Genomic DNA, 234,608 nt, shown 5'->3' with positions numbered 1-234,608 from the left:
TCTCTTAAGAAGATATACCAGAAGTCCATAAGCACATGAAAAGATGCTTAACCTCACTAGCATCAAGAGAAAATATTGATTAATTTAGTTATATAAAAGGTTTTGAATAATCTGCATTGCAAAAACCACCATTACAAATTTAAATAGCAAACAATATTCTGGAGAAAAGAGATGGATGACTCATATCCCAGAACAAGGGCTAATCTCCTTAACATATTAGGAGGTTTTACAAATAAATAATAAATTTTTAAAAACGCACTCTAAAGGGGAAAATAGGCAAAGGATATGAATAAAGATTTTTTTATAAAAAGAAATTTAAAAACAACATATAAAAAGATGTTCATTTTCAATAATAACTAATATAAGCATTATAACTTCATTGAGAAACCAATTTCACCCATGATATTGGCAAAGAGCAACAATTTTGATAACACTGTTAGTGAGAATTCAAGAATAACTTTTATGCATTGCTTGTAGAAATGTGTGAAGGGCAATTTGGCCATATATATGAAGATTACAAGTGTGACACACCCTTTGAACCAGCAATTCCACTACTGGGAATGTGTTCAGTGGAAGCTATACATACTAACAACCAGCTCTCCCAAAAAATTAGGGGAATGGGGGCCTTTTATTTGTAGACTTTGCCAATTTTAATGGTGTAAATACTTCCACCATGGTTAATTTCAAGCTATTCTTCTAAAATCAATCAGCTTTCAAAGTTCCCGAAATTTTAACAAATGGCTCTTGAAAGCCCATATGAGCCTGCCTCCGCACACCACTAAACGTTCATCAGAATATACAAAGGATATGTGTGCCAAATTGCACCATTATGTATCATAACAAAGATTTGAAGCAATCTAAATGGCCATCAATAGAGAACTGTTTAAATTAATGATTAAATCATAAAGTTATAAAAAAGGTTGAGAAAGCTCCTCTTTTTTTTTAGTAGATATGGAACAATCTCTAAGCTACATTTTTAATTTAAACGAACTAAGGTGCAGAGCAGTGTGTATCATCTAACGTTTGAGGGAAATATATATTCAGAGAATGTCTCTGGAAGGATATTTAAGAAACCAGAATCATTGATTTCCTCAGGGGAGGGGAAATGGGTGACTCACACATACACTGATCAGCACTCTGCTGAACACTCTAGATGTCTCTCTGCAGATCCCTGGAGTTCTTTCTCTATGTAGCTCTCTCCTGAGTCCTCTGTTCTGCAAACTGTAGCTGCCATGGGCTCCCCCAAATCTTGGCTCCGTCTCCTCAGATCAGGGAGTCTGCTGGTCACCTAGTTTCCTCGTTTGAGGCAATTGTAGAGCTCATCTCATTCACTTTCCATCTCTCAGGGGTCACTATCTTTCATTGCCTGATGGTCAATGTCTTGACGACTATTGTTTTATATATTTTGTTTGGTTTCTTAGTTGTTTTAGTTAGGAGGGTAAATCTAGTCCCTGTTATTCCATCGTGGCTGGAAATGAAAGTCCAATAAAGTTTTTAGAAAGGAATACATAGAATAATATATTCATGACTTTAGGATAGGGAAAGATTTCTTAATGAAGTATTAAGCATAGATCATACAAAAATGATTAAAATTTTGTATTAAAATAAGACCCCATAAGGAGCTAGCCCGGTGGCCCAGCAGGTTCTGCTTTGGTGGCCTGGGGTTCGCCGGTTCAGATCCTGCGTGAGGACATGGCACTGCTTATCAAGTCATGCTGTGGCAGGCGTTCCACATATAAAATGCAGGAAGATGGGCACAGATGTTAGCTCAGGGCCAATCTTCCTCAAAAAAAAAAAAAAAGAAAAGACCCCCAAAAGACAGTGAAAATATAAGTCACAGAAGGGGAGAAGATATTTCCAATATGTATAATTACAGACTGGTAAATAGACTATGTGAGAAGAAAAAAAAGCCCTGCAAGTCAAGATCTAAAAAACAGATAACCCAAAATAAAATCATGCAAAAGTCACTAATAGGCATCACACAAAAGAGAAAATCTATTTTTTTTTTAACGGTTGGCGCCTGTGCTAACAACTGTTGCCAATTTTTTTTTTCTGCTTTATCTCCCCAAATCCCCCCCAGTACATAGTTGTATATCTTAGTTGCAGGTCATTCTAGTTGTGGCATGTGGGACACCGCCTCAACGTGGCCTGAGGAGCGGTGCCATGTCTGCGCCCAGGACCTGAAGCGGTGAAACCCTGGGCCACCGCAGCGGAGCACACGAACTTAACCACTCGGCCACAGGCCGGCACCCAAGAAAATCTAAATAGCCAACCAGCATATGAAGTGGTGCTCAACTCATTAGTAATCAGGGAAATTCAAATTAACATCAAAATATCAAAATTTGCCACCAGATAGGCAAAAATTTTAAAAACTAACAATTCCATGTGTTAACAAAGTATGGTATAGCAAGAACTCTTTCCACTGCTTGTGGGAGTACAAATTAATGCAACTATTTTGGAAACAGTTTGACACCTTCTAGGAAAGTTTAAGATATACAAACTTGTTATCCAGCAAGTCCATTCATAAGTTTATACCATACAGAACCTCATGCATACATGTAACAGGATACAGATTCAGGAATGTTCATAGCAGCATTTTTCATTATAACCAAATAATGAAAACAATTCAAATGTCCTTCAGCAGTGAAACGGATACATTATGATATATTCTTACAATCCATAACATTAAAAATGATGAGCTGAGTCAATACAATATGGATAAACCTTACAAATACAATTTTGAGCAAAAGAAGCAAGATTCTAAAGAAAGCATTCAGTATGATTATATTCATAAAATTCAAAAACAGGTGAAATTTTATATTATTTAGAGATGCTCTCTTTAGCTGTAAAGGAAAACACTTAAATGTTTCCCTTCAAAGATAACTCATATCAAAGTGAATATTACATGAAATAATATATAAAAAGCACTTAATCCATGACTTGGCACCCAGGCTATGCTCAATAAATTTTAGCTGAAAGTATTTATCTTTATCCTGAAACCCAGTCCTTTTCCTGGCAAACAGCATGTGCTTGCGTTGGGGGTGAGTGTGTGTTTAGTTAACCAATTAACTCCAAGATAAGTTTCCTAATGATCAAGACAGTGACCTGCTACTTAGCCTACTTCTTATGGACTCTAAATGGCATATATTTCTCCTGAGGCATTTCTTTTTGTGTGAAATATATGTGTTCTTAATCATAATTATTGATTTCATATCCAGCTTTTTCTTACAGTCAAAGAGAAAATATATTTAGCCAAAGCAAGTAAATGTGCATTTAAGAGATCAGCCCAGACATATCTTGAAAGTGACTGGAATCAAGTTGCAAGAGAAACGGTGAGGTTTATGGTCAAGGGGAACATGAAGATTGCACAATGACTTTCCTGACGACACAGTCTATATATGGATAGGATTGTGATTCATAAGCATTTAAAGAGAAAAATATAATCAACATTGGTTTTTCAGCCAGAATTGAATAAGGAAACTGGTGGTGGTATAATTTTGGAAGTGGGAGGGGACAATAAGAAGAAAAGGGACTGGAACAATTAACCATCTGGGTCTACATGCCGTGTGTTCATTGCTGAGTCATATGTGTTAACTGGAGTTACCTCTAGGATATCAAACAGTAAGAGACATAAAATCTTAAATAACTTTTTTAAAAAATTAACTTTTTTAAAAGGCAATGTACGTAATGAGATGTAACATATTTAGAAGGCTTTCTATGTTCTAAATATTTTTCCAAGACTAACACATTGAATACTCATAACACTAGGGATTTATAGATGACGTCCTTGGGTCCTTCTGTATTAACATACAGAAATGTTAAGCAACGTATCAAAAGTCACATAATTACTAATTTAAGTGTTGGAGCTAGGTTTAAACCCAAATGCTCTGACTTAAGAGTTATAGCTACTAACTATACTGTCTGTCTAACTGTACTGCCTATTTTGACAGTGTATGTCTCCCTAAAGAATAAAAACCATGAGATTAGCACCTAGTTAGAAAGAATAATTAATAAAAATAGAGAGGTGGTGTGTCTAATTAATAAAACCCTTCTGTAAACCACATCATGAATACATAGATCATTTGGAGGTTTGTGTATTAGTTAAGATTGCACAGCTGTGAGCAAAGAGTGTATTTGTCTTGCTTAACAAGAAATTTGGGGATAGAGAATCCAAGGCTAGGATTGCAGCTCAGTGATTCCCAGGGACCTGGGCTCCTTCTACATTCTGGCTCTTCCCTCTTCAGCCTGTAGCTTCCTTCCTCAGCATTGCGAGATGACTTCCCTACTCATGGTGTTTGTGCTCAGTATGGAAGAAATGGGAAAGGGCAAAGGATAAAACTCAAAAGTCGAAAGGGCATGGCAGCTGAAGCCCTCTCTTCTTAAAATTTTTCACCCAAGGACTTCTGCTTATATTTCATTGGCTGCTTCTAAATCAACCCTAGAAAGTGAGTAGGGAAAAGAGGGATGCAAATGAGAGCTGGGCCAGCTAACTATTGGTGTGTGCCACAGGACAACTTTCTCTAGAAGCCAAAATTGTTAGTTAAGGCTCTGCTCCTAGGAGACACTGATGGTGGTTTCAGGAGGGAAGGCCAAGTACTGCTGCCCATTATCCAAGACATGAATAAACATTTGCTATAACCAGCCTGGGCTTGTCAATGGCAATGTTCCCTATAAAAAGGGACCCATAGGCAAAAGCTTCGTAGGGAGGGGATGTCTGCCTTTACTTGTTCAGCATTCATTCTCACTCTTCTGGTAAAGGCACCCTGGTTTTCCTTTGGAAAACTGTGCCTGTCCCAAGCTCAGTCTCTGGTTTGGTTAGGGCTCAGGGCTGGGCCTGGCCAGTCAACATACTCCCTTTCCTTGGTTGCAACTATTAGTTCAGGGATAGCTGGGTAACTCAAATTAGCATACTGAGACTCAACTCCAGAACTTTTGCTGGAACAATTGGGAAACATGTGATCATTTCCCCTGAGATTTTTATCTAAAAGAATAAGGTATGCTTGGAGCTGCTGGGGGCAACCACACTGCATATTTTGCTTGAGATTAAAGTCAGAACAGAGAAAGGCAGAAAGTAGAGATGAAGAGAAAGACAGACTTCATGATGTTGTTTGAACCCCTGAATCCGTCTATACCGGAAACTTCATAACCTGGTTTTTCATATGGATATTATCGAAGCCTTTACAAAAAAAAAAAAAAAGCTGTTACCTGTTTAATTTCTGCCACCTGCAGTTGAAAGAGACCTCAGTAATAAAGCCAGACTACATCATCCCTGATTCTTCTTAACACCCTTCTCAGACTTTGGGGACAAATCACAGTTGTCCTCTATCTTCACATACACATACAGTCACTCAAATACTCACATCAACTTGATCCTCTCTCCTTTTTGTCAGGGAGAAGGGAGCTGAGAACCCCAAAGCACCCACCTTCACAACTCTGTATCTGGAAACGAGAAGACAAATAGTGCCCATAATCATATCACAAGTAAAATGGCATCTACACAAATGAAAGGAAACAGTGCTAAACATGTGTGTACTTCCAATCCACTTTTTGCCAAGAAAATATCATTTTGAAATGCTTGTACTCATCTTGAAAAGCACTTTTGGTGCTAGCCTTGTAAAGCAGCACAAGAAAATCTGTAAGAGATTGTGACTAACGGAAAGTCCTAAAGGTTTCAGAATAGTAGTGATGGATTTATTGAAGAAGTTTACTACAATGGTTGGCCTTCTCTGCTGGCTCCAAGACAAACATTTGTTTTGAGGAAATAATTGTGAGAAATGCTTCTGTTTGACAACATTTGCTTATGGAGCAAACATTTGATTTTGAAATCTATACTTAAACTATGAGGTGGCTGCCAAATAAAATACTTGTCTACCCAAACATATGTTTCGATTGAAAATGCTTGCCAACGTAGACAGACAAAAAGGAAATGCCCAAAACATGGTCAAACTTAATAATTCTAAAAGTCAAATTTTTACTTACTGAATTTTAAAAATGTTAATTTTCCAATCAATGTTCCAGTGTCACTTGTCAATTACTGTATTGTAAAAGTGGAGTAAGAGTGTATTATTGTATGATCATGCATAGTCTTTTTTTAGTTCTGTATAAGAATCTTACAGTCTTGTCAATGAAAAAATGATTTTTTTCCTTGAGTCTCAAGAGTCTTGTCATTTTTCTGTAGTTTCATTTTTTTTCTTTTGAAGGGGGATTAACCGTGATTAGTCTGTAAGAATCCTTGGGAAGTGTATCTGCCTATTCTAAAACATTTTCCTACATGGTTTTTACTTCAGAAGGATCTGAATTACTAGTCTTTTAAACTCCTCTCAGGCTTATTTCATATATATATATATATTTTTAATATATTTTATAGATATATATTTTTTCTTTTTACATAGTTCTTTACAGTTTAAAAAGAGTAGGTCAGAGAATCATAGCTTGTACCATCCAAAGGTAGGAAATGGCATTACCCAATCTAGGGTAAGCTTGGCTTGGGTAAGCCAGGAGAGTGTATGATGAAGGGGCGGACAGGCTTCCTAGGGTTCCCACAGTGTGTTTAAGAGCCCCTGTGAGACCGGGGGTCCTGTTTCCTCAGGATGCCCTGGAAGGAAGGCCTCAGGGGCCCGTCATTTATGGAGTTAACTGGAAGCCTTCCTGACTCTAGAGACTGTTGCCGGGCACTTGGGGGAACCCACCATGAACTAGGAACCACCAACCCTCAGAAAGTGAATCAACCATAGCATATGTTCCCAGCTTCAAACACAGGCACCGCAATATGCTTGCCTCATCCCGACTATAACTCGAGGCCTACAGGCTTCAACTAATTTGGGCCACAATCTGGTGACCAAGTGCAGACTGTGTTAGAACCAGGTAGCATTTGCTAGAAGAACTTCAAAGGAGACTGTCCCAAAGCTCCTTATGGTCTCTTGCACATGGTAGGTGCTCATTAGATGTTATGTATAGCTGTTAATTTGTAGGTAACATCGACTGGGCTTGTGTATTCTTACAGACTCCTGGAAAAATGGAAGAGTACATTTCTGGGGAAGGGGTGAATAGGAAGGAGATAGTGAAAGGAATACCTGAGTTTTTGAAGGGAAAGTTCTCCTTGTCTAATTATTTTTTCTCCTTACTTGTCAAGACTTAAAAAAAAAAAAAGAGCAGCTGTTTTTTACTCAATGGCTATTCATTTAATCTTTATGTGACTGAACTTCCCTGATATGTTTTAAACTCATGAGGCCTTTGAAATACTAATAGCTGATTTCCCTGCAAATGGAAAGGATATATTTAGAGGCTTTTCTGGGAGAATGAACTGGCCCCAGGGATTGGTAATGGACTGTAGAGCCTTTCACCTCGAGGTCAGTAGGTCAAATCCAAATCAGGCCTGGGGTGGCTGAGAGGCATTGTTTGAGTGACAGCTGTTGGGTGACCAGGCTGAAAGGAGCTGGAGGGTTCGGCTGCATTTCAAGTGTAGTGAACAGGTGCTGTCTGCGGTGATCCTGGCAGAGGATGAAAGAGAGTGGTCAGAAATAGGCTGAGCATGGTCTCTCGGCCCCAGAGGCCGTCTTTGACCTGGCGTAGTGAGGAGCTTCCCTTCTCAGTACTGCTGTGACAGGAGGAAAGCCGAGGAGACGACAAGTATAAACTGCCATGGCCTCAGAAGAAAGGGGAGACTCAGGCTGCATCATCTGAGGAAAGAGCTGACTTCTGCGCCCTAAGCTTTTCAGGGCCTCCCACTTCGTGTGTCTTTCTCCTCACACCCTTCCTTTCCGATGGGAGCTGGCACTGTTTTCTATCACTGAGTAAGGACAAAGAGTGAAGATGCAAAGGGATCAATGGGAAGATGGCAGTGATTAAAACAAATGGTGCAGGTTTTCTTGTTTTGGTTTCTCAATACATGTTACGCACCGCATACCTCAGACTCAAGGCATCCAAGAGGTGGGACATAAAATGGGTGGTAGAAAGGGAGGTCAGAATTTGGTAGCTGCTTCATAAAAAGCTTAGGATAGAAAGCCACATTAGTCTCATCTTTTCATTTGACCATTGAAGAAACTGAGGCCCAGAGAGTTTGGGGTAGGTCACTGTGTAAGGCTCTAAGTTGCCAGCAAGAGAGGTGAGTTCAGCTGATGTAAACAGGGAACAGAGGGATTTGAGAGGACATCCAGAAGCTCACAACACCTCGTGGGAACCAGGTGGGCACAGGTAGGAGCAAAGCAGAATCTCTCCCTGGGCCTTGGGGGCTCTTCAGGGGAGGCCCCTGGGCTATAGGTTAGAGCAGAGAATGCCCCACTCTAGGCATGAAACCAGCATCCTCTTGCTTTAAGAGTCTTCAAATTCCACCTGATAGGAGCAGCCTTCCCTGACCACTGCATAGCACCCTCCACCTGCTGTACCCTTTCCCTTTTATCTGTTCTTTCTTGCTCTCCAGAGTACTTACTACCATCTGACAGGGACTTGTTTGTTGTTTACTTTTTGTCTCCACCCCCTACAACTTGGATTTCATGAGGATCCGGACTTCGGGGTTTTGTTTGTTTAATGCCCCCGTGGGCCCTTTCAGAGCCAGTAGAGTGTCCACCAGAAGCTGCCGATACCCTTGGGAGTGGAGCTTCTTTTAGATTCCAGGTCTGGCAAGTTGCAAAGCTCCTCCTTTGGGAACTTCTCGGCTATGGGGTAGTCTCTTTCCAGAGATTTGCCCTTTTTGCCTGCATTCCAAGGTCCTCAGTTAGCTGGCTCTTTCCCGATCCTAAAGCACAGAGAAATGGAGCTTAAAAGTGAATGAACCGATGTAGAAGGAGGAGAAAGAACTACCGGAGGCCAGTGTCCCTGTGCTGTCTGGATGCCAGATTTTCAATCAAGTTTTTGACAGCAGGCTAGAGTGACCTGTCCACTAACCTGGCTAAACAAAGATTCCTCCTAGCTGTGTCCAGCCTCTCTCTTCATTTTCCTTTTTCTCCTTCTCTCCTCCTTTCACCTGCAGCCCGACACTCCCCCAACCCCCATCCATTTTCCAGGAAAATAAATCTCTGGGAGGAGGCCTGGAGAGTGGATCTCGGAGAACCCTTCTGAATAAATGTCTATATTAATGAATTATTAACTCAGCCACCCATGACCTTAAACCTAGAAGCAGGAGTGCCGAGGGCAGAGAGGAGAGCTGCTGAATCCTTTATTGGAGTCCTGTCAAAGGCAACCGACCATTTGTTCCCTTCCTGCATCAGGAAAAAAATAATTAATACGAAAGGCAAACTTTAAGATTGTATGTCAAACGAAATCAGATAGAAGGTCTCCAGGACACAGTCCTCTTCTTCCTTTCCTGCCCCTTCCTGCCACCCCCTCCCTGCTCTGTCCTCCCACTGCCTTCCTTCCTCCCAGCTAAGGGTACAATGGGCTTCCTAAGGATAATTTTCGGGGGGGAAAAATTGCTCGAGAAAATGATGAATTTGGGTAGTTAATTTATCGATCCCGGCTCCTCTTCCCACTTGTTTTATTTTAGAGGTCATTAATCAATGAAGAAAAACACCACCGTGTCCCCCCGTTTGCATTTAATACACTCACGCTCCTTATTTATTCCTCTGGAACAAATTCCCAGCAAATATTCACCCATCGATTTGGGAGCGATGGATTCTTATAAAGGTTTCCTCGCTTCTTTAAGTGGTAGAAGTGATTTGTTTCCGCGGTCTTCCTCTAAATAATGAAGAGGAAGGGAGCGGATTTCGGGGGTTCATGTCTTATGGTCAATAAGCTCGCCTTCTAACCCCCCCCCCCCCCCCGAGACTTGCCAGGGTGGCCCTGGCCCAGCGGGCCCAGGAACAGCTCGGGGAGCGGGCAGCAGCCTCCGCAACGAAGGCAGCGCCTGGGGCAGCCGGCCGTCTGGCCTGGGCAGCTCGGGGTGGTGCGCCCCTGGCGGGGGGCGAGGGGCGATGGAGGGGGCGGGGGAGGGGATGCGCTGACCTCTGGCCCAGCCAATTCCCTCCTGGAGGTCAAGGTCGGAGCAGGGGCCCTGCCCGGCATGGTGGGCCTGCTGGGGATGCTCGGACTCCTGCTACACTCCCCTTGAGACCTTTCCTGAGCTCCTGGACTCCCCTGCCCCCTGAGCGCCCCCTCTAACTTTCGCCCACCTCCTTCACGGGAGTTCCCTAAGGCCTCTGGGCTCTGGAGTCCCATCGCTTCTCCACCCGCGCAGGCCCTAGGCCTCTGGGGAGGGGGCCCCTCGAATCTGGCAGGTCCGAGACACCACACAGTCACAGTGAGAGAGAGAGGCTCTCTACAGTCTCTGCTTCTCCCCTGGGTCCCAGAAGCACGAGGAGGAAGCCAGGTCTCCCCCAAGGTGCCCCCACACCCCCCTGCTGTCAGTCCGGAAAGAAAGGGTGGGGGATTGACCAAGGTGGGCAGGAAAATGCACTTGGTGCCTCGCTGACCCCAGGTTGAATCTGTCTCCATCACTCATTAACGGCGTGACCTTAGGCAACCTACCTAACCTTTCTGAGCCTCAGTGCCCCCATCTGTAATATGGGGGTTAAGGACAATGCTTTCTCCTAGTGGTTGCTGGGCGGACTAAATGTAATTGAAGCGCCTACCCGTGCCTGGCCTGTCGAAAGCTCTCACTAACCGGTCAGCTAATCTTATTACAAAGGGAACCCCCTGGCTTCCCCGAGTGTGGGAGGCATGAGGCCGCCGCAGCGGTTGCTGCAACTAGTGTCTCAAAATCCCGAGGCTTTCAAGTGTGTTTGGGGGCGGTGAGGGGAGGAGTTCTTTGGGACAGCCAGTCCCACAGCGCTTGTAAGTGGCCGGCGCCGGGCCGCTGCTGCTGCGTCGGGGCTTCCATTCTCGGTGCTCCCTGTCTCTCGCAAAGAACAGAGCAGACTCCTCGATTCTCAGCAATGAACCAGGAGAGTGTGAGAAAGAGAGTTTGCCCCTTCTCCCGTAGCCCGACGGGCACTCTTTGGCAGTTCTGCGAGCAGATTAACTGAAACGGGCCTGGAACTTCATCCTCCCCTCCGGATGGAGTTGTTCAAAGCCTACGGAGGCTGCCTGGTTAGCCTCGGGGTCCTCAGCACCGTGGGTTTTCCCTCGTGGTGTTTGCCTTCAACTTGGGTACTATCAATCTATCCAGGGATGACTGATGACCTTGTCACAACGACGCCAGTCAAAACATTTTCGGTCCAACTCTGTGGCTCCAACCAGCATCCAGGCATCCTGCGTGAGACCCGGAGAGTCTAAACAGCGCGTTTCCCAGACTCAGACGAAATTAGTGGTGGGAAGACAAAAAGAAACAAGCAGAAATCAGGAACGAATGGCTATTAATTGTTCAGGGTAGCGGGTGTTACATAAGTTGGTTTGTTTGGAGAAAGACAAGTGTCATTTCTTCTTTTTGAGGTGTGGACAAAGCTCCGGCGATAGGAAAGCGCCTGAACCCATCAATTTCACCCACCCTGTCCGTGCCCTCCCCACAGCACTGTGAATGCTTGGAAGAGCTGGGCGCGGGCGCCTAATTCCGGGATGTGAGATCGCGCCTGGAAGGGTGGTGGAGGCCCAAGGCGCCCGGAATAGGCAAGGTGAGGGTGAGACTGCGCTTCCACCCTGCACCTCGGACGCCAGGTTTTAGGGTGTGACTCCTCCCAGAACAGCCCCAGGTAGCCAAAGGCAAACAAGCCTCACTTGTTTCCGGGGGCGGTTGTACCACGAGACGTGGCTCTCGATACTTGCCTCCCATGCCAACAAGGAGAAGGAGGGAGCCCCCCAGGAAGACAACTTGAGAGTGGGTGGGCTGCACGCTGGGCGGTGTGAGACTTCATTGCAGCCGCCTCCCAGCCCCACCGCCAGTCTTGAGTCCCGCCAGGACCAGCCGCCCTTTAGAGACCCTCGGTCTCACCTCCCAGCTCGGCAGAGCCTGCCTCCTCCGCTGCGGAGTGAGGATTACATTCCCGAGCGCAACCCGCCTCGCCCCTGACTCTCCCCCTCCCCGCCAGACTCCCTCACCCTCCGCCCCCCAAATTTATGTTAGAGGTTGCGTGGCGGGCTAGTCTAATCTAGCACCCAGCAGTACTCCTGGGAAAACTGAGCCGGGCAAAAGCGCAAACCCGCCCCAGGAACTGGTCCACTCGCCGGGCTGAGCGCGCCTGCCCCGATGCGGACACAGGAGTGCGTGCGGAGATGCATTCCGGTTTCCGCGTTTCCACTGCTTTCAGGATCAGGGCAGCGAACCGGCACCTAGAAAAGATATATCATGGTCAGAAAGAGACAACAGGCGAGCGAGAGACGTCACGCCAAAAAAAAGTGGGGGGTGGGAGGGCGGAGGAGGCATTTGTGCAGGAGAGGCGCACAGGCAGTATGTGGATATAGCCGAGTTAGAACTTCCTTCTTCCCTCTCCCCTCCTCTTAGTTCTTCTGGCCTGCCTCCCGCCTCCCCCCAACCCCCCATCTCTCTCTCTCTCTCTCTCTCTCTCTGTCTCTCTCTCTCTCTCTCTACACACACACACACACACACACACTTGTATTTTGTGCTGTCGTAAAACCCACGTGTCCAGCCGGGAGGCTGCCAGAGCTTGGAGCCGAGGAGCCGGGACGCGGCGGCGGCCGAGCGCAGCAGCCCACGGCGGCTCCGTCCGGCGCCCGGGTCAGCCCGCGCTCCCGCGCTCTCGGCCCGACTGCTTTTGCGCCCTCCGCAGGCCTCCACATCCCTCGTTCGCGGCCGGGGAGGGCTCCGGGGGGCCGATCTCTAGGGCTCTCCTAAGCTGCCCAGGGGCATGTAGAGCACCCGGGACGCACACTCTCCCGCACGCTCATCGAGATACACGCACGCTCCCGCCGGAGACTCAGAGTTTTCAGGTAAGGCGAGCATCATATAGAACTGAGGGTCCTGAGCCCCGGGGATAGGAGGCTGGAGGTCCCGGGCTGGGGGCGGGGGGCGAGACTGTCCCGCCTCCTGGCGCCGGAGGCCAACGCGGCTCGGGCGCTGCGCCACTCCGGCTCGGGTCGGCTCTGGGCGCCGGCCGAGGGCGGGAGTGGCGTCCTGCAGCTGAGTTGTGCGAGAAGCACCCTCTCGCCGGGCTTCACCAGTGCAGGGTGGAAGCTGGGCTCCCCGGCTGGAAGGCAAGGCAGCGCGCACACAGCTCCCTCCGCGCGGCGCCGCGGCTTCGGAGTAAACTTTGCGCCACAGCGGAGTTTGGAAGAGGGAGCTGCCAAACCCGGCGGTCGCCGGCGGAGCCAAGGGCTCGGGCTCTCGCTCCGGGGTCTCGGCGGCCGTCCTCCCCGCCCCTCTCGCACTAGGCCTTTGGCCCGGCTCACGCGCACCCTCCTCTCTGCCCTCTGCCATCAGCTTGAGGCGTCGGACATGCTGAAGCCCGGAGACCCCGGCGGCTCGGCCTTCCTCAAAGTGGACCCAGCCTATCTGCAGCACTGGCAGCAACTTTTCCCGCACGGCGGAGGCGGCGGCCCGCTCAAGGGCGGCGGCGCCGCGGGTACCCTGGGCGCGCCGCAGCCTCTCCAGCCGCCGCCGCCGCCGCCGCCTCCCGAGCGCGCGGAGCCTCCTCCCGACAGCCTGCGCCCGCGGCCCGCCTCGCTCTCCTCCGCCTCCTCCACTCCGGCTTCCTCCTCCACCTCGGCCTCCTCTGCCTCCTCCTGCGCCGCCGCCGCCGCCGCCGCCGCCGCTGCCGCGCTCGCGGGGCTCTCGGCCCTGCCCGTCGCGCAGCTGCCGGTGTTTGCGCCCCTGGCCGCCGCCGCCGTCGCCGCGGAGCCGCTGCCCCCCAAGGACCTGTGCCTCAGCGTCGCTTCAGGCCCGGGGCCCTCCAAGTGCGGCAGCGGCGGCGGAGATGGCCGGGGCGCCCCGCGCTTCCGCTGCAGCGCCGAGGAGCTGGACTATTACCTGTACGGGCAGCAGCGCATGGAGATCATCCCGCTCAACCAGCACACCAGCGACCCCAACAACCGTACGTAGCCGCAGCCCGCGCGTTCTCTCCCGGGCGCTGGTGCCGTGGAGCGCGGGCGCCCGTCGGGGAGGCGGGTCTGATGAGGGGGACACCGGGTGGTGGGCTGGTCCAGGCCGCGGACCCGCACCTCCCAGACCACTGTCGGAAAAGTTTTCCGGCGTTAGAGAAGGAAGGAAAAGGGATGGGATGACCGGGTGGCACCTCAGGGTTACCTCTTCGCTCTCCCCTCATCCTCTGCTTCGCAGCCCCAAGTCTTTAGGACTCGAGTTGTTCGAGGACCGGGATATACAGATCTCGGTCCTCCCGCAGGATAGCCCCGCGCCGGTCGTGTACTGGCCGCGCGCGATGGGGGGTGCCGGGGACAGGCGGGCCTTAGCGGGACAATTGAGGGTCTCAGCCTTTCTAGGGAGAGTGGATCCCAGGGCTTGTGTCTCCTTCTCTCTACCTTCTCTCTGGGTGAACTGCGTCAGCTCATTTTCGGGCCTCGGGGTTGTCGGGGGTACCGGCAGGGAGCTGCTGGCTGGCCGAGCTTCTCTGGGGTCGGAGTTTTGGATGACAACTGGGTCAGTTTTTCCCTGTGGGCAGGCATTATTCTTAGGTCTGTTATTTATTTAGAAAAGCAAGAAAAGAAAAGAAAAGTTTAGTGAGAAAAATATCGCGTCTTCAGGGCAGGGTCGTTCCCTGCGGATCCCGCGTTCTCCGTGCACCCTTGACCCTGCAATCGTTCGCAGTCGGTAGCCACCCGTGTTGGCGTACTTACTTATTTTTTAAAAACTAGGGTAACGGTAATTTAGTATAAGAAGCTTACTCTCCTTGTCCCCAAGTAAACAGCAAACACCTAATTAAACATCAGGTCTCTTCTAGCTTCAGTTCCTAAATTCATATTTTCAAACGCTTATCACAAGCACAGTTCCATTTTGAGGTTTGAAGCAAAACTTTAAATGAAGACCAAGAATGTGTATTACTTTATATCCACTTCTTTTTGGTAATTTCAAAAGTTGCAATATGTTTACACCTAACGTGTTGGGGTAAATACTTCCAGAGACCTCTGGAGAGACCGTTAAAGCAGGATAAGAGAGTCAGCTTGAAAGCAATACAGGATTTGAAAGATCAATACTCACTCAGCTATTTTCTTCATCTCATTCCTTCCTCTAGCTTCTGTATGAGGAAAGATGATCATAAACATGTGTTGTTATTTCTATCTTGAATAACTCCCTTCTTGCAAAATGTCTACCACTCTGTGAACTTCTCAATTCGTTGCAAAAGCAAAATAACTTCAGATTCTAGTTATTTTAAGGACTCTCAAAGTCATTACTTTGATGAAAAACACTGGGCATGAGCATAGTGATTGAGGTGTATTAATCTTCTCTTAATGGCTGGAAATAATTGTTCTGATGGAGATGATTATTACTAACAATAAGGGCAGTTCTCTACTTTTTTCCTTTCTGAAGTCTGAGTGTAAAATACGTGTTTAAAATGAGGGTTTCAACTTGAATTTGCTCTGCAGTTAAAAAGACTCTTGTATCTCAGAGTTTCAGAAAATTTTATAAAATTATATTGTCAGTGGATTTCAAAAAGTACTTATCTCCTACTGAATTTCTTGAATGTGTTTTCAAAGCAGTCCTTTAAACACGTGAAATAAATAAGAAATGAAAAGACTTTTTTTACCACAAAGTGGAATATGGTCATTTTGGGCTGAGAGTGCTTCACTGAGCTTGCACTTTCTCCTTTGAATGGAATCAGTGCTGGAAAAGACACCAGCAGCGCGCCCCAAAGTCCTGGCTGTGTGCTGAGCTCCCTGTACCGTTTACAGCGCAATCTTGAGGTTCAATACATTTTCACCAGAGAAAAAGCTAGACTAATCAGAGAAAAAATTGAGACAGATTCCTAATTAATATATAGCTATTGAACCAGTTTATTGCCTAGGTAAATTTTTTCCTCTGGCTGGAAGAAATGAATTATGATTTATTTAAATTATTCCTATTGTGTTAATCTTCTGGCATCTCCTTTTGAGTCCATTGGACTGCTTCAGTGTGCAAAGTGCAGGGGAAAAGACCGAAGGGAAAGGAAGTCAGATTGTTCTCTTAGAGTTACACTTCACGTTGCTCCCTAATTAATGGGCAATTGAGAAAGAAAATAGAAAGCTGAGAGAGCTCTGTGTAGTGCTGGGAGATGAGGTCTCCCATTCTTTCAGGAACTTCTCTGGGCAAGCTAGGCACTTATTTTAAGCCTTGGGATGTGTTTTTACAAAGATGAAGTGAGAAGTGATTGAGTTTAATCTAGCTAGGAGCTCAAAACAAATCAGAAATGCGAAGGGTGGGAAACTTTTTTCCCTTGGCAGGAGAAGTTGGTATGTTTGTTACTAGAAAGGGGGTGAAAACCACAGCTTCTCCCCACCGGCAGGTAGTACGCGGGTGGCGGGTGGGGTGAGAGGTAGGAAGGGGAGCATCTATTAAGTTCTCATGTGTAGATTTCCCTCGGGTTCCTTTCAGTCTTGCCATCTTCCCCTAAAAGAATTTTGTGAAGCCACCACTCAGCCTTGCTTCATTCTGTTACTTTGTCTTGAGTCAAAACTCTCTTTTTCTTACAAGGCAAAGAAAGGGGCCTTCTTACTTCCCTGTTTCCTTTAGAAGAGTAACTTTTTTTGCCTGGGATCAGCAACCCAGTAACACTTGTGAATCAGTAACAGTAGTTTCACCTTGAAACTTTACTGGCATCTCTGGCAAATGCCATAGTGAAGGCATAGTGGAGGTCTTGTAGCTCTCTTTCACACAAGATTTAAAAACAGCAGAAACTATACAAGCTAGCCCCGGTGAGTTCTTCCAATATATTCCTGTTATCTGACTCCAGGTATCAATTTATTCTATGACTGAAGAACACTTTCCACTGAAGCTCTGAACGCTTAGCTGCCTCTTCTTTCATCTCTTCAGAGTCCGGTGGTCGTTGTGTAATGTAAATGGGGGATGGGGCCCTTTCTTCCCCCTCTTATATTACTGCCCTGGTTTGCTGTTCGGTTGCCTGAAGCCATTGATTCCATCAGACGCCGTCTCAGTGGCCTCTTCTCGGGCTCTAGGAGGTGGTGCGTTGCTCTGAGACCCTGTCACCACTCTTGGAAGGTAGCGAGAGACCGCCACGGGGCGCACGTGGCATCTGTGTTTGTAAGGAGACAGCCAAACCAATTATTTTTTCATACCTTTTTGTGAAAATGTTTCTCCCTCATACTGGGTAGGAAGGCGGGAGCTAAGGCCTCCGAGAGTCTCTCTGCCGATAGTCCGGCCGCTCTGCAACCTCCCCAGCTGGAGGTCTCTGTCGCCTCCTGGTTTAGGGGAGCCTTGCTGCGCAGGGCTCAGCGCCGGGAACAGCGCTTGCATGTTCACAGGTGTAAGAGTAGGGTCTGAGGCTCTCCAGTTGGTAGCGCCACCCTGTCCAAGGGTTTGGGGAGAGGGACTGGGGGAGAGAAGGACATCTGGGCCCACCACTGATTTGTCCGGTCGAGGGCGCAGGGAAAGAGTTAAAGGAGAGCGGGTATTTTCTGACTTTCCCTAATCTCTTCCCACTCGGTTGAAAAACCCAGGTCCTGTTTGGGAAGCTCCCAAACCCAGTGACCCACCAGCAGGCTTTCCTGCCACCGAGGCACACTCGCGGCGCTCCTCCTACGCAATGTCCCCGCTGTCAGTGGCCAGCAAGCGACTTAGATTTCAGACCTGGTCCCTGGTGGGAGGGAGGCTCCGGCGTCAATGTGGGCTATTGTATTGTTCTATTTTTCTTTTTCTCTTTTCTCTCTTTTTGTGTGCAGGCCCAGCCCCATCCCATAACACACATGATTTAGTTATTTTACATCATTCGTTATCTAGCGCCCTGAAACTGAACATAGAGCCATATATTAGATTGAGGTTAGAAGAGGTGGCGACTGTTTATTTAAGGTGATAAAACGGTCCATCAGCAGTAATCTCCATCGATATGTGCCACCAGGAGATGAAGGATGAGGGGACAAGCCACAATTAATTGCCCTATAGTTTTGTAGGAGAGAGTGGAGCCAGCCCAAGCCCGCTTCGATCTCCTCTCGCGCCTCCTATTCATCATCTCCGCCTTGTATATGGCGGCCTCGCAGGGGCAGGGCCGGCCGGGTGGATCTCCGCGCAATATCCTCTCGCCCTCGCACACTGGTGCTCCCATTTAATTTATTAATACAGTCGTCGGGAGACAAATAAAATCCACATTTCCTCCCTCTCCCTCTTTCCCTCCCCCTTTTGTCTCTTCCTCTTGGACCCAGGGCCAAGCCGAGCAGGGAAAGCCCAGCGCGTCTGCGATTCGTAAGGAGCCTTAAACTCGCCTACGGAGAGAATCCTCGAGAAGGTTCCGCGGGAGGCGGGGGCGCGACCACAATCGGCTCCCCTTCCCGATGGCGGGGCTAACCCCTTCGGGGAGCCTGGAAGACTCCGGCCAAGTGGAAGGAGAGGGCTGGGTGGGTGGCGGGGCTCCGGGGAAAGGGCGCCGGCGGCCACGTCTGCTCTCGTAAGAAAGCCCTTCGCGGGCAGGAAGGGGGCGAGGCCTTCGAAACGCAGCCTACGCGCCGAGGCCTCCAGCCGGGGCCCTGAGCGCCCGCCCGCGCATCGCCCACCGCCAGCCGTCTGGCCCGTGGCGCGGGGAGGGCCGGGCCGTGAACTCTGCGGCCGCAAGGTCCCGCCGCGCGCCCTGCCTGCCCTCTGCCCCGTGGGCCAGCCCCAGCCACCCCGCGACCCCTGTCGCCGGTGCCCGCGCGCACAGCGCACGCGGCGCTGCCAGCAGACGGCCGTCCCCGGGCCGCGTCCCCGGGAGGGGATCGATGGGCGCCGGCCCGCCGGGCTCGGCCTGCGGGGCTGAGGGCCGCGACCTCGGCGGCGGCCGCCGCGGAGGATTTATAGCCCGGCGGTTCCTGCTGCCCAGGAGGGGAGGCAGGCTCTTCGCGGCTCCTTGTTCCCTGTGCAGAGGCCGGGTGAGGGCGGGGCAGGGCAGGCCAGGGCGGCGGCGAGGCGGTGGGCAGCGGAGGGTGCTGCCTGCGGGCCCAGGCTCTGCCGGCGCCCACACCGCCCGTCGGCCTCGCCAGACACCAAACCAGCCCTGAAACATTTTGTATTTCACCTTTCCTAGAACGAGAAATAAAATACCAGAAAAGAGAACCATAGCCTGCTTCGCCTCTTTTACCTTAAAAATAGATCCATTTTCAATTACAGAAGTAGTACATGCACTTGTAAAAACATTCAAACAATACAGAAAGATGTGGAACGAAGAGTGAAAGTGTGCTCTGCGCACCACTGGGCCTGGCCTTCTCAAGTCAGTGGGTGAGCAAGGCTGTAACTTAACGATACCGCCTTCCCTTGTTAGGGACCCGTAAACGAGAGCATTAACAGATCTAGTAAAGATAGAAAAGAGACCATGATCTCTTATATTCCTTGAGGCTAAATTGGCATTTCAAAGTGTCCTGCTTGGAGAACATAATATTTCTCACAGATACAGAAAAGCCCTTATGAATAATAATTATAATTATAATAATAATAAGTACAAAATAATTTGTAGAAAAACTTACCCTGACTTTAAGAGAAGGTAGGAACAGTATTTGACTCCTCTTTATGAATACAAATAGACTCGTATTACATATTGCTTGGCATGGAATGCTGTGTGTAATGTATGTATTATATATATAATATGTACATATATGTATATTTATGTGTAGTTTGGGCATCTAGCCTACTTCTCCCTCAAACTTTTTCATGTAGGTGTTTATGGCTCGCTGTCTAGAAAATACTCTGCTAGAATGTTCATCTACTTGCGCCACACTTGTCAACCCCAAGTAATCAGTTACTTGTTTTAAACATCCTCAAGCTCCTTTGGGACTCCAAGACATAAGTCAGAAGCCAAATGTTTTCAGCAGAGGAGGTTTTGGGTATTAAAAAACAATAACGTTAGGATAAAGGATATACTTTGATGTGACTGGGCAACTTTTCTGGCAGAATATTTTGATACAGCATGAAGTGGTTTATAAATTAAGACTCTTGTTGCGTAGACTAATGAAAGTGACCTGGCCTTGCCTGCTCTGCTGTGGACCTAACATTAGGTGATCTTCTAAATATTGGGAGAGCCTCAGCTTTTCACTCTGCAAAATGCTACTATTAACTTTTTTCAATACCTCATGGAGACAAATGAAATTTAGGAAGTTGAAGAGAGCTTCGGAGGACTCCATAAAGAAAGGACTAGCCATAGTTTTTTCATGCATAGCAAATATTGGGAGCGTGCTTGCTGTCAGGGGTGGTGGGTGAAGTCGCTACTTTTGCTCCCTATTTTATTACTGATGTAGTTGGTGTGATATTCTGTGTGGTGGAGCTGTTGGAAGTTGAGAGAATCTCTGGTCTGGACTGTGAGGGGAGTGAATACCAAACACTCTTGCTTCTCACCCTTTGTTTCATTAAGCCAACCAGAAAAGGAAACTTAAGCAACTCCCTGGGGTAATTTATTTTTATTTTTATGGGCATTTGCCTTTGCTTATTGTCATTTGTTTTAAGCTATTTTTGCTAAGGTGCTGAAAGGCCATCTCTGAAGTTAGGCACTAAAATTCAAAATTATGGACATTATCTATTTGCTTTCCAATTCATTCTCTTATTTCAACCCCAAACCCAAGAGTGTGGGAAAGAGAAATCTCTGTAATTCGATCATGATACCGTAATTTTTGTGGCCCCAAGATAGTGACTTTAGTGAAATATTTCAACTCTATCGATTAAATTATGAGTTTGGATATAAAATTCCCCCGGCTTCATTAGTCTTCCCGGATCTCCAGGTTTAGAGGCTTTGGGGTCAGGCAGACGTGACTGTGAATCTTTCTCGCCACTTTCTAGTTTCTGGTGCTTGGTCAAGTTACATTGCTCTCGAAGCCTCGGTTGCCTCATCTGCAAAATGGGATTCATGATATTCAGATGATGTGGTATTTGGTTCAAGATAGGTCCTGGCATGTAGTTGGTGCTTGGTAATGATGAGTTTTTATTGTCTTTCTTTTCATTCCTGCTTTGTCTTGAAGCTATTTTCACAATCAGAAGCTTGAGAGGGTTTGTGAAGTGTGTGTGTTCTGGAGGGGTTGACGTATGGATACGGGTGGGAATACCTTGCAAATAGGCCATAGGGTCCAAAACAGAGCCTGACTCAGTTTTCACATTAGTTTGTGTTGCTGGAAGAGGAGGCCTTTGGGTAATGGAGGTCCTGAGGCAGGAATACTTTACTACCTGCAGAAACAGGTTGTTGCTTTTCACTTGAGAGGCCTGGGGACACCTCCAAAAAGCTGGGGTCAAAAGGTCCCCTCATTCCCTGGGCTCTCTTGGGCCGAGTAGCTGACTGAGGGGAAGGCACAGCTGGCTGGAGCCCTTCTGCACTGAGATAGGATACTCACATAGGCAACCTTCAGCTGCCTGTGAAGCAAGTGGCCATATGAGGTTTCACTCATCATGTTAGGTTGCGATTAGGTGTTCCTTCGCCGAAGGGTCCTCAATGACTCACTTTGTCACAAGTTCTTTGGGCCTTTTAGCTGTTTCAGCACGGATAGGGTACCCCTGGGTGATCCACCAGGACTGGCTGGGACCAAGCCCTGGCCCAGGTGCCCCGAGGCAACGAGGCCACCCTTGCCCAGCGCTGGCGCATCCGCTGGTGCCCAGCGCTCGCCGCCTCCACCTGCTGGGGCTCGTCCGAGATCATACCCAGTGCCACAGGGCTCTGTGGCCCGGGGGCACCGCGGATCCCCAGGGAGGCTGGACCTGGGAGGCCGGGTTGCGTATCGGGCGCCGAGGCCGCCTCCTTGAGGCAGGTCCGGCAGGCTGGGGCGCAGACACGGCGGCTCCGCCAGGCCCATTAATAACCCCGAGGGCGCAGCGATCCGACAGCGCGGTCGCCGCAGGCCCTGCTTCCCGGGGCCGCCTGGCCTCTTCCCGCCAAGTGTGAGTCGAGGGACAGTGGGCGTCCACGGCTGCCTGGCCCGGAGGGTGGGGGTCCCCTTGAGGGCTGGCTGTTCCGGGGAACGTCAGAGAGAGACGGCTTCACAGCAGCTCTCTGTTTATAACGCAGGATAATCGCAGTTAGCCTGGGGATCAACCGTTAGGGCAGGAGTTGGGGTCCTCTCCATTGAACCATTATCCTGATCATTAAAGACCCATGACCCTCATCGTTAAATTTGCTATTCCTTTCTTTTTGGCTTCCGGGAAGAGCTTCCACGCAAGTACAGTCACCCCTAAACCCACCAGAAGAGCCCCTGTTCCTCCACCCGTCCCCACCTGGCTGGAGTGCCCAGAGCGAGCGCTGCCCCGTGCTCGAAGGACGTCAGCGCCAGTGCGCCCTCGGAGGCTGGCTTCTGGGACTTGGGCTCCGGGGCCCAAGGCCCGCTCCGCCCTCGCGCGAGGCCGCAGGGGGAGGGGGTCCAGAGGAGTGGGAGTGGCGACCGAGCCAGACTGGTTGCCCACCTGCCCTGGTAGTTTTCAGTCTCTTCTGTAATTGTAAAAAGAGGAAAACCAAATACACCCAGGCGACCAATGTAGAATCTCTCCGAGGTACCAGATTGGGCAAGAGATGGGCTTTTCATGGGACAATGATAGACCCACTGCGAAACACCAGAAAGAGAGAGAACCCGAGGGAACAGCGGAGAGGGTCAGAGGGAACTAGGAGGGACAGAAGGGAAGGGAAGGGGGTGGTGGGGACAGAGAGAGAGAGAGAGACCCTGAGCAGAAGCCGAGAGCCGTCTGTTCCGCGGAGACAACGACGCCATCCGCGCCCAGCTCGGAAGCTTTTTGGGGCGCCCTGAGTCTCGACCCGGTACCAGGAGGATTCCTAGGGAGCGGCTCGTGTTCACCTCTCCCCTACTCCCCGTGGCCCCTGCGCTCTCACGGTGTCGTGTCCCTCGCAGGTAGCTTACCCAGGCAGGGATGCTGTTGCCTCGGGGATTTACCCGAGGATGGGCCGCCAAGCGGCCAGGTTAACCCTCTCCCTTCCCTCCCTCCCGCGTGTCTCCGGCAGGTTGCGACATGTGCGCGGACAACCGCAACGGTGAGTGCCCCATGCATGGGCCGCTGCACTCGCTGCGCCGGCTCGTGGGCACCAGCAGCGCCGCGGCGGCCGCGCCCCCGCCGGAGCTGCCCGAGTGGCTGCGGGACCTGCCGCGGGAGGTGTGCCTGTGCACCAGCACCGTGCCCGGCCTAGCCTACGGCATTTGCGCGGCGCAGAGGATCCAGCAGGGCACCTGGATTGGGCCCTTCCAGGGCGTCCTCCTGCCCCCGGAGAAGGTGCAGGCCGGCGCCGTGAGGAACACGCAGCATCTCTGGGAGGTAAGTCGCCCGCCGCCTAGCACATTGCCATCCAGCTGGAGCTTTGGCCAGCAAAGAGCCTGGACCTTGGAGGGTGACAACTTCGAGGAGAGCCTCCTTTGTTCCCCAGAGAGTAGTGGATAGACTTCTCCGGTGATACAAATGCCTGGTGTCTGCAGCGCTTACCTTACGGAGGTGCAGAGCTGGGCGTGGCACAACAGCAACTCAGCCAGAAAGACAGGGCTTATAGGTTTCTGAGATGGACTTACCTTAACAAGCCTCTATTCCAGCCGGGATGGGTTTGACCATTGGTCTCCCTGGATCTTGGGAAAAAGAGAAACCAGTTGAGGAGATGAAACAGAGAAGATTGGGCACTGGGGAGTAAGCTGGGTGAACTTTGTGCCCCATTCTAAGCTCTTCCAAGATGTCTTTGTGGGTGGGTGAGAAGGAACATAAGTATAGACAGCACGAAGGAGAGTCAGGCTCATTTTCTCTGATAAAAACAATTTTGTAAACACCGAGTATGAGACTGCAACATGTTTCGTAACTTTCAAAGTGCCTGAAGTAAGCAAATTATATTGTGAATCAGAAATCACAAATTCTGATTCTACTCTGACAAAGTACAATTATGCAACCTTCAACAAAAAAAAAAAATCAAAACATAGGAAAGCTGAACACTTTGGTATAACCCAATTGATGATAATACCTCAATGGCCCAATCTTACCTGATGCTGTTATTTAAAAATAAACAACCTATTTGAAAAACGTTAACCTGAGCTTTCTCCTAAAGCTTTATGATTAATTATTGAGGTCCATTCCTCAAGAGACAGACCCTTAGCCTAGGTAATCCCCCTACCAATTTTAGCCACTTCCCACCCATAGAAAGTTATTTATGAAATACAAGATGCTAGACGTCTTGCTTTTAAGGGCAATATGTAAATCTGACTAACTGAGGCCAAGGAATATAATGGAGTGGGAATAGCCAGAAAAGAAAGTTTCTTAAATTCCAGGGGCCAAGTTGTCATGGCCCTTATGGCTCCATTAATGGGTCATTTCTGCAGCAGCTTGCCCCACACACTTGGCTCAGCAGCCTGTCAAGATGATCATTTTCACTGTGAGCAGCCTTGTAGTCATTAAAACTTGTAGGACTCAATAATCCACTCAAATTTTTGCTAAGCACCCTGACCAGCACGGTTAGGCCCTGGAGATACAGTGTTGTGAAAAATAGACCCTGTTTCCAGAACCCTTATGTGACTGTTGGCTATGGGGTGCTGAGGCCTGTGCCTGCAAAGCCTCCTTTGATAGGGGAGGAGCTAAGAGTATGAGCTCACAGCCCAGCAGCCCAAGACGACCACATGATGTCCATTGGCTGCACCATGCCCTTGTTATCCTCTGGTGCCCTGTGCCCAGGCCCGCAGGTTCCATTTCTCTCAACTATTGTTGGAAAACAGTTATACATTTTTAGTCTTTTGGGATGGGATTCTTAAGTGAGGCAAAAAAAGTTGAGCATATTTATGTTCCCAAATAGAGCTTTTTCTTTTTGTTTTTTTTTTTTTAAACAGAAACTTTTATAGGAAAACAGGGGAGGAGAGCATGACTTGGTCCATTCAGGCAGGTTAAAAGTTAGAACTTTGGGGTAGGAAAAACTGACAAGTGGGAAATAATCGAAGCATCTGGTTTTGAAATATTTCCTAGTTGGTTTTGTTTCTGACTAATTAGTTGTAACCTCCAATGTGGTTTAAAGTTTGTAAAACACTTCCAGGCACTTTTCATGTTTCACTGGTGTTATTAGGAGCTGTAATACCGTACGGTTAAAGGTCTGCCAGTACTTTTCTAAGGAAATCATAAAGCAAACATTCAGTGGTGCTGATTTGCTCTATCTGAAAATGTTAAAACTGAACACTATTATATTGCCCTCTGATGCTCCAGGTTTAGTGCCCATCTATTTTTAGAGTGCCAGAGGACAAAGCCATAAACATGAAAAAAATCCAATAGTTCTGTATTTGTTTGTTTTTTTTTTCCTCAATGCTTTGGATGATGGGGATGTTGGCAGGAGACCACTACACATATGGAATATAATGATATACGTGAATACTGAAAACTATGGAGCCTTTCTTTTGTACCTTTACTTTTACTTGATGAAGTTAAAATTCTGTTGTCATAAGGAGACCAGGGAATTTAATTGGCTTTTTGTTTCTGTTGTTGTTGATACTTCAGTAGTTATGAAGTGAGTTTTACCTGTTATTTGGGTGAGTTGAGTGTGTTGGGTGTGTGCATAGAGTTTGTTCTATGTTATAGAAAAGGCTTGCTGGGCGTTTGCTTGAATGGTCTACAGGTCCCTACTCCTGATTCAGGACGTAATCTATTTTCATCATCTGTAAGAACAGTTAGAAGAACATACATTTAGGGGACTGAAGGGATATTAAAATGCAGCCATGCAAAATCTATCAGTCTCCTAGGAGATCATGTAAAATGTGACTGACTGGGGCCAGGTAACTTAGTGCCAATGTCCATTTGTAAGATAAAACACTTGCTTTAATAGGGCTCAGATTTTTATTAGTGTAATTATTTTTAAGATAGGAAATACGAGTTTATTTTTAATTTTTAAACCTTATGATTTATTATTTTTATGAAATGTGACTATTTGAATTAAGTTACATTTATAACAGAAGCCTCTTAACGTTGGATTGTTCCTTAAATTTTAGTCTTTCCTTTCAAACAAACCTAAATTCTATTGTGAAAATTTTTAATTATTGTATTTTCTGTATTAAAAGGAATCAGTAATTGGAATACACTGTTAGGTCTATATGAAACTTTTGGCAATAATTGTTTAATGACTCATGTAATAATTATCCATTTTAAAAACATATTCTTTTAGATATCTTCCAGAATATCAGGCCGACATAAAACAGATCTTTAAAAAATTAAAAGCACTTGAATCATGACTCTTTCGTTTTAAAAGTCAACTGGAATCGTTTCTCTTCCTCGCATTTTTTCAAGTCACTTGCTGATGAAGAAATGTCTTTATATTTAGAGTTCAATACTCAGGTCCTGATGGATCTTACCAGAGTTACTTATCTTTATTTCAGTACAATAAATGGATTGCTAATCTTTTCCCGTCACTGTTTCCAAGTAGATGATGGATTTTTGTTTCAGTTTACAGTTCATTGTTTTTAGTATGGTTGTACTTTATTATACACATGAAGGCTTATTACAGAAACAATCAGATTCACCTTAGTTACTCCTTTTGTTTAATCATTAAAAGCTCTATTTTCTTTGTTGAAAAATGACTTTTTAATATTTAACATACATCAGCCATGGAGAGCTTGTTTGATTGGTTTGTAAGTGTGCTATCATTTTTTAGTTAATGTTATCTTTGTATATAATCCTCGTTCTTAAAAATATAGCAATTGAAAGAAAGTTAATTATCATTCCATTATCTTCAGTATGTTTTGACTTTTTTGGGTGTTTATGGGAAGTTGAAAGAGTTTTTCTTTTTTCTTTTAACAATAAACCAAGGTAATTCTTTTTGTAGTTTGAGGAGATTAACAAGTTAAAAGCCAAATTATTAGTCATTTTTGGGGCCAATTTCCTTTAGAATCAGAATTTTAATATGGTTTATAAAAAATAATAAATTCAGATAGTTTAAAACACAAACATTACAGAGTGGGTGAAACGATCATTTGCCTTGCTTACATACATTTATTCCAACAAGACTTGAATGCATGATATATTTCTAGCTATTTGGACATAATGGGAAAAATCTTTCTGAATGTTTTGCAAAGAAAACATAGTCTTTCTCAGCAATTAGGTCTTATTGATGAGAATGAGATAATTTTATCCTAATGTGTTTTATAATAAAGAAGTGAAAAGGCACATTTGATTCCAACATTTATGAAAACATTATCTCAATTATTAATGTGCCCTTTTTCCCTTGAGATAAATTAATCTAGTTGCACATGGTTTTGCCTTTCTGCTTAACATCAGAATTTAATATGACTGGACCTGAGGAATGTACACAGTGTATACTTAAAATTCTACTGGAACAAAATACGGAAGTTTAAAGTAAAGTTACAGTTTAAGATAGGCTAGAATTACTTAGGCCTTTCAACTCAAAGTCTGATTTGACAAGAAATTTTAGCAACAATGACAAGATAAATTGCACTTATTTTCACCCTAGGAAAATGATTCTGCTAATTGAAATAATGTAGTGACTTGTTAGGATTACAGTCAAAGTGCAAGAAAGTGATTTAATTTTACAGAACCTGTCTTCTCTTTGCCCGAGTAAATTTGAGTGTCTCATTTTCATTTGCACTATGTGGAAACCTTCATGATCTTTCTTCAGAAAAATCAAGGGGGATAACATAATGTGGTCCTTTTTGTGGTTTGATTTTGTGCCATAGTAGTTTAGATTTAATAAGAGTTTTGCTTTTAAGCAAATGTATTTTTCATCATTACCGTTTAGCTTAGGTCAAAAGGCATTAATGAAAACCAATATTAAAAATATATTACACATTGCAAAATGTTTATATTTCAAAACCATCACAGGTAATTGGTATTAAAAGGAAATGAATTGATTTCATATTTTAAATGTATTATATATGTTTCTAAAATGACTCAATTCTATACATAGTACTGTACCCATTTGTATATATTTAGATGTTGAAAAAATCATTTAAAATTAATCACTTTAAATTAAAATAATTTTTAAATTAAATTAACGTCATTTAAAAATTGTTCCAGGGGCTGGCCCTGTTGCGTAGTGGTTAAGTTTGCGTGCTCCGCTTCGGCGGCCCAGGGTTTCACAGGTTTGGATCCTGGCCGTGGACGTGGCACCGCTCATCAGGCCACACTGAGGTGGCGTCCGTCCCACATGCCACAACTAGAAGGACCTGCAACTAAAAATATACAACTATATACTGGGGGGCTTTGGGGAGAAAAGGGAAAAATAAAATCTTAAAAAAAAAATTGTTCTAGTTAGTACTGTAAGTATATACTCCGTGTTTTGCCTTATAGACTTTGGCTCATTTTGGCCTGATTCACCAAAACACCAGGGGATAGAATTATGTGGCTGTCACAGCTATACTGAAGTAAAAATTGTGTTTCTTAGCAATTTATCATTTAAAGTACTATACTGCTTGTCAACTTGGTTTTGAATATGTCAATTTCATGAAATCCAAGTAATTTCCCCTTAAAAATAAACCATAGTAATGTTACTGTTATGTTTTAAATTATGCAGAGTAACAGCTGGTGTATCTCTTTGACTTTGCCTCATTTGATTTGAAGGTGTCTTTTATAGTGGTGCCCATTTGATAGAGTGTGAGCATTTTGTAGTTTTACATAAACTGTAAAACCATCTGCCACCTCTTGGAATCGTTTCCAGCATTGTGTTAAAAATCAAAACTTAAGTACTTAAAGTTGGCTTTGAAAAGGCCCATTTAAAGTCCTGTTCCTTTTGGTTTATGTATCACCTTGCACAGTACCACTCTTGGTTTTCTAAATCCAAAAGTGACTCTGCTTTAAAAAAAATTATAACAGCCATTTGGAAATTCTCCTGTTAGTAAGATTTAATCTAAATATGCATGTGACAGTACAGTGCTTTAGTAGCAAATTGTTTACCAAGAGTGATGTGTTCTGTATCTCCAGGACTATTTTCTCATTAGGCAGTTCAGTTTATCTATTGTTTACAGATTACTTCTTTTATTGATATCATTTTGTCCATGTGAAGAAAATAATTCACAAGTATTTCTTGGTCCATAACTGCACATTTTCTTACATCATGTAATTTTTTTCTTTTTCCACACTGACTTAAAAGTAGGATATAGAAATTAAAATCCAAATCTCAGAGGGTCCTGAACAGATGAAGTCTGCCCTCCCCAGTCACTGTATGGCAGCAAGTGATCTGATGAAAATCTGGTTATGGTAACACTGGGCCTGAGAAACCTGCGGGGGAGCCTTTTTATTTCACTGTGTCAATTAAGGCAGTTTTAATTATTTGAGTAAGTCTCTTGTGTTACCTGGAAATTGCTTATAGTTTTAGTATAATATTATGGGTTTTAAAATCTTTTAATTGAAAACTATTCTGCCTATTACTGCCAAAAACTGCCTATTACTAAGCTGAGGAATCGTGCCCACAATATTGAAATCCTCTCTTCTCAGAGGATGGAGGTGATACGTTTGTAGTGTGGGAAAAATATTTTGCTGTTCTAAAGAATGCCGTGCACAGAACCACTATGAAACTACCTCGCTCTCTCTTTTTCTTTCTTTCTTTTTTAGAATCGTACACTCCAGGATTTCATGAGTTCAGACATTCCTTGTGTATTTACACAAGAAATACAGACTCCGGTATAACTACTTAGCATAAAAGCCAGAGAAGCCAGAACAGAATATACTTCTCCTTGTAAGCATTTGCCACCTCGCTCAGATAAGTTACAGAATTCCATTATCCAAATTGTTACACATGTGTGACAGAGGTTGACCTTTCGTCATGTCAATCCTTTTTGTGTAGGCCCCAGGCTCCAGCCTAATGGCTCAAACCCTGATTTACTCACTGTAATAAGGGCAGGAGGTCGAGCGATTGTCAGGCTGCCTGTTCGTACTCTTCTTGGAGCCTGGTTGAAGGCTGTTAACACAAAGCTTTTCAAAGTGAATTTACAACCGGCACCACTGACAGAGGCCAATCAGTGCACCATAAATGTCAGGTTAGTGAGATTGAGCAGTAAGTAAAGTACTGACAGCACACTATTGGCTGGAATCAATTGGCCAGGGTTTAACTGAGAAGAGCAATCTATGTGTGGCGAGCTTATGGAGAGTTAAGTGTGCAGACTGGGTTTCCAGGTGGAGTCCGTAGATTTACCTGTTAGCAGGAGCTGAAAGGTTGGGACGTCACCCATTTGCTTCAGTGCATCCAGCCAGCATCATCTGTGGTGATGTCCTTCACAATCTAGGAGTTCAGAGTGGTGGAGCCTGCTGACTCTGAGGGTTGGTGGTAAAAAATGGCATTAGACAGAAAAGAAAGAGAGAAAAGCTATTACAATATGGGGCTGTTAGAACTGAAGGATGCATCCATGCATTGCAGTTCAGCAAAAGATAATTTGTTCAAATTCCAAAACTGTAATAGGGAGTTCCACAAAGGCCCAGACACATATAAAGCCTCTCTTTTGCTCTTCCTGAGGCTCAGCAGTGCAAAACTTTCATGGAAGTCACTAATGAGTGATTATAGTTTGAGGGTCTGAATATCCATGAGATGTGGTTTCCCACCAGACGGAATGTTTTTATCATTTTGTGTAATGACAGCCTGGACAACAATTCATTTAGCTCTGAAGGCATCAGCATTAAAATGGAGGAATCCATTAAAATGCTGTATGCAAGGATTTATAAATTAGGCAATTTCCTTGATTATTGCAATCATTTACAAAATTGATTGTTCCAGTGTGGTATAGACAGATTTCAGCAACGGTCATTGACAACAAGCACATTCTCTGATATCTATAGTTACTGGTCACTAAACCAGGTCACTATTCCTCACCCACCCCCTGCTGTTCTTGGTTTCAAGGTCAGGCAGACTTTCAAAGAAGCTTTATTTATGAAGTTTCATTTGTCTTCAGAGGGGGCCCACCTAGGCTGTAAGGGTAGCTGCAGGCTGCTCTAAAATTTGCAGCATTGTTTTTATATTTTAATCTTAATTTTGGAGGAGAGTGTTGATGATCCTGATATACTTGAGATCAGTAGCACAGATTTTGAGATGATGCCAACTTAAAAGGAAATAATTTTTGCAAATTGCAGCTGTAAATATTTATTTGATTGAAGATCTAAAAGTCAATAATGTGTTTTATTTGTTGGTCCTTAAAGTTCTAATTATCCAATAGATATATCATAGAGTCACTGGATTTTAGGTCAATTAATTCTGGAAGGCATAATGAAGACATTGTTACAAGTGTGAAATGCTGAAAACGCTGCTGGTTTTCCTATACAAGAACACACACAACAAGTTTGCTTGGTGCTTAATCACTAACCACAAACCACAAAGTTGCCTTTCTTTCTGAAATATCAGACATGGGCATGCCAAACGTGTCTGCAGAGCTCTAGCCAATGAAAGCTAGCCATGTGGTTTATGCTTAGTACAAAATAACTGCCTTTAGACATTTGTTTTTAATCATAATTTTGTTTTAATCATAATTTTACTGTTCAGAAACTCTATCACAAACTGGGCCTTGTAAAATAATAACACTTTAGAAAATTGTCTAACACTATTGGGGAGACAAACAGCTTTTAGTTTGTCCTGATTTGAATACATTATAATTTGATTTCAAGGTAGTTCGTTGTTTAAAAGGGGAGATGTTATGTTTCAGGAAGTCCTATGGCTTGGTGGCACCTTGTGTTTATTTGGCTATTCGTGCTTAATAAGGCAGAAGTTCATTTTCAGTTTTAATTAGTTGTAAAATTCAACTGCTTAAAAATTAAGGAAAAGGCAATATTTTCACTTCGGTGTCTTGATATTATCTCCTCATTTTTATTTAAAATTTTTTTTCACGATATTTCTGGTTTCTGTTAAGACTTAAAAGCCGTGTGACTAGCTCTGTCTTGGGTGAACTGTGAATGAGGCACTCAGTATTAGAGATGTTTTTGCCAGTGCCCTTGTACATTTATTTAATAAACCAAAATTTACAGTGTGCAGTTGTGAAATAATGATATGAGATTAAGCCCATTTTATTAAAATGAACAGTGTTTTTCACTGTCTGTGACCATTTTAAATTAAAGATGCCTCAGATAATGACGTGTCTTCTTTAGAAACATTCAGTGTAATCTAATTCAGTAGAAGCTTCTTAAGTGATTTTTAATTGGAATCAAATTAAATGTAATCAAGTCATGTTTTCTGTGCCTTGTAAAGCACCAAACCTAAGTGTTGTTAGCATGCGTGGGAATATTAATGTTTATCACAAAAGTAACAGCATTTCAGATATCCATGCTACCTCCAAAATGGTAGATAACCCATATGTAAATCCTAGGTTAGAATACAGTGCTTTTGGAACCTGTTGTATTTGTCCCAAACTAATATTAAAATTCATTTGTGATATAAAAAATGCACAAATAGTTCCTGGGGGACTGAAAAATATTGGGCTACTGAGGAAAGTACTTAACTTCAATTTATTGCAATTAATTGCAGTTTAAAACTTGACCTGGATAATCCACAAAGTGGAGAATCCCATTACTAGGCTTTCAAATTGTGGAAATGAACTTTTCTGTTAAAAATGATTAATGATGATCATAAGAAATTTAAACTATATAAAAGTATAAACAGTGATAACCATTGTTGATTTTTATGATGGTCTTTTCAGAGATGATTATGTAATACCATACACATTTATTTCATTAAATCACAGTTTTGGTAAAAGATATTTGCACTATATCCTTGATAGTGCAAAACACATTTTTAAAGCAGCAACCAATGGCACTGTTTTCATAGGATCTGCTGCAAATGTTTCAATTTAGCTCACCCAGGAATAGATTTTGATTTTGTGTCTAGTCCCATCCTCTCCTCTCTGCATCTTTCTTGGTGGGAAATTTTATTAACAGTCTGCAGACCCTACTGATATTATAGGAACATTTCTACCGGTATTTTCATATATTTTATAGCATGTGTCTTTAAGAAGACCGGAGCCTTTCTGGGGTTTATAGGGAAATTTTAATGGTCCTCAGAGAGGAAGGAAACAATTTCTGTTTTCCTTTCTATACATGAAAGTGTTAACAAAAAAGGAGCAGATCTCTATGAAATGCTTTTCTAAGTAGGAAGACTCATAATTTATCCAGCTGTGAGATTTTACTTAATTTACTTAATTTGTTTGTACCTCTATTTCTCCATGTGTAAAAGAGAGTCATATTGGAGTATTACACAAATTAGAGAGACAATATTTATGACTTTTGAGTAACAAAAGTGATTTTCCCTTTTCCAGTTGGGATTTTAATAGTAATTTTTAAGTCTCTAGTGTACTCTGCTCGTAGTTATAAAGAATCTCATCATTAGACTATTAAAACAAGAGATTGTAGGCCATAGACCATGATAAAGAGTTTGGATTTAATTACTTACTACAAAATCAGGCTTAAATAATATTTAAATGCAAACTCATTTAGCACTACTTACAAGTAAGAAAAGATTAGGAATTAAAGGGATACCATGCAACATGGATGTAGACAAAAGTCATTGGATGGCTTTAATTTTTAAAACTGCATTTCTAGTGGAGGGCAACAAGAATAACTTACAAATATTTGGCACATAAAGAACATTTCCTAGATGTACATGATTTTGGCAAGCGAAATGATCACTCTTACTCCTCACAACAGAGAGCTGATTTGCAATATGAAAATGTAGGGGGAATGACTTAGTAACATCTAGAAAAATCACAAGGAAGCCGTAAACCTGAAAGTCTTTTACCATGGACCTCAAGTCAGGAGCAATTCTTTAGGTAGGTCTGACACTGGATATTGAATTATGAATAGAAAAATATCCCCATGCCTAGCATACTGTGGCTTGTCAATAAACATTAAATGGCAACAAGTCAATATAGTAGCACATTTGCCACTGTCCATAAAAATGTGTGTGCAGCTGTGTGTGTACCAGTGAATACCGAGGTAACAGTACACTATACTGAATGTGTCCATGTTGATCCTTTGAAAAGCAAGATTTCCAAAGGATAGTCTATAGTTAGAAAATTTTAGATGAAAAAGTAAACATAAATACCAAAACATGTCATAAGGAACAAAAAATTTAGACTAAAATTAATATTTTTTTCTAATATATATTTCATATTAATCATTTCCATTATGATATGTGGAGTTTTCACTTGGTAGTTTAAGTAGAAGTGATATTCAAAATATGAGACAAACAATTCAGCTTAGACTGTACTTCTAAATGTGGACTCCTGCAGTGGTATCTATGCTGTACCAGCTACATATCAACTCCAAATCCAGGATAGCTAGCTGTGTTTTAGCAAAGCTATTAAACAATTAAACAATAAGAATAATAATCTATAATGAGTATAGACATTCAATTTTGCAAGGCAAAAAATCCTGGAGATTGGTTGCACAACAATATGAATATTCTTGATGCTACTAAGCTGTACACTTAAAAATGGTTAAAATGGTAACTTTTATGTTATGTGTATTTTACCACAATTGAAAAAATAATCTAGACTTTAAGTGATTTTTTTTCCCCCTCTAGCTCAATAATTCTTAAACTGTAGCATACATAAGAATCTTGAGGCACAGGGAGCCAAGTAAAATGCAATCTGGGGACCTGCCCCTAAAAGATTCTGATTCAGTAGTTCCGCACTGGGGCCCAGGAATCTATTTTCTTAACAAACGTCCCATGTGGTCCTGGAACTGCACTTTAGGAAACAAAATGCCAGGCTCCACCTTTCTCTGCCTTACTCCTGTGGTTGCTGGCTCGCCTTCCGGCCCGTCCCTTGTCTTGGCTACTCTTGAATAAGACTGGCATCTTTTCTGCTTCAGTTTCATACCTGGTCTTGTCTATTTCTGAGTTAATTCTAGTCTCAACCTTGCTTTCATTCTGCTACACTGTGGCTAATCTCTGGACGTTTCCAATCTCCTCCCTTAACCATGCACCGTGTCCCCCCGCCCCCAGCCTCCGCCGCCTTAGATAGATAGATTAGATAGATTGATTGGTTGATAATAGGTAGATAGGTAGGTAGGTAGTAAAGACAGATATAAATATTAAAGAACTACTAACAGGCAGCAAAATGGACTCCCATGACTTTTGTCTGTTTTGTGTTTTGGGAGACCACCTGGCTGGGTGTAAGGAAGCAGCCAAAAAGGCAGAAAGTTTCACACTGTGTATAAATTGCAGTGTATAATTAGTCCCTGAGACATCGAGGTGTGCTTCAGAGGAGGTGGCCTATTGGAAGGCTTTTGGTGGTGTTCACAAGCCTTGAGTTCCAGCTCTCACTGGGTCTGAGCTATGTGACCTGGAGCAGACACCTTGTCTCCCTCAGCTCTTACCAGCACTACATCCGGTTGCAGTGTCCTCTCCATTTCTCCTGTGAGTCTCTTCTGTGCAGTCCTATATCATATAGAGAGGCCATATGCTCCTTGCATGACGTTTGTGATTTGCAGTCTGTAAATTTTCCATATGCCAACCTTATCTGCAAATTTGCTGATCATCTGTTTTCCTCCTTGACTCCCCATTTCTGCCTGTTGATGGAAGTAGTCTGTGAGCATGCACCCTGTTTTCTGATCTCACCTTCTCACTCAGAGATCTCACCTTCTCACTCAGAGATCTCACCTGTTCTTATTGTTTCAATTGCTCCCTGTGAGGAATGGCCCTCAGACTTCATTTCCTGCACTGATCTCTCTTAAATTCTATATCCTCAGTTGTCTGTGGGACATCTCCTTTTGGGTATCCTGATATTATTTCAAATTGAGTTCACTAACTGTCCCCACCCTACATGTCCTCAAATAGGTGTCTATTTATCCTTAACTTACGGTGCTCTCATAGTCCTTTTTGGCCTATGAGCCCAACATTTTGGAGTTACTGTAAAGGCTTTTTAAAATATTTGTATTCATGGCGACTAACAGAGTGTCTAGCATACAAAAGGCACTTAAACACTGTTGATCTGATAGCGTTATTAAGAGCTAACACAATTAAGCTGAGGCTATGTGCCAGGCACTCTGCTTAGAGCTATATAGGGATTATCTTAATTCATCCTCAGAATAACCCAATGAGGTAAAGACTACTATAGTCATTTTTCAGATGAAGAAACTTTTAGATGAAGGCACAGAGAAGTTAAGTAACTTGCCCAAGGCTGTATGTAGTAAGTGTAGGATTTCCACAGAGGTGTTGTGGGGTGCAGAGTCCTTGCTCTTAACCAGCCTGTAGCTGTGCTGCCTGGCCCCTCCCACTATCACACCTGGACTCTCATTATATTACAGGGCCGCAGTCTCTGCCACAGACTTCTGCATGCAGCTGACCCTGGCCCTTGGATCTGGCTGTGAGCTCTCCCTCCTTGGTGGCCACTGCTTTGGTTTCTCAGACACAGCCCAAGCACAGCTTCACAGAGACCCATAGCTCAGCCCTTGACATGATTAGTTCCACCCTGTGTTCCAGGACCATGGGCTTCATATTTATTATCCCATAAAATTTAAACTCCCTGGCATTCAGAGAAACACATTTATTGAGAAACTACCGTGCATGAGATGTTATGCAGGCCACAGAGATGGACAAGACCAACTCTGCTCTCAAGAACCGTAGAGCAGTAGGACCGTTGAGTAATTCCAGTTGGAAACAGTGTGCAAAAAGTGCTTTTTGTGGTGCCGAGAGGAAGGAGAGGTAACTTCCTTCTGGGAAGATCAGGTGTGGAGGAGGAATTTGACCTGGGGACACAGAGGGTTAATACTTAGAGAGTCAGGGATTGTGAGGAAAGATGCTCCTGGGAGAAGATCAGCCTCTCATCAATGGAGCTCCATAGTCCTTCCAAGCACAGCTTTACTGCTTCTGTCTGCTCCTTCACTCTAATTAAGCGAACAGCTTCCTGTTCTTTACCAGTGTTTTGCTAATTTCCACTGCTGAGATTTTGCCTAAACTGTTTGAAGAAACACCTAGAGGGCTTTCCCTTATTATTCTGGTAAATCTGTATCTTTTACTTTTTTAGAGTCCCATCTCCCAAGAAGTCGCTTTGGGTGAATCCCAGGTCTCCACCACCCTGTCCACATTTTCTTTCCTTCAACCATCCCCTAACAGCTGTTGAAGTTTTGCTTTATCACCTGATACAGCTTGCAGCCCTAGTTAGTTTGGTATGCATATATTTGGGACATACTTATACTAAAACATTATTCGTTATTAATTAACTTTGGGTGTTCTGTATTTTTATTTGCTAAACTTGGCAATTCTTTTAAGGTGACAATTGGAAAGAGACCTGATGGAAAAGGAATGAACCTTGTAACTGTGAGGGAGGCCAGTATACTGGAAGCCCAGTGAGTGCAGAAGAGTGTGGTGGGAGAGGGGGTCAGAGGTAGCTGCAGCCAGATAAATTAGACTATGGGAAGGACTGCCTTCTATTATGAGTGACGTAGATCTTGAGTGAGGAGTAGCGCGAGCCAACTTATGTTTTAAAAGGAGCACTCTGGGTGATGAGTCGGTGCAGGGGCAAGGGTGGATGCTGTTAGGAGGAACTCAGAGGACAGGATGTAGCTGGAGAAATAAATTAGGAGTCGTGAGTGTATAGCTGTTATTTAAATCCGTAGTATGCTTGAGCTCAGCTGGGGAATGTGGGTAGGCAGAGCTTTGACTAGAGGATGGCGAAGATGTCTCCAGTTCTATAAACCTCTGTGAACTGTATCTGTCAGTCAAATGTGGATTAAGGACCACGTAGTTAAGAATAGTTGTGTGGGGCCGGCCCCATGGCTGAGTGGTTAAGTTCACGAGCTCTGCTTCGGGGACCTAGGGTTTCACCAGTTTGGATCCTGGGCACGGACCTAACACCGCTCATCAAGCCATGCTGAGGTGGCGTCCCACATAGCACAACCAGAAGGATCTACAACTAGAATATACAACTATGTACTGGGGGGCTTTGGGGAGAAGAAGGAAAAAAAGAAGATTGGCAATAGATGTTAGCTCAAGTGCCAATCTTTAAAAAAAATGAATAGTTGTGAATGCCTCATCTCGTTTCCCTCCTCTGCCAGCAGTGGGAAACAGTGCTTACTTTTGCCTCTATGGTTGACATGGCAGTGAGATAGTAGTATAATGACTTCAGAATGATGCTACCACTCCTAAATGTGTAGGAATCTGTGAACCGTGAGGCCATTGTATGTTCCTATTGAGGTCGACAACAGGATCTTTCCTCAGAGAGAGGGATGCGTAATCTCACTAACCTAAATGTTCTACTGAAAATCTCATTTATCTCCTCTACTCGTAGTGAGGCATCTGCCCACGTGTACAGATTGCATGAACATGCACATGTGCACACACACTGTTCTCTTGCGTTTTTCACAGTGCTTCTTGTGAAGTCTTTATTTTTTTACGATTACAAAGGCTAAACATATTTACAAAAGGGAATTTGGAAAATGCAGAAAAACATTTTAAAAAGAAAAGAAAAATGAGCTATAATTAATTCGGTGTGAATCCTTCTTATTGCAGTTAGTATTTTCTTTTAACATATAGATGAAAACATGCCATTTGCTTCGTATCATAAAATCATAAGCGTTTTGCCTATATTGAAAATTCTTTGAGTCTATAGCCAATGATTTTTATTGGCTATATAATCTTAATGTGGTTGAATCTAATTGTTGAGCATTTCTGTTGGTTCTTCCTTCCTCCCTGCCTCCCTCCATTCTTCCCTCCTTATTTTGAAAATATTACTGATCATTTGATGAGTGTGTTGGATCATGCTTGTCAAAATACTTTCAGGAAAAAACACACGGAGAAGCTCCCTCTATATTAACAACAGTAATACTGAGAACAACAGCAAACATTTGTCCATTACTTTCTAATTCATAAGAGATTTCACAACCGGCTTACTGACTTTGTTGCTGCGCCCTCTCCCATGCAGGGAGAGCGCTCCGTCCTGCCTGGTGCGAGTGAGATGGGGAAGCTGGATCCGGAGGCTGCCTCCTCGCTCCTCAGAAGGCCGGGCCGAGCTGGCTCTTTTGACCCGTATGCTCCAGGGGAGCTTTCCATCTGTCCAAATCTTAGCCTGGAACTAAACGCCTCCACACAGTGATGAAATCCCTAACAAATGTAGTGACAACACCGAACATAAGGCCTTAATTTTTTTCAAATTGCTTGCATTTACAGTTAATTCAATTTGAATTGTAAGTCACCTCCATGTGAATGACTCATGCACTCCTTATTGTGAGCTTTGTTTTCTAAAATGTACAAAACAGAGAGAAGTTAGTTTGCAAACTGCGCATAGCCAAGGTAGTGTTGAGCTGACTTCCAGCCGAGAAAGTTGTTTCATATCTTTGCACAGGTATTTGCATTCTAGGTCTGCAGTTATACAAGAAAACGGAAATAATACCTTTTAAAAGCACATTTGGACCACTGTCCACAGTGGCCATTGCAGGGGAAAATATGCAAATCAAACTTAATTATGTAGAAAAGTGAAAACAGTTTTTTCTGTTACAGGACATTTTGCTTCAGGCCAGCTGAAACCCTTCTCCAAGTCCAGACCTTTTGGGATCTCGAGGGGCAGATAGATTAGGCCTTGCAGGTTGTGATGAAAACAAGGAAATAGTTTCAAAGCAAATCACTTTCACACTGTCTGAAAGACTGGAGAGACACAGTAAGGAGATGTCCAGAAAACAACCATATAAATAGATAATTGCTGAAATACTTGGATAATTTTGAGAATAAGTGCAGCCTAACATTTTTGGACAGTGAAATCAGCTTTTCATAATAACTCTGTCTCCCAGCCAGTAATTTCCTTGTTCTCCCTAATTTACTTCACTTCTCTGTAGCTGGCAAATCCCTGTGTTCCGTCCCTCAAGTAAACTGGCTTTCCAGCTACCAAGTTCTGTTGTGAGATTCTTGTCTTGCCTCCTGCTTTTATGCACAAACTGGTTCTCGCCACCCAGCCAAGGAGCTCTGGAGCCCAGAAAGGGCTGTGGACTTTCCCCACGGGGCCCCAAAGGATGCCTAACATTTCATTTAATTTGGGACCCACGTCCAGAGTAACTCTAGAGTTATGCAACTTTTAACAATCTTAGGTCTCTTAGTAAAGAGGGGGTGGGGACTAAAAGAGGGCAAGAAGCATACCCAGGCGATCTCTGCTCGTGGGCTTATGGCTAAAGTGGTCACAGCCAAGGTTGGACTGCCCTAGAAGGCAGTGGGTCATTTGAGGTACCTTTGGTTTTTGGCATTCTTTTCTTGGCCAAGGGAGAGGAGTGGCAGTGACTTCTACTTCTGAAAACTCTGTTCAGTGACCTGGTATGATGGAAATTTTCATGCTCTCAACTTTGCATCGCAGCAAGTTTGTGTCTGGACATTTTAAAATCGGTGTTTTAGGAACACATTAGAAAGGACCAGATCACCAGTAGAAATAAGGTGAGTTTCATTTTGATGACCCATCACCGTTCCTGTTTGGCTAGAGTCACTGATGGGTTTTTCTTAGATTCATCTTGATGACGTAAGATCTTTAATGATGGACGTTCTATTTAAATCTTGCGAAAGTTGCCAGAGCAAGGAGTTTCATTCAAAGCAACTGTGGAGAGTATCACATAGGGATGAAGGTGAAGTCCAAGCAGCATTTGCTTTGCGTGCATGGTGACTATCATACTGAGAACTGGACCAGAAATTGTGGAGATGTGTAAAGTGTTAACAGAGGTAGTCCTGATTCTGGAGGAGTTTTCAGTGCGACTGAGGAGAGCCATCATTCAGTCATTCAATATATATCTGATAAGCTTCTGCTATGTGCCAGGCACTATACAGGGTCATTGGAGGATAGCGTTGTGTTAGAAAGACATGGTCTGCCCCTGGGAGGAACTTACAATCTATGAGGAAGACATCAAATATCCAAGAAAGATGTTTAAGTGAAATAAACAAGCCAAAGTGAGTATAACAGAGCACCTGATTGTGAAAATCCAGAGGGATAACTGAAGAAGCGAATGCAGGACCAGATGGGAAGGACAGTCATTTAGAGCCTCTGGAGGTGGTTTTGCATCTCCTTTTCTGGGATGAGTGTACATGGAAGAGTAACAAGAGGAGAGACGGAATTTAAGATGGAAGAATAGCCAGTGCAAAAGCCCAGAGGAGGAGAAAGCAAGTTGTTTTTGTATGAAAGGTTGGCTTGGTCCGTGGGTCTCTCTCAGTGAGGTGATAGTAAGAAATGAAACCGAAGAACCGGGAAGGCACATCTCTGAACTTCTTGAAAACTGGTTAGAGTTGAGCTGTGACGTGTGAATAGGAAACTGCAGCATAATCTTAGGAGGGTGAGTTGAGGAGGGCCAGTTGCTGATGAAGAGGATGTGGGTTTGACTCAACAGATAATATTTCAACTAGTAGAACTGTATGTGATGGAAGTCTCACCGACATCTGGGTTCTCCCCTCATTCAGACGGGTAGAGATTATGATAAAGCTAGGGACATCCCTGAACCCCAGAGAATTTCAGTGACAAAAGCACAGTTTCTGTCACACATGGACTGTCAGTCAGGCTGCACAGCACTTTTAGGGCACTTGAGTGTTGTGATGTCTTAGATTTGGTCTGTAACTCCAAGTGACGTCTAATTAGATGGACAAAGGAGTAGAGGGGGAACAAGTGTGAGTAGAATGGTGCTTGAAAGGCCAGTAGGAGCCTCTCTAAGGTAGATAGCAATTCTCCATGTTAGAGGTTTTTTTTTTTCTTTTCTGATGGTGATTGTGATAGGGTCACCCACAGGTGTATGATCTGCTTTTACAAAGAGGATAGCATATGCTTTGTGACAAATGAATGTATCTCATTAGATTCAGGATCTAATTGTCTCTGCCCTGTGTAGTCCTTCAACAAACAGCACTTAGCTGTGCAAATATAGAGGAAAAAAACAAAGAAAAAACTAGGAAACCCAATTGTCTAGGAGCACAGAGTTGAAAGATGGGGGTGGGTATTCATTTGACATTTCCAGAAAGATTTGGATAATATACCCAGTGTAGCTGGTAGCATTAACTGTTATTATTTCCTACACACCAAGAAACAAAAAAGAGAGAGAAACTAACAAGAACACTAAGGAATACAAAGTTTAAGTGAATTGAGGTTAGGGTAGGGAAAAACAAGATGAGAGATTTTAAAAAAATGAAGGAATGAGAATAAAATGGGTGATAAAGGCTGGGAGTTGAGAAGAGGAAGAACTGGCAAAAGGACGGTAGTCTATGAGAAGATGAAGCAAGAACTGCGGGGGCAGGGAGGCACTGAGGGCAGCTGGGGCTCAGGTGCGTGGTACAGGCGGGGGTTACAGTCCTACCATCTTCAGGGCCGCCATGCTTCTTCCTCAGCTGCATCTCCACTCCTCCTACAGTGACCAGAAGCTTCTGCCGGTGATGCCTGGCCCTGCCCCCTCTTGGAATTAGAAGAATGCATCTGTTTGTGGGCTGGAGATTAGAGTTTCAGGCTGGGGGACTACAAGGAAAGCTGTCTTTTTGGGTGGCCTCACAAGACATGCTTCAGACCTTAAGCTGATACTTCTAAACTTCCTTCTCTGATAATCTATAATTTTCTGTTTTTAGAACTACATTGTCAGCGGTGTCAGAGAGACCCTTCTCAGATGATTCATCCATTTAAGACTAGCAGTAATATCTCTTGTTTGGAAATTAAGCAACAGAAAGGAATTCAAAGGGGCAATCTAAGTAAAGACACTTTAAATTAAAATATATCTATAGTTATATCCCAAGTTCAGTCAGGTCAGTTTTATTCCAGCGCTTTAAACAAGGTTAAAAAATTATATTTTAATTTATATTTCAACATGTTTTTTAATTTAAAAATTTTAAGTTGAGTTAAAAATTATTTTTAAAGATTTTTTTCCCTCACCATGTCTTCTGCAATGCGTGATACACATTTGATGTCTTGTAAAGAGTTATTGGTTAGTTTTTAATATCTTTCATTTTATTAAACCTGTTTATTTATTCTCAATTTACCTTGTTCCAAAAAAGATTTAAAGTGCCTCTTAGAAAATCTAAGTTTAGAGATGGGTAAATATTTTAAGAAAATAAAAATGGAAAATTCTAAATGAAACAAATGTGTATAATTTAAAAATCTTCTGGATACTGTTTTGATGCTGGAATGTGTTCTATCGAAATAGCGTTGTCTAGACATGGTTACCTGACTGTACTCCTCCTCCAGGTGTCCTGTTGTTTGTTTGTAGAATGGACGTGATATTACCACGATGGGATGTTTTGCTCCATCATCTGGAGGCAGTGACATACAGTGGACAGAGCAAGATGTGCAGAGTCAGACATGTCGAAGTCTCGGTCTGTGGGGTATGGCTGACTGTAGCTGTGCAATGCTGGGTTTCTTTATTAAATTGTGTTTCTTCCTATGAAGCAGGTAATTGGTGTTTATTACCAAAAAGTCAGAAAATATAGAAAAAGATTTTAAATTCTCAAAGCCCACCACCTGGAGACAAACCCTAAATTTTAAATGTATTTTTTTCTAGAAAATTATGTAGGTATATATGTGTGTGTATTATGCTGAAAAAAATTTTTTGCTTAAAATTATTACCTAAACGTATCCTAGTGTAATTATTATTCTTTGTAATCATTGTATTTAATATATTACCCCACACATGAGTGAGTCAGAATTTGCTTAACTGTTTCCTTATTGTTAGACATTTAGTATCTATGTTATTTGCAGTTTTTCATTATTTTCATGAGTTTATTTAGACGTGCTACTTAATCTTTTGGAGCTGTAGTTTTGACTCGTGTCTAACTGGGTATTATTTCTCTCTTATAGGGTTATTGGTAATAATGAATAAGGTAATACATGATAAATAGTAGCTGCTTATTAAATATGGGCACCTTTTTTTCTTTACCTTTGGGCTGAATGTGGCTGTCTTAAGATCTGTGAGTTGATGTTTATAAATGTTAACTCACTGATGTTTTGAAAATGTTTATTACAAAAATGTATAATTCCTTATTTTATACAAGAGGGAGGGTTTTAAAAAGTTGCTTTAGCTTCAGTTTTGCAAACTGAATATTTTTAACCCACCAGAGTAGTGGTTCCCAAACCACTGGAGTGCTTTTTTCTTCCTAACTTTATAGAAATTTAAAATGTACTCAAAAGAAGAGAGAAATAATATAATAAATCCTCTTGTGCCCAGAATCCATTTTGAATAATTTTTCTTTTCTTTTTTGTTTCCTCCATTCTATCCTACTTTTTTTTGCTTTGTTTTAACTTTATTTTGTATTTTTTTGTTGGAATATTTTAAAGTAAATCCCAGACACCATAGCATGTTACCTACAAGTACTTTAGTATCTATCTCTAAAAGATAACAGATTTAAAAACCCACATACCCATAATACTGTCATCACATCCAGCAATATTAACAATAATTTCTTAGTATTATCTAATTTCCATATTCCCTCATTTCCCTGCAAATATCTTTTTTACAGTTGTTTTGTTTGAACAACAAAACAAGATCTTCACATTACATTTTGTTGAAATGTCTCCTTGGTCTCTTTTAATCTGTAACTGTTCAATAGTTGTGGAGCCTTTTTTATACAGGAGAATTCTTGAGTCTCCCCTCTAACCTACTGAACGAGAATCGTCAGGGATGTAGTCTGCTGGTCTGCATTTTATAAAAGCTCTAGCGGTGATTTGACGGACAAACAGCTGTGAGAACGCCTATACAAAGAAGCATACTTAAGACACCTTTGGAATGAATTTTTAGTAGAAGAGTAAACTTTTTAAAATATAAATAATCACCCCCTAGTTCCCTAGTTAGTTTATTTTATAAGTATGAATGCTTTATTTATTGGATTTTCCCAAAATGGGACTCGTTTCTTATATGGATGATGATTGAGATCATTTATGGCTTATTTCTACAAACACTTTTTTTTCTCCTGGTGATTATTTCTTGTTATGGGTGTTTTTACTGCTTTCTGTTAAGAACTCTATACCAAAATTTCTCAGTCTGTTTGCATCATATCTGTACTTATCTATCTCTTCTTTGCAAAAACTTTGAAAGTGAGAGTATATAGGGAAGTAAGAAGAAAATAAAAATTACCTATAATCTCTCTGTTTAGAGGTAATCACTTAGTATTTTCACTGTATTTCATTCTAGTCTTTTCCTATAGCAGTAAACTTTTTAAAAAAAAGTTTAAAATCCTACCATGAACATTTTGTTAACTTTTAACATAATATGTTGTAAATATTTTTTCAATGACTGAACATTCTTTACTCTAAGTTTAATGGCTGCCTAGTAGTCTAGCATATGGGTAGAGTCTAATATTGGATATTTGTCTTGTTAATTTTTTTTCCTGGTGTGGATAATACTCTATTAGAGTTGTTACAGATTTTTTTTTGCATATATGTGACTGTTTTCCTGGTTTAAATTTTTCTATTTCTGAGCTAAAATGTTTATACATTTTAAAGGTTTTCATTTTGTCTAATTTGCTTTCAGAAGCGTTGTGTCTGTTTACAGCCCTCAGAGTGGATGACAGTATTTGTTTCCCTGATCCTTTGCCTACACTGTGCTCTTTTTCTATTACAAAACCATTTTTGTGTCCTTTCCTCTTTCGTATTAGTGGTTTTTAATATAGGTCCTCAGGTATGCTCAGCTATACTTTCTGAAGGACATCGTACCTGATGATTCAGTATTTGGCCCTTTTGACTCTTTGAGTGTTAGGAAAACATGCTTAGAAGGTCTGGGAAGCCACTTGTGGTCAGTTCAAAGCTCTTCGCTCTCTTTACAGGAATAAAGGATGATCAGAACCGTGTAGCTGGCTATTGAATTTTTTCATCTGGTTTGATCATTTTAGATATTGCATTGTGGCAGAGATAATGAAATGACCTAGTTCTAGAGGTGGCTGCATTTCATCGGTAAGCAAAATGAATCCAAAATAAATAAACTTTGTCAATTATCTTTAGGATGCTTGAGGTCCAAGTTTGCAGAAAAAATATTTCACAATGCTTGTATTATTTTCATTTTTATTGCCCTTTGTTCTCTTTCCACATTTATACTGATGCTGTAAATAGGCGTATGATCTCTCTTCCCATACAAACTCTGATAAAGTTTGAAACTTTACCCCCGTTTGATACAGACCCTTAGATGTGTCCCCTGATTTCTTATCTAGCTTTTCTGGCTTCCTTCAGTCCAGTCTCTTGTCTCAGATGGGAGCACTATGGGCTCTCATTACAGGATGACAGAAAGAAGAATAACATGAAGAAGAAAGGGAGAGGCAGCTGAGGTTTGGGTGGGATAAGGGAGAGCTAAAATATTTGAATATTTTGAAAACCTGGAGAAATGCATGGTTTGGAGTAGAATACAGCCTTTAAACAAAGCTCACCAGAGTGGAATGAGCAAGGTCAGGGAAGACAGGATCCCTGGCAAATTTCGACCTGGTCCAGGGCGGGCCAACCTTGGAGACTGACCTGCCAGGCTGAGCGGCTGCTCCTTCTGTGTTGAAGGCAAGTCACGTTGTGCATCTCAGTTTTGTGCTGTAATTGTCCTGAGCAACCACACCAAAATTCTTTTTGTTTGTGACCGTTGATGCAGCACGACAGGGAGAGCCAATCTGGTGGTTTTCTAAATAATTATTTCCGTGTAGATGGCCAGCAGGATAATTCAGACTCCAATGGAAATGGAAATGATTTTATCTTAAATTGTCCACTTTAGCCACTCACATTGGTAGAAAGAATGTTGCCAAATTTCAGTTTACTTTTGTGCTGTTTAGACACACTTCATATGGTGCTTTATTTTAAAAGACCTCAAAGTATTTTTATGGAAGTGTTTACAGGAAGTTTGCTTCTCAAGGGCTAAGGCAGAAATATTATTACTCCATTGGTAAATGTACTTATCCAAATCTGCTTTTTAAGACAATAGCCCGACTTAGAGCTGGTATTAAATGGAATGATTCTGGTCTTTCACAGATACAGTGTCTAATTCAGAACCCTTGCTGTTTTTGGCAATCCCACTGCCTTGATTTAAGTGGGACAGGGATCAGGGATTAAAACGACTCGACCCAGGGGGAAAGTAGACAAGTTTGACAGCAGTGAAAACCAAGACATTGCTGCATCCGGAAAATTTATGGTTAAGACCAGGGAAGTCTGCAAAGTTAGACAACTCTGTCATTTATTAATTTATCGGCCTACGCAACATGTTTTACTTTAGAAGACTGATCTATGACCTCTGAAAAGATATGTCTTCAAGCTCTGTGTTTTTTTCTTCATACTAAATAAAGATATTCTGCTTATGGTTTTATAAAAAAGGAAAGTAAAATAAAAGGCAAAAAAGATCCATGCTTTTGCATCTAGACCTGTGAAACAATTTTCCTTTTTCTCTATTTGCATTCTGTGTACCTCAAAGGTTTGATGCCAGAATCTCATCACTACAAATATTTCCCTTGAAACTGAGTGCGGGCAACTTATAAAGCATTTTTTTTTAAACCTTGTGTCGCATTTTCCTGAAAACTCTCCCAGTCCCCTGCTCAATCCATATGACGACACACACACACTCAGGGACACTCCAGCTGTGGGTGCCTTTTGCACTGCTAGCCCGGCTGGACTTGTGCTTTTTAAGTCTTGGTGACTTAGAGTCTGTTTGTTTTGTTGCCTCGTTTAAATTGTGGTATCATAAATCACTCCATTTTTTAATCATTTGAGTAGCAAACACCCCAAAGCATTAAAGTTAAACAATGTTAATGGGGATTTACTTTGGATGCCATTGTTTTAATATGACAAATGGCCATGCATCAAGCTGCGTAGCACAGTTTATTTATGCAGACATAATTAAGCCTTTGAAATGAAATATACGGTGAGGCATTTGCCAGAAATTCAAGGCCTACTTGACATGGTCCCTCCTCCAATCTTATTTCTCCTATGTTCTTGATAGATTTAAAGCAAAGTGTAAGCTAGATGAATGCTCTTTGTCGCGGAAAATTGTAATTCGACTTAGGAAAGAAGTTACCTGATATTCAGAGTAGAACACTTCCTCCTCCATTTTCTTTGGCCTTTTTTTTTGTGACTTCCAGTAGGAGAGACTTGAAAGTTAGAAAAAAAAAATATTTTTGGTTTCAGACATCTGATAAAGAAGCATTTTCCCAAAGTGGTCTCATTGAAGAGAGGGAGGATTTCATGCTCTGAAGGACATTGAGCCCCACCGTGCAGGTTCTGGAGAAAAACTGTGAATGTCCTTTCTCAGAGATCTTGGAGAACAGCATACATGTGCTTGGAGTCAGAACCTTGTCAGGACTCTAGATAGTCCTTGTGTCCGTCCCTTATGTTTATTCTGCTGTGCTTATATGTGTGTGTGTGGGGGGGACAGGAGATGTAGTAGTTCATTTACAGCTGGACGGATGTTACTTTCAGATCTTAACTATGTATATTTTAGTAGTTAGGAAGTAGGGACTAAATTGGCACAGCAGACAAATTTTGGGAATGAGGAACCAACCTACAAGGAATTCTCACAACTTCTTTTCAGCTTCTCACTCTTGTTCTTGCATAACTAGGCTCAATATTCCTCATTAATCTGAGAGGGTATAGGGTAGTATCAATAAAGGCAGAAAGAGGGACCAGGATGCCATGAGTTATGTCACATTTGTGGCAATCACTCTATCTCCTGCTTGATGTGAAATGTCAAAGGAGGTGTGACTGCCTAAAAGTCTGAAAGCAGGGAGTTGTTGGCCCTAAGTGATCATGACTTTTCTGGTAAAAGTTTCGAGTGTAGCATTTCTGTAGTAACAGAGGACTGAGACCCCTGGCAGTGAGCAGTGGACCAGTACTATCTGGGATGAGTATTTTCTCTGGGCTCAGCTAATTAGTTATGGAAATGATCTCATGCCAGCCACCATTATACTTGGGTTCTGACACATTCTCAGAACCAGCCCAGTTCTTTTTAAGACATTACCAGTTTCTTGGATTTCATTTTAACCAAGTTTTGTCTGTTTAAGCAAGAATATCCCCTGGACAACGGATGATACATATTCCTGCATTTTCTTAGCATGTAGGAAATAAGATTAATTTTAAGGAGAATATTCCTAGCCAATAACAAGAATTTCCAAAGGTTTTACACCTGTCCCTATGTTTGTTTCCAGACAGAAATCTTCTGGCTACTCACCTGATTGTAGCCTCTCAAGAGCGACTATCATAGTCATAGTCATTAATAAGCTTCTTGTGTTTTATATTGTGACACCAAGTGGTTTCCTCTGTTGGCGTAAGGAAAGTTGATAAATGTTTATTGTTTTTGTTGTTTTGGTACAAACGACTTACCAGTAAATTTAACTGAAAACTCAGACTCTCAAAATTTAGACAAAGATCCACCCTACTCCCAACACTTACTTTCTTTTACTCCTATTCATGGGAAGCACTGGGAAAATCTGACAGTCAAAGTGGAAGGAACTAAAAATCAAGAAGTTGGGAAAAAGTTCTCGTTTCTGCTTCTTGGAACTGTCAATTTGAGGGTAAAAGATCTGATGTCTGTATGTAGCATCACTGAGAAAAGTAAATGAAGAAGTGACTACTTATTTGGGGTTTAAAAAATGAAAACATTGTTAGTTAAGAGATTTAACTCCTTTCACGGTTAAGTCTTTTAAATCTAAGATTAACCTTTAAATCTATGTCTGGGAAGATCTAGGGCTGAAAATAAAGCAAAGGATTTTGATCCTAAAACAGAACTTTCAGAGAAATCATAGTATAAGAGATTTCTCAGACAATATGTTACTATGAAGCCGTTTAGTATCATACTGAATTCAGGACTTGGTATGTAGGTTATCATTAACAAACAACATCTTCAAATTCTAAGTGCAGTACGAATCTCCTGGGGGTATTCATTAAAGCTGCAGATCTACCCTAAACCCGCTGAATCAAGGTGTCGGGAAAACACTTTGTGTTGTAAACAAGCACAGCAATGTTTCAGGACATTAAATAAAGTTTATTGTGTGACCCTATCAAGGTTCTTTTTCCCTTCCAATGCTACACAAAGAGTGAGCCTTTATGTGATAGGAGCTGTGTGGGATAAGGTAATGACTAAGGCCTTAGCAATCGTGCAGATTGGTTCAAATCCTGACTCCACTTTGTTTGACTTTGGGCAAGTCACTTTTCACTTAGCTTTAATTTCCTCGTTTATAAAATGAGGAATACCAATCTTACCTAACTTTGATAAGAATTAAATAAAACTAAGTTACATAAATTTCATAGCATGTTGCTTGTCACATAGTAGGTTCTCTGTAAATGTTTCCTTCCCTTTCTTGTATTAAAAAAAATCCACAGTATGGGGGGCTGGCCCCGTGGCCGAGTGGTTAAGTTCGCGCGCTCTGCTGCAGGCGGCCCAGTGTTTCGTTGGTTCGAATCCTGGGCGCGGACATGGCACTGCTCATCAGACCACGCTGAGGCAGCATCCCACATGCCACAACTGGAAGAACCCACAACGAAGAATACACAACTATGTACCAGGGGGCTTTGGGGAGAAAAAGGAAAAAATAAAATCTTTAAAAAAAAAAAAAAAATCCACATTGTGAAATTCTGCTCCACCTAGAATCTAAGCCAGAGAGAATAGGAAAATCCAGTGTCTCAAACCTAAGCGATTCCTGTTTATGAAAATAGCACCTGAACTGGCTGGCAGCCTGCCTGCCTGCCTTCCTTCCTTCTTCCCTTCCTCCCTCCTTCCCTCCATCTCTGTCTCCCTCCTTCATTCCCTTCTTTCTCTTCTCCTTTCTGCTCTATCTCTAACAGCAGTCAGTCCTGAAACACATCTTGAAGAATCAGAAAATCCTCAAACGTGGGAAATAACTAATTTCTTAATAGATGCAGCAGTGCATGTATGTTTTTGAATTAGAATTAGACACAGAGAATCTCTTTTTGTAATGGCTTTATTTAAATTCCCTCATCTATTTAGGGATACTTTTTAAACAATAAAATCCATGTGTTCCATTAGAGTGTTTATAGTATTAAGAGATTAAAAAGTGCATTTGAGCCAAATGATAGTCAATGAGCAGTTACTAATTGTCTAAGAGATCATCCAAGAAGTTGATACAACTGCAATTCCACTTGTATTTTTTTTTTCTTTTTAAGATTGGCACCTGGGCTAACAACTGATGCCAACCTTTTTTTTTTCCCCCTGCTTTATCTCCCCAACCGCCGCCCCACCCCCCCCACAGTTGTATATCTTAGTTGCACGTCATTCTAGTTGTGGGATGTGGGACGCAGCCTCAATGTGGCCTGACGAGTGGTGCCATGTCCGCGCCCAGGATCCGAACCCTGGGCCGCCGCAGCGGAGCGTGCGAACTTAACCACTTGGCCATGGAGCCAGCCCCTATTTCTTTATTTTTAATAGTACACAGTATTCTCTGTTACCATACCCTGTTCATTACTTTAAAAAATTATCATTATTAATATTAACAGCATTTTCTGTGTGCCAGGCATTGTTCTGTGTACTTTGCATACATTATCCATCTTAATCCTTGAATCATCCCTTTGACGGTGTTAATTCTTCCCATTTTATACATCAAAAAATGAGGCCTTGAGAGGCTATATCTATCATAACACTATGATGCATTGTAGTCATGAATTTTAATATCTGTCTTTCTCAGTAGGCTGAATAAAAGCAACTTGAGGTCAAAGGTCATGTCTGACTGAAATGTTTATCCTCAAGTTTTGGTAAATATTTGCTGAATGAACAATGACGACAAGAGTGCTTGGTACATTGTCAGATGTTTTGCATCTAGAATGACCTGGGTTTGCATCTCAGCTTTGTCCCCTAATAGAAGTGTGTCCTTGGGTTGGTTGCTTAGCCTTTCTGTACCTCAGGTGCCTCAAGGCAAAATGGGCATAATAATAGCATCTTTTCCATAAGAAGAGGATTAAATGAGTTAACACATATAAAGCACTTAGGATGGCGCTGGCACAGAGCAAACAGCCTATAAATATTAACTTTATTATTTCCAACCTGGGCATGTCTCATTGCAAAGTGTGTGCTCTTTTCATAATGCCTGTCTTTTTTAAAAAAAATTTATTTACATATTTTTAGATAAAAATTGTATATATTTAAGGTGTACCACCTGATGATTTGTTATACACAAAGTGTATACACGCAGTGAAATAATTACTGTAGTCAAGCTAATTAGCATATCATCTCACATCGTTATCATTTTTGTGTGTGTGATGAGTCTACCTGAAATCTACTCTCTTAGCACGTTTCCAGTGTTCAGTACAGGGTTAAGTATAGTCATCATGCCTGTACATTAGCTTTCTTGATGTCATACTTAAAAATATTCATGGAGAGAGATCCAGACTTCCTTTGTCTATTACTTGAGCTCAATTCCTACATTGTGGTCTTTTCAGTGTTAAGAATATCATCCATTAACACACAGCGTGGATAAATGTGGAGAAACACCTCAGGCCTTGCAAAATTAGAATGATTGCTTGCTCAGTCTTCACATAACCAGGATAAATAAATTCCTCTGTCCAAGTAACAACGAGTTATGTGAGTTTTTTTGTTTGTTTCTCTTCCTAACTTATCAAAGAGAAGTTTCCAAATTCTGGATGTTCTGTAAGTACCTTCTAATGGGTTTCCTTGTTTAGTTTTTCACAAGAGCAGGTATATCATCCCCATATCTCTGGTGGAGCACTCTCAAAGTGTGTTGACATTTCAGGAAGCGTTGAATGTTTCTAAATGCATCAGTATTTGGGGCTGAGTTGTCATCCCAGACTCAGAGAAATGTGCCAACACGAGATGGTTTCCCAGTATAATCTCTAACATGGTGGAATTGTGGTTGTACACATATATGTGGATATGCAAGTTGATATCTCTTACAGACTCCTGCCTTTTTCTTAACATCCTTATTTTAGAGGTTTTAATTATTTATTAAAATTTTTCTCTCCCAGATATATTAGCTTTTTGTTAACTTTTTCTATTTTGCCAGTATATAGATATTATATCTTTACAATTGATGAAGTTTGATAAACTCTTACGCGTTATCTTTAACAGATATTGTCTAGAAACCTGTTTTCTCACGAACAGGACATTTTGTCCATCCTGTTCTCCCAGCCCACGAAGTGTACAATATTCATATAATTATCTCCCTAGTCAAGGGCTTTGCAAGGAGAGAGGACAAGTTAATATTGATAACACATTTTATGTTTTGGAAAGAAGATATAAAGTCAGTGACACCTAGCATGAAAAGGCTATGAATAGGAAATAAAAAGAAACTCATGACTTGATTGCAGAAATAGCGTTAATCACCTTTGTCATAATGTCCCTTTCTATTGAAGACAAAGTATTCTTATTATCATAGGTTATGCATTTTGCCAAACTAATGAGAGAGTAGCAGGAATCTCATAAATTCTTCCTGTACAAACATGTGTGTTTTTCCTAGAACTGAGAGAAATAACCACCTTTGATAGTCCTAGCAGTCTCCTCCTTTTAAAATGGAATAAGAATCAAAACTTCCGTCATAGAAAAGGGCAAAAAAAAATATTTCTGGTAGCTTATTACATTTTCTTGGGGCTGGGTGGGGGTGGGGGGGGGCAAAAGAACAAAACACAACCAAAATATCCTTTTTCATTAAAAGTCAGAATTAGCATTGCAAATACAATCCAGAACTTCCAAGCTGTCACTTAGGGTGAACCTTTTGATAAATTGGATCTTGATATTTACAAAATCTATTAAAATACAACCAATAGTGTGTTTGTTTATATGTTGACAAGATGATATACACCCTGAAGGTCAAAGGTGATGTGAACTGTTATGGTGTTCTTGTCAAAGTAGCTAAAAAAGGAGGGGCTATTTAAAGAGTTTTGATGGAATAATGGCTTCACCGCAAGTGTAACGGCAAATGCAAAGATCACCTTGAAAAAATTCAATTTTCTGTGATGTTTATCAATCAAAAAAAAAGAGAAAGTTTCTCTTCCTTCTGTAGCATGTTAAAAAATTGGCAGCTCAAATGGAAAAACAAATAGTGAAATTAAACAGAAAAGCATTGATTTAACTTCTTGGGTGGTTTATCAAATGGCACAACAAACTTTTCATTCTGTCTTGTCGTTTATTAATTACCCTTTTTTAATCAAACCAGTTAAGGATCACTTTACAAACTTTTGGGTTACTTCTGTATAAATAGTTAGAATAACTCAAAGTCATTTTGTCCTTTTACCAAATATGTTTCTCTAATTGTTAGCCAAATTGTAGTTCTTTCCCTCTTGTAAAAACTCAAAAGTGTATCTGAAAATTAAATGTGAGGTTTACATAATATTTTTCCTAGCATGATTTTACCACTGCCTTTGGGTTCCTTGTTCTCTTTTTCTTAACAATTGTAATAGCCTTGATTATTGGAGACTTTAGCTCTAAAATGTAACACCAAAAAGAATGTGGATGCATTCAAAGTCAGTGAAGTTTTTCAGTAGAGACATTTATTTTAGTACTTCAAATTAGCATCTAGAAGAAATGGAGTAAAAATCATATGTTTTAATTTCAAGGTAAGAGATTAAGCTTACTTTAATGAAGAGTGTTGGTACAGTCTGTTAACAAAATATGAATTGGTATAAGTAGATAGACTTAGATGTCGTATCCCCTCAGCTGTTTAGAAAGCATTTTAATTTTTATGTTTTTTTAAAATTATAGTAACACACACAGAAAGCTAACTTAGGCATGTTTGAATTTATTTTTGAAAGGATCTGAACTTTTTCATGTGTTTGTCCCATAATGGATTAATTAAATGAAAGTAAGCCAGAACACCTGTAAACAGACGTAAAAATTATTAACCTCATATCTCCACCAATCATTTTCAGTATAAGATTTCTGATAAACAGTATGTGGTTTCGCTCCCAGGAATCAATTCTTTGAGTACATTTCAATAAATTGGTTCATCTCCAGTTACTGCTCAGCACGCAGAAATGTGTGATAGAACATTATGTAAGACATCAGAGTTTGAAGAAGCTAATCACATTGCAAAGCAGGGACGTTTAACCTGCAGTGATGACACATTCAGCCTCCACAGGTAATAAGGATAACCAGATCTTATCAAAATAAATGTGTAAATGCAAAAATATTTTTAAGGAAAAACTCATTGATCCCTGTTCTCCTTAAGTAATTAAAAACTTTTGCTGAAAACAAATCTCTGTAGTTGTCTTGATTCAAAAGATCATGGCCATCTCAGAATTGGTAATTATCAGATGGTTTACACAGGCTGGAAACCATAGTGAGGTAAAGTATATGAAAGTATTATGAAAACAATAAAGTTCTACACAAGTGCAAAATGTCGTATGAATAATAACGAAGCTACCTTTGCCTATGTATGTTTAAAACCTTTTACTCATCCTGTCAGATGAAGGTTTAAAAATCAGCAACTCAGATGAAAGTGTTAATGGAAAAGCTTTAAGGCAATACAGGACTGTGAAACTCACCCTGCAGAAAAACCTAAGGCTGTTCCCACAACCAGAAATGAAACAAAACAGAAAGGCATCACCACTGGCTGCAGGCGTGAATGCAGGAGTTTCTCCCCCAAGGTGGCTCCGTTCTGCACATATGTCCCAGGGCTGCAGTTCAGCTTCGTGCTAAAGACCTGTGGATTTAATAAAACTTTAGGGTGTGTCCATTAATGGTTGCTATTGATGGGATTTGCCTTAACCCAAACCAACCTCAACTCCCTAGCCCGGAGCCTCAGGAACTGTATCTAAGCCACTAAACTATTACTAAAGCTGATTAATCACCTCTGACTGCTTTGAAATAAAACAAATGATTTAAGAATTAAAGTTTCTGTATCCCATTATCAAACTTATTAAGTCATCTCAAACTGCTGAATTTTGGATGAATTTCTAAATTCCTAAGAATCTATTCATGCATGTTCACAGCACATTCACACACTCCCTCCAACACACGCACGTATTTATCCATGTTACACAAATACTAAAATAACCAGACCAATCCATTTGGACAGCAGAGTTCAACATAATTATTTTAGAGTTTCCTTAGTTTGTTTTGTTAACTGTCACCCTGCCTTGGGATATTTAAATTTTATTTTTTTATTTTTCACTCTCACTAAGTAAAGGAAATTAAAGTATTAAAATTATATTTGCAGATGTCTAAGCTGTTACAATAAAAATGAAATTTTCTTGGTAAGCCAAGTCTCACTGTTCTGCTGGATGTGCACAGGTGTTGCAGAGGTCTCTGTGAAGTGAGAGTAACTAGGTTTCTTGTGAAAGTTTCAGGGTATATTTCAATTATAAGGTCATATTTTCGGCTCCATCTCACTCTGAAGTCAGACCTTTATCTCTTTTTGGAAATTGTTCCACTTATGAATTTTAAGACTGTGATCATATGACTACAACTTCGAATGTATTCCTTGACATGTTGCATGATGTAACGTGAACTACGTAGGCCTGAAGTGAACCACAGCACTTCTATTTTATTTCCACCCTAATCGTTTTAATGCGTTTATAGAGTTCACATTGGCTGAGAATGGCAGTGAGACGTATGACAGTATTCCCCCAATACGGTAGACTATTTTACAACGTAGATACTCAAGATGCCAAAGTGTTTCTAATTGTTATGTTCTTTTGTAGGAAGAATGAACATGTACAAAGAAACAAATAGCTAAATTAGAAAGAATTTCAGTAGCCAGTAAATCTAAGAGGTTACAAATGTATTTTGGTACATTTGACTCCATTCTGGAACGTTTTGGCTACAATTTTTCTTTTCAGTTTTAATCCTCTTTTTTTAGAGGAAGAAGCTGGGGATTTATTGTTATTGGGGTTCTTTTTCTTTCTTCCTTTTTTCCAGTTGCTTGTAGTACTGTTAAAAGCTTTAATGTTTCTGACACTGTTTACACTAAATTTATGCAAAAGAATACATGTTGCACCGTATTTCTTTGCAGTTTCCTTATCATTTTCCAGCTGTCATTCACTTTTCATAGTACTTTTTGGTGTTCTCTCTCTGTCTCTGCTACTGCTGTCCTCACATCCTCAGAGTTTTGCCAACAAAGTGTGCATGGGAACCTCAGCGGCTGAGGAGTGCTCCAAATTTGTAGTGTGCTGTGGTGGCCAAAGCCCACACTCTGCAGCAAGGCTCCTGGGCCTCCAATCCCCAGCTACATCGCCTCCTAACTAACCCTGTAATCTTGTGCAGGTTACTTCTCTTTATGGCTCAATTTCCCATCTGTGGAAATAGGTTAATGGATGATGGTGAGGATAAGTGAGCTAATGCATCCTTGGAACCATCCCTGGCACAAAGTATGTGCTAGATATGTGTTTGCTGCCATTTCCCAATATGCTCATTTCCCCAATCACTTGCACATTTGTGTGCGTGGTAGGATGAGGATGAAGGAGCATTAAATTGGGAATTGAGAACCTCAAGGCCTGGATCTGGTTCTACTCTGATTTACTGTGCAAGGTGACTGTACAAATCACTCTAAGAGTTCTGGGATCATCAAATTTTAGAATTTGGAGACTTTTGAGGTTATCCTGACATTTTTGTGTGTGTGTGAAGAAGCTTGGCCTTAAGCTAACATCTGTTGCCAATTTTCCTCTTTTTGCTTGAGGAAAATTGTCGCTGAGCTGCCAACTGTGGGAATCTTCCTCTATTTTATGTGGGATGCCACCACAGTGTGGCTTGAGGAGTGGTGCTAGGTCTGCACCTGGGATCCAAACCTGTGAACCCTGGGCCTCTGAAGTGGACCAGGCGAACTTAACCACTACACCACTGGGCTGGCCCCTCTGACATTTTACTTATGGATGAGCAAACCAGAGATCCACAGAACTTGACGTTTCTCATCTCCTGTCACACAGGGCTAGGGCAGAGCAGTCCTTGGAAGCCAATACAGCATTCTTATCTCAAGTGTGGCATGTTGTTGTATTCAAAATAATTTTAGATGGTATACATATATATAGAAAAATGTTTTTAATATATCTAGGACATCAAACCCACAAGTTGATAAATATTGCTTATGCTGAGGCTAAATAACATGAATAAATTGATTTAAAGTCATTTTAAGAAGAATATTAAGTATGTAATGGTACAAGTAGTGTAAAGATAAAGCAAAAGTCATTAATGTCGATGCTGAGGTATGGGACATCTCACCCATTCCAGGTTCACTCCTGTGCTTTCAGATACTGACAGAGGCCAGAACAATTTGCCAGCCCACATGGTTTCCTATGATTTAAGATTTTTTTTCATTCATGATGTGCCCAGAGATAAGAAACTTCTTAGGCCTGAGGAATTTTTCTTATTATAATAACTATTTTTTTAAAAATAAGAGCATGAATGAATATTGGTTAACCATATGACATATGTTCTGGAATCCTAATGGCAAAGGGAAGGAGCAGTTGTTGGGGCAGTTGTACCAAGCTGAGGGAAGTGTGAGATGCACTTTAGAAAGAAAAGGCAGATATGAAAACGAAATGTCAGGCCTGGTTCTGATAGCGAGTTATCTTATCACGAGCATAGGAACATTTACCCCATTCACTTTCAGCAATGATTGCCAAGCGCCTGTATCATCTCTTCTCTTTATCTGTGTGTACACACAGGTAAACCCGATTTCACACAGTAGCTATATTTTTGAAATGTTATAAATACTTTGTTTTATTTGAGTCATACTGTAGGGCTCTGGGAAAGTTGGATGTTTTGAAGAAAACTAGTAAAGCTTTTGTCAAGCAAAATCATCTCTTTGTCTCTTGTAAATGTGGAGATTTATGAATCACATTTTCTTAGAGCAAGACAGACATAATCAGAATGTTCAAGATTGGGCATATTAGATAACACGTATTTGGTTTTGTTTCAGTTGTTTGGTTTTGAAGGCATGGAGGGAAACCACTGGGAATGTCAGCTGGTCTCGAGGAGAGGAGTGACATGGCTCTTTCTGACCCTTGTTAAGCACCATGCTCCCTCCCACCCCCCACTTTTAAACTGCACTAGGTAATTTTTTAAATGAATGAATATTCTGATATTAAACTTGCAGTTCTTTGACAAATAAGAAGGGGGAGAAGAAGTTTATTACCCCTCAAACTAGAGATCTACCCTGGCTGAAATGAACTTTAAAGTATAATGTGGAATGTCTCAGTGGATTCTGAAAGCCATTCCTTTTTCAGGTGGTCTGTGAACTGATCTCCTCATGCAGACAATTTAGAAGGAGCACAGCTAATAGTTTACAGATAATACTTAGTGAAAGTTAGGTCTTGCCATTGTGTTATTAAATTAGCATCCATCTTTTGGGTAATTTGTGTGTATGTGTAGTTTGGCATGGTGAGCTTGAGAGAAAGGAGGAGGTGGACAGTGTGGGCCATAGAGTCTTTACTATTCTTGAAAGGGTTTTTGGAGAATCATTTCCTTATTGGCATATGCTGAATCCACCCCTGGGGACACGGGCGTCCCTCAGTGTGTGCAGGCTGTGCTGGATCCTGGCGACTTATTTCTATAAAGTCACTGTGCCTACTATTTTGATTCCATTGACTGATCCAACTGATGCTTAAAATGAGGGGATTTGGGGACTTTGGGTTTATTATAGGAGCAGAGTTGAAATGAAAGAAGGCAGAGATTCTGGAACCATCATAAGTTGAACTAAATAGGAGAGAATAGCAGGAGAGTTAGGCTGGGTGAGGTGGGATGGCGGAGGATGACCTGGAAGGGGGAAGGGTGGCTGACAAAAAGGATGCTGCAGGAATGGCCTCTATTTGATATAAATGTTTTTATAATTTATTTGTGAAAAAAATGCTGACATAATTATAGCCCTTATTTCAAACCATAGTAAGCCCTGCATTTAATTTTTTTTAAGAAAAGAACTGTGTAATTGGTAGTCATAGTTTATATCAAACCATTCAAAAAATATTCTAAGCACTATTGCAAGCTCATAGACTCCCTAAGTGACATAATAATTTCAGATTATAGTTATATCATAATTACTGTGGCTTATGAAAAAAAAGGTTTAAGTTCTAAGATATAATAACATCTTTAATCTGAAATTATCTGATTTTTGGCTTGGCCAAATTGGTTTGCTTGTATTTTCTTTCACAAAACATTTGGTCTCAATTGTAGTTTTCTTTCTTTAAAAAAAAAAAAGGTCGGAAAAAGTTCAAAATGACATGATGGAATATATATTTGTTTGGGAAAATGATCTGGTTCTTGCCATGGCAGCTATATTAAATTTTTAGGGTTATGTGATACAGTTTTTAGATTAATACCATCTTTGAAATTTACTTACATGATGTAACAGCTCTGATGTTACATTATATCCTTGAAAGCAAAAACGTATAAACTAGCCAAGATTTATGCAGCTTCTTAGCAGGACAAAATTATTGAATTTAGGGGCCAGCCCCATGGCCTAGTGGTTAAGTTCAGCCTGCTCCACTTGGGGGGCCTGGGTTTGGTTCCCAGGTATGGACCTACACCAGTTGTCGGCAGCCATGCTGTGGCAGCAACCCACATATGAAATGGAGGAAGATTGGCACAGATGTTAGCTCAGCACGAATCTTCTTCAAGCAGAAAGAAAGGAAAAAGAGATATTTGTTGGGTTTTAATTATGCCATTTAGAATTTGACGTGTATTTAATTTATTGCAAAAGAAATGCAAAGATGGTTTATAGAAAAAATACTCTTGCCTAATAAAAATGGCACATATCTTGGTCAGGCTATATAGTTTTCCCTTGTAATGAAAGCGGAGGTCTGAGAAATGGGTGTCATAAATGATACAAAATCTTTGTATTCAGTCTTCCCTCTGGTACATGGAATTGTTATATGTATTTATTCTTGCTAGGACTTTGGTTTGTAAATGGTTTACTGATCAAGAGAAGGCAAGTTGTTAATTCTTAAACAAGTTATAATTATTGGTACTCTTGTCTCTAAAGTTATTTATGGGCCTATTCTTTCATCAGAGATGTACCACTTTTAAATTGAACCTCAGATTCCAAGTTTAAAAAATTTTTTTTAAAATAAAGTTAATACTTTTTTAGAGTTAGTTCTGGTAGTTGTCACCAGGGTGATTATGGAAACTAAATATTTCTATTGAGATAGAGAAAAGTAGAAATCATGTGAAGCTTCTCATCATTATACTTCCTTGATTTTATAAACTTAGTTTTGAGTAATTATATCCCAAGCTCAGAATTGTTCAGTAAAACAAATATTTCAAATTCTGATTGTTTTGAGGGTAGGAGTAGTATTATTTTCCCCTTTCAAACTATTATTTTAACTTAGAGTATGATTCAGTGAGATACAATTGAGATGATTTGGATATTTATTTTCAAGTTTGAATGTACTTCAATGAATATTTTAAACGTTATTGAATACCTTGGCATTTATATTTTTAATTTAAAACAGTTGTGTATAGGTTTTTCAGAATATTATGGCTTGACACTTTTAAGATCATGGGGTCACTGAACTACAGAAAAATTTTAATTTTTTTAGGAATTCTCTTTTGTAGTTGCATGTCAGGCACTATTTTCAGCCCTTTATATGCCTTGTTTCCCTTAATCCTTACACACCCTATGGGGGTTATTATTCTCTTTTTACACATGAGAAAATGAACTTAGAGAAATTAAGTAATTTTCCTGAAGTCACACAACTGAGATTTGATTCCTACTCTGGCCAATTCCACTTAACACACAACACCCAAGGGTCAAAAATGTTCTGTCATTTTCTTCTGTACTTAGTTCTTCAGAAATATTGAAGTAGAAGGAAATTCGTTTTGGAAAGGAAAACACAAACCAACCAGTAAAAAGCAATGATAACAGTGCTATTTATTGAGCACTTACTGTGTGTCAGGCACTTATGTGGATGATCTCATTCCGTCCTTACAGAAACCCTGGTAAGTTGCATCAACATCTTCCTCATCTTACAAATGAGATAAGTGTTTTGTGCAGGAGGACACAGCTCATAATCTCTGAATCCAAGATTCAGGCCCAGGCTGTCGGATTCCTCTCCATCACCATGTCTCCTCTTCACTGAAATCTAAGTGTATCTGTCACACATTTGTATGATTGAATTCACTCTCAATTACATGGGATTTTAAAAGATGAGACTGTTTAATAGTTTACTCATGACTTAGTTATACTCTACAGCTTAGAAGGTATAAATTATAATTAAATTTGCAGGGGTCTAATAAAAAGGTATGTGACTTATGGTTATGTTATTCTACCCCCCTTATTAGGCATTGAAATATTTTTATATCTATTCAAAATGGTTGTGTTATGGCTTTTATCCTTCTGGGTTCCAGCAACCAAGTTCTTATGTTTAAGACACATTTACATAGTCATAAATTTATGGAGTCATAGAAGTTGGGCTGGAGGATCCCAAAGATCATCTAGATTAACATCAACTGATAGAGAGAGTCAGGTTAAGTGACTTACCTCAGTCACAAAGTTAGTACTGCTGAAGTCAGAATTAGAACCCAGGATTTCTAATTTGTAGCTCGTCTACCAATGAATTAAGTAGGAAATACAAAGACAAAAGCCAGAGGCAGATAACTTATAAATTATTCCTTAATTTATAAAAACTTTACAGCTTACAAAGCAAGTGATTCTATTGGTGGGCTGATTTAATGTGATTGTATACTTTCTTTTTAGTAGGAAAAAATGGTGGGATCAAAGGGTTTGATGAAAGCCGAAGGGGGATGCTTTGGAGTATTAATAACCATTGACTCACTAAATCCAGCAATAGGCAGTGCTTACTGTTCCCAAAGCTGAAAGACTGAGCTGCCCACTCACATGATCTCCAACCTAAAAATATCTGTTTTATGAAACAAACCAACCAAAAGACTCTATTCCAGTTTACTGTTCTAGTGGTCCTGAAAGTGTGGTCAGAGATTTAGGAAAAACCAATACATCAAAATGCAATTGCAATCAAATACAAAATGAAATTACAGTAGAAGGGACATAGGAAGCCCAGGGTCTCTGGCTGTGTAGAAGAGGGAATGAGAATGAGATCCAGTGCTTCAGAGACCAGAGAAACCTATCCAACTCTGAAGAGGGCCTCCTTAAAAGTATACAGAGCACCCCAAGAATTCTAGCTCATCCAGATGTTATCTCCATTTCTCCATGCAATACTCTTCTTCTATCTGAATGTGTGGAATTTGGCAGTAGTTTTGTGTGTGTGTGTGTGTGTGTGTGTGTGTGTGTGTGTCTGTCCATCTGCTAGAAGCGATGAGCTTTCTTCCCAGAAGATTACTTATATTCACATACACCATTTTCTTGAGATTTCAAGGTGTTTGTAGCCTAGCCTGAAATCCCTCAATGGACCCCAGTAAAAGAGATTTCTTTCTATTCATTCCTTTCAGCCCACAGATACTTCCTGTAGAAAGAAGGGAATTCTAAGTCTTCTAAAAATTAGGAAGCATACAGGTTATAACAATGTGGAAATGAGGTGGTTGCTTTTCTTTGGGTGTTGACATTAGTTATACCTCTGCTAAACAGAGGATTTGCAAACCTCAGGCCCCAGATGTTCAGGTTTACTGGATCTCTGGGTTGGATTTCCGGGGAATCGTGCCTTGTGGACTTGACTGCCTATCCAGGAACACAGGGCTGTCTCTCTGTGGGAAGGCGCCGTGTCCCCTCACCGGCTGCACACTTGCCAGCCCTCTGGCCCAACTGTGTGAAAAGAGTTTTATTAACAGTCCCAAACCAGGGCTGTTTAGAGGCCTGGGACACTTCCATTTTTTGAGGCCCTTGATATATCGAAAAATGAAAAGATGCCAAAACAGGGTTACAAAAACAGTGGTATACTTTAAATGTTTACCTTTAACAACTTGATGCTTTTAATACCAGAAACATATAATTGTGCTATTCATAAGTTAATTACAGGATTTATAAAAATGTTAATTTATGGCTCACTACAGGCAGTGTGGTCCGATCAAAGGACCGAAGTTTAGCGTGCAAAGAAGGCCTTCTTCTTTTAGCCCTGTCAGTCTATCTCTGTGATTGTATGTATAACCTCATTGGGAAATGACTTCAAAGGTCTAAATTTGAGGCTCTTTATGAAAGTGAGGCCTAATGGCTCTGCTGGGACCCCCTGGAAAGGATCTGCAGAAAATTCTTCTGCAGGAGGAGCTGGGGTTGCCCCTGTCACCAGAATCCCTTACCTTCTCCTCTGAGCTTCTTCTCTGCTCTTGTCCTGCAACTGCAGCTGCACGGTCAGTGGCCTCACCCTGGATCTCTGTGAGGACCAAACGAACCATCTATGCAATCGGAGGGTCCAGGAGTGGTCCTTTATCCTCTTCAGAATAACTTCAGCCCTTACTATGGCACTTCACGTTCCTTTAAAAGAGTATACCCCTTTTCAAGCCTCACTTGAAGATAAAGCTCAAAATGCGAATATTCTTTCAGGAGTAGCACCTTACCCAGATTTGCAAGTAGGTATAAGTTGCAGCTACTGGGATCCTGATGAGAGTGCGCCCTGGGCCGAAAGAGAGGGATTGAAGCACGATGGAGGGTGGAAAAAGAGTCACCTAAAGGGAAGACCAGGGATAGTAACAGTAACCCTCAGCAGGGGACAGTTTAGGGGTGGGAATGGAAGGAGGGACCAATATTTGCAGAGAGCCAGGTATGTGCCAGGCTCTGGGTAGCCTCTGGCCTCGCCGTTGGCTGAAGTCTCCATCCAGCTGCTCTTCGGTGGCCTCAACTCTGCAGAGTTCCATTTTTAAAGGAAGTTAAATGTTTTCACCCAAAATAAATAAGTAAAGTGATGGAAGCGTTAATTAACTAGATTGGGAGAGAGTGGGAATTCTTTCACAATGTATAAATATAGCACATCACCACAAAGTACGCTTTAAATATCTTACAATTTTATTTGTCAATTATACCTCAGTAAGTTGAAATAAAAGAAACAGAGAATTAAGGGGAAAAATAGTAAAGGAAGTGTTAATTTCAGCCAGTGAAGCAAAGCACAGTTTTTCGGGGAATGTTACATCTTTTAAAATTCTCCCGGTTGGATGTTCAACTCTGTCTTAGCTGGGTTGATCTGCCCAGAGAACACTAATGGCCAGCCCTTAGTTCTTGGGTACCTAGAAGGTATCCTATCCTTTCTTCTCTATCCTTCTGACTGTCCATCCATTCATCTACCTACCCATCCACACTTGCATCCATCTATCCATTCATCCAACTAACCAACAAGCATTTGTTGAACACCAGGCACTACAGTGTGCTAAGCTCTGTGTTAATCACTAGGGATGCGATGGCAAACAAGACAGATTTTATCTTTGCCCTCACTGAGGTTATTATCTGGAGGATTTTAATCAAACATTTGTGTAATGCTGCCTTCACCATCCAGAATATGTTTAAATACTCAGCTTTAACTCTCCCTTTAAGTTCTGATGTCCTTCTTGTAAAATTGTGATGGATTACCCTTCCTACACTTAGGAACCCCATTGTAGACATCAAATGACCAAAGACTGATGGGAAAATCTACAGATTGTGGTGCCAGAATAAATGTCTTCTGATTTGTTTATGTGTGTCTTTCTCCTGTTGAATTGTCAGTTACTTGAGGGCGAGGACTGGGTGTCAAGTTTTTAAAGCTCTGTGCTGAGCACAGTGACTAGCACATAGTAGCTGCTTATTGAATGTTTGTTGAAAGAATGTTGTCTGAGAGGTCAGAGGTCTACATTCGAGGCTTATCATTATTGCCATTACCTTCTACCCTTGGTACCTCATCTCCTGGATCTTGATGAGGAAGAGACCTGTGGCAAACAAATATGTTTCTTCAGTCCTCTGGACAACTGTGCAACCATTCCTTCAAGAAAAATGGTTCTGAAAAGCCAAAATCCATCCCTCTGCCATGTTTCTTGCTCCAGGACAAACTTGGAATTTCATTAAGTTTTTCCTATAAGAAGTTATCTTGGGAGCACAGCAACCTCAGGGGGCTCTCTCTTGGAACCATGGCTAGCCTAGGCCACTGGTGACCCTCATGCTCTTACTTTCTCTAGCACCCTGAAGTTGAGGGTTGACTTCATTTCTGCCATTGTCCTGTGATCCAGGGCAGGATGGCGTAAATTGGGAATTGAGTGCATGCTCACACTGTCCAGACTTGACGTAAGGAATGTCTCCTAAATTATTTAAGATCTGAAAATATGTTTTCTACCCTCGACAGATGGCTGCTTTCCCCTTAATAAAGTGTGTCTGACAATCACACTTTATTGGTGTGGTTAGGAAAAGAATGTCGTAGACTTAGGAAAACATAATAATTTACAGAGTGACACATTTCAGCGAAGAAATAAAGCTGTAGACTGCTCTGAAAAGAAGTAAAACCATAGGAAACCATTACTTCATTGGGACAAACATTCTGTGTCTTTAGAAAGTTCTTGCTAAAAAAAGTGGGTGAGCTCTAGGGCACATTGTGTATGTGTCCACACATCCATGGAAGTAGCCTCTCTCTGATTTTTTAGGGACATTCCCTTTGCAAACATCCCCTACTTAGTACCTTCTAAGTGTTTAATATGATTACTGTCTAACATAGCAGCTCACACCTAGGCTTTGGTCCAAGCTGCTTCTTGGAAGTCATATTCTTCAGTAGCTGCTGTGCTGAGGTGTAAAATCAGTAATAGTTTTCACCAAGGTCTGTATAGTATCATACCCACTAGAATTTGCAAACCACAAATTTCCACTACAGTAAGGGTTAAATAGTACTCCATAAGATGTAGTGCATGCCCCATATGGAGAATCCACGTATGTGCCATGGTGTGTGCAATAACTTCAATGTGTTATTTCCTAGTTCTCAAGTGTAGAACTATTTAGTATACTGTCGTAGATAATGTGCAAATCCCATCAGTTCACACTGGTATTATTTCTAGGATTATTTTAACAGCATAATTGTTCCCTTTCCTGTTTGGTGGAAAACTAAGGCTTTGTTTTTCCAAGTGGAGGAGCATGTTAATTCAAATTTCTCTCTGGTTTATTTTCCAAAATTGATACTTTCTCACATATACCATAGTATTGTTGTTTATTTTTTTTTCAAAATCCACCTTTCAGGTATGTGAGAGAGGATGATGAGTAGCTGTGTATGTTTGCGAGTCAGAGACCAGGATCAGTTGCAAGGCAGGATTCTCTGATGCTAAGTGCTGAGATCCCGTTCCACTGATTCGTTTCCACACCAGCAAAAGCGAAAGGCCAGAGAAGAGCGAGAAAGGCCAGGATGGGAGGGAAGCTGGAAACTCTGGTGTTTTACTCATTCATCTCAGCGTATGGAGAAAAACGTGGTAATAATGTGAGCTGCCCTTTGTTTATAAGACACACAATTCATGGCAGCGATTTTTATAAGCCTCAAAATGGCACTTAATAAATATGAGAAGATACAGGCTTTCTTGATTACTTAGATCTAAATGTTTATTCAAGCTTTCATGAGAGTTTTTCTTCATTTATACACAGTTCTCTTCACTGAAAAATTGTCCATTTTTAAACGTGGACTCAGTACATGTGAAACCAGTTTCCACAGGATCCAAATCCATTTCATTTGTGAATATATTTAGTAGAGGTCAGGACTTCTTGTTGATTGCTTTAATTAAAACTGGAGTTTTGAAAAACTGAATTGAAGCAATTTTTAAATGGGTGGCTTGTGTCAAAGAATTTTACAGTTTGTGAAAGACATTCGTGTTGATACTTGAAAAAAAAGGAAGAAAAGAAATGAAAAAGAAATTGCTGCGTGAAAATATTTCCAAGGCTGTTCTGAGCAATGTAGGAATTAGCGGTATTTTCCTCCTTGGTGTTGATGTTGCACGGACACTGGAGACAGTTGTGCACTGTGGATATTATTGTGGTGACAGAGGAGAGTGAAAAGGATAGGGTTGCAGCAGAGCAGTCGATGGCACCAAGCCAGTGCCCTGAAAAATGGCAAACATGTCACAGCTAACAGCTGGATGCAGAAATATTTCTCTTTAATTTGGACGGATAAAATTTTTTTCACAGCAGGGCACTCTCAAAAGAGTACAACATCAAAGAGGGCGGGTCTCACCAGTCAGACATCAGCTGGCTCCAGGATGGAGCAAAATGAATGAACTGTCAGGACTTTTCCAGCATATATGCTTCTGCCAAGTGAAAAGTTAAAGGTTCAGTGGCTTGTTCAGATCACAGACAAAATCCTGATAATGAAAGGCTGATTCCCCAAAGTCTTCCTCTGATCAACAGACAGAGGATGTCTGAGGAAGACTCCAGATTGATGGATGGCAGGCTTCCTATCGACGGCTGCCTCCGTCCTGGGAGATAAGTGGGATTCACCAAATGCTCTCTAGCTCTCGGGAGCTCCCGGGCCTCTGGAATCCTCAGAGTCACCCGCTCTCCTCTGTTAGCCTGACACTTAGCAGCAGCTGACCCACAGTGTGACCAAAATACCCATCTCCATTTCTTCACATGGCCGGCTCTCTGATGCAGGCTTCACAAACACCACCACGGGTGTTTTACAGTTTATTGACACTTTTCAACTGTTTTTCTGATTACCATATTTCAGTCTTGACTTATATGTTAGTATTATCTGCAAACTCAACATAAACCTCTAATGATTTTCTAATATTTCTGGAACTTGATGAATGTGAATTGACAGAGTACAGTATATAGCTTTATATCAGCATTACTGAAAATACAGCAACGGTGTATATAACCATTACTCATTTATTTTATGGGGCATTTATTACTTGACCTTTGAAGCTTCATCTTAGAATCTTGGCATTCCAAACATTCCGAATATTCCAAACCCAACTGAGAGGATAGAGTTTTCTTATTAGACATAACAACAAAATAAGTTAATTCTAATGGAGGGAGGAGGGAGAAATTATTGAAATAAGCTTATAGTATTATATATTTGAGAAAAGTTGAAAAGCTGAACACAAATAAATATGGGCACTATATTGATTTATATATTTATATGTATAAATATTTATTTATATATTATTATGGGCACTAGCTGGCATTTGCTTTAATGAAGAAGCTTTTGTTGTAAAATATGCATCTTCATCCACAGGCTTATGCCTTGCCCGTTTTTTGCTGTTGCTGGTCTCTATGGTACGTTGCCATGGCAGGAAAGTGGTTTTACATAGAGGTGGGGAGTTGTGTCTTTATCCATTGCATGGTTGCTTTGTGTAAATTTTACTAACAGATTAAGTAATTCTCGCTAAATTGACATTGCTCTGAAAATAGGTCTATGTTTGATAAATGACATTATTAATCATTACGAACATTTTTATAGCCTTCATTTGGAGAATTTCGATGCTTTTAAAGAAAAAGCTCTACTATTTCTCCCTGAGAGGGCAAATGGATGTGATGAGAAAAGCAATAACATGGTGGCCTAAGATTCAGGAGGATTTCATCCTTGTCACACTCACTTACCAAATGCACATCATTTAACCTTCCTCAGCCCAAGGTTTCTTGTCTGGAAAACAGAATAATGTTCCAGCCTACCTTCTGGGTCAGTTATAAAGATCACATAAGCTTTTGAAAGTATTTTATAAACTAAAGCCCCACACAAATGTGTAGCTGTTGCTCTTTTTGTTAAGGTAGAGGCAGAGGCTTTCATTCATTTTTAAAGTATGGATTTGTGGTCTCTCTTCTCAAGCTTTGATTTAGCTTGATTTGAAAGTTCAAAAGTAAAGAGGTTAGGAGACCACAGTGCTGTGGTTCTTGCTGTCTTCCCCTCTAGATTGGGAAGCAGTACCCGGAGGCCCTGGATGACAGTGCTCCCTGTTGATCTGATGTTCCAGGCTGCCATCCACAAATGTCCCCTGCTCCTCATCCAGGTACATTTGATTGCACAGACAGTTCACCTACCTTGAACGTGTTCAACGTTTGTGTAGAAGTGAGGCACTGTGAGGTGAGGCCTCCCTGGGCCAGAAGTGTCAGTGACTTCAGAGGTCAAGCAATCCTACGTGGTGGGTGATTTCAGTGAGAAGGCTGTTGGGGTCCTGAAGCCACAATTAATTAAAACACCTGGTAGTTGTAATAACTACCTGTTATTTATAGATATGCTCCAGGAATACTTCGTGTGGTGGGTGCCTGTGTCTTTTGGATGACATTTTTATAACACTGCATTAAACTGAAGACATTAAATTTAGGAAATGGAAAATGTAGGACTGAAGAAATGCTTCCTTATTGTTTTCTAGATAGTATTTACATTCATTCAGCATTTTTACTATTTTGTTTTATTTTTTGATAGACTCATCTGGGAGATAAAAACATAAAGTAGAATGACTGATTTATTCCTTATACCTTCCTTATGTTCTCCCCAGTTTTTTCTTCTTTCTCTTTCTCTCCCTCTCTTTCTTTTTCAACGAGAGCTGACTTCCTGGTATGTACAAAGCCTTGTGTAAGGTACCTATGGGGAAATTTTTTAAATATTTAAAATACATTCCTGCCCTCAATGAGCTTACAGTCTGGTAACCTTAGCAATAATGAGTTTGTGTATGCTGCACATATTATCTGTGCTGTCCATGAGCAGCTTAGCAAATTATGCCTGAGCTGACAATTCCCATCTAAACACAGTGATGGCCTAAGGGTAGCTAATGCTCTTTGGGCTCTTACTGTGTGCCCTGCACTCATTTAAGTCCTTTCTATATACTAGCTCTTTTGATTTTCATGCCAGCCCTTTGACATAGGGACTATCATTAGCACCAGTTTTTCAAAGAAGTTCTCAGCTTTCGCAAGAGGTTAAGTAACTGCCCAAAGTCACATGGCTATCCAAGGTGGAGCCATGATTGTAACTCACACGCAATGGAGCAGACACCCACATGCATGCTCTTGACCTCTGTCCTCTGCCCTCTCTGCTCACTCCTGACTGGAGTGACTTCAATTGTGTTTTCACTGGTAATGCTTAAGAAAGTCTCCTCTTTTGACTATGCTATTAAAAGTAAAATCTTTTATTTAGCAACAGAGGTATTCTGGTTTTTAAATTTTCACAGTCAAACCAGTCAAGAACTATTCTTTAGTCAATAATAATATTATTAGTTGAGTGGCTATCCATGAGCCACACAATATTCCACCTCTCCCTCCTGACACAGAGGAATCTCACAGTAAAACATTTTTATCCATCGTGGCAAACAGTATATTTTTCAATTGAGTTTCTCAAATTACTAATTTGAAATTACTAATTATTGGAACCCTAATTTCCAGAATTTTACAGGAAGATGGGGCCATGTAAAGGATCTGTGTGGAGAATAGGCAGAGGGTTCCGAGAGACCATCTTTATATCTATTCTTCCCTGGATCCTGCAGGCGCTGTGAAAGGACTTAAGACAGGGCTGAGTTCTCAGGTCTAACCTGGAAAACTCCCAAAGACCTCCTGTCAGCCCTTTTCTCTGGTAATTGTTGATTACATTTTAATCATCATATGAAATTCACCTTTGCATTTCATAGACTTGAAAGGAGTTAGGTTCAAGGAGGATGTGATATTTTCTTTAAAAAGCCTTAGTTGTTCGTGCTTAGAATAGAATTTTAATTGTATTTAGTAGTGATTTCTTCTCCAGCTTTGAATAAAATCTATGATCTTTAAGAAGCTATAGAATTATTGGGAGAATTCAGTTCACTTCAGCATGTTTTGAGTTCCTTCTGTGTGCTGGGCCCTGTGTTAGAAGTTTGGGCATAAAATACACTCCCTCACGTCAGCTGCTCAGTGAAAACTGAAGGAGGCTGGCATTCCAGCACGCAACCAAATGCTGGAGTCTGGGGCCTCAGCACAGGGACATGGCAGGTGGGAAATACAGGAGAGGGAGCTGACACGGCTCCCTACTCCCTGAAAGTCAGCTCATCTTTTTTGTATAAAACCTTTGGATCTTTTTTTTCCCATGCCAAAATTCAGGGACCGAGGTTCTGGGAGGAGAGGATTAATGTTTAAGTTGTAACTCAAGTTCCTTTTGTTTATGGTCATTGGCTTTCTTCAGTGTATTTGCAGGATTCAGTGAGGTGAAGGGGGCCTCAGCACTCTCCCAATGGGAAGGCAGAAGGATGGAAGGTTGTGAGGACGCCTGGAGATGAGGCCTCCTTCTGCCACTGACTAGTAGTCTCCCTTTGTCTAAGTCACTAACTTTTGGAAACCTCACTTCCTTATGTATAAACTAATCAGGTTGGAACAGATGGTCTCTGAGGTCCCTTCCAAATCTGATTTTCCTGGGCTCTAATTTTAGCCAAGGTACTCAGCGTTCTAGCAAGAGAACTGGTGACCAAAATCTTCATGGAGGCCTGTCTACTGGAGGAAGTGCTCTGCCTGTGGTTTTTCAAACAGGGTCCCCCAGTTCACTGCGGGCCCTTGATGATGTCCCACGACCCGCCTCAGAGAGCAAGGCTGAAGTTAGTTGAGCTGGTGGGGTGCCTGGTAGACTTTGTTTTTGTCAGTTTTTATAGTGGAATTATATTTAAGACTTCTTTGAACTAAACAAGATTTCTTGCTTACAAAGATCATTGATAGCCTCTGCTGGTAAAAATGAAAGAAATGATCTGTCTTCTCTGCAACCCCATTCCTTGGAAAACTTCAGCACAGAAACCTTGGATCTTGGTGAGATGATGATGGCTTCTGGGCAGCACAGGAGTGATGAATATTTGCAATGTTTCCAGGCTATCAGTTCAACCGGTTTTGCTTGCAAGTGTCCCCAGCTGTAACAGACTCATTTTCAGTGGTAGCAATAATTCCTTTACAGCTGGGATTACAAAGGTAAATGCTTAATGAAGCCAACCAGGTAAGTAAATTAGTGAAATAGGGAGCATGTAAGACGATAGGGAGTGGTAGGGACTATGGAGAACTAGAAAAGCACATGGCCACCTTCTTTTTCTCAGTTTGTGGATTATTGCCAGAGATTGGGGGACCCATCTTTTGATTTTTTTTCAAGAAAAATTTGAAATTAGGTAAAATTTCCAAATTTTTAAACACAGTGGAAGGAAACCAAAGTTAGTCAATTGCTTGCATTCAGCCTGAAAGCCACTAGTTCGCGAATCTTGCTTTAGAGAAACAGATTGCTTGGAGCCACCAATATACACAAATTCTGATCATTCAGAAGGTGGTTTTCTTACTATTATGTTAAAACGGGCCCAGGTCAGTTGCTGACTTACATTGTTTCCATGATTATTATTATTGTTAACGTAAGTTGGCAACATTTATAAGTGACAAAGCCGTGGACGAGCCACTCATGACCAGTGTTTATAACACACAACACTGGGGCATTTTTTACTCATGCTGTGCTCATTTAAAGTGGATTCTTGTTCTAGAATAATAAGATTGTGGGAGAGAGTGGCGTTTCCTGATAGCCAGGATTGCGATAAAACACCATTCACCTGGTTGTTTTCAGCTAATACCATGCACGGTTTGCAATGAGCGAGAATTTGTGTGATCATTATTTCATGTGTGGCATCCCAGTAAATATTATTGGATTGAAAACTGTAATAATCCCCTTAAAAAGGTAACAGTTAGCTCTGCCCCTTACTTATATTTCTACTTCCATTGATATAAGATAAAAGAGAAAGTACAGACCAAAAACAGTGGTTTTAAAATAGCAACAACAACAATCACAAAAGAAATCAGTGGCTGATAATGTAGTGATACATAGGACAAATATTTTCCTAGGAGGGTAACACAGATATGGTCTTTAACCTTAGGTAAGATAGTCAGCTTCTCTATTTTAACAACGCATGCAAAAACTGAACTACAAAGAAATAAATGCCTAGGGTTTCTTTTTGTTTATTTTTCTTTCTTTGATTTTTTTGAAAAAAATCAGAAAAGCACAAAGTATAGTATATAATTTCCGATATGCAGGCCATCAAAAAAATGAGTATTAATACTTTGCCATATTTGCTTTAGAATTTTTTTTAAGAAAAATGAGGCATTTCAGATAAAATATTAGTTCCCTTTGTTTTCTTTCCATTTCCTTCTTTCCCAAGGCCAGCATTCTGCTACAGTTATCAGGAGTCCTTCCACTGTGTCTTTTCAGAATTTTACTATATGTATAGATATATATGGATAGATTGCTATATGTACATTACAATATACACCATTATAAAATAATCTATTGAGTGTTATTTTGTATATTTTGAATGTTAGGCAATGGTATCATATGTATCAATCTGCAACCCAATTTTCTCAATCAACATTATGTTTTTGATATTTATCTATATCAACTGAATCTTAATACAAACAGATCCGGTTAATTCATTTTAAGTGTTTTATACTATTTTGTCGAATAAATAAACCACAATTTATTTATTCTTCTGATGGTGGATATTTCTATTACTTCTAATTGTTTACTATTACAAACAATGCTACAACGAATGCCCTTCAACTTGTCTCCTTAGGCACATGTATCAGAGTTTCATTGGAGTAATTTTCTAGAAGTGAAATTGCTGAGTTGTAGGATATATGCATTGTCAACTTTTTTCAATATTGCCAAAATGGTCTCCAGTGTGAGTGTGCCATTTTATACTCCCTTTCAGCAATGTTGAAACTAGCTTTCTAAAACAAATATGCCAAATATACTTCCTACAGTTTTGAGGATTTTCCATTGCAGAATTTAACCGTTTCCCACCAAATGTCCTGTGTGTTTCTTTACATATATTTCTTCTACCTCGAGAGAGTCATTTGTTCTGCTTCCTTAGAAAGAACAGAGCAAATAGTAAAACTTAGGTTGTTGATGTTCATCCAGAATAAAGTCCATAGCTTTCTGCAAAACTGTGCTTTATTCAAATGTTCTTTCACATTGAAATCTCCCTTAATCTAAATTTAACTTTTTGTGACTTCATACTCACGTTTTGAATGAATAAAAACTTCTGACCTTTTCAACATTTTCATAGGTCCTGAGGGGATTGTCTAAACACTTTACACATGATTTTCCATTATTTTTCTGCTTATTTTAAATCTTTTGAAAGGTAATGAAAACAAAATCACTCTGGGTCTTGGCATTAACTCACCTCCTTAAATTCCTTAAATTTTTTAAACCTATTCGGTATCTAACTTAAAATTTCGTTTTAGTGTCACACAAATGTAGATGTCAATGCAACCTCCAAGAACAATTTCCTGAACTTGAACTTGTTGCTGCTGCTCTAGACTGAAGCCTGTTGAAACATTTCCCCACTTGCAGATCCTTCTCTTCTGGGAGGAAGCCCCTGCCAGGATTCAGGCTCAGGCTCCTTGTGTACTTCAGTTACATGTGGAGTTTTACCCCCCCTCTTTTTTTTTAATCTGAGCTCTTAAATGGCAACAAAGGTGAGCCAATGGTGGGGAGTAATGACAGGGCCCCAGTGAGTACCTGAAGCTCTTCTGAGACTGCGTCCTACTTCCTACTCAGCGCTCACATTTGGGTATCCTGGTTTTCCCAATTTTACTCTCCCTCCCAGAAATGGGCATCAGTACCTTCTGGCCCATTATTTCTCTTTCACAAAACGCTGAGTTTAAATGTTAAACCTTCACAGCACAGACCAGAAAGGGCCCAGGGTTTTCTTGAGCCAAATGCAAAGTTTGGCACACGTGGTTGGCCTCCTTAAATAAGTTTGGTGGGAGTGCTGCCCTATTAGCCTGATGAGCTCCCTGGAGGAAATCCCACGTGCTGTGAATATATGTTGTTATGACTTGACATTTTATGACATTTATGAAGCTTTTATTTTGGGGGGAAGTTGGGTGAAATGGATATAATCAGATTTGTGTTTTGAAAGAGCCCTCTGGCTACAGTTTAGAGACTAGGCTGGAGGGGCCTGGAGAATCTGCAGGGAGATCCGTTAAGAGACTGTTGCAATACTTCCGGTGAGAAAGGAAGCTGCTTTGGGCTAGGATGGTAACAGTGGAGAGGGAGAGATAGGTGCACTTGAAAAGTATTTAGGATTTTGGTGGATTTAGGACCCACCAACAGGATTAGGTGATGGCTGGGCTCTGGGGGCTGAGGGAGAGAAGAGTATCAAGGTTAAATGAGCTGCCTCAACTCTGATTGGGTGCAGTTATGGCATCTAATTGGCGCATGACATTTTTGTCACAGTTTCATGTGAAATAGTGGAATATCAGTGTTAGTGGAAGCCAAGGAGGCTCAGCCTCATGCCATGTGCTACGTTGTGTGATATTTGGAAAAAAACCTGACAAATAGCCATCTACTTTTCCTCAAGGCAAGTAGCAGTTTCATCAGGCAGGCAAAAATCGTAGGATTGCTATAGTCACTATATACTTAGTTTAAGGAGATTATTGCTGAAACAACAGTATAGGAAGAAACACTTTGTTTACTCATTTTCAAGACTGACTGGCTGCAGGCCGGCCCCATGGCCAAGTGGCTGAGTTCCTGCGCTCTGCTTTGGCCGCCCGGGGTTCACCAGTGCTGATCCTGGGCATGGACCTACACACTGCTCACCAAGCCATGCTGTGGTGGCATGCCACATAGAAGAGCTAGAATGATCTACAACTAGGATATGCAACTTTGTACTGGGGCTTGGGGGAGAAAAACAGAAAAAGAGGAAGATTGGCATCAGATGTTAGCTCAGGGCCAATCTTCCTTGCCAAAAATTCATTAAAAAAAAAAAAAAGACTGGCTAGTGTCGGGTGTTCAAATTAGCTAACACTCAAGGTAGCACCCACTACATATAAATGTTAAAGAATTTTACTTGCTGTTGAGGACATTGGCTAGAAACACAAAGGAGAATTCTACTTCTCAAAATGCTTCATCATTATTTCACTGCAGCCCTCACAGAAGGTTTGTTCGTGGGGGAAGGACAGGGCAGAGGGCTGGGTCATCAACATTCTTGGCTCCATTATAGATAAACAGTGGCGTTTAAGGAACTGATGGCTTTGTTCAATGTCGCATGGGCTGTCAACAGCAGACTCAGGGTTAAGACTTTGAATCTTTGAACCAGCTTCCTGAAACAAAAATAAAAACAACAAGAACAACAAAATAACTGCAGTGTCATCTGACCTAAATACGAAGTCTGTCATTAGATTGCTTAAGTAGCAGATGTATTTGTCACGTGAAGTGTTTCCATTCTCTACTATTGTCTCAAAACTCAGAATTTAAAGAAGTCATGGATCTTAAATATACTATAATCCAGGAATCTCTTGATTCTTCTCAGGCTACATTGATTATCAGCTGTAGTCACTCTGGCGTGCTACCCAGTCATAACTTCTCAAACAATTGTCTTTATTAAATTGATGTCTGTCTTTTATTTGTGGGGTTAGTGGAAGGGTTGGAGGTGGAGACAAATGAGTTCAAGAAAAGTGAAAAAAACATCAGCTATTTTAAAATGACTAGTGATAATAAAAACAAACTCATCCCTAAGCCCTTTGGCCCCCCGAATAGAAATACTGAGCTAAATTAATATGAATGACCATACAGGTTTTAGGGCCTACATGTAACCAGTGAGGCTCACTCTAAGACTTATTCTTCATAGTCTATTGGGAAAGGAAAAGTGGAAAGGCTGATCAGCAAGAGTAAGAGCCATTTCTCAGCATGCTCTGGGGAACACCTCAGCGGCTCCCAGGATCCCACTGCTGATTTTATTTGCAAAGGTCCAGCTGTACCGTGGTCCCTCTGAGAACTGTACCTTTTGTTTCCTGGATGCCCCTAGTACTGGGGATGACCTAAAATTCCTGTGTATATGTAACCCCTTGATCTCCCACTCCTCTAGATACCACATCCTCCAGGGTGCCCAAGGCTGACCTGGATTCTTGGAATGGAAGCCAATCGCCTCTGCTGTCAGCACTGGCTCTGCATGTGCTGGGCTGGCTCGTTGTTTTCCATAAGACTTTTGTCCCACACTTATTGCCTAGTTTGAAGCAGACTTCATTTCCTTAAATCTGATCTTGAAAGAAAATCTGCTTGAGATGACCTAAGGCCATATTAGTAGACCAACCTCAGTGAAGACATTTAAAATCCCTAGGAAACAGTTATTTTTTTCCCCTCCTTTTCGAGGGTCTCTCTTTTTTGATGACTCCTCTCCTAATAGTTTCAAGTCCCAACAGCTGAAGTCCTACGTCTTCTACGAGGTGAGAGTCCATTTGTTTCATCCAAATCAGAGTCTGTTTGACTTGTTCCGTACAGCTCCATAGCTCTCCAACTGCCTTCTGCTAGGTGCCACTCAGCTTGTTGAACGGATGGTTACTGCCTCTCGAATGCCTTCAAACAGTTATGTGTGTGAGACTGGGGGCCTCTTATGTGGATGTTCCAGCCATGTCAGTGTGGCCTCTCCCTTCAGCCTGCTTTGTTTATCCAGCAGCTCATTACTTAAGAGTAGCCTGTCAAAATAGGTTAAATATTCTTTGGGAAACATGGTCACTCACATCCTTGAGATACCACAAATATGTTTAATACAGGGAAGATTGGCTTGATAAGAAAAACGTAACTGACTTGCATCACCAAAAAATATTTTCCTGTTATTCTGGTTGAGTTTCCACAAGCATCAATAAGCACCAGCAAACTGAAGGGCAATAAATTTCTGCAGCCGACACATAGAGACACCAAGGGAAGCAGGGAAAATGATTGCTGATGATTCATTCTAACTACTTGACCTTCTGACCTCTTCTCTAGATATATGATCAAGATGGGACACTACAGCACTTTATTGATGGTGGGGAACCTAGTAAGTCGAGCTGGATGAGGTATATCCGATGTGCAAGGCACTGCGGAGAACAGAATCTAACAGTAGTTCAGTACAGGTAAAGTATATCTTGATTTCCACTTACGGAGCTGAAGCCCTTTGGCTTGCATCTACAAATTCAGGCTTGCTGCTAGATTTGAAAAAAAATCCCAGAGTCCTGCAGCACTCTGTAAGGACTGGCAGAAATTTTTTTGTGCGGTTTCTGAAATCTTAGTTCTTGCAAAAGTTATTTCACGAGAATTCAGGAAGAAAGATGCTAGTAGAAGGCCTCTTTCACTCAGCGCAAGTGGTAAAGTTACTTCCACATCATCGTCTGCTCTTCCGCAGTGGCCTGAACAAGCCCAGTAAACCCATTGGCTTGGGGGGTCCCCCCAGCGGATGTGTACACACACATGACTAGGAGCTGGGAGATTCAGTCCTGATCCTTTGCTTTCAGTCACCTTCAGGCTATCCCCCAGGGAGAACAGTTTCATGTGCACAACCGCATGGGAAACCAAGAACTCTCAACCTTCCCAAGGCTGCTTTTCCAAAACCGTTATGCTCCGCAGCAGTGGCTGAGCCAGAATAACCTCTCCTGATCCCTCGAAAGGTGCCAAAACATTTCACTTTGGCCCTTCAACGATTCAGAATATGTTTCAGGTGATGAGGTGGTTCCAGAGCATAGAGAAACCCCCATTTTCCCAAGATGTTTGGGCAAAGCCAAAAGGGTCACAAAGACAAAGTGGAGCCACCTCCATTTCCCACAGTCTCCTAGGGAGACCCCTGGGGGGCTGAGAAGCTAGGTGGATTCCCAGATGCTAAGCCACATCTGCTCAGTGCACCTGTTGGTCAGGCATTTCCACTTAGTGCTAAAGAAGGTTGCAGTGGAGAGGAGAAGGCAAAAACAGATCACATAGGAAAAAAGCCCTACCCCTAAGCCTTCCTTTCTCAAAATCCCTCGAAAACATGTGCGATGTAAATATATGACCTCAGTTATAAACAGCCGTGTTCCCTTTAGAATCAGAAGCAACTGTTTAGCTTTATTAGGCACCACAGACACATCAAAGCAGAAGGCCCTGTGCTCGGCAACTTGGAGTCCTGCCTATGGCTATTTATTTTCCTTTCCTTTTTTTTTTTTTTTGGTTTTTAAAAATGAAGCCTTAAAAAAAAAAAAAAAAACCCTTTATTCCCCTTATAGGTTAAAGGCTGCTCAAATCTGGCGTGGTCTCCAATTCAAAAGGAATGTATTTGAGCAGCCTGTGACTCCCTGCCTTGGTTTCCTGGGCAGTTATATTTCATTAAATAATGGTTTAAATGAAATAGTACACTATGGTATTTGGTTACACTGCTGTGTACGGGCTTTACTCACCTTTATTGCAGCTGCATTTCTGCCATGAAGTTTTTATGAAACTGGAGCTAGAAAATTAGTAAAGATTGTGCTTGTCCATTCAGCAAAAGATAGTTTGGCTGGTTCTGTAATGAGCACCCGGGGAGCTCTTGAGGCAAATTCTGAATCTGGGAAGACAAGAAACCCCTAAGAGGAAGGTGGGCATGAGTAAGTCATTACCTATCTGTCAATATTAAGTGGATTTTTATAGCTCCCCTTTCATGATGGCGCTTAAACTTCGAGTTCTCTCTGCTGATCTGTTTTCGATTACTTCAGATCTTTATAAAATGAACTACAAAAACACAATTTAAAAAACTGGCATCCGTCACCAGTGACCACGTCCAAGAGTAAGAAAATAGAAAAGTTGGACCCTGAAGAGCCAGCCTAATTTTTATTGTACATGAATGTCCTCTTCACAAAAAGTCAGCTGGTTTAGATTCATTCTGTTATGATTTGTAATATCTAAATGGAATTTTCTTCAAAGCGCCCTTGATTGATTGACCCTTAGCTGAACGTTTTGTTTTTATTTTGAGGCTGACAATAATGTTTGTTGGCGTGTGTTCTGCTTCAACTGCGTTGGGACGCCATGAAGCTATCTTTATGAGTCATCCAACCACAATACTAAATACATGTCAGCAAAGGAAATATTATCTGGAAAGGGAAAAATCCCTTTGATGTGCTTGAACATGCAGAGATCTCTGCGAGTTTTGGAAGCCCTGCCCGCTTGTGAGGAACGGTGTATGCTTACACATTTTTTTTCCCTCTCGGCCTACTCCGTGCCTCAGAAGACCACCCATTGCTCGAAAACAGTTCTGCTCTTTCAGCGGCAAAGTGTGTCATTTGGTTTTAGCACATTCATTTGCCGGGCGCTGTGTTTATATGAAGGGAAGCCAAACCGAGAGATGAAATGTTACAAGGGTGAAGTACAGAGTAGACTCCGTTTTTCTCAAGTTAGGAGATGCCAGTGATTTATAGCTCTGCTCCAATTTTGATTTTTTTACGTAGCAGTGGAAAGAATTAATAAAACGCACAGCTCTTGGAGATGCGGAGGAAGGAAGAGTAGTGAGGTCTGGACAACTGGCTGGAGTTTTTGTCAGATATTCATAGAATGTTGGGAAAAACGTTCTGCTTAGCTAGCAGTGCCCTCCTGAGACAGAATGGCAGCAAGTGAGGAAAATAACAAGATAAATGAAATTTTTGCAGCTGCAAGTAAAATATTGAGAATCTGCACTTTTTTATTGATCTTTATGATCCTATTGCCAAGAGCCACTTTGTGGTGACAAAATATGTTGACAAGTGCATATCTCACTGCCATGAAAAATGTGATGAAGGATTCGCCTTATGTCTGCAGTGTTATACAAGGGACAAATTGCCCTACTACAGCCAATTCCTTACAGAAAGGCTAAATTTAAGGCCCACCAACCCTAAACACTTTTATCTTGAACTTGAGGGTAATATTTGTAGCAATTCTTCACTGAGAAAAGCAGTTGCAGTTTTTTTAATCTGTAGATTTTTCTTTACAGTACCAAAGCTGTTATAATAAAATGTTTATTTCTTGGTCCCTTCACTCTATCATTTCAGAGTGTAATCTTTCAGCCAGAGTAAAGTGCTCTTTCTTGTATTTATTGAATTTCCATCCATTTCACATAAGAGAGTTTTTCTCCTCTCTTGTATCAAACTTTAGAAGAAAGGCAATGGGGAAGATTTTTATTTCTCTCAGTCCTTATATCACAAAGCTGCTTAATTTTGTTACAAAATTGGGAACTCCCAATGCCAAGTTGCAAGAATACACAGAATGCTTTTCCTTCAAATAAGAAGTCAATAGTATTAATTTATATTTGAGGTTGAGGCACCGGTGTCTGCAATTTGCTGAGAGAGAATATTCTCATCAGTGTCAGATGGAATTTTTTTTTTTTAAATGAACTCTTTCTTTCTGCTGTCTCCTGGGCCAAATATCTGTCTCTTCAGCCAAGACATTCTGTGGAGGGACACTGTGGAAATAAACTGTGAGCTGTTTATCATACTGAGTTACAGGCTCTAATTGGTTGCTGGGAATGATTAGGTGGGTGCAGATTTTATTACAAACAGAAACTGGTTAGGTGGAGCTGGGAGGACTTTTTCGGGGCAATAAAAATGTGGTTGGGGGCACATGAATCCTACCTATTACTAAGCTGGGTTTTCTTTTGTTTTGAATAGGTCGAATATATTCTACCGAGCCTGTATAGATATTCCCAGGGGTACCGAGCTTCTGGTGTGGTACAATGACAGCTATACGTCTTTCTTTGGGATCCCCTTACAATGCATTGCCCAGGATGAAAACTGTAAGAATTTCTTTTGGCTCTGAATTCACATCTCAAATACCTATTTCTAAGCTGACTTTTTAAGAGTGTTGTTTGAAACTCCTGAAATGCAGGTCACTCTGATACGTAATGCCAATGTGCCCAAGTCGGTCCATCAATTTCTTTTCCTTGTACGTTCTTTGCTTTTTTACAGGGCATTTTCACTTGTATAGGCCAATCCTTCTTTGCCTGTTCACAATTTCAAAACCTTTCCCTTAGTTTTAAATAATTACTGGCAGCAATGTTAAGGCGGCTGGTATTTACTGAGTGCCTACTGTGTGTCTGGTTCTGTGCTTGCCACCTTTTGGGGTTATAAGAGCAGCATGAGATAAATCTTCTGCTCTGAAAGTTTGCACAGTCTTTCTGGAGTCACACTGTATGCAAAAATGAAATAAGAGAAAACAATGCTGTTTAATGGAGTACACCCCTCTAGTCAATTGGGTGTGCCTCCTCCTACGTACTCACTGGAGTGAGGAATGGAGGTAAAAATCTTGGCTGAGGAATTTGTGTCTCTCTAAATTTCTTACTCTAAAATGAACCATGTAATTTTCTTCTATCCTTATTACTATGACAATCATAATCTTTAAAAATAATCTAACATCTAGGCAAATGCAAATGTAGCAATTTTCACTTAAACTTTATATTTTTGTTTTATCAGATCTTTGGAAAATATTATAAGGTGATTTCTAGTATTTGGAAAAGAATTGGGTAATTCTGATATGGTTCAGTGAAAAACACTGGTTTCAATGATGTTGTTTTTTCTTGTCACCAAATTGACTAATCTGTGAATTGATGATTTGGTATTATGCAACAGAAAAAGAAACAGAGAGAACAGATCTATCTAAGGAAGTTCATTCAGAAAAAAAAAGTGTTATTAACTTTTTCCTTCTTCACTTCTTTCTCTTTCTCTCTTACATACACACTCCAATAAAAAAAAAAATGCTCATACTACTACTGATCCAAATGCTGATGGTCAGATATTTCTTTTCCATATTGTCTTTATTTTCTTTGTAAAAAACAGAATCCTCAAAAAGAATATTACTATCAACTGTCCTTTTATACTTTACCCTAACCCCAAACCAATCTCAAATCAAAACATGCATCTTTGGACATATAGTACATTCCTCTTACCTCCCAAGTTTCCATTGGAAAGTTTTTTTTCTAAAGTGATACTGCTATGTGAAGGAGTGTCTGTTTTCATAAGAGAAAATCTCAGTGTTGGACCCGAGTGTGCAGTTGGTGTTAGAGACAGATATAGGTATGCAGGCTAGTATGCTTTCCTCTCAGGATGACTCCTTGCCCCAACTTCCCTAAAGCTACTTCTAGGTCCTCACAAAGAAAGGCACCAGTATAAGCCCCCATGATCTGCTGACGTGGGCCTGTCTGTACGTTAGAACCTTGACATAAACTAAGCTTCTGAAGTATGGAATTTGATCCAACAGAATTCCAGAAATCCTATAATGTCCTCTGCTTCCTCCTCTAATACAACCTGCTATGGACTCTGAAGACATTATTCTGGTGTGTTTGTGTTGAGGAATGTCGAGAGTAAACATATCAAAGCCTAGAGTTCTGAAATACATAACACAGAGTCCAAATATTCATTCGTTGGTTCATTCATTCATTCATTGATCAGATATTTATTGAACACTTACTATGGGCCAGTGTCTTTGCTAGGTCCTGAAAATACAGCAGTGAACACAACAGACAAGAATTCTTGCCCTCATGGAGCTTACATTCTAGTGGAGGGAGACAGATTATCAGCAAGTAAATGAGCAAATAAAAAGTTTGTCAGGTGGTGATAAGTGTAGAGATAAAGCAGAGAACGGGTAAGGAGTACCAGGAGTTGAGAACTGCAGTTTTAGGGAGTGATCACGGTAGGCCCTACTGGGAAGGTGGCCTTTGGGCAAAGACTTAAGGAAGTGAAGGAACAAGCCATGTGTTAGTTTGGAGAAGAGTATTCCAGGCATCCAGACTAATAGTCTAAAGGCTGCAAAATGGGGATATTCCTGGCCTGTTGGAAGAGAACCATGAGGTTGAAATAAGTGTGTTAGAGTGAGTGAGGTGGGGAGAAGTCAACTCAGATATGGGGAGAGCTAGGGATCTTGTAGGGCCTAGGAGGCCACCGTCAGGATCTGGCTGTTACTCTGTGTGGGCCTGGTGAAGTTGTAACGGGATTACTCTGGCTACTGAGTGGAGGCTACACAGTAAGAGGTGAGAATAGAAAAGGGAATTCAATTAGATGCTCTTGCTGGAATCCAGGGGAGAGATGATGGTGGTTTGGACCACAGTAGAAGTGGTGGAGGTGGTGAGCAGTTGTTGGATTCTGGATATATTTTGAAAGTCAAGCCAGCAGCCTTTGCTGATACTCTGGATGCTGAATGAAAGAGAAAGGAGTCGAGGATAACTCTGAGGCTTTGGTGTGAGGAACTGGAAGGATGGAATGGCCATTTACTGAGTTAGGAGTCAGAAATGGAAACTGTGGAATGACTACTTAGGGAACGCATTTCTTCCCCTTGACGGGGATCTCTGGAGTGGAAGTCACACATCCACAAGATTGCTTCCACCTCATGATGTGGTGCATGGATGAGAGGGATTTAGGGCTGAGCTGGAGGATTATGGGGTCTTATGTGCCATTCAAAGACACCTGACAATGGACGTCTAAGAGTGTAACTTCTGGTCTTCAGATTCAGCGCTGCAGTGCCATCAAAAAATGTACTTTCCGGAAATAACATATGTTTTGCTTCTCAATCCTTCTTTCTCCTATAGTCCCACCTATGGGAAGCATTCTTGAGATTGTTGATTAGAGTATTGAATAAACTCTACCAGGGCATATGTTATGTCATTTAGCACCTGAAATCCTTGGAAGGAAATTTGCAAAGCCACAGCAGCTTGAAGTATTGTGGATTCAGTAGGTAAACTAGGCAGCTCTTTTGGGTTGAGTTCAGAGCTCTAAGTAAGGGTGGAGGGAAGTTTAAAGGGAATTAAGTCATTGACTAAAATGCTCAACAGTGACAATCTCCCTTTCCCCTAAGGGCACTATAGGAATTTTATTTCAGTTCCTGTCTCAAAGTCATATATCTGTCAGTGATTGGCCACCCAAGAAACCAGCAGAAAGCTTCATCAGATAGTGTGGGGGAAATATATGACTTTGACTCTTAACTCTAAGATGGATTCTCATTCCATATGATTCACTGAGAGACCTGGGAATGCTTTATAATGAGGGTTCCTTATTCTGTACTGAGAAAATACTCTGTGTGATTTAAAAGCACAAATGTGTGAAAGGGCATGAACAGATAATTTAACAGCTAGCCTTCCACAGCCCTGAGTAATTTAAATCATCTCAACAGGATTAGCAATTCTAAGACAATTTTTATCCTACTGAGCTAGCCACAAAATAAATTAGGTACCTTAAAAAGAAGCTTCTTGAGATCAAAGACTTATTTGACAAAATGCCCCCACAGAGCCTCCTTGTAGTGCTATGCACCCGGTAAACAATTAATAAATGCTCACGGGATAAATATTGAGAATTTTATTGCCATTATTAGGAGGGATTAAATACTTCAGCCAGATTTTTCTTCATTAATGAAATTGATACATGGACCAAGACATTCAAGAAAAATATGATTTTACTTAGTGAATAATACTTATTAAGCACTTTCATTTATAAAAATATCATTTTCTTCCCATGGTTCTTTCAACATCGAAAGTACACATTTCCTACTGAGCATGTGTGGTGGGCTCAGGCTCCAGTCACTGCCCTTCTGGCAGCTGCCGTGAAGCAGTGGGGCATACACAGTGCCTGGACAAGCCATTGAAAGCTGCCTTGCCCCGAAGAGAAGACAGCGTTTCACACAGGCATTTGAGTTCTGGAAGCAATTCCTATGTTATTTTCTTTTAAAAACCCATAGTTATGAATGTAATAGAGCTCCAAAGAGAGAGCCACTCCATCCACTGTGGGCCTTTCAGAAGAGCCTGAAGGAACGCCTGTGTCGACAGATTGCATCCGCAAGAAGGAATGAGGTTCCCCAAAGCTTCCAGTGGGGGATTAGCTCCTGCAGAGTGTAAAGACCGTAGTGTATTCATATTTGTTTCAGAGGAAATTAAAAAAAAACCTGGGAATAAATGTTCAACAAGTCTTCCTGCTGCTTTTTCTGTCTTGGCATATGAAGCTGAGGTAGCAGAATGTGAAACTTGATGGCAACCCAGGGGTTGCTGCACTGAAGTAAACTCTGCCTCCATGAGGCCAGCCTTTTCCTACTGATTTTACAGAGCAGAAAATAAAAAGGGACACTTCTGCATAGTGCCCCTTACCCCCACCACCTCACCACAATGAGAAACTAGGCCCAGGGTAAGGAAGGCCCTACTCAAGCCTTCTATCTATGAACACTGAGGAGACTAGAATATAGTTCAACCCAACAAGAACAACAGTGTGCAAGGCCCTGTGTGAAACATCGTGATGAGCTACAAAACTCAGGCCCTGTCCTCAAGGAACTCAGGCTAGAAGAAGGCACATAAGCATACAACTACAGTACAAAACACAATGCAGGTGCCACATATGACGGCCAGTGAGCCTGAGCTCCAGGGGTGTTAGACTGAGTATTAATGCAGTTGGGAGGAGTCAGGTTCCAGGCCCGCTGTGCACAGTGGGAAGCTGAGATTGGACTCCTTACATAAATCCAGGAACTGGGAGTTACTATTTTGTCCCAGAAAGGAGACTAGAAAAATGCTGCCCTCAACCAGTAGGCCAGGGAACCATCTGTCTTGGGCCATTAGTGAAAACAGAGTGTCACACTCTAAAAACCAGCCACAACTATAGGATAGTGTGGGGTTTGATTGTGCACAAACTTCCAAGTATGGAAACCCTGGGCCAAGAAAGGAATATAAAAATTGGTCTAGAACTAGAGAATCCTGTAGGGTCCTAGAAGAAGCAAAGGCAAAGGAGAAGTCACCCCACAGGGATGCCTCTGCATCTGTGCAGGACTCCAACAGAAGGCAGCACCCACTGAAAATATGTCCACAGAGAGAAATGACAAAAGACACAGGGAAACTTGCTGTCGTGAGAGATTTCACCTCGTAGGTGCTGTGGTGTGCTTCCTAGATCCCAACCTTGCTACAGGATTGAGGTGTTCATTCCCCTCGTTTGTGGGAGTGTAGAGCGGAGAGCTCTCGGATGAGTTTGTCTCCAGGAATTGCCTCCAGCCTAAGAGCTATTTTACTCTTGGTCATTCTACCACCCCACGTAGCTCATGTCCAGTGACTAGTCATTGTGGAGAAGGACTGGTTCTCTTGTTCCAAAGCAGGACAATGCTGAAGGACCTTCCCAGCTCCAGAGCTGTTAATCTCCTCCCTCAACAGGATCCCCTTGCCTCACTCCCCAACAAGTGTCGATCCCAGGAGCACTTCTTAGTAAAGCTCCTGCACACAAAACTGCACATCTCCCTTTCAGAGTTTTTTCCCCCAGGGGACCTGACTTAAAACAGGTCCTCCAGATTTCTATTTGCAATCCAGATCTCTCTGCTGAGCCCCAGACTGCTATCCAACTGTCCACTCCACGTCTGCCCTTGTGTGTCTCATAGGCATCTCAGACTAAACCAGTAAAGCTGAAACCATTCTACTCACCCCCACAAACTGCCTCTCCTCCAGTTCGGTAACTCTCACTCCCACTCCTCCAATTGCTCTTTCTAGAAACCTTGACACCTCACTCTTGCTCATCCTTCTCTCCAGTCAGTTATGAAGTCCTGTTGATTGTATACTCTTAAATGCATTTCTTTTCATTTCTGCTGCTACCACCTGGTTGGCGTCACCATCAGCTTTGGCCTGGACCACTGCACTAGCCTTCTGCATGTCACATTTTCCCTTTTAGCATCACTGCGGCCAAAGTGAAGTTTCATTGATTTGCTTATTTTATTGTTTCAGCTTAGTCACTTGTTTTGTTAATAGGTAGTTCGGTTCCATAGATCAAAATCCAGAAAGTACTATAGACATATAGTTCTCCTTCCCAGAGGCAATCCGTTGACAGGTTCTTAGGTATCCTTCCAGACGTATATTTTGCCCAGTCAGATGTGTTCTCCCTCTCTTTCTCTTGCTCTCACTCCAACCCTCCCCCTTTTATACAAATAGCAGCATACTGCATACATTGTTTTACATCTCACTTTTTCATTTAACAATATAGAGTGATGATGTGTTTAAAGCATAAATCTGATCACCTCAGACCCTAAAACCAAAAAAACCTTTTTTGGTTTTTCCCACCTTTGCCATTACTCTTGTTATAAATCCATAGTTCTTTAATGTCGTAGCCTATGGGCGGCATATAGTGTCCATAAATATTTTGCTTGGCTCACATAGTGTTTTACAAAGTTAGAATTCAAACATCTTTAGACTGGCCATGCCCTATTTCATTTGCTGCAGACTCCACCATCCTCTGTTGTATTAACCCACCTCCCATCACTTACTTCCATTACCTGCCCAGCTCCCGTAGGCCTTGACGGCTGTGCTGCCTTCCTCTCCAGCCTCAGCTGCAGCGCCTCAACCCTTCTTGCTCTGGCCACATTAGCTGCCTCTCAATTCCTTCAGTGCCCTGAGCTCCTTCCTGCCGCAACAGGCCACACAGACCCTCTGGCAAAGCTGCCAGTGTTTCATCTCCTTGAGTTGCCTTTTCCTCCTTTTGCACCTGTCTGATGTCTGTGTACCCTTCAGGACTCACATTCAAGGTCACTCCCTCCGGGATGCCATCCCTCACACCCCGAGGTTAGCCATCCCTGATATATGCTTTCCTGGCACCTCTTTATTCTCTCTCATAGCACTTATCACACTTGGACCAACTGTATGTTGTCAATTCTAACATGCATATATTTTTCACATTTTAGTCTTTCTGAATCTGGCAGATGTCTTAGAATTAATGGTGACTTGCAATTAATGGTGCAACTTGAAATTAATGGAATTTTAGAGGTGATGTAACTGAGTGAATATTTATCTGTAAAAACCTTTGTTTAATGTCAGTCTCTCTCACTAGAGTTTAAGTGGCGTGAGGGCAGGGGCTGGGGCTTTCTTTCTTCCCCTGTAACCACAGCACCAGCACAGGGTCAGGCATGTAATGGATGCTTAGTAAGTACTTGTAGACTGACTGAATGGACAAGGGGGTAAAGGAGGACCTTGTTTTATGGATCCTGAATTGGCCTCTCTCAATCTTTTAATTTTCCAGGATTTCATGAGTTCGTGTTCTTCCTTGCCTATATCCTTTAAGGCTTTGAGAATTTGCTCTCTTCCCCTTAATCTTTGTCTTATAGACTGAAGAGATTTTACTAGCTTAGCATGTCTTCATGAAGAAACCACTTCATCTTTTTGGTCATTTTCTTTAGTCATCTCTGTGCTGTTTGCAATTGTCTATACTATCTTAAGTTGGGACGAGATAGTGTTTTCTGATTCGTTTCCTGTCCTCTTCCTGATAATTTCCTGTTTTGTTAATACCTTGGATTATTGTAGCCATGAGGCTGGTATTTAGCAAGAATAATCCTCTCTGTCCTTTAGTCTTGCTTTAAAAGTCTTGCTTTAAAAAACTATGCTTTGTAGATCTCTAGGGTCCCATGGAAGTGTGCAGGAGCTCTGCAGAACAGTTTAGAGATCAAATATGGTTGCTTGTGTGAAAATTATTCATTCCTATCCTTACTTTTTCTTCTCTCTGAATTATATGCTCATTTCATTCAGTTGGATTGAATTTATTCACAAGTACAATAAAGGATCATGCCAAAAGTAGAATATAGAGTGAAGTCTTGCTACCTATATCTTGAAACGTATTGCATTTGCTTTGGGGTATCCCAGAGAAGAAAATAATAAAAGAGAGAAGAATTTTATTGCAACCATCCCCACTCTTATGGCTTAAATGCTATCATTATCATTAACTCAGATCTCATACATCCCAGATTATTATACAAACTGGTATAAATTTTTCTTTATTACCATTTTGACCTTGATTGTTAAACTTAGAAAAACATTCGTTGGCCCACAAATACTTTTGTTTAACATAAAGGTTATGTGACCTTAACAATTTTTGAAAATTGATTTTATTAGGTTACTTTCCAGACGCATAAGTGAGAAGTCAGAATCTATAATCTATACTTGAGTATTATTTGTATTATTTTCCTCCAGAGGCGTTATATTCCTCTTTCCAATAGGGAAGCTTCGGCTGGTTTTCCTGCTCCCATGCATGTCGATGACATCTTCATTCCACAGTCTTCCTGCCCTGCCTGCCCCCTGCTCATCTGGCGTTTCCCAGCCTGCAAGAGCTTAGTGTTGCCTGAAAACTTGTGGGTCTCCCATGCTTTGTCTCTTCTGGATTAGCTATAAATGGGTTAAACAAGACGAGTTCTCCCCTGATCTCTGACAGTGCTGCAGTTTTAATTTTTATTTAAAAAGTGCCAAAACATGATAAAACATTCCTCCTTATCTTTCAATACCTATTTAAAAAGTAACAGTCTGTGTGCAATCAAGAATTTTTGAAAGTCAAAATGTGTGCACAAATTTTATATTGATTATGCACTTTTGCTCCAGAAGTTGTAATTAGTACATAAATGTTTATATATAAAATATACGTACATACATAAATATGTATATGTATGTGTGTATGTGTGCATATATAATATATTTTGGTATATATGATATGTATTTATACATACACACAAAAACACACTATGCTAGCTGTAAAAATGTCTTTTTATTTTTGAAACACAGCTAGTAAACAGAGACAGCATAGGCGTGTGGTCAGAAAGAAACACCCTGGAAGTCAGAAAGCTAAAGCTTCCAACTTAGCTGTGTCCTTAACTGAGTGTCTGACCCGGGGCAAGTTATTGGGCCTTCTTGGGCTTCCACTTTTTTCATTTGTAATAACAGAGGGTAGGATTAGATCAGTGATTCTCTATGCTGATTGTATATTAGAAGCACTTGGTGAACTTTAGAAAATGCAGGTGCCTAGGCCCTACCAAGAGATTCTGATTTAATTTTTTAAAAAAATCTCCCCTGTGAATCTAATGTGCAGTCAGGGTAAAGAATTGCCAACTGGACAAACCCTAGGCTCTCTCTAGGCCTGTGAGTCTCTTGCTTTGTTTTTCCTTCCTAGGACAGTTGCATCATGCCAACAGAGCCCTGTAGACTCAGCGATTCCTTTTGTTGGATTCATCCAATACACATGATTATACAGAATGCTGAGTCGAAGAGTCCTTAGTGGCAGCATCCCGATCCCTCTATGTCCCCACATGTGGTATCTACCTGTCCACTCAAGTGTGGAGACTTCCGCAGTCACAGTCCCCTACCATTCTCTCTCTGTAGTTGAGGACACTTGAGTTTCGTGCTCCGTAGCAACGGTCTGTTGCGGGAAAGGATGGGAGCTTCCGGTCCATGTGTTTTGTTCCTTGTGGCCTTGAACCAGAATGCCATAGTTTACTTCTCATCACCAATCTTTTTGCCAATCAACCTTTTCAAATATTTTGATCTCTAAGTCCCTTCTCTTGACCACCCTGTAACTTTTAATCCCTTTAACCCCTGAAGTAACCAATAAATACATTTTATTGACACAGTAGTTAATTAAGAAAAGGATAATAGTTTTTAAGCACATTAGGTTCTAATCACCTATGAACCTATGGGTTGACCAGTGAATACATGATACATGTTCTTAACACAATAACAACCTAAAAAAAAAAGAATAATGAATTTCAAGTATATTAGGTTTCCCTCCTCGAAAACGTTTCTTAGTTCTAGTTCTTTCCCCACTCGTACTGCCACCACCTCAATTTAGGTCCATCTCCCTTCATTCCAGTTTCTTCTCCTTCTATAATAATAAGAATAGTGGCCATTGTTGATGGTAGGTCCTGTGATGAGTACTTTCATTACCTCATTTAAACCTCATAAAAGGGGGTTTAAAGATGAGCAAACCAGGGCTCATAGAGCTCAAGATCTATTGAGTGGCAACAATACATTTACTAAATGCTGTCTGTACGTTATCTCACTCAATCCTTCAGGTGACCATTTTACCAAAAACTAAATTGTGGATTTCAGTGTTCCATACTTGCCCACAGTCACAAAGCTAGTAAATAGTGGAATTAAAATCTAGGCCATCTCAACCACTAAGCCATGCTGCTACTACTTTTTGGATTATTACTGTCACTGTCCTCATTTTACAGATGGGTAACTGAGGCACAGAGAGATTGAATAACTTGCCTGAAATCACCAAGCTAATAAAAGGCATAGTCGGGATTTGAATCTAGGTCTTTCTGATTCCAAAGCCTGAGTTGCCAGCAGCATACTCCGCTGCCTCCCGCTCTTCCCTTACCCACTGCACCCTGTCTGTGCATCATACCTCACTCAAGCCCTCCCTGAACACTGCTTCTTTTGTTCTTGCTATTTCTCTGCTCAGAAACAGTCTGTGTCTATTTCCTAGGCCTGAAGTCTTTATTTATTTATTTGGACTTTAAAGGCCCTCTGAGGTCTACACCCCTTACCCCTTATTCCCACAGTACTGAGAAGCCATGGCCTTCTCGGTCAGCCTGTCTCCCTCACTGTCCCACCAGCATGCCAGACTTCTGTCTCCAGGCATCTTTCATATTGTTCCCTTCATCTCCTCAGCCAGTTTTTCTTGAATACGTGTCCTGTGCTAGCAAGGTCTGGTGAAAGGCCTGAATCTACCTTCTCTGTACCGCTCAAGGCCACCTCTCTGGACAGCCCCCCACCCCGTTCTTCCTCCCTTTCTTTCTGGGTCTCTCCCATCTGAACTCCTTCCAAAGCTGGGGTGCAGAGTGGACCCTCCTTATGGAGTCTTTCTGTCTCAAGTCATAAGGGAACTCTTTGAGGGCAAAGACCGTGTACAAACAATCCTGAGCATATGGTACTGGCTTAATAAATAGGCATTGAATGAGTTATTAATTTGTGATAATAGCGCTTTTCTCCTCAAATCAAATTGTCTGCTATTATGTTAATTCTAAGTCTAGAAAAACAAATTTTTTAGATGTTGATTTATAGGAATTTTTTTGAAACATGTGTCATTGTGCTTATTTTAAGGGCTGATAAAACTGATCTTTTATAACTATTGCTGTTCTCCCAGTAAATGTCCCCTCGACGGTAATGGAAGCCATGTGCAGACAAGACGCCCTGCAGCCCTTCAACAAGAGCAGCAAACTGTCCCCGGCCACCCAGCAGCGCTCCGTCGTTTTCCCACAGACTCCGTGCAGCAGGAGCTTCTCCCTCCTGGACAAGTCTGGGCCCCTTGAGTCAGGATTTAACCAAATCAACGTGAAAAACCAGCGAGTCCTTGCGAGCCCAACTTCCACAAGCCAGCTCCACTCGGAGTTCAGTGACTGGCATCTTTGGAAATGTGGGCAGTGCTTTAAGACTTTCACGCAGCGGATCCTCTTACAGATGCACGTGTGCACGCAGAACCCCGACAGGTAACCCCCACCCTCACTGCTCACGGTGTGTTCGCTTAGTGACGCCCACTGCTTGCCTTCCCGCAAGGTTCCAGGCACCTCCTCCAGCTGCACCTCAGGGACAACCCTGTGATAAGAGGTGTCTGCGTTCTGGAAGGTCAGAGAGTAATAAATGTGAGGCCACTGCTTGACTGTATTGTTTAGACATGTTCCATGAACAGTGGCTGCAGACAAGAATCAGCTCTTGCTTTCCAAACTGTCCAAGTCTTAGGGGGAGCAGAGTAGAAGGAACACTTATGAATATCATAGATGGAAAAATGAGGTCATGATAATTAGAATCCTCTCTGTCTTCCAAAGATAATATAGCTGGCTGCTCTGCTGCTGTCACAGCCGTTTCAGGGTTCACCTCCAGTGTGCCGTGGGTATGAACTTAATTAAGTACTAAGAGGTAATGAATTGGAATTTTTTGCTTAGTACTATTTTTCTTCAGAGCATGCAAACCCATAAATCCTGCAAAGCTGTCAAAAGGAAATACCTACTCTGCTAGTGATGTGGAGGAAAACAGATGCCACTTATTCAATAAACTAATATCCACACAGAAGAAAAATGTTGACTAGATACCTCAGAGTCAAAGTTGGTTTGAAAGTTTGTCAATAAAGAATTTTATGGCCATGAACTGAGGATGAAATTTAGCTGAACAAGTGAATTAAAATTTCAGGTACTCTGACGAGTGGCACAGTAGATATAATGGAACTATTATTTATGAATCAAAACTGGTTTATTCGACAGTCTTGATAGCTGGGAGCGCAAAAGACAAAAATCAAATTAATTCAATAAGAAAGGATTGTGTTTTCTCTCTCCTTCATGTCCTACGAAAATTTGATTAAACCCAAATATCTAAGAATAGCATTGAAAATGCACTTTGAATATAAAAGTAGAAAATGATTTTTGGAAATAGGGTAGGAGACTCAGAAGCAAGACTTCTGAATTATTTTCTTAATTTGGCCATCGATTAATCTTAAGCCTCTCCATTCTCCTTGCCTTGTAATATACAGCCAGCTCTCCCCTCCCGGCTCTGCAGGATATGACCTAGCTAGTGCTGGAAAACACTAGCAGGGAAGGTGGGTGGCGTAGAGGGGGTGGATCTTTTCTAAAGTAATAATAATCCATTTTAGGGTACATATGCACATTTACACGTGTGTATGTTTTTATTTGTCCCATTCTAGAAACCACTTGCTTAGCGTCAAGCATTGCTGTAACTAATTAATGTTGAAATGTTTGCATTAGGGCTGTTAAGGCAGCTGTGTCTTTACAATCTTTTACTTTAAATAGGAGAGCCCCCTGGTGAAAATATCACCAGACTTCTGCACATCTTAGTACCATTGGCTTTAGAGGGGATACAAAAGTTTTGAAACTGTTCTCCTCACTCAGGAAGGATTTTTTTGAAAGTTTGCCTTGCTTACAAATACACATATAGCTTCAAGATACATCTACTCAAAGTTTGCAAAACATTTTAGTAGTGTTTTAAATATAAAACATGCATTAAAATTGTGTTATTATGAACTTGCTTTTTAAATTGAGTGAGTTAGGTGTATGGACTTACTATTTGCACAGGTTGATTGTTGTTATAATATCAGAACATGCCAGGTAAAATGAAGTGACAGTTGAAAGTTTCTGGATACTGGAACTCTGAGCTTAGCTTTGAGTGTGAGATGATTTCATGCTGAATGTCACATGAAGCAAGAAAAATATGCCGTGGTAAATAGAAAGATAGTGAAACAGACTGTTTTGTCTGACCCCAGTTATACTTATAAAACCGTATGTGTATTATCGTTTAAGTCTCCATGAAGTCTGTCCTGTCAAATAGCAGTGTCATAATGTGTAACACATTTATGTAAACTGTCAGAAAACTACCTGACAAATTAGAAAACGTACATGTACACAATACGGTTCCATGAGAGATTGTTAGGTCAATGCAACTTAAAGCTAATTTAGTTATTGGCAAAAATCCAAGTGGTATGAGCCTCCCAAACTGTGCTAGACCCTGACGGGCTGATTTGACTCAGATGCCAGGTGTGGTGTGGCCAGGCCTTCCCACGTGAGGTGAAGTAAGGAGTGCTTTTTATCCAGGTGGATAGCAAGAGTGGGATCAGATGACTCAAGCAGTGGGTCCCCCCTACTCCCTTCCTTGTGTTTTGTTGGTGAAGACTTTTGAGGTGATCACCATCATTCACGAATAAGTTAAAATTCAGCATTATGACTTCAAAAAGATTGATCCCTGTGTAGGCAAAGTAATAAAATACATGTTTCTTACTCATCATGGGGAGATGCTTGAATTACTCCATCACATCTGAGTTGATTATTGGAGATAAGAGGGAAATAGAGGGAGATGTCCAGTCACTTTGACCCATCAGTTCCATTCTAGCTACATAATTTGCTTCTGGCATATAGGACTGGAATATTTCTTTTCTGTTCCAGAACCTAGAATGCTCTCTTTGCACCAGCAAGTTTGGAAGTAAAAGATACTCTCCATAATTCTTAGTCACATGGGTGAATTGCTAAACAGGAGAAATATACCGAACTGAAATGGAACATCAGATTTGTACATGATGGTTGCTAAATTTGGGGCCTTTTCTCTTATTATCCATGTGAAGATTTACGACTGTTGAATACACATATTTTCTTTAGTGATTGACTCCATAAATCAGCTGGCATTTAGTCTTTGGCAATTTGTGCCCATTCAGCCATATACAGTGAAAAGCTTAGAACCTATCAGTCAGAAACCATTTCCCTTCTATTTGAAAAACTCAAGTGCTTTTATTTTGATAGGATAATCTTGCTAGAACCAGAGGCAAGAAAGGGAGACACAGAAGACAAGTCAGAAGGTAAACAGGTTAGAGTTTCAAGTAGGCCCCTGAATCTTAAGTCCAAAAGATTTTTCGCTCAACAGACTGAATATTTGGCCATGAAACCCAAGACGTGAACCTCCATCAAAGAGACTTTGTGTGTCTATATTTGTGAGCTTTTTCATGTGAGGCCATCAAAAAGTTTATGCCTTGATATAAAGGAAAGAGATCTGAGGATACCCAAGGTTGCCAGCATCACCATTTTTCACTACCCTGTTATTTGCATTGAACGCAAAAAAAAATTCTGTTTGACCTGACGAGGTAGGAATTAGCGCTAAAGATAAAAACACATTCATGAGGGTCCAAGAGCCATGGAATTTTCTTGACTTTGTTCTGTTAATATCAAACATACAAAACCAAAAATCTCCTCTTCCTTTTTCCTGACTTTTTCTTTTCCTGAGAGAATCCAAAGGGAAGAAGCTGTTGGAATCTAGATCAACCTAGATTTTATTTAGGGACTTCATAAACATTTGGGGTTTTGCTTAGGCTTATTACCTAGGCCAGGGCAGCTTGACTCAACTCTTGCTTGAACCAGGAGTTAGAAATCCCTTTTCTCTTCTGTTTTTCTGCTGCAGAAACTCTCAACAGTCCCAATGGGGGGGCTCCAGAAAGGGGTAAGCGAAGCCTTCAATCACAGTGGATTATTTTCTGATGAATATGTTCTCTTTTATTTTCTGCAGAAAGTGTCTTTATAATGCTTATCTTTATTTTGCATCCTTTTCCTTTTCTTTTCTCCTTTTCAATTGTTTGTGCCACCTGGGGAAAGTCCGCCTTTAGGCTCCTCGGTGCACTGTCAGCTGCTCACATTTGTGTTTTGGGTATTATTGTTTGTAATTGGATGTGGTGGTACCTGAGGGGAAGATGGCTCTAGAAGGTTCTGTTTGGTGGGAGGAGCCTGGAGATAATCCATTACCATAATAGTTGTTTTGGAATGCATCCGTGTTCTTGTGTTCTACTGTTTCCCCTCCCCACGAGCGTGAAGGTTATCTTGTTTGTTTCTTTCCGTTTTCTGCAGCTGCTTTGGCTCTGCACTTTTCCTGCTTTCCTGAAATCTTTTTCTCCTTACATACAGCTCTGTTCTTTTCTCATTCCATGAAGCCAGCAGTGACCTAAGTAGCGCTCCCTTTGAAGTCTCAGGAGATTTGCATTGAGCTGATGATGTGGGGCAAGGAGAGAATGTGGCCCCAATTGAACAACTTTTGTCCTGGAGGTTTCATGCCATGAAAGAAAAATCAAAGCAGGATTAATAATATTTTAAACCAAACCGCACTTAATTCTAAGTGTTTCGTTCTTTTCCTATGTGTACACCAAACCAATCACAGACTCAAAGTAAATGAATTGCACATTTTGCTGGAGTAATCTTTGGCAGAGGAGCTGCCAGTTACAGAGAATGCCAGGGGGTGTCTGAAATTGTCTCGCTGCTATATTTCTGCTTAAAAATTGACCAGCATATATGCTAACTAAATCAACCTAGGCTTTGTCTGTTTTTTAGTTATTTCTTTATTGAGTACAGAGCACATTCTAGTTTTTCGTGAAGTTTGATATTTCTGTGTTGGACCTAGCCACATGAGGCTGTTTAAATTTAAAATAATCAAAACTAAGTAAAATAATACTTTAGTTTCTCAGTTTCCCTAGACACATTACAAGTGCTCAACAGCGCCATGTGACTAGTGGTTCCCACATTGGATAGCATAGGTACAGAACATTTCTATCATTGGACAACACTGCTAGATATCTCAAGTAGTAAAAAAAATTTTTATAAAATGCCATAAGCTTCTTATGCTTGTGAGATGTTGATTATCCTGTTGTGAGGAATGCTATTGAGTTTGTTTCGAGAATAATAAAATGCTGTATATGATGACTTGGGGAGAATCAAAGTGCTTTAGAAAGGAGATTCCCTTTTAGTTGTTCAATGACATGAGATCCTGGAAAGAGTAAAACTGAACACAGCACTTGACGCAGTCCTCCCATACTGCTTCCAGTATGACACATCAAAGGGAGACAGAACTTTGGAGCTGAAACTGATTGTGTCCAAAAGCTTAATAAATTGAGTCTTATCTTTTGGCCAGACCATGAAAAGTTAATGGGAATGTTAGTCATCAGGGTAAAAAGCTGAGTAATGGCAACTAATTCTGTGCCCCTAAAGCCTGTCAGCTGTCAGTTGAGGGGTGAGGAGTCGGAGTGTGCTGGTAGAAACATGTGTACACAGTTTTAACACCTGCAGCCAGTTCTCCCAAAAGAAGTTGTGATGTCTGAGATTCCTTAGTGGCAATCATGTTTCTTAAGCCCTGCTCTTGGGCTTGAAGGTTTCATTCTGTCTTGAACTTACTCCTGTGTCATTAGATGAAAGCCTAGGACACAGTCAATATTTAAATTACTTTTTGATTGTCTTTACTTTCGGAGGGCTGACTTTCTGTAAATTTCTAGGCTGAGAGAGACAATCTGTTGTTATAGTGGCAAGTAGAGTACAGATATTTGTTCTAAATTCTACATAAAATCATCTTCTGCCAACGTGAATGTGACCACGTGGTCTAAAATAATTCTTCAAGTTACCTAAGAATGAAAGGATATCACTTTATTTTTTGAGATCAGCTAAGATGAGGCTTGGTCTTACATTTTGGTACTAGATTTTCTTGTCGCTATGAATTCTCAACTGTTTACCAAATAAGTTTTAGTGGTCCATATTCTAATTAGTGTGGACATATACACAAAACCATAGAAACTCTGTGTATAGGGAACTGGCTAGTACACACAATGGAAGATGGAGATCATGTTATTGATGCTGTCTCTTGTGAGCCTGTGCCTTGTACAGATCCTCAGGCAGCACACGTTTGTTGATTATCTGAAAACAGGAACAGAGCATGACGGGATGTGAGAGAGCATCTAGTAAGCAGTCCGTCCTGCTTACCAGAGACATGAGAAAATAGAGAGGGAATTTGAGTGACTTGTCCAAGTTCCACAGCTAATTAGGGTCAGAGGCTGAAGCAAGACTCACCTCTCCTATCTCCCCTGTTCTAGGCCCTTCCATTCAGTCAAGCTGAATCTGCAAAGTTTTGAAAACTGTGCCATAGGTCACTGGATACCTAGCGAACACCTCTCAGGCCGGTGCTGGGCCAAGGTGATGTGTTAGAATCCTATTTGCCTTTCACTGGTATTATTTTGGTATAAGAATTCAACATAATCCTCTCTGTGGTCATTTCTACTCTTCTGTGTGTAAATCTTCACCTCTGTGACTATTAACATAAAAAGGACGGATTGACTTCTGACTATAGGAAATAAATCATCCCAACTTTTGACAGTGGAGTTAGAAAAAAAAGAAAAGATTAATTGGTTTTATTTAGTGGCTTATTGTTTATTGTGATAGCTATTAAAAATAGATAACCAGAGGCTAATAAATGTTAATGGTTCCTTCACTATTAGAAAAATCAATTGTCAGTGGATATAGCATATATAAATATATTATTTTGTTTATAATCTTCAATAATGTTTAAGAAATTCACCCCTGAGAGAATGCTTTCTTGAGGAGCCCTTTAAGGTTAATGGTTACTACCAAGAACAGATTTAGCAGGATATTTTCATTTACATGTAATTTTAATGACTTTCAAAGCATTATTTTATAATTGTAATAAAATGCATGTGTAATTTGTCAAGATTGATAAACTCCTTACCAAGGACTCTTATATATTTCTTTGAAACTTGTTTGAGAGCAGTTAGATAGATTTCTAAATGTAAGTAATTAAAATGGTATAGTATTGAGTTATTGACCAATCCTAGACTATTAATCAACCTAAAAAATTCTACAATCAGTGCTCAGTGTGCTGAAGCCTGGTAAAATAATAGTATTTGTGTTCAGTGAGGCAAATAGCCACAATTAAGCACTTCACTTGACAAATGAGAGGGTACACTTTATTTTGCACTTAATTGAATTGTTGTACATGCTCGGTCACCATTGTCTCCTAGCCCTGCATTTTGGTTTCTGGTCGTTGGATCTTATGCATTTGTTAAAGGTGGAGCAATTAAGTCTGCTTTCACCATTGGCTTTCTAAACACAGCCAGAAATGTCTGGGCCACAGACCAGGGCTTCATGAGCACTGTTAATATCCTTCATGACAGATTATTAATTTTCTTAACAAAAATTTTGATATACAAATTAGAGCCCTGTCAAGGAATGATATGAAATAGCTTCGAATAGGGAAAACTCCCCAGGTTTTATATCACTCACCAGATTCTGCTTAAGTAAGCAGAAGAACTTCTGTAGAGAAGACAGAATTTTAATCTACTTTATGAAAACCAAAAATTGATTTACTTCTCATGAGCTGGAAAGAATGTTCTCTGATAATCTTGCTAATTATCAGGTATTTGTCACAACTTCCTTCCATTTGCTTTTGCATCACAGTCATCCTTCTGCAAACATAGTGACATCCTGTCATTTCTGTGCTGCTATAAATCATTGCTCACTACCAGATTAAACTGGGGAGCTGAAGTTCAGGAAAAAGACCCAATGGATGAATATTAGTAGGGGGAGGGAGTAAGTAGAAGTCAGGATTTCTTTTACAAAGGAACAAATCTGGGTGCACATCTGTGTTCGTCTAGGCAATATTATCAGATGACCCCAAGTTGGGGTTGTGCCATAGACAGACCCTGAGACAGTTTAGTATTTATTAAAACACGCATGCAACTTGCTGGCTTGCCTGCATGTTTACCTGGCACTTAGAATAAAGGTCCAAACACCCTAGAATGACCTTGGCATCAAGAGCTTATTTCCTATGAGGACGATTTATCTTCAGTTTTCTGCACTGACAGAGATAATAACAACTGCTTTCCTTGCCCCAGAGAATTATTGTAAAGATTAAACTAGATAATTGATTTTAAAGCACTTTGAAAAGTTAGAAGTGCTATGGAATTATGAGAGACAATTACATATTTTCCCTTGTAACATTCTGCTTAATCAAATCTGTACTCGATCCTCCCAAAAGTACACTAGTATTTGTCTAGGGATGGGGAGAAAAACAAGAGAGTAGGGGTTCTTGAAATGGTGTGGTTGGTACTGGAAAGGAATATTTGTTTGGGAATGAATGTGTCTCAGCATCTCTGTGAATTTTGTTCCTATGGCAACAAGTAAAGTAATGGGAACCCAGCAGCCCAAGCTCTGTTTTAAAAACTGAGATAATGTCCCCAAAAAGTTTTGACCCTGCCTCATGGTGCTGACTTCCACTGACTCGCATAGAGAACGATGACCAGGCAGTCTCTTTATTTGTTTCAGACCTTACCAATGCGGTCACTGCTCCCAGTCTTTTTCCCAACCTTCAGAACTGAGGAACCACGTGGTCACTCACTCCAGTGACCGGCCTTTCAAGTGCGGCTACTGTGGTCGTGCCTTTGCCGGGGCCACCACCCTCAACAACCACATTCGAACCCACACTGGAGAAAAGCCCTTCAAGTAAGTAGCGCCAAGCCCTTCATCCCCGCTTTCTCTTCGCCTTTCCCGAGAACCGAGCGCAGCGCTGCCCGGCTCAGCCAGCTGGTGGAGAAGGCTATTCGGAAGGTCAGTGTCTGGGCTACAAAGGGACCTACTTCCTACTTGTTTATTTGCTGTCATTGGGAAAATGAAATCAGGAAACCTATACGCTGATCCTGGCTTGAGCTGTGTAACCTTGGACATGAGACAATCTTTCTGGGTCTGTTTTCTCATCAGTAAAATAAGGAAGTAGGAGTAAGTAATTTTAAGACTCTTTCTAGTTCCTGAGGATCTGTGCTTCTAGAACTTGAGCCAGAGTCACACAGAGTGGCTTCTCATGTTCATCAGCAAGCCTCATGGCCATCAGCAAGGTAGTCACAATTTAGGACATCTGGATAATCATCTCTTGTGGAACTTGAACCCTTTAGGATTCTGGTGAACTATTTCCTCCTCTTTCCTATGTGTTAAAGAGGTTTGAATCTATTATAGCAGCCAAATTGCGGCTTGTCAGTGTGCCCTTTGGATCTCAGAATTACCATTTGGTGAAAAAAGAAAAACAAAACTAAATACAGGGCACATCCAAGTTCTCGGGGATTCAGGGAATGCAGAAAGAGGTGGAACTGAATTCCAAGGGCTTTGGCAAAAGTAAGGGCATCTGAGTGAGAGTGTGTTTCTAGATAGAGCACCGTCATGAAAACACTGGACATCTGAATCATGCGAAGTGGCCTGTTCATTCACTCAGCCATTCATCCATGTATATACATATTCATTCATTAAGCAAATATCTATTGAGCACCTACTTTTGTACTAGTCACCCTGCTAGGCACAGGAGATACAAAGGTGAATGAAACTCAGCCCCTGGTCTTTGAAGATCTCATAGTTTATGGGGCAGCCCAATTCATAAACAAATATTACAACATAGGGTGAAGAATGTAAAAGTGAAAAATCATAAGACATATATGTACAGTGTTTCAGGGTAGCATAGAAGAGGAGTAATTAGTGCTATCTAGGGGAGATGATGTTTAAGATGTGTCTTGAAGGATGAGTGGGAGTTTTCCAGATGAACAAAGGAAAAGAGGCTTTTCTGGCAGCCCAAACAGCATGTGGAAAGGTTGGGGCGTGTGACCCAGTAGGTGTGATGGATTGGCCATATCAGAGCCGTGTTTACTCTGTGTGTGTTGGGCTCTTTTCTGTTCTGCCCTCTCACATCTTTCTCCCTCTTTGCCACACTGCCTTTCCCTGATTAAGGAGGAGTATTAAAAAGGCATAGATGTACAGCATATTTACCTTCTGCAGGGCAAGATCAAACAAGACAGGGAATAATTCAGGCAGTTGGAGACGAGTCCCCTTAGTCAGTCTCAACCAAGGAGTCTTCTTCCCGGAGTCTCATTACCCCTGATTTTCCCTCCAGAGCTGCTGGTGTGGCACACTGTTGCCATGATGCTCAGCCTGAGGCCAGGCTTGGCTTGGGGTCGCAAAGTCCTGCTGGTCTCATCCTGCTGGACTCGTCCTGCCCACCTCCACCTCAGTATCTGCCAGTAGAGGGAGGAGGTCATCACTCGCCTCCCTGCGATTTAGTTAGTTACCTTTATTCATTATTCCTAACTATTTTCATAGCGGTTTAGATATTAATAACAAAAATAGTTTTAATTTTTGTCTTTGTATGTGGGAGCAGATTCTTCATTGCATGAAAGCATCCGGCTAAGGGGAAGGATGGGGTCTAAAATCAAGACTGCACTATCCCAGCCTAGCTGTGCCCTCCGGGGCTGCAGTAGTCCAAAGGGACCCATTTTTTCTAATCCACCGCAAGGGCCGAAGGGGTTGGCATAGTCCTAGAGTTCCCTATTGCAGGTGTTTGTGTCCTGCGCCAGTGGACTTTGTCATTGCCCTCAGGTCTAGCCCTCAAGGGGTTCACAAAATTTGGCTTCACCACTGCTCTGGATGTGGAAGATGACAGTGGCACATTTTCTATGCCTTTGAGCAAGAGAGCTTTTCAAAAGCGGAGTTGCAGGAGGACTGATGATTCTCCTGGCTCCTGGACTACAGAGGGCAGCCAGACAGACACAGTGCCAGGAATCAGATTGATTTTTATCTTGTTGCTGTGTAAATAGATTTTAGAAATTAATTGAAGAGGTTTCAGGGTCAAAATGGGAAATAGATTTCTATTAATGTTAAGGTGTTACTTATGTGTAACCTTGTTGACTCCACTCAATTTTTTTTCTTTAGCATCCTGTTTTTGTCATGTTTCCAATAGAGCTGCCATTTTAACTTAATTTTAATTAATCAGATTTATATTTGAAGGGCTTTAGTAGTTGTAGCTTTTTCCTCTCTGAAAGTATTTTTTGTGACCATAACATAATTTCATCTGGAAAAAGAATATAAAGAAGCAACCAGAGTTGGTTGGATTAGATTCTATGTACATGTTTTAGTTCCTTCTACTTCTGCTTTTATTAGGATAGCCACATACTGTGGGGTTTTTTTTTTTAATACATCAAGTATATATTCCCAGGAGAGAACTGAGTGTACTCTTATTTTAAAAGTGCAAGATTTAAACGTCTTCTAGGAAATGGAAAGCTAAATCTTTCAGTGTATACAACCAGATCGTTCAGGATTGAACTATCCCAAGGGAGTTTTGGGAAGCTTCCAACCATAGCTCATGGATATCCATCCCACGGACATTTGTAAATATTATGAAGATATCCTTTTACAAGCTTGTAAAGCAAACATTCAGAAAAACTTTTGTTGCAGATTAGTCAATAAAATGGGTTTCGCCACAACAGTTAATTTTACTACTTCAACTAATGGCTATTGGCTTAAACAATGTTGCAAAGAAGGAAAAGAATCTTGTAAAGATGCACAACCCTAAATTGTACGCCTTGGGTAGGTTTGAATAAATGCCCCAAATGGCTCAGTCCCCAAATTGTCCCACCTGTCCAGGGGCCAGAAGGCCTTCACAGAATTCTCAGGGGCCAGCTGAGACTGTCTGCCATGTCAGGGGAATGCCCTTTCCAACTGCTAAAATCTTCTGCTGAAACGTGGTTTTTGAAGGCAGATCAAGATTATTGCCATCCAAAGAAGGCTGGAGAAGATTTGGCATTAAGAGATCAGAGTTTCGTTCCGGGCTTTGCCTCACAATCTGATTGGCTGAAATCCCACAGAAAGACTCCAGCCCCCAAAGTCTAAGTAGTTCATGGGCCTGTCAGCAGCTAACCTAGGAGTGGACTTAGAATTTCTAAGGTAAAGGGACCCATAGGAAAAACACGTATCAAAGGATCATTTTGGAGGTCTCGGCTTTCAGTTTATACTGTAAGGCTGGAAGTCGCGGAGAACAAGGAAGAAAAGCAAGACATCATTTCATTTAACAGCAATTGCCAAGCACTTTATTAAAAAGAGGAAAGCAGGAAGGAAAGAAGGAAGGAAGGAAGGAAGCTGGCAGTCTAAAACTTACGCTTTGCAGTGAGGACTCCTTTCTGCTACTCGATTACCAGACATAATCTCTCACGATTTCAGGGAGGCCACTTTGCCTGGGAGGATCCGTGGGAGCCGCTTGTTGCCTGTGAGCTGTGCAACTTTCCGTAGGAGAGGTTCTCTTCATCTTTGTTAGAAGGGAGGGAAAATACTCGTCACTACGTTTTTGCCTTAAGTAAAGACAGTTTGGCTCAGTCTTAAAAAAAAAATTAGTGGATATTTCAAAGAGCATCTAATGTTTTTAACAAGATCTCGGCAAAATCAAAGCAAATCAAAAGAACACATCAGTAAATGTGCATTGAGCATATCATATGTATGAAACCCTGTGCTGTCTGGTTCAGGTCGAGAAGTATTTTGTGACAGGCCATAGACGCACAGACAGAAAGCTTCCTGCAGGTTTTCTGTGTAACAGAACTTGACATTGTTTGCACCTCTATCAGTTTCAGGTGGTAATTGTTAAGCTCCCTGTACCTGTAATCCAGTCAACCATGACATTAAGTAATGAATGATCTTGAATCTAAAAGGAAATTAATTCTAATTAAGACACCAGGAATAGGAGAAAGTTGGGGACTTTATCTTTGCTGAAATATTTGGATGATTGTCCACTTCAGTGTTCCTGTGATGTTCTCTTCACAGCTGTGACGTCAGCACGATGAGGAGGACCCTGTGTGCGGGAGCATTTCTTTGCTCCCAGCTCATTACCCTCATCTTTCTTTCCTTCTTGTTCTGTTACACCACATGAAGCCCAGGCTTATAGGTACCCTTGCCCAGTCACTCAACTGGGATTATAGTTCAGGGTTAATTAAAAGCCAACCCTACTGAAGTCTTGCTCTGACCTGCCAGAACCTAGGTATTTGCATTGAGTCTGTCCTTCTGGTGAGTTTCATTAAGCTATGAAGATAACTTTTGAAGGGGATTTTTCTAATATTACAGATGATAAACATAAAACTGAGGCCCTTCCCTTACTTTCAAAAAATATCTTTATATTTAGCTCTGTTTACTTCCTCAGTTATACGAATTGTGTTCTTATCATTCCCAACCCACACAGATATTATTTCTAGTAGCCCACTTTCCTCAAGAAGGAGGAATTCCTAGGAAAAGGATCTAAATTAAGGTAATTTTCTATATATCTGCATGTGTTTTTCCTCACACTTGGTGAGCAGATGGCACTAGAGATGATTTTTCAGAGATCACCTCAGGTACCCTATAGATCAGACTTAGTAAATTTCCTGACTATTACAACAAATTGTTTCATGAGTGTAAATATCCATGAGGCATTAAGGCAAATACTTGAGAAAAATGTAACTCCCCTCTTAATGTCTCTGTCTAATCTGGATATTTAAATATTACACATTACATGCACTTTTGTGTTATATGAAGCACCAAACATCCCACTTATGAGCTCCTTATATTCTAATAAACAAGATTAGAAGTGCAAAAGCTTGAGCCAGGTAAATAGTCAGTCCTCCTAATTGTTCAAACTATTCTCTCTTTGAAATTGATTCTGGAGCTTCAAAATTTAAAAAAAGGAATATAATAACTTGAAAGTTCGTCAAGCAGTGAAAGGTAGTATATTTTGACACGCTGATCCAGTAACTAATCAGTTTTCTAATAAACAATCAGCAATTCGCTAACATGTCATCGGCACTTCAGGAGCTCTGGAGAGGGGATGAGCTGCCCGTGGACGTTAATGAATACACCAAAAATCATTAGCTGATCAATACTTCTGAGTTATTTTCATTGAGCTGATAGGTCTGATACATTAAAGCTGACATTATACATTTGTCAAGATCACAGTGCAGTTTTTAACAGTGGAACAGGCTGCTAAAAATATTCCCTGAAAGACAACCAAAGAAACACAACTTCTTCACCCTGACACACTAGCTGGCGCAGGAGCCCTGGAAAACCCCAGTGTGACAGTCAAGCTCTAGTCTCCCAGCACTCAGAAATATGCCAGAATCCCCAAAGGAGGTGGACGTGTTCTATTTTTATGGTAATTATTTCTGTATCTAGGCACTTTGTATAATTTGCAAAACAGGAGAACGAGAGGACTGGCCACCAGATAAGGGGGCACGTAACATCTGATGGACACTTTGGACTTTCTCATGCTGGCTTTGCCACAGCCCCAACAGTGCAGGGGCCCCAGAACCAAGGGTTGCACTATTTAAAAGAGGGACAGTTGTCTGCAGCTCTCCTGAATATCTTTTCCTTCAAAGGTTTGAGGAGAGGACATTAAGGGGATGGCTGAGGTGGCCGCTGTGCCCTAAAGGGTGCTCGGCCAGTTGTATAGGCAGCCCAGAAGAGCAGGGTACTCACTGTCTATGCCCAGCTTGCTGCCACAGCTCATCTGTGTGTGTGTGTGTGTGTGTACACATCAGACAACCAGCCAGGAACAACCACTGCCGAACATCTAAAGGTGTGTGTGGTTTTTATAGACTGAGAACCCATCGAGCTAGGAAGTGTACATTGTGTGGGAGATGGGTCAGGCCCAGGGACTCTAGATTATAAATTTGTTTTTTAAGTTAAGGAGAGGAGATATTCTTGAAGTGTGAAACCCGTTTTCTCCTCGTCAGACACACTGGCCCTTAATTATGGTCCCACAAGTACATTCTTTCTACTGTGTTTCTGGAGAAGTAAACTTCTTGGACCACACAAACATTGGTTGATTTGGGGTTTTTCTGAGCCCCCTACCCCACCACAAATGCTGTTTTAGCCGTAAGTTTGACTGGGCTGGGATACCCTAACTAGCTTTTGCACCAAAACAACCACCCACCCCCACCCCTATAGTCACTGCAAACTAACGTATTGCTTCCTCTAGTTTCCAAATTCAGAGTTGATAGCGCTTTGGCTGCTGTGCTGAGGGGAGTAGAATTCTCGATTTTAAATTAGCAGCAGGTGAAATTCTATTTGTCATCAATTTCTCTTTGGGGTTACGGAGCCGAAAACTGCAGACAAGCGGCTGCTTTGATGGCTCACTCCTGAAAATCTCTTTTTGTTCTTTATCTATTTGAACTGACAGTGATCAGAGCTGCAGCAGGACAGGGTCCTCTGGAGAAATCACCTTCCCCCTGCCTATTGACAGATCCCTCTGTTCTGCCTCAGACGGGCTTTGTCCCATCACAGGCCTCCAGGCCTTGGAAGGAGCCACCAATTAAACCTCTTGAGCCGGTAAAATCTGAAGCCACTTTGGAGTGTCTGTTCTGATTAGGCAGGATGAGAGGAAGCCCATCACCCTGCAGGCCCCGCTCCCTGGTCTCAATTTTCTCTCTTGCCTCCACCAGGTGCGAGAGGTGTGAGAGGAGCTTCACGCAGGCCACCCAGCTGAGCCGACACCAGCGGATGCCCAATGAGTGCAAGCCAATAACCGAGAGCCCAGAATCAATCGAAGTGGATTAACTGATTGACTGGTTGGAATTAAACTGCAAGGAAAGTCATGATTAAATGTCACGGACACTTAAGCAAAACCAAAGATTTCCTCTGAGCAACTTTCAATCAGTCCCAGAAAACCAAAAGCAGTAATAAAATAAGTAAGATGTTAAGAGATATTGATCCTGGCATGGAAGTCAGACCAGGAAAGAGATTATTTATTTATGACTAGGGATGAGACTTATTTCAGTGGACAACTAACCTGGGATGGCTAACGTTTCCAGTCCCACCATGTATTTGCTTTGTTTCTAAAAAGCTTTTTTAAACTGTTATTTAATACCAAAGGGAGGAATCGTATGGGTTCTTCTGCCCACCGTTGTGACTAAGAATGCACAGGGACTTGTTTCTCGTTGCACCTTTTTTTAGTAGCATGATTCAAGGGGACCCACTGTACAGTCCTTCTTCCTGCCATTTCGGTGTGGCCTGGCCTGATGCTGGCTGCCCCAGCGGGGACCACGGAAGCAGAAGCGAGAACCTTCGCTAAGTCAGTGCCATCTTCAGCCTCACGGGCATTCCATTTCTGTGTTTTCCACGCTCACTTCTCATGCACTTTTCACGTGGCTCCTTCTTTCCGGCAGCCCGATCTTGAGGCAGAACAGCCTGGAAGAGGAAGAAGATAGTTTAAATTTCAAAATTCAAGGGAAAAATACTTTGTCCTGTCAGGATTTCAAAAACATGTAAAACGTAACGGAGCTTCATAATACAGTATATTGTTCCCAAGTGGCTAGTTGAGAAAATTTTGTTTTCAATAACATTTTAGCTTAAAAAAAGAAACACAAAAATAAAGTTCTTCGGTATGAGGCTGACCATAAGGTATTAGGCTTCAAGTAATTTTTTGGTGTGTCTGTGAAAGTGTTGAATATGTGAGGGAAAATAGTGCCAGCCCCATTCAAGGTCCTTTTAGGCAGTTTCATCTTCCTTCCTCATGCAGCGGAAGCCTGGGAGGCCCCTTTACTCACTCCTGAATGTGGGGGGAGCCTTTCTGCAAAAATAGGTGAAAATAGCCCAGACAAGGAAACACTGAGAGGAGGAGCCACAGAGAGGACTGCCGTTAGAACAGGCTGCCCAGAAACAGCTCATTTTATCGGTAGGAATTACCTTTTCATCTCCTCTGGCCCTTGATAGTGTTCTTCTCTCAACATTAATCATCGAAAGAGAAAGAATTCTATACACAATTTCACTGTTCTTTGACCAAGTGCAAGGAAAGTGAGCGTAACTTCAGGAGCCTTTTGGTAACTCAACAGTGGTGCTCAATAAAATTGGGTCACGTTTCATGAAATGAGCCAACATCAGGAAGAGCTGTCAGCTCCTGGACTCTCGTCTGTTAGCTCCCAGCAGCAGCTCAGAGACAAGCCTACCTGACGGCCAGCGTAGTTAAACTCCACAGTTTTATCTAGAGTGCTCCACAGCAGCAATCTCTGTTTGAATTTCTTGGATTTCCTGATAGCAGGACACAGTCCTTTAAGGAACTCCTTGTCTTTTAGCAACCCCCCCCCCCATTGTCTTTCCTTAACAAAAATATGAGACATGTAAATGAACTGGCTATGAAAGGCAAAGATACTACATGATTCAGTTTAATCTGTCATCACGTATTCGGTTCTCAGAAAATCTTCCTTCTCTTTTAATTTTCTTCCCTATCCCTTAGCACCCAACTTCCCAGGGCCTCACTAATTGTGTTTGTAATTTATTTATATCTGTATATGTCAAAATAATCTCTAAGATTATGGGCCCCAAAGAGGAACCTGGAAAATTCTGACCTCCATTGCCCAATCTCAAGTCACTCACCTTGAATTTCCCCCGGGTTCTTGTTGGCTCCTTGTCACAGAAGTAGTAAGCAATCTGTGCTGCTATGTAACTGTTGCTGATTGAAAATATTTTCTCTGGTAGATAGGAATGTATTCTGATTTTATAATTCCTTGCCCTCAGTGATGAAGACATTCACCAAAAATGTGTGCCATTGGAAGGGCGGAAGGAGCATGTAGCCATACTAACCCAAAACCTGCAAGAAAATGACAGATTGGCTACACAGACGAGCAAGCTGTTTCATTTATTAAGGTTGAAACATTTGGTTGTACTTTTTGAAAATTATAATAAGGGACTCACCTGTATGTTTCTAATACTTTTTTCAGTGAGAAAAATCTGTTCTGCCGTTTGTTTCCTTTCACAATTGAACACAGTGCACCCCATTCAGTTCTCGTGAGCTCCACATGCTAGAATGAGAAGCCTTCACTCTGTCTTGATATCTGGTATTGGAAGAGTTTCCATAATAATAATCTCTTCCTCTCTAATGGTTTTGCCAGCTGATCCCAAAGTCCTACTTAATGTGGCAGTAACTTCTATACCAAAAGATTCTTCAAGCCTTCTGCTCCATTTAAGTCTGTTTTCCACTTTTATTAGTAAGGGAGATTTTGGAATGTATTTTCCACTAAATTTGGCCAGAAAATATTTTCTACCTAACAAATAGAAAATTGGGAACATTCACAGTTTTTGCATTACTGAGCCATTGCCAGCTTCCAGCAGACCAGCCCAGGCTGTCTGTTCATGAGATGGGCCTACACTTGCAGATTGGGTTGGAGACTGAAGCACATACTGAGATTACTTGGGTCCCAAATGTTTTTAATTGGAGTATGTGCTGGGGAGAGGTTTCTCCTTAAAACCTCTCAACAACTGCTTTCGCCTTTTCTATTTAAAATTGACAGATAGTCACTTGGGACACTGCAAATGGGTGGTAGAAAATGCAGTCACAAAGATTTGCCAGTCTCCCTTATTAGCAGCTTCCTAATTAATCACGGTGCAAAGAGAATAGCTCTGACTTATTGAGGAAAGGGGAGGCTATCAGAGCTGAGTAGTGTTTCGCTCCTGAAGCCATCCCTCTTTGCCCTTTTCCTTCAATGGGGACAGATTTTTTATTTTCCAGATTAGATTTAGCATCCTAGCACATGCTTGTTTGTCTCGCTAAGAGTCTAAGCCAAAGGATAGTGCAAGGTGGGGCTGCAGACATCACATTTCTAGAAAAATCTCAGTAACCTTAGGCAAAGCAGAACATTTTCCCTAAGCAATGTGCATGAATTTTTAAGCTTTTCATTTTGGTTCTCTTTATCTTTAAAAATGACTTTTTTAGGGGGGATATGCTTTTATACAGTTATTGTATGATAATTAAAGCTGTAAAACTAAATCTTGTATAATTGATATAATTTGATTCAATTAGTAAATATTTATTGAATGTCCATTCAAGTGTAGTCTTATGGAGGAAACTGTGTATAACAGAAAAAGATTATGATACACTCTGTCCTCAGCGGGCTTACAATTTATTGTACCTTGGAAAAACTTCATTCTAGTCCAGATGTATGAGGATTTACCAATATTTACCAAATCATCAAATTTTTTCATCAGTTGATTGGTTCATTGTTTCATCCATTTATTCAACAAATATTTATTGAACTTTTGTTTTGTATAAAGAGCCCATTTTAGATGTTTGCCATAAGCAGCTTTATTTAAGTGACTATTGGTAAGAAAATAATATTCCTGCAAGTGGCTGACTGATAGCATGGGTATTTTAGTCCTTTGGACTGTTGTCTCAGTGAACTTACAGAGATTACTGCAACTGGGAGAATCAGAAAGATGTAAACTCAGCTGGGGACCAGAAGGTAACAAATTTCAAAACAAATTAAGATGCACAACTTGATTATCTTTGGTTGACTCACTGGGCTGTTGGTTCTTAGCAACAATATAGAGATACTAGGATTAGGGCCAGAGTCTTGGAGTTTTTATGACCCTATTCCAGTGATAAGGCAACAAATGGAGAGAGGGCTGGAGTTGCTCAGGGAAGGAACTCTGCAGACCCTGCATGGGTCTGAAGGGCCTCATTAGTGACAAGCCTTGACAATGCAGCCCCTGTCCCCATTGTGTGGCTGTGGTGCTCTCAGAGTTGAGGGTCTCCTAAATGGCACTCAGAAGCTTCAGAGAACGCTGTCAGAGTAGATATCCACCACTGGTTTAAAAATAGCAGTTGTTTGGTTAAGTTTGTTTTTGAACCTCGCTATCAAGCTCTTTATGCACTAAAACAGGAGGATCTTCTTCTTCAGTGGCACCACCTCCAAGGCCCCAGATCTCTGGTACATCATTGCAAAGCTAATTGCTAGTAATTGGTTATAAGAGTTATTCATGTAAGAAACCAATATTTAATTGCTTTTCATAGCAGAAGTAGCATCATTACTGTATTTGTTTTGCACTAAATTAAAAAATCAAATGCAGGTATCTGTTGAGTTGTTTAAAATGGGAAACATGGCACATCTCACAAGTAAGGCATTTCCAGAAAAGCATGGGGTCAGTGGGTCACCCTGAGTAGGCCCAGCAGCCTTGTGTTTAGGGGCAAATCTGTCATTCTCATATTAAGACTACATACGCCTGTAGAAACCAGGCCAGCAATAACAAATAAACTCAATAAAACACGTTTTCAAAAAAGTTAGTATCTATTTTCCTTCCTTGATGTGAATTTAATCTTATTTCCCATAGCCTTTACCAATTGCTGACACCAAATCCTGAAAGATACTAAGAGATATGCTTCTTTCAGTGATAACAGTAGGTTCCAGAAATGTCATTCATTTGTCAAGATCCTTTCAAGGTGAAGAGGTTTGGAGACATTTTACGAAGTGACTAGATGTTTGGGTACTTATCCTCCCAAGAGTTTGAGGTTTTCCCGTCACTAACACTTATCTGAACAACCACAAAATAACAACAGAGAGTCCCAGGAAGAGCCACATATTTCAAGCCTTCTCAAGATTAAATTCTACAAACCCAGGATCAGCTGTCAGGTACAACTGACCAGAGAGAGCCGGACTGAACAGAATATTGCTTTATCTGTGGAAGCCTTGCTACTGATGTTTAACTTGTAATCCGTGGTTGTGTTTAACATTTAAGATATTTAGTTAGTGTTTCTTTGAAGTAACAGATGTCAGATGTTTCATCAGGTCAATATGAAAAATGATGAAAAACAAAATTGGTGAGAAAACAGGGCGAAGACGTAAAACTATTGAATTGTCTTCCCTACATATTGAGATGCTACCATTGTACTTAGAATTAGAAAAGAAATTTGTTGAGTAAATTTTGACAGAAAAATAAAGTCTGAGCTTATTCCCTCATATGTTGAGGGATGATGATAATGATAACAACTTATATTGTACAATCACTGTCACGCACTGTTCCAACTGCTTGACAAGGACTATCTAATTTAATCCTCAATAACTCTGTGACAAAGATACCATCATTATCTCTCTCATATATACTTAATCTTAGCAGCTTCTTTACTTTCTCCCCCTCCAAAACCACGTGACAGTAATTTTTAAAAGGAAAAGTATTTCTTCATTCAAAGCTTCTTTTTGAGAGCAAGAGCTTTTTAAAATAAATAAGCACAAGTGTAATTTATTTATAAAACATGTTTGTGGAAATAATACTAAACTATTCTTACAATACGTATCATTGTAGTTGCTGATTTTGCAATCTCCGAATCTGTGCTGCTAGACAGCAGAATTTCCAATATCCCATTGCTGGCAGGCATTGTTTTTGGTTTTCTAAACATGCAACTAAAATTCCATGTTAAAAGAAAAACAAATCCTCTCAAGTGTGTGATACACGTAAGGGACAAATGGCGACAGACAGGAAGGCAGGTTATGTTGGGCAGTAGCCAAAAGGGAACCAGGCTTGAACACTAGTGACAAGTGAAAACACCTCCTGAATGGGGCTAAGTGAAATCTAGTTTTCTTTCTTTGTTCTGACTGAATGCTAAATGAGTTACTTTTCAGGCATCAATGGAGTCATTATGCAGTTCTGTCCATTAAGAATATGAGCTGAGGTGGTTAGCCTGTTGGTTTCAAGCAGTGAGGTAGAAAGACTGGAGTTGTTATCGGTTGGGTTTGTTAAAGGTACAAATAATGTAGTTACATGCATGAGGTACTCAAGGAACCAGTTCAAGTTCTTACAATCTAGATGAGACATTTTGTGAGATGTGTTCAAAAAGTAAGTTTACAAAATTTCTTCAGGAACTGATTTATTACAAGGCAATTCTTTACTATGCTGTTGAAACCACGATGTATGCTACTGTTTTCCAAATTCCAATTCTAACAGGCACATTTGTTTGTCAAAACGATCAATGTTTTCCACGTCAAACATGGTAGGCTCTGGTTGGTATTTCCTGTTTTCTATCTTGCAAAACATCACCGTTGTTGCCTTTCTCTCCCGAAGCTTGGCACATCACTCCTGACTGAAAACAATCTTGATATAAACTTCGACAAGTTGGAAATATATTTCTGTAGCAGAACTCATTCATGTTTAAAAAAAAAAAATCCTGTCACACAGGTGATCACCACATGTCAGAGCGCCATTTCAGACCAAATATCTTTCAACTCACGGTCCCTGTTGATCCCCACTCGAGCAATGTGTAATGCTAAAAATGATTCCTGTAAACTCACTTTCTCTCAGTGTAGTACACATACTCAAATTTCTCCCAACTTGGAGAGAATGAAATAGCAAAGACAGAGACACAGTTCTTCCCCTGGGAAGTTCTTAGTACTCCATGAAAGAGGCTGCCCTAATACAAACACAAATGCCAATGTGCTGATGCAGATAGTAAGGAAAACTCCAGCCTAGACCAGCAAAATTATTTTGGATACCTCCTGTCCCCAAGTTAATTTATTTTGTTATATATATCAAGGGAAAGCATCCAGCTTCATAGTATGCTACTAGAAGTGTGATAATTAAATGCTATCAAGGCATTCTGTAAATTTCCTTAATATGCTAATTTTAAATTTACTGTAAATGTGCCCCATTGGAAGAGAACTATATCTTTCTCCAACTTTCCTCCAAATAAAATGGTTAGGGCTAGGGCTAAATTTCACTTCTCCTTTTTGAGGTTAGTAAAGTTTAAACAAGTCAGTCAAAAGAATGAGGAGAAGCTCAATGTGGGTGGTGAGGAGCATTTGCTGTAAGGGCTGCTGCTATGACAAGAATGATTATCCTGCAGTTAGAATGGTAAACAATTTTCTCTTGTTTTTTAACTTATTAAATTCACATCTTAAAAAAATAACTGCAAAGAACCAATGAGATCATGCATGCAGCTGTATTCTTATGATAGAATCTACCAGGATTACATTGTGTTTGAATGAAAAACAGGCACACGTTTAGAGATAATTGGCTAAGAAATGTAAATATATCTAATTAATAAAACATTCCTGTGATGATTTGATATGCCCTTGGGTTCTGTCTTTCGAGTCCCACGTTGGTTCTTTTTCCAAGCGCAAACTGTTCAATCCTAGTGTGCAACTTAGGGAGTAGGCAGTCAACAAACTCTTCTTGGAAAAGCTTAAGCTAGAAAATGGAATGAGAAAGCTTATAGAACTAGCTAGCAGAAAGGTTGTTAAAATTCCCCCATGTGTGGTTTATTCAGGTATATTTGAGATTGATCTTTTCCTCACTCCTGTGCTCTCAGGCTCATTTCCCAAACCAGGTTGGATTCACTCTCAAGGAAATTCAGACACAGAGGCCTGGCCACAATTCTATGGCAGGGTGGGCTTGGTATTTCATCTCCATCCTCCATAAGATTTGGAGAAGAGCAGAAAGCTCTTGCTGTGAGAGTAGTCTGGATCTGTGACCTTCTGAATGTCCAGGGCCATGGGGCTCTAGTCAGAAAGCCAAAGTCAGTCGTTTAATTTACCTCTTGTTCTGTTAGAAAATAAAATTCCACTTGACTCTGGGAAGCAATATGTGAGCTTCAAGGAATAGCAAGGACTTTGAGGCTGAAGTGGATGGAGAGAGGAGGAGATTGCAGGAGATAAGGTCAGAGAGGTAAAGTAGCATGGACCATGTAGAACCTTGAAGGCCATTGTGAGAACCTGGCTGTTTCCTCTAAATGAGGGAGGGAAAACTGGCTTCCAGAGAGCTGGGGCATGACGTAATAGAAAAGGATCGTTCTGGCTGCTTTGCCGAGAATAAACTATAGGGGATTATGGCCCGGAGATGGGAGATGTTTAGGAGGATGTCAATACAGATGAGAGACGATGGTGTCTTCTGCTAGGGGGGTAGTGGTAAAGGCAGCAGGACATGGTTAAATTCTGGGCATATTTTGAAGGTTAACAGGATTTGCTAATGAATTGAATGTGGGATGTTAGATGAAGAAAGGAGTCAAGGATGACTCTAAGATGTGTGGCCTAAGCAACTGGAAGATGGAGATTTTTGGTTTTGGAGTTTACACTCCATTTTTAGGTTGCTTGTCCTTTCCATGAGCATCAGGATCACTCTAGTATGATAAATATGAAAACGGTCATGCACAATAGGCAGCTGTCTGACCAGGTTGCTGACTCTCCTGAGTGGCCAGGCTCAGCCACCAGCCCCAACCTGGAAGCAAGGAGTTGAATTTTATCCTGCTGCTTCTGTTGCACCACATGGACATTCCATTGCCCAGGAATGGCATGCAAATGTTTCCTGAGAAAAAGATTCCGCCAGAAGTGAAGATCTGCTTTTGAAATAGCAGCATGCTGCAGCCACGGGACGCCGGAGTCTCATTCTGGAGATGCTTTAAGGAAAGGCTGCTCGGAGAATAGGCGAGACTGTTTTCCTGTGTGGCTTGTTTCTCTGATCAGGTTAGAGGCTCAGTTCAGTGCCTCTTGGTCGGGGGAGGGCAGGGCTAGCCAGGGAGCTGGTTGATGGTTTTCAGCCTCCTGGATGGGACAGTTCTAAACAGATTTAATGAGACTTCTAGTCCTTAGACAACTCATATTTGTCATTCATTCATTCATTCATACATCCACTTAAATATTTTTAAAAATCTATGTGCTAAGATTCCATTTTGCTTAATACAAAAATGAATAGGACATGGTGGGTAATAAAATCTAGGAGAGAGAGAAAGACATGCAATCAAATAAAATATGGAGGTTGTAGGAGGCTGTACAGGAAGCAGTGGGGAGAGATTTGAGGGAGCAGTCAGTTCTCCCTGGAGGAGTTCAGGCAAGTCCAAGGAGTTGCTTTCTGAGATATGAATCGAAATGAACAGACAAGTGTTTGCATTCCCTACTAAGCAGTTACCACAAAGAACTGTCGATATGGGTTGTTTTGAAAGATTTGCCACGTTCATTAAAGGCTACCCAATGTACCCTTCCCTGGGGGTGTTTGTGTCATATTTGAATCAATTTTCTTTTATTGAATTTTTATCATTGCTTTCATCCCCTGGGTGGATAATAATATTGCGCATGGAAACTAAAGAACTTGCCAACGGTCAACAACAAACGGATGGTTCATAGCACTGAGCCAACATGTAGACATGCTTGACTTTTTAGGATGATCACTTCTTTGAGTATGTGACTGCTCCACAGAAAATGTCATAAATACACCAAACTTTACATTGAATTTCAGGGACGGGGGCCTGGATCTCAGGTTAAGAACCCCTGACTCTAAGATCTTGCGTGGAATGTGCCTTTCAATCGTCAATTATATCTTCAAAAGATTGAGTGGAAATGGAAACAGAAGACTCCTAGTAGATAATAAAAACACACATATTTCTTCATTCTTTACATGAAGATTCTAAGTAATGAGGAAGAACAAAGCAAGGTCGATCCGTTCACTGTTCTAGCAAAAGCCACATGGGCTCGAATGCCTGCTTCTGAGACCAGGAGCGTCTCTCCCCGTTTATGACTTGGTATAAGGCCCATAGAGATCCAGAAAGAAAGCCAGGCCAAATCAATAAGTTGGAGAGGTCATTTTGTTATGCTTTAAAAGGGTAACACAGCCAGGCAGAGATTTTCCCGCCTATTATCCCAGATTATTCCCTTTTCCCTTCCCCAAATTAAAACCGAATCTGTATATACAGAAATTATGCCTGACATATATACAATTGTAAGGGAATACTAATTATTTGGAATCCCAATCACAATCAAAATCAATTATTTGGAGTCTATCAGAGCAGATAAAACAGAACTTAATCCCCAACTCACCGTATGATAAAGTGGAGAGTCATCTTACAGGGCCTTTCTGTCAATTTTTCCTGCCTTCAGGTGGCCAATACACACACACACACACACACACACACACACACACACATGCACACACATGCACACACACACGTTTCAGAAGAAATAATCTATTTTATCTTTAACATCCTTCATAAAAGAATTTCAAGATTCCATTTGTATTCTTTTCTGACTTTTTACCATTTCCTTACTATTTGTAGTGGGTAGAATGATACCTCCCACCCCAGAAAAAGATATGTTACCCAGAACCTGTGAATGTGATCTTATTTTGAAAAAGGATCTTTGCAGATATAATTAAAGATCTCGAGATCATCCTGGATTATCCAGGTGGGTCCTAAATCCAGTGATTTGGCCTTATAAGAGACGGAAGAAGATCAGACCCACAGATGAAAAGGCTGTGTGAGGACAGAGGCAGATTGGAGTGCTGCTGCCACAAGCCAAGGGATGCTGGAGGCAGCAGAAACTGAGTCAAGGAAAGCTTCTCCCCTAGAGCCTTTGGAGGGAGCATAGCCCTGCTGACACCTTGATGTCAGACTCTTGGAGCCTCCAGATCTGTGAGAGAATAAATTTCTGTTGTTTTTAGCCACTAAGTTTGTGGTACTTTGTTACGGCAGCTGTAGGAAACTCATGATCCATTGTGGTCCATAAGCCAGCATCTTGCAAGCAGTGAGAGGGCAATCAAATTCACTTTTGGGAAATTTTCTCCACCAAGATAACGTCACTTGCTCTTACTCCCATTGGTTAGTAAGATTTGCCATGTCAACTTGCAACGCAGAATGACAACATTCTCTGGCGATAACTGTTCTTGAATCTGACTTCAAGTGCCTGGATTTATACAGAATCTGTATTCTGCTGACTCTCAGGGTTGGCAAACTCTTTTTCATGCATTTGCTGACCATTGCTTGTTTTTCAAACTTTTATCATCTGCGGAGCATATATGGGCAAAGAGCAAACATGTAGCTCACCAATTTTAGGTTTATTTTAAAAGGGTTGACAGTAATTTTTAAACAAGAAAACATTTAAAAATTAATTATAACTTTTTAATATTTTTATATAAATTGTTTGTTTTTTATAATTATCATCAATTATAGTTTATACTGTAAACTATATAAATGATAGTGTCTGTAATCTTTCCCCCAAATTAGCTTCCTAAAATGTATTCTGGTCATCTCGCTCCATGAATGGATGATAGCTTGAGCCATAGTTCTGTTTCCACATCTCGTCAGTTTCCTTTCTTTTCTTTATTTTAATTTAGAAACATTTCACTCCCATTTATAAGTTATTAACCACGGCAGCAGGTATTTGATGCCTCTGTCAGAGAGTCGTCGACATTCAGATTATACACAAACCCAAGAATTAAGGAAAATTTTATTGCCGAAAACTACTTTTGGCGCTGGGTCAGAATCTAACCTGAAGAACATATACTGTTTCTAGGTTGTAAATTTGGAATGTCAACTTGCAAATTAAAGGCAAATGGTTTCCTAATCCACTCTGGTTGCACATGGCTGTGGAAGGTATTTCTTCCTATTCTGTTGTAGTATTTGTTTATGGTTTTAAAATGTTGGAGATGCTTTACATAATACATCATTGATTTTTTTCCCAACAAATGATAAAAATTATTAATATCAGGAAAGTTCTTGGCAGTTAGACTTTTGCATTGTAGTTTGGTCTTATTAAGAAAGTATGGTTTTAGCTTAAAAATCATTATATCTTAGCACTGATTGTTGGATCAGAACGTTCTCAAACTGCAGAGCACATTATGAGCAGTTCATATAAATATGGCCCACCAGTTTTAGGTACATTTAAAAGATGCATCTCTTGGAGAAGAAATCTTGGGGGAAAAACGTTTTGAATCATTGAAATGATCTTTTCCTTTGCTTCTACATATCCATCCCCTTTGCCGTGTTGAGCTTGTAGTTTTGGCCACTAAAGAGGTGGAGTCTGTTTCCTGACACCTCAACTGTGGGCTGGCTTTTAACTTGTTGGTTAACAAAGTGTGGCAGAAGTGCCCATGTGCCAGTTCTGAGCCTAGCCCTCAAGAGGTTGTGTGTGTTTCTGCTTGCTTTCTTGTACCTCTTTCATTACCCAGAGAACATGCCTGGGTTGCCTGCAGAAGATGAAAGACACTTGGAACTGAGCCATGTTGCCCAGTAGCCCCAGTTGATAGCCAGCCAACCCTTAGACATGAGTGTGAGCCCAGCCAAATTCAACAGTGCTGCCAAGCTAACCCCTACACAATTTCAGCGAGACCAGCAGTACGTGTCTTGTGGCATGCCACAAAGATTTTGGGATTCTCTGTTACCCAGAATAACCATGGCAATAGATAATCAATATAATAACCAACATAGCTCAGAGTAGAGAATGAGAGTGCTGGCTTTCATCGCTGCTTTTTCATAAAGCACATCCAACAGACATTCAGCAGCTGTGAGTTGATTATATTTACAATCACATTATTTCCTTCAACATTTAGTTAAGATTTGGAGGCTTATTTTTGGCCACTCGCTGTTCTTTGTGGATAAAGCTGGGTATGGACTGACACTTGTCTAATTACTGACAATTGTTTTACTCCTTTATTCTTGGTGCACCCATACTTAGCACCCCATCAATACTCAAATGAACTTACCTCTTCTATTTGCATCAGAGCTCACAAAATAATTATTAGCTTAGTGAAAAAAGTATCTTTTTCTGTAGTATTAGCTTTCAGTGTTAATTAGAAGAAAAGTTATCTCACATTTCTTCCTCATCTATCTATTACGCACATGCTGAATTTGTACACTGCACACCAGTGGTTTTATCCAGCTACAGGGGGAAATATCTGTTAGTACATGTTTTATGTACTTCTTTGACAAACATTTATATAGCAGGTACCCTGTGCCAGGCACTGTGCTAAGTGCTTTAAATGATTGATTTACTTAATCCTCTTAGCAGCTCTGAGGTGGTACTGTCAGTATCCCTATTTTACATATGAGGAAACTGAGGCACAGGCAGGGTAAGTATCTTGCCCAAGGTCACATTGCTAGCAAGTGGTAGAATTGGGATGTGGACTTAGGCGTTCTGGCTCAGGGGCACGTGTTCTTAATCAGTACACGTGGTGGCAATTGCTCCTCCACACTCTATGTCATTGTTCTTACGTGACCCCCACAGTGCTATTTGAAAAGGGCGCTTCCCAATAGCTTGTTCTGCTTTCTTGCCAAACATGGTATCAATCAGTGAATATAGAGCTGGCTTTACAAGCTTATTGGCAATAGTGTGACTTGTTTTCCTGTAGAGAATGCCACTTTAAATGATGCCTCTGTCCTTTAGGTCTCTTTTATGCCTTAACAGCACAAGTGGTAAATTTGTTACTGGCAAGTTTTACTTTGCACTTGTTCTAGTAAACTCTGTTGGTTTATCAGGAAGGTTATTGTGCTGCGTTTAAAAAAAGAGGAAGGCTTGAGTTGCTTCATGACCCTATATGACAAAATTTCATAGCAGATAATATACTGGAGACCAAGGGTAAGTGGATAGATGAACTTATAAAATCTGTTTTCCAGATATCATGTACAACTCAGATTCATTCATCCCAGCCTATGTAGACATGTATTTATATTTGCACTTAGTTCTGGTGATCATTTACATTTATGACATTTTCCTGAGATGTGTATTTTTATTACTGTTTTTATTACTTCTTTTGCACTTCAGTGTACCACTTTGGAGTTCTTTTGTGTGTGTGTGTTTGAATTGTGAATAAAATGATGTATAATTGAGAGGCAGCAAAGGGTCAAAATTTATGGACTCAAGCCAGATTGCCTGGGGTCATATTCCAAATCCAACACTTAAAAATAATGTGACCATGAGCTAGATACTTAACCTCTCTGTAACTCGATTTTCTCATCTATAAAATGGGAATAGTAATAATAATAATATCTACCTTATGGGATCATTCTGAAGAGTAAATGTCCTCACTTGAAATAGTATCTGGAATATAATAAGGGATTTGTAAGTATTTACCATCTAGCAAATAAAAATGTATGTATAACAAAAATGACAAATATAAATTTAACTATTGTAAATAATAACTTGCAAATACAATGAAGAACTGTACCCCGTTGTCTGAAAGTTAGCCATGACAGAATGGCTACATGTCGTCCTAATAGTGCATGTGTAACTTTTAAGAATATAGTGGTTATTGAGGATGAAATGGGATTTTTGTTAAAACCATAATCATCTTTACATTGCAAGTTTGTGATGTGTATGTAAACAAATTTGTCTACTCACCTTTCCCACTGAAACCACCAAACTACCAAGGGACCAGATTTAGGTTACTACTGCTACATAACCAATTACCCCAAAATTTAGTGGCTTAAAACAACCTTTTTGTTTTGCTCACCATTTTGTAGATAGGAATCCAGGAAGGGCTCAGCTGGGCAGTTCTCGTTTGGAATCTCTCAAGTGGTTGGTTGGAGCCAGCAGTTGGATGGGCTGGATCCTCTGAAGGCTCTACTGGGCTGCACATCCAAGAGGGCTCTCTGGTGTGGCTGTCAGCTGATGCTGGCCGTCAGCTGGGAGCTCAGCTGGGGCTGTTGACCAGAGTGCCTGGACATGGTCTCTCTAGCACGGTAGTCTTAGGGGAGTTTGATGTGTCACATGGTGGCTGGCTTCCCCTGGAGTGAGCATCCCAAGAGGACCAGACTTGGCATAGCATCACTTCCACCATAGTTCATTGGTTTAAGCTGTTACAAACTTGCCCAGATTCAAGGGAGGGGACACTGACCCCCCACTTCTCCATGGAAGAAATGTCAAAGAATTTGGGGGCCATGTTTTTAAACTGCCACAGACCATTTAATAGAATTCCAGTAGCTTACCAAAAATCTGCAGATACATTCATCTGCAATTTGTCTACCTAGATAATTCAATCCCAGTTTCTTTATTTTTTTCTTAAAAGTCTAGTGTTTTAGCCTTTGAGCCCTTCACAGGGATTTATTCTGGGCCTTTTGTAATAGAAATAGCCCAGGACTAGGACAAAGAGAACTTGCAAATCAGCCACAACTTTGAAAGAGTAAGGAGATTCCAGTGAAGTTTCCTGAAAGTCCTTGATAGCAATGTTTATCCCCCTCAGAGCTTGGCGATCTCACTAGTCCTGCCCTCTAAGGGCATTTACATAACTCCCTTTACAGACTGCATCGGATTGACCCAGCAGTGTCTAACTGTCGCCTTTTCTTAGGCTTGGGAAACAAATCGCTGCTTTTTGGCCCTGCAGCTTCTCTAAGTGAATTTTGTACGTGACTCTGGAAAAAAAATTCCTTCTTCACACTATGCTCCCTTTTGTCCCCCGTCACAGACTGCCCACCCCTCAGTGGACACCACCCATGTGAAGAGGTTCCCTGGCTCTGAGCCTTAAAGTGCCTCTTGACTAAGTCCTCCTTTTTAGGAGCAGGAAGGGACCTGAGCCATTGAGCCCCAAATGTGAGGGCACGACCCTCATAAAACAGGCCAAAAAGCAGCCGCTCTGAGAGAAATTATTCTTAGATGAATCCATGTGGAAATAAGTCCAAATCCACAGCTGGATGAATTCTGTTTTCAGTTTTAGAAATAGTTTGCTTTGACATTGTCCATGGAACAAATATATTTGGTATCTTCCATTGCTACTCACTGGGAGCAACTTTGATAAATTTGCTTTGGACCAAGTAAGAAAAAGCCACTAGTTTCTCAAATGAAACAGATAAACTGAGTTTGGGGTGGAGGTTCCTCGAGTCTCACAAAGTGGGGTTCAAAGAATCACAAATAGGTTTGGTTCATTTTCTTTTGAAAGACCATATCCCACAGTTAAGTGCTTCCCTCCAGCATCCTGGTTTTCCTCCCACTTTCTAGCTTGTTTTCCATTGGAGATGGCTTTCCTAGACTGAGTTGTTTTCATGTGCGTCCTGAACACGAGCCCAGTGGGGCACATTACTCTTCCATAGGCTGTGTCTCTGTGAACATGAACCGAGCACCCAAGAGGCAAGGCCCAGAAACCGGCCTCCTGCCCTCCCCCTGCTTTTGGCAAAAGAAGCCTTAAGGAGTTGGGTCCATCCCAGCTCACTTTTCAGGTACCCAGAGTTCTACAACTTTCATTCTGCAGCGTTTCCTTGCAGCCCTTTTTCTTTGGGCCAAGTTTTGAAAGTGCTCAAACTCCACAGGCCTGAGCTTTGGATATGGATTCGAATCTTACTGGCTTTCCAGTCTTCTGGCCAATCACAAAGGTTCTTTCATTAAAAACAAAGGAGATAAGAAGAGGCTAAGGTTTTCTTGCACATCAACAAGCTCTTCAAAGCAACATTTCAAAAAGTGCTACTGACTCAGACCAGATGGAGTCCATTTCCCTGAAAAAGACGAGAGTAATCTAAAGAAACAGGAAGGGAAGATTATGAAGACCACTGTCTTTGGATTTTCCAAACTCCAGCCTCTCTCCAAACACCATCAAGCTACATCCTGCCTTCTCTCTTCACCTGTCTGCTTGGACGGAGACTTCCCTTCAGCCTTTCAGAGAAACAGGACTTAGCCCATATGGAGAGTAACCTCAAACTTCCAACCTCTGGTGGGATTCTCAGACTTCTTTCAGTATCAAAATGCTTTTAATTCAAAGTAAATCTTTTATTTTATTTTTACCTTGTTTAAATTGTGGTAAAATATACATAACGTAGAATTTACCATTTTAACCATTTTAACTGTACGGCTCAGAGACATTAAGTGCATTCACGTTGTTGTACAACCATCACCACCAGCCGTCTCCACAACTTTTTTCATCTTCCCAAACTGGAACTCTGTACCCATTAAACAATAACTCCCCATTTCCCTCTCCCCCTACCCCCGGGCAATGACCATTCTACTTTCTGTGTCTATGAATTTGACTACTCTAGGTACCCATATGAGTGGAATCATAGAGTATCTGTCCTTTTGTGACCGGCTTATTTCGCTTAGCATAGTATCTTCAAGTTTTATTCATGTGTAGCATGTGTCAGAATTCCTTGCTTTTTAAGACCAAATATTCCATTGTATGCACATATTACATTTCCTTTATCCATGCATCCATCGATGGACACTTGGGCTGCTTCTACCTATTGGCTATTTTGAATAATGCTGACATGAACATTCATGTACAAATATCTCTTTGAGATCCTGTTTTCAATTCTTTTGCGTATATACTCAGAATTGGAATTGCCATAACGTATGACAATTCTGTTTTTAATTTTTTTTTTTTCAGTGAGGAAGATTGGTCCTGAGCTAACGTCTGTTGCCAATCTTCCTCTTTTTGCTTGAAGAAGATTGTCCCTGAGCTAACATCTATGCCAGTCTTTCTCTATTTTGTATGTGGGACACCACCACAGCATGGCTTGATGAGCAGTGTGTAGGTTTGTGCCCAGGATCCGACCCGTGAACCCCAGGCGACCAAAGTGGAGTGCACAGACTTAACCACTATACCACCAGGCTGGCCTCTATTTTTAAAATTTTTGAGGAACTGTCATACTGTTTTCTTTAGTCGCTGTACCAATTCACACTCCCATGAGCAGTGCACAAGCATTCCAATTTTTCACGTCCTCACCAATACTTCCTATTTTCTATTTTTTGGGTTTTTTTTAAATATAATGTCCATCTTAATGATAGTAATATGGTAATGGTAATGTTACTTAGTGAGTAGTATTTCATGTTGTGGTTCTGATTTGCCTTTATTTCCCTAATGTTTAGTGATGTTGAATAATGTTTAGTGAATGTTTCATGTTCTTATTGGCTATTTAGTTATATCTTCTTTGAAGAAATGGCTATTCAAGTCCTTTGCCCATTTTAAAATCAGGTTAGGTTTTTTTTGTTATTGAGTTGTAAGAGTTGGATATATTCTGGATCTTAACCCCCTTATCAGATATATGACTTACAAATATTTTCTTCTATTCCTTGGGTTGCTTTTTCACTCTGTTGATAGTGCACTTTGATGTGCAAAATTTTAAATTTTCATGAAATCCAGTTTATCTATTTTTTCCTTTTGTTGCCTGTGACTTTGGTGTCATATCCAAGAAATCATTGCCAAATCCAATGTCCTAAAGCTTTCCCCTATGTTTTCCTCTAAGAATTTTATAGTTTCAGCTCTTATTTTTAGGTGGTTTATCCATTTTGAGTTAATTTTTATATATGGTGTAAGGAAAGGGTCCAAGTTCATTCTTTTGCATATGTATATGCAGTTTTCCCATTACTATTTGTTGAAAAGACTGTCCTTTCCCCATTGCTACCCTTGCTGAAACTCATTTGGCTGTATACAGTTATGCGTCACTTAACCACAAGGATGTGTTCTGAGAAGTGCGATGTTAGGCAATTTCGAGATTGTGTGAACAACATAGAGTGTATTTACACAACCCTAGATAGTGTAGCCTATTACACACCTAGGCTATGTGATATAGCCTATTGTGCCTAGGCTATGAACCTGTATAGCATGACACTGTACTGAATATTGTAAGCAATTGTAGTACAATGCTGTTCGTATCTAAACATATCTAAACATAGAAAAAATGTTCCATGTGTTCGTATCTAAACATAGAAAAGATACAGTAAAAATACAGCATAAAAGATTAAAAATGGTACACCTATATAAGGCACTTGCCATGAATGGAGCTTGGAGGACTGGAAGTTGCTGTGGGTGAGTCGATGGATGAGTGGGGAGTGAATGTGCAGGCCTAGGACATCACTGTGCACACTGCAGACTTTAGAAACACTGTCTACTTCAGCTACACTAAGTTTATAAAAACATGTGTTTTTCTTTCTTCAGTAATAAATTAACCTTAGCTTACTGTAAGTTTTTTATTTTATAAACTTTTTACTTTTTAACCCTTTCATAATAACACTTAACTTAAAACACAAACATTGTACAACTGTACAAAAATTTTCTTTCGTTATATCCTTATTCTATAAGCGTCTTTTCTATTTTTCAAAGTTTTAATTTTTTTACTTTTTAAACTTTTTTGTTAAAAACAAAGACACAAACACACACATTAGCCTAGGCCTACACAGGCTCAGGATCGTCAACATCACTGTCTTCCTCTCCACATCTGGTCCCACTACAGGGCAATAATATCCATGAAGCTGCCATCTCCTATGGTAACAATGTCTTCTTCTGGAACACCTCCTGAAGGACCTGCCTGAAGCTCTTCTCGAGGAGGTGTCACTCTTTTCAGAAATATGTCCCATGGTGGTTTGCTTCATTTGTTTCTTTTTTTTTTTTTTATCATAGATTTGCTTGTAAGCAGATACTGTACCATGAACATTCCTGTCTATTAAGGAAAACCTTTCAGTGTTGGGGGGTCTATGTTTTCAAACTTTTTAAGGAGCTTATTGAGGTCTGCAACAGCTTTTGCTAAACCCTTCACTGTGAATTTTCTTGGAGATTCTTTTTCTTCTCCTGCAGTTAACTTTTCTCTTGCCTCTTCTTTGACCATGCGTTCCTGTTCCAGTTCCAACAACTCCTCGTTAGTCACTTCCTCGGGAACCACGTCTGGGAGCTCCTCAATGTCTTCCTCATCCGCACCCAGGTTAAAGCTGTTTGCCATCTCAACCACAGCCTTGTTGATTTTTGAAACCTCCTCATCCTTGGCAAATCCTTTGAAGTCATGGATGAACCTCTTGAGTGTCTTCTTCCAGAAGCCATTCATAGACTCCTTTGTAACATCATCCGAAGCCCAAGCAAAGTTCTTGATGCAGTCACAGATGTTGTAATCCTTCCAGAATTGCATCAGTGTCTTCTCAGTGTCTTCCTCATTTGCAGAAGTAGCCTGGGCAAAGGTCCTCCTCAATTAGTAGGCCTTAAAAGCTGCTATAACTCCTTAATCCATTAGCTGGATCAAAGAGGTGGTGTCTGGAGGGAGAAACACTGCTTTGATATTGGCATGAAGATCACCAACAAGAGGAGGATGTCCAAGAGAATTATCAACGATAAGCAAAATCGTGAAAGCTATGTTATTCTCAATAGTACTTCTCCTTTTTTGCTGGCATAGCAATTCAGGAGACCATCCTGGAAGAGGAGCTGGGTCATCCATGACTTCTTATAGCTCCTGTAGTACACTGGCAGTGTGTGCTCATTGATATGCTTGACGGCCCTGGGGTTCTCACTGTGCCACATCACAGCGGGTTTCAATTTAGAACCTGCAAATTTGCCCACAAGCAAAACTATTATCCTGTCCTTAAAAGCCTTGAAACCTGGCATTGACTTGTCCTCCTTATGGATGGAAGTCCTTTCAGGTATCTGTTTCCAGAATAGGAAGGTTTCATCCATATTGAATATTTGCTCTGGCAGGTAATTTCCCTCCACAATCAGCTTATCTAGAATTTCCAAAAATTCCTCAGCTGCCTTCACATCAGCGCTCACAGACTCACCACTCACTTTCACATTATGTGATGAATATTGATTCTTGAATCATTTCAACCACCCAGAGCTAGCAGTAAATTCGATGTTGTAGTTGGTCCAGCCTTTTCTGAAAGGCAAACATCGCAAACACACTTTTTGCTTTGGCTGTGACTATCGTGATGCTGAGGGGCATTGCTTCTGTGTCTGGTCTTTCATCCAGGTCATTAGAAGTTTCTCCATGTCTGATATCGGCCCTTCTCAAATTTTTGTTAGTCTCTTTGCCTTCAATGAAGCAGATCATTTAACAGCTTCCATCACTTTGTTCTTGTTCTTCAAGATTTTGGCTATAGTGGAATGGGACATGCCTGACTGGCGAGCAATAACCATCACTGATTTTCCACCTTTGTAGTCCTTAATCACTTATAATTTCATTTCCAGGTCAATCACTCAATGTGGCCTCTTACTGACAACATTAGCAGTGGATTTTGTATGCTTAGGGGCCATGATGAACAAAACAACACGAGATTAAATGAAGCCCAAGAGAAAATGATGCAACCAAGAGATGCAGTAAACAAAATGTATAAGGCTACTGCTGGCATAATACGGTGTATTGTTTTACAGCAAACTTTTTTTTCCCCCAAGGAAGATTAGCCCTGAGCTAACATCTGTCAATCCTCCTTTTTTTCCTAAGGAAGACTGGCCCTGAGCTAACATCCATGCCCATCTTCCTCTACTTTATACGTGGGACGCCTACCACAGCATGGCTTTTGCCATGCGGTGCCACGTCTGCACCCAGGATCCAAACCGGCAAACCCTGGGCCGCCGAGAAGCAGAACGTGCGCACTTAACTGCTGCACCACTGGGCCGGCCCCCGCAAACTTTTTTTTAGTAAGTAGAAAGAGTACACTCTAAAAAGCAATAAAAAGTATAACACAGCAGATATGTAAACCAGTAACATAGTCATTTATTATCATTATCAAGTATTATGTGCCGTACATAATTTTATATACTTTTATATGACTGGCAGCACAGAAAGTTTGTTTATACCATCGTCACCACAAACACGTGAGTAATGCATTGTATTACAACATTATGATGGCTATGATGTCACTAGGAGATAGGCATTTTTCAGCTCCATTATAATCTTATGAGACCAGCATCATATATGTGGTTCATCGTTGACTGAAACATCATTAGGCAGTGCATGACTGTATGGAAGGATTTATTTCTGAGCTTTCAAAGTTTTTTTTTTGAGGAAGATTAGCCCTGAGCTAACATCTGCTGCCAATTCTCCTCTTTGTGTTGAGGAAGATAAGCCCTGAGCTAACATCTATGCCCATCTTCCCCTATTTTATATGGGGGATGCCTGCCATAGCATGGCTTGATAAGCAGTGTGTATGTCCGTGCCCAGGATCCGAACCAGGGAACCCCAGGCCGCTGAAGCAGAGCACGTAGACTTAACCACTGCGCCATCAGGCCAGCCCCTCAAAGTATTTTTTGACTCATTGGATTGTGTTAATGCTCACAGAATTGCCTCCTGCTCCTTCAGACCAGAGGCTAGACCCTGAGGGCCCCAGGAGGCCCTAGAATATTTGATTCACCTCACAATCAGCTCCTTCATCCATGAGCAGCTTTAGGGGGCATATCCGTTCATCCTATATAAAAGATTGATACTGCACTTAACAAGTGAATGAGTTTAACACAGCCCTGAAAATACTGGTGGGCTGAGGTAGGAGAGAGTATAATGAACAAGACATTATATATGTGATGTGTGTTAGAAAGCGGGAAACATGGGGTGCCTTCATAGTGGGTAACAGCCTGGAGTTTGGGGAAGCTTCCTCGACCAAGTGAAGTCCAGTCTGAAAGCTGAAGGACAACAGGAGTTACTTTGGTGAAGAGTTGGAGAAAGACGTATCAGGCAAGGGAACAGTAGGTTATGGAGTCTTCTCTGGTCTTCTGAATATGCTTTGACAATACCGAGAGCCACAGAGCATTAAAATGACATTTCCTTACGTGTCTCCTTCCCTAGACTTGAAGATCTGTCGGGGAGGACTGTGTGATATTCACCTTTGTACCTTCGGTACTTAGCACTGAAGCACCTGCTCACAGTGGAAGTTCAGTGCATGCTTATTTTATCAGACCAGCGAACACTGAGCCTGTATCTTTGGTTTTTGATAGCTTTTAAGCCAGACATCACCATCAAATGAAACATTCTCCTGTGTGGAGTCCCTGCTTTTGTTCTCATAGCTACCTTGTGAGAGAGGCATTGTTGTCTAGTTTAGAGAAGAAAACCAAGGCCCATCGAAAGTAATTTGTTCAAAGTCACACAGCTAGCGAGTGAAGAAGCTAGGATTTGAACCCAAACCTGATTGGCATCAAAAGTCACGTTCTTGTGATTATTTCATGCTGCTTCATTTTGGATATGCGCCGCTAGTTCAGAACTGTGGGGAGGGAAACTAGCTCTCATTGAGGGCCTAGATATCACGCTAGGAGCTTGACGTGTGTTGTGCTAACTTTTAATGAGCACTTAGTGTATACCTGGCTATTCCAAACCCATTTCATGTCTTTTCTCATTGGAGTCTCACAACAGCACAGGTAGGGACTGTAGTTATTGCCATTTTACAGATGAGAAAAATTGAGGCACCAACAGCCAGAATCTGGCCTGGCAGACTGATCAGGAGACTGGGCATCACCCCTCAGTCCTCTAAGGAATGCTAGAAAGCGGTTATTATTATCTTTATTTTAAAGAGTAGGGAGCTCAGTCAGAGGGGTTGATGTTTACTGTCTTTGTCCTTGGTTTTAAATCATTTGTATTATTGGAATGATCTCTTATTTCTCCCTTGTCAGTCCCTCATCTGCCTCCAAATAATCAGAAAACCACTTAGGATGGGGCAGACTCTCTAAGAAATTCTTTCTCTCAAGCGGAGGCTGAGTCATTTAAACCACCAATCCTTCTTCGAGGTCTCGGTCGTTTGATGTTCTTTCTGCCTTTAGAGGGTTGATTAAGAGCCCAGCAAAAAGAGAAGCTTCAGAGCTTCTAAGCTCTGAAAGGGTCCCTTGACCCCGGGCACCCCAGCGGCTGGGTCAGACTTGGTGACCATGATTTATAGACCAATAAACAGAGCCTTTCCAAACCATGTTTCCCCTCCTTCAAGGGAGCGAGCAATGAAATTTCTGAGTGTAAAACCTACTTTTTGTAAAATATTGTCTTTTGTTATTGAGAAAAGCCTTAGTATTTGGGGTGGGGGTGAGGGTTGGTGGGAGTGAAAGTGAGGAATCATGTGAGGAAATTAGACAAAAAAGAGAGACTCAAATTCCTCACGAGCACAAACACCGCACATTCTAATTAGGAGGCCGGACCCAGTCAAACGCTATTTATGTTCGTTTTGTTCCCCTACAAACCATGTTTGCAGACAGTGACTGTTGGCTCATGTATTCCTCTCAGAAGAAAAATTAAACATGTAGGCAATAAGATTCCCCTCCCCTTCTTCCTTCTTCCCTACCCCTTGCTCAACGCCATCTCCACCCCTTCCCCGCCCCCCCCCACAAACCACCAAACTTTTTTGAGCTCCATGATCAAATGTGCATCTTTCTTCTGGACAGAGAAGCAGCAGTTGTTTCTTTCTCAACCAATTTTTGTTCCAAGACCTCACAAGGCGTGAGGAGAACTTCCTGAGTGAAGAACGCATCTGAGCGTCTGCATCTAAAGATACACAAATCCAAGAACTTAGTGGGAGGAGGGTGGAGACGAGAGAGAATGAAAACAGAGGAAAATCATTCCTGCTGCAGGGAAATTAGAAACCAAGACCTTTGTTTTGTTTTCTTTCTTTCTCTTTCTCTCTCTCTTTCTCTCACTATTCCTTACAGACTTAAATAAGGTCAGCTTTCTTCAGCTTGAAAAAAAGTTCTAAGGCATTCTTTTCTTTTCCTTTTAAAGATCTAGGTCACTGATTATGGAAGATTCTTAGAGATGTTATTCCAACAAATTCTAGTCTGACTTACTGGATTGTTAAATTACACATTCTGTTAAGGCATATTTTTCTCCAGTTTCAACTCCAACAAGTTTTTCCCTATATAAAATACTCAGATTACACACAAGTGAGCACTAAAATGGAGACAGTGGAGGAGGGTAGATAAGCGTTAGGCGTCACATCCAGAAAATTCCTAGAGGCACGCACCTTAGGGGCGCACAATTAGTTGGCTTCCCAGGAAGGTCATACATCATGTCCAGGACTTTGCATTAAAATGACTTTTTACTTGAGTCATTTGTTAGTCCATTACCAGTTCTCATATCAGATTGCATTTCATCTTGTATTAAATCAAGGTAATCTGGCACTTAAAAATAGGCTCCTCCATTTCGCTTCCAACCCTGGGCGAGAGAGTGGAGATTCCCGCAGCATTTTGCCTCACACTACTCCAGGAGGCCTGCAGAATCGCAGGGTTTTGCAGAAAGTAACCCTTGTTAAATGAATCCCACATTCTCCCACAAAGACATGCAATGAGCAAATGAAGGCTGAATCATGTGCTAAATGCCAGTCTTTTCTTTTTAGGGTTCAACTCGTTCTCCTCCAACTACAGTCCTAAAAGGATCTGAAATTGAGTGACTCCTGTCGCTAATCCTGCAGACATTACAGCACAAAAAGCAGAAGCAAGACCAAGGACTAATGACAAAGAAGCAGAGGAAACCTTCATAAGAAAGCCACGTCCTTATACTTTGAGGCCAACTGGATCTTCCTTATATGATGACTAACTCCATTTCCAACCAGTGTGTCCTTTTATGGGGGCGCAGGGGAGGGCTGGTTAGTTACCAAGACTTCCCTGGTAGGAAAACTGAGCCTCCATATAATTCACTCTATTTATTGCATGAAGGTACTCTTAGGTTTTTTTGCCACCCATGACACGAATGGCTGCAGTGTTGGAGTGAAATCCTGCCCTCCACAGGCCAGGACCACATGTGTCACATCAATTATGTTCCTAATGCTCTTCCCCGGTACCCCTGTGTTTCCAAATGCTTAATGCACCTATGAGTAAATGATTTCTTTCCACTACTTCTTAAAGTGCCAGAAGGCAAGAGAAATTTAAACAGACCTAAGATCAACATTGTGAGTTTACTTGGCCTCCCCATCTAGCAACACTGCCATAAATTTCTTCGGCTTCTTAGTTGGGAATTTAAAAGGCCTATAGTCTTGGCAAGGTTTATATAACAATGTTTCTTCTATATGGATTATAAACTTGCAAAATCCCAAGCAGTGGTGGGGTATCGTGTTTGGTCAGTGGGTCAACCTGAGAAGCCAACAGAAAAACTCAACACCATGTCAAGCCAAACACTTTTTCTGGGTTTGGCCTGGTGGGTGGAAACAGCTTGCTTGGCTCCATCTCTGACAGGGTCAGGAACCTGGGTCTTGTGGGGCTTTTCTTTCCTTTGGAGCTTTGCTATCCTGTCTTCTGTGGCCCTTGAAGCACCAGGGGGCCTAAGCAATGCTATAGCTGGCAGAACCCTTGAAGAATGATCCATAGGGATGTTATAACCTGCAGCTTTGTGAGGCTCTCCCAGACAGCCACTCTTCAGAATGCAGGAATGTTCTGAGAAGGAATCGGTGCTAGTTTGTGCTGAGGGTGGCCCTGGGAGGCCTGGGGTTCATCAACCAGTCAAGTGAGCTTGAATCTATCAAAGGAAACTTTGTGATAAGAAGGCGCCCCTCCTTCTCTGCCTGACCACATTTTCCTCTTCAGAATGACCTGCTGTGGAAGTTATATATGCCTCTTTTCCCAGGTGCATGGTAGAACATTCTTACAGGGGACTAGTGGGTGGATCTTGTTAGTGACTTAGCTCAATGGAGAGTGCAAACGTCCCTCACTAAAGCCAATGAGCATTTCTTTAATGAGAGCTGGTCTCCTCCAAAGGAAGCTCTCCCCTCAAAACGAGTATCAATTTTTTTGCCTCTTATGGGGTCACTCAGTAGAATGATGTCTCAACATTGATTATGACTCCTCATGTGCAAAGAGCTATGTATTAGGAGCTGAAGGCCAAAAGTGATGGAAAAGCTGCCAGCCATTGGTGAGTTCCAGTTCCAAATATCAGAGTGATGTCTGCAAGCACAGAAGACCTCTATCTGTCCCATACTGCCAGGGAAAATACAAAACCACGGGACTCTGCTCTGACTTTGGAGGAACATTTGGGTTTTACTCTTAGCTAGAAAAATTGTGGAGATTGCTCTCATATCTCTAATTCACCATCCAAAATGGGCTGAAAAAGAAGTTTCCACCTTGTGAGGCTGACCAGCAAGAAGAGGAGAGAGGGCAAGCTAGGAGGCTCTCGGGTTGAAGAGCAGAAGGAGGCAAACCTTTGCATTTTATCGAGACTTGTCTTGTTAGAAGGAAGCTAAACTATAAAGATACGAAAATGCTGCAGAAGACCAATTGGAAGTCACTGGTTTATAGTATTTAGCCAGAATGAGACGTGTCAGGGGAGAAATGACAGACGTTGAAGTCATGCATGGTCACACAGGTGTTTCTGGTTTGTTCTCTCAGAATTCAAGGCCCAGACAGTATTCAATTAAGTCAAAGGCTTCCGTTGAAAATTGATTCAAGTATATGCTAAGTCTGTGCATCACCAGCCTATGAAATGCATCGCCTGGGGGTATTAGTTAGGTCCAAGTAAAGAAGAAAAAATTGCTGGTTGGGACTGCCATTACCATCTGTTGCCAATCTTTTTTCTTTTTTTTCTCCTTTTCTTCTTCTTGTCCCCAAAGCCCCCAGGGCAGAGTTGTATATTCTAGTTGTAAGTCCTTCTGGTTGTGCCATGTGGGACGCCACCTCAGCATGGCCTGACGAGCGGTGCCATGTCCTCGCCCAGGATCTGAACCAGCGAAACCCTGGGCCACCCAAGTGGAGTGTGCAAACTTAACTACTTGGCTACCAGGCCAGCCCCTAAATCAGTAATTTTTAAACTGTAGAATTATTCAAAAAATGAAATCTTAAACAAAATCCCAATATATAAAACAGATAAAAACAGAAATGTTTTGGTTGAAGGGGGACCCACTGGCCTCCTTTTTGCCCCTTGAAGCATTCATGGCACTGTAGGAAAGAGTGTGTAAATTTGGGTTTTAGGTAATTATTTTAAAAACCTAATCAGTGTGGAAGCATTGTACCAGGTATCTTCAACAAACCTGTTCCCAAGGGGCCATAGCTAGTGACACCTGTAGCATCTGCTTTTCTGGAGCTGAAGCTTCTGGGCTTGGTTTTGCCATGAATGATGATGTTAGGAACGGAATTAATACTTCCAGCTGCCATCATTTTCCACTCGCCTCCCTTGTAATGTGGAAGTTACTTTGTGCACCAACACCCCAAGGGCATGAAAAATGTGGAGCATCCACTCTCTCTGGTCTCCCCTGGGCTGGGAATGTGTGCCACAATCACTCTGTAATTCCTGAATTTGCGGGTGTTTAGAAGTAATCAGTCTGAAAGGTATCTGAAAACAGATTTTCTCACAATTTTGCCTATTGAAAATCTCAATAATAATTTCATATCATTGCACTTGCAGAATTATTCTCACCAAAAATTCATTTAGGTCTGCAGACACTGTTAGCAAAGGCAAAAGAGGACGCTTAAGATTATTTTCTGACTTCCTGCATGCGTTATCCCTTTCTGAGGACTGCATGTCTGTCTTCCTAATTTGGGATGTGATTAAAATGGGTTGGTTTCCAAATTGGATGCCTCTGCCCTGTGTCAAGCCTTGGTTGTGCCTGTGAAGCCTCACTCACCTTACCTTCTGTTCCACCTGTGAAGCCAGTGCCTCTGGAAGCCAAGGTCCTGTGGATTTTGAAAATACAGTGTTAGCCCTGGAACTGGGTTAGCTGGAACTGAAATAAACAGATTAGCAACGGAGGTACAAATCTTATCTAAAGGTCTATAAACCTAGCATGGATATTCACTTCCAAATAAATTTGAAATTGACCTCTCCAAAGGTAGGTAAATATGGGTAAGATGACTTCACCTTAGAGAGTCGCATGATTTTTTTCATATTTAAAATTTTGTTCAACTTAGAAGAATTGACTATGAAGACACATATTGAAGTTCCATTTTGTATGGAAATTTGATTCCAAAGTTAGTATTTAAGGCAAGATATGTGTGTAGTCCAATCATCCCTGAAAACCCCTTATACTGTGTGTAAAGTGTAATAATATGTATTCTAAAAGTTGGATTGTATAGTAAAACACAATATGTAATAAAGATTACATATGCAAGAAACAATTTGATAATATTTCTAATTGCACAAAAGGGCAGACTCTGACTGAGTATCTATGTGTGGCCAAGTTGTTGTAAGTTAAATGCATATGCGTGGTCTCCTCTCGAGGGGGTGTGTGTGTATGTGGGGGCCACACAGGCATTGCAGCCAGTGCTGAATACTTCCTCTGTGTTCACGTAGCGCCCCGCCCAGACTTTGTTTATGCATCACCCAGTGCTGTTTCTATAGTCCCATATCTTTGCAGTATCTCACAGCTTCTTGGCGTCTGATTTACTTTCCTTGAGATGAAACATAAGAGGATTGATACTTTTCATTTAGATTAGTTGTCAACTTTTTAATACATTCTTCTGATATGAAGAACTAGTTTGATAGCTTAGAAATCAGCTTTGTAAAAGAGAGATGAATGCATCTTTGGACCAAATACAGAGGTTATTACCAATTTCTACATCTTTTCCTTGGCATTTGGGTGAAGGTTGGGTGAGGAGATGTCGTGCCTTCCACACTTATTGGATTTAGTGGTGATTAAGATCATCGTACCGAAAAAGAGTCAGTCTGCCACCCATTCTCCTAATATGCCAGTTAAGTGGAATTATTTGAAATCTCGAATCTAGAGAGCCGACTGTTTGAATGACCCACGTACAGGCTGCTGAGTGCTGTTGTTGCCTCTCAAACTGACCACTCCATGTTTCTGTGACTCCAAAAGGAATAGTTAAAATACTTTACAATTATACAGTGTTTTGCAACCTCAGAGACATATTCACATACTTTTTTTCTTATTTGACCTTCACTGTGACCCTGTGCAAGTCATTGTAGGATAGAGCAGTGTTATCCCCACTTTATAGAAGAGAAAACAGAGTCTCAGAAAAACGAGAAGACTCACCTCAGTTTACATGGCTAGTGAGGGTGGTGCTGAGACTGGACTGGAGCCTTCCGGTGACTTTGCATTCTCCAGGCAAGTTTTTATTCCTTTCTCTTGCCTAATTGCTCTGGCCTAAACCTCCAGGACTATGTCCAATAAGAGTGGTGATAGTGGGCATCCTTTCTTGTTCCTGTTCTCAGGGGGATGGCGCTCAGTTTTTGCCCATTGAGTGTGATGTTGCCTGTGGGCTTGTCATATATGGCCTTTATTATGTTGCTATCTATCCCCATTTTGTTAAGAGTTTTTAGCATAAATGGCTGTTGGATCTTGTGAAATGCTTTCTCTGCATCTATTGAGATGATCATGTGGTTTTTATTCCTCAGTTTGTTGATGTGGTGTATCACGTTGAGTGATTTGTGGATTTTGAACCATCCCTGTGTTCACCAGGCAAGTTTTCAATCTAGGACCTTACCTAGTCTATTTTGCCTCTCTGTTTTCCGCACACCGTTTAAGCGTGTGCAGATGATAAGGAGAGTATTTGTTTCACACTACACCAATGGAGCAGGTATATTTCTCAGGCCACAAAGTTGTAAGAAGCATGACTCTATTCCTTAGATTTAATTTCTCTATCTGACAGTCAAAATACAATCTAGTCAGTTCTAACATTTGATCACTAATTTTAAGGTTAGATTCAGTCACTTAAAGGGTTCTTTTTTTTCCTTCTCCTGTGAAGGCTTATGAGTTCAGGGAGTCTCTCTTAGCAACGAGGCATCAGGGGTGTGTTTAGGGGGTAAAATATTGGGAAGGTGAGAAATGCTTGGGCCTCTTTGTATCTTTCTCTTCTGGTTTCTGCCAAGATGTGTCATGCAGGGGTTGGCCCGGTGGCATAGTGGTTAAGTTCGTGCACTCTGCTTCTGCAGCCTGGGGTTCATGGGTTCAGATCCCAGGTTCAGACCTACACACTGCTCATCAAGCCATGCTGTGGTGGTGTCTCACATACAAAATAGAGGAATATTGGCACGGATGTTAGCTCAGGGACAATCTTCCTCACCAAAAAAAAAAAAAAAATGCCACATATTTTGAGTTTTAGCTGGTCTTCACCTCTCCACATTGGCATCTGCTACAACGAATGATGTGTCATCAGACCCCTGGCTGGAAACCCCAGTGCATATCTCCTTCTGCAGTGGCTGTTTGGCCTGGCCTCAAGACCTCCTGAACACTTTCTTTCTCTTCTCTCTCTCATTCCCAGTGACTGCTGCACCCCATCTAGCTTGCTTTCCAGAGGCATGGTGACCAAAGGAATTCTGTGGAACAGTGGCCACCTCTCGGTACCCACGATGGAAAATGGGCCCATTTCTCTACACCTAATTACCTATCCCCCAGGCTGGGCAAAATATCCCCCCCATCTTATGGCCATTCACAAATCTCTCAGCTCTCTCTTTCTCTTACCAGCTCTAAAGATCACTATTTTGAAGGCAATGAGGACAGAACCCCAGAGAGATTAGTTTGGTCTAATTCCCATAATTTCTGTCATACTCAAAGATAAGTAGCTTTTGAATTTAGAAACTCAGAATTTGCTCACCCATCCCCTTTGAAATTGCCCTCCAGTGGAGGCCATATGGCTAATGGTCCTAAAGGGTGACAGAGCTAAAAAAATACAAGGGGAAAAAACCTCACATGGTTAATATATCAAATTATCTCATCACACTAAGAATATGAAGAGATTTGATACATGACTATTAAATAGAAAACATATATGATCATGTAACTTTAGTTCCCTTCTGCAAAAACCAAAGATAAATGGTCTATCAAAAGGTCTATAAAGCTACAGCTGAAACAGTCTTGCAAATCAGATGTGCTCAAGGAGCCATTAAAACATGCATCATTTTAAAGGCCCATATAAAAGTGGAACCCTCAGAAGTAAATTTTACATTTGGTGAAACCTCAGTATTATAAGTTGAAAAGTGGGTAACTTCAAATGTTCAAGCTTTAGTAGTAATCGTTTTTGCAATAGCCGTGTTTAAAAATTGGTAGTAGCTTGTCAACCATTACAGTGGATTTTCAGTGTTCTCTTTCCCAACACTTAGAGGTGAAATTTATAATATATGTATCACTAAATAAAAAATGCAGAGTGTCATCTTTGAGGCATACTGATTGATGTAAAATTGACTCAAATAAATGCAGTTTATGGCTATCTTCCAGTAAGTGCTTTCAACGCTAAAGAATTCCATACAATAGGTTCCCATTTTCAAAATCACATCAATTTTTAGTTAGAGCATTTCTGAAAACAGGTACAGCCACTTCCAATCAGCTGCCTGATGATAATTTAAGATTCTCTTTCCATTAAAAGTTGTAAAAGTTTGACTAACGCATGTCTTAATCTGGAAATCACTGTTTCCAGAGCTGCCAAGGATTGTGCCATCAGTTGCTGTGGGATGAAGCAAAAAACACACCCAGAACTTTTCCTGGAGTTTGCAGCCACATCATTTGGAAAAGAGAGATAGGTCTTGGGCCAGGCTCCCTTCCATGACTACATGTTTGGAACAGGAAGCTTCTCTGTGTCTGGAGAATTGATTGATTGCTTGATATTTATTGAGGACCCATGGTGGGTTTGGTTCTCAATATATATATATACACGTCAATAGTTTTCTTTCTCAACCAGAAACATGATGCCTCAAGATGCTGCCTTAAGTACTTTCCAAAACAGTTCTACCTGGAGTCCTTCCTATATCCTTTCAGGATGGATGTAAACAACAAATTAAGTAAATGTAGTTTTACCAGAAGTTTCTTGTCCTTTACCCATGGACCCCAAGTGTTTCCCAGTACTGAGTCCAACCTCTGATTAGGATTAGAATTGCCTTTCGTCACTAGTAAAGTCTGCGGGAGCCGGTCCCTCCCTGCCTTCCACGGTAACCATTGGTTTATTTCAGAGCAAAGGTCATCTGGAATTGGGAGGAACCCTACCATTTGTATCACTGGCAGGAATAAAAGCCCCAAGCTTGGCAAACCTAGTTGATGGTTTATGCTTCCAAAATGACTGCCCAGGAGGACTGTTCTCCTCTGGGCTAGATGATTTCATTAATTGATGTCTAACTCATAAGTCTGAGTTATTTATTGTAAAACCAAATAGGGACCATATGACTTTGAATATCTGATCAGACTGGGCTGTGTGGGCCAGATACTGAGCAGATCAAGCCTCCCAGCATTAATCTGTCACAGTCCATTTTTCACTTGCTAAATCAGCTTTATGCAAATATTCCCCTAGCGGGGCGCACCTATTCAGGAACTCCTCTCCCTCACCTCCAACATCTGTGGATGTTTTGGAGATATGGGCACATAAACTTAAGTCTTTACATGTGCACTTAGAATTTTAAAGTGGAAAGAAAGCTTAGCAGTCACCTTGGTTAAGCCCCAATTTAACATATGGTGAAACTGAGGTGAAATGACTTGTCCAAGATCACAGAGCCAAAATGACACCAACAGGAGAAAATTGCTCTTACACAAGTAATGCATAAGCAGTGCTAGAAAGATTCCAATGCCTTATCTACCCCTTTGAAAACACCCTCTTATTCCAAGAAGCTTGCCACATTTTCCCCCTTAACTTGCTTCATTTAATAGGTTATAAAAACAAAAGATGATGTAAACAAACAAGCCAGCAAGCAAAAGTAATATGTATTTTGGAAAATTCCAACTCTTCTACTCAAAAATAACTACTGTTAACATTTCGATATGTATACTTCCACTCTCTCTGTTTAATCTAGGCATAGAAAGCATATGACTTTTTACAGAACTTTGATTGCATTAAAATTGGTAAAAGGAATAGAATTAGTCATGAGACTTCTTTACTTCATTCCACAAACACCGATTAAGATTTTATATGGGTTATATAGGGAACCTCCGGCATACATAAAACATGGAGCTCTTATTTGGGCCCTGATTCTTTTATGAAAAACTCAGGTCTCTAGATTCAGGCATAGTATCTTTCTGTCACCAATCTTGTCCTGTGGATATCTGCTATCCTGCTGCAATGACTTCTGACACCAACTACCCGGAGTTAGCCTTCACAGATTGAGAGTACTGTCCTCCACAAGACTGCCTTCACTTTAGACACCAGCTGCAAACTTGGGGTCCCCAGGCCACCTGAACTTCTGACAAACTGACTACAAATCTGAGAGACCCTGCTAACCTCTCAGGTTTTATAACTTGCTAGAATGACTCACAGAACTCCGGAAAGTGCCTTACTTATGATTATAGTTTTATATAGTGAAAGGACACAAATCAGAACCAGCCAAAGGAAAAGATACACAGGGTGAAGTCTGAGAGGGCCCCAAATGCAAAGCTTTTGCATTCTCAGTGACCAGGGAAGCTCACCCCTGCTTCGATGTCCAGAGTTTTTATTGGGATTTCATTATGCAGGCATGACTGAGTGAATCCTTGTCCACACGGCTCAATTTCCAGTCCCCATCCCCATGACAGAGCTATTATCACATGGCTCAAAGCCCTAATCCTTTAATCACATAATTGGTCTTACTGGCATCACCAGCCACATCCTGAATCATCTCATTGGCACAAACTTGAGTGTGAGGGAATGGAGGGCCCCACATGAATAACAAAAAGACACTCCTATCACTTTGGAAATTCCAAGGGTTTGGAGGCTCCCTTCCAGGAAGCAGGGACAAAGGCCAGCCAAACTCCTGATAACACTGGACCCACATAAATATTATTTCTTCCCTCCGCCATGCCCTCACCTCTACAGTATACTTTTAACGGTGGGTAAAGAAATGGGTTTAACTGACAGGACATATGTGTGGATATAGGTAGATCAAGTCTTTGGATTTCATGAGAAGCTGGAGATCTTGAACTTTCCATGTCTATCAGCATTATTCCCCATCTCTGGCGAGGGGAAAGGAGAGTCTTTCCATCCAGGGTTCTCATTCAAGACCTCTGATGTATTGACTGCAGCTAATGGATAGCCAAGCCCCCAATTTTTTAGGTTGCCTGGAATGCCTAAGGGCTCAGTGTTGGTCTCATGTAAGGTTTGCATTTATCACCCTCACTGGAAGCCTTGATCATTTAATTTTCTAAATTGGCCACTAGGCAAGTCCTTAAGTTGAGCATATGGCAGATAGAAAACTCTCTTGCAGCTTCAATCCTGAGCTGATGCTATTTTTTTTCTTTCCAGTTCAGATGAGTATCTCCCATTCTCCCAAAATGCTAAGAATGAAAAATTGTATGTTTTAGGAAAACGTGGTGCAGGGTAGAAGCTGGACTTGGGTGGGGGCATTGGGAGCACAAAGAAATGCAAACTCCTATCTCTGGAATCAAAGTCACCAGCAGGTCCTGGAACTTTCCATTCTTTTTGTCTAGCACTCCCTCTAGTGACACAGAATTCTCATTCGCTGTAATTAGAGATACAGTAGAAAATGGCACGCATCTTTAAAGAGGCATAAGGTGCTACAAGGTTAGGAAGAGGAGTGATTGCTTCCATTTGGAAGTAACATATGACCTGGGACTTGAAGGATGATTACAGTTTGGAAATGTTGAAAGTGGAAAGACAGAGGATCCAACTAGCTAGGACCTAGAAGGAAAGAGAACCAAATGAACGAAGAGTTAACCAATGTGATTGAGATTTTGAGTTCACAAAGAGGAATCATGGAGGATAAGTCCAAAAATTTTCCAAATTTCAGGCTCCATGGAAGACCAGGCTAAGGGTAATGGGGAGCCAATAATCTGTGTTTTATTCTGAGATTTAGTGCTTTGTCCTTCCTTTTCTGAGGATCACAGACCTGACCCTATTCATTCCTCAACCACTGGGAAGAAATATACGCAAACTGTCCTAGGCAGGTGGGCGTTTATCCAGTGATCTCAAAGCTCTTTGGGAAAGAAAGTACCATTTGATCATGTGCTGCCTCTGAATCCATGCTTTGGGTCTATATCTGGGCCTTCTTCATTTGTGTATGGGAAAAGTTGTATAAAATAGGGCTCTGATAACATTTGGCCATGCCCACATGCTGACTTGAACATGAAAAACAAGGTTTCACAGACTTAACTCAAAATGCCTCTCATGTCTGTGCAAAGAAAAAGTGGCCAACTTAATTCTGTTTTGATTTTTCCTGATGTGTGACTTGATCTGTGGGCTGGATTTCCAGAGCCACAGTTGTGCCAAACTCCATTAGTGTTTAAGGTACACTCATGCCCAAATATGGATCTCTCATGTTTTGTGCTGACCATGTGCCTGGGTCTAACTGTCCAATCCAGGACAGACTCCTTGCCAGGACTCTAACAGACACAACATAGACTAGCATTATGTGATGTATAAACAATTTTGCCTGAAATGACAGCATGTGCATAGTTCAGCTAGTAGATTTGTGAGCAGGAAGTATGATGTAGCCTGTGCATGGCTGCTCCTAAAGTCACATTCTAATTGTCCCCTGCCAGCTTTAATCTCAGCTTCCACAGCAAGAACAAGGAGGTGCTTAACTCCTCTTTGGAGATTCTAAATTCCACTGTCTTCTGGAGAGAGACTGATCATAAAAAAAGTGTGACAGAAAAGAGAATAGAGACTAAAAAAGAAGACATAGAAAAGTAAAACTAGAAGGACGTAGAGAGGGAGGGAGGAATGAAGGAAAGAGAAACAAGAGACTCAGAAAAAAGGAAATAGAATGGAAGAAGGAGAGAGAGGGAGGAGGAGACTGGAGAGGAATGAGAAAGGACTTAGGTGGGAGCAGAAATGAGAAAAACTCCTAGAGACCAGGGCTCACCACCTGGTGTATGTGGCATCCATTACCTAGTGTCTGTTTCAGGGGAACTTTGGAGAGCTCGCGAATTCCATGGCATTGAAAAAGCCTGGCTGGCTAGATTGCCTTCCTACCCACCTCCTACTATGGTTATGCTTAAATCGTTCCAATCCAGTGGAATATCTGCCAATGTTGATTCAAGAGGATCAACACTCGACATTGTGCTAAATCTGAGTGTTTGTATTGGGTTTAACTGCAGGGCTTCTACAACTGTAATCTGCATATCTACTTCACGATGCTGCTGGCCTGGGTATAGCTCAGCTCCCCAACACCCAAGGAAATTAGATGGGGATAGTCAATATCTATGTTTTTTTGGAACGTGTGTGTGTGTATATGTGTCTTTTATTTGAATTATTTCTCCTTTCCCTAAGTCATGGGCCTCCCAAAAGTGTCTCCTATGTAATAGCTGCCTGATAAATACTCGTTGCATCCATGAAGTTTTTGACTCATGTAGAGTTTTATATCTGCCCGCTAAGGTCTACATTCATTTACTAATCTTAGCAAACATTATTGAGCACTCGCTCTGTGCCGGGCAGTGTTCATAGAGGGGAAATTCTTTGCTTTCATAGACTCCAGTCTAACAAGCTTGGGCTCAAAGTATCTAGCTGGTTACTTCTTTCTACTTCTGCTATTTATTTATATATACTTTTTTACCACAACGAGATCCTCCCCAAGTAATTCTATTTCATGTTTAAAATCACTTAAAATTACTCCCTCCAAGTTTCATCTTGGCAGTGGACCATTGTGAGGGTAAGTGAGGCGGGGTGAGAAAGCCCCTTGCACAAAGTGGGCGTTTAGTAAATATTAGTTCTCTTCCACTTTAATGGAAAAAAGTGGTCATATTATATTAACTACCAATTCAGATCACTCAGTGATTAGGGCTGGTGATGGGTTCCACTTACTATCTGTGCAATCGTAATCTCTCTAAAACTTACTTTCCTCATCTGTAAAGTGGGCATGAGGAGAAGATTAAATGAAGTAAGCACATAGAGTCCTTAGCACAGTGACTGGTCATAGCAAGAAATCAAAGGCACTGCTCTTCACACAAGGTTGATTCCATCCGAGTATGGGATATTCCCAGATGGAATAGGCATCTGAATGGTTCAAGAAAAATGTGGACAAACTAGAACACTGGGCTGAAATTATCAAGAAGAAATTAAATAAGATTGATCATAAAATCTACCCCTAGATTAAAAATAATTATTCAAGTTCCTCTTGGAGAAAGGGGCTTGGCAGTGGTGAGAAGGTCTAGGAATGCTGATTGATTAAAGTCCATGGTCCTAGGATGAGGCTTGGCCACTCATGCACCTGCAGAGCTCCTTAGCTTCATTTATAGATGATGCTTCCAGAGGAGAGAAGTCATGTAGGTCACATAAGCCCTAAATTATTACGTAAATTATTGTGCTCAGTTCTGAAAAAATATGGACAAACTAAGATCCTCGAGAGGAAGGAGAGCCAAGGGGTAAAGGATCTGGAAGCCTGCTCTCTGGGAAACAGTAGAGCACTTTGATTGAAAGATGGACCTAGGTCCTAGCATTAGATGCTCCTTTTCCTAAATGAGTCTCTGAACAAGTTATTTAACTTCTCTAATTTCTTCATCTATAAAATGGATATTAAATGAGCTAATGCATTGTATTTATTAATGTAAGACCTACTGCTAGAACAGAAAAAAATCTGATTTCTCAGTGACCCAATGTAATTAAAGTTTATTTCTTGCCCATATCACAGTCCAGTGTCGGTGTTTCCATCAGATGGCCTTCCATGAGGTCGTTCAGGGGCCCAGGATCCTTCTCTCTTATAGCTCTGCCTGCAGATGAGAAGAGAGACCACTTTCTTCTTAACCTCTTCGTTTCCACTCACATACCATTGTCAAGAATTTAATCCTGTGGCCACACCTAAATGCAAGGGATTGGCAAGTAACTCTGTGTGCCCAGGAGGAAAGGAAACAGGTTTTAGTGAAGACATTGCAGTGTCTGCCACAGTCCAGCATTCGGATCACCAGTTACCCACTTCCTTCTTCCTCCACACTCCAAGTCCCATCCAGTTACTACTCATCCAGTTACCTGGCTCAAAGTCCAGGATCTCTGGGTGATATATAATCCTTTCTTCAGGTCTAGAAGAGGTTCCTTGTGGTCTTGCTCTCTATGAGAAACCTGTCCATTGTTCTCCACCTGAGCACTCTGGCTCCAGCCTCTGAGAAATTTTCCTTGTCCAGTATCCTCCAGGGGCACACCTAAACTAGGCATTGAGGAGTATCTCTTGCAGGGTCTTCAGCTTCCTATGCTGTAAGTTCAGGGGGCAGAAGGATTTTTTAAGCTTTAAAAAGTCAAAAGAGTTTTTGTTTTTTGGTTGAGGTTTGGGGTTTCTTTGGCAATAGAATGTTCTCAGAGACCTAGGAGGCTTCTAATCTCTTTGCTTCAGTCAGTTACTTGTGCTAGTAACCACACACAGAGTACTTTCTTAGATATTATCCTCAAACCTTCATATTTCTTTGCTCTGTTGTCTTCGTACCTCTCTCTCAATTAAATGGTAGCTTTGTTGAGGTCACGATATGTGGGGCGATATACCTTTAATCTGATTTTTGCTCCAGGACTGAGTCACTTTATTCCACTGAGAAATCTTACCGGGCCATTATCACCAAAGCATTCTTCGATTTCATCTTCTACTCTTTGGGATCCAGAAGCAATTGACCTTTCCAATCTTGTAAAATCCTTGATCCCTGGACTTTCTGTTCCCTTCAACCTTGCTTGAAAATTGGTCAATTCTTTCTTGAGCTCATCTCTTTCTTGTAATACCTTGATAAAGCCAGCTAGTAGCCAATATGCACCATCATTCTGCCTCTTTCTACCATTTCTAGAACTTCTAGAACTGACCTCTAAGCCATTGCCACACATTTTAGGTTGTTGTTGTGGCAACGTTCCACTGTGAATTTCTGTATTAGTTAAGGTAACACTGATTGCTGTAACAGATAACTTCAAATTCTCAATAACTTAACACAGGAAAGTTTACTTCTTACTTACATCACAGTCTAATGCAAGTGTCGTGGTGGGGTGGCCATCCATGTGACCCAGGCTCCCACCGCCTTTTTTTGCCTCCACCCACCTCTTGGTCTTCAGAGTCCTCTCTTTTCAGCAGGCAGAAGGCAAAGACATCCTACCACAGCAGGAGAGACTTTCCTCCTTCCTACAACACTCACAACACGCAATAAATATTAGCTGCTCTTTCTGTTACTACATGTCTGTTGAAAATAACAGATGAAGGAAATGATATATAGTTTTAGCCTGGAGTAAAGAAGACTTAGAGAAAACATGATAACAGCTTTCAAAGTAATGTAAAAGAGGAATTGGACTTATTTTGTGAAGCTCTGGATGGCAAAACTGAGAAGAGCGGGTGAAGCAGGCAGTTTTCCATGTAAGGTAAGGAGAACTTTCTCATAATTAGGAATGAATCCCAAATGCAGTCTCGCTTTAAAGATAGCAAGTGCTGGAGTCCTGGGAGCACAGAAGCAGAGGCTGCTGCCACATACCTTTGAGAGAAGATTCCTGCTTTGGGGAACACTTCCAGCCATAGGAATCCTAAAGCCTCTTCCAACACTAATATTTCATTTTCTGTTTTTGAGACAGTGGACAGAAAGGACTTTAACTGGTGATATCTCTAGCAATGCGCTGACCTCTGAGATGATCTATCCTTAGCTAATAACCATAGTTTCTGCCTTTAGGAGCATTTACCTCCTCTTTGTCCATAGGTTGTTGGTAAAATGTTACATCCCCTATATATGTCTACTGGCCATTAGTCCAGTAAAATCTCCAAGTACGTTTTGTTTCTTCAGCCCCACTGCACAACATCACTACAGGACATGGACTCATTCACCCGATTGTTCAGGATTGAAACTGAGAGTTCTCGAATCCTCCATGTCACTCACTGCCATGGCTGACCAATCACCAAGTACTTGCTCTTCTATTTTCTAAACGTTTTGCAAATCTATCCACTTCTTTCATCCTTACTTCTATCACTCCAGGACAGGTCACTATTATGTTTCACCTGCCTCTCTCCAATCTATTTTTCACAAGGGAGCCACACCAAGCCTTTCAATATGCATAACTAATATAAATCATGGTCCGCAATCTCAACACTGCAGGAAATATCATAGCATTTCATTTTTCATGGATCACCTTTCTATTGATTTTTTTTTTTTTTTTGAGGAAGATTAGCCCTGAGCTAACTGCTGCCAATCCTCCTCTTTTTGCTGAGGAAGACTGGCCCTGAGCTCACATCCATGCCCATGTTCCTCTACTTTATATGTGGGACACCTGCCACAGCATGGCTTGATGAGTGGTGCCATGTCCGCATCCAGGATCTGAACTGGTGAACCTTGGGCCACCAAAGCGGAATGTGCATACTTGACTGTTGTGCCACTAGGCCGGCCCCTCTATCGATTTTGAAGGCTCATCCTTCCAAGCTGATAGAAACTCTATTCTTAGATATTCTTGAGGATTCCCTGACTCCCTGAAGTTGTGTCAAGCTCCCAGGGTCTTGTGCAGTCAAGGTTTCAGGGGCATTCAGCAGATGTTCTCTGGGGTGACCATTGCCCACATCTCTATTTCTTTTTTAGGAGCTCCCTAGGGTCTCACTGCAGCTGAGAGGTTGTCCCCATATCCCCTACTGTTCTGGGATCTGCTGACCACGGTCTTCTCTTTCCTGACTCCGAAGGAATCTGTTTCTCTAACCCGGAGGGCAGCCCCTATCTCCATCCTCCCTGTCTCTACAACCCCTTTCTACTTCCTTTGCAAATCTGCAAGTTCTCCTAAGTGTTAGGCTTTTGAAAATAAAAGCAGAGGTCTTCATGGGGTATATCTTCTTACTGCCTTGCAAGTGACACATCTCGCCTGAGGTAATGGAAAGCATAGTTAGAGATCTATTTGAAAAGGAAAAAGATAAAGAAGAAAATGCTGGGAAGAAAAAAAAGCCTAAACTACTATTTCAAAATATTCTCAGACCCCATGTGCAAATCTGCTTGTGTCACGTCCCCACTTAATTCCTTCCTAGTGTCTTTGGGATCAAGTTTAAATGTCTCTCAGGTCCTTGGGGGCCTTGGTATGATGTCATCCCCGCCCACCTCTGCACCTCCTCTCATCTTCTTCTTTCCTCTGTCTCAGACATCCTGGACAGTCCTCCCTGCCTGCAGTAAACTGGGCCTGGGCTCTCCAAATACCTTGGTCCTGGGCCTGAGATGCTCTTCCCCAACCTCTCTCCCCAACCGGGCTAACTGCTAGCAATCTCCAAGTCTAGCTTGAGATATGCGCTCCTCAGGGAGGCTGCCCTGGCCCTGACAGAGTTTGCTTCCCTTGTTCTGGGATCTCACAGCAGCATCTGTACCGCTCCTTCCTAGCCAGCCAAGTGCAAAACTACATGTTCTTTGTCAGTTCAAAGTCTGTAAGTTCCGTCAGGGTTCTGTGTGTCTGTCATATTGACTGCTCTCTTCCCAGTGGTTAGCAGGGGCTGGCTACTTGATAAGCACTTTCTCAGTGCCTAGATAAGGCCCTAGAGTGCCATCTTACTACTAGGTAAGTTGGTGCACCAAAGGGCTGGAGCGAGCACATGCGCTCGCACGTGTGTGTGTGTGTGTGTGATTTTCTATTCTGGCTTATCTGTGCCCTCATTTTCCCCTTATGGAGCTATAAATTAGGATTTGCATTTAAACCAAGCTCATCTATAAAGTGTTTTACAGACGCTGTCATATTCATATTTGCTAGAGATTTGCTTTTCATTCAGAATATTCTCATGTTTATTCTTGGACTTCTTCCTACAAATGTCTCCACGGCCTAGTTTCTGTGGGAGCAGAAGGGAGGAAAGGGAGAGGAGGGGGTGGGACGGAGACTGCATTTTTGAGAAATCTGATGCACAGAAACAATGTACCCTACTACAGCAGGGCTCTGTGAACAAGGACATTGAAGCCTGACTGTTTTTAGGAAACATATATTTGTTTTTAACGCATTGAGAGTTTGTTTCAGAGATCCCCACTATGTGCAAAAAAGGGGAAAAAAGGAAAGGAAAGAAAAAACCAGGAAATGAAAAATTCAACAGAAAGAGGGTCAACGTTCCAAAGGCCTCCAACATCAATATTTTTTTTAAGGCGGAAAAAAATCTAGCTTTTTTTTTAATGAAAAGAAAACCCTATTTTATTAACTGATGATAGCTTTATGACAGTTGTGTGATCTGGTCTATAATTTCAAGTCATTCTTGAATTTTTCCCTCTGGAATCTCTCTTACAGTTGCTCAGGAACTAAATCTCAACAGCACGATTTCTATGCTGCAAAACTGACATCTAGGGCTCCTGGCACAGTTTTATTCACATGGCCAAGCAGATGTGAAATGTGTGCATGCGGACATTCCCATACCCTGGTGTCACACCCTTCCAGGGAACTATATAACATAATGGTGCAAAAACAAAGTGAAATTACTCTGGTCCCGCCACATAAATAATATTTTAATACTGCCAAGAGAAGTTCTCTGTCTCTCTCTCTTTTTTCTCCTTCCCATCTTTAATGAGTTCCTTCGCTATACTTAACCCTGAGTCAAGCTCTAGATATTTTCAAAACGGAACACTGAGATCCTGAATTTGAAAAAGAATAGTGCAGTCATATTAGGATGTGATTTTCCTAAAAATAGGGACACTTTGTAGACGGAATCTCTGAAATTTTGAAGTTCTACATCGCGACTTTGAGATCATTTCTTCTCTTACAGCAGATAAATGAGTGCTTTCTGGGGCAGGGACAAAGATTCTGCATAAATAAAGCAATTATGGACCTAACAGTTTTGTAAACAGAGATGAAAAATATGCTAGTATTTTTCTCTCATTTCTGAAAATTTATCCAAAGAAAATTAGTCCTAAAGATGGAGAGCTTTATGCACAAGGTGTCCAATGTAATTTTCCTTAAAAGAGGAAAACAGGGCCTGGCCTGGTGGTATAGTGGTTAAGTTCACCTGCTCCGCTTTGGCGGCCTGTGGTTCGTGTGTGGGTTCAGATCCTGGCATGCACCTACACACTGCTTGTCAAGCCATGCTGTGGCAGTGTCCCACATATAAAATAGAGGAATATTGGCACAGACGTTAGCTCAGGGACAATCTTCCTCAAGCAAAAAGATGAGGATTGGCAACAGATTTTAGCTCAGGGCCTATCTTCCTCACCAAAAATACAAAGAGGAAAACACTGTAATGCCCTTAAGGAAATCATTCGCTTAATGCACTGTTATGCAGCCATTTAAAATAAGATGTACAGAGAATTAATAAAGGCATGGAAAGTTGTCATGTTATAATGTTAAATTCTAAGGTAAAATTTTAAATACAGTGTGACTGCAAGCATTCACAACCCAATAACCATGAAGAGAGAAGAGAGCAGAAACAAGTTTATTATCATTGTAACTTGTGACTCTTTGAGTGTTTGGATTGTGGCTGGTTTTCCTTCTACTTTCCTAGAGTAAGTATGCGATGTTTACAATGAAAGAAAAAACTTTTATTTTTCCAACAATCATCTTCCCACTCATGCAATGTAGTTACTTGACTGTTAATATTAAACGAATGCTTTCGATTACTCATCTGCCATATATTATTTCGTTTTGAAGTTAAAGAGCAAAAAGTTAATGATATAAAAATGATGAAAGACTTACTTCTGTTGCTGCTGCCCTGGATGAAATAATACATACTCATTTATTTTTCAAAAGAAGAAAAATCTTATTGGTAGCTTAAATCTGGGGTAACGGATCTGAATTGCACATTCAGTGGTGGAGAGCTTCCTGTGTAGGTTTCTTTTTGTAGTATCTAATTTATAGATTGAAGAAATAAGTTCATCAGAATAATTATAAGAAAAATCATAAAAACAATAGCAACAAAATCCCCAATGCTACATGTTCTTAACCAAGTAATTAATTTCCAAGCGATTTCTGTTCCTCATTGAGTGTCACAAAATCTTTAGAACTGTTCCCATTTCGTAAGCAGAAAGATGAAATCACAGTACATAAGTTATCAGGCTTCCAGAGAAATTTAATTTATATTAAAACTATCCAATTTTTTCTAAATAACATGCATGAATCTAATCCAAACATGTGCTGTTTCTACTTTTATAGAAGCAGAATATTTGGTTTTAAAAAGTGACCACGTTAAAAAAGAACCATGAGTCAGATTGATGGAGATATGGAGGCACGTGAGAAGGCTGCAAGCTTCCGGCAGAATCGTGGAGAAAATCGAGTAACTCATCCACGTAAAGAATGTGCCCTTTCCGAACTTGGCTGCTCGCATGTTAGAGGTCTCATTTTATGTAGCTGGAATGTTTTCTTTGAAACTTGGCTGGTTTCGTATGTGAAGTTGTGAAATCCTTTGGACTAAGGCATCATTTGCCTTTTTCTTTAGAAAAAAAAAAAGAGAGGTGATAATAGCTTACTTTTGATAGAAAAGGTATCTATGATTGTGTGCTTTCACTTGAGATCATCGCAGGCAATTGTAGGATATAACTAAATAGGAATTTAGTGCAAAGCAGATACTTCCTCCCCCAAGAAGATGACCCTTGGTTAAGGCCATCCTTTTCCCTGATGATTATGGCAACGTGGAGAGGGAGAACAAGCAGGTGCCTCTTGACTGCATGACCTCTAATTGACTGGAAGAGTAAAGAGGCTGACCTGTGGTAGGGGGAGGTTCAGGAGAGAGAAAGCATCCAGTATCAGGCTACACATCAATTTCTAAACCACATCTCCTGGAGAAACTCTCTGAGTAAGAAACAACCGACTCTGCTTTATGACTTGTGTGCTTTCCAGACTAAAGGCAGGATGCTGGATTATATCACCCATTAAGGTCTCTTTGCCCTCCAAACTATGAGGCCGACACTGGCTTCTTTCCCTGTCAATGCCACTGCCAAACACCTGGCAGACAAAATGCCCCTAGAGGCCTCTTTGTTCACTCCCAGGATGAGAGAAAATGATCACATGTGTTTAACAATGTGTGCTAATGCCTTGTTTTGGGTCTTCTGACTGTGACCCAGAATGGCAGGGACGGCTGGGTGAGTTTGTATTTGCAAGTGATCCCCAAGGTCTTTGTTCATGTGGCACTGCTGCAGTCTGAGCTGTGGCCATTCTTTTACTTCTCATTCTTGTGCTTCTGGGGTGGAGCATCTCCCAGATGAAACAGAGTGGGGAGCAGTAGCATGAGAAGAAAGAAAACAGGGATGGCTCCTAACCCCAAATGGATTACATCCCAATCCTGCTTCCCACCTATAGAGCCAAGAGATGTTTGAAGTAGATGAAATAGGCCCTATCTGGGACAGAATGATTCGACAGCCTGACCCATAAATTCATCACTTCCCCTGACTCTTTCAGCACTCATCCAAAAGTTTGTGATGCCTGCCCTGCTGCTCTTTGGCCATCAAAATCTCACCTAACTTCAAGACTTAATTCAAATGCCCTCTTCTCCTTGAAGCCTTCTCTGATCCCCATAAGTCAGAATGAATGGTTTTCTCTTCCATGTGCTCATTTGCACGTCTTGTGTATTAGGACATGCGTTGTAGGAACTGTCTTATACCTGTTGGCCTCTACCATAATCCAGGTAACTGGGCATGCCTCACCCCGACTGGGTCACCAGTAAGTCTCTGGACAGAAGAGACAATGTGGCATTCACTTTTGCAAGCTGCACAGGGCTCCCTGGATCTCTTCAAAGAGAAGTGACTGGGCTTGTGGAGGTTCTGGTACAAGGGCTGCCTTAGCACAGGGATTTTTAGTGAATTCTTCCAATAATGGCCCTTTTAAGCGAGCTGAGGTTTCGCTGCCTCTGAATGATAGCCTAGAGCCTGGGAAGCCAGACAGAGTGGGCCACTGGCTGGGAGAGAAGCTGGGCCCTGTGGTGTGAATGGATGCTTTTAGCACAGTGCCTCGCCAGTGCGCCTCCAGGCTATGAAAGATTTCCTGTCTGATATTGTAAGCTCCCAAAGGGTATGGACCGTGACTGCTCTACTTACTCACACAGCCCAGCGCCCCATGCACAGGATTGTTTAATAAATATTGTTTAATGATGACCGCTCTAACAGCATGAGTGTGTGGGGCACTTGGCACGCCCCATGGAGCAGCATGCTGCCCGCGGCCCACCAGACACAGCACACAGACTGCCCATAGTAAGTAATATTTGCTGAACTTTCCTTTTGGGCAATGTGACCCTGCACCAGCTTTCGTGGAAAATAACAGGAAAATAGAACCCGTGGTCCTTTCCCTAAAACCTGCTCACGATCTGATAGAAATCTTCATCCCAGAGTTGGCAGAAAATGAAGCCAAAGTTGAAGAAATATGTCTAGGCAGGAAGGATTTTAATAAAATTGTGAAAGTCCATATGATCAGTCTCTGTGAGTCTTCAAGCCACCTGTGTTTGCTGTCTCATTATGTTACAGGAAAATGTGTAAAGGGCTGACAATGAAAAGTCACTGGTGAGTACGTATTTAAGCTTATTTGTAGGGAGGAAAGCATCTGGAAAGAAGTGTCTTTTTCCATAAATTCAATTCTTTCACCAAAAAAGCAATTACAAGAGTTTCTATGTTGCTGCTAAAAGTATCTCCATAAAAATCTAAGTTCTGTTTTAAAAAGAAAATTCACACAAATAAAAATGCTTACCTTTTGTGCTCAGAAAAACCATGTCTTCATATCCACCTGACAATCTTGGAACAGTGGAACAGGATTTCTCTCTGTTGTCTCATCATAGGTGAGTCCCCTACAAAAGGAAGCCAAACGCAAGATTTTATGTCATCTTCTTGAACGTTACATTAGTTCAACGTTGTTCAAGGTCCTTCATGTTTTATGTGTGAATTTAGAATTCACAATCTCTGGAAATATTTGTTAACTTGGCCTATAGGAACACGAGAAGACCTTTTCTAACACATTTACCCTATTTCCTGATCAGAATATGCCTGTTTTTCTTCCCAAAATGGTCTCCTGCCCCCTGTATTCTGTTTTTAAGCCTCCCAGCTGAGCCCCGAAATTCTGCTATGCATTGCCCTGAGGGCTGCATATTCGTGAGCTCATTTTATCCTCATGATAATCCTTCAGATGGGTGTAGTGGACATTCTTTGTGGCCAACCAGCAACTGAACTCCCTTTCTCTTGGAATGTTTCCCCGCCTGAGGCCTGGGTAGAGGCAGAGATTCACTTCCTCCCTCTACAGTAACTGAAAACTTCCTTTCCCAGCCTCCCTTGCAGCTAAGACATGGACAAGTGACTCAGGCTCCATCAGTCAGATGTACCTGTTCTGGACCTGGACCAGACAGCTAATGACAGAAAGAAACAGGGACTGCCTGGAGCATGTTCTGCTGGAGAGTCACACCCAGGGTTCAACAGCAGAAGTGGTTCTAGTGTCAGCAGCCAGCGAGCACTGGTGTCAGCAGTGGCATCTCCATGGGACCAGTCTGACGTGTGACTTTGGACATGAGTGCTGGCTGTGCAGCCTGGGAAGTCTACAACAACTCAGTATTCTTAACACAACCCCTTTCTGCTTACATTAGCTAGAGTTGGGGTCTGTTACTGAAACTAAGGATCTTGACTGAGACACAGGCGCTATTATCAACCCTGCCTACAGATATAGAAAGTGAGGCTAGAGGTGTTAAGTGACTTGCCTAAGGTCTAACAGCTAACAAGAGGTAGACCTAGGATTCAAACACAAGTTTGCCCGACTTCAGAGCTCTTGTCCTTCGTGTCCACCTCAGAGTACCCCTGGGATATGACATATCCCCATGGAACTCTTCAGGCCTCGCTGTATTGCAAGAAGGGCCAGGGCACTAGGACAAGAGCCCTCAGTGTACTCTGGTCCTCACACTTTAGAGCAAATGAACTAACATTTTCTAGGCCCTTAATGTACTTGATTCCCATTACTTAATGTACTAAATTCCCATTAGCACTTTGAGAAGTAAACATTATTGTCACTGTTTTACAGCTGAAGAGACGAGGACTAAGTAACTGAGGTTGTTTCTTGCCCAAGGCCACACACTCTGTTCCAGGTGATTCCAAGATAGAGCCCTTTCCTCTCTGTTGTCTGTTCACGAATCCTAGATCCATACTAGCCTATAAAGTATGGCCCTTTTACCCATCTGCTTGATCTCACATAATAATGTGGGAAATAAGGATGCAATCCTTGAAGCTTTTTGACTAGAGATAGTTTCTTTTGTCCTGATTTAATATTCGTGATCTACAATTTAAGTTGTTTGATAAATTGTTATCTTGTTTTTCAAGTGGAAAGATTTTGTACTGTTTACCAAAAATTCATTTTCTGTGTATGGCGAGAGATAAGATTCCAATAATATGGTTTCCCTAGGGGCAGCCCGGTGGTGTAATGGTTAAATTTGCACGCTCTGCTTCAGCTGCCTGGGGTTCATGGGTTTGGATCCCGAGTGGAGACCTACACACCACTCATCAAGCCATGCTGTGGTGGCATCCCACATACAACATAGAGGAAGATCGGCTTAGATGTTAGCTCAGGGACAATCTTCCTCACCAAGAAAATAAATAAATAAAAACAAATGGTTTCCATGTGAAAAGCCAATTGTCCAGAACCATTTAATGAATAACCTATTCTTTCCCCACTAACTTGACATGCCACTTCTGTCGTATACCAAGGTCTCATGTAAGTAGGATGCCTGTCTCTGGATAATTAAATCTGCATGTTTTGTCCCTTAAATTTTGATATATGCATTTTCACTTTTGTTCAGTTCTAAATATTTTAAAATTTCCACTGGATTTTGACCATGAGTTATTTAAATGTAAGTTTTTAGATTTTCCAAATGTCTAGGTTTGCAATTTATTTAAATTTGTTATTGAAATTTCCAAACATCGAATTTGTTATTGTTTAAACTATCTTTTGATTTTGATTTCTAGTTGTGTTACATTGAGGGATGAGAGTGTGGTCTGTATGACATGGTACTGCTGTGTCCATTACAGTAGTCGTTAGTGACATGTGGCTAATGAGCACTTGAAATGGGACTAGTCCAAATTGAGATGTGCCGTATTTCTAAGATTTAGTATGAAAAAGAACTAATATTTGGATATATTGGGTAAAATAAAATATATTATTAAAATTAATTTCACTTGTTTCTTTTCAGATTTTTTAAATGTGGCTACTAGGAACTCTAAAATTACATAGATGGCTCACATTATATTTCTATTGTACAACACTGATATAGATTATTTGTTTTGTTTCATTTTGTTTTGGTGAGGAAGAGTGTCCCTGAGCTAACATCTGTGCCCATGTTCCTCTGCTTTGTATGTGGGACTCCTCCACAGCATGGCTTGATGAGTGGTGTAGGTCCACACCCAGGATCCAAACCCATAAATCCGGGCTGCCAAAGCAGAGTGGGCCAAACTTAACCACCACATCTTTGGGCCAGCACCAATTATTTTGTATTTTTTTATACTTTTTTTTTAAGAAAGATTAGCCCTGAGCTAACATCTGCTGCCAATCCTCCTCTTTTTTGCTGAGGAAGACCGGCCCTGAGCTAACATCCATGCCCATCTTCCTCTGCTTTATATGTGGGATGCCTGCCACAGCATGGCTTGCCAAACGGTGCCATATCTGCACCTGGGATCTGAACCAGTGAACCCCAGGCCGCTGAAGCAGAACGTGCAAACTTAACTGCTGCACCACAGGGCTGGCCCTATTTTGTATTTTTGACACTTGCTTTGTAGCATAGTATTTGGTCAATTTTTGCAAATATTCAGGTGTACTTGAAAGGAATGCAGACTCTATTGGCAGGTACAGGGCTTTACATATTCATTAGATCAAGACTGTTAATTGAATTGTTCGTCTATCCTATATCCTTACGAATTTTTTGCCTCCTTTGTCTATCAGATTCTAGCAGAGGTGTGTTAAAACCCTCTCACTAGAAGTATGCACTTATTAATTTCATCTTTCAATTCTAGCCATTTTTGTTTCCTATATTTTGAGGCTGTATTGTTAGGTGCATACGCTATGTTTTGAGTCTGAGGGTTGTATCTTTTGGGTTATTTCTTCTCTCTGCATTTCTATATATTTCTGTTCTTTTAGGAGTTATTCAAAATGTCAACATGCAATCTGTGAAGTTAGTTAATCAACATTGCTGCCTTCTTCCCCCACAGCACAAGAACCTTAGGCTGCTGCAATTCATGTCACTACCAGGTCCCACCTCATCCTCCATACAATTGCTTTCCAGCATTTTTATGGCATCTTGTTATTCAGATGTTTAGAGTTAGATTTTATATCATTGTTTTTCAGTATAGTTAATGCATATGTATCCTTTTTTTAAAAAAACCCTTTTGCATCTTGCTTCCCAATCCTTCCTTCTGTGTTCAATTTTCTTCTCACTGAAGAAAAGCCCTTAGGGGTTCTCTCAGCAGGGGTCCATGGATGTTAAACTCTCCATCTTCGTCTGAAATTTCATTCTTTTCCCTTCACTCTGGATTGTTCGGTTTAGCTGGATACAGAGTTTTGGTTTAGCTGGATGACTAGTCTTCAAAAGGGAAGTGGAAACAACTTTTCTGGTAGACAGAATAATGGCTCCCTAAAGATGTCCCCGTCCACATCCTAATCCTCAGAACCTCTGAGTGTTACCTTCTGTGGCACAAGGGACTTTGCAGATGTGATTAGAATATTGAGATGAGGAGAATATCCTGGGTATCCAGATGGGCCCAATGTAACCACAAGGGTCCTTATAAGAGGAAGGCAGGAGAGGCAGAGGCAGAAGCAGGGAAGGAGATGTGATGATGGATCAGAGGTGTGCATAGGTGAGTGAGAGAAAGGAACAGAGGAAGGGAGGGAAGAAAGAGAAAGAGAGAGCGAGCGAGATTAAAAGATGCTACACTGCTGGCTTTGAAGATGAAGAGGACACCACGAGCCAAGGAATGCAGGCCGCCTCCAGAAGCTGGAAAAGGCAAGGAACTAGGTTCACCCCTCAAGCCTCCAGTAGGAACCAGCCTTGCTGACAGCTTGATTTTAGCCCAGTGAGGCTGATTTCAGACTCTGACCTCCAGAATGCTAAGAGAATAAATTGTGTTGTTTTAACCCAGTAAATGTATGGTAATTTGTTATAGCAGCAATAGGAAACTAATACAACTACTACGGACTGTATTATAGTAAAAAGAAAGATAGGCAGATGGATTTCAACATAGTGAGATCACAGAGGCTATGATTAGTGAGTTAGTTGTCACGAGCTTATTTCAATTTAAAGACATTATTCCATTACCTTCTGACCTTTTTCCTTTTTTCACTCTGTTCTGTTTGCAGATTTACCCCCAAGCACCTCCAACAGCATCTGGCATAAAGAAGGGGTTTCAAAAATATTTGAGGTGTGTGTTGAATAGAGGAAAGAATGAAGAGTAAGTTTCAAGTCACGCTAATTGTTCCTTGGAAGGTAATCAATCTCTTCATTCTGCTTATTTTTAAAACTTTCATTCTGTCTTTGGTGTTCTGCTGTCTGCTGCGGTGTGTCTAGGTTTTTATCCTGCTGGACTCATTTGCTTCCAAACATAAGGGTTCATGTCTTTCCTCAAGTTCAGAAAATTCTCCAGCTTTTCATTCACATCAGCTGTGGAAGAGTGGGATGCTTGTCTTGCAATTTAAAATAATCTTTATTGTTAGCTCGGGGTGAATCTTCCTCAAGCAAAAAAAGAGGAAGATTGGTAGCAGATGTTAGCTGAGGGTGAAACTTCCTCACCAAAAAATAAATAAATAAGTAAATAAAATAATCTTTAAAATAACTGTGTTATTTTATTTGGAAAATGTGTTCTTTTGGTAACTTAACAAGAAAATGGGGGATGTCAAGATCACTGAAGCCATAGTCACAACCTCCCATGACACAGTTTATAATTCAAAGCGAAGAAACACAATTCCCTATAACAAACCATCTGACACAGGAAGGTCCCTAAAACAGACGTTGATGGTCTCAAGTTTTCAAGTTGGCGGCCCTTGGAAATACTCAAAGAAACTTCTGCATGTTACAGTAAAGTTCTTCCCTTTTCTTAGTAAACTGAGTTTGAGGAAACTGATTTTATAACCTTATTTATCTAAATGAAGGCAATTGGCTAACCTAGTATCTGCATTCTTGAAAGCTCTGTTAGAGCTGTCTTCTCATTCTCCCGACATTCCTCATTAACTGCTAATGAAACACCTGTCCTCCAATTTTCAACTATAATTCTAACAAATGCTCGATTAAAATTACTCGGGGTTCATGATAATTTAGTTACACACCCTCATTCTTTCTATTCTTTATTTCTAGAACTTGTATGTATGCTGGACTTGTGCTTTTTTTTTTTTTTTAAGATTTTTTTTATTTTTTCCTTTTTCTCCCCAAAGCCCCCCAGTACATAGTTGTATATCCTTCGTTGTGGGTCCTTCTAGTTGTGGCATGTGAGACGCTGCCTCAGCGTGGTCTGATGAGCAGTGCCACGTCCGCGCCCAGGATTCGAACCAACGAAACACTGGGCCACCTGCAGCGGAGTGTGCGAACTTAACCACTCGGCCACCGGGCCAGCCCCTGGACTTGTGCTTTTTATTGTGTGTGCTTTTTAAACTCCCCTTCGTACTTTGCATCCTTTTTTTAAAATTTCTCTGTGCTATTCTCTAGGTAATTTCCCCAAATCTATCTCCCAATTCATTAATGCTTTCTTTAGCAGCGGCCAATCTGCTTTTAATTCAGCCATTAAGTTTTTAATTTCAGTGCTTACATTTTTTTCTAGAAGTTTTATTTGATTTTGTTCAGAATATTTTAGTTAATTTCATTGTATCCTCTTATGTCATTATGGCTTCTATTCCTTCATTTCTTTAACCATTTTAGAGTATATTTATAGTTCTTTAACATTATCAAGCTCTAATTATCCTATTAGTCATGTTTGCTGACTCTCACTGTCGGTTATTTCCTCATTGCTTTATAATTTTTTAGGAGGAACTTGTCATTAGTAGGGGTTTTTTTAAGGGAGTCCAGTGCACCCCAGATTATGGGAGGATCCTTATAGAGCAGTTTGCTTCTGTTGGGTTCCCTTAGACCAGTTTTTACATTAAATTTCATTGATATTCCACAGCACATGGTAATATAGATTCATACTCAATATTTACAAGTGACTTAGGCTTCAAATTTCTGCCTTTTGGTGATATACATCTGAGCTTTCTGATTTCTTTTGTTACTAGAAAGAGATTTATTTATTTTTTTATTGAGGTCATAGTAGTTTATAACATTGTGGAATTTCAGTTGTACATTATTATTTGTCTATCACCATATATATGTGCCCCTTTACCCCTTATGTCCACCCCCAACTTCCTCTCTGGTAACCACTAGTCTGATCTCTTTGTCTGTGTGTTTGTTTATCTTCCACATATGAGTGAAGTCATCTGGTGTTTGTCTTTCTCTGTCAGGCTTATCTCACTCAACATAATACCCACAAGGTCCATCCATGTTGTTGCAAATGGAATGATTTTGTCTTTTTTATGGCTTAGTAGTATTCCATTATATATATATATATATATATATACCATGTCTTCTTTATCCATTCATCAGTCAACAGGCACTTGGGTTGCTTCAACATCTTGGCTATTGTGAATAATGCTGCAATGAGCATAGGGGTAAATAAGTCTCTTTGAATTGTTGATTTCAAGTTCTTTGGTTAACTACCCAGTCATGGAATAGCTGGGTCATGTGGTATTTCAATTTTTAATTTTTTGAGAAATCTTCATATTGTTTTCCATGGTGGCTGAATCAGTTTACCCTCCCATCAGCAGTGTATGAGGGTTCCCTTTTCTCCACATCCTCTCCAACATTTCTTATTTTTTGTCTCGGTGATTATAGCCATTCTAATGAGTGTAAGGTGATATCTTAGTGTAGTTTTGATTTGCATTTCCCTGATGATTAGTGATGTTGAACATCTTTTCATGTGCCTATTGGCCATCTGTATATCTTCTTTGGAGAAATAACTGTTCATATCCTCTGCCCATTTTTTGATCGGATTGTTTGGTTTTTTGTTGTTGAGTTGTGTGCATTCTTTATATATTTTGGAGAGTAACTCCTTGTTGGATATATGATTTGCAAATATTTTCTCCCAGCTGGTGGCCTGTCTTTTTGTTTTGTTCCCGGTTTCCTTTGCCTTGCAGAAGTGAAAAAGCTTAAATTTTAAACAGAGGGACAGTCCTTTCAGGGGTCCCAGCTTTACAAAAGGTTCTCATTAATTCTTCTTCAACTCATTCAGGCCAATGTATGAACTTTAAAAACTCATCTTAACAGTCTACAGCCAGATACAATATTTTTCCAGATCACAACAGTATCAGATCAAACACAGTAGGCTAGTACTTGTCTGGCCTGAAAGAAAATCCCCAGGTGAAGTAGGAGGTGGAAGTATTGGTATCTATCCAATGTTCCTACAAAGTCTAGGTTTTTTCTCTGATGATTGGGATTATTTATGAGTCCTACAACAATGAATAATACATTTAGTAATTGAGGCTTTCATTCAAATCTAAGGACACATCGGAAAGAATTCATTTATCTTGTGGCTGAGTTAAAGAGTCTGCTCAGTGTCCTGAACCCATGACCCAACAGTGTAAGGCCTTGGAGAAACCTCAGTGTATACGAAGATCTAACACAGACTACAATCTTCTTCTAAGACTGGAGAAAGAAACACTTCACTGAAAATCCCAAAGCTGGGTTTTTCCCATCCGCCTTAAAATGGATGTGGGAGGGCAGAACTCGAAGGTTCTTTTAAATTCCCTTGCCATTTTTTCTAGCTCTTACATTCACCAAAGTTCTGAGTGGCTTGTACAAAGCTAAGTCTTTCCTTTCCTTTGTTTTTCCTTGCTTTTTTGGGGGCCTCTTATTAAAGGATTGCGACTTTTTGGATTCACCATTTATAAGATGATTTTTTTTTTCCTTTTTTTCCACTCTCTTCTTCCCTTGCTTCCTTCTTCCTTCCTTTCTTTGTTTATTCCCTCATTCCTGCTCCACTGAAGTTCTGAATCAAATATCTGGAGCTAACTAAACTACTGGTAGCAAATTGGAAAAGAAGAAATCATTGGGAAATGCCTCTCAACAGCCATTTGATACACCTTTCCCTTGTTTATACATTTAGTACTGTATAACAAGATATTTTTCACTGAATGTTATTTTACCATGTATTTCAACATTATCTGTTCTCAGAAGATGAAAGACAAAAATGGTTACTCAATTGAGCAGTGTCCCTGTGACTCCTGCTGTTTATTTCAAAGAGTAACAGTTTAATAAAATAGTAATGCCAGAAACTAAAGTCCATTAGCTTTCACTTTTCTAGCCGCATGGACGTACCCTTACTCTAATTATAACAGAGAGGCCATTCCTGAGGAATTGCTGACCTTCAAGTGATATGAGATAATTATTCCCAAGAGAATCAAACAAATTTGTAAGACAAATACAGTTGAAATTTCAGACATCAATCTCTTTTTTACCATAGCCTGGGAACAAGGGAACTATGAAATATAATTTTACCCCACGGTCCAAAAAATGACTGCATGAAAATAATTTCCCGCCTGCCAAAAAAGAAAAAATAAAGGAAAAGGAAAAAAACCCTCTATTTTGGTACAAAGCCTGATACTTGTGCAGGGTGTTGTTTTGTTTAAATAATAAAAATTCCCTAAAGGAGAAAAATAATTCTTTTCCAAATGAAGGGTTTTAAAAATAAGTTCAGTATTTTTAGGAACCATTTGCTCTGTTAGTCAACAATTCTGACTTCGGGTTGAGTCAGTTCAGTGTGTAACCAATAGAATATTGGACCAGGCTTCTCGTTTGGAGGAGCGTTTGGCTTGTTGAGTCTCTCCCAGCTTCCCACTGAAACACACACGAGGACGTTGGAAGGGTGAAATGCACACCATCGCCAAAAAGTGGAACTCACAGTCAACCCGCAGACCAAATCTGAGAGAAATTTCCTTTAGATTCAAGGCCAATTATCCTAGATTTTTAGATGAATAGTCCACCTCCCTGAACAGTGCATGTGGAAAGAGAAAAAAAATCTCCCTTGGTATCAATCCCAAAATCTTGGAAGCGACCCTTTTACAGGAGAATTTCCCAAACTGATGTGTCTAGGAGCTTAATTCCTAAGGGATGTTCCTTCTAGAAACAGGCACGTGGTCAAAAGTTTGGGCACTTCTGCCAAATATATGTCTTTTTGGAGATTCAGAAAGTACATTAGCGATATTAAAGTTTGTGGCACTTCTGCCAAATATATGTCTTTTTGGAGATTCAGAAAGTACATTAGCGATATTAAAGTTTGTGAGAGTCCTTGCAGAATAAAAACTTATTTACTTCCGTTTAACTTAGAATTTCTGAAATTTAACCACACAGCCCACTATTTTTTTCTATGTAACAAAACCTGTTAACATCCTATCGCGCCAGTGTTACAAGGAGCATGCTTTGGGAGTGCTACCTGGGTACATAGGTACATAGATTCTGCTTTTGAAGTGCCAGAATGTTATTTTCCTTTTCTTTTCTCTCTTTTTATAACATTTTTGAGATAAAATTCTTTAAAAATAACTGAATAAGTATCAGGGCTAGGGGAGACTGTGGTAGAAAAAGCCTTAAGAATAGAGTAGACTATGATAAAAATAAAGCAGCATGCAATAAAAATGAAAAGCAGGAAATTATAGAAGGATTTTAAAGGATCATATATTCACATATTCTGCAAATACAATTTAAATGCAAATAACGAGAAAAATTTTTAACTAAGCAAGCTCTTCTAAAGTTCATATGGAAAAATGGACAAGAAAGGACAGCCAGAAAAATTCTGAAAAGAAGTATAATAAGGGGAATCAGCCTAGCCAGTTTGGCCTCTTTGTGTAAAGACAACGTGTAAAACACGGTAGTTTTGGCACATAGAATAGACAGATTGCTCTCAACGGAACAAAAACAGAAGATTTAGAAGTTCCCAGACTGAAATACATAAAGGAATTCAGTACGTCAAAAAGATAGCCACTCAAGTTACTGGGAAGAAATAACACTAAACCCGCTCATGTGCCGGGGAGTGTCTAAGCACTTCACATGTGTTGAATTATTTCATCCTCACAACCACCCTCTCAAAGAAAGTAACAGTATTAACCTTCGCTTATACTATACCTGAGGCTAGTAAGTAAAAGAGTTTGAATTCAAACTCAGACTACGGATCCTGTACTTTAAACTCTTATACTCATCAAACTGTTATATAAAAATGTTTGTCAAATAACTACTATTAAGCAAAAAAAGCAGGACATAGCTGAAGATACAGATATAGGATGACCTCAAATTGTGTGTGTATATTTACATAGTCGTATACTATTATGTTGTACGTATATATGAAAATAACTACAAGGGAAAGTGCTAGCAGTGGTTAGAAATTTAAGAATTATCGATGAGCCTAATTTTTTAATTTGTAATTTGCTGTAGTTTCCTAATTCCTACATTGCCTTTATGGTAGAAAAAAATAGAAATATTGAGAAATGAAACAAAATAAGATTTGGAGAAAAAATAATCATATTATTATACAAGATATGAAATAACATGTTATTAAAATAAATATACTGAGCTTATGGCTTAGACTGCAAATTTGACATTAGTTTTTAGGATGAAATGTGAAACTTCAGAAAATGTTGTACTTGAGGAGGGCCCCAAGCTATCCCCAGGCCCTTGGTTTCTCTCAGGTGCCGTTAGCAGCACTTTAGAGAAAAAGTTTGAATAGCATGGGGGTAAGACTGGAAATGGTGGAGTTAGATATATGGGGTGTCAAAAATAATTATTATGATTCCATAACTCTTTCTGGCTAATGATATCAAATTATTAAGATATCTAATGAAAGAATGATCATAGATACCATTTTCTGAAGCCTGTTTCAGAAAACCCAGATTTTACCCTGCCAAACAAATTGTGTTTGAAGGTTTATGGTGAGTTCTACAATTCTTGGTATCATTCAGGCCCAACCCTAAGAGAGTTCCAACATAAAGAAATAATTTGAGAGGGCCTTGATCATTGCCCCTGCTGTATAGCAAACCATCCTAAGATGCCGGAGATGCATGTAAATTCACTTCTTTTAAAAAGATACACAGGGAAAGAGAGGTTGAATATATCAATCATGAGTAGTGTGGGGACATGATGATGTTGAAATGCTATCTCCCGCAGAGCCCTTCTGTGGCCCCTCTGTCCACAGCAAGCCATGTGTGGCCCCCTCTCTTCATCCTTCCGCCCCCTCAGTCAGTGCACTCAGCAGACTGTGTGGTTGGCATTGGTTTTCTTGTCTCTCTTGACTCCCAGGGTGCAAACTCCTTGAGAGCACATACCATATCCATCTCTTAGCACAGAGAAAGTATTAATGCCTGTTAATTCCACACAAAAATGGATGGTCGGAAATTCAGGAGTGGATCTCAGGAGACTGGCCAGGGTAGAGACAAACTCAGAAGTCACAAAAATGATGCCACCTTTCTCTAGAACATAATAATTAAACAACTGTTTTCATTTTAGTATATATTATCTCTTTTGAGCCTATGAGGTAAGCAAGCATCCTCATAAGCATTTTCTTAGGTTCAGAGAGGTGAAGTGGCTTGTTTAATGACATCAGCTAGGAGGTAAAAATGCTGCTAGGAACAAACACATATGGAACACTTTTTATATGGTAGACACTGATCTAAGCAGGTTATTTACATCAACTCCTTTAATCTGCTCACAACTCAATGAGGTTTTACCCCCACTTAACTGCAGAGGGAATGGAGGGGAAGAATGATTAAACAGCTTTCCTCCGGGCCAGAGAACCGACAGGTGGAATGCGCCTCCAGGGCAGCAGGCTGTGAGGCTTCCTGTAGCTGATTTTGAAGCTGTGCTACCCATGGAGCTGGAATTTTAATCAGGCTCTAAATCCAGTGCTATTTCCGCTAAAGTACGCCATTTTTCCCATCGATCACTTCTGTGCCATTATATGCACATCTCACGCGTTGGGATGAATAAATTCAATAAATGCAAATAAACGTAAAAATATATATAATGCATCATATGCATAGCTCATAGGTTTGGATAAATAAATTAGATAAATACATATAAAATGCTAAGTAGAATACTTTTTACATAGTAAACGCTCAAAAATGTTGGCTGTTGTTTCTGGAGTGTTAGTCATAGGAGTAGATGAGATCTCCAGGAACTTTGTCAATTTGAGAAGAAAGTCGAGAATCTCTTTGGTGGCCTGATTTTTAAATTAGTAATAATAAAAAGCTGCCTTCTTCCCATGATGGGTTGCTGGATGGATAAAACAAGATAATAATTTGGAAGCAATTTGCAAAGTTTGATCTTATATGCAAATATATTATTCAATTATGTCTTAAATGCAATCCAAATTTTCATACTGTGACTTCAGCTCACTTCCTCTTGCTCAATCTTCATAAAAACTGTAAAGTTGATGCTCTGCCCGCTGTTGGGGATCCTGCTCACCATTCTTACCTGGTCACTGGTAAGCAGAAGGGAATACACAAGCTGGGCCTTTGCTTTAGGACCTGTACCAAATGGGAGTTGATTCTCTTCTCTAGCTCGTCTGTGCTTTGGTTCTTTTCATTGCACAAGAAAGAAATTTCAGCAGATCAAGAGACACAGAGGAACTAGGTAAAGGGTTCCATCTGCTTTATTCCATATTAAATGCAACCTCCAAGCAATATTTAGTTATTACCCACATTCCTTTTGGTCCTCTGGCAGAAAGTGGTAAACTTCCCTAGGGCCTGATTCCATGTTTGGGTGAAGGTAGGAGGTAGGAGCTGCCTGATGCCTCCAGGTGAATCTATGCTGAAAGTTCTCACCTCAGCTCCAGCAACTGAGGGAGAGGAGAGAGCCCCATTACTTTATCTAACCGCTCTGGGCCTAGACTGAAATTGTGGCTTTATGAGAAATCAGTTTGGTACCTCCCGGGACTCAATCCTGTTAGACCTTTGAGCAAGTTGTTCCCTAGGAGATACTATTAGACCATAAACCAAAGGGCGTGTCTCTCTCTACATAGATAGAGAAACAGACATTCTCTTGTGCAAGCCAGTGAGAGTTCCAAAAACAAACTCTCCGTTCCGTCAGTATAAACCCACAGATATCTCTTTTGGAAAACTGATGTGCTGATGCCATATCTCACTTAGGAACAATTGCTGCAACATAATATTCTCTATTCAATAAGGAATATTGCATTGCTTGTCTGGCTAGAGGAACTTCAGGTCTCCTGGGGGGATTTTCCCGAAAATCCCCTATATCAGCCTTCCTTTTAAATAACATTTCTCTGTGGGAATTGTAGGCTCAGTCCCATGTCAGCAAATGGTCCCCTAACAAGCCTACATGGCAAAGTTATGACTTATCCCCAAAGAAAAATGCTGCCTAGTGAGCATGTTTTATCGAGGCTGGGAGTCAAGTCATAAAATATCAGCCCTCACATCTGAGTGCCTGTTCACTAAAACACTATTTATTTGTACATAAATATTTGTCTTTTCTTTGCAGGGGTGCATCTACTTGCATATTCAAGTAGACCATATGTGTAAATTTAAAATGTCCAAAGTGTTATAATGGGAATGTAGATTAGGAGCTGATTATGTAGGCTGCTTGTTTTTCAAATATATTAAACAGCTTCTTGCTTTAACTAAAGAATACATACAAATACAATTCTCACATTGAAAATCATGTACAACTATAAGTATTAAATTAAAAGATGACAGAGCACACAGCTCTTTATCTTTTTGGCATTTTATGCTGTAAAATGAAGCTTTATACATTATGTGTTAGATTTGTTCCATATAAAAGAAAACAATTAGCTTCTATTCACTTGATATCAGAAAAGCATTATAGTAAATTAAACTCACATGTAAATATGTAGATTAAGCACTTTAAAATAATGCCTGCTGAAGTTACGAAAGATCCGTAAGTAGTCGTATGTGTCCATCTATCCATCTATCTGCTATCTCAAATGGCCTCTGAATCTCTGTGGTTTTTTTCTAATGCATCTTATAAAATTGTCTTCTCTTTAAATTACCAGAGAAAATAATCAAGCTTGTTCCTGACTCCCATTGATAGAGCCTATGTATTTCCCAAGTCAAAATGCGTCTTATTGCTTCGCCTGAGGATTCAGTTACTTCTTGCACAAAGCTGGAGTGGGTGTTTCCACTTCTCATTTCATTTCTTCTCTAAGGTGTCTGTAGAGTGGAGCTGTTTTTCTCAGGAACTCCTAGTATTGCTAAAGCACCAAGGTAGGTTATGAAAATGATATGCATAGAAAGTAGACGGAAATAATCTATCGTGTGCTTTCATAAGGAAAGATATAAGCCGTCCTGTCAAGAGGGTGTTTGAATATATTCATTCATTACGCTCTTTTCTGTCAGGTGTTGATAACAGGCTCATTACACTTAAGTTTGAGCTTAAACTTGGAATGTAGTATTTGAAAAGAAGGTGCTGAAAGCAATTTTAAAACTTCTTTATGTCTCTGCTAAAAATAATTAAATGGAAGAGAAGAAGAAAAGAAACGCTGTCACCTTTGCGTCGTCAGCTTACCATGGGCTCTGACACAAAATGGAAACCGGAAAGGAAGTGCTGTTTAGCCCCTGAGAGCGAAATAAATTTGGTGTTGGTTCATTCTGCACCCTTCCCAGGGATGTTGACAGAAATTGTATGTGAGATTCTACTGACTAAATGTGAGCTGCAAATAGCTCTCGTTTGGAAAGCCACATGAAATCCACTTACACAAAAAGATGAGTAAATTAAAAGTAAATGTCACAAAATTTGGATTTGATATTTTGGGTCTGAAAATGAAATGAGCCCTCTATGACAAGAAATTATGTTACTGTTACTGTTTACTTATAATTGGTTTTAAAAATAAAAAATGATATTGTGGGGCTGGCCTGGTGGCATAGTGGTTAAGTTCACAAGCTCCGCTTTGGCAGCCCAGAGTTTGCAGGTTCAGATCCTGGGCACAGAACTACACACCATGCATCAAACCATGCTGTGGCAGCATCCTATATACAAAATAGAGGAAGATGGGCACCAATGTTAGCTCAGAGTTAATCTTCCTCAGCAAAAAAGAGGAAGATTGGCAACAGATGTTAGCTCAGGGCCAATCTTCCTCACCAAAAAAAAAAAGAAGAAGAAGAAGAAGGAGAAATAAAACAATGATATTGTGCTGAAAGAACAATAAGCACTTCTCACAATTAGAACCTAGGCAATAGAAGTAATCTGAAAGTAAAAATTATATCTAAGGAAGTGATATAATTAAAAATAATACTTAAAAATAATAATATTCTAGGAAAGACAAAACTATAGGGCAGACACAGATGAGTGGTTGCCAGGGGTTGAGGTGTGGGACCTGGGGGTTGACTACAAAAGGTGACACAACTGTTTTGTGTCTTGACTGTGGTGGTGGTTGCCGACTCTGCATTTGTCAAAACTCATTGACCTGTACATCCAGAAGAGTGACTTTTAGTGTATGTAAATTAAATTAGCGAAAAATTCAGCATTAAAATAATCACCTTAACCAAAAGTAGTTTTAAGTTAACATGAAGGTGCAAAAGTTCATCACAATTTCTTTTTTAATCTCTTGACATGATTTCTGATTCAAGGCAAATGGAGGCAAGAAAGACGAGACAGAGGGAAACCACTTGGTGCCTCGAGCTTTGTTTACCCTGAGTTCTTGGCAGAGCTTCTTTTATTATTTTGAAAAAAAGTTAAAGTATTTTGAAAGTAAGGAAAACAAATATAAGAAACATCAGAACAGTCACCACCCGCAATTAACAAACATCAACATTTTGTCATTTTTGCATCAGATTTATATATATAAATAAAATAGATCTTTACAGATAAAGGTGAAGTCCCCTTTATTCTCCTCTCCAGGCATGCTCTATTATCTCCAAAAACGATCTTGAAAAAGAATACAGTAGGCCAAAACTGTGGGGAAAATTATGAGTGCCTTCCTCAGTAAATGGAATGAGTTCGTCACATTTATCACATAATCACTGGGTTGTGTCTCCACAGTTGGTGCCCTTGGAAAGTCAAGATTAACACACACACATTAACGTATAAAAGGTACATAAACGCATGGTGACTGGCTGCTTACACAGAGCTAAAAGCAATGCTGGGAATGTGCACATTTGCTTTAACAGCGAGGATGGATAAGATTAGTGATCCTGGGCACCCTTTACCAATATCCAGTTTGTTTCAACTTTCTTGGTCACTTCCCCCAAGAACTCTCGCAATAAACTCAGTCCAGTTGAGAAGGAAATAACAAGACACAACAGGTCTGTACTTAACAGGATTAATAAAGCTTTTAGCTGTAAAGAGTATCAAACCAAAGAGACCACCAGAGAAAACAAATTTGGTGCTAATGCCGAATCTGCCATTTTAATTTAAAAGAAAATAACTGTAGATGGCTTTTCAAATTGCAAAAACTGCCTGAGCTGTCCAAACGTCCCCACTCCCTTTCTGCTGCATGCCTTTCTCTGACAAGAAAATTGCTCATCTTAATCTGAAATAAAGCAATTATCAAACAGAGATGTGTCATATTTATAGTCTGCCCTGGGTTACAGGAATAACCGGCTTGCAGCATTGAGAAAGTCACTCAAAATTGCTTTCTTAAATGTTTTCAGGAATTAGCAGAGCCCCAGAGTAGCATATTAGCCTAACTTGTTTAATGTGACTCCATTTGTAAAGCACCAAGTAATGTGACTACATGTGGCTGATATCATTTTGCCATCAGCTACATGAACTGCTGGATTCCCCCAAGACCATCAAGAACAAGGTTTCTTAAGCCCAAATTCTTTTTTTTTCTTTTTGAGGAAGATTAGCCCTGAGCTAACTACTGCCAATCCTCCTCTTTTTGCTGAGAAAGACTGGCCCTGAGCTAACATCCATGCCCATCATCCTCTACTTTATATATGGGACGCCTGCCACAGCATGGCATGCCACGCGGTGCCATGTCTGTACCCGGGATCCAAACCAGCAAACCCCTGGGCCGCTGAGAAGCAGAACGTGCAAACTTAACCACTGCACCACCGGGCCGGCCCCAAGCCCAAATTCTTTTAAGTGGCATTTGCAACCCTCTACAACCAGACTCCAACTCTGAGCTCCTACCTGTTTTTTACTAACCTCGAAAGGAGCCTTTGATCCAGCCAAAATTTTTCGTATGAAATGCATCATCAGCATCCTTGGTCTTCTCTCTCCATGTTCACTATCTTGGTGACTTCAGCCAGTCTCACAGCTTTCAGTGCAATCCATGTCTGTAACTCCCCAAATTCTATCTATACCTCTCTCCTGAACTCCAGACGCATATACCCAATTGTCTACTTGACTCCTCCACTCTGATGTCCAATGTCTCATTACTCACAGTGTGATTCTCAGATCAACACCATTGCATTACCTGGAAGGTTGTTAGAGATGCAGGATCTTGGGCTCCATCTTAGGCCGATTGAATCAGAATCCGCATTATAACAAGATCCCCAGATTCGTGTGCACATTAAAGTTTGAGAAGCACTGGTCTATCTCACGACCGGGGATTTAGCATATTCTATCCTTATGATGTTATTTATTTTAGGCAACTATCAGATTGTAACCCCTGCATGTTTGAGACCAAGACTCATTTTGCTTTATACTTCTAGCACCTAGCAGAGGAGACCCTAACAGAGTAGATAAACAATGTGTTCAATTACACTAAAATGCAAATGAACAAATTTGCATGAAAGCCTACTGCATCTGAGTCTAGGATGGAGGAAAGGTGACTGACTCATGTTACCAGCCATTCACTGGCAGAGGCATCATTGCTTACCACTGTGGCTCTGTAAGCTTGCCAAGTGGCACCTCATGGCTGGTTCTAGGAGGGACTACATTATGTTTTAGGACGTCAATTAAAGAATGCTTTTGCAAGAAGTTACGATTAAATGATGCTACAACAATCTCACTCTTTCTCTGGCATATTAAAAATTTGAATTTGTCCAAGGAGCCAATTAGAGTCGCTGCCCCATTTGTCCTGCTTTAACCTGGACATCTATACAATAATTGGGGCATGTCTGAGGCTTTTCCTTAAAATATGTGTTTACCAACATCAGCCTGGGCTTACGCCGGATCACACTGGGCCTGTGTTTTTCAGCAGAACAGATGAACATTCGCACTGCGCTCTGAGCTGTGGTGTGTCCTATTCAATTTCCCAGTTTTGTTCTTGTATCTGGTACTCGTTTAAGAGGATTTCACAGGACCCATAGGATTTGTGAAAATCAATGGGCAGTAAATTTACCTCTCAGACAACCTCAGAATGGCCCTCATTTACATCAGGAATTGATACAGGGAAATGGAAGTGGTAGCGATGTGACTGCTGAGGTCCGACAACCTCAAAAGGTGGGGCTGCAGGCCTCCTCGCAGCAGGCCAGAGTCAAATCACCTGGGGATGCGCTGCTGTGGAGAGGAAGGCTGGCTTGGAAACAGAACTTCTGCATAAATGGATATGAGCATCAGCTTATTTTTTAAAGTACGTTTTAGGTGCCAATACTTATGGTCCGTACAAATAAAGTCTCCAACTAAAACATTATTCCTTATTTTCCAATTTATCATCTCTCTATATTGCTATGTTTTCTGTGGAGCAGTTTCCCAAATGTGCCTGATAATAAGAACCACCCAGGGAGCTGGTTAAACACTTGCTTTCCTGAGACCCACCCTACACCTAATCAGGGTTTCCCGAGGACTATCAGGAATGAGCATTTAAAATCAACTCTCCGGGTGATTCTTAACTGAATTACCTTCTATTCAGTGTTTATCTCTGTAAGTATTTTTTCTGAGGCAAATTAGAGAAGCTCCTCTGTTGCTGTTCATTCATCTATTCAAGAATTTTTTGAGTAATTTCTGGATCCTGGGCCCTGGGCTAAGCCCTAGGGAGACAAAGATGAGTAAGATCCAGTCCCTGCCTTCAAGGGGATCAAATCATGAGGGAGACAAGACACAAAATAAGAGAAACAGCACGCAATGTGGTGAGGACCGTGGAGGAATGAGACACAAAGCAAACTCTATAGTTTTGTCTGTTTGAAAGAAGTAATCTACAAGTTTCAAAAAAGAGTCAAACAAAATTTTCATGGAATTAGCATGTTCCCATTCCACATTAAAATGAGATTTTTTTTTTTAAGACAGAGTCAGAAGAACCTTATGGCTTGCCCAGCACCTGGTACAAAGCTGGCACTGAATAAACGTTTTTTGAACAAATTAATGAATAGGAACGCAGCCAAAATTATGTACTACCGGCAAAGCAAAGGGATTTTTTTCAAACTAGCCGTAAGTGCATAGGATAGGCAGGGCCTCAGAGTGCTTGTTTCGAGTTCACCCGAGGCGTTTCTGACTCTTCACTCTCTCCTTTATGTTCCATCGCTGTCTAATTCCTTGGTTGCCATGGAAAGAAATATTGTCCTTCCCATGGGCCACTTTCTTCTGTTACCATCAGCATGACAGAGAGCAGTTGCCCTTACTCAAGACTTCTGCTTTTTTTGTTTCTTGCTATCCTTTTTTCTTCCAAATGCAAACTATTTAATATGAATGTTATTTTTTCCAAGGAGGGCATAATTTCTAATATTGGGCTTCTACCAGGGGAATACCTTACTAAATAGAGCTTAGTGACATATATTTTTTAGGCCTGGATTTAATTTTCCTGGAAAGAGTTTCTAATCTGCTCTGGAGGGACTTCAGGTTGAAAGCCTGCTTGACAAAAATAAATACATAAATAATAAAGTAAATCTAACTCCAGTTCCTCTGCTATCTACATTCCCATATTCAACCCCAGTTAAACCAGAAATGAACATATGAGTGGTATTTGTGTCCTGTCATATTCTTCCTATTTTTCTAAATAACTGTGTTCTAAGTGTCATCATTCTAGCTGGAAAGCAATTAAAGGGAATGCATGTGATTCCATGGCCAGCTTTGTAGAAGTTGAGATGTAGGTAAGCCGTTCTCACATCAAAGTTTTCTTTCCGTGTCTGAGGGCATCTGGCTCCACTACTCAGGCACTTTGTGAACCAGCATTTCTTAGGCAGGAATGTCATATAACAATTGCTCCCTGTCTCTCTAGGAAATCGTGATAAATTGCTTTAGTCAGTGTCACGGAGCTCTGGCCAGCAGTGTCTAAGTGGCAGCCATGCTGTAGTCAAGCAAATCAGCCATCTTGCATCTGATGTCTCAGGGTGTCCCTGACGTAGTCAGACCTTCCAACAGGAAGACTATCAGCCTGCAAAAAAGTATTTTCCCAGGCTGTGTGGTCATCATACTTATTACCATTATTTTTAAATATCAAAGAAAACCAAAATAATAATGAAAAATCTTGAGAGGATGAAATGACATTGATGATGATGATAGCGGCTGGTATTAAATGTGGCCCAGCACCATGCTACGTACTATACATTTATTATAGTACAAAATCTCAGAGACGTGACATTGCACATAAGAAGCAAGACACAAGAGAGTATGACTCCAGCTTTAAACAGAGTTGTAGAACAGGCAAAACTAACCTATGGTGGTCAGAATCAGATCAGTGTTGCCCGGGCAGGAAGTGAGGTAAGAGTGCACCGAGGTTTGAGGGATCTTTTTGGGAGGATGAAAATGTTCTGTGTCTTGGTGGGGATGGGTTGTTAGATGAATTCATTGGGAGACCCAAGTATCCGTGGTTTTCTGATGAACTTTCTGCCCTAACCGTCACACCTCTTACAAGAGTGGTTCTCAGCCTTTATTTTTGCACGGCACCCACCTGGAATGCTTGCTTAAAATGCAGATTTCTGGGCTCTTCTCAGCACCACCAAACAGGACTCTTTAGGAATGGAACCCTGACACCTGGGCTCTAAACCGTCACCCCCAATTGCTTCTGAAGCAGAAATCAAGGCCTGCACCACCCTGCTAAAGGCAGTCAGGCTTCCTGCGTGTGGCTGGGTGGTGCTGAGGACTAGATGTGTCTATCAGTGGTGCTACAAAAATCCATCCCTGCTCCCAGAGAAACCACTCAGAGCACATGAGAACAATAAGTGGCTGCATTTTTGTGTTTGCAGGAAAGAGTTTTATCTAAAACAAAACAAAAAGAAAACTCCCATGCATGGAAGGGACTAGTAATCACCAGGCCTTTTCTTGAGCCGTGCCTCCTGCCACTTCATTTCATTATTAGTCCTCTTTTCAGGCCCTGGTGATGCTTTTTGTTTACCTGGGGCAACTGGTTTTTAATTGATTTTTTAATAAAGGTATTTCTTCCTCTCTTTCACTCTGATTAAGAACCATAGCATGATCTCATCAGCCTGGACAAGTATTGATGGGCTGGGTATCATGGGGCTAATAAAGAGTGTTATCCAGTATTTTTTAGTGACACATAAAAACTCCCTCATGAAAGATACAAGAGGCAGAGTATAATATAAATGTCATTCTAGAAACAGTGGTATTAGGGCGTATATGGGCAGACATTAGTGATTTCATTAATGCACTAAGACAGGTCCCTCCCAGGGATAAGTGGTGGTGAGCGGGCACTGACGGGTCAGAAGAAATGCAAAGGGTAAGCCATCACGAGACAAAGAGTGAGCCCTATGGGTCTCTAGGTTTTTCTAGATAAGCTGCCACAATCTAATGAAATGCTTCAGATGAACAGGAAAAGAAGAACTGAATGCAACTCTTCATTTATCTATCTTCACCTTTTCTTTTTCCCAAAGCACTGTTTTCAATATTTCAGAAGGAACGAGCTGTTGAAAGCCAGAAGTGCTTTTGGATTTATCTTCTTTTCCTCGTTAAATCTTTAAATTCAGTGTGATCAACTCTACTTCCTGGATCCTGAGAGGAAGAAGGATGGAGGGTCTGTGAGAGAAATTATTTGGGGCATTCCCAGCTACTGCGTCCCATTCCAGTTAATAAGTATTTTGTGCAGAGAAAAGAAAACTGCCCAGCATTAGCACAGAGCCCCAGCCTCGCCATGAAATGACTGTCTGGCTTTGGAGGGTCCGGGAAACCACACTAGGCAAACAGGCAGGAGAGATTTTAAAGCTTTTATTTCCAGATTAAAAATGTGGTTATGGGGCCGGCCGGTGGCGCAGCAGTTAAGTTTGCAAGTTCCACTTCGGTGGCCCGGGGTTCACCGATTTGGATCCCGCGTGCGGACATTGCACTGCTTGGAACGCCATGCTGTGGTAGGCATCCCAAATAGAAAAAGTAGAGGAAGATGGGCACAGATGTTAGCTCAGGGCCAGTCTTCCTCAGCAAAAAGAGGAGGATTGGCAGCAGATGTTAGCTCAGGGCTAATCTTCCTCACAAAAAAAAAAAAAATGTGGTTATTCTGTGATATGTGCCCACTGCTGACCACCGGCCATGGAAGACAGAAAACATTTAAGACCATCCACCCCCTAACAGGAAGGACACAGATTACATAGGAAGGGAAGCACATTATGCACGTTCACATGCCCTCAGGTTTCAAAGAAGCAAATATGTAATAGCCTTTCCAAAGGATACATTTAGGAAGTTATTTTAAAAGGTTGATATGTTAAAAACCAACTGAGAAAAACTACTTTAAAGACAACAGAACATAATTTTCTTTTTACCTTTGTCTCTACTCTCTCATTGTCCATCGACTTCATTATTTTAAAGGGATTCTGTGTTAAGCAGATAGGGACAAGGGCTAGTGGAATATGAGTTATTACTGTTACTGTAACTCTATTTGTTCTTACAGGCTGTTAAGGCCTGGGGAAACTCAGGGTGTGTGTGAGTGTGTGTGTATGTGCATGCCCGTGCACACTCATGAGTGTGTTTTCCCACAAAACTGGAATCATACCGTGAGTAGCATTAAGGAGCGTGGATCTTACTCCGTGTACTATCAGTTGCCATGTCATGGACATTCTACCTACAACATTATCTAATTCTTTCAATCACTCAGCAAATAATTATTATCATGTGTACCCTTTTCATGTTTCAATTTCTCCCTGACACTTCACTCCTTCAGTTTTCGTTTTATTTTGTATTGCAACTAGAAGCCCAGCTGTAAGAATAACTTCCAAATGGAGAGGTAAAAGTGAAAATCATTCAGGGTCCTAGGTGATGAATAACATAAATATAATAAAGCCATTGACAAAAATCTGATTTATTTTCTCCCTTTCCTCTGCCCTGAACATTAAAAAAAAATTGTTTTCAAAAAGTAATATATGTTTGACGAACAAATTTAGAAAACACAAATAAGAAATAAAATAGAAAATATGAGCGGATAGCCCCGTCATCTCCTCCCAGAGAGAATGGCTGCTCACGCTCTTTCGTGTGCCTCCTTCCCGTCCCTTATCTGTACACGTACTATGGGTTTGTACGGAATTTTGCAAAAATGAGATTGAGATGTGTGCACAGTTGGGGAACCTGCTTATATATTTATGTCCTGGGCACCATTCTCTTTGATGGCATTTGAATCCGTCTGAGGAATTATATTTCTTCTACCCTGTGTAAGCGACCATGAGCCTTTGGCTCCTTGTGGTCCATGTCTTTTCTGGGCATGCTTTTCCTACATCAGAAGATAACAATAGTAATGGCTAACATTTATCGAGTACTTATTATGTGCCAGCCACTTTAATAGAGTTACCCTTGTAATTTTCAAAACAACCCTATGAGGCCCATTTCACAGACAAAGAAATCGAGGCACAAAGATGCTCAGAGTATATAGCTAAAATGTGGTGAAGCCAAAACTGGAATCTAGGCAGTCTGGCTCCATGATCATACTCACTACCCCTACTGCCTGAACGTGTGTTCAGATCTGTCAGATTTGAACAGGATTCAAATCCTCGAACCCAGTCTTAAAGCTGGTGGACAGCTTGAACATCACCTGGTACAGCCCTGTCAGTTTCAGCGGAGGATCTTCAGACAGCGGGGTCCCAATTCACCTTCTGTTCTTTCGACTCTACCACACTGCCTCCAGGCCATCTCACTGTATTTTTCCTCTTCAAAACTCTGTGACTTGAGTGTTTTGGGACATGAAAGATTAATAACCTCGGTCTGGACCAGGCTGACTGTGGGCAGGTCTTGTGAGAACTTTTCCCACACTTTGGTGCCAACAGGTCTCCGGCCTGAACTGCACACCCCTTGTTATTCTTTCTAGCTGTGGGCCTCCCTGGAGCCAACCAGACTCACCGTGACAAACTGAACCGAGGTTTTGAGAGCGAGACCCATGGGACGCTGTTACCCAACTCGTCAAGGAGCCAGCTCTGGACGTCTTTACCTTTATTTGAAAACAAGTGTCAGACCAGAGACATGCTGGAACCTTACCAAGCTGACACTTTAATCTATGTAACTAAATCCATCAGTGAAATACTAATGCTGTCTACATTATTTTTCCTTTCCTAGTCAGTTATTAGCAGCCAGGAAAAGTGTGTCTCAAGGAATTCATTTCCCCCAGGACCTTATTCAAGTGCCATAGAGTTCAGTGAGAAAAATGTGAGGGCCTATCTCTGGGTCCATGCTGGTGAGCTCAGTGACTGGGGACATGTGGCTTCTCCTCTCTGGCCCCATCCTTCATCAATAAACCAATTGGCTTGGCTTAAATGAATTCCAAATCTCTTCCAACTTTAAAGTTTCTATGGTCATTGTCAGCCTTGATCAAACTCTAAGCTTGCATCAATTTTCATTAATTTATGTATTTATTCATTTATTTAAAAATATTTTGGGGCCAGCATGGTGGTTAGTGGTTAAGTTTGGTGTGCTCCACTTTGGTGGCCCAGCTTTGGCTCCTGGGCACAGACCTACATCACTCATCTGTTCATGGCCATGCCATGGCAGCAACTCACATACAAAAGAAAACCCAGGAAAATTGGCAGTGGATGTTAGCTCAGGGCAAAACTTCCTCAGCAAAAAAAATAGATAGATAAATAGATTTTCTTTTTCTTTTTTAAAGTACCTAGCTTGTGTCCAGTCCTTGGGATAGAGTGATTGACAGACATGTAATCAACTCATTTCTGTTGTAATAAGTGCCACCCATGAAAAACACAGGGAGATTTGAGAGAATGTGATAGGGCCTGCCCTCAGCTGGGAGGCCAGGCACGGCCATTGGGATGAAATGGCGTTTCAGCTGGGACCTGAAGGATGTATTGGCATCATCCAGATGACGAAAGATGAAATGAGCTTTTCAGGCAGAGAGAACGTCAGGTTTGGATCACCTTGAGCCAGGAAGGATGTAGAACCATTCAAAGTAACGGAAGAGCTCCAATGGGACTGGAATGTGTAACCAGGGAAGGGAATGTAGTTTCCTACTGCCCTGAGAATAAAGTCCTCCTTCCCTGATCATGGCTACGAAGCCCTGCCTAAATCTCCAACCTCATTTCATGCCCCTCTACCTGTGACTCACTCCTCTCCAGCCACAGTGCCCTTCTCTTTCTCTACCATGTCACTTATTTTAGCCTCAAGACTTTGGAGGTACTAAACAGTCTTCCTTCTGCTCCGATAATGCCCAATTCCTCCTCCTACTTCTGGAATAAGTTTAACTGTTACTCTTCCCAGAGGCCTTTCCCGATCACCCCAACTCAGAGATGTTAGCTCTTCCCACCCCATTAGTTTCTATCTCAGAACCTGTTCCTTCTGTCATAGCACTTGTCATGATCCCAGTTATTTTGTTTCTTGTTTATTCCCCTTGGGTGGGTACGGTATGTGTCTTGGTCTCCTCATTAAATACTTGACCCTGGAGTGTAGGCAGATTACAAAAAGCCTTATAAAGCTGACTAAGGAACTTGGGCTTCGTCTTGTGAGCAAAGGCATCTGAGGGGTCTCAAGGAGGATGTGATCGTATCTCCATGTTACACATGTAGGAGTGCTTTGTGGAGACCAGCTGGGAAGGAGGCATGAGAAGATATGGGGAGACCAGGTGGAGGTGATTGTGCTGGTCTACTTGAGAGATGAGAGTGGCCTAGCCTGGGATCGTGGAATAAAGATGAGCAAGGTGACTGGACTCAAGGGGTATTTAGAAGACAAGAGTCCATAAAATTTGGCCGTGTTTTGGATACGGGAGTGAGGGAGAAGGAAGTGCTGAGGGGGCCTCAGGTTTTTGGCACAAATAGATCCTTTTACCAGGATGGAAAAAGCACTAGAGAGGAGAAGTGGGCTTGTGGAAAGATGAAGGATCATATTTGGGATATTTTGTGTTTTAGGTGCCTAGGTGACATCCCAGTAGAAGAGCTGTTAAGGGGGTTGTGGAAGACATGGATCTGGAGCTCAGAAGAGAGGTCTGGGCTGGAAGACAAATATATTTGGAAGTCATAGCGGTTAGGAAGTGGCAGTGTCATGAGAGGCAGAGATAGATAGGCCTGATGGGTAGGATCCGAAGGAATAAACTTCCCCTTGGGAGCCCTGATGGGGAAGTCTGGCAAGACAGTCAGGTTTGAGTACAGCACAGAAGTGGAGAGGGCTAATGAGAGAAGACTTTGGGGATGTAGGAAGCTGTAGGTCAGAGTGGGACAGTTCTGGATGGCACGTGTAAAAATTTCAGGGGGTGTGGGGAAATGTAGGCGGCTGAGTTAAGGGCCAGAGAGAATTAGAAGAATGAGACTGTGGGAGAGAAAGATGAGCCATGGTTTACAGGGCTAACCTGAGAAATCAGAGGACAGCATGGATTTGAGGCAAGGAGAAATTACATCATTTTCAAAATGGTCAAGATAAAAAGCTGTTCTTGATGTTTAGTCGAGGCCTCTCAGTGAGACGCCATGGCCAGGGTGTGAGCCCCTGAGAACCTTTGCCTCTTGATTTCAGGTTCTGGGTTAACGGCAGTCTTCATCCCTGGTCTGCTCTTCACTGACCCACCGCTGGTGCATACGTGGATTTTTGTTTTTTAGCTGAAGTCAACTGAGAAAATTTGTATGCTTATTTTATTTTGCTTCAATCGTTTTAAAATGGAAAAAGCCATGCAAGCAATTTGCAGAAAATTTAGGTAATAAAGAAAAAACATCCCCCCATAATGCCATCACCAGGTCCCAAACTGTTATAATCTGAGAGCATTCTGCTCCTTTGACTTGTCATATACATTTTTATTATTTTGTAAATTCAGTTTTGTCCCCTATCACCCAGCATTCTGAACCTTTCCCAGGGTCCTCTAAAACTTTCATAACTGTCACTTTGAGTTGTTGTATTGTAAAAGGAAACATGCTTGTCTGAAGTTATCAGGGCATAAAATTATAGAAAGTAAAAGGTGACCTCCCCCTGACTCTCCCCGCACCACATTGGAGAGCCACGGCTGTCACCCAGCATGCCTCTTTCTTCACACCTTCTGAGTGTTTGCAGGCACAGATGAAGGTATTTCTTTTTGCTACACAAAAGAAAATCTTCTGAAAGCTTTTCCCCTTACTTACTACATCACGGACATTAACTCATGCCAGCAAACACAGAGCTATCTCATTTACATTTATGGCTGCATAGTATCCCATTATATAGACATGCCATAATTTATCCAACTAGACCCCAATGATGGTTATTCCCATAATAAGACTGCAGTAATAATCCTTGCACACATGTCCTTGGGTAGCTCTTTCGAATCACCAGCAAAGGAACCCTTGACTGAAAGGGAATGTGCATTTTAAAATTTGAGGGATATTGCCAAATTGTGCTCTGTAAAGATTTTATACATTTATGCTTTTACCAACAGTTCCTTTTTCTTCAAACCCTCTGCTCAGTCCTTGGATCTTTGCCTCCAGGTGAGTGAGACCTGCATCTCATGGTAATTGTAACAGGTGTTTCTTCAATTTTCAGCGCATTTGACATTGTTTCAGATGGTTAGCCATTTATATTTCATTTTCTGTGGATTGCTTTTCCTCCTTGCTCCTTCTTTTATTGAATTACTGGGGGCTTGCTGTTGTTGGTCTGCAAGAGTTTGCTGTATTAAAGAAATTAGCTTTTTGGGTACATGTCACAAAAATTTTATCCAGATTTGTCTGTATTCGACCTTATGTTTTTCCCTTGTACCAGAATTTAAAACTTTCATGTAAAGAGATATTTCAAGGTTTTTCTTTATGGTATTCTTGCTAAATGGTTGTAGAATTTTCTAGATGTGTTATAATTTAACTATTTTACCACTAAACATGTATCTGTTGCTTCCAATTTCTAGATACAAATACAATCACGATGAACAACTTTGTACATATAATTTTTTTCATTTTGAGGGCAAGAGGATGTTTTTGAAGTGGGAATACCAGGTCATGGCTCTGGATAGCACATTGTCAAAATAATTTTCCGAAAAGATAAGCCACCAGCAATTTGTGAGAATACCAGGAAACCTGTCTATGTTTCTAAAAGACTGACACCTGGAGGTCTGACATTCATTTGAAGCATAAAATTTATATAAATGGTCCTTGGGTTTACTTTGTAAGAGGTGGAGGGGAAAAAAGTGGAGGAGGGGGAAAAAAAGAGTGGGTGGTAGGGTTAAAGGAGTCTGTTAAGGTTTATTTAAGAAAAACAGGAGGTAAACAGATATAACCAACTCGTATCATACACCACTCGGCCCCATATCCCAGGCTCTAAGGAAACAGCTTGGCTCCTCTCCTCCTGAAGTGTAAACGCTTCCTAAACTTGGAGTGATCTTTGCACATCATAAAACACATAATCCTCCAAAAGTGGGTTCTTAGAGTTTGAGGTCTGTTGTGTTTATCAAGTAACTGAAACAGCTCAGCTGATTTGGGCTGTGGTCAGTGGCTGTGTGAGTCTGTTGGAGAGGAGCAAGCAACAGGCACTCACCTGGCATTTCTGTGCATTAGCAGAAAAGCTGCTATGATCAACTGTCTCCTGTATAAGCTAGCATGTCTTTTTTTATAAGTTTTTTTTTTCTTGCATGGAAAGATTTGCCCTGAGCTGACATCTGTTGCTAATCTTCCCCCTCCCTTTTTTTTTTTCTCCTCAAAGCCCCAGTGCGTGGTTGTATATCCTAGTTGTGGGTCCTTCTAGTTCTTCTATGTGAGCCGCTGCCACAGCATGGCAACTGACAGATGAGTGGTACGGTTCCGCAACCGGGAAACAGACCAGGACTGTGGAAGTGGTGAAAGTGCTGAACTCTAACCACTAGGCCATCAGGGCCGGCTCTATAAAATTTTTTATTATGCAGATGTTCATAGGCATCTATTATGGGCTGAATTGTGTCCATCTCCCCAAATTCAGATGTTGAAGTCCTAACCCTCAATACCTCAGATGTGACTGTATTTGGAGACAGGGCCTTTGAGGAGGAGATTAAAGTTAGATCAGGTCATTAGGATGGGCTCTAACCCAATATGACGGGTGTGCTTATAAGAAAGGAAAAGACACACCCAAAAGAAAGACCATGTGAAGCTAAAAGGAGAAGAAGGTCATCTACAAGGTGCGAGAGAGGCCTCAAAGAGAAACCAGCTCTGCTGACACCTTGATCTTGGACTTCCACCTCCAGAACCGTAAGAAATTAAATCTCTATTGTTTAAGCCACTGAAATGTTTAAGCCACTTGTGGTACTTTGTTGTGGCAGCCCTCGGAAACTAATATAGTCCCCCAGAATGATAATAATAGCATAATGAAGCCCATGTACCCAACACTCAGCTTTAACAATGATCAATACCTTGCTAATAGTGTTTCATTTATCTTCTCTGATGTTTTTTTCAAGAGTATTCTAAAACAAGTCTCAGACATCATTTCATTTCACTGACAAATATTTCAGTATGCATCTCTGTTTAAGGACTGTTTTCTTTTTTAACATATTCACCAGGCCATTACTTTACCTAATGAAACTAATGATAACTTATTATCTGTCACACAGACTGTGTTCAAATCTTCCCAATTGCCTCAAAGAAGGTGTTAGTTCATTGATTGGTTTACAGATAGTTTGAATTCAAATCCAATTCGTGTATTTGGTCGTTAGCTGTAAATCTCTTTTATTCTAGAACAAACCTCAGTCTCTACCCTTTTCTGTAGTATAACCTTGTGGAAAAAGCTGGATCATTTGGCCTGTAGAACACCTCACCTTCTGATTTGGCTGATTCCTTCTTCGTAGTGTAGTTTAACTCAATCCTTTCTCCTCGGTATCTTCTGTAATTTGGTAATTAGATTTAGAGACTTGATTAGATTCAGGTTCAAAATTTTAGGCAAGATCATTTCACTGAGGGTATAACTTTTCATTTAAAAATGCTGAAATTGGGGCCAGCCTGGTAGTGCAGCAGTTAAGTACGTATGTTCTGCTTCAGTGGCCTGGGGTCCGCCAGTTTGGATCCCAGGTGCGGACATGGCACTGCTTGGCAAGCCATGCTGTCCCAGGCGTCCCACGTATAAGGTAGAGGAGGATGGGCACGGATGTTAGCTCAGGGCCAGTCTTCCTCAGCAAAAAGAGGAGGATTGGCAGCAGATGTTAGCTCAGGGCTAAACTTCCCCAAAAATAAATAAATAAATAAATAACATTTAAAAATGCTGAAATAATTCATTTTCTGAACAACACATAAAAATTGTCTTGGGTAACTAGTAGAAATAGTGATTTTGCATATTAAACACCAAATAAAAAAGGAAAATCAAATGAGAGAAACAAATAAAGGAGAGGCAAAGATTATCATTTTCACTAAAAATCTGTCCTGGAATAGAACTTCCTGACTCCAAGAATGACGACCACACATTTTTGAGGTCCCGAAGAGTCAAAATATTTTCTTTTTCTCATTTATTTTAAAACCATGCTGGTGTGGCAGCTGCATAGCTGTAAATATGAAGCCTGCAAACAGAAGCGTGCCTCGGCCCTTCCCCTTTCCAGGGCCGCCTCTTCCCATGAGCCGCTGGAAACAGCGCTGCCTCTCTGCTGTGTTACTGCTTTGCTCCCTGCTTTCAAAGGTCTGCCCCTCCCTGGAAATCGGGCTTCAATGAAGGGCTGTTTACAATAGCGGGAGACTGGAAATGCACAGCAAAGGGGGACTTGTTCAACACATTATGGAATACTAAGCAGCCTTTAAAAACATTCTGCAGAGCTGTATATGCTAATAAGACACCGTCCCCAAAATACATGGTGTGGTGAAGAAAGCAAGACTTTGCGTGTAGAGCTGTCTACCATATGTATAACACAATGTTTATTATGTGCATGGAAGACTATTAAAGGGAAGGCATAAGAAACTAGGAAATTGGAGGACCAAGGGGCTAGTGTAGAACATAAATTTGCTTTTTGTTATAGACCCTTTTGTGCTATTTGAATTTTTAGCTATATGTATAAATTACTTTTTCGAACGATAAATTAAATTAATTAATTCCTTGGAAATTGGGATGGTCTGAGCAGTTGTCAGTGACGTTCAGAGCTGAGGCAGTCGTTCTCAGTTCCCGTCTGTGTTTATCAAGCCCAGGAGATGACAGACAACAGTGGAGTTTTCATTTGAAACACTTTTCAGCTTGCATTTGACCACTTTGAAGAAGGAAACCAAACAGACTTTTGGAACAGTTTTCAAGTATCAAACGTGTTCTGTGTTTCAAAGGGTTTTAACTCACAAGCAGACCTTTCTCTTTGCTGACATTCACTACTTCGAGAAACTAAAACAAGTAGCTTGTACAAAAAAAAAAATGTATAAATTATGATTGCTTCTGATCAAACATGTAATGTCAAGTCTGGAAGAAAGAAAAAGAAACTTCCCAAATAGAGTCTGTGTTAGTGTTTCCATCAAACATGCCATGTACTATACATTGCAGGGCACCAGCTAAGGGAGTCTATTAATAGAACTGAGAAAACAATAATAGGGGCCGTCAGGGCCTGGGCATTTTTAAAGATATGAGAATGAGCTCTTGGCTTTGTAATTCTAGGGCTGTTAAAACACCTGCCACAGGACTTCTTATTTATGTGGATTTTTTTTCCATTACACTGTGTGTGGAAAGACATTTTCAAACAAAGTGTAAAAACCATTCAAGAAAACTCAAAGTCCCAGCTATGAAGCTTGATAAAATGGTCCAGAAAAACTGTTTTTACGAATTTGAAAACAGTAACAGAGTGCTTTTGTTAACCCTCAAGCTGTGGGGAAGCCTAAGGATGGAGGTAATTTCTACAAAAAGAATTGTCAGCAAGTACAAATCAAGTAGAGCAGAAAAAACAAAACACAGGTAGATTTCAAAATAGTTATCATAGATTTAGCTGATCAGAGTCTCAAACATCAACCATCAATGTGACAAAGGTGTGTGGTTACTGAAGGAAATGATTTCTGCCTCTAGGCTTCTGGAATCTCCATGATTTCAGGTACCACCGTCCAGGACTACCCTGGAGGAAGTGACCTCCACCTTGTTTGGCCCTTCATTCTAACGGCTAAGCCCATCCTATATCCCGTCCAAGGATGGGAACACGTTGGTGGTGGGACCTGGGAATCTTCTTGCAATTCTTTTCCCTACTAGCTGATCAAATTCCTCATTCATTCTTTTGGATTCATTCTTTTGGATTCATTCTTTTGGATTCTTTTGGCAGCCTTTAACCACCAAGCTCAGCCCTCTTCCTCTATTCTGGGACACCTTTTACTCTTTTCTTCTCTGCCCATTTCCTGCTTCTTCTCTTCCCAAGAGGAGGAACTATTAATCTGGACAAATTGCAGGGTATTGATTAGGCAATAGTTATTTGGGGGCAGGACCACTGTGTATAAAATAATTACATACCTCTTTCCTGATTCTCAGGGATCCCTGCCCCGCCCCCCACCTCCATGTGTCCTAAAGCAGTGAATGCTTACCGCTGAACACGCTGTGTGATTGTAGGGTCCTTCCTCTTAAAGTCCCTCTGAGGCCCCAGGTTCTACCACAGGCACTGCAGTGCATAGAAGTGCAATAAATGAAGGGCAGATTGAATAATGCTCTGGCCAGCAGAAACACCATCCTCTTGCTTAAACATGCTTCCACTTGGCATAATGCTAGATGCTGACACTAGCTTTGACATATTTATGATCAAATAGATGAATCGGATATCAGAGCTTTTACCACTTTACCATGTTTTGACATGATTGACCTATAGCAAACAATCAACCCTTTCCAGCAATAGTTTGCCCATGTTTGAAGAACACGTCCAGGTCTGTTCAGAGGCACCTTGGAACTCAGAATACCTGCTTTTATCCAGGCTGACTGGGATTCAAAATAACAAAGTGTTTCCCCGTTCAGGGACTAGGGAAGATTACTGTCATCAAAGGTGGGTCCCGAGGTCAGCAAGGCACGTGAAGCAGAATAACCACTTCGCTGGTTGGAGCCAGCAACTGTGGCAGAGCCTCTCGGCTTCCAAGGCGGCTTCCTCCTCCTAGCAACGTGCTACTGCTCTCCTGTGTGGCTTTGGGGCTCGTTTTTGCAAGGTCATCCCAGATTCTACTTTTTCAGCCCTCCCAATAGTTCCAAGGAAGCACATAAAAATGTATGCATTTTATAACTGAGAACATTAGCGAGCAGTGAAGAGAATTAGCCATGTCAAAAGACACAGGACAACTCAAAAGTGGAAGTGGCAAAGAGGGTGCAAGTTCTGGGGCTCCTACACTCATATCCTGGGACATGACTGACCTCAGCCTCTCTCTTTCAGTTTTCTTCCAGATTCCCACATGGCTCACCACCTTCCCTCAGGCAGGTCTCTGCTTACATATCAGAGACCTACCCTGACCTCTTATTGGCAATAACTCCTCTTCCCAACCAGCATCTCTCTCTCCTTCCCCAGCTTTGGTTTTCTTCCTAGCACTTCTCACCCCTCGACATGTTATATATTTATGTGCTTACTGCTTGAGAACTCCAACTAGAACACAGTCTCCATGAGAGCAGGGACTTCTCACTATTCTAGCTCAACACCTAAAACAATGCCTGGCACATAGTAGGCAATAAACACTTACTAGATAAAAGAACGACTAGCAGTTAACAATTAGAAACCCCTTCGTCTGTGCTACACATTTTATGTGCATTCATTCATCAAATTCTTATTCCAATCCAGTAAGACACACGTTATCATTATCCACATTTTATGAATGAGAAAGCTGCCACTAAGAGAGGTTAAAGAACTTGTCCAAAGCCATACAGTTTATTAAGTGGTGAAACTTAAATACAATAGCAGGGGATTTAACCACAGGCCCCACATTCTTCACCACGCTCTAACGCACATTCAGATTTCAGCTTCCCAGCCCTCCTCCTCCGAATCTGCAGCAAAGATAAGTGTAACACTGCCCTTACTTTTGGAAAATATTTAAAATTATCTTTTGCTGATATTTTTTAATTTAAAAATTGCCCCCAAATAAAATAAAAGGATAATATATTAAAATGCTCAAAGAAGCAAAGAGTAAGAAGAGAAATCAGTGACAAGATCTACAAGGTATAGGAGCAGAGTAAAGCTGCCTGAAGACTTTCATTCTTATTTTTGTATTCACTTAAATGACTGCTGAGAAACGCTTTGAGATGGACAAGCTGACACCTTGAAAAAGCTCAAGCAATTTTAGAGAAATGTTAGATCTTTGATAAACCAGTACTTGTAGGTATATTTGCCCGGGGATGTGATTGCCGGGGCGAGAGGAGGGGAAGGCTCTCTGTACCCTACACCCCACCTCCTCACACCAAATTGCCTCCTGGGCAATATTGTTGGTCCCTGGAATTACAGCATTAGCTATGACTCTCTCTCCTGTTAAAACACATCTCCTGAGGGAGACAACCCTTGAGTCTTCTCAATCTTTTATGTGAATGTATCCAGTTGTTCATAAAACAATTTTTTAATAGGGAAAAAAGTAGAGAACACATGAGGACCTGCATTCCTGAGGGAGAACAGGGATCAAGAAGGAGGGAGAAGCGAAAATGAATCAGGCGCCCCTTACTTGGCACATCTCAAGTAAGCGTTTAAATGCATCCGGTAACAAAAATAAAAATACTTAATTATATTTAAAAGTGCTTCTTTGGGGCCTGGCCCCGTGGCCGAGTGGTTAAGTTCGCGCGCTCTGCTGCAGGCGGCCCAGTGTTTCGTTGGTTCGAATCCTGGGCGCGGACATGGCACTGCTCATCAGACCACGCTGAGGCAGCGTGCCACATGCCACAACTAAAAGGACCCACAACAAAGAATATACAACTATGTACCAGGGGGCTTTGGGGAGAAAAAGGGGAAAAAATAAAATCTTAAAAAAAAAAAAAGTGCTTCTTTGTTAAAAGAAACTGTTAAAAGATAAACTGGGGCGTATTAAAAATTTTAAGAGTTTATTTGAGCAAAAATTGATTTGAATCAGGCATCATTCAATCTAGCAGATAGAAAGGATCTCCGAGGAGACATACAAAATGAAAGACTTTTATGGGCAGAAGGGAGCAGGGACAACAAAGTTATACTGGGCAAAAAGGAGGGTTGATTATTGCATTCCTTTGGGGATGGTAGGGTTCTATCAGGCAGATTCCCTGACTCGTGCTGATAGGCCATTCCTGATTAACTGGTTTAAGAGTCCATTTCTGGAGACCCGAAACTGTCATTAAGTCTCGGTTTGGTGACGTAGGGCTTAGCGTAAGTGACTCCATTTTGGGCCTGTTGTCTTGTTTTTAACAGCACTAAGAGGACGAGGACTGGACCCATTCATTCAGCCTAGACCCTAACACCTCGTAAATGAGCACAGTGCCTGGCATGTAGTCGAACCTCAATAAATATTTGCTGGATGAACACACAGTTCTTAAAGCATGCCTCAGGCTCTTACCTCCCCTCCTCCTGCCTTCCCATCCTTCACGCAAAGTCCTACCTTCTCTCTCCCACCAACCTTCTCCCCAGGAAGTGAATTTCTCCAGCAAATATTGTCCACAGTGAATTTTATGAAGAATTATTTATCTATAGACAGTAAAATCTCTTCAAAATTTTAGTTGAAAAGTTATTTATATCATCTTTTGTAAAATGTTTCCTATGTTTATATCTTATCTCTGCCTTGGATTATAAGCTTCAGCAAAGCAGAGGCTTCACAGCCTTGCCTCATCAGTGCTTTTAACACAAATATAAATATTGATTGGGTTTTTATAAGAAAACTTCGCCTTTAAATTCAAGGAAACTAAAGGGAAGTGGAAAAACCAAGATACCAGGCACATTATCCTACTGCTTCAGTGTCTCAAAAACAAAATTTGAAAGTGCTGGGTTAAATGAGCATATTTATCATTAACAACACACTGATCTCAACTGAATAATGTAATTGATTTTTTTAAAAAATGAGTTCTTATTTATCTGGATAAGAAAGGCACATCATACACATATGCACTATGACTTTACCTGGGAAAATTAAGAGAAAAGGTCCATTAACTACAAGTATATAGCATAGCATTCTAATAGCCTCACCTGTCTGATGTGGAAGAGCCACATTTGATGGCAGTGAGATTATGAAACAACACCTTCCCTTTGGGTTACATTGACATTTTTATTAATATTCTTAGAAAGTGCAGAATTTTAAGATTTTTCTAAGGTTGCATGATAGATTCTTCAGATCTATTTCCTTCCCAAGAATCAGTTCTCATAACTACTGATAAACTATGTTCTCTTCCTATGGACAATTCCTTAGAATGTCTTTGTATCCCTTTGAAACACATGAGCACAGAGAGCCTGGCTCTGCATAGGCATCTACGTGATTAAACTAATTCCCCCCAACACACTGCCTTCTCTACTGAGTTATTGTAGGGTTGACAGTTCATCAAGGTTCCCCCTACCACCCTTCACAATCAAATAAATCATTGAGGAAAAGAAGAAAATCCACCACATCAACCATCAGCAGGATATTGTGAGCTGATTAATGCAGCTTTTAAGATACCGCTGCAGGTCAGACTTTGAGCTCATCAGCGTTGGCAGTGTTCTGTCTGCTAAAGAAATCAGGCTTTACGTGTGGTGGAATGTGTGCCACCATCATGACAACCCACAGCATTAAAGCTCACAATGGCCAAGCTGGTTCCGTGTTGTCCTAAATAAAAGAGGAAAGAATGCACACCTTAAAAGACAGTGCAAACTTGTGAAATAGGGGTTTTCTCTGGCTTCATATATGATGGTTTTGAGGCAATGTGGGAATAGAAGTGTATTTACCCTTCACATTAGAAACAAGTTGAGAATAACTTCGTTCCCTCTCTCCAGGAAACCTGGTCTTCAGTGTCACAGAACAGGGCAACTCTCTTCTCGTCAATCCCTACACATCACCACCTTCTAGTGAAACCACAGCCAAGGTTTTCTTCATGCTGTGTTTGGAGACATGGGGGAGGTCTCTCGCTCCAAAAAGCCAACTCGTTCATTAGGCACCAGGCACTATTTACGCCCTCCATATGTGTTTAATCTTTGCAACAATTCTCGGAGGCTGGGGCCTTTATCATCATCCCGCTTCACAGATGAGGAGACTGAGGGAAAGAGAGATCTTGCCGGGATTCAGCTGAGAAGTCACAGAGTCAGAATTTAAACCCAGGCAGCCTGAAGTCAGAGCCTGCCCTAGCTCTAAATCCGTGGACACATCCTCTTACTTCATACCTACGTAACAGCAGAGCGGAAGTACCCCGCCCCCTACAACCAATCCCCACCCAACCCGCACGAATACTCTTATTCTCATTTCTCTTTGTTGGAAGCAAACTTAAGGATGATTTCAACTTGGGTTTTTCACTTCAACTCCAACAGAAAGAAGTCACATTCTTTTCCTCTCTTTAAAACCATCTTAGATTTTTGTGTAACCTGATACCTCAACAAAGAACTGTTAAAAAAATATATATATGTATGTATATATATCTCAAAGCTGTGTGTTACTGTTGCATTATCCTCCTGGATGCTTTGGTTCTATTTAAGAGCTTATCCTTTCCCCATAAGCCAGTTTGGGGAGGAGGTAATATGTCTTTTGGCTCTTGAATGCTGCTTGCCTCCGAACCTCATTATGGCAAGTCACTTTCCGAAGCTGGGCTGTAGCTCTAGACAAATGATTGTATGAAGTTTTAAATAAACATACAACATTTACGTTATGGTCTTTCTTGAAATGATTTATCATCATTTTCTTCCTTTAGTCCTGCTCTCTGGACATAAAAGACATAAGCTTTTGCTGTTTATACAAACCAAATCCTCTGTTTGCTCTGATTAAGCAGTCCCGGCTCTTTAATACAGCACAGGCTTGAGATTTGGGATTATTCCTTTGGGAGTGGTGGAATTAAATCCATTAGCCAACAGAGATAAGCGAGGGCACCAGAGTTTAATTGCCATTGAAACAGATATGGTGGGTAACAAAAATAGAAGGAAGGAAAACAGCTTGTATTCTCCTTTTCTGCCATGGTGGATGAAGTTCTATGATCATGTGACTTGCAGCCTCTCAAAGTCCCCAAAGCTAATGGCCTGGAACATATAGGAAAAAGGTGAAAATTGTGCTGAGAGAGAAGTCCGTTCCTGAGTTCCTAAGAAACTTTGTGCCTAGGAAGACATTACTGTGAAGAGGGAACCTCAGCGTTGCCCACTGTGGAAAGACTTCTGTTCTACCTGGACTGGGCACTGTTGGCAATCAGTGGAATACAATTAAATTACCCAAAACTCTCCTGCCTCTCAGAAGGCATTTTAGAAATGTGGAGAGAGAAGCCACCTTCTTCTGTGGCCCCAACTGGGGACTGGAAGAAAGGACATTTTCATAGGTAATTCTAACTGGCAGCTTTTAATTTTTTACTATTTCATAATTGACTAGTCTGTTGGAATTTTCTTTTTTATTCTATTTGTGAATATACAAATGGATCTTGTCACACTCCCACAGAAGCCAACAACAGTCAGCCATGACCATGGGATTGGGCCACTTTTCCAGTTAACTCATATGGAACAGATATCATGGAGTGGTTTTTTAAGTATCACTTGAGTCATACGTATTTTCATTTCAATTTAGAAATCTTTAACTTTTCTGGCTTTTTAAGTTTAAAAGCAGAACAGAAGTGCTCCCTTTGAGGGCACATGTACAAAAATTGGAAAAACCAGTTGGGGAAGCAGGGGTGGTTGGACAAAACAAAATGAAGTCTTGCCATTTTGAGCAATGAGAATCAAGAGAAACTTCTCAGAAAATAGAAGTTTATCAGAATGGGGGAAACCTTGAATTAAAAGTATATTGACTGATTCCATTTTATTTGAAATTCTATAAATTTGGCAAATTCGATAAAATGGCAAAACTGATCCATAGTGACAGAAAACAAATCAGAAATTGCATGAGGCCAGGGGCACAGGGGAACTTTTAGGGGTGTTGGAAATATTCTAGACCTTAATTGTAGTAGTTACACAAATTAAACTCATAAAAACGTACACTTAAAGTGAATGCCTTTTATTGTATATAAATTGTACCTCAATAAAGTTTATTTTAAAAATATATACTGGCGTAAGTTACTGAGAAGCCATGGGAAACCCTTCTAAATCATCTTTTATTTTAATACAAAAGAAAATAGTTGAGCTAATACTCCAAGAGCCAATAATGGTAGAATGGATTTTTTTTGCCAAACAAAAATAATATATGTCCATCAGCTTTAAGTGCTGTAGCTGACAGGCTGAGATGTTATTGCCAACTGCTATCTGAGAAGAAGTTTCTGGCTGGCTCTGCCGGCCGAGCTGCGGGAGGCCTGCCTTTCCCGAACCTCACAGAGTTTTCCTTGCTGCACCCGGTGGTGTGTTTCATTCTCGATAATGGACAGAAAGACGCCCAAATTAATTGCAAGACGTGCTTTAATCTCCCACATGAACATGGAAATAAGTATCCATCAACTTTGTGCCCAGTATGTCTTTCTTTTTCACTGCCCGCGTGGCAGTTCTAGAACGGTTCTGGAATACTATCTATGTTCTCATTCACTGAGGCCAGTTAGATGTGGGAGCAGGAAGGTGTGCGTGGCAGTCTCAGCTCCTGAAATGCCGTGTAGCCTGCCAGACGAAGGAGGGGCCGCGCGGTGGGCCTGGCGGGTAGGACTGTGGGGCCGCTGCAGTTGGATCCGAGCTGCGGCCCTGCCCGGGATCCCAGGACCCGGGCGCACCGGCGAGACTGTCTGGGACCCAGCTTGGTGTCAGAGTCGAGCCCTCCCCCACACCCCCTCCTCGCCCTCCTCCTGCACCAGATACTTTCCCCACCGCAGGGCCGCCCCGCCCTTGATGAATGCGGAGAGTTTGGGTTTTGTGATTCAACAGTTGATAGTGAGCATTCCCCCCAGAGAAGAAGCAGCCAGAGCCAAGCCATTTCTCTCTCACTCTGTGGTCCCTCAGGCTCTTGGAGTGTTTACACTAAACTCCAGGCCGGGGAAGAGAATTTACAGCCTTATCGCAGAACGAAAGGCGCTGGCCCGGCGGCTGGGGGGATGTGTGTCTCGCTTGCTAGTTTTCCAGCGGAGACTTTTGGCTTGGTGTAGGGGAGTGGTTCTTTTATTCTCTCTCTCTTCCTCTGCCTGAAGTTCCTCTTTGAAGATTTTCTGTCATGTTTATTGAGATAATGAGGATTTATTTTTCACTTCTATTCCAATATTAATGTCAGGAAATGATCGCTATAGGAAAGTATTCTCTTAAAAACTGCAAATTAGATTTAATCAATATAAAAATTGCCACAGGTCAGTATTTTAAAAACTTAAACAACTATTAAGTTGATATAAAAGAATATTTAAAGTGTGTGTAAGTTATCAAGAATAGTAACACAACGAATACTTCGTGTAAGTTAGGAATGTAACAGTTTCCTCTTCAGATCTTTGAACTCCTTCCTGGTCCCCATCCCCTCCCATCCTGAATTTTCAGTTAGCAGTCTCTTACCACTTTAATGTGTAATTTTACCATGTGTTTCCATTTGTGAAAATAGTTTTTTTAGATTTCTGCATGTTTTTGAACTTTATATACATAGAATCATATTATACATATTCTTTGTGGCTTGTTTTCAAGTAACATTAAGTTCCTAAGAGTCATTCATTTCCCTGTACGTAGCATACTTTTGTCACTCATGTAAGTCACTCATGTTCGTTGCCGTATTCATCCATTCTCTTGTTGGTGGACATTTGGGCTATTTCCAATATCTTATTTTACAAATAGTGCTGTTGTGAATGTTTTTATACACTTTTCCTGGTCTCCTGATCACTCTAGAACTTTTCTAGTCCTAGGGTATATAGCTGGGAGTGGAATTACTGGGTCATGAGTGTGTGCATCTTTATTTACTGATAATGCCAAATTGTTTTCCCTATGGATTTACTCTCTTACGAGCAAGATATGTACAGAAATTGTGCAAACCTTCACCGATATTTAATAGTGTCAGATTTTTATTTTTATTTTTTTGCCAATTTAGTGGTAACAAAATAGATGCTTGTTGTGATCTTCACTTACACTTCTCCAATAACTAACGATGTTGCACATCTTTTCGTCAGCCATCTGGATCTCTTCTTCTGTGAAGGGCCTGTTCTCTATTGCCCATTTCCGCTTGTTAGTTATATATTTTGCAAATATCTTCTCTTGATTTGTAGCATGTTCTTTCACTGTATTAATGATAAATTTTGATGAACTGAGGTTCTTAGTATTACTCTGGCTTAATTTATCAATCCTTGTCTATATAGTTTGTGGAGTTTTTGTGTCTTATTTAAGAAACCTTCCCCTAATCCCAGGTTAAAAAGATAGTCTCCCGTGTTGTCTTCTAAGAGTTTTATAATTTTACTTTGCACATTTAAGTCTTTCATCCACCTGGAATTGATCTTTATGTGTGTGTGGTGTAAGGTACAGACTCAATTTCTTTTTTTCCATGTGAATATCCAATAATTCCAAGATCATTTATTGAAAAGTCCCTGAAATGCAATGGTTACTGTCATAAACTAAGAGTGTGTGTGTGTGTGTGTGTGTGTGTGTGTGTTTGTCTCTCTATTCTGTTCCTTTGATCAATCTGTCTATCCCTAAATTGATACCGTACTGAATCAATTATTACAGTTTCATTATAAATGGTAATATCTGTTCAATTAAACTTCTCCCTTGATCTCTTGATTTTCCACATAAATATTAGAATCAGCTTGTTAGTGTCATAGAAAAAAAATTATGGGGATTTTTTTTGGATTTTTATTGGAATCATGTTGAATCTAAATATCAATTTGGGAAACACTGACACCTTGATGTTGAACTTTTCAATCCATGAACATGGTATATGATTTAAGCTTTCTCTAACGTATTTCAAAGAAGCTTTACAGTTTTCTTTGTAGAAATTTTGCACATCTTTTCTTAAATTTATTTATAGAATCTTTTTACTTTTGATGGCATCTTTTTAAAAACTATATTTAACTATTCAATGATGGAGTATAGAAATGCAGTTGATTTTTGTAGATTGATTTTGTATCCAGCAACTTGTAATTCTTTATCTGTAGATTATTTTCTTCTACGTAACGGTTTTTCTGGGAATATAGATAGTTTTGTTACTTTCCAATCCTTATGCTTTTTATTTACTTTTCTTAACTTCACTGGAGAAATGTTAAATAGAATTAATAATAGCACACAGACCTGTCTTATTACTGACTTTAAAGGGAATGCTCTCAACATTTCACCATTAAATGTGATGCTTACTGTAGATACCCTTTAGCAGTGTTCAGTAAGTATAGTTGTATTCCTTCTTTGTGAAGAGGCTTTTATTATGAATGTATATTCAGTTTTGTCGAACACGTTTTCATTATTGAGATAATCACATGGTTTTTCTCTATTACTGTGATGAATTTCTATAATTGATTTTATAATGTTAAATTAACCTTGCAATCTAGAAAAAAAATTCAACTTGATTGTGATATATAACTTATTTTACATTGATGGGTTTAGTTTGCTAATATTATTCTTAAAAGTTTTTCATCTAATGTTCCAAGTCCTTATTTCGTAGAACTGAAATAATTTCACCAATCTTTACCCAGTCTCAATGATATGGAATCTTAGAAGAGTTATTAAAACTATATTCCACCTTGTGACCTTGAACTGTATGCTTCCAAATAAAAATCTTTCATAAGCATCCTGGAAGCACCATAGAAGGTTGATATTTCACTCCCCAAGTATATTTTACATCTTTTGAATTTTAAACTTTAAATTTATTATTTGAGCAACTTTCCAAGCAGCGTGAAAAGAAACTAAATTTCTTAGATGCCCTAGGGTGATATATGGAGGTATAGTATTTTTACCAGGTTCCTAAGTACAATTTAGTCATAAATAAGCTTCCAGATTTTGTATTTACATGTATGATACAGTCAGTCTATTTTTGTGCTTCCAAGTAACTGTTCTTATTAGATTGCTGTGCTTGCCTGGCCTGTCCTCACAGTTGAACCATAGTTTTTCTAGGACAGTCACTGCAGTGTCTAGTCCTCATGTGTCCTGCCCTAGTGCGCATGCTCTGGCTCTGCCCACAGAGCAGGGTGCACTCATAAATAGGGACCAATTCTGTGCTCCTGGATAAAGATGCCGTGTGGGTGAGTGGTTAAAACCAGAGTGTCTCAGGCCTTCATACTTCTCAACAATCACTTAAGAATTCACAAACGTTTGTCTGGCTTTGCTGTCAGACTTCCCACAAGGGAGAAAACAACACTGGGTTAAAGATACGTGGTCTGGAAAACAAAGTAGCAGATGCATCACGTGAATTCCTGAGATAACATGTAGCTCAGAAGATGCATTCAGTCTGAACGCTCCCCCAGTGTCTCTCTTTCTACACCTTCTGGTTGACTTTTAAGAGGAATCAAACCTTTCATTTTGTTAGTGATTCCTTTTGGCCTGGGATCCCTTATATGGCAATAAGACTGAGACCCTCCATTTTATTAGAAGTGTCAGTAGACATGGTTGTTTGGAAATGAGAATGATTGAACAGGGCCATTATGTGGAAGAATTTTTGAAAAGTGAGGGCATAGCTAAAACAAACACTATTTTTAAGCCTGGATCTACTGACCTTGGGAACCACAAAATCATTATTTACTAAGTAATGCTTCACAGCTTGCCATTGTTCATCTGAATGCTGATGGCAAAACGCAGTACTCACTAGGGACCCCTAATCGGCTTGGCTGGTAATGGGACCCACTGCTCCCCGTCTAAAACCCAGTTCCATGCTTTCTGGTTTCCCACTACAGGGACAGGGTGAACATGGGGGCGAGTGAAAACTCCTGGGCCTGAAAGCATCTCTTCAGGGCTCCATGAGAAGTTCATAGAGTGAGGGGAGAAGGCTATATGTTATTGACATTGTGATTCAAAATAACCTTCTAATAAATGAAAACCTCTAAGATTAGAGACACATATGGACACCCTATATTATGTTGAGTTTAATCAAGCATAAGTGATTATTCTAATATTTTGAGTTTGCTTTAGCATACTCCAGCAGAGGTGAAAAAAAATGTAGGAGTAGGGAATACATGAAATAAGAATGGCGGAATGTGGATCATCATTGAAGCTGGGGGATGGATAGGTGGGAGTTCATTATACAAGTCTCTCCACATTTATGAAGGTTTGAAAATTTCCATACTGAATTATTTTTTAATTCAGTGATTAAAATGGAGAGAAAGATACCAACCTTCATGTTGTTAACACCAGTAAACTTTGGTTCCTATCCATGGTGGATGCTGTGATGCACTACTCAGATCCCATTCAGGAATGAAAGCATGTTCTCCAGCTGCTGGGAGTGCTCCCCTCAGAAAGCTCTCAGCCTCCAGCCCCTCTCATGGGTTGTGTTTGCTGGAGAGAAAGACACTTCATCCAAGGTTACACATTCTTCCCGGGGCCGCCTCCTTCAGTGACTCATCGATGTTGGGTGATAAGGTCTGGCCTCCTCACTCCAACATCCCAGCTTCAGCTTCCATCAGGATTGCATCGCAGAACTTTTTCTCCCTCTGGCCAGTCCTGCATCTGTCCCACCCCCTCCACAGATGATGATCCCAAGAGCAGTTCCTAATGAACCTCCTCCAAGCTTACCTCTGATTCACAGTCTACTCTGGGGAGGAACCCAGCCCTGACACTATTAAAAACACAGAATCAGAGCATATTAGTGATGAAAGGGACCTAAGCGCTTTCTCAAGACAAATCCTTCATTTTACAGGTAAGGAAATTGCACATGAAAGAGGGCCATATGACTTGTCTGGTACCAATCACTTAACTAGTTGATGCCAGAACTGAAATGTGGAACCCACATGGTGAAACCCTACTGACGGAGTTAGGGGGAATTCCTAACTCCCACAGGCCAGTCCACTGCCCTGTTCCAAACATGTCACTGATTCACATGGGCCCACTTTGAAAATAAGTTAGTTGTTTAGTTGATGTTCTTAGTTAGTTGTTTAGTTGATGCTCTTTGGTCTTGCAGTGTGATGGCCAAGGGACACTAATATATTACATAGTTTTGACTCCTTGCAACTGATTAGTCAGCTAAACGTCATTAGCAGCAAGCACTTTTATTTTCTTGTACACCCAGAAGGTGAGCACAGAAAGATGTCATCAGAAGCCCAGACTCGTTTCATCTCTCTGCTATAATATGTTCAGTACATTGGCTTTTATCCTCAAATCCCAAGAAGGCTGCTATGGCTCCAGACATCACATTCACCTGCAACAACATCAAGACAGAAAAAAGTATGTGTTAATTATTACTATTATTATTTGTAATTAGTGAGAAAAACCTTTCCCAGAAACCCCTCAGCACACTTCTTGTCAGATGCCCTTGGGTCTTATACCCATGCTCTAGCTATAGGAAGGATGAGGATCTAAATTTTGGTGTTTGGGGCCTCTCTAGGGAGATGAGCTCTAACAAGGAAAACAGAAGATTGAAAGGTAACTGGTTAGGCAACATGGTGACTACTACATCGGGTTAATTTTCATCCTCTGAAACCACCTGCTCAGCCAAAGAAAGGTCTTTATTGGATATAATATCATCTAATCAGCACTTTTAAGATAGCTCCTCACCTAGGAGACTTAACTGGCCAGATGAAGTGGCCTACATTTAAACCACAAATTTGAAACATGCGTTTTTATTTTTAAGACTCTATTTTTTTAGAGCAGTTTTAGGCTTACAACAAAAGTGAGAGTGAGGAGGGATGGGAAGGTTTCTCACTTACCCCCTGCCCCCCACATGCATAGCCTCCCCCATTATCAGCATCATTCACCAGAGTGGTACTTTTTTTTCTTTTTCTTTTTTTTTTTTTTTTACTAGGGACGAACTTACATTGACACATCATAATCGCCCAAAGTCCGTAGTTTACCTGAGGGCTCACTCTCGGTGCTGTACATTCTGTGGGTTTGGACAAGGGTATAATGACGTACATCCATCATTCTAATATCACGCCAAGTATTTTCACTGCCCTGAGAATCCTGCGTGCTGCCTCTTCATCTCCTCCCAGCCCTGCCTCTGGCAAATACTGATCGTTTTATTGTCTCCATCATTTGGCTTTTCCAGAATATGCATTTCTTTTTTTACTTCACTGAAACAGAGACCCAATTACTTTAAAACAAGAAAGGATGTATTTTGTACAAACTAATTAAAACACAACTTTACTTTTTCAACGTGAGCTTTTTTATGTTTACAATCATTAGAATATTTTGTTTTTTAAGACTAAGAAAATTGATACTGTGGAAATGATTCAAATTAACTTGTCTGTATCTATAAAACTTTAGGACAAACCATTAGGGGAAAAAATAGCAAATACGATCCAGAACAGGGTAAGAAAAGTAAACTCAGAGTCATTTTACATATTAACAAAATGGTGGACTTGGTGGAGGAGGGGAGACCCAAATACAAACAAATTTGAATTTCTCCATTTTCCTTAATCTGTGACTGAAAGTTCTCCACCGTCAGCCACCAGCAGATGGAACTGGTCTGCTCCCTTTTCAGTACTTATCGCAAGGAGCTTTGGTTTGATACTATGTTATAACTCCCCAACCAGTATGTCCAAAAGAGAGAGACTTATTCACTATTGTGTTGTCCAAAATGACAAGTGGAGCTCTTTGTATTAAGGTAAATGTTTATTGATGATTATTTTAGATTCCACAAATACCTAACTAGGCAGTACCCAACTCAATGTAAATTCATGGTGTATATAAACAGTTACCAGTGATTTAGCTGCAATTTAGGGGAAGTTATTTTCCTAAAGTTTTGGTTTTAAGCCCTCTGCTTCTTAGCATTTGTATGACTTAATATAACATGGACATTGGAGTAGAAATCGCGATCCCAGCATTTTAAGATGAGGACAGGTTTAGAATTTAGAGCCATTAATTCAAGAATTCATTATTACATTCAACAAATCTTTATGAAACACTTGTTCTAAGCCAGGCCCTGTGCTTGCACTTCAAAGATAGTGATGGTGCTTATGGAGCTTCTGTGCTCGTGGTGGCTGCACACAGAGGAACACCACTCTCCATAATAGCAGGCAACAGTCAGAGTGCTGACCACGCGCCCGGCACAGTTTGCATCGGTTACTGGCTCATTTATTCTCAGCACAGTCATAGGCACTGGGAATATCTTTATGTGATAGGTGCAGAATCTCAGGACGGGGAAGGACTCCTTACAGTGCCCGATGTTACACAGCTAGCAAGCATCAGCCGGATCAGAATCCAGGCTCTCTGCCTCCTGAGCTACACTGACTTTCAGTAATCAAATAATCTTATGGATCAGTGGAAAACTCTAACTTTTCTGAGAGCTGAGAAGAGGTTCACGGCACTATTAAGCATGTCGTGAGAGGAAATTACCCAGGTAAGAGGTCAGGGGAGGCTTCCTGTGGTAGAGGTGGTTAGGAAGGCATCTGAAGGCAGAGTAGGTGTTAGCTAGAGGCTAGAGGAGTATTTTAAGTGAAGGAAACACCTTTTGATGGAAAGGAGAAAGGGGAGACTCCAGAAACTCACTACCAAAACACAGGGATGGAACAGGAGGAGAGTCTTTAGATTTCTGATTCCATTTTGCAAAGTATTTTCATATTTGCTCTTGCGAAGAATGCTCACAACCACCCAGAGTAGGTTTAAAGACTTAAACAATTTAACCCAGGCCACAGACAGGAAGCAGTAAGTCTGGGACCAGAACCCAGGTCTCCTGACTCCACTTCCCACAGACATTCCACCAAATCACACTTCTGCACGTGAAGTCTGGCTGAAAGGACAGGGCACACAAGACTCAAAGATGCAGACGGATCAATGGTAATACTGGTGACACTGATACCTGAGGAAATTATCTTATCTGGGTCTAAAAATGAAGTATAATTCAAAATCGGAACCAAGACATAGTTACTATGAGAACTGACAGACTTCAAAGATCACCTGTAACAGTGACAACAGGACAGGGCCACACAGCGTCAGGAGGGTGTGAAGAACTAGGAAATACTCAGGAGGGAAAGTCCAAGAAATTTGGGTTCTTTTGAAGAAACCTATCAAAGGTTGCTTATCAAAACCATTCTGCAACAAACAATGAACAGCTCAGTCTGTATCATCTCCCAGAAAGCAGAAAGGATTTACACCAGCCTTGCAAACAATTCTCCATTTTCTGGAGGTGGGGAGGGGTGGGGGGAGAGAGAGAGGCACTCTTGGATCAAATGCCCCAAACAACAAAACCGTAAATCATTTCTGCTTGGCTGTGGGATCCTAATGTGATGCTCTTTCCCCTTCCAGATTTGCCTGTTTATCTTTCACCTAATCCAGCCTTAGAGTCATTTTCACATCTTCCAAGCATGTGTCATAATTGTGCCAAGGAAAAGTTAGTCAAAGATTAAAATGAGACAAAAAGACACCATCTAATAAAATAAAGCTGCAGATAATGCATACAGGGGATAGTCCTTAGAAAGATAATTTTATCATTCTCTAAAATAATTTTCTAGTTTGTCAAACATTTGATAATATCCAAGCAGTGTTATTACATTTAGCTGTCCAACGTGCATCCCCAGCAGCTGCTCACTTAATGCAGCTACTAATAAGCAGGGCGCCTGTGGTCAAAACTGAGCTGAGGTTATGGGAGGAGACTAGGTATGAACGTTAGCTGGAGAGCTCCTCTACCGTGTTACAACGCCTTGAGGGAGTTACTCTGTTACAATCATCCTAATGCAAACTGTAGCACCCAGAAGAGGCTCAATACATGGTTGCGACTGGTAATTGTCTTGCCTTTTCTCCTCTGCTCTCTCTCCTACTGAACCTCTCTTTTCATTGTCTTTACTCCACCACTGTAAAAAACGTGTCTTTCCCACTCCTTTTTCTTGTCTTCAACACACACCTTACTACCTGACAGTATACCCACAGGCACCATTTCACCTTCCCAGTGACAAGTAGAACTAAGAAAGACATATGTCTTGACTCTCAGGTATGTTAAACCCTGACACAGGTTCATGGGAAAAATTGTAAAATCATTTCCCCAGAAAGTCTTTGAAAACAGAATATCTGGAATGATTCAAGGGTAAAGATTTACATAGGATCTAGTTTAACATTCTTTAAACATATGCATATATACACTATGTATTTTCTTTATTATAGAAGTTGTCTATGTTCATTGCAGAAAATCTGTACAATCTAGGGAAGTGTAAAAAGAAGAAAATAATAATTACCACTCACAATCACGCCATTTAAAAGGAGCTGCAGTTAGTATTTTGGTGTATTTCTATTTTTTAAATATATCTACCCATATACAATCATTCATTCAACAAATTCTCATTAGGTGTCTACCAACATTCTATGGAGAAACAGGTAGTAAACAAGCATCATAATAAAAGGCAAATTATATAGTGTGGTAGAAGGTGTTAAGTGTATGGAAAAAATAGTGCAGTTTCGGTGAGGAGGTTGGTCAGAGATGCTGAGACAGAGTGGAGGGGATGGATTTTTTTTTTCAATAGAGTAGAGAAATGGTTTTATTTTTATTTTTTATTGAGGTATAACTGACATATAACATATTAGTTTCAGATGTACAATGTCATGATTTGATATTTGTATACATTGAGAAATGATCATCAAAATAAGGCTGGTTAATATCCACCACTATACAGAGTTACAAAATTTTGTTTCTTGTGATGAGAACTTTTAAGATTTACTCTCTTAGTGATTTTCAAATATGCAATGCAGTGTTATTATCTATAGTCACTATGCTGTGCGTTACATCCCTCTGACATGTATTTTATATCTGGAAATTTGTATCTTTTGACTCCTTTCACCCATTTTGCCCACCCCCTACCCCTGTCTCTAGCAACCACCAATTTGTTCTCTCTGCCTATGAGGTCTTTTTTTTGGGACACCCCATATAAGTGAGATCATATGATGTTTCTCTTTCTCTGTCTGACTTATTTCACTTAGCATAATGCCCTCGAGGACCATCCATGTTATTGCAAATGGCAAGATTCCATTCTTTCTTATGGCTGAATAATATTCCATTGTGTGATTCACACAGACACACACACATATATACACACCACAATTTCTTTATCCATTCATTCGCTGGTGGAAACTTAGATTGTTTCCATGTGTTGTCTATTGCAGATAACGCTGCAACCAACATAGGGTGCATATATCTTTTTGAGTTAATGTTTTTGTTTTCTTCAGATAAATACTCAGAAGTGGAATTGCTGGATCATATGATATCTATTTGTAATTTTTGAGGAACCTCATGCTGTTTCCCATAGTGGCTGCACCAATTTATGTCCCCACCAACAGTACACAAGGGGTCCCTTATTCCACATCCTCACCAACACTTGTTATTTCTTGTCCTTTTGATAATAGTCATTCTAACGGATGTGAGGTGATATCTCATTGTGGTTTTGATTTGCATTTTCCTCATGATTGGTGATATTGAGTGTCTTTTTAGGTACCTGTTGCTCATCTGTATGTCTTCTTTGGGAAAATGTCTATTCAGATCCTCTGCCCGGTTTTTAATCAGATTGTTTGTGTTTTTTGCTATTAAGTTATATGAGTTCTTTATATATTTTGGATATTAAACCCCTTATCAGATACATGATTTCAAAATATTTTCTCCCATTCCATAGGTTGTCTTTTCATTTTGTTGATAATTTCCTTTGCTGTGCAGAAGTTTTTTAGTTTATGTAGTCCCACTTGTTTATTTTTATATTTGTTTCCTTTGCTTTTGGTATCAAATCCAAAAGATCATTGCCAAGACTGACCTCAAGGAGCTTACCCCTTCAGTTTTCCTGTAGAAGTTTTATGGTTTCAGGTCTTACATTAAGTCTTTAATCTATTTTGAGTTAATTTTTCTGTATGTTATAAGAAAGTTGTCCAGTTTTCTTCTTTTGCATGTGGCTGTCCTGTTTCCCCAACATCATTTATTGAAGAGACTTTCTTTTCCCCATTGTATGTTGTTGACTTCTTTGTCATAAGCTGCTTGACCCTATGTGTGTGGGTTTACTTATGGGCTCTCTATTCTGTTCTGTTGATCTATGTGTCTGTTTTTATGCCAATACCATTCTGTTTTGATTACCGGAGCTTTGTAATTTAGTTTGAAGTCAGGGAGCATCATCCCTCCAGCTTTGTTCTTCTTTCTCGAGATGACTTTGCTTATTTGGGTTCCTTTGTGGTTCCACGCAAATTTTAGGATTGTTTGTACTGTTTCTATGAGAAATGCCATTGGAATTTTGGTAGGGATTGCATTGAACCTGTAGATTTCTTTGGGTAGTATGGATATTTTAACAATTCTTCCAATCCACAAGCATGGAAAATCTTTCCACTTATTTGTGTCTTCTTCCACTTCTTTCACTAATGTTTATAGTTTTCAGTGTACAAGTCTTTCACTTCCTTGGTTAATTTTATTCCTAGGTATTTTATTCTTTTTGATGCAGTCATAAATAGGATTGTTTTTCTTAACTTCTCTTTCTGATAGTTTGTTATTAGTGTATATAAATGAAACAGATTTTTGTATATTTATTTTGTCCTGCAACTTTACTGAATGTGTTGATTAGTTCTAACAGTTTTTTGGTGGAATTTTTAGGGTTTCCTATATATAATATCATGTCGGCTGCAAATAGTGACAGTTCTACTTTTTCCATTCTGATTTGGATTCCTTTAATCTTTTTTTCCCTTGCCTAGTTGCTCTGGTTAGGACTTCCAATATCATGTCGACAAAAGTGCTAAGAGTGGGCATTCTGGTCTTGTTCCTAATCTTAGAGGAAAAGCTTTCATCATTTCACTGTTAAGCATGATGTTAGCCACGGGTTTGTCATATATGGCCTTTATTATGTTGAGGTACATTCCCTCTATTTCTACTTTGTTGAGAATTTTTATCATGAAAGGATGTTGAATTTTGTCAAATGCTTTTTCTGCATTTATTGAGATGATCATATGATTTTTGTCCTTCATTTTGTTAATGTGAAGTATCACATTGATTGATTTGTAGATGTTAAACCATCCCTGCATCCCTGGAATAAATCCCACTTGATCATGGTGTATGATTCTTTTAATGTATTGTTGAATTTGGTTTGCTAATATTTTCTTGAGGATTTTTGTATCTATGTTCATCAGGGATATTGGCTTGTAATTTTCTTTTCCTGTGGCATCTTGTCTGGTTTTGATATCAGAGTAATGCTGGCTTTGTAAATGATTTTGGAAGTGTTCCCACCTCTCCTATTTTTTGGAAGACTTTGAGAAGGATTGGTATTAATTCTTTGAATGTTTGGTGGAATTCATCAGTGAAGCTGTCTAGTCTTGGACTTTTGTTTATTGGGAGGTTTTTGTTTACTGATTCAATTTCCTTACTAGTAATTGGTTTGTTCAGATTTTCTTTGATTTGGTCTTGTTAGGTATATGTTTCCAGGAATTTATCAATTTCTTCCAGGTCAGCAAATTTGTTGGCGTGTAATTGTTCATAGTAGTCTCTTATGATCCTTTATATTTCTGTGGTATCAATTGTAATGTCTCTTTTTTCATTTCTGATTTTATTTATTTGAGTCTTCCCTCATTTTCTTGGTGAGTCTAGCTAAAGGTTTGTCAATTTTGTTTATCTTTTCAAAGAACTAGCTCTTAATTTCATTGATCTTTTCTGTTGTCTTTTTAGTCTCAATTTCATTTATTTCCACTCTGATCTTTGTTAGTTCCTTTCTTCTACTAACTTTGGGCTTCCTTTGTTCTTCTTTTTTAGTTTCTCAAGGTGTAAAATTGTTTGAGATTTTTCTTGTTTCTTGATGTAGGCATTTATCCCTATGACCTTCCCTCTTAGAACTGCTTTTATTCACTCCTATAAGTTTTCGTCTTTTGTATTTTCATTTTTTTTGTCTCAAGTTATTTTTTGATTTCTTCTTTGACTCATAGGTTTCAGTAGCATGTTGTTTAATCTCCACATATTTGTGAATTTTCCAATTTTATTCTTGTAATTGATTTCTAGTTTCATACCACTGTCGTCAGAAAAGATGCTTGATCTGATTTCAATCTTTTTAAGTTTATTAAGACTTGTTTGTTGCCTAACATATGATCTATCCTGGAGAATGTTCCATGTGCACTGGAGAAGAATGTGTGTTCTATTTCTTTTGGCTGAAATGTTCTGTGTATATCTGTTAAGTCCAATTGGTCTAATGTGTTGTTTAAGGCCAATGTTTCTTTATTGATTTTTCTGTCTGGATGATCTCTCCATTGATATAAGTGGGGTATTAAAGTGCCCTACTGTTATTGTATTGCTGTATATTTCTTCCTTTAGGTCGGTTAATATTTGCTTTATATATTTAGCTACTCTTGTGTTGACTGCATAAATATTTAAAATGTTTTATCCTCTTGTTGGATTGACCTCTTTATCATTATGTAATGCCCTTCTTTGCCTCTTATTACAGTCTGTCTTTTAAAGTCCGTTTTGTATGAGTATAGCTACCCTAGCTTTCTTTTGGTTTCTGTTTGCATAGGATATCTTTTTCCATCTCTTCACTTTCAATCTGTGTGTGTCTTTACATCTGAAGCAAGCATCAATAAGCAGCATGTAGATGGGTTGGGATTACAATTTTAAATGGAGTGGTCAGAGGAGGCCTTATTGAGAAGGTGATATTTGAACAAAGATATAATTGGGATCATCTCAAACAGACTACTATGCAATTTGCTTTGATCATAACATTGTTCCTTTAAACATGCTTATTTAATAGATGCACATCATATTATGAATGCACATTATCATATGAATGAGCATAATTTTATTTAATCTTATGGTTGGACATTTATATCAATTCCATTTATTTTTTCCGTAGCATGCATTCTTAAATGCAACATTTGTGGCATCTCTGTTGAAGTATTGCAATTAACAGGAAAAAGGCAAGAGTTAGCTCAGAAAAGACAAGACAGTAAGAAGATAAGAATGTTAACTTTCTGTTAAACACATTGCAATAGTTATCCAGACATCAATTACTTTTAATCTGTTTAGGATGTGCTTTTAAAAATAGCGTTTCTTGAGATTTTGTTAAAATCTATATATTCATTGTTGAAATTCTGGAGAACACAGAAAAGCAAAAGAAAACTTAAAATACCCATGGTCACATCTTTCAGAGTTAATCATATTTTGTCAAAATATATACTTACTTAAAGTTTGTATCATATTAAACATACTATTATAATTTTCATCTAATTAGAAGTGAACATTTTCTAGGTATTTACCTTTAACTATTTTATAAGTATATTTTAAATATACTGTTTTTAAAATATTCTTTTACAACAATTTTGTGATAAGTGTTTACTGTTCATTTTTTGGCCATTCCGTAAACTATCCTCATTTTATAAACTGAGTTGTCTAATTTATCACTATTATAAAATCCTTTCATGTACATCCTTGCACACAACTCTTACTATTTCCTTCTATAATAAAGACATAAATCTGCCATATGTGTTGCAAATATTTTCCCTAGTTTGTTGCTTTCCTTTTAGTTTTATTTATGTTGTTTTTTAACTTAAAGACGTTACATCTATCAATCCTTTTCTTAAGGGAGTCTTCCTTTGGCTTTATGGTTTAAAGGAACTTTAGCACCCTGAGTTTTGTGGGTTTTTTAAAACTCTTTTCCCCGGTGGGATTTATTTTGGCCTATGATAAGAGTTAGTGAACCGACTTTATTTCTTTTGGAATAGTTATGGCTTGGTTAACCTTCAATAAGCCGTTCTTCTCTTTATTTTGTTATTCTGTCAGTCAGAACTGATCTGAATACTCCTTCAAACCATATGTAAAAGCAAAGCTGGTGCTTCTATTGACATTCCAAGTATTGGTGTACTTGGGCATAGGAAACTGATGGATTGAAAAAGAAAAAGAATTGTTTAAAGAAGAAATAAGTACATATTTTAAAATTTTAATGAAACATGTTAGGAAAAGATCTAAATGCATAGTTCCAGAAAAACTCTTTAAATATAACCCTGAACTTTAAAACGTCTTTTCATAGCTTCTTAGCAGTTGTACAAACCGGATTCACAAACCGTAGAATGTTGGTGTACCCATTGGGACTTACATAATGTATCAGGGAGCACTCTCATTGCTGGGAGAATACAAGGAATGTGGTGATAACAAGAGCCGCCATTTAGTGGGCACTTACCACATGTAAGGCATTGTACCAAGCACTTCACTTGCGGTGTTTCATTTAATTCTCACAGTGCTCTAGAAGGGAGGTACCGTTATGATCCCTCCTTTACTGATGAGGAAACAGAGGCTTAATGGAGCAGAAGAAAACTTCCATAGTCATACAGCTAGTTGATTGTGTAGAGAGGACTCCTCAACTTTTTCTTAGTAAAATTTAGTCAATGCATTAGTTAAAATAAGAATAGGAGGGAAAGGCGTAATTGAATACATCATATGGTGTGTCCAATTTCCCTTCTCCAGGACATGCTTGGAAAACTTGAGCTAGTTTGAGTCACGGCTGACTAGTAACAACTACATTTGATAATGATTTGTATTTTATAAAGCACATTCACCCAACAGCATAACCCTTTGAAGGAGGCATGGTCTGGGTCACTACCATTTGAACAGCTTGGAAAGCAGAGGTGCTAAGAGGTTAAGTGGTAGTGCTGGGATTTGAAACCATGTCTTCTAACTCTGCCATCTTCCCCTGATCTCCACAGGGCAAGTTTAGAGGGTTTCTCTTTGGAAGTTTATTTGATCCAAACCTCAAAGTATTATGACTTGTTGTTGTTGTTATTACTGCTATTACTTGACCATCTCTGACCTTTTAAGCAACTTATATGCTGTATTTTAAATTCTTGTTACTGTAATGATCTAGGCCATCTGATACTTTATTATACACATTGAATATGAAATATTATAGGTGTTCTTTCATCTAGTCCATCTTTTAGTGAATAAGTCATGCACTTTTAATAAGTCCCAACTTTTCTGTTTAATGTATCTCTTGAGAAGATACAAATGATGTCTTATATGATGTTAATAAATGTATCATTACAGAAATTTATTCTTAAAAAAAGACACCATCTAGATTTAACAAGTATTAACATTTTATGTGTAACTGCATGTTCCATAATGGAATTGGAACTGGTTTATTGAACAGTCTCTACTCAATAAGATATAAGCATGAATCCATTTCACTTTTCTTCACTCTCTTCTTTTACTCTGTGAAATCTTTCCCATACTTAACTACATCATGGATAGATCTCAGAACTTTCCACTCATTGCAGGTTATTAAAAATTCTGTTTAAAATTCTAATTTTTTCCTATTTAAATATTACCTCATATTTTTATGACACTTTACTAAGATATAATTTACATACAGTAAGATCCACAAATATTAAGGGTAATACTAAGAATATTAAGAATTCCGCTCTGCAGTGGAATACACAATACAGTATGTAATTTATATAAATACATTTGTACATATATATTCATTCAAGTGACCACCACTCAGATCCAGACATAGACTATTTTGATCACTTCCAGAAAGTTCCCTTGTGTACTTGTGAGGCACACTTCCCCAAAACGAAATGAAACATATCATCATAGATTCTATCTTGTATCATCTGACGTCTATCGTTAGAGATTAATTTTGTCTATTTTTGTATTTCATATAAATGGAATCACAGTTTTATGTTTGGCTTCTTTCACTCACATAATGTTTTTGAAATTCATCCACATTGTTACATATATTGGAAGTTCATTGTTTTTCTTTTTAGTATTGTTGAGTGGTGTTCTGTTGTGTGAACATTCACAATTTGTCCATTCTCCTGTTGATGGTTTGTCTTATTTCTAACTTTTGGCTATTGTGAATAAAGCAGCCATGAACAACTTGCACAAGTCTTTTAGTGGACATCTGCAGTCAATTTTCCTGTGTAGACGCCTACAAGTGAAACTGCTGAGTCGTAGGATAGTATATGTTTAACTTAGTTATAAACTGCCAAACACTTTTTGAAGGGTAGGACGCTTTTCCAGTCCAAATTTTAATTTTAATTTTAATATGTGTACAAAACATCTGGTGATCTTGTTCAAATGTAAACTCAGATTCAGAAAGTCCAGTTGGGGTCTGAAATGCTGCATTAAAAATTTTTTTGTGGTAAAATACACACAACATGAAATTTACCATCTTAACCATGTTTAAGTGTACAGTCAAGTGACATGAAGTACATTCACATTGTTGTGCAACCATCATCACTATCCGTCTTCAGAAGTCTCTTCATCTTGGAAAACTGACACTCTCTACTTGTTAAATAATAACTTTTCATTTCCCCTCCTCCCTGCCCCTGGCAACCAGCGTACCACTTTCTGTTTCTGAATTTGACTCCTCTAGCTACCTCACATAAGTGGAATCATAAAGTGTTTGTCCTTTTGTAACTGGCTTATTTCACTTAACATATTGTCCTCAAGCTTCACCCATGTGGTGATGTATGTGAGAATTTCTTTTCCCAGATAAGGTTAGTATTTAAATTGGTGGACTCAGAAGTAGACTGCTCTCCCAGTGAGGGTGGATATCATCCAATCCATTGAGTTCAACAAAAGGCAAAGAAAAAGAGGAGTTTGCTCCCTTTTTTCCTGTCTCCCTCTTTGAGCTGGGACAGCTCATCTCTCTTCTCCTGCCCTTGGGGTGGTATTTACATCATTTGTTCCCCTAATTCAGGCCTTCAGACTTGGACTGAATTATACCACCGGTTTTCATGGGTCTCCAGCTTGCAGACAGCAGATAGTGGGACCTCTTAGCCTCCATAACCATGTGAGCCAATTCCTCATAGTAAATCTCCCATTGTTCTGTTTCTCTGAAGAATTCTATTGTTTCTGTTTCTTTAGAGAACCCTAACTAATACAATATGGTAATTCTATTTTTCATTTTTGAGGAAACATCATACTGTTTTCCGTAGTGGCTCTATCATTTTATATTCCCATAACAGAGCACAAGTGTTCTTATTTCTCCACATTCCTGCCAACGCCCATTATTTTCTAGATTTTTTGTTTGTTTTTGTTTTCTGTAGTGGCCATCCTAATGGGTGTAAGGTGATATTTCATTGTGGTTTTGAATTGAATTTCTGTAATGATTAGAGATGTTGAGGGTCTTTTCATGTGCTTACTGGCCTTTTATATATCTTCTTTAGAGAAATGTCTATTCAAGTCCTTTGCTATTTTTAAATCAGGTTGGTTGTTTTTGTTGTTGTTGAGTTGTGGGAGTTCTTTATATATCTGGATATTAACACTTATCAGAGGTATGATTTGCAAATATTTTCTCCCATTCCATGGGTTGCCTTTTCACTCTGTCGTGTCCTTTGCACAGAATCTTTTAATTCTAATGTACTCCAATTTACCTATTTTTTCTTTTGTTGCTTTTGTTTTCGGTATCATGTCCAAAAAATCATTGCAAAATCCAATGTTGAGATTTTCCCTACATTTTCTTCTAAGAGTTTTAGCTCTTAAATTTAGGTCTTTGATAAATTCTGAGTTAATTTTTTATATGGTTGAGGTATAGTTCTATCTTCATTCTTTTGCATGTGAATATCCAGTTTTCCTAACTCTATTTTTGAAAAGATTGTTCTTTCTCCATTGATGATCTTGGTACTCTTGTTGAAAATCATTGGACCATATATGTGAAGGTTTATTTCTAGGCTCTCTATTCTATTCCATTGGTTTATGTCTGTCTTTATGTCAGTACCACACTGTTTTGACAACTGTAATTTTGTAGTAAGTTTAGAAATCAGGAAGTATGAGATCTCCAACTTTGTTCTTTTTCAAGATTGTTTTGGCTATTTAGGGTCTCTTGAGATTCCACATGAATTTTAGGATGCGTTTTTCTATTTCTAGAAAAAAACGTCCTTGGGCTTATGTTGAATCTGCAGAGTGCTTTTAGTAGTATCTTAGTAGTATTAAGTCATATAATCCATGAATACCAGATGTCTTTCCACTTATTGGTGTCATCTTTAATTTCTTTCAGCCGCATTTTGTAGTTTTCAGTGTACAAATCTTTACCCTCATTGGATAAGTTTATTCCTAAGCATTTTTTTTATGTTATTGTAAACGAAACTGCTTTCTTAATTTCCTTTTTGGATCATTTATTTTTACTTTATAGAAACACAGCTGATTTTGCCTGTATATTTTGTATCCTACAACTTTGCTGAATTCATTTATTAGTTATTTATTATTATTTATCAGTGTTTTGTGGAATTTTTAGAGTTTTCTACATAGAAGATAGTGTAATCTGTGAATGGAGATAATTTTACTTCTTCTTTTCCAATTGAAGGCCTTTTATTTCTTTTCATTGCCTAATTGCTCTCACTATGACTTCCAGTACTTTGTTGAACAGAAGTGGTGAAAGCAGGCATCCTTGTCGTGTTCCCAAATTTAAAGGAAAAGCTTTCAATCTTCACCATTGAGTATGATGTTAGCTCTGAGCTTTTCATATGTGAGCTTTTTTATGTTGAAGTAGTTTCCTTCTGTACGTAGTTTGTTGAGTGTTTTTGTCATTAAGAGTATTGTATTTAGTCAAATGCTTTTTCGACATCAATTGAGATGATCATGTGGGTTTTCCCTTTCATTCTTCTAAAGTGGTGTACTAACATTGATTGATTTTTGTATGTTGACCCATCATTGCATTCCGGGAATAAATCCCATTTGATCATGGTTTATAATCCTTTTCATATGGCATTGAATTCTGTTTGCTAGTGTTTTATTGAAGATTTTTGCATCAATGTTCATCAGAGATGTTATTTTATAGTTTTCTTGTAGCGTCTTTGTCTGGTTTTGTTATCAGGCTAATGTTGCCTCATAGAATGATACTAGTTTTCCAACCTTTCCAAGTTTTTGGAAGAGTTTGCAAACAATTGGTCTTCATTCTTTTTAAAATATTTGGTAGAATTCACCAGTGAACCCATCTCATCCTGGGCTTTTCTTTATTGAGAAGGTTTTGATTACTGATTCAACCTCCTTGATAATTAAAGGTCTATTCATATTTTCTATTTGTTCATGATTCAGTCTTGATAGTTTGTGTGTTTCTAGGAATTTGTCTATTTCATCTAGGTTATCTAATTTGTTTGCATACAATTATTTATGTACCCCTTATAGTCCTTTCTATTCCTGTAAAATTAATTGTAATGTCACGCCTTTCATTTCTGACTTTAGTTATTTGTCTTCTCTTTCTTTTTTCATAGTCAATCTAGCTAAAGTTTCATCAGTTTTATTGATCTTTTCAAAGAATCAACTCCTGATTTTGTTGATTTTTCTCTTTTGTTTTCTTTATTTTGTTTATCTCTTCTCTAATCTTTGTTATTTCCTTCCTTCTGCTAGCTTTGGATTTAGCTTGCTCTTCTTTTTCTAGTTCCTTAAGTTGTAGAGTTATATTGTTGATTTGAGATCTTTTTTCATTTTTAATGTGTTTACAGCTATAAATTTTCCTCTTAGCACTGCTTTCACTGCATCCCATACCTTTTGGTATGCTGTGTTTTCATTTTCACTTGTCTTAAGATATTTCCTAATTTTTCTTGTGCTTTCTTCTTTGACCCATTGGTTGTTGAAGAGTGTGTTGTTTAATTTCTGCATATTTATGAATTTTCCAGTTTTCTTCTGTTATTGATTTCTAGTTTCATTTCATTGTGATTAGAAAAGATACTTTGTATAATCTCAATCTTCTTGACTTGTGGCCTAATATTTGGTCTATCCTGGAGAATATTCTGCTGTTGTTGGGTGGAGTATTTTATATATGTCTGTTAGGTCCAGCTGGTCTACAGTGTTGTTCAAGTTGTCTATTTCTTTATCGATCTTCTGTCCCATTGTTCTATCCATTATTGAAACTGGATATCTCCTATTATTGTGTCGTTCTCTATCTATCCATTCAGCTCTGTCATAAGTTTGCTTCATATATTTAGGAGCTCTGAGTTCCAGTGCAAAAATATTTACAATTGTTTTATCTTTTTGGTGAATTGACTCTTTCATCATTATATAATTTATTTGTCTCTTACGATAGTTTTGACTAAAAGTGTATTTTGTCTGATATTAATATAGTCATTCCTACTCTCTTTTGGTTACTATAGGCATGGAGTATTTTTTTATATTCTTTCACTTTCAATCTATGTGTGTCCTTAGATCTAAAGTGAATCTCCTGTAGAGAGCACATAGTTGGTCTTTTTTTTAAATTCATTCTGCCAAACAATGCCTTTGGATTAGGGAGTTTAATTTATTTACATTTAAAGTAATTATTGATAGGGAAAGACTTATTATCATTTTGTTATTTGTTTTCTGCATGTCTTAAAGTTTTTTGTCCTTCATTTCCTTCCACACTGTCTTCCTTTGTATTTAGTTGATTTTTTTGTAGTGATACATTTTGATTCTCTTCTCATTTCTTTTTGTGTATATTCTATAGATACTTCTTTGTGGTTATAGTGGGGATTACATATAACATCCTAAAGTTACAATAACATATTTTAAATGATAACAGGTTAATTTTGCATACAAAACTCTATTTCTTTATTTGTCATTGATACCGCAATAAAGCTGGGGGGGGGGAGAACTCTACACTTTACAGTGTCCCCCACCCTGCTTTATGTTATTGATGTCACAAATTACAACTTTATTAATTATTACCCATTAATATAGACATGTGATTTTTGTGCTTTTGTCTTTTAAATCCTATGAAAGAATAAAAAGTGTAGTTACATACCAAAATTACAAAAATACTGGTTTTTATATTCGTCTGTGTTTACCTTTACTGGAGAATTTTATATTTTCATATGGCTTCAAGTTACTGTCTGATATCTTTTCATTTCAACTTGAAGAATTCCCTTTAGCATTTCCTATAGGGCAGGTCTGGTGGTATTAGACTCCCTCAGCTTTTGTTTACTTGAGAATGGCATAGTTTCTTCTTCATTATTGGAGGATAGTTTTGCAGCATATAGAATTCTTGCTTGACTTTTTTTTCTTTCATCACTACATTTATAATCCCACTGCCTTCTAGCCTATAAGGCTTCTGTTGTGAAATCTGCTAATAATCTTAGGGAGAATACCTTCTTTGTAATGAGTCACTTTTCTCTTGCTACTTTCAAGATTATTTCTTTGCCTTTGACTTTCAACAGTTTGATCATAATAGGTTTTTTCTACTTTGAGGTATTTTGCCTTCTTTTTATTTGTATCACTATATGTTTCCCCAAATCTGTAAGTTTTCAGCTATTACTTGTTCAAATAAATTCTCTCTCCCTTTCTCTCGCTTCTTCTTCTGGGACTACCAAGATTAATCTGTTTGATGGTATCCTTAGGCTCTGCTAACTTTTTGCTATTCTTTTTCTCCCTCAGGCTCAATAATTTAAAATGACTTGTCTTTGAGTTTGCTAATTCTTTCTTTTGCCTATTAAAGTTGGTGTTTGAACATTTCTAGTGTATTTTTCAATTCAAGTATTATATTTTCAGCTCTGGCATTTTCTGTTTGTTCTTTTTTTTTTTTTTGGAGGATTAGCCTTCAGCTAACATCTGCCACCAATCCTCCTCTTTTTGCTGAGGAAGACAGGCCAGCCCTGAGCTAACATCCACGCCCATCTTCCTCTACTTTATATGTGGGACACTTGCCACAGGATGGCTTGATATGTGGTGCGTATGTCTGCACCTGGGATTAGAACCAGTGAACCCCAGGCCACCAAAGCTGAACATGCAAACTTAACCACTGTGCCACCGGGCTGGCACCACTCTTTTTTTTTTTTTATAATTTCTCTCTTTGTTGATATTCTCATTATGTTCATTATAGTTTTCTTAAATAACTTCAATTACTTGTTCATGTTCTCCTTTAGCTTTTTAAGCATATTTAATATAATTGTTTTAAAATCTTTGGTAAATCTGAGGCTTATGTTTCTTTAGGGTTGGTTTCTGGAGATTTATTTTGTTCTTCTGAATGGGTCAGGTTTCCTTGTTTCCTCATATGACTTCTGATCTTTTGTTGAAAACTGGGCACTCAGAGAATTAACCACATTTTCCAGTCTTTGCAGATTGGTTCTGTGCAGGGGGAAAACATCACTAATTCACCTCGTCTGAATATTTAAGGTCTTCTCAAGGGTTTTCTGGGCATACATCTTCCCTGAGACTGCATGTGCTTTTCCCCAATCCTCTGTATACACAGCTACTTTTAAATGTGTTAATTTCCCTGAGTTTCACTGCTGCTTCTTCTTGGGGACTTAGACGTCTTATTGTATTCCTCTGCCCACAGTATCTTGCCACCAGGCACCCACAGGTCTGCAGTCCCTTGCAGTTTTCCTATGCCATGTGACCCACCACTGCTTTTAGCAACCTCCAACCTGATATCCAAACTATGTCACCATTTCTTGTGAGATGAGAGTCAGGAGAGACAGAAACCAGTCCCTCAGGGTTTTTGAAACAAGCCAAAATATTACAAGCAAGTTCTACTCTTTTCCATCAGTTCTGATGGAGGAGCCAGGAATTGGGTGTCTTCCTCCTGACTGCACCACGCCACACTGAGGAGGGAGTGGGATAAACGTGAGCAAAACTGCCACAAAATCCCCTATCATTTTAAGTGCAACTTTTTCTTTATTGAGTTTTCACTTGGTTGCTGCATATCCTTATCTGGTTTCTAGCACTCCCAAAAAGTTCCTTTAGTAAGTCTTTTGTTATTTACTTGATATTTCTGTCAGGGAACAAGGGCCTAGAGTTTCCTGGTCTACTGTCTTGCTTATGTCACTATAACATAAATTTTGATAAATGTGTTCATCATTCTTATTTTCTCGAGGTCTTGTAATTTGTGTTGATTTTCTTTTCTCTCTGATGCAAGTGTTAAGAGAATGCTTAAATAATTTCTAAGTTGAAGGGTCTTTTGTAATTTGGTTTTCTTATTAACTTCTAGGTTCTTCAAAGAACACACTTTCTATATTTTTAGGATATAATATTTTCTCTGGCATAACATATGCTCAATTTTTCTGCATATTTCAAGTGAACTTTTAAAGGTTTATTTTCTGTTTTCTGTGCATAAAATGCTTATGTACAAATGATGTCTATCTTATTAGTAACAGTTCGGTCTTCTATTACCTTACTTATTTTTCTCTACCCCTTAGCGTAATGAAGGAAGGAGCCTGCAAGCACAGAGAAGCAAAGACGAGAACATACAGAGAGGATCCTAATGGTGTTAATCTCAAGGCCATTCCCATCATTCTTCATTACTGTCATAATTTTTATGTGACAATTATTTCCTCTTTAGTGCTGAAGCAATTTCAAGCTGAATTTTCTGTCATTTACAATAAGATCCTTGATTATGACAATGTCCTTCTCACTAATATTTTTCCTGGCTTTAGTATTTGCCAGTCTGTATTTTTTCTCATCTTGATTCCTTTAATCGCCTGTTCTTTTGCTTTTGAATTTAATATAATTATGCAAACTGTCTGAAATCCCTTGTGAAGGGAAGTAAATATAAACCTGTACGTAATATCAAATGACTTCAAATATAGTACTTTTCCACCTCTGCTGCAGCTGTCCTAATGGTAGTCTATGTCATACAGAAAAGATTACTTGGTTTCTGGGTTCTGTTTGAAAAAGCAAAGAAGGCTCTGATGCATTAAATAAAGACATCTTTAAAACGGTTAAAATAAGCAATTGCCAGTGTGGCAAATGCTAAGCCTCAGTTATCTGGAAAATCCACTTACATGAAGAAGTATATGCCCTAATATGGCCAAACAGATACGTTATCCCTATACTAAAAAGTCTATTAAAAATGGAATAGAATTCAAAAGACGATCAAGAGTGCCTTAGCAGCTGTTATTTTAGTTTTGGTAATTAAAAAAAATTAACAGATTTGTTAAGGCATAATTGACATACAATAAATGGCACATATTTAAGGTATACAATTTTAAAATTTTGACATATGTATAAACCTGTGAAACCATCATCTCAATCAAGATAATGAACATATTCATTACGCCTAAAAGTTTCCTTATACCACTTTGTAATTCTTTCATGCTGTCCTTACTTTGCACCCCAGTGCTAATGAAACACTGATCTGCTTCCTCTAACTATAATTTTCAATTTATATATATATATGCTTTTTTTTTGGTCGACTCCTTTCCCTCTGTAGATATACCCTGTGTAATTATTTTGAGATTTATCCTTGTTGCATACATCAATGACTCATTCCTTTTTATTAGAGTAATATTCCATTGTATGCATATGCCATAGTTTATTCATTCTCTTATTGATGAATATTTGGACTATTTCCAGTTTGGCTACAAATAAAGCTTCTATGCACATTCATGTACATGTCATTATATGGACATGTTTTATTTCTTGGGTAAACTAGGAGAAGATGGTCAGTCTATTTAGTCCATTTAATTTTAGCCATTCTAACTGTTGTGTAGTAGTATCTCATTGTGGTTTTAATTTGCATTTTCCTAATCACTAATGATGTTGAGCATCTTTTCATGCACTTATTGGATATCCATACATCATTTTTAGCGAAGTATTTGTTCAAATGTTTTAGCTTTCTAAAAACTGAATGGTTTGCTTTCTTAATATCAACTTGCAAGAATCATTTATATATTCTGGATGCAAATCACATATCAGATGTATGATTTGCAAATATTTTCTCACAAGTTGTGTCTTGTTGTTTTCATTTTGAAGAGCAGAGTTTTTAATTTTGATGAAGTTCTACTTATCAATTTATTTGTTTATGGATGGTGCTTTTGATGTTATATGTAAAAAATCTTTGTGTAACCCCAAATCACTAAAGGTTTTCTTCCATGTTTTATTCTAGATGTTTTATAGTTTTAGATTTTACATTTAGATCTATGGACCATTTTGAGTTAACTTTTTTATATGAAGTGTGGAATGAAGTTCAGTTTTTTACTTATGGACACTCATTTTTTCCAGATCCATTTGTCAAAAAGACAATCCTTTCTTCACTGAATTGCCTTTGCATCTTTGTCAAACATCAGCTGTCCATACATACGTGGGTTCAGGTCTTATCTTCAAGTCTTTGATCCATTTGAGTTTATTTTGGTATATGGCAAAAGATAACGGTCTACTTTCACTCTTTTGTATGTGGCTGTCCAGTTTTCCCAGCACCATTTATTGAAGAGACTGTCCTTTCTCCACTGTATGTTCTTAGCTCCCTTGTCGAAGATTAGCTCTTTATAGACGTGTGGTTTTATTTCTGGGCTTTCAATTCTGTTCCATTGATCTGTGTGTCTGTTTTTGTACCACTACCATGCTGTTTTGAGTACTATAGCTTGCAGTACATTTTGAAGTCAGGAATTGTGATGCCTCCACCTTTGTTCTTTTTTTCTCAGTATTGCTTTAGGTTTTCTGAGTCTTTTGTTGCTCCATATGAATTTTTATTGCCCAATATGAATCATAAAATTCTTTGTTCTATTTTCATGAAGAATATCCTTGGGATTCTGATTCACTTCTTCGTTGTCTATTTGGATTCCTTCTTTTTTCCTTTTTGCCTAATTGCTCTGGCCAAAACCTCCAGTACAATGTTGAATAAGAGTAGTGAGAGTGGGCACCCTTGTCTTGTTCCTGTTCTCAGAGGTATGGCATTCAGTTTTTCCCCACTGAGTATGATGTTGGCTATGGGTTTGTCATATATGGTCTTTATTATGTTGAGGTACTTTCCTTCCATCCCCGTTTTGTTAAGAGTTTCTATCATAAATGGCTGTTGGATCTTGTCAAATGCTTTCTCTGTGTCTATTGAGATGATCATGTGGTTTTTATCCCTCATTTTGTTAATGTGGTGTTTCACATTTATTGATTTGTGAATGTTGAACCATTCTTGTGTCACTGGTATAAATCCCACTTGACCATGGTGTATGACCTTTTTGATGTATTGTTGTCTTCAGGTTGCCAATATTTTGTTGGGGATTTTTACACCTATGTTCATCAGTGATAGTGACCTGTAGTTTTCTTTTTTTGTGTTGTCTTTGTCAGACTTTGGTATCAGGGTGATGTTGACCTCATAGAATGTCTTAGGAAGTGTTCTGTCTTCTGTAGACTTTTGGAATAGTTTGAGAAGGATAGGTCTTAAATCCTCTTAGAACTTTTGGTGGAATTCACCAGGGAAGCTGTCTGGTCTTGGACTTTTATTTTTGGGGAGGTTTTGATTACCATTTCAATCTCTTTGCTTGGTCTATTCAGATTATCTATTTCTTCTTGACTCAGCTTTGGAGGTTGTAAGAGTCTAAAAATTTATCCATTTCTTCTAAATTGTCCAATTTATTGGCATATAATTTTTCATAGTATTCTCTTACAATATTTTGTATTTCTGTAGTATCTGTTGTAATGTCTCCTCTTTCATTTCTAATTTTATTTATTTGAGCATTCTCTCTTCTTTGCTTTGTGAGTTTGGCCAAGGGTTTTTCAATTTCACCTATCTTCTCAAAGAACCAGCTCTTTGTTTCATTGATCCTTTCTACTGTCTTTTTGGCTTCAAATTCATTTATATCTGCTCTGATTTTTATTATTTCCCTCCTTCTGCTAATTTTGGGCTTTGTTTGTTCTTTTTCTAATTCTGTTAAGCGTAGTTTGAGATTGCTTATTTGGGATTTTTCTTGTTTGTTAAGGTGAGCCTGTAGTGTGATGAACTTCTCTCTTAGGACTGCTTTTCCTACATCTCATATGAGTTGGTATGGTATTTTCATTTTTGTTTGTCACCAGATTTTTTTTATTATTTCCTTTAATTTCTTCAATGATCCATTGGTTATTCAGTAGCATGTTGTTTAGTTTCCACATCTTTGTCCCTTTCTCAGCTTTTTTATTGTTGTTAATTTCTAGTTTCATAGAATTATGGCTGGAAAAGATGCTTGTTATTATTTCAATCTTCTTAAATTTATTGAGGCTTGCCTTGTTTTCCAGCATTAGGTCTATCCTTGAGAATGTTCCATGCACACTTGAGAAGAATGTGTATTCTGCTGTTTGGGGATGGAGTGTTCTATATATATCTATTAAGTCCATCTGGTCTAGCTTTTCATTTAGTTCCACTGTTTCCTTGTTGGCTTTCTGTCTGGATGATCTATCCATTGATATGAGTGGAGTGTTGAGGTCTCCTCCTATTTTGTGTTATTGTTAATATCTCCTTTTAGATTTGTTAATAGTTGCTGTATGTACTTTGGTGCTCCTGTTTTGGGTGCATAGATATTTACAAGTGTTATGTCTTCCTGGTGGAGTGTCCCTTTTATCATTATATACTACCCCTTTTTGTCTCTCTTTACCTGTTTTATATTGAAATCTACTTTGTCCAATATAAGTATGGCAACACTGGCTTTCTTTTGTTTGCCATTAGTTTGGAGTATCATCTTCAATCCTTTCACTCTGAGCCTGTGTGTGTCATTGGAGCTAAGATGTGTTTCCTGGAGGCTGAATATTGTTGGGTCTTGCTTTTTAATCCATCTCGTCACTCTGTCTTTTGATTGGAGAATTAATCTATTTACATTTAGAGTGATTATTGATATATGAGGGCTTAATGCTGCCATTTTATTGCTTGTTTTCTGGTTCTCCTGTATTTCCTTTGTTTCTCATCTTGTGTATTTTGGACTACCAATTCAGTTAGGTAGTTTTCTATGCTGATTTTCTTAGTTTTCTCTTTATTTATTATTTATGCCTCTGTTATAATTATTTGTTTAGCGGTTACCATCAGGTTTGTGTGAAAAATCTCATAGATGAGATAGTCCATTTTCTGATAACTTCTTATTTCCTTAGACTAAGCAGACTCAATCCCTTTCCTCCTCCCCTCCTAAGTTCTTTTTGTCACATCTTATTCCGTCTTGTGTTGTGAGTTTGTGTGTAAAATGACAAGATTAAATTTATTTTTGGTGTTTTCCTCCCTTTATCTCTAATGTTATACTAGAGTGTTTGCTAACTTGTTCTGATGGATAGCTACAATTTTCTTATTTCATCTGCCTATTTATCTCCCTACTCAGGGCAGTGTAACTCCTTTCTTCTTTTTTTTTTCAGGTATGAGGGCTTTCTTGAGGATTTCTTGTAGAGGGGTCTTGTGGCGATGAACTCCCTTAGCTTTTGTTTATCTGGGAAAGTTTTTATTTCTCCATATATTTTTGCTGGATAGAGTATTCTTGGCTGAAAGTATTTGTCTTTCAAAGATTTTAATATATCATTCCACTCTCTCCTAGCCTGTAAGGTTTCTGTTGAGAAATCTGCTGAAAGCCTGATAGGGGTTCCTTTGCAAGTTATTTTCCTCTGCCTTGCTGCCCTTAGTATTTTCTCTTTGTCATTGACTTTTCCCAGCTTTACTACTATATGCCTTGCAGTGTCTTTTTACATTGACATAGTTAGGATATCTGTTGACTTCTTTCAATTGCATTTCCAGCTACTTTCCCAGGTTTTAGAAGTTCCACTATTATTTCTATGAACAAGCGTTCTGTTCCATTCTCCTTCTCTTCTCCGTCTGGAATACCTATAATCCTTATGTTGCATTTCCTAATTGAGTCAGATATTTCTTGGAGAAGTTCTTCATTTCTTTTTAGTTTTGGTCCTCCATCTGAAGCATTTCTATATTTTTGCCCTCGATATTGCTGATTCATTCCTCTATAGCAATCAGCTCTATTGTTCAGGGAATCCATATTCTTCTTTATCTCAGGCATTGTGTTTTTCATCTTGACTCTTCTTTATAGTTTCAGGCTCTTTTGTGAAGTAGCCCCTAAATTCATTGAACTATCTGCATTTTCTTATAACTCATTGAGTTTTTTCATGATAACCATTTTGCATTCTCTGTCATTTAAATCATAAATTTGTGTGCCTTCAGGATTGACTTCTGGGTACTTGTCATTTTCCTTCTGGTCTTGAGATTTAATATATTTTTTCATACTGCTGGATAATGTGGATTTGTGCTTCTGCATTGTGGTAGTATTTAATTGCCACTTTGACCTGCCGCCACCTGGTGGGGGTCAAGAGCTGTATATTCTAAGCCCACTGCCATCTGCGGCACAGCTCCCAGCTGCTGAACTGGGGTGCTGGGCTGCAGGAAGGGGTGTTTTCTTTCTCCTATGTGATCCTGGGGGCTTCTCACTCTGTTCTTGCTATCTGCTCTCCTGGAGTGTTAGCTTGATGAAGACATCAGTGCAATAGCTATTCACCTCTGTGTGGGGTTTCCTCTGAACTGTGAGGGACCTTAGAGAGCAATGGTGTTCCCATGGAAGGCCACTCCCTCCCCTCTTTCCTTTCACAGCCATGCACAGTCCCTGGATTGCTGCCCTTCATGGAGAAAAGAACATTTCTCTTACCTCATTCCACTCCCTTGGGGTGGGGGGAGGGGGTGCTCCAGCACCTCCACCTTCCAACATATGGCTACATGGGTACCTCAAACTTCTTTTGTGTTGTGTGGCTGTCCTCTGTTGGAATATGAATGTCCTTTTTGTTGTATCTTAGAGGGGAGAGTTTATGGGGAAACTCACTCCATCATGATGCTGACGTCACTCCCTTCATAATTTTATTTTATTTTATTTTTCTGCTCTGATCTTTATTTCCCTCCTTCTGCTACTTTGGATTATTTGTTCTTCTTTTCCTACTTCCTTGAGGTGTAAAATTAGGTTATTTTAAATCTTCCTTTTTTCTTAATATAGGTATTTATTGCTATAAATTTCCCTCTTAGAACTGCTTTTGCTGCATCCCATAAATTTTGGTATTTTGTGTTTCTGTTTTCATTTGTCTCATGATTTTATTTCCCTTTTTATTTCTTCTTTGACTCACTGGTTGTTTAGGAGTGTGTTAATTTCTACATATTTGTGAATTTTCCATCTTTCCTCCAGATATTGACTTTTAGTTTCATCCCATTGTGGTTGGAAAAGATATTCAATATGATTTCAGTTTTCTTAAATTTATTAAGACTTGTTTTGGATGGAATGTTTTGTATGTGTCTGTTAGACCCATTTAGTCTAATGTGTAGTTCAAGTCCAATGTTTCTTTATTGATTTTCTGTCTGAGTAATCTATTCAATAGAGGAGTACAGAAGTCCATTTACATTTGAAGTAATTATTGATAGGTAAGGACTTACTATTGCCATCTTCTTAATTGTCTTCTGTTTTGTAGTTCTCATATTACTTTCTCCCCCTCTTATTGTCTTCCTTTGTGATTTGATAATTTTCTGTTCTGGTATGCTTTGATTTCCTTTTTTTTAATCTTTTGTGTACATACTGTAAGTTTTTGCTTAGTGGTTACTACCAGGCTTACATAAAACATCTTATAGTTATATCAGTCTATTTTAAGCTGATGACAACTTAATTTTGATCACAGACAAAAATGCAACCCTTTTACTCGCCCCCCAATTTTGTGTTTTTGATGTCATAATTTATATCTTTTTATATTGTGTAAGCGTAAGCATTAACCAATTATTGTAGCTATAATTTATTTTTTTTGAGGACGATTAGCCCTGAGTTAACTGCTGCCAATCCTCCTCTTTTTGGTGAGGAAGACTGGCCCTGAGCTAACATCCGTGCCCATCTTCCTCTACTTTATGTGTGGGATGCCTGCCACAGCATGGCTTGCCAAGCAGTGCCATGTCTGCACCCAGGATCTGAATTGGTGAACCCCAGGTTGCCGAAGCAGAATGTGTGCACTTAACCGCTGCACCACTGGGCCAGCCCCAATTATTTTTAATATTTGTCTTTTAACATTTATACTAGAGTTAAGTGATTGTGACCACTGTCACAATATTAGATTCTGAATTTGATTATATAGTTATCTTTACTAATGACTTTTATACTTTACTATGCTTTCATGTTACTAATTAGTGTCCCCTCATTTCAACTTGAGGAACTCCCTTTAGCATTTATTGTAGGGCAGGTTTAGTGGTAATGAATTCCTTCAGCTTTTGTCTGGCTGGGAAATTCTTTATTTCCCCTTCACTTCTGAAGGATAACTTTGCCAGATAAAGTATTCTTGGTTCACAGTTTTTTTTTTCTTTTAGCCCTTTGAATATATCATCCTACTTCATCTTGGCCTGTAGGGTTTCTGCTAAGAAACATGCTCATAGCCTTATAGAAGTTCCATCATATGAGATTAATTTTTTTCTCTTGTTTCTTTCAAAATTCTCTGTCTTTGATTTTTGATAGTTCAACCATAATGTATTTTGGTGATGTCCTCTTTGGGTTGAATCTTTGTGGAGAACTATGAGCTTCATGTATTTGAATGTCCATTTCTTCTCCCAGATTTGGGAAGTTTTCATTGACTATTTCTTTAAATAAGTTTCTGCCCCTTTCTCCTTTCTCCTCCAGGACTATCATAATGAGAATATTGTTTCACTTTATGGTGTCCCATAATTCACATAGGCTTTCTTCACTTTTTTCTTTTTTCTCCTCTGACCAGATAATTTCAAATGATCTGTCTTCGAATTCACAGATTCCCTCTTCTGTATATCAAGTCTGTTGTTGGTGCTCTGTATTGCATTCTTCATTTCAGTCAGTATAATCATCAGCTCCAGAATATCTGTTTGGTTCTTTTTTAGAATTTCTATCTTTCTGTTGAAATTATTTTGTTCATGTATTGTTTTCCTGATTTTGAGTTGTCTCCCTGTGTTCTCTTGTAGCTTTCTGGGCTTCCTTAAAAGAATTATTTTGAATTCTCTGTCAATTCATAGTTCTTTATTTTTAGGGGCTCAGTTACCGGAAAATTATGGTGTTTCTTTGGTGGTATCATCTTTTCTTGACTTTTCATGTTTCTTGTAGCCTTGTGTTGATGTCTGTGCATTTGATGGAGTAGTCATCTCTTCTGGACTTAATGGACTGGTTTTCATGAGGAAAGACCTTCACCTGTGGGTGGGTGCAAGAGCTATGGCTGAGTAACATGTGGTGGTCCTGGCTCCAGAGAAATCCCAGTGATGTGGTCTCCATGCAGCTCTGTCAGCTGAGGTGAGTGCCAGCAAAGATTTGCTGGGGTTTCCAATGGCCAAAGCTGTGGTTGTCTGAAACTATGGTGAGGTCTGCTGGGGTCTTTGGTGGTAAAGGCTGCTGGGGACCTCCTGATCTTTGTTTTCCCACTGGGGATGTCATGGCTGAGGTAATCCCTCTTGGTTCCAGGTCTGGCTTGAAGGTGCCCTCATGGCAGCAGTGGCACTAGTGTCTGATGCACAGGTGCCCATGGAGCAGCCATGGAGTCCAGCTCTGGAGCATGTGTTTACAGAGCAACAGTGGCTTTGGTGTTTGGGGCATTGGCTAGCTTGCAGCAGTGGTTGCTCTGTTGTCTAAGATGCAGGTACATGCCAAGCAACCATGGAGCTTAGGACTGGAGAGAAGGTGCATTTGTAGAGATGAGATGAGATGGATGAGATAACATCCATCAGTGCCCTGGAACCTTTGGAGAGGAGATGCTACAACCTCCCTCCTGCCGGAAAGAGGTGTTGTTACATCATGCTGAGGCCAGGGCTGCCACCTCTCTCCCCAAAGCCCACACATGCCCCAGTCTGGGCTGTCTCTGTGGAGAAAGCTGCTGGTGTTCTCTGTGGAGCAGAGTACTGGGATCCATACCAACAAGCACTATGGTGTAGTCTGTGGCTGTCATGGGGGTTGTTGAGGTCCTCAGTGACAAAGACTGCCAGGGTGGCATTCACTGCATGGCTGATACTGATAGCCTCTGCCCTTTTTCCTTCCTAGCTGTCCCTAGATGCCTCAGCTATGCCAGTCTCTCCGGAGATCCTTTCTTTGTGGTTACTCTCCATTTTTTTGCTCCCCCGTGTTGCTGTAGGTTCTTAACTGTACTCTTGAGTACTCCCAGGGCTATTTTCATTCATGGATAGCTATCTAATTGTTTTTCGTTGGGGGACAAAGGCTTGTATGTCTTACTCCACTATCTTGCTTTTTTCTGTCTTATTTCAATGGCTATCGACCTCCCACACAATGTTGAATAGAGATAGTGAGAGCAGATATTATTTTGTTCTTGATCTCTAGGGAAAGCACTCACTGTTTTACCAATAAGTATGTTAGCTGCAGGGTTTTTGTAGATGTCCTTCACCAGGTTGAGGAAGTTCCTTTCTATTCTTAGTTTGCTAGGAGTGTTTATCAGGAATAGATGTTGGATTTTGATAAATGCTTTTTCTCACTTGACCACTACTATCACTTGTACTCAAAACTGGCTATTGTGACATTCTATAGAACGCTTTGAACCCTATGGATTTTAAATCCATCTTAGACTGAGTTTGTCTACCACGCCCTTTTGCTAGCGAACTTTCTGGAGCACAGGCTTATAAACAGATTGTTTTTTTTTTTTTCATTGTCCTCATATGCTTACCTCTGAAGCTTCAGTGTGACTCGTGGCTAATCTCATGTAGTTTATGACATAGATTGTTCCTCTGGTTTGATACCACTTTCAGTATCAAATTTAGTATCCAAATACTCTTACTAAACCTGAGAAAAAGTCTATTTTGACATAAAATAATTAAAATGCATTATTAGAACTTTCATTAATAATGCTGGGATTGGAAACTTTTTTATTTACTCTGCATTATAGCAACTGAAGCTATCATAGGAAAGGTAGAATAATGAGTGTAGATAAAGGATGAAGAGAAGGAAAATGCAGAAATGCTATTTTGTTCATTCTTTGCTGTTGATTATATGAAGGGATTAGAAGCCCACTGTCACCTACACAATTCACTAATAACCAGGAAGGATATAATCTCTCTCCAAGATATCATAATAGGAAGAACAATGTTAATACTTTAGTTACAACTATATAGAATTTTACACTAAACAAAGTACTTCCATAAAGTTTACATATATATAAGGAAATGAATTCCTTACTTTATTTGATCTCGGTGGAATGGACAGATTATTCCTTTTCATTTGGTAGAGGGTATGCCACTTGGAATTGCTCAATATGTACACACACTGAAGGTAGCATTAAAATGACTCCTGTACATATGCAGCAAGTTTTCAAGTTGGATTCATGCCAGAACATATTAGGTTGACAATTTCTCCTCCTGTGTATGTATACTGCTGGATTCATAGATATGTTCAGATAGATTGGACAATGGCACTGAGGTTCAAATGATAATACAAGAGGTGATAATAGCAGAACCAGCGAAACCACCTGACAACTTTACAGACCTTGGAAAGGAAAAGAAAAGGTAGACTAAAGGAAAATTGGGGTGTGAGCTCTTCTTTCCACTCTTTCTCCTCCTCCTCACTTTTTCTTTTTCTTCCCTTCCTTTCCCTACCTCCCCTCCCTCTCTTTCTTCCTTCCTTTTTTTCATCTTTTTTGAGGGTTTTCTAAAGAATCTTTGAAAGATAAATTTGAGGAGTCACTTGTTCCTGGTAAACACTTACACATTCACAGGGAGGTAAGAGAGAAAGAAGTGTGGATTGATAATAGGGGAAGAGATGGTAGGTCAAATATGGGCTGGCAAATACAACATTTACTGGTGAAAAAAGTCGGTGGGCTAAAGCACTCCTGAGGGCTTTTTATAAAACTATTTCCTAGTTGGTACCTTTATTTTCTTTTTGCAAATTTCACAAATTTCAATTAGTTACCTAAATAAACTTCCATCAGAAACCAAGACAAGACCATTGATCTCATCTGCCAACAATGAAGCTAACTGAGGAATTAAAATTTCCTTCCTCGAGGCAACAATCAGGTGAAGACCCCAGTCTGCTATACTATCTCATCCAATCTAAACAGGTCGACTAAAGCTATGTGCCGACTATTAATGCCTCAAATTCTTGATTTGACATACCACCTTCAGGGCATCACATTTTGCACACAATCTGAACTGAAGTCAAGTAATGCAATAATAGCGTAGTTTGAAATTCAGAATTTCTCTCAAGAAAACATGAAAATTTCAAGATGCAAATCTTTATCAATTTTTCACATTATAGAAAGAAGTTGTAGAAATGAAACCAGTTCTTTAATGTTTTTCTTCCTATTCAATCTATTCACCAATATGAGAATCTGCGAGAGAATTGAGTAATATATTTCAAACCTACTAGGCATAAACTCTCTCACCACTGAGTTGGCATTCACTAAAATGTACAATAATGTCAAAGTGGGATTTTGCAGTAATATTTTCTTTGCTCTTGCCAAGTTTTAATCTAAAATAGTGAGGGAAATTCAGCACTCATCCAATGTATCTGCATGCTTTTGACTAGTGAACATGTTAATCAAGAAAAGGGCTGTGCTGCCCAATTATTAGATAAGTTATTTGGAAAAGAAAAAATATTTGTCTATGAATTTGTGGATGAAATGTTTCCAAGAAGAAATTATAAATGGGCCCTATTTTAGTTCTCTCCTATTACGAGTGACGGGTTTAACATTCTTAGAAACCTTAAGAATATAATGACTACATCTTTAGAAGCCTCCAGGGATTATTGTACATTAACGTAGCAGAGTCAGTAAATTATTTACCTATAAATTAATCTTTCTAAACAGATTTCCACCCCCCTTCAATTTGAAAGCTAAACTTCTGAGTCTCCACTTCAGCAACTTTACATCTGAAGAGCCTACATCTGTAAAAACATTTCTAATGAAAACACAAAGACAACCCCCAGAGAAGCAAATAAAATGAGATTTAAGCATATAGCAGCCTTTCTACAGTTACATTCCTAACAATAGTGTCTTCTAATTTGATGCCAAATAGAGGTTATATAACAAAATCAGTGAGCACTCTAGTTTTTTTGGTTTCGGTGAAAAATTTAGGTGCTTAAACAATTCTGCCTGTATTTCCCCATTTACACTAAGATAGATGAGTTACATCTTTGTCTCCCGAGTCATGGAAGCAGAGGGCCCATCAGATAGGAAGAAGCAGAATGATTGTGCTCCAGCGCAGGTGGCAGGAAAAGTGCATGTTGAAAAGTCTGGGCTCCAGGACCTATGCTACAGTTGCCAAAAAACAAAGAGAGATGCATTTATATTTTCAGGTCATAACATATTAAAAATTATTCAACCAGACTTTAACCAGCACTCCCACACAAATCACTCTATCAGTTAATAAGACCACCAACTAACAATAAGACTACCACCAACAAAAAGATACTAAGCCTAATTTAGGAGACGTAATCTGTTGTGAAAAATTATCTAATTTGTGTTCACAGTCTGGACTACCTCCTAAATTAAACAACCAGTGTTTTTATGTTTTGATTTTGTTGTCATTATTCTTTTCCTAAGGGATAAGAAGACCTTAATTTTATAAAACATGAAGGTATTACAATTCCAAGTTTCAAGAATCCTCCAGTTTACCTTTAGAAGTCAGGATGAAAAAAGTAGCCGTTAATTTTCACTAATTTCAAATTTTATTAACAAAGGTGCTACAAACATATAATGACATATCTAATCCATTCCTACAATCAAGGAATGAGAAGATAGTGTCTTCAAGAATGGCTTGATAGGTAGCTCATGTGCAGAAAACTCTCAGCATGAAAACACTGGGTAGGAAGACATGAGGCAGAGTTTGAAGCAAACATTTTTTTTTTAATTGTGGTAAAATATAGATGACATAAAATTTTGACCATTTTTAAGTGTACAATTCAGTGGCATTAAACATATTCACAATGCTGTGCAACCATTTCCACTGTCCATAATCCAGAACTCTTTCATCATCGCAAACAGAAACTCCGTTTGTAACTCCCCATTCAACCGTTAACTCCCCACTCCCACTCCCCCAGCCGCTGGTAACCTCTATTCTACTTACTGTCTTACATGCATTTGAAACAAACTTTTTAAAAGCAAAACAATACAACAAACACAACCTCTCAACTTCAAAAGCTCCCGGGCAGTGAGGCCAGGAGAGCCTACTTCCCCAGCAGCTCAGTCATCAGTAATTTTTTGTCTATTTTGACTGGCAGACCATACACAATCTTTTCTTCATTTCGAAGGCAGCAAATATTGAGTGCCTTCTTGTGGCAGGCACTATTTTAGTCCTGGAATATAGCAGAAAGTAAAATAGACCTGACCTCTGTCCTCATAGACCCATGTTCTGGGTAACTATACTTCTCGTTATCTCCAAACTCTATACAACGTGGAAAAGCGTGCAATTTTGATAAGACAACCAATGGCAGGACACACGTGTTGTATCAATAATACATGTCCAGCACCAGAGGACTGCTCAGAGATGTTACAGCAGAATGTTATCTACCTTTCACTATTATTTTTGGTCACTGCTTTAACAGGTAATGGACAATAAAACAGTTGAGCTATATTCTTAACTGGCTGATGGATGTTATATCCTTATGTTGACCTTCTGAATCGCTGTATCATTTAATTCAACATCTGATAAAACGTTGTATACCACAGAAACTCGTTATAGAAAAATAGGTTTTCCAATATTTCCAACTTTTTTCTTTTTTTGAGGAAGATTAGCTCTGAGCTAACATCTGCTGCCAATCGTCCTCTTTTTGCTGAGGAAAATTGGCCGTGAGCTAATATCCATGTCCATCTTCCTCTACTTTTTATATGTGGGATGCCTACCACAGCGTGGCTTGACAAGCAGTGCTAGGTCCACACCTGAGATCCAAACTGGCTGCTGAAGCGGAACA

General features: G+C 40.4%; 2 protein-coding genes across 4 annotated transcripts; one reads left to right on the top strand and one right to left on the bottom strand.

Annotated features, from left to right (window-relative positions):
* Positions 1 to 9,132: 9,132 nt before the first annotated feature.
* LOC139075212 (uncharacterized) lies at positions 9,133 to 17,287 on the bottom strand. Its single transcript, XM_070569998.1, has 5 exons — positions 17,110 to 17,287; positions 14,206 to 14,475; positions 13,853 to 14,054; positions 12,508 to 13,757; positions 9,133 to 12,198 (listed from the first exon to the last, which is right to left on the bottom strand). The coding sequence occupies exons 1-4, from the start codon at positions 17,285 to 17,287 to the stop codon at positions 12,707 to 12,709; spliced, it is 1,701 nt and encodes a 566-aa protein (XP_070426099.1). The 3' UTR covers positions 9,133 to 12,198; positions 12,508 to 12,706.
* PRDM6 (PR/SET domain 6) lies at positions 12,532 to 137,331 on the top strand. 3 transcript variants are annotated; one of them, XM_070569412.1, is made up of 8 exons: positions 12,532 to 12,816; positions 13,307 to 13,916; positions 22,941 to 23,248; positions 78,274 to 78,401; positions 81,906 to 82,030; positions 93,138 to 93,480; positions 101,629 to 101,805; positions 108,573 to 115,019. In XM_070569412.1, the coding sequence occupies exons 2-8, from the start codon at positions 13,322 to 13,324 to the stop codon at positions 108,685 to 108,687; spliced, it is 1,791 nt and encodes a 596-aa protein (XP_070425513.1). In that variant the 5' UTR covers positions 12,532 to 12,816; positions 13,307 to 13,321; the 3' UTR covers positions 108,688 to 115,019. The 3 variants fall into 3 exon arrangements, with proteins under 3 accessions (XP_070425513.1, XP_070425514.1, XP_070425515.1); XM_070569413.1 differs by lacking the exons at positions 12,532 to 12,816; positions 108,573 to 115,019 and adding an exon at positions 133,629 to 137,331 and having other exon boundaries at positions 13,322 to 13,916; XM_070569414.1 differs by lacking the exons at positions 12,532 to 12,816; positions 101,629 to 101,805; positions 108,573 to 115,019 and adding an exon at positions 99,384 to 99,594 and having other exon boundaries at positions 13,322 to 13,916.
* Positions 137,332 to 234,608: the final 97,277 nt, after the last annotated feature.

This window comes from Equus przewalskii, chromosome 13 (assembly GCF_037783145.1).
Source record: "Equus przewalskii isolate Varuska chromosome 13, EquPr2, whole genome shotgun sequence".
Classification (NCBI taxonomy): Eukaryota; Metazoa; Chordata; class Mammalia; order Perissodactyla; family Equidae; genus Equus; species Equus przewalskii.
This window is presented reverse-complemented; position numbering and strand designations above follow the sequence as displayed.

Coding starts and splice junctions, on each gene's coding strand:
- PRDM6 (XM_070569412.1), top strand. CDS start 13,322: ATGCTGAAGCCCGGAGACCCCGGCGGCTCGGCCTTCCTCAAAGTGGAC. Junction 82,031..93,137: donor CATTGCCCAGGATGAAAACT/GTAAGAATTTCT, acceptor CTGTTCTCCCAG/TAAATGTCCCCTCGACGGTA. Junction 93,481..101,628: donor TGCACGCAGAACCCCGACAG/GTAACCCCCACC, acceptor TATTTGTTTCAG/ACCTTACCAATGCGGTCACT.
- LOC139075212 (XM_070569998.1), bottom strand. CDS start 17,287: ATGCAAGCGCTGTTCCCGGCGCTGAGCCCTGCGCAGCAAGGCTCCCCT. Junction 14,476..17,109: donor AGAAACATTTTCACAAAAAG/GTATGAAAAAAT, acceptor AAACTGACCCAG/TTGTCATCCAAAACTCCGAC. Junction 14,055..14,205: donor CTGCGGGAGGACCGAGATCT/GTATATCCCGGT, acceptor CTTTTCCGACAG/TGGTCTGGGAGGTGCGGGTC.